Source organism: Cyrtonyx montezumae, unplaced genomic scaffold, assembly GCF_038088225.1.
Source record: "Cyrtonyx montezumae isolate F1298 unplaced genomic scaffold, pur_monq_1.0 scaffold_7, whole genome shotgun sequence".
NCBI lineage: Eukaryota > Metazoa > Chordata > Aves > Galliformes > Odontophoridae > Cyrtonyx > Cyrtonyx montezumae.
In genome coordinates this window covers 15,451,099-15,682,721 of record NW_027072078.1, presented here as the reverse complement: position 1 = coordinate 15,682,721, position 231,623 = coordinate 15,451,099, and the positions used below count along the sequence as shown (strand labels likewise).

Sequence of the window (231,623 nt, the reverse complement as noted above, 5' to 3'; positions counted from 1 at the left end):
TACCCTTTTATGTAGGAAAACTCAATTATAGTTATGAAGCTGGTTACCTGTTTCCTTAGCAAGTGGCACCAAATTGCTAGTTGAAACGTCTGCTACCTTACACTGGCAGTTTTCTCATTACTGAAACCATTGTTCCTGGCAGATTGCTTCAAATCCATTTCAGTTCCCAAAGCCTTTCAAACAGTGAAACAACGCATTTACCCCATGGTGAAATTTTGCCAGGAGAATGCTTTTCCTGTACTTATGACATGTTGATGAGAATAAGTATCCCAATGTCATACAACTGTGCCATTCCTATGTAAAACCTCTCTTCAGCAGTATTAGACTTTTCTTTTTTGCACCACTGAGATGATGAATGTAGTCTTCTGTAAAATGAAAAACTTAACTAACAGTTATTTTGTATGGTGATTGAAATGTGTATAGACCTGAGAAATCTCTACGTTATGACAATAAGAAGTTCTTTCCATTTTTATTATTTTTTTACTTGTTTTTGTAGGTGTCGAGTTTACTTTTTAGCTTCAAAATAATATAGGCCAGTAAATAAGAACTTATTTTTTTATGTGAGTTTGAGAGGCAGTAATAGTGTCCTTGGACTTCCACTCTTTGGTGGTAGGACTGACTTCAAACATGGAGTCTGGGACAGCGTAACCCTTTATGAATAACTCATTCTGACCAATTAGTTGCCTGCTAATGCCATCTTCACTGTTACTGTGAGTCAAAACATGCATTTTGTTCACTCTTCTTCCCGTGTTCAGTATTTTCTTCCGCAGAAGATGGTTGTGGTTTTGTTCCAGAGTGACATCTTAGCAGCACCGATAAGAAAATGACTGAGACCTGAGTTGTTGGCTCTGAAAGCTACCAGTGCAGTTCAGATCTGAGTTTCTAGGAGTTAAGTCATTTGTATTCGAAGTTTTCCTCCTCACCTGACCTGCATTGCAAAGCATTTCTGAATGATGAGCAAAGGTTCTGATTTGAAGAAGCAGAAGTGAAAGCATCCTCATTTTTTTTTTGTCCAGTATAATCAGTTTCTGGGGCTGTAGTGCAGAAAGCTGCAGTGACGTGTGCTTTGGAAAGATGACACAGTAGTGCTTGATTTCTCTGGCACAGAGTCACTCTGATTCAGTACAGTGCTTTGGGTGAAGATTACCTCTGGTGAACAGATCTTGTCTCCTATGTTGATATGTACTCCTAAGCTGGTTAGCTTTGTGTTGTAGGGCCTTGTGTAACGAGGAACCAACTTATCCATCAACTCAATGCTAATCATTTCTGTGGCTTCGAACATTGGTCCATAGATGCGGAAGAAAGTACATGACATGTAGCCTGAATCTTTTCTGGTCTCTATTACAGTTTACGTGTTCTTTTTCCTTCCCTTTCTAAAGTTTACAGGGAAAAGTATGTCTTGCCTGAAATCTAAGGTGACCCAACCTTTGTCAGTATGTGCAATGGCTGGTGAACCATGAGCTTGGGCAGTGTCATGACATGTGCACTGAACTGATGTAGGGCTAGGATGTGCTAGCTCTGTTTTGTCACCAGTAACCCTTACTCCAGAGTGTGGCTGTTCTGTACTGCTTGTCTTCCAAAGTCTCAAGCAGCTGGCTGTAAAAACAACCTGGTCATCTGATTGTAGCTAACGTTCCCCTGTGCACGATTGTATGAGGCCATTGGCAGTGTACAAAATAAGAGAACCTACCACTCGGGCCAGCTATTTTGCAGCCTGTGAATGGGGAACCTGGATGTGTGAGTTACAGCCTTTTTGGGCTAAAGTCATAGCATTTGGAGAGGCTTGTAAGAATGATCTTGGTCTGGGGAAGTGGTGGCTAGACTTTGGGTCTAGTCATGGGTAAAACAGTAGTGTTAACTGGAATTGGGACATCTTTGGGTGCCACGTAACCTCAAGTGGTAAGCATTTCTAGTTTAAGTCCCAGAAGCTGGACAGATCTTTCAAGATGTTCCATTTTCAGAATAAGAATTGTCCTTGCATTTCACTTACTACAGAGCTGGATTTCTATGAAAAACAACATTTTTGCAGAAGATATCTTTGAGAGAGCTCTTTGTTAGACCTGTGTACTTGCAGCATTTGCAAGGATGTTCTGTGGGAACATCCTGGGTGCTAAATGAGCCCTTTGATTAGAGTATTTTATTTCTTTTCAACACTGTTTTAGTATGTATGTGTAAACAAAATCCAGTTGTAAATGCAAAGACTGCGTCTTTTCAGAGTTACTCTGGCTCTTCTGTTTTGATCTGAGGCCTTGTGACAGACATCTAAACCTTGTCCCAGTCAGGAGTGATGACTTGCTTGGAATCAGCATGTGGACAGCTGAATGTCTTGTGGTGAACCAGGGCTGCATTCTGTCCGCAAACGTACACAAGGGACTCGTGCTGGTCAAGGAGCTCCACTGGGCTCAGGTGGAGTTACCTGTGGAATGAATGGTCTGTCCTCTGTGAGAATGACCAAAACCAAATTAATCACTCATTTGTAGGAGGCCGGACTACTCATTATTCAAAGCACTTAATGTATCATAATGTATGTATTTCTAATTACGTTGGTTCAACTGTATTTTATAAAATTGATGTACTAAACTATTTGAGAGTAATTACCCTGACTACCTGGAGAATCAAAATGTAATGTATATAGATTAAAAATGTGAATAAAGTGACTAAAATATATGTGGATACGTTCCCTGTGGTGTATTTGTTTCTTACAGCACTCCTCTTTCCAGCTCACAGACCTGTGCTTGCTCTGCATCAATTGTTTTGCTGCAGCTTGCCAGATTTGTGTGCCTGAAATTTCTGCCTTGCAGTTTGACTGTTCTGATGCGGTGGGATCTGTGGGCAGTTCTCCAGGTCAGTGTTTATGAAGTGTGCAAATAACCTGTCATGTGCTTCTCCCGCTTTCTTTGCAGCTACTTTTCAAGAGAGTACTGTGTGAGACAGCGTTTTATCCAGCAGGTGGCGGTGTTTCAATGGCCCGATTCTTCCAAGAGGCAGAAAACTCTTCAGAAGAGATCTCCAGGTATTTATGGAGTTTTCTCATAGGTGGATAAGATTAAAATAATAATCCAGGGAAGTTTAAATGACTTGTATTAATTGCTTCATATTGCTAGTACATAACCTCTCTCTCTTAAAGCTAAAAATGATGTGCAATTCTGGGAAGGGGACTTGTTGGTTCCTAGACTATATTAAACTAAAATGTAAGAATTCTACCTGTGGCATCTCTGCTTTTGCCTGATAAGACTCAGTTTTCTATCTGCTGCTGTAAATTATCAGAAGCTGTCCCTGCACGGGGATGTCCATCAGTATAGAAGGTTTGGTTAGAAAAATCGGAGTTACTTATGTCTTGTCTAGGTAGATCTGTGAAACAGATGCGGTTTGTGTTTGGAGAGATGCCATGTATTTATTATGCAGTGTTCCACAGCTTCTCTCCTGGGAGAAACCAGCAGTGGTAGAAAAGAGGCTTTTTTTGTGTGAGACTATGACATGCTGCCTAGTTAATTCATTGAGAACTTGCCTTTTACTGAAAACTCAACATGTCAGCATTGTTATCTGTCATGTTGTGAAGGTTAAAAGCAGTTTCCTGGTAACAGAAACGGTGCTGAGGTATTGCTAATAGTCCCGAAGGGGTGTACTTATACACAGAGCCTGCTTTGGTTTTTACTTTTGATTGTGTTTTTACTAATGTATTTACCTGAGAAACTAAGGGCCTGAGATGGAGGTTAAGGAAATGGCTATTAAAGTGATTAACCCCTATGCATTTTGTCAAAGATTGGGTTTTATTTTTATGCTTTTTAGCAGCAGTAGAAGCTAAGGTAGCCAAATGTACCTTGGGAACTTTGTTGCTTTAGTATAAGGTATGACAGTTAATCAGTTGAGTAATACTAAACAGCCATAGAAGTCCTTTTAATAAAAGCAAAATGAGATGAGATGCAAACGTGAAGTTTTTAAAGTCATTAGGGTTCTCTATGTACCATGCCAGCTGTTGCACAGTATATACATACTGAGTTTTATGTGCTTTGCTTTCTTTGTGTGTGTGTAGCTAAATGAGAAAGAAAAGGTGTAAGGTTTTCTGCTTTAAATTGTGAAACAAGCCAGTGTTTACTTGATACTCTGGCACGTCCTAAGCAGGAGAGGCCTTGGAGAGTGTTTATGTGCTCACGTTTTGCAGCATTCAGTCAAAACTCCCAGACTGTCACACTTGTCCTCCCAGCCAAACAGCCAAAGTAGACAGCTGCTAGGAAGGAGCGAGGAATGAGGAATAATGATGTTGTCTGCAGGTAGCTGCAAAGTGTAACAGTCTATGATGAAGAAAGCTGGAACTTATTGTGCCAGTTTCTGTAGGAGGAGAGTTTAAATCAGCATCCAGAAGGACCTGGAAAGGCTTAAAGTGTGCCCACAAGAACCTAGTGAGGTTCAACAAGGCCAAGTGCAAGGTGTTGCATTTGGGTTGGGGCAGTCCCAGATATGTGTACAGACTACAGGAACAACTCATTGAGAACAACCCTGAGGAGAAGGACTTTTAAGGGTCCTAGTGGATGAAAAGCTGGATGTGAGCAGCAGTCTGTGCTTGCAGCCTCAAAGGCCACACAGTATTCTGGGCTGCATCAGCAGAGAGCAAGAGAGGGAATTGTTCCCCTCTATTCCATTCCTGTCTGGACCCATCTGGAGTAGTACCTCTGGATCTGGGGCCCCAAGCACGCAAAGAATGTGGAGCTGTTGGAACAGGTCCAGAGGAGGGCCACGAAGATGCTCAGAGGACTGGAGCATCTCTCCTATGCAGGAATGTTGAGAGAGCTGGGCTTGTTCAGTCTGGTGATAAGAAGGCTCTAGGGAGACCTTAGTGTGGCCTTCCAGTACTTAAGGGAGCTGTTAGGAATGAAGTACTAGAAGTAAAGGAGAAACTGTGCAAACCAATAGTTATTTTTTGTTTAGAATTTTAACAGTAGGAGCAGGAGAATGTAACCATGATCAGGATTCGTTTGTATTAGTCACATTTTTCCTCTTTTGACTGTGACAAGGTTTTGATTTAGATGATTTGATTTAATGTGGGAAGGCCAACTTTAATAAAAAACAAATGCAGTCTTCTCTTTCTGTCTAATATATTACAGAATCCCCAAAGACTATAGGTAACCCTGAATAAGGAGCATTTGAATTTCTTTATCTCGTGCGCTTCCTTTCTGTTTAAAATAAATTACTTGTGGCTGAATGTATTTACAAATTTACTAGGTGCTGTCCTGTGAATATTATAAAGTCAAATCTAAATACATAGCAGAGAGACAAGTCTGACATTCTGAGCAGCATTTTATTGAGGAAAAACAAAATATTTCCATGTGTAATTCCTATTGTCTTCAGTATTTTTTGTCAGTTCAGAAGCTATGAAAAATAGTACTCTAAAGAACAGAAATTACACTAAGATGTATGAGGAGACATTCTAATGTACAGTGTTTCACTGTTAAATTAAAGAAGGCACTTTTTTTCCTGTTTGCCAAAAGATTTGAAACAAACAAAAAAAAAGCCCAAAACATCTTTGCAGAGAAAGGAAAAGTGGCAATACAAAAAAAAAGTTAAATATGTCCTCAGAATACATTCATATGTAAAAAGACAACAGTAACATTATGACCTAATAACTTAAACAGATGCTTCTCTAGCATAATTCAAATTCTGAAAGTCGATGTTTGGAAACACAGTTAAGTCCTTGATTTTTATTTTTTTACTATAAAAAAACAAAAACAAACCACAAAATAACCCAACCCCCAAACGTCAAAGCCAAATGAGCTCTCTGAAGCTACGTTTGAACCACCGGTGCCACAGTATCGCAACCCATGGAAGGGCAGCTATGCTGTGTATCAATTAACCTGTCCTGTTACCTGTTCCTGATATTTTTTTCTTGTCAATTTGCTGGACAATAACACAGACTTAAAGCACAGTAATTCTGTCTTTCAAGTAGACAGTCCCTCATTGTGTTTCTGCATTGCAGAGTGGTCTGAGAGCATTTTCAGCCACAGGCTGAGTGCCACATTCAAGAGTGTTTGGAAAGAGACAGAAAAATAGTGACTGGGTAGGCAAAAGCAATGCAGCCCACATTTCTGGCCATCTCCCCTGGCTGAGTAGGAAGAAGTTATTTGGTTCATCAGAAGAAGAACATGAACAGTTCAGCTGCAGAAACAGTGAATGCCTCCTCCAAACTGAAATGCTTTACTCTCCTCACAGTTCAACAGAATTCATTTAGACAGTCACATGTGCCCGTGAACTCAAACTAGATTTCATTTCATTTATCCTGCCATGAATGTAACTGGCTTTATATTTCCTTATGGTGCATCTTCTATATTCACAGCTTTGGAGTATCTTGAGTTTTATCCACCTCCATTACCAGTTAAAGTTCATCCTAGTGACAAGAAAGTAAACAATTAAGTTGTGTTAGAAGCGCAAAAATCTTCCAGACTATTTTTTTTAACTCGCATTACTTAATTTTAAGTTTCCCTATCCTGTTTAGTATTACTGTTTCTTATTTCCTAGAGATAAAAACTTACTATCCCAGAGAATAATAATGAGATACAGTAGTAAGAAGAATTTACCTATTTAAGAAACACTTGTCCAAATGAGATTTCAGCATAATACAAAACTGTTAAGAAGTACCTTCTGAGATAAAATGTCAATCCCAGACTTAAACTCATTGGCCTCTGAATTTTGGTGCCTGCCTACTAAATCTAACCTAAGGATTACTGTTAACAGTGCAGCTCGATCTTTCTTCAATGCAGCTGTCCCGTGGACACATATAAATTCTGCTAAGCCTTGACAAAACTGTTATCAGAATAATGCTGATGCTGTGGGCGTGAAAAACTGAATAGGTAAACTGTAACCAAAACAAGACAGGAAAAAAAATCTGCCTGGTGCTATCTAAAGATTCACATACAAAGAGCAAATATTAACAAAGCCTATTCTTTAAACTAAGGTCTCCTGCAAAAAGCACCAGAATAAGAATTCTTACCTTATTTCTAGATTTTTTTCTTTTTCCTTTATTTTGAATTGCTTCTAGTTTTTCATTCAAGATGTCAGCAATACCTTTTGCGTCTCTGCTGTCTATATATTCGCCAAGAACACTTTTCTTTAAAAGTGAAATAAGAAAAATCTTACAATATACTACCCATGCACTGCACTAAATAAAATTTCCTTACATTTAGACAAAATTCCAGAGGAGAGGAGAGAGGTAGACAATGGCTCTGGTATGTTATGATTCAGTGATAAGTTTTTATCCCTATTTCAACAATGGTAGTCATTTTGCTCTCTGTAACTACCTGAAGGGAGGTTGTAGTGAGCTGGGGGTTGGCCTCTTCTCTCTTGGTAACTAGAGGCAGGACTAGAGGGAATGGCTTCAAGCTGGATGTTAGGAAATACTTCTTCAAAGAAGTGGACAGGAACTGGAATGGGCTGCCCAGGGAGGTGGTGAAGTCACTGGCTCTTGGAGGTATTTAAGGAATGTTCAGATGTTGTGTTGAGGTTTAGTGAAAACTACAGGTGATAAAAGGATGGATGGAATGGATGATCTTGTAGGTCTTTTCCAACCTTGGTGATTCTATGATTGATTTTTGCAGTAAGAACCACTCGTAGATGCTAGGTTTTTATTCAGTGCACACTTTCTCTTGGTTATTAAGGTTAAGGAAATCAGAAAGAGTGGTTTGCCATTTTCTCATGTTCATTCAGCTAGGTATTTAATGCTGTCAACATTAAAAAGTGCAACTTTTGATAGATTTCTTGAATGTTGATTATGATGTGGGTCACCATTTGTAGACCTGAAAAGCCATTACTCTTAACCCACAAATTCTCACAATTACTGAATTGGATAGAATTGTGTGAATAAGGATTTCTAACATTTTGCTGTAGAGGTGAAGTTTAAAAAAAATATATAGTTGAGTTGGATTAACTATTAGTACACATTGAATACTTCTCTTAAAGATTAATAAATACATTTAAAGATGACTGCAATTTTCTTGAAATGTAATAGTAGTCAATTGCTTGTTCAAGAATAAAGGCAGTTTCCTAGAACTATCTGAACACTTCGATTTGTAAAATTTAATATCTATTTGTTAATAAATATTAGACTCAGGTCTTTATAACTGAAGCAGCTTGCAAAGGTTTAAGACAAAAAATTGATAGAAAACATTTAGTTGTATTTTAGCTTATTAGTAAAAATCACAATGAAATTCTAACGATTGCAGTGAAAGTGCCTTTCTCCTTAGCCACAGTGGTAATGTCCACGTTTCATTGAGAGTGACTGTCTGCTTTAGTAGCTAGTGGGAGACATGGTTTATAAAAATGTTTCGTCACTTGAGTCTCCTGCTCAATTAAACCCCAGTTCTGATTAAGTCTCTATTTTAATTGCTGTTTTGATTAATTTAAAATTTACTATTTTTTCAGAAGCACATCATTACAATATCATTTTCTTTATTTTGGGTACGACTAAAATCAATTACAACTTTATTTCTTGAATATCTAAATTGAGTGCTTCAATATGTTATAGAAGTAGTCTAAGTTTAATGTGAAATGAAATAAATCTACTACCAGTACGTGCCCAGCAGTGTACACAAAGGGAGAGGCTTTACCTTTGTTCCTTGGTAGGGGTAAAACTTAACAGTAGGGTAGGCTCTGATATCAGCACTTTGGCAGGTTTGACCATATGCCTGACAGTCTACTTTTCCAGCTTTTACTTTTCCTTTAACGGCCTAAGAAGAAATACATTCATTAGAAACAAGCTTCAAGTTTCCATGTCTGACTATAAACAGATAATTTGAATAAGCCAGTGATGCAGCTACAAGTAAGCAAAAAAAGTTGCTCAAATCTTTTTAGTAACTCATAGTCACTCGCTTCATTCCCAGTGTCCCACAGCCTTGTATCAGAAGTTGCCATATGTTCTCCATGATCAAGGGCTCATGGACTGAAGTTTGTTTAAAGGATGGCCTGCATGTGTGTTTGCATAGGGGCCAACACCCACTCACAATGGGGACCTAAAAGGGCAGACTTCTAATGTAGTGAGGTTTTGATGTGAAATTACAGCAGAGTAGTATGAAAACAGGGAACATCTGACTTAAAAATGGAAAGAAACCTTTTCTCACTGCCAGAGGGTGAAATGCTGTACTAAGTTTTTCTCTGTATAAGGACAATAACTGCCTACCTGTAAGATAGTAAAAAAAAATCTACAATGAATAATGAACCAAGACATCAACACTTGGCTATTTAAAAATTGAAATTAAAGGCTTTCTCTCCTACAGCTAAAAAGGAGCATGTGACTTTTCGATAGCTGCCTAAAATAGTGTGTTGGTGAGTGCTTTTTTCTACTAGTAGTGGTTATAATACTCAGAATCAATCTGCCAATACAGTTAAATACCTACCCTTGCAAGGATTTCAAATTCAGGAGCAAAATTTTGGCAAGGCCCACACCAGGGAGCATAAAAATCAATGACCCAGTGATCTTTCCCGTTCAGAACTTTCTCTGTAAAACTCTGAGGAGTCAGGTCTACAGACACTTGTGGTAAATATCTGAAGAAAGGAAGAATAACAATCATCATCATCCATTCGGAACCTTAAAGACATATTCAAGTTCCACTTAAGTGCAAGAAGATGAGTGGTTTGGAAAGCCTTACTTTCCATGTTGCAGTATAAAGGAAACACTTCAAAGAACAGTTTTTCCGAAAATGGCTGGACAGAGTAACAGTATATCTCCATGCTTTTAAAAGCTTGGTTTAAAAGATGTGGGAACATTAAAATCTTAAATTAAGCATTACATCAATGTTTTCTAGTTCTTGATTTACATATATTTTGGACATTCTAGGGAAAAAATTCTAGGGAAAAAAAAACCTAAGCAACTTGGTAACTTACCCTAATGCCCATCCTCGCAGTGAATACGAATCTCTGTGCCACCCATTATAGCTACTATAAGAGGAAAGCAAAAAGCTGGTTACACTTTGGCTTTGTGTTTAGAAAAAAAAGTCTGTAAGTGGATGTTAAATTAATGAGCCTTAAAGCTGCATACATTTCAGAATATATTTTTGCCTTCCTTTCAATTCTGAATAAATAAAGATCCTGTTATTCAAAGATAGAGAACTGAGGCCTAGTAGAACTAGAACAAAGAAGAGAGTAAGAAACATGTTGGGGAGCACATGAGCTTTGCTATCTGATAGTTTAAATGATCTTTAGTAATAACTCTAGATATAACTGTAGACACTAAGAAACATAAGAATTAAATTGAAATACTGTAATATATATTTTTAAATAATATTCATTCATTACAGTGAAACTATTATTATTTATATGTGTATCCATGAATTTAACAGTAGAAAAGGCAAACTAGGAGCTTCAACAAAGATTTATTATATGGTCTGACAAAGTACTGTTTAGTTTGAAATTACAGAGAAAAATTAGTATCTATTAATTTAGAGCTTCATAAAATATTTTTCAGCATAGAGGCATCCGGTGAAATCCTGACATTTTTAAAGGTTAATTTTGTGTAAAAACACATCCATATTTTTTGAGAAAAAACCTAACTCACCATTATGAATTTGGTCATATCTACCACCTTTTTTTTTTTCTTCCAAACATGAAATGAAAACCTGCGTTTAGGAGAAACTTTGTCCAGAAGAATCAAATAAAAACAAACAATCCAATGAGAAAACTACTGACGCCTGCTATTAAGCATTATAGTGAAGAAGCATTACAGTTTATCTGCCAGCATTTTATCAGCTTTCCCATTCGTAAAAAATGAAGTAATCCATCTGCTATTTCAGACCTGTGGCACGTAGCTCCTAAAATCAGCTCTTTGCCCCGTGCTGTGACACAGAGGAGACAGGCTCTCTGGCTACGTTTTATTTCCCGTATGATTTTTAGTGTTAGTGAGTAATGTTTCCATAGTAATGATACAATGAATGAGGTGATGTACAAAGACAATTTTTGCAATGATGCTAAGGATAATCAGAAGCCATCTATACCATACAGTTCTTTGAAGATGCAGATAACTAAGCTTAATGCCACTTTGAGATTGTGATTTACATCATCTACTTGAACAGGCTGCTGACCTTAAAAAATGGGCAATTGCTAAACAAGAAGAAATAAAAAGCCATGTTCCTGCAAGCTTCAGTTCAACTTACTGAAGTGCAGCAGCAAATTAAAATATGTTTGAAGTCAATGATGACTAGGATGAAAATATTATAGAAGCCTATTTTAATAGTTTTTAATGGTTTCAATAGTTTTTTCCTTGCATCAAAACATGCAATTTTCGTGTGTGACTGATCACTTTCCAAACTGAAGTACTTACTAGTACTGATGAGTTGTGCTTGATTTTTGAGGAAAGAGTCTTATTTCAGGATATCCCCGAACATTTTCTTGGTGACAGAAAGAGTAAAATTTCTGACAGTCCACACTGCCTACACTGATTAATCCATTTAACATCTAGTAAGAGAAAAGAAACAATCAAACATGCTAATCAATAATACTACAGTTTCAGAACTGATGTCTTAATCACTTGAATTAACTGAGGAGAACAAAATAAACCAAGATGATCCAAGGCTTTCTTCTTTTCTCTAAGTGGCTCACTGGTGTTGCAAGCAGCCACATAATGCTTAAGTTGCACGGATGTGGTTCACAAGGTGCCTATCTTGGCTTAAAAGGAACACCAAGTGTGGCTATCGAGTATGGCTACAATGTTTTGTATCTCAGGCCCAGCAGTTAAGACAGATGCCGGTACACTGTAGCTGTGCTGTCAGTTTCACAGCTTGCAAGTGTCTCAAACATGCTGAATTTGTAGCAAAGGCCCAAAACAAATCTAGCAAAGGCAAGGAAACCTGTAGTTACTGAGTGTGTTCTATAGAGCTTGTAATACTTTACAGATATTAGACCAGGACATAGAATTCCGGATAGAACTTTTAATCTAGGCTGGTTTTTAATGTCTGAAAGTCACAGAGTAGCTTTCAAATCCCTCATGTTTTGCCTGAAATTTCTAGTTTAGATTCCTGAAATGTGTCCAGGAAAACTCATTGTCAGTGATTGTGGTACTACCTTTGCAAATGAGAGAACACTAATGACCTTGCAGAAGAACAACATCCTTCAATACCCAATTAGTGTGAGTTGGAAGGATGTGAAATTGAGTTAACTGATCATCATCCTTAAAGAGTACTGAATTTAACATTTATTTACTTTCAGTGAAGAAACGAGATCACTGGGGAAAAAAATGTATATACATCTTGCAAGAATTAAGATATGTAAGACTAAGTTCCTCTAATCTTAAGTCAAAACCAGAGCTTTCACCAAGCTCTAGGTGCCATCTTAAAAATGACTACTGGTCACAGAGAGTAAGCATGAATAAAGTGGTAAATTATTTCAACTAATTCTTATCCAATTTATAGATAAATCTTTACATTTTCAGATTTTATTTTAAACAAATGCAGAGCTGCTCTCTCTGCCAGGTGTTAAGCATCAAATAAAGTTGCTTTAAGTTCCTCAGTACTTTGAAAACACTATATGAACAGAAAGCACTAGATTACAGAGTTAATGTACTGAAAAACAACAAAAATAACATCTGGAGCAGTGTAAAACTGCTAGATATTAATTCCTGTTTTGTTCATAATTTTAATCACCAGACTTTTTTAGCTGACAAATTTAAGACAGTAGTGATTAACTCCAGAGGATGGAACGTAGAAGCAGAATGACATCTGAATGTTTCTTACCCTGGCCATTTTTTTCCATTCTGGCATTAACGCCTGACAAGGTCCACACCACGGAGCATAGAAATCAACCATCCAGATTTCTTCTCGTTTTCTTCTCTCAACTAATTCAACGAATGTCTCCGGTGTTAGGGAGATCACTGATGGATTCCTAAGATCCTATGGCAGAGGCAGTTTATGGATAGGTACTTTGCAATAAGAAGTTATCCTGTACCTCCTGTCATCATACACAGACTGTATTAAGTTCTGAGAATCTTCCTCTTTTACTCAAGACTATCCATTTTATGAGGCAGAAATCATTACTGCTGTTCTGCAGGTTGCTACTGATTTGAAAGAAATAGCTTGACAGAGTAGGGAAATAAATCTATTAAGTTTCAAGTCCCAGACTGACACTACCTGTATCTCTTCTTTCCCAAGGTTTTTTTTTTTTTTCATTCCCTGTCTTACTAGTCTAATTAATACCAAAATAAATCTTAGTCCTCCAACAAAATGTTTGTGGATAAGCTGCAAACATAGCATGATCGCAACCAGGATTATAGTTTACGTACCTCTATAAACTCCAAGATCTGCTCAGCAGAGTGGTGGCCTTCGTATTCATGAACATCAGACTGATTGAACACAACTGTTGTTGGATAAGCTCGAATATTATGCTAAGAAAACATAATAAGAAGTTGCAAGGAATTAATACGTGTCCTGTGCTTTCCTTTGACTGCCATTAGTATTAATATCTCCTAGCTGCTCATCTATCCTTTCTGTGCTATACAACTGCTTAAATTTATAAGTGGAGTGAGTTTGAAACTATTACATATCCGTATAAAAAAAAATGCCAACTGTTCAGATGGCGCAGCTTGTCCTGAATTTTAAAGCCAGCCAGTAGTTCTTTTGGGGCCTTCTGATCGTGGCCTCACATGCCATGATCACAGGCCTTCTGATCCTTAACTTGAAGGCCTCAGCTGGAAACACTTCTACCATGAGGAACTCTTATTGTCTAACACTGAATGCAGATGCTTCCAAAATCAGAATTCTTCACTGTGTAAGTACATTTAAACACAACTTGAAAGTTTTTCCTTTTTTTGTCCAGTTCTCAAGTGTTTTTAGCTGTCCACATATTTAATATAGATAGAAAGCTGCTAACAGAAGAGGCTCTTATAAACACTAAGATGTCCTGATGCAGGTAGTCTGCCTCCTAAAATGTAGCACATGCTAGAATTCAGGAAGAGTAATTCCATTTTTCACCCAGATAAATTAACTGAAGCCAAACTAAGCAAATTCATACATGGAGAAATGGGTGAGATTTTAAGAATACATAAAACAGTCTATTGTTACATATACATAAAAAGAAAAAAAATCCAATCAAATATAAATTCCTGCAGCTTACCATGTTGCAAAGCCCTTCATGGACTGTGCAGTCTAGTGTTCCAAACTTAAGCTGACCATAAAGATGTTTTGATGCTTTTCTTAGCTCTGGTAACAAAGCTCGACAAGGAGGACACCACTGGAAAACAAAATGCAAACAAAAACAATTGATCTGCCCTGCAGCTGGCTCTCAGGAGAATGTAAGCTGTGGAAAGAATAATGTGCTGCCCTGGCAACAAGCTCCACTAAAAATAACAACTCACACAATCTAGGGGAACGGTGCTGCCAAGGAATGAGAAATTACAGTACTGTCTCATAATGCTGAAGGACACCTTCAAGATACTGATAACATTTTGTTACATAAATTACATAACATTTTTTAAAAAGGGTAATGTAGATATTAAATATTTACCGGTGCAAAGAAATCCACAAGCCAGGGTTCTTTTTCTTTACCAGGAAAATTCTGAGGTCCCAGTGTGATAACATGAGAATTGACACTTTCTTTGGCAAATGCAACAATGTCATACAAGATCTTCTTTCCTTTAAAGAATGATGTAGAAAGGAAATTACTTTTCCCTATGAAAGGTCTTTTTGGTTATTACGTTGTTAGAAATACTGGACGGAGATAGTTATATGTGCCATCAGCCTTGTAAATAGTAAAACAATTCAGAAAAAATGTTTATTGTAGTCCAATATATTTCACTGATACTATTTATAATTTAAGCCATTATGAAAAGATTTAGAAATAGCAGAGTATATAAGGTTTTTCCCTGAGAGCACACATCAGATGCATGGGACCATCTTTCCCAATTAGATGTGACTTGTCTTTTCCAGGTCAAACAATTTTCTCCTTTCTTCTTTAACATTACAGTGCTTAGGTTTTGACTGATTTCTTGCAAGCTATTTCTAATGGCTGAGAGGCTGAAAAATCAGAATCTCATCACGCATAATTGCCTTTTGCTGCATTCTGAATGAAACTGCACCAGTTGTTGCTAGATACAGTTTTCTTTCAATCTCTTCTTTTTGTACCATCGTGTTTTTAATCCTTTCAGAGGTACACAGTAACACAGTTACAATCTTTCATGGAACCAAAGTAAGTGCACCTCAGTGGAAAAGTCTAAATACAGACTTAAGTGCAAATATCAAATCCAAGTTTCTCAAGTGGACAGCGCCCATACAGCTGGCAGGCTAAGTCTCAAGGAAGCGTGTGCCTTGCTGCACTCTTTGGCTATCAGCCAAAATCAAAGCTGTCTGGATCAGCTTCAGAGATTTCATTTCTATGTAAGCATATAAGTGAGTCTGACATAGATAAGATAGTAAAAGCAAAGTATATCTCATAGTATCTGATGCCTCCTTCTGGGAGAGGTGGGATCAAAATAAAGAAGTCTGTGTAAGGTTACAATAAGGTCAGAGAAAAATAGCAAATATTAAGACTACAGAACCGTTCCTTTAATAAAGAAGATTGCCAAATATGGCATCATCTTCAAGTGATTATGTAATGATTTAGTTTTGCCAAAGTTTCCCTTACCATGATGAATCTCATAATCGTCAATTCCTTTTCCTTTGAACACTGCTAGACACGGCTGATACACATACAGTTTGTTGCAGATGGTTGGAGAGGAAAGACAGTCGAACTTGCCAACCTGTTTAACAGAGTGCCATTTTAATTAAGGAGTCCAAATTTATACAGAGTAACATAATCTGGAAGGCAGTAGAAGTTAAGACAAATTCATAATAAAAAAGGTAAAAACATGGACAAGTAGTAAGCCTTTTTAAAAATAACAGCTCTTAAGACAACCTTATATCTATAATGCTTGAGCAAAAGTATAACAGCTACATTGGATTGTTCTCCTAATTTCAAATGTAAAGGTCAAAATAGAATGACACCTAAAAGAATCTCTTACTTTCTCCAAGGAAGCAAAAACACACCTGGAATAAATGGCACTAGAATTCTTCCAGTCAATACAGTGATTTTCTGATATCCATACCTTTTAGAGTAATACAATCCATAATCTTTAGTACAAAGATTGAATTTGGTTTCTCTTTGTTAAGATGACTTTCACTGTAATAATAGAGGTTTTTGAATAATATTTTTGCATACATCCACTTGATGTTGAAGCTTTAACTTCTGCTTGTTAACTGAATGAGATCTGCAGCAATATCTGCTTTGAAAGAAAAGATTTAAAATAGAATCTTTCCTAACTACTTTTAAATTATTTAGATATGATGGAAATCTTCACCACTTGCTTTAATTTACAAACGTTGCTACTCATCTGCCATACTAATAGCATCTCTCCTTGGTACCAGAGGTGGCAGTAACAGATCACAACAACGAACTTGTTCACTGAATACAAATGGGGGCCAGTACTAGGTAAGTGAGCAGTCTTACCTGAATATGTTCATCTTTAAGTAAAAATTTAAGTTTCTTAAATTCCTGTACACTTGATTTGTCATTTTCCCCAAACTGGAAGAAAAGCAGCCATCTGTGGTGAGCTAGACGATCCTTTAAATGGGGGAAAAATACCATTAGTCCTAATTTATACCAGTTTATAAATACTTTATGTTTTAGAAGTAAAATGTGACCTCCTCCCCCACTCAAATTCTTTCATGTAGTCCTCCACTAAACTTCCTTCCAATACATTGTAACTGAAAAAAGGCAAAGGAATCAAAAAAATATGCTAGCTGCATGCAACTCTCCATACTTTTGTTTCCACTACATTTTCTATTGTGGATCAATCTGCAACTACTACAAGTTTGTAAATAGCCTGGCTGTCTTCCCCTCCCTCCTGCACAAGAGAATTGTAGTTGATTTTAAACTATATTTTAACCAGAAAGTTACTGTTTTTGAGTTCCAATGGCAAATTCTATGGTTTTCTACTTTCTTAATATCTACGTATTTAAAAAATAAAAATATCCACACGCACCCCACTACTTCTGTTGAGCTAAATTACAGAAGTAAATTGTTGTCAAAAAACATTAAATAATTTGGCTAGAGAGGGAAAAAAGATACCATTTTTGTCTACAGAAACGCTAGATTGTCATACCAACTGCATTTGAAAAATTTTAAAGTAACAGGTGATAACATTGCTTACACATATTTTAAATTTACCTCTAATGATGTTGCAGGGATGATTTCAAAGTCAGGCAGATGCTTCATGACTTCCTGATAAATTTCTCTGGCATCCAAGGAATTAAGGAACTGAGAAAGAAAGTAAACTGCTGACTATAAAGAACTACTAACATCAACCTAATTATTTTGTCAAAATGGGTGCTAGAAGTCCTCAAATTCAAACTAAATTTTACAATCAAGTTTAAAAGATTTCAAATTTAGTTTTACTGCCTTCCCTCAGCACACGGCATATATTTCTAAGTTTTACTATTTCCTAACATTTAGGAATTTATATGAATCAGTAACTCAGGTGTAAGTTACAAGGTTGAAAACGGGTAGGTTGTGAATTTAATTTCCTCCTTTTAAGGATACAGACAACAATAGCAGCTATAAATTGAGGAATGTCTCCCATCGTTTACTGGAGTTAACACTACCATACAAATGTAGGAGGAGGTTGCAATATTAAAATAGAGCTGAACAGCATAATCCCTACTGACAGACAGTGTAGGAGTACTTTCATCACGTGTCAGCACTCTGTTCAGAAAAGCATTTCTCAAAATAATGATACTTGGGGCATATTCTTCCTGGAAAAAAAACTAAAGGCACATGGGAAACCTCCTAACCTTGCCCAGGACAGCTGGAGAGCAGCTCAGGGACTGGATCTTGGGCCTGTCACAAAGCACATCCCACCCCCTGGACTCCCACAGCTGCTCTGTGATGCTCTGGAAGAGGTGGCTCAGCAGGGCTACAGAGTGGTGCTAGCTGCACTGTGCTTTCCTTCACTCCCCCTGCCTACCAGCAAGCTGCAGACTACTCCAGAGATTAGAAACCTAGCCTTAGAAACCTAGTGGAATGCAAACTCATAGGATGCACAAGCTTAGAAGACAAAAATTAAACAAAGAAACAGAAAAACAACAAACCCCCTCACTCTATCAGTTGTATATAAGCAATCCGGACATCATTTATGCATTCCTTTGTCATTGCCATTGACTTATTTTATCTAAATACAGAATTCTTTTAGAAACAACTCATACCAAAACACCTCCTTTCTCTTTGTTGTTTATGGTGGCTCCAGGTGGAAAGTATGCTGTAGTACTAGATGAGATATCTAAATTATCACAAAGCTCACCCTGAGTGCCACAGTCCATCCAGCCTACATTAGCAAGACCTTCCTGAAATTGAAAAAAAGAGAAGAAAAAACCCAAGAAGACATCACAAAAAAACCCCCAAGAACAGTATCTTTAAATTTCAGGTTCAGAAATACTACTGAAAAATCCCAACAAAATTAGTTACATACAACATTTAGAAAATGGAAGATCACGTTGTTAGATCACTTAATATTAACTTCAGTTTTTAAAGAGCCATATAAAATGTGAAAATAATTCCAACAGTTACTAGGTCAAAATATTTAACTGTTTTGAAAATCGACACTTGAATACAGTTTTGGCCATAACTTCAGGCTTTCAATTCTGTTTTTAAACAGCAAGTAATGCTTTCAAAATGAAACACTGCTTACCAGCATCCCAGCAAGCTTAAGACGTGTTTGGTAACTCAAGCAATCTGCAAAATAAAGCCATTTATTTGCAAACATAAGACTTCAGATTATTAACTCACTATAACTACTCTTGTTTAGTTACCCTTTCCTCCCTACAAAAGTAACTCCTTCAAAAAACATGCTTCCTGGCTAGTCATGAAGTATTTTAGTTACCAAGTTGTAATGTCTGGTAATTGACAACTGCTGGTTGTGTACTGTAAGTTGAAAGTACCATGAATAACATTCTCTTGTTTCATCAAAGAAATCTCTATTTTAAAAGTTATAGTGTAGTAAATACAAATTTTAATAAGACACTTAAATAATGATGTAAGAAATTTTAATAAAAGTAATGAAAAACAAATCTCATTCCAACAGTCTATAGATATAAATGAAAATATAAAATACCTATGATTAAAATGATAACAACTCACTGTAATATATTATATGCTGAAATTATCCATCTAGACTTTGTTTGAGTAGTTTAATTTTCCTTTAGTAAGATGAACTTTCAACCTCACTGTAACTGGACCAAAGCTGAAAACTTAATGACAAAAGGATTACAACTTAAAATCAAATTATTTACAAATGTAAATCACACTGCAACTCTGATTATTTTTCAGAACAAAGTTCTCTTCCTAAGACTAAGAAATTTGTATTTGTCAAAGGTGTAGCAAATTTCCGTAGCTCACACAGCAAATCCAGGCAGCTTTCTCCTGCTGTATCTAATACAGATCCCAAGAGAGCCCATGACATTCAGCCAATTTTTAGGTATTGGTAGTTTAAGGTGGAGGATGCATCCTTTCTTCCAATCAGGTACAATGACAAACCTGTATGCAGTATCTGTCATTTGAGCTTGAGCTGGAAACTCAAGCCAGAGATCATTGCTGCCTGTTCCCTTCCTGAGGGGTGGTGCTTGAGTGCAGTTTTAATGACTCAGATGACATTACAGAAGTGAAATAACATAATCTTTCTATTCACATTCCTTTTGTGAAACTGCCTGTAGAAAGGAGTTTAAATGACCCACAGTCCCAATGCTGCAGTTGTCTAAAATGTTGAACAAATTTACTCTTTATTAGAAGCAGAAGGGATTGTGCCACTGTCAACAAAAGCACTTTTTCCTGTTTGCCTTTTTGACAAATGTAATGCACCTACCCCCACGTTCAGCACAGAAGGTGATCAACCAACCGAGGCCAGAAGCAAATGATGTCTCAATGGCATTTACAAAGTTTCCTAAGAACGAAAAAATTTGCATCAGTTTATGACTGGTTTCACTATTAACTGAAACAAGAAGCTTTTATATTAAGTACAGTAAACACTACTTTTAATCTCAACAGTAACAGCAAAGATTTTGCTTTACACCTAGCTTCTGTCATCTTTTATAGTGTAAAAGCAATTTCAAGAGCAGCACCCCAAGCAAAATACATTAATATTACCTGCCCACAACTCAGTGACTGTGCTTGTAACGTACTGCATGGCAAAGTTCTTTAAGCTCTCTTTTGACCTGTCTCCATAGTATTTCACAGGTTGCTATATAAGACAAAGAACAATAAATACAATATATTTTATAAACTTAATTTGCCTACTTTATATATAGTTTATATATACACACACATATATACATATAGCAGTGCTTTTGTTAACAGTACTTATGCAACTGTCAGACCCACTTTTCCCTCCCCTCTCGTGAAGACTTCAGCTGTGTTCTTTCCCTCTCATATTGAAATGTTTGGAATTTAACCTTTATTTAAATTTTGTAACACAATTTCTTCTCAAGTGAAGCAACACAAGGGATAACTACATCTTAGAAATGCTAGCTCCCAATGATCATTTATTTTTTTCTAAATAAAAATTAAAATTGTGTATGTGCTAAATGGACTGATGCAAGCAAACTCTGCTCTCAACCTCTCAAACCTTAACAGTGTTAAAACATACCCAAGAATGCAAGTGCAATTTGCACGCAATCCTTGGCACCACTCCTTAACAGGCAGTTACAAAGTATGACATGCATAATTCCTCCTAGTGTGCAGGAAGTCTTGTGGAAGCAATTTCCAGGTTTCTTTAGGTTTGTGGTCATAGATATAAGTTGTTATTTTACTATTGCAAGGGACTTTTAAAATACAAACAGAACATGTCTGAGGGTTCAGACTCATTGCTTTGCTGCTTCACCACTGATGAGAGTACCTTCCAAAAGTTTTCTGTGCACAGCAAGTCATTTTTTTTTTTTAATAAAAAATGGGAAGTTTACTGTTGAAGAGTATGAAATGATTCAAAACAAAATTAAACCAAGAACAACAAGATCCCCCCTCCCAAAAAAACACCAACCAAAAAAACTCACAGTATAAAATGCGTACAGCGGTTTGCTATCTAAATTAATTTAACCATGGTGAAGGAAAAGTAATTTCTTACAATGAAATTAGATAAATGGAAAGCTATATTGAGATACGTGATTTAGCAAAGCTTAAGGACTAGATGATCTCTAGAGGTCCCTTTCAACCCCTTCAATTCTATGATTCTGTGAATACTCCTCCAAATTTCAATCCTTCCAAAAAAATGCCTGAAGTTTTATCACTTACCATTCCAGTTTTGAAAACATACAAACTGGGATAACTGTTAATCCCCTTAATTCGACATAGCATTCTGTTATCTCCACAGTTAACAGCTCCAATGCGTATTACTCCATCCATCTCTTTAGCAAACTCCCTCCACTAGGAAAAAAAAAAGAAGAAATAAAAAAAAGAAAAAAGGGCTATTTTCCTATAAAGAAATAATGAAAAATATATATTTTTTCTTTTTCTCCTCAATCTTGGAATTGTTTTCCACTTCAGCACAAAAATCCACCTTGTTAAGTTTTATACTGAGTAATGACAAACTTGAAGAACTGAACTTTTGTGCTAGCTATACACACCGTAGGTGCTAAGTCATGGCAGTGAGAACACCGAGGAGAATAAAAATTGACAAACCACAGCTCTCCAGAGTTAACAGCAGCATCTAGATGGAGAGAAGAAAATAGTATGTAAGTAATAACTACACCACAGGTATGCATACCTCAAATGTACATTGTATGAATACTGTTTTCCTGAAAGCTGAATGAAGTGTTTTCTGATGTCAGATACAAGCCAGTAACAGTAACTCAGATTGGATACAGATTCCATCTCACTTGTACAGTCACTACTATAGGCAAGCAAATAAAAAATGTTCTTTGGAGGATATCACCACCCTGAATTTCAACATGAATTCTATTAAGAATAAATGTACTCTTTACAGATTAACCTAGCCGAAACGTTTGCTACTGTGAGAATGGTTACCATAGCAACAAAGCACAATTGTTAAAACAATTTTACACAGTCGAACTTTCCATTTCCTTATGATCGCTTTGCTTCTTTTCAGGGTTCCAAAGGACAATGTCTTTAGGTAGAAATCCTGTCTAATAGCTCAAAGTGCAATTTAAAGGTCAGCTGATAGTGACTAGAAAAATAATATGAAAGGTAATGAATACTCTCACTAATAAAACACCACCATCAAAGTACACACACATGAATTACATGCCTTTCATTCAGTCTACATCTTTGAACATCATTTTTATAGTGAGTTTTATCAAGTTTTTCAATTTTAAAATACCCTCACAAGCACAAAAATTAAGTAATTTCCTCTTACAGATCTCACAAAATAAATTAAACTGCTTATAGATACCGATCTATTTGTTAACTACATTTGGCAGGGGTTGTTAAGGGGTTTTGTTTTGTTTTGTTTTCCCCCGTACAAAGATGATTTTTTGACAGTTAAAAAAATAAACTGAAGATACATATTATAAGTCTAAAGATATACACGTCAGAATGGGGGTTGTCAGACTGCCAAGCTAAGACATTTATTTGAAACTTACCAAATTCTCCTCGATCCAATGTTATAATTTCAGGATCATCATCATAAATACCTGTTAAAAGAATATTTTTTTTAAAAAACTTTTCTTTTTTTTTTTTTTTATGAGAAGAAATTCACAAGGCAGGAAACCAGAAACAGTACACGTAAGTTGAAACAATAAGTTGGCACAGAGTTTGTACAACTGAGTTATATTTATTTAGTAACGTGTCACCTCAGTTTACTCTCACATGAACTGCTATACCTCATGCTGCTGGAGCCGCTACGGGGATAAAAAATTTCTTTTGGTGTTTTAGTAGATCAGTCACTGAACAAAGAAAGAAGTTGAACTGCCGCTTCCTATCAGCAGTGGGCTTTTAGGTGGCAGCTAAGGTGTTACATACAGCAGGTGTATTAGAAACTGTATCAGTTAGTTGTTAGACTACAATTCATGAAGCTTCAGCTCTCAGTTGACAGCCCTACACTTAATATCCGCAAGCTTTAACTTCCTCTCTCAGCCTCTGGTGATCTCAGCTTTTTAAAACTAACAGAACACGTAGATGCAGTGGAATAGGGGCACAAAGTAAGAACAGCAGCTTTTCGAAAAGCTGAACACTCCTACCTAGAATGTCATTACAACTGGCCTACTGCTTCAAGTAGTTCAGAAAGCCAGTAAAGAGATACCAGCAGTACTATTGAAACCATTATATTATGCTGTTGTGGCCACAGTACCCATAATGCTGTGAGCCCACTGTGCCTGAGATACACAAGGGTAATGTACACATAAATGACAAGAGAAATTAAACTCCACCGTTGACATGGTACTTTTTGTATTACTATCTATTCATATATCATGCAATATATTGCACACACTCATCCACACATATACAGAAATATCTTTATTTATACTGGTATGTATATAGATAAACAGCTAGAAATGACTGGTCAATAGGCATACAAGGATACCATTTCTCAATCAAGCAGTGCAACTTTAGACAAATAAGATGACTTAAAGCTGTCTATCTGAAGAAATTTTAGAATAATTTTCATTTTTCCTGTGCTGGCTGTCTCTGATTTATTCAGTTTCAACTTGCATGAACTTTTTTTTTAAGAAATGGGAACACATTACATCGATCTATAGCAGAAAAAAGCAATGGTTCATCTCTGCCTTTTCCTACAGCTATATAAACTCTGTTGAGATAAGCATTAAATAACTTGTTTCAAGATAATTTCAGTTGTTATTATATTATTCTCTCCACTTTCTACCATCTCCTTACTCATCCCTCATTGTATGTCTGCATATAAAACGTGCTTGACAATGCAGAAATGTCCTCTCAAAATCCCCTTGAGAACATAATTCCTGCATTGAATATTTTAAAAAGAAAATACAATTTGAAAAGAAGAAATATCAACACTGAAATTCAAATGAAAAAATCCACTTGAAAAGAGTAGGCAGCAGGAACAGGAGCCTAGTCAGGTAGAATATAACACTGCTGGCATTTGGTGGGTAACCATTAACACAGTAAATAAAAAATTGGTTCAGCACAGTGAAAATGACAGCTACAGGAGAATAGAACAAGTAGAAGTCTGGAGAGGATACATCGTATACTTATGTGTGAAAAGACTGCGTGTGAAAAGACTGTACAACTGAACACTGAACTTACTTGTGACTATTTCAAACAAATCAAAACATACATCATAACTTACCAAAATCATAGCGGTAATAGTGCCAGCTTTCATAACGGCCTCCTTGCTGCTGATCTTCGAGACCTTTCTCTCCATATTTATCATACTTCTTCCGTAGATCTTCATCTTTAAGTACTTCATAGGCTCTATTTATTTTCAAAAAATTTTCATGGGCATTTGGATCATTCTATTAAAAAAAAGCTATAATTAGTAAGCAAATAATAAACCTCATTGTAATACAATGCTGAGGAAAAAAAAAACCTTTGGAAATGTTTTAGTATCCCTACTAAAGTTGCCCTTTGCAGTGGAAGCTGACAATACACAGGGGTCTCTACAAAATCTACAATAAAGTTTTCTTTTCCTAAAGCCCAATGCATCTTCTACTTATTTCCTCATCTTCATCACTAAGGTATCAACAGAAATACAAAGCTACCCTCTAAGGAGTTGTAACATTCTCCACTGATGTCTCTTCTTTCAGCTTTCCCAACTTTTGTTTGATCCCGTTAAAGTTTTATTCTCTTGAAAAGATACACAGTACACTGGGGAAAGAAGCAGAAGCATGCATGCAAATTCAGCAGGAGGCTTCTTCCAACAGGTAGCATGCCATCAGGAACCAAAGGAAGTTATTTTGTATTTCCCAACTCAGTAGATTCGCTGAGTAGTTCTGATATGAGGATTTGCAGAAATGTATTTTCCACCAGAACTCAAAGTAGCGTCAGAGAAACGGAATGCATCTTGTTTTGCAATTAAACAAGGAGACTGAAGAGTTCCTATTTCACTGTTAACCTTTTCTACTTTCCCATAATGCATACTCATTCAGTTTGAAAATCTCTGCTATCTCTGGGTCTACCTGGCACATCAGTGTCTTCTGAGACTCTGTGCAGTTACACATATGTTTAAAGAGCCAAACTCTCATAATTCCTATGAAATTTTGATTATTTCAGGAATAGATACACCAAACAAATGAACAGCAATTAATTTTTTTAAGGTTTTTTTTTTCTGTTTTGGAAAATATAACAGCACTGAGCCATTCCCAGTCATCTTTCTCTAGTCATTCTACAACACCTTTTTAATCTTCTCCCTTACACCAGGAGGTCCTACAACTTCTGCTTTGTCTTACTTGACACTTGGGAGACTGCTGCCTCAAGAAAGGCTGGTGTTGGATGCTATCTGGATGAGACTTACCAGCAGGAAAACAGTCAGCTCCCTTAAGCTAAACAGAAACTCATAAATTTACCAACAAGGTAATATGGTGCAAGTATAGGTTTTCTTGTACTTTACAAAACCAGAACTAGAGAATTAAATGATCTTGTGTTTTTTTTTTTCCTACAGCACTTTAATATGACTCAAATGATAATGTAGCCACACATTACTTGTCTGCCTCTATGCATATACCTTCTCTGCAGAAAATCTGAGCTAAACCATATTACCAGATGCTACGTCACAAGAACAGATAAACATTTTAGATAAAATAAGTCACTGTTCAAAAATTAAGATCCATTAATTCAACAATGCTGACCTGTTAAGGACATAACTTACCTGATTTTTATCAGGGTGTAACTTCAGTGCCAGCTTTTTGAATGCCTGTCTTATTTCTCTGCTACTGGCTTCTTTGGATACTCCGAGTAAACTATAGTAGTCCTGATCAGTGCACACAAGAACCATTACACACACTAAAACCACTACTAAAGACCTTCTGAAAGACGCAGGATAATCTCCTTTGGACAACAAGAACTCCATTGTGGGGCCTTGGGGAAATTTGTGAGTACTGACGTGAGCAGGTGCTGAGAAGAGCCTCCAGTGATTCGATGGAGCTGGGGCACAGAGCGGCACTTCGGAGGGGCCCTCTTCAGAGCTCTGGCTGTCCTACTTCATGGCATGAGTCTCACAAGAATGACGGCCTACGAAAAACGGGGGAAGGGGGGGGGAAGCGTATGTTTTTCAACTTTTTCAGTAAACACACACGCGTGGATACACACTGCACTGCCAGCTCTGCAGCCTGCACCTGAACACGGAGTCTGCCATACAACCAACAGACCGTCCGCTCCCTGCGCACATCGCACACCGAGGTAATCGGGCACAGCTGTCCCTGGGCGGGCAGCACAGCACCAGCCCCTCGCGCCGCATTTAAACGCGCGCTCGCAAAGGCTGCGCTCCACTCGCGCCCACCTGCGGGGCCGCCTCATCCTCAGCGCCGCCGCCGCAGCGGGAGGGAGGGCCGCCCTTCTGCCCAGCGAGGCCGCAGGTAACGGGGCAGCGGAGCGCGGCCGGGATGGGGTTGCGAGAGGCCCGGGAGCGGCGCGGCTCTTACCGGCGGCAGGAGCTCGGCCGCTCGGAGCGCAGGGAGGCGAAGGAGGGAGCGGGCCGGGCGCGAGGCAGCATGGGACGGCGACACCTCCAGCCGGCGCCGGGCGGAAGGGCGCGGGGATCCGGCTGCGGGCCGGAGGCGGGCGGGGCGGCGCCGGGACTGACGTGGCGCCGCGGCCGCCTCGGGTGGGGCTCAGCTCCGCCCCGACGGCTGGGGATGGTCGGTGCTGGGTTAGGGCGAAGCGAAGTCATTTCTTTGCAATGAATAGCAGTAGAACAACGAACGCTGAAGTCGAACTCGAAACACCTCCCTCCTCTACGCGCGTTTTGCGCCCAGGCGCTGCCGCTCCTCCCGCACCGTTGTTGCAGCTGCGTCGGTTCGCCCTGTTTTTTTTTTTGCTTACTGTTCTTACTTACCTAACCAAGCTTTTCCGTTGTGGAAAGCTGGGGTAAAAAAAAGCAGCTTGTCCGTCAAACACAGTACTATAAAGCTACAGTACAGCGTACCTGAGGAATTAGTTTTTAATTTTCTTGTTATTACAAACTTAGAGAAAACAGAACATACGCATAAAAACCCTGAAGTATGTATGTTTCTTCCCTAAATGATTAGTCACAAACGTTGAACTGTAGGACTCCTCTGTTTTTAATCTTCAATTATCAGAATTTAAGTGATAGAGTTACACATCTAAATGTACTCTGTGAATTTGTATGGTATTCACTGTCATAGAATCTCTCAGATGGGTGGGGATGTTAAAAGCTCACTTAGCACAGGATGATGCATACAGTCTCTAGGGGATGTTACTAAAGAACTATTGGTTAAACATTTAAAAAAAAATAAGCAAAGCTAAGTTAGTCTGTTTAAGTAATTATCATGTGTTTCTTACTTTTTTTTAGCTCGAGTGTCACTTGAGGATTACAAGCAACTGCTAGGTAAGCAAAATCAGTTATTGCTATCAACCAGTATGCAGCTAGAAAGCGATGTTAGATGTGTCATGGCAAAGGGTAAAAGCTTATTTTTAGTTTGAGGAGTACAAGAGCAGTCAGTCATGATTAAAATTTAATAACCTTTTGAAGTTATAGTGGTTATATGTTACTGGAAAAGAAAAGCACATTGAAAAACATTCTCTAAAGGATTATCTTTAATTTCTAGTGGCAGTGAGTTCCATGATTTAGTCGTTATGCTTTTCTCCTTGTGGTTTTGAATGCTGAATTTGAGTATGAGTACATTTGGGGAGCAGACTCTTTTATGAAACTCTGAGGCTCTGGATCACTTTAGTAGCTAAATGACCTGCTTCTGTTGTATTGCTTCTATGTTCTTCAGATGATATTTCGATTTAGACAAAAAAAAAGCCTCACTTTTTTTTGGTAACTTCATTTTCAACCAATTATGTTTTGCCATCTCATTGTACAAACACTGGGTTATTTCTTCACTCTCTACTCTGTGTGGGCAATATATGATGGACTCAGCTATAACATGGTTGCTTCTCTTTAGTTAAGGAGTACCTGTTAATGTTTTGGATTGCTCTGCTGCTGCTTAATGTGGATTTACACTGGGATAAGGGGACCATGAAAGTCCTCCAAGATTTCATGGAGTTTAGTGCTGAAGAAATGCCTGGAAAGAAGCAGAAAAGCTGCTGTGGGTTTAAAAATGCCCTAGTGACAGAGCTTTTGTTAGGCAGAGATTGTAATAATCTTTAACTCTCATAACTTCATGTGACTCACAGGCCAACTTCATCCTTCTGTTCTGTACGTTTGTTCATCATCTTGTATAAGGATTGTACTGAAATGTGGCTGAGTGAGACCATCTATGAATACAATCAATGTTACCTCTTCATGATAATTAATCTACTTTGAACTATTATCAATTAGAAGAGTGAAATTAATTCTAACCTCATTCTGTCTTTAGCAGTCACACACTTGAAAAAGCACCTGAATATTTTGGAGTTTTTACCTTTTACTACATCAGTTTTGCATCAGCTTTAAAAAATAATGCCATTAATTATAAATAATAGCTGAGAGCCTCTCTTTCACTTATTGCATCATGTTTGAATTAATGATTTATATAATTAAAACTTTGACTGTTATGCACAGTTTTTCCTTTGTGTTTGTCTTTTCATTCCAATGAGGTGATTGTGATTCTGTGGAACCAGATAAACTGAATTTGCTTCTGTGACAGCACAACTCTTCCCTGTTGTTTTCCACTTATGATATTTTCATGCAGTTCCTTTAAAACTGTCCTCGTTACCTCTCTTAGATCTTTCCTACTCACTGTTAGTTGCATCTTACTAGGGTAGCAACATCCATACCTGTGTCATATTTGGAGGTGGTTTTAAGTTCTTTGTAAACAAGAAAATGGAATTTACTTTTTGTTTCATTGTGTTGGTTTTTTTAATTTTTTTAAAGGCATTGGGAGGGGAAAATAAAAATTTGCTTTAGAATTAGGACTATTTAAAATAAAGGAATCTGGTAGAATTATGAAAAAATGCTATTATCACAAGGAAGAAATAAGAAAGATATGGACCGTTGATTGTATTTTTCACAGGTATTAGGAAAAACTAGATTGGTAGTTTGGCTATTGAGTAAGCTTTTATTAATTTTCAGCTTAAAATGGTGCATACATAAAATTACTTTGTAATTTAAATTGAGAAAGCCAATCGGAAAGAATGCCATCAGATGTAATTTTGTGGAGATAATAAAATGTTTAATTAAGCAGTAAAGCCATGAAAACCATCTGTTTCTGTTTAGATAGTCAAGATGTTACAGAGCCATTTCTTGTAATTTAAAACATCTATGCATTTTTGATTGCTTTAAAATTAGCATTCAGCTTTCCTGAGGTCTTTTCCTTTCTGCAGTGAAATATGCAATAATTGTTAGCAAAGAGAGTTTGTGCAGAAAGTCTGTTAATTACACTACATTTGGAATTTTCAACTTTGGTGTTTATATTCTTTATTAGCAGTTTAAAGAAGTTGAAAGCTAAAGAGGACTGTGGGAGTTGAAAGGTTTCTGTATGATGGAAGGTGGGTGATCTAGGAGGATCTGGGCTTTACTTTTCTCCATTCATTGGCTGGGCCATTTCCTGTAATCTGTTTCACTGGTGCTCAGTGGCTGAAAATGTCATAGGATACAGCTCTTTCAGGCCCTGGTGTCTGTAAACCAGTTCCTACTTCAGATTGCTAAGGAATGAATGGCAGAAACTTGTGTTTCATGGGGCGGGCAGGAGGAGTGCAAGCAGCACGGATACTTCTCTTCCGCCATTCCTGGTGATATGATTCCTGGGGAGCTCTTGTTCAAATGAAACCCCCTGCTGAAACCAAAATAACCCTAAAATCCAGAGGAGCCCACCAAGAGTTCCATAGCCTTCTTATCAGGTGTTGAAAATGAGATGAGTGGCCCTTGGTGTTATAAAAAGGCAGGACTTAATTTGGTTGAAACTTTTTAGTTTACTTGAAGCTTCCCTGATACAACTGGAAAGGTGTTTGCAAGCTGCTTGTCAGGCGGACAGCTTCTGACAGTTGAGAAAAGATGGAGAGATAAAAATGAGGTACAACTGTGGGGGCTGAAGTTTCCTGTAATGTATAATTCAGTTTAAGGGTTTCTTCATGGTTCTTGAACACAAGACTGTACTTTCCATCTGACTTGGTCTGCCAGTGGTTGATCTTTTGAATTCCTAATTAGTTTGGTTTACAGTGTTTTGGTTTTTTTTCCTTGTATGGCCTCATTTTGTTTTCAGACTGCCTCAAAGAAATACTTACAAAAGCATGAAATGTTGTTTTAGTAGGGATACTATTTTGGTTTGGAGTTACAGTGTGTTATAGGGTTTTCTAAACAGGTGTTTAGAGGTGACTTTGTTGTAGTCTATTTAAAGGTTTAAAAAAAGGGACTGATTGAATTCACTAAAGCCTATATTTCCTCTACCCTTAGTCAGGGCTTAAGTTTTTACAAACTCAGTAAAGAAGAATTACCCTTTCACAGTGATTATTAGCTGTCTGGCATGTTTTGGAAACAAACATGAGGATACACAGTATAACAAAACATAGTACTGTAGTAAGAATGTTTCATTTTCCTAAGATACCTATCTATGGGAACTCCTATGGTCCCATGAGCAGCCAGTCAAACTGTGTGACATAAAACTGATGATAGAAATTGAGATGAAATGAGACAGGCCTATGTTTGCCTCCCTCCCTCCACTGTCCAGCTTTCTCATTCTTCAGTGTGGGCTCTGCTGGCCTGTATAGGTATGCCTGGCTGTATGGATTGCTCCCACTGAAGCCCTGATGTCTAACTCTCCATTCGTGGTCTTGTTTATAATTAGGTTGTGCTCTTTGGGGAGTGCAATTACTCCCTGTAGACCAAATTTAGCTAGCCTGTAACTTTGACTATGAATGATTCTGCTCACAGGAAGCTGAGAGAAAAGCTAGAAAGAAGAGTCGGTGATCAGGCATATGGGGTTGGAGTAGGCAGAGCTGGAGATTTTCAGGCTAGAGCGTATACAGTCATGATCATCAAAGGGAGTGAAAGTGACTGATGGGGTTGTATTGGGTTGGTTATTTAAAGATCAGTATTTTTCATATGAATGGCTGAAGTTGCGCTCCTTTTCTGCAGTTATTCACATAAATGTTTCCTTTGGTGTCACAGCCATCTTTGTAAATGTTCTTCAAAGCAAGGATTTTGTGACTGGGGATTTATGGTGCTATTCATGAAGGGTAACTCTTCTCATTGATATGCAGCTCTGTCACAATTGTACTCTGCTGTTCTTCATGCCTCAGTATTTCTTCATGGCTGTTGCACTTCTAACCTGATCCATATCTCAGAGCGTAGTGGAAACCGTATGTTTTGGATAAACCTCAGTTTGTCCCAAGTGCACATGAGAAAATACAATCTGGCAGCTGTTTTGCAGACTAAAAACACAACTTTCTGACGTCACTGAGGTTTAAAATCATCCTCCCTTGGGGGTGCAAAGGTCATTCCTTTGGTATATTTGGTGATATACCACTGAAGGATGGAGTAGGCATTTGCCTTCTGTCATAGCAGCGTTAATGCTGCCCCTTCCTTTTTGCAAGCAGATTAGTGTTTATCCACTATGGACGTATACTAGCATTGGAATATCAAATTGCATACAGGTATGTGACGTATTAACATGACCTTTTGCCTTTACTGTAGCTGTCTCAGTATATGGTAAGTTTTATTTGTATTAGATATCACCCTTCAATTGATTTCTGAAGGTAACATTATAAGAAAAAGTATTCATTTTTTTCTGATTTGGACATTAATCTTTGTTTATATTTATAACTTTAAACAGCTGCAGTTTAAACCTTTGCTACATTAGTAGAGAATTCAAAACTGGTTTCTTTGCATTGCCCATCTTTTTAGTTTGTATGTGTAGTTTTGATGAAAAGAAAATGTTTAAGAAGACTGGATAAAAATCAGTGCATTTTATGTTTCTTGTGATTCATATTCAGTTATCATTAATGAGCCTGAAGAACAATAGCCATCTAAATTTGGCTCATTAGTTTGGAATGGATGGTAATGGTACTATTTTTATCCATATTCCTTTAAAATTGTTCCCTGTGCTCCTGTTAAAATTCATGATCCATAAATAAATGCTGAATTCGTGCACTGAATCATCATATACTTTTAAGTTCTGTAATGAAATTGTAATAATATGAAGATATCTAATAAAAACTAGCTTTTTAAATTATCTATCAATTTGTCAAGTTTCCATTTCAGACACTTGCATGTGCTGAGGTCTGAATAGTGGTGTTTCAGTGGTACAGTCTGGATGATGGGCCAGGTTCTGAGAGAGAACTCTTCCGACCCTGTGCTGTGACCTGCTGTAGGTGTACTGAATTCATGGAGGGTTGTCACTGTCCTCATCATGACTTTGGGAGCCTCAGCTCACTGAAACTTCTCTGATAATTGATATTTGTCTACTCATGTTTGATTTGTAAATCCATGCTCCATTAGTGTTTAAGGTGAAAAGTAATAATCAAAACTTCTTATAAGCAAATGATCAGGAATACTAGTAGGGCTGTTAGGACTGTTCTCAAAGTAAGAGAAGACTGCTTAGCAGAAGTGGTTGAGGTTCTGCAGGTGCTCTGCCTTTCTGTGCATGTTAAACATTACAAAATGGCGACAACAAAGTGATGTATATTCCAAAAAGAAAAAAAGAGCTGTTTCTGTGTGCAAGTGTTTGCAGGATTTAGGTCTGTGAAATCAAGGTAATAAATACAACAGTTGTAGAAATGCCATAATGTACTAATGTGATACAAGAATGTATTGAAATATGGTGGAAGCCAAAGTTATGGTGATTCATTTTTGTTATGTAAACAAGTATTCATATATAGATTGCAAATCAAGATGCTTCCACCCTGACTGTCTGTTATGTTTATTGCAAACATGGAAGCAATTTTTAGCTGGTTGGTACTTGTTCAAACATGAAATATTTACTAACAGCTTTGTCGTTGCTGTTAGAGCAAACATCTCTAATGTTACTGTTCATTTTTATGACATATACATGACACTGTGGCCTGGGCTGCCACTGGTGTGTTGGGCTGTCTGACCGCAGGCACTTGCCTGGGGCACTTGGACCTCTCAGCTTTGCCTCTGTTCTGACAATTTGATATGTCAGAGATCCTCCAAGTGTGCTGCCTTGTTTCTGGGTTAGGAGAACAAAATGCTTTGCCTCTGCTTAGCACCAGGACTATTGTGCTGCCTGATTTGCTGCAGGCAGGGCGTGGAGTGGTGGAGTTAGCATGCAGACAGGAGCTGGCTGCTGTGGCAGCTGAGTTCCTGTGGAAATCTGCAGACAAGTGCTTTAGAGGAACTAATTTATTCATGTTTGAACATACTGTTTGTAGGACAAAGTCTGTGATTAATTTTATGACAGTGTTACTATGCTTTCTGATGGTGTATTGTGGGATATAGTGCACTGAGGTTTCGTAAGGTGCATTGACTGAAAACCTTTTAAATAAAATATGGAGTTAGAAAAAGAGGTTCTCCCTGAAGAAATGTACTTCGATAGCGATTCACTCCTTAGATTATTTTTCAAAAAGTTACCTTCCAAGCATGCTAAAACAGTACATCTTTTACCCAACTTATGATCTTGTTGGGAGCTGTAGAACCTGTGGGGGAGGAAAAAAGGATGCTGATATGAATTCAGGGCACTAGAGCTCTGGAAGATGCCCTGGATTAATTGTCTGAAAACTTATGTGAAATTGTGTATGCTGTTTGACAACCCTTCCTGACATAACAGATGCTAGCATGTTTTATCAGTAGATGAAACTGTAATACTTAGCTGCATTGGTAATGAAAAGTCATGTGATATAACTGTTTTTGCACTGAAGCATAGAGAAAATGTGTCTTACAGTGTATTTATTTTTTGTGATGCTTACAAACAGTACTTTTCAAAAAGGAATAACTTTGCTAGAATACTGTTGTTCTCATCTTGTAGTCATATGAACTGAACTCTGACATACATAGACTTATCAAAAACCTCAGGGATTTTGTGATTCCATTCCACCTGTTCTTTCAAGCAGGGTCACTGTTATTCATGAGAGATGCTGCAAATAATGCTGTGCTCACTCTAAGAGTTTAAGGAAGACTGAGATAGTGAAGAGCCCAATAGCTTGGCTAGTTTCTCAGTGCCAGGCTGCAGAGAATGGCTGAGGTATCTGGCCTAGTGATACATCTGGTTTGTGGCAAAGTCAAATGAGAAATGAGCTTACTGTTCATCTGCAGCAAAAATCTATCAAAACTGTTATTCAGAAAACTAATAGTTGTCTTATCTAGTAATGTGCTTCTTTAAATCATGAGATTTAAATCTGGAAGTGTCAAGCAAAACAATGAACCCTAGCATTAGAAAACGAAGGAAATGTCATCTCTGTTAATGACAGATGCTAATCCACATGTTTATTTTGAGTTGTAATTTGTGTAGCTATGTTAATTACATAGTTCTAACTCCCTAGTTTGAGACAGTAATAACTTTCAGTCTAAAAGAGGATATCACACCTTCAATATAATCCATTTATCTGAAGGCAAAGTGCTCTGTCTTCTTTCCTGATGAGTGGGAAACAGAGCAACTTAATACACAAGGCTGAGAAGTTATCAGATTACACTTGTATTTTATAAGTTGGATTCTTTTTTCTCCAGTTTTTTTTCTTATTGGTTTATAGCAAATTAAATGAATCAGCATCTTGGTGTAAAATTGATGTATTTCTTTCCCAACTGCTGCTGGTTGTAGTAGATAGAAAAAGAGGTACTATACATATGCACTTCACAGAATTATATCATGGAGTGTATATTGAGATTCAGATCTGCTTCCCTTTTGTAGTAGAAGGGGAAAAAAAAACGACTGCAGCCCTTTTCCTGGCTCACCTCACTCCCCTGTCTGTACCAGTTCAGCCCTTCTGCCCTGGTGCATGTGTTGGGGGAAGACACAGCCCAGCCTCACTCACTCTGTTGCATACCATCACCCCTCTGCTCACTGTCTTCTGAATGGTTGACAAGAACAGATAACCTGAGTTAGAATATGACTTTCAGTAGATGATGGCAAGAGTTGCCCACCCACACATGGTGTGCTCTTCTTTAATTACTGTTGAGCTAATAATGTAAAGGCATGATCTTATGTTCATCTTGGTTAGGAAGTATCCATTGATGTGAATGAAATACGATCAAACTCAAGTTTGCTGTAAAGTGTACTGGAATTAATAAAAAAACACCTGTAACTGTGCTCAAGATGAAAGGGATATATATTTATTAGAAGATAAGTTTTTAAATAGATGGGGGATCTTAGTTCTACACTTAACTTCAGGATTTGGAAATATCTCAACATTTATTGTCTGGTTGATACATGGAAGAACATGTTTTGCTGTGTTAAGAACGTAATTGATCTGTACAAATATGTAAACTTATTTAACTAGTAGTGTAAAGTTTTCACAGTTGTGCTCTCTGAACTTTTTTTTTTGAGGGAGAAACTGACAAGGATGTTGCTGCATTTAACTATGCCATCTTTTTTAATTCCAAGTTTGTATCATGGATAAACACTAGAGGGAGCCCATCTCATAGTTTTTTACATGGGGAGAAATCGCTTCCCAAAGAATGGAACGACTTCTATTGATGCATAACTTAATGTACAATATCCTCTCTTTGAGATGTGAAAGTGTACTGTAGGACACTTATTTACAAAACTTTAGAAATGTCTCGATTCATAAACTCTTTTCTATCTCAATATTATCTGTGTTTTTGAACAGTAGGGAAATAAGTATGGTTTTATGTAAACATAAGATTGTGCATAATAAGACAATTTATGGCCCTTCTCTTTCAAAGGTGTCTCAGACCCTGTGAATGCAGTAGCAAAGGGTTTGTGTTTGAAGCATTGTACTTGTGCTGGTAGTATGGAAATCTGACACTTTATTTTTTAAATGGGCAGAGTAGAATATTCTGGTTTTGTTTCTGAAAGCATATATCTTGCATGTAATTTCCTACATATCAATAGGCCCATAAAATATGGGTGAGGCAATGGTAGTGGTTTTTTTTTTTCTTAAGCTGTGTTTTTTTTAACTATCTAGCTGTGTATCTGGTGTCAGTTGGCAATAGATAATGCAGAGTGTTGTAGAAGCTTAGAGTTCATGGGTATAGTGATCATTTTATTTTAGTCTGACTTCATTTCTTCCTCACTAGATAAATAGGATTTAGAATGTAGTTCGGTGCTGTCCAAGGCAGGTTGTTTAAGGTTGTACCTACACTGCATGGCGTCCTTAGTACAGAAAGTGACTGAGTTTCTGTCACAAGACGCTTCCTTAGAAAGGAGAGAGGATGTGCAGGTGGTGGTGCCCACCCAGCCGCCTCCTGTTAAGTTGTCATGGTGCATACTCATATCCAGAAGATGGGAAGCATTCCCAGTTTTGGTCTGGATGCATATGGACTTGCCTGAAGTGAGAGTGGAAATTTGGATGAGGGTTAGAAGTACACATTAGTTTCAGCTGACTGGCCTTGTATTCACTGCCCTGGATACCTGCACTTGGAGATGCAGTGTTTCCAAAACTTAAACTAAGAGAGCAGTTGGGAAAAGCTGTTCTGATAAAATACTAAAATGGAGAATTAATTCTGAGTGACAGATTCATATTTCATGTAGCATTTGCAAGGGCTTTAGTACTGAAGATATTCAATCTCCTGATTGCATTTTTTTTAGCTTCTCAGTTTATATGATGAAAACCAAATCCATTAAAAATCTGTTTAAAAAGTCAGTATTTAGTATTAGCTGCTTTTTTACTTGCATTCAAATCTTTATGCCAGGCTCCTAACTAGCAGTGAACACTTTTTCAGTGCTTCACATTAGCAGATTATGTAAGTGTGTACTGCAAGTTATTCACAGGGTAACTTGTACCAGCATGATATTTACAATTCAAATAGGAACAGAAATGTATGTAATTTGTCAGGACACACTCTCTCCATCCATCTGTTACTCACTCTGCTCTTAGAATGCTCTGCAAACTTAGAAGAATATTCAGAAAATACTAACCCAAACATCTTATTTCAGTGTATATAAATGTATGTCACTATGAACTGTGGTTGCTGTTTAGTCCAGATTATTACCAAGGTGCCTTTTTAATCACAGAGAACTTGACTGAAATAGTTTTCTGAAGATTAATAGGAAGTACTTAAAATAGTAAGAAATCTCATCTGCTTGTTTTTTTTAAATTAGCAGCTGTTATAGTTCCTTGTGTGTATGTATTATTGATATAGATGAATTAAGAATATGTACACTTCAAAGCTATTCTTTGTATTTCTTTTGTCATGGTTTAAAGGATAGCCAGTGCTTTGTTTCCTGCTCTGTTCTTATCACAGAATGAGTACAAGCTGTTAACTTTATAAACCTTAATAGTACTTAGCGTAGATGTATAACAAGCTATATCAACCAGTTGATTTTTTGCAGTATTCCTCTGAAGCATAAGGATATCTCTATTCCCATTTTAAAACTGGTAATGGAATATGGTATACTGAAGAGATTTATACTGAAGTAAAATTTAACTTTATGTACATGTTTAAGAGGAAAAAAAAAAAGGAAGAATCAAAACCCAAACTCAAGTCTAGATGCATGTCATGTTCTTGTTTCATCTGCCCTCACTGAGGTTATCAGCCTTCCTCTTTTCTGAAATAATTTCTTAACCATTAATGTTGATTGAGTCTGAACAGCAATTATATACTTCTTCCTTGAAACAACTTTTCTGTCATAATAAACTGGGCCAGGGGATACCATCATACAAGAACTTGGACAGCAGAATGAGAAGATGTGACAGCTTGTCTTAAGGACAGCCATAATCAGCTAGAGATTGGATGGCTTCTAAACTTCTTCAGTGATACTGAGAACTTAGTCCCAAGTTGGCAGGCTTCTTGAAGCATAACAAATTGTCACGTCAGCAATCTTTTGTGACTACTTACCACTCACTAGTCCTTTCCAATTGCAGAGTAATGTTAGCTTGCCTTACGAAGGGTGGTGTACCCCAGTTTGTGTTTGTCAGTTCCCTGTCTAACCTCAACCTCCTCTTATCTGTTACTTTTGGGGATTTGGCTGTAGAAGTCACAGGGCTGTATTGTTCAAATATCTTTTCCTGTTACATGTGGAGTATAGCAAGCCTGAACAGAACATTTTATATGGAGAAAGGAGTGTTCTGAATTCTAGCTGTTCCTCAGGTGCTAGTTAACTTGACTGGAACTGATATATGGAACAGTATTCAGGCATTGGTAGAAGACTGTTTTGTATTTTTATAAGTTCTGAAGTTCAGCTTCAGGAGATAGGCCAGTGGAACTCAGAACTTTCTCAGGAGCTGGAGGTAAAGATTTATGCACAAGTGAGAAAGAACCTCTAATAGAAATCAAGGCTAACAAGTAGCAAGGGTATGAGGTTAAGAAGCTATGGAAATCTTTTAAAAGCATAATTTCATAGAGAAAATACTTCTTTGAAAGACTGATATTTCCATCATAAGCATTTCACACAGCCTAACTGCAATTTTTCACTAGAGAAAGCAAAGAGAAATGCTCTCCAGTTCTACTTCTCATTGAAATTATGAAGGCTGCTCTGAAAGTAATGCCTCCTATTTTATTATGTTGGCCCACAACATCAAAGGCAAATGTTGGTGGTATGGCAGTAGAGGTTGAACCTTCTCACCTATGTTCCATCGCATTTTGTTGCTATGTGACCAATGGCAGCAGAGGGGCAGTCTGTCAAAATGGTGTCTGACGTGCATGTGTGGATGAAGCAGAGGTACATCATTGGGTTGTTCCATGTGGAAAAAATGGTACCCATTGACATTCACTGACAATTCAGAGTGTTTATGGAGACTAAAGAGTGGATGTGTGAACGCAGTGAAGTAGTAGTGGGTGGTGTATTTCAGTAGTGGTAACATCATGAAAAACAAGTTACATTCCAGACAAGCATATAACTGTCACACCACAAAATGAAAAGTGTCTCTATCAGTTCATCTGCATGAATGGATGGTTATGACCAGGGAACTGTATAGAGCTGAATGCCATCTTCAATGAGTTGGAAATAATGATGATGTTGGAATATCACAAAGATTGTGCCAGATGGATCCCACAAGTCCTCATACAGGAACAGAAAGAACACTGTGTGCAAGTTTGTCAGGATATATTGAACCAATATGAGGCTGAAGGTGGTAGCTTCCTGTACTGTATTATTACCAGAGATGTGGTGTCACCATTATGAGCTGGAATCAAAATGGCAGTCCCTGGAATGACAACATGTGAAATCTCTATCAAAGGAAATAGTTCAAGATGTAGTCCATAGTGGGTAAAGTGATATGCATTGTGTTTTGGGATAGGAAAAGGGTGATCCTTCTGAATTTCTTTGAACCTGGTCAAGCCATCAATTCTGACTGGTGCATTGCAATGCTGACTAAGCTGAAGACTACTTAAACCAGAGTCAGGCCAGGAGAGAAGACGACATTTTTCTTGCAATGCAATAACACCAGACCCTGTACCGGTTTGAAGACCATGGAATGCGTTGCCCATCTTGTCTGGACTGTCCTACTACCCCCACCATATAGCCCAGATTTGACACCTTCTGACTTCTGTCCTGGCAGATGTAACATGGACTGCATTGGTGGCATTTCCCAAGCAATGATGTGATTGTAGAAGCTCTGAAGCAGTGGACTGGCACCACTGGTGCAGATTTCTATAAGGGCTGCGTGCAGGCTCTTGATCATCACTGGTGAAAATGCATAGCTAATGCTGGTGACTATGTTGAAAAAAGTAGTGTTTTGCAGCTGATGATTTGATCTATCAAATAGTATTATTGTGTTCACTGTATCTGTGGTAATTTCCACAGAAATAACTGGGAGGCATTACTTTTGGAGTGACCTATGTAATTGTACCTTTTTGTAGTTTACAGTATTTGTTTGCTCCATGTACTTTTGACTTTACTCTCATGAGAAGAGGGAAATTCATAACTCAGCAGTTTTAATGTATTTACAAATATTCTGAAGAACATTTTGCTTGCATTCCCTCCCACTGATGCATAAAACATGCAGAATAGTGGAGCAGTTGCCTCAGTATATGATGACTTGGACTTTGTTTTACTGTTAGCTATCTTGGCCTAAGTGTGTGGTGAGAGAAATAATAAGCTAATAACATTTGTCTTTGAGCAGTTATAGGCACCTGATTGCCCCTCGTAGTAAAAGCAGAAAGTTTGTGGGCTAGAATTTGTCTGGACCCTCAGGGATATTTTACCTCTGGGAGTAAATAGCAACTTCTTGAGAATGGGCTCTGTTTAAATGAGAGAAATGTGCTGGCCAGCATACAGGAGAGATCTGGTAAACAGATGATGAGCCTTGTTCCAGTGCCTGTCTTCTAGCTGATTCACAGGCTGGATACGGAATTTGCTGAAGGATTTTGTTTAATCTAATTGATGGGAACAAATATTTCTAAAACAGATTGTCCAGGACTGCATTTCAAAGGCTGTTGAAAATACAGATATTTTCACTATCTATCTGTAATCAAGGAGGTGTGTATTATGTGCTTACACTGATTGTTAATGTCCTTTATGAGGTATTTTCCCCCCTCCATGTAGACTGTTAACCCTAAAAACAGTAAGTCTTCTATTTACAGGATTTTGCCAAAAGCTTTCAAAATGTGTTTTTTTTTAACACAAATGAACCAAATCTTAACTTTATGTATCATGCTGCATTTTGTGTTGTCTTGTGTCTCAAGTACCAGATAAATACTTCCTTATCTGTAGGCGATAGTCCCCATCTACTCATGCAATCAAAATGTATTGGACTTTTTTCTTTCATAGATCTTTGATTGCTGTGTGAATTTTATATGGCCATTTATTTTCTAGCACATACTTCGGGAGCACTGCAAAAATTCAGATTGATTGTAAACCTAAATAGATTTTTCAGATCTGATTTGAACATATATTATTCACTTTAGAAAATTTCATGTTACATGCAAGTCTGATTGGAGGAAGTTTTTCAGAATTTTGGAAATCCAAAGACAAGCAAGAGCATGTCTAGCTTTACTTCTGTCTAATAATAACATTTTTTCTTCACATAATTGTAATTCTACAAGCTAATTAATATTTTTTGCAAATGAAACTGCGAATAGGTACTGATAAATCATATTCCACACTGATTAAGTGTGTGATCTAGGGTTACTTGATTAAATGCATTATGCATTTGCTTAGAAAAGGCAGAATGTCGCAGCAAGGGAAGCTTGTTCTGATATCACAGTTTTATTTTTTTGTAAAGGAACCATTGCATATTGATAGAGGCTGATATTTCAGATATGTCACGCATTACTCTAGTGCACACACAGAAATGGAGGAAGTACTTTCTATAGATCCTGCAGCATTATCTAGTAAGTATACATTAATGTGGATAATTTATTTTTGACTTGATACTTACCTTGGTTTTACCATTCTAAAAATGATGGATGCAAGGAATCTTAATCATTCTTATTTACCTCTCTAGTAGACAAGAGAAGCCCAATGAACTGTGAAGGACTACTTGCCATAAAAATATGGAATGTTTCATGGAAATGAAATGATAAATATGATATACATACACACACATGTATATATAGGCATATATATATACTTACGTCTATGCATGCATGGTGGATAATAGAATATTCTATGTTCTCAGCTTTATGGGTAATTGATCCTTTTTTTTTTTTAAGGAGATATTATTTAACAAGTATAATTTCACTTTTCCTGCTATTCTTAACCTTTATTTCTTCCTAGACATTATTTGATGATAAGTATTGCAGTACCTGTTACAGAACTATGACTTTGTGGTGTGCACATTTGTTGTTTTTTAACAAGTGATCACAGTAACATGTGACAACATGTTTCTAGATATGGGAATCCCATGGAGGATAATGTTAACAGAATAATACAGCAGAGAACAGTAGAAAGTGGTTATTTCAGGAGAGAGAAGTGGTGCACTGAATATTTCAGGTAATAGGAATCACGTTTACTCTTTTTTTTTTTTTTGCAAGTTGTATGATGCAGTGGTAATGGATGCTTTATCATTTTATTAGGATTTAAAAAAAGAAATTTAATTCAGCTATGGATTTATGGGCATTAACATTTTGCTCTTTCATTCTTAATCGAGCAAGATCAGTCTGTTTCTGTGTCTTCCATTTTGTGTACCACACATGGTATTGTCCCAAAAGACGAAAAGCACTAGTGTCATAAAATCATTCAATTTAGATTAATTAATAGGTTATATATAGGTTTACAAAGTTTCCCTCCTCCCCCCCCCCCCCCCCCCATAAATCAGGAGAAAGTGGCTGTAGTATGATGTCTCAAGTGTGGTGTATAGTGAGGCTATTAGAAACTTGTGTTTATTAATTGCTATTCTCCTGAATTAGAATGAGTGAGGAAAAATAAGGGAAAATAACTCTTCATGGTAAAGAACAGAATGCCAATAGTTTCATCATCTGGGATGAACATGTAGATCAGAGAAATGCTGCTGCCTGTCAGTTCCTTTGCACAGTTGAGTGCTGGGGGGGATGCCTTGGTGTTGCTTCCAGTTGTAAGCCAAAGCTATTAATAGTTACACAATGAGTGAAAGTAGGGTGTAGGTATCCAGTAGTTAAGAATGTATATTCTATCCTTAAGGATATTAGATCTAGTACAAATAGTTGCATTGCACCAGTCTTATATGACAAGAATGTTGTTGAGCTCAGTAATGCCTGTATATGACTTCTGTCCCTTAAAATAAAAGAGAAGGTTGTTTTAGACATAGTCATGTGTTTATACGAGTAACTCTTCCTGTTTTCTTTCATGTCTAATACTGGGCATGTGACTCAACTTCTATTCAAAGCATGGAGTTGAAATCTAGGAAATTCTGGGATCAAAATTCAACATTATGAATATCTATTATGTCAAGTGTTGGTAAGATTTAATTAAGTTGTTATGCACAGTTGAATTCCTCCTGAAATTGCTTTCAATTATTATGAAGCAAATGGAGCTGTAATCACAGGCTTTGTGGGATTTGATAAAATACTTTTATTATCAAAAAAAGAGAATCTACGTCAGCTACAAGATTAGGGAAAACTTCTTTACTGTGGCTTTTGCAAATCCAGTAATAAAAGATATATTTTATTTCATAGAAAGTCTGATTGGTAGGATGTTTTAGGAAGGAAAATTGTTAGAAGAATAAAGATTCTAAAGCTTTTAGTCAGCAATAATTAAACAGAAGGTTAGGGTTTAATGCTTGAGGTTTTTGTGCTTTTTTGCAACTTTGAGTAATCAGACTCACATTTCAATTTCCTTGGGGAGCTGTGGGCTCTGAAGTGCTCGTGTCTTTTAAACAAGCCATGCTTTCCAAAAAAGGCAAAAATGTCATAGGAATGACATTTTAAAATAAATTGTATTTTTCCACATTAAAGTTTCTTGTTGAAAGGCATAAGTTCCTTCACCCCCACCCTCTTATGTTAGAAATAGATACAGATTAGCATAACCACTTCTGCATGATAGATCATTGTGGTTGCATTTTGGGTAACCATAAAGATGCGATTACAGAAGAAATAGAACTGAATAAATCTAACCGTACATTTTTGGTTGATAATGAAATTTAAAAGCTTTGGTTACACTTCAGTTTCACATTCTGTGAAACTTAAAGAAGCTCAGGTATGGTTAATTTCCCTGAAGACCCCTCAGCAATTGTAAAGCCTGAAAGTGACACTGAAGATTGGCATGGAAGTATGTTGGAAATACAATAAAATTAACAGTTCAAACTGCACATCTTTTAGTTTCTTGACTTTATGCGCTGAGGTTTTTACACTGATTAATTCACACCCTACCTCTGATTCATTCAGTAGCACACCCAGCCATTGCTTTCACATTTGGGAGTGCTGACTTTCGATCTACTATTTTGGTCTTCAGAGCAGACTCTGTTTTATGAGTGTGCACCACTTATCCCAAGTTTCATCTTTAGAATGAAAAGAACACTGCTACTTTTCACTTTAAGGAATATTTAAGGAAATGTATGTGCTGAAAGAAAATCATAGGCACTCCACCATTGCCAAAGACACATTATGGAACCAAGCTTGTATAATTCTTGTTAATGCTTGCATTTTTCAGTATGTCTTAATGAAAGATAAAAGATCTACCACCCATGGGTAGAATTTCCATTCATATTGCTTAACTAATACCATGTCTCTGGCTGTGTTGTTTAAGTCAGGCTTCTACTGAAAGGAGGGATCCTGCTTTCCCTTCCACCCTTTGCAATGTGTTTTGCCCTGTCTTTTGGGCAGCTGCCAATGGAGCACACAGCCTGCTGGAGCAAAGAACCATTCTGATTGAAAATGAATCAGTTTTATGGCTTTTGCTGTTCTAGTTCCAGACAAATCAGTTTTCTGAGAAGCTTATGATTTAGCCACAACAATGCTTGCACTAATACAAGGGAAACAGCAACAATACTCTACTTAGGGAGTACTGGGAAGGAATTTGCCCTTTTAGGTAGCGGTGTGGCATTAGGTTAGATTCATGTGATCCACTGAAGGACATTCTTAGCTGTCCGATGTGAAAAAAGTAAACCAGCTAAAGCAGTTGCACTCGTGACTGTAACCACTTATCTCTAGGGTCCTTCAAAGCACTGGAAGTGCCTCTCACCTTTTCTGCTTTCATTGCTCGGCTTTTCCCATGGGGTACGTTATATATGACTGTACAGCTGATGCGTGGAGAAGCACAGCAGCTGAAAGCTCCTTCCTTTCCTAAAAGTAAAGGTCTGCTGTTGTTGCTGCACTAGGGAAAGAGGGGTTTTGTGTGTACAGGCATCTTTCCATGTGCCTACAACAGCAATTAACCACTAATATGGTGATGCTGATGAAGCTTTAAATGAGAGAAAAAAAGAAAGCTGGTTTTCAAGAGAGGTAAGCACTACTATTAACAATGTTAGTGTTTGGAATTGTATGTTGTCATAGGTACTACTTTTTTCCTTTGTTTGCATCAGTAGTTAAATCATTGGTTGCTGTGACCTAGACAGATTTCCTGCATTAGACCTTAGTTTGTTTTTTTCTAAGTATCCCTTTAATGGATGACTCCTTGCCATCCTCAGTAAGCTTCTCTTCTGAAAGTAGCCAGCTCTTAAGGAAAATAATTCAACAGCTGTTTTATAGGCATGCAAATTACCTTCCATAGTGTTAAACTAGCCCTACATATTCAAGTCAGGGCTCTCAGCCCATCTGCCAGTAGAGATTCTAGCTGCAGCTGCCCCTTCATTCAGTGTTTTACCCCAGCTTTCTAATTTCCTTGGCAATTTTATGTCAACAGAGCAAGTAGCCTTTGGTGATGGCAAATATAGGTCAAGGTGAGAGGTTTTTAGAGCAGACTGATTTATTAGTCAACACCAGCACTCAAACTGTTACCTGCCAACCTCCTGAACATATCTTCAGAGAAATGCTACAACTAAACTAAAAAACATGTGGGCAGATGTGTCTGGGAGCAGGTCTGGGTGTGAAGAACTGCTGCCTTCTGTGGCAGTGAGTTACCAGGTGCCTGCTGCTTTGTGATAAGCATCTGCTTGCAGATCCTCACTTGCAGTAGCTGCAGTGCCAGGCAGAGCTGCTCACTCCTTGCCTGGGCTGCCGCTTTCATAGGGGAAACAGAAGCTGGAAAGTTTATTTAAGGGCTGATTCTCTTAGTGTATATTCAAGAAAGAATTTACCAAGTGAATATTTGTTTCAGAGCTAATTTGTTGTTTTTTTTTTTTAAGTGAAAAGGTTACAGGGTTTTAGGGAAGCCTTCATTCTGAAGTGACAGATTGTAGGCAGAAATGAATTCCAAGTTAAAAACAGGCAGAAAAGAAACAAATGCTACAATAATGGAAGTATTTACTGTCTTTGTTCTACCAAAGCACGTAAGGGATACAAGTATGTGACTTGCTTTCTTTTTTAACCAGCAATTTATTGTTGCTTGGAAATCCTCTAAAGATTTCCTGATTCCTTGCCAAATCTATAATTCATTCAGTTTACGTATCTACTCTTATAACATGAGCTTGCTCATGGATATATGTTTTTCCTTTATTAGAGAGTGGTAGACTTTCATGATTATGTTTTGATAAGCAGAATAATAGGGCCTCAATTGAACAGTAGGAGACTTAGATACCTTTGTTTTCAGGCAGTATTTGTAATGCAGTAGTTCCTGTAGTTTACGATAATCCTTTTGAGCAAGAAATCCTTAATCCCATATATGTAACATTTTTATAAACTACATGATTCATCCCCACCCCATGCGAAATACATGTTATTCTTTGATACATCTGATACATCTATTTCTAGATGCCGTTTTTGTTCTTGTTTTTTGAGTATATCAACAGTTAGACACAATCAATTGAAAAGATGTGAAATAAAATCCAAACATTTGGAACCTACTTGGAAGTGAACTTTAGATTGTTTTGTTTAAGGATGCATTTCTCCTATCTTCTTGCTTTATACTCTGTTAGATATTATCAGCTTTTACAGTTTTGGGATTAATGTGAGCTTTGTGTATTTTTAAAGGGAAGGAGAAGAAAAAAAATGTGGTTTAGAAAACTAAGTTCTGAATATTTTTATTTGTATTGGAGAATCTTTATACTAGGAAGAGCAAATAATGAAACATCAGTACAGCCAAAGAAAATACAAGAAGTATCTTGTTGGTGATTAAATTCAGGAACTTAAGAGATGGTCACTGCCAAAACTGATGCAGTTTAGGTGTTTTTACATCTTAACTGCTTGGAAAAAAGAAAAGATTATTTTCATGGCATGTTCTCAGACTTCACAAACCATTCCCTCATATTATCTATTAATCATGAATTTCAGTGTGCTACTAAAAATGTACCCTTCCTGCTTCATACCTTTGAAGAGAAAAGCTTATGACACATTTTGTGAGAAATATTTAGTAATATATTCTTTCATTTTTTTTCTTAAATGTTAGTGTGTTTGTGGGATGTGATACAAAAAGTGTTTTGTTGGAAGGGTATTTTGATATCAAAAGAACTGCAGTGCTCTCATGTGTTATTCTACTTCCTTTGCTTACTTGCATGATCCCTGATGAGAGTAAAAGTTGAGTATTACCTCATTCTTTAAGGTACCCCAAGGGTTTGAGAAGCTTATTGAACAGAGAATTAACAGAAGTACTTAGCCTAGAACATGTGCACTTTTTCCTGCTGCCCTGTTTTCATTAGTTGTAAGCTCTGAGGAGTCAGGTTTGTACTTGCACGTTTTCTTTTGAGCGTGGTTATATCTTTGTAGTAGAAATTTTGCATCGTAACAGATAAGTTTCAACTGGTGAGTGTGCCTAAGAGCCCTGTGTCTGAGCAGCCTTACACATTTCCAGCATGTGGCAATAGCTGAAATCACTCCTTAAAATTTCCATGTAGTGCAACAAAACCTTGAATTTAAAAATGTGTTGTTAGAAATGCTCTAACACAGAGCACTGTAAAAAGAAATTTCTTGCCTAAAATATTAGGCACAATAAGGAACTGACTGTTTTAGTTATCTATTTACTGAGACATATGGTTTTCTTTATGAGGATTTAGAGCAGGGATGATGAACCTCCATGCAGAAACTTTGTTAACTGCAGCTCTATGTGACCAGCAGCACCTGTGCTTTTGCAAAATGACTCTTCAGGGACCTGAATCTGATAAAACAGATTCTATTTTCCCATGTCCACTTAAAGCATCTTGAGGTGGAGGGACAGTGTTACTTCCTTGCTAAGAACCATGCTCAAATTCCTTGATCTTGGCTCTGCTGGGTGTGATGTGTGTCCTGCAGCTGCTATATGAAGGCCTTGTCTCCTGGCTGTGTTGGTCAGGTGGGTTGGAAACTCTGAGCTGCTAACTCTGGCCTTTGTTTGGTACACAGAATGAAGAACAAACAAGTACAGATATTTGTCAACTATGCCCACATTGCTATTTTCCAGTATTTTATGTTGGAATTATAGAAGTGATATAATACCTCAGGTAAATTGAGTTAGAAAACTCATCATCTGGAAAAAATGCAGTGATTTCTGGAGTGTTTTAAATTTGTTGTTGTTGAAACAGTTTTACCACTTATTTTTCTTCTTTAGTGATTCTGCAAACACTGAAATGCTATCTGATTTTTCATGCTGGGGCTATTGTAATCCTTGGGTGTTTCTGGAGGATTTTGATTGAACACTTCTTGACTAGTTAGTTTCTGCTGACAATTTTTTCCAAATGTGAAATTGTTGCAATTACTCTTTGGTAGGATGTGGGTGTGTGGTAGGATTCCCAGATGTTGTGCAACCATTTTGTTTTACATTTCCAGAATGATCTGGCCAGAAGCAGAAGTGCTTCTAACCTTGGGCAGAACATCTCTGTTCCATTCCTACTTTTCACCCTGTGTTCCTCTTGTGATAAATGTTTTGGCCAAACGCACAAGCAAGAAAAGGTTTTCTTTTGTGGCATTCATCTGATTGATGCTGATGGGGCAGGAGAGCAATAGGCTAAAGAGCCCCCATGGGTCAGACTGCACAGCTGTTTGGAGCTAGAAACTGCCTTTAAGTCTAAGCTATATAAATTGCTTTGTTGCTGTAATAAAGTTTCTTGTTATGACACAGCTTGGAATTCTTTAAAGCACAGAACTGATATTTCAAATCCATCCCACAATGATATGGGTTCCAACATTGTGCACAAATTGATTGGGATTCATTGTCTCATATTCTGTAACCGTGATCCAGGAAGTTTCATAGTAATTCAGAAGCATCTTGAATCTCATGTGTTCTACTGACCTCAGTGCTGGCAGTTTCAACATATTTTTCCAGTAAATCAGGAACACTCTGGCAGTTTTCCAGGCTCTGTGCTGATATATGTGCACCTCAGAGAAGCCACGTGCAGATTTAATTTTGACATAATTGAGCTTGTGGCAGCCCTGAGCAATATGACCTCATAGCTGACCCTGCTTTGAGCAGGAAGTGGGACCAGAAACCTCCTTTTGACCTGAATTATCCTAATTGGAAGGTGTATGTATTCCAACTTCATTTTTATGTAGCTCTCTTGTTGATCAAATCTTCTCCACAATGGGACTACAGAAATCCAGGTTTAGGAAAACTTTCCATTTGTGGCTATTCCACAGTTGAGAATCTCATGCAGTAACAGAAATAAGAATGCTTGCATTCCAGAACGGGGACAACAAAGTGGACCTGAGAATTGACTTCCACCCCCTTTGACAAGAGAAATATTTTTTTACTCAACAATGCAGTTGCCTATTCCTTTACTCTTTCATTGCTGCTTTTGACATTTCTTGAGCCAGAAAAGTGAATCCTTTGTTACCTGCTTTGTTACCTGTTGTCATTTTCTACTTTGTCCTGTCATTTGCAGTTTTGATCTGCATGTATTTATAGATAAAAACAATGCAAATGATTTATGCTCACGAAGTGGATGTCGTTTGGGACCCATAACAAAGTAGTGACATCTCCTGTCTGCCTTCATCTCCTCCAGGGATTAATATGTTGGTCTGAGGTTCTACAGATAGACTGCAGTATTCAGGTACTCTGTCTCCAAAGACCAGTACTTCATCGCTGGGCATAACTGCTTCACAGTGAAAAATAAAATAGTCCAAAACCATTATTTTCTCCTTCAGACTATGTGGGAAATGATCTCACAGTGTAGGATTGTATAGTTTATCTTACTTGAAAAATGCCTTCTTCTGTTTTCATTTAGACATTATTTGTATGGTTAATTCTTAATACGAATAGGCAATTTAGTAAGCACTTCTGTCTCAATTGGTGATCTGAGGCTGGCACAGATTGCCCAGAATGCTTCTGGAGTTGCTGTTGATGCAGGTGTTTGCAGCCTGCCTGGACGTGTTCCTTGGCAGCCTGCTGTGGGTCATCCTGCCTGAGCATGGAGGCTGATGGATGGTCTGTGGAGTCCTTTCCAGTCTCAACTGTTCTATGACTGCAAGTATTTTTGCAGCAAGATAACGGTGATTCTTATACTGGATTGTATTTATACTGATCTTGAAGAATGTTCTTTTCACTATATACATCATCTCCAATGAATTTAATCACAGAATAATGCCCTGCTATTGATTTTCACTCAGTTCCCATTGACTCCAATGGGAATGATGATGGCAGAATATTACTCTGGAGAGATCAATGTTATTCTCAAGTCTCCTAGCACCTAATTTCCTACATGACTGGAGCTCAGTGCTTGTGAAATTTACTGCATGGTGATGTTTTTAAAGGGCCATTTTGATTTCATAAACCACCCCATCAGGGACTACTTTGAAGTCAACTAAATAGCACAGCTGGGAGCTCTGTTGTATCTGTAGTGAAATATGAACAGTGTATAGCATCTGGAGACAATAAATCAGTCAAATTGTTACTAAAAATACCAAAAAATCAATTAAAATTTAATATTCTTCTTGTACATGGAAAAGCCAGTACTTTTATCTAGAAATTTCTTTTAATCTCTTTAAAAAACCACTGAGTTGAGCTTTTATTTTACATTGCTACAGCTTAGTGCTTTTATAGCTGATCTTTTTTCCTATTTTGTTACGTGTTTGTAGGAAATACTCACCAGGCAGAAACACCTGCATAAAATTGCTGGGGAAGTTAGTTTATATGTAATGTGCATATGCCTCCTTTGTAAAATGCAAGACAGATACTGATCCATGCAATTTCACTTAATGTGTAAAAAGATAGTTCTATCTGAATTTCAATTCACCCTTAGTTTTTGAACTCTTCCCTTCATGAAGCAGAAAATATTATGTCTTAGGTAGTTTTAAAATGTTTGAGGTGCAAGTCAGAGTCAGGTAGCAGCACTGTACAATACCTTGAGTGCTGAAATGTAAGTTGATGCAACTTTTATTTGTGTGAAGAGTGTTGTAACTTAGCATTGTTACTGAGGGAATGTTCGTTGCATCTCCCAGAAGATTAGCAGTCATTCTAAGGTCAACTTTTTGATTACCAATAAGAGTTTCTCCAGTCTGAACCTAACTGTATATATGTATGTGCTGAAGAGCTTAAAAACACATAGAAATATGTACAGTGGGGGTAATGAACTTCCTTTCTGACTTCTCACCTAACTGCTGATTCTGTGTGCAGTTTGATTAAAAAAATACTTCCGTTCCAATTTCTTTCTGGATTACTTAAGAAGGCTTCAGGATTTGATTTTATAAGATTTCAGATAATTTCAATGTACATTATTTGTGATTTACTAGAAACTAGGAAAATTTAAAAAAAGGCTTTTCTGGGAATGTGTCTTGAATTGCCCAATTTGAATATTTGACACAGGAAGTACTTGGGGTAAGTGTGTAAGCCCTAGTGAGTAGTTGCCTACGTGGTTCACAGTCCACAAACCCACCAGCATACTTCTTGTTCTTGGGGGGCTGTTTAGGTGCAGCACACAGTTTCAAATCCTCTGCACGTGGGAGCAGTCAAAAATGGGCATCTGATTTTCAGGAAGGAAAGACCAGTGTTCTGGACCCCTGCAAAGACTGGAGCCAGTCTGACAAATAGCGTCGTTATTTCAGAGTTTTTGCCATACCTCAAAGGAATATCTTTCTGGAGGCTGGCCATGTCAAATTCTTGAAGCTCTTCGTACATAATACTGTGAAGTGTGTTGTATGGCTATAGAATGAGTAGTGATTGTAGTGATTAAGTTGTCTGTGCAAGCCTTCCACTCTGCACTTGTCTTGACCCCAACGGAAATATCAGTGCTTGCTTGCATCTTCCTGTGTTCTGATTTTTGAAGTAAATACATAAACCTCACTCACAAACCGTGCATGTGATAATCTGTATAATTTTGAACTTCAATATTTTCTCATTTGCCAGCACTGTTGGTGGGATATTTGCTATTTCTGTGATGTCTATAGCCCTGTTTTGAAAACAGCGATACCAGTGGAGTGCTCAAATGGGTCCTCAGTTCATTCCTAATGACCAGCAAATGTTCTGTAAGGTGTCTTGAAAACTGCAGTGTTTTTGCCTGCCAAAAAGCACAGTCTGAAGCGTATATGAGATCTGTTATATGTGGGTGGCAAGGAGCCCTTTCTGCCCAGACATGGAATGTCAACAGGAACCTTGGAAGTATCAATATGAGATGGTATGGGAGACTGAGCTAAAAACTCTACAACTGGTAGTTAGCATAAATGCAGACTTGAAAGACTGGTTTTAGGGTTAAAAAAGAACAAGTAGCTGATATATGTGAAATACAGTGTATCTGGATATAAGGTAGACTTATAGACTAATAAAGAAAGCAAAAGGTGTTAGGAATTGTTAGAAGATATAAAAATAGTCCCAAGTAGCCTATAGACTGAGGAGGAGGAAACCATCTTGGGAAAAAAAAAAGACCCTACTGCCACCCACATCACCTCTCTACCATTATGTTCTTCCCTGTGAAGATAGGGACACTGAAGTCTCACATAACTTTCCCCTATGCTTATCTGACCCAAAGGGGCAGTGTAAGGCTGAGAACAACACTAGAGAAAAACTAGCAGAAACTTTGTATATATGTGCTTTGACTTAGTAGGATTGGAACTATAAATGTTTGTCTAATCAAAATGTGATACTGATATAACTGTTTGATCAGACTGTTAAAGATTTAATAAAACTAGCCTAAAACATAGCTTTGCTTTTTAAAAGTAATTTCCCTTTTGTGTGAAAAATGTTGAGTTGAGCATGAATCAGGAGCAGGAATGCTTATAGACACACTCTGCTCCTTCCCCATCCAGTGCAACAGCAGTGGAGACACATTCACTACCATCCTGTGTTTTGGGGCAGTATGTGGGGAGCTGTTGATATATATGTGAGATACAGGATATACAACATAAAATGCTATAGATGGAAATCAGTCATACCACATTTTTCTATCCCCCCCCTTTTTTTCTATAGTGATCTGTGTATGAGCAAAATTTTCAGAGAAAAAGGATTCTGTTTATGACTAGGCATCTGCTATCTCAAAGAGCTGAAGAGGAAACATTTGGCTCTTTTGTGATTATAGTATTTTTCTCTGATAATTTTTGTAGCATGCTAGTTGGCCTCCTACTTCAACTTCTGAATGGCAGCTGACAGCATTTTTTCTTCATGAAAAGAAATTTTTAATGGGCTGCACCATAAATAGCTAGAACTTGCTGTCTTATGTGAAAAATACAGGATATGAGTCATTATCAACAGTAGGAGACCTTAGATCCTCTGTAGCTTTACATATCTTCTGTGGTTGTATCAAGGACTGCATTTAATCTGAGCAGCACATGCTCATTCCAGATAGCTACAGGAGACAATTTGGCTCCCACTGTCAGGTTTTATAGTACCTATTCTATGGTAAAACCTACTCCACTTCTCAAAGAAACTTAAAGAGGATCTTTAAAGAAGTTTTCAGCCACTCAGTTCCTCGTGCCTTAAATTAAAAGTGAGGAAAATTCAGTAATTACTGGCTTCTTGGGGAGATGAGAACCATCAGAAACTCAAACTTCAATTCATTAAGGAATTTCTGATGTCCCATGGTCTTCCAGAGGCATCACTTTTGTCAAATAAGTGGTGTCTATCAGTGAATCTTTAAGGTTTTAACTAATCTAACATTTCTAGCAGTCAAAGAGTAATTAATGCTAACACTGAGTTTCTGTAAATTTCTATTTGTAAAGCACACAGTTCAAAAATGCACATTTCTTCTCATGCTCCATTTCTAAGAGTTACATATGAATTTTGAAATTCTTGATTGTATTTATAAAAGACTTCAAAGTTAAAGAAAACAAGGCACAAACAGTATAATTGATTTTCATGTAGGGATCAATGAGAGAGTACAAAAACAATGCCTTGTAGAATTCTTGGTCCTCAAGACCGCTTTAATCAGATACTGTACTTCTGGATACTTTAGCACTAGGCTGTTAAATATAGCCAAATTAGAGAGACCTTACTGCTTGAAGTGAAGGCTGAATGAACATCTTCATTGGTGTCTGTTTCATAAGATGCAAGCCAGCTTCTAGACTAAGTTAGGCTGTTTCTGTGCACATCGTATTTGTTTCTCATTCTTTTATGCAGGAAAAAAAAAGAAAAAAAAGGTGGTATCTGTATAGAAAAGAGTTGAACCACTGGATGAAGGCTTGGGGCCACATGTCTCTGTTAGCCTAGTACATATATAAGCATATATAAGCTTTTGACAAAAATGATGTAGAAATACCCCTTTTTTAATCTCTCTATGGGTTCCTTGCCAGAAAGACTTAGATGAAAGACTGAAACCATCAATCTGGCAGCCATTAACTGAAGAATTACGTGGAAGTTTCTGGTCAAGGTTGCTGTGTTTGAGTACCATAACTGTAGATGTTTTCTCCCATCTTTAATATTTTATTTTTGAAATTAGCCTGGAAATTAGTGGAAGTGAAGGATTGCTTAAATGAAATTCAAGCTTCAGATTTGCAGTTGTAGATAAAGTTCCATCTCCCAAAGGAATGGGTGGAGAGAACTCTAAACAGTTTGAAGGGCTCTTTCAAAAATGGAAGTGAATAATTCTGTTGTTTGTTTTTTTTTTTTTTAAGATAGTTGCTGTTGTGAATGAAGAAATGCCTCTTTTAATTTATTTTTATTTTTGCCATATATCATGAATGAATGCATGGAAACAATGGGAAATTTCTAGAAATAGAAATCTCTAGTCTGAATTTATCCCCATGGAAGAAAGGTGAGTGATGGCTCAGGAATGTGGAAGGCCCTTCAGTGATAATGCTATTATATATTTATGGACATCAAATATTATTTATTACATGTAAAGTAGAAGTGATATTTCTACTTCAAATGTTGATGCATATAATCTTTGGCAAGTAGAATTTTTTGCTTCACTGTCATGGTTTTCTGATTTTTGGCATTGGCATTCCACATCATAACATCATGTAGTGTATTAAGAATTAGAGTTAATGCTCCAGTTCTGTGGATCATCGTAGTTATGGGTATACCTGTCTCAGAAGGGAAGAACTACTACATTCCCCTGAGGACTTTGTGATGCTTTGCATTTTTACGTGTTTCCGCTCAGAGGGAAAGATTAAAACTGTCTGCGGTCACAGGACTCTCTCTTTCCTTTGGGATGGACTCAGCAGTGGGTGCTCGCTGCTGTCTCGACTTCAGCGTTAGCGTAAGGCCTTCGGTTTATCAGACACTCTCTCTTGCTCATTTTATTTGATTTATTAGCTTCAATTCCAATTATATTGTATTATACTGTGCTATTTTGCTTTCTGATATCTTATTTAGTAAATTAGCTTTCTTCCTCAGATCATTGCTGCTGTTTTGCTTCTAGGCCCATCTCTCTTTTCCCTTTCACCCTTCCCCTTTCCTGGGGTGTGGGTCTATGGGTCCCCCACACCAGTTGTCATGGAACCTGTCTGAACCAGCCAGTAAACCATTGACATTCACGCACTTTAAACTCTTGCTTTAAATTATCATATGTACGTTGCCTGTTAGAAGTTGATTTTAGACTATTAGCTGACAGGTTGATACCACAAAGAGGTTTCCTTCATATAAGAAATCCAATTGCCTTGTAGCTATATTGTTGTATCATCAAAGGAACTAGTACATACAAAAACCAGTTTTCTGCGTGTGTTGCTCATGAGGGTAAAAATGGAGTGTAACAATGCTGACACTCATTAGGAAGTAGTTTGAACTTTACAAAATGGATACAATCTTATTTGGTATTGCTGAACAGCAGAAATTGTAATCTGAATTTTCCTTGCAAACTGCCAACATCTGTAGCTGGACTTACTTGACTACTAGTACTTACTTCGTTCATGATACTTGCATCAGAAACTGCGTAAGATTTTCTTGCAAATAACTTCTAAGCTTTATAGTACATGAAGTTATAGCTGATTACTGCAGCTGTGACAAGTAATGATGTGAAGGTTTGGACTGGAATGATAAAACCCATATAATACTTAAAATAGCATAACCATACCATGACTATACCATGACGATAGCATGACCATACCATTCATACCATGACCAGGACATACCCACAGTGAGCTGCATCCATAGTGAACTGCAGTTGAAATTCTGGCCTAAAGCAGCACTTATCAGGCCCTGGTTCTCAAATACTTTCAATTCCTGAGTTGTACCTTCAGCACCTGGGTCAGGTATATGTCAAGCTTATATACTGTTCTGCTAAAGCTGCAGGATATCCCACCACTGGGGAGGCTGGTGCAGTTACTCAGGTGGTAGTCTAGAATGCTTGGACTCAAGACTAACAAGACAGAAGTTTTTACAGATATGTCTGACTGAGAAGTTTATGACATCAGCATGTTAAAAAAAAAAATAGAAAAAAAACAGGGATGATGGGCCCTTGACTAATCTTGAACTGTTGGATGTCAGACCAGAATCGAGGGGTATTTTTAAATGTCAGTTTGAAGCTGATTTCTAGCTTTCCAGTCTCAAGAGCAAACTACTTAGTGATTCAGGGATTAAATTGGATGTTTTTGATCTTTTCAGTATGTACACAGGCAACTCAAAGAGGCTTTCAGCAGAAAATTTGCAGTCAAATTAAGAGATTGATGTAAATCTACAGTCTGAAGTCTTTCTACTATCTGAGATTTCTGACCTAAAAGGTGAAGTGTGTAATCCCAAAACATGACTAGTGCCACTGAAAGTGTAGCTGTTGCCTTGTCTCTGCATTAGTTTTCTACTTTTGTTAGAACAGCAGTGAGAGGTTACAGATTTTTGGCATTGTTCACCAGCTGTTAAGGAGCATTTTTGCTTTGGTTGCAACATGCCTCTATGTATTTAATGGGTAAGAAGTTATCTGCAACAGAGCAGGTGTGGCAAAATGAATGAACCTATGAACCTATGAAAATCATTTTTATCGGCTACCTGTTAACAACTGTGTAAAAGCTGTTAGCTGTGATTTAGATAAGGTCAATAAATATTTGGTCTTGCTTGCTTTCAGTATGCTCTAAACACCTCTCTTTTGTGGTACACTTCAATGAGGGCACCAGCCAGCATGTTAAAGCGTGTACTGCTTCTGCGTTCAATGCTCTGTGTTTTCCCTGTTTTGTGTCAGAGAAGCTGACTCACAGCTCAAGCAGTGGCAGCTCATGATACACTGTGCAGCAAGTGGCAGTCCCAAATTTCATATATGCTTTCCTCCCATCTGGTAAGTGGATGAATCATCTATGACTCAGTTTTCTCTGTTCAGCTTAAGAATGATTCCTAATGAGTCAGACAGAATGTTTTCAGGGACTCCTGCTGTTAGAGAGCACTTTACCTCTACCGCTCCCATCTTCTCATCTTTTCCATACTGTGGGCTGTGGTCTAACTTCTTTCTATCCTAAACTTAAGACTGGTGAAATTGCTGCTTTAATGAGCCATTTTTGATGTAAGTATGACTTTTAGCTTTGCCTTTAGTATTGTCAGACATGCTGATACGGGGACAGGACCTGTCCTTCATGATGGCTTTATCCATCACTACTGAGAGACCTTTATATTCTCTGCTGTCTAATCTAGTGCATCCACAGCATGGGTACAGGCTTATCTTCAGATGGAGAACCTTCAGATAGTCACAGGTTTGTTATTTCCTTTCTTAAGCACAGAGAGTAATGAGTTGGCCTGGGCTCCATTACTGCGTTGATAATACTAGGTCTGTTGTGATTTGAGACACTTTTGCATGTCAGCAGATTGAAAGCCAAATTATTTCATTGTCCTGTGCCTCAGATCATAACTAGTATCACTAATGAAATATGAACTAAAAAGTAATTACTAAAATATTAACATCCTGACCATCTTTGCTCCCTGACAGTCCCACTTGGGTTGTGTGTGTTGTCTCTGTGTTTGGAGAACAACTTCAGTGTTAGCCCTTATCATAGATGGCTGTCCTCTAAACCAAGAGGCAGTGGGGAAGGACAGGTGCTAGGCTGCTGGCAGGTTCTTGGCCATCATGGGCTGTCTGTTCGTCAGTGGTAGGCCTTTGGGAAATAATTAGGAATGCCCTGTTTGTAATAACAAAAACTGGGCAGAGTGGTCTAATAGTACACAGCAATAGTCTGCATGTGTGCAGAACACTTCAGTAATACTCTTAAAGTTGCTACTTAGGTCTACAGGTGACAGAGAAGATGTTAACAGATGGTAGAGAGCTTTTGTCGAACTTACCTTCCTGTGTGTATATTTGTATTTTCTTGGTTTACTGCAGCTACAAATGTATGTAAATATATTCTTTCCATAGACAAAGATGCAGGATAGTACAACCATGAGATGCAAATAGCAGCTCTTGTCTCTCACTATTTTCCCAACCATATGGCCAGTCCTGTAGATGTGCCCCTTATGTAAGAGAGATCCTGTACCACAGTTACCGCTTGATGGTGAACCAAGAAAGAAATCTGAGAACCATTAATTGAATGAAATAGCAAGTTTATTCCACCTTTGAATCTCAAATATTTTTATTTCAAAATCATTCCATTAATAATCAAAGGTTGTAAATCTGAAGTTGAAAATCTTTGGACTGTATCTCCTGATACTTATCTTTCAATTCAATTAAAACTAAATAGCTGTTTCTTCTCTGCTCATTCTTTTGCCCCTAAAGCAATTTCTAGTACTGTGTTCTCACTAATTGCTAAAATCACTTCTAAATAGCATCCAATCCTGATGATTCCTTGATAGTTTAAGGATTCACCACCAGAAATAGCACTTGCTTCATAATCTATATCTGAAATTAAATGTCTCATAATGATGTCATTTTCTGCTTGACTTTACTCTGTGTTAGCAGGCATTTTCTAATCAGGGATTAAAGATAATGTGGTTATTGCCCTCATACTAAATGAATATTTTCCTTCATTTTTTAGTAACGTTGATAATATAGTGCACAGAGGCAAAACCAGGGTGGTTAACAGAAATAACTGCATGAAAATGATTATTACTAAATCTGGAAGGAAGATTGGAACTTATGTCTATAATTACTGAATTTGATGAAGAGGAGTGAAACAAACAAACAAACTCACCACTCTCTTTTACAGAAAGTAGTCATCTTTAGGATGAAGCAGGTATGGAAATGTGAGGCAAAAATAGGCCAAGACTAAAGGAAAATGAATGAGGGTGGAGTAAGATTACCAAGATTACCTGAAGCCTGATCTTAGGCATTGCTTTTATTAAAAACTATAGTGCAAAAGTAGGCACGTACTGATTTCAATTTATTCATGACACAAAGTCATAAACATTATTAAAGAAGCTGCATGATGCTATAAAACAAAGTAATAGCAGTAGGTAAATTAATAATTTAAAAGGAAATGTTATGCTTTTATGAATTAACATTTCTTTTAGAAGCTGGAGTCCTATCAGTTGAAGATGGTGGGAAAGATCAAGATTGTTAGCTGACCATGAGGCTCAAGAGACATGTACCCTTGAACAAAGCAATAAGCTAGGCCAGAGGATCCTCCTGGATTAATTCTGACCTCTATAAACAAAAATGTAATAGATGGTTAGACTCAGCACTGGCTTAGTCTGAAAAGATTTGCTGTATGACATTCTTCTGTTTGTTTTGCTGCATTGAAGAGATGATGCAATAAAAAAATGGGACCAAAATCCTCATCACTTTTGCACATCAGCAGATTGAAAGCCAAATTATTTCATTGTCCTGTGCCTCAGATCATAACTAGTATCACTAATGAAATATGAACTAAAAATTAATTACTAAAATATTAACATCCTGACCATCTTTGCTCCATGACAGTCCCACTTAGGTAAAACCCATCCTTTCTTTCCTTTTACTGTTTTATTACCTGCTTTATATATATCTTACCCTCGGTTTCTCCAGTGTATTAAAACCATCCCATGTGATTCCTGATGATTTACTAAAGCTTAACTTTACAAGTTGATTGATATTTACACTCTGGATCATTTTCTGACATGGAAGAACTCTCGGAGACTCTTTTAAAAATTATTGTTTTGCTGAAAGGGAAAGGTAGCAAAATTTTCTCTCCCGCCTCCTCAGTTTGGTAGGTCCATGTTTTTGCCAAATCCAGTGTAGGATTCTGAGAAAGATTAGTGATGGGATACTTCAGGCAATGAACCACTCAGGATTTTTTTTAACTTTATTAGGCCTGAAGAAATCCTTCCACATTTGATTAGAAGTGTCAAAGGAAGTTTCTCTATAATACTTTCACCTGGTATCCCACAGAATTCTAAAAACCATAGACTTAAAAAATGAACAAGCAAGCAAATGAACTCAGAAATCCAACATCCTAATTATTTATTACACTTTGGCATTCCATGTTACTTTTCAAGTAAACTTTGTATCATTAGCTGTTACCCATTTCCTTTGAGAATGAGTGGATGTTATCAGTAGGAATTTCCTATAGAGGAATTCTTCTGAAAGGTATTGTTTCTGGCTCTGTCCTCTTTCCAAACCTATGAATTTGAAAAAGGAAACAAGCAAACAAAAAAGACACAGCATAGGAAAAAAAGATGAAATAATGAATCATGGACAATAATTCTCAGTTCACTCATCAGTCCTTGCTTTAAAAATTGCTTGTTTTTTTTCTCCAACATGCCAAAGTGAAGGATGAAGGTGATCTGTGCTTCCACCCTCACCCCCCCAAAAAAAACCAAACAACAACAACAAAACACCCCCCAGAAAAACAACACCCCATCCCAGGCAGTACCAGTCCACTTGCCCTCATTGTTTTGCAGACATGCTTCTTCAGGAATTATCCCATGTGTGAAATAATGTGCTATCTCTGTATCAGTTCATTTTCAAATTTCCAGATAGACAAAATGAAGAGTAATTCTACCAATTATTTGTATCCCTAAAGTGTGTTAAGAATTTTCTTAAGGAGAGGTACTAACATTGTTCCTTATTGACCAGTACAGACAAGCTTAAAATTATTGCAGTGATATGAACTGAAACAATGCTCTAAAATGATCACAATGTTTTATTTTTTTGCATACAATTGCAATTTTCTAATGTAATTTTCCATCTAGTTTGATCAATTATGTACTCCTATTTCAGAAACCTGAGAAAGTCATCTTCTGTTTTATATTGCAATTTGCAAAAGAATGAAATGAGCCATCTATTTTATTCTACATTCTGAATTGGAATATTTTTTTTCCCACACAGACAGCTTGTTTCCACATCAGCTTCCTGATTGAGTGCTTTTTTTTGGTGTGTTTAATTAGATATTTCAGACAGCATGAACTACAATAAGCTTATGCAACGTTGAGCAGCTGATGGCATTGTGTTGCCTAACATCTCCTGAATGGTTCTCCAATTGCACTGAGTTGCTGTAGAAATAGCTACCCACTGGTGGTGGACTTGCTTAAGAAATTAAAAAAACCAAAACCTGTCTGTCTTACAGACTGATAGGGCAGATGCAGTAGTTCCAGCAACACTATAGAAACTCAGAATTATTTCTATTATGAGCATAAGTGAACCATAATTTTGCTTAGGATTACCTGTACGTCTTTTTTTCAGGTCCAACAGCCTACTGCTTTTTTTCAATAAATAGTACTATATAAAATGAGATGGGCACAGAGAATTTGCAGAATTAGTTTTCATTCATGACACCACTGTTTCCTTGTGGCTAGTGTTGACTGGACTGGCACCTTAAAATTCTACTTTATACTGCTGAATATTTAAAAATTGGATACTTGGCATGAGTATCATATACTAGTCTCATGTGAATGCAACATAGATAACTGACTGTAGTCCCATAGGAATGGCTAGAAGAGCTTTAATCTCGTTAGACAGTACAGATTTCCCAGGCCTATTTTCTCTAAGAGTAGTAGAACAGCTGCTGGCTGTTTTTATTTTTTATTTTTTGTCTTTCTCTCTCTCTCTCTCTCTTTTTTCTTTTTTTTTTTTTTTTAGGATTCCATTGTCTGAACTCTCTAAATAAGTACTTTGAGCACTGAAAGATAAGAAGTACTATTTCTATGCTTGGATTAAGGTGCATCAGGTATTTATGTAATATTATTAAGCTGTGCGTAACTGACCATTCACCTGTTCTGAGATGCTTACAGTATCTAATCCGTTCTTAATGTGAAAACCATGAAAATACATACTCCTTAATGTCAGAAAATGACATTCAGAAATTGATTAGTTATTGCTGTTGTTTCCTTTCTTCTTCTTTTTGGGGTTTAACTATGCTCTATTCTATTTCTTCAACTTGCTGCAAATATTCTTGAGCTAATACTAGTTCAGTTATTTGGGGAAGGTAAGGGGAAGAAAGAGAGATGATCTGTGGAAGTGATTTAAAAAAAAGGAATTTTTTATTTTGACATACCTGTGAGTTTTGAGTACTTCTGCCTCTTTTCACCTCTTCAAAATTTTTCAGATACTTCAGTGCCTGTTCTGAAGTTTTAGGGTTGAATCTGCCTGCCTTGGAAAGATAATACAGTAGTTTTAGGCTAGTAATAATTATTAGCCCATCTGTTCTGCTTCATTATCCCACTCAGTCAGAGAGAGTAAAAAACCCAAATAACTGTCTCTGCTAAAGATGCTGCAGCCTTTACTTTGAATGTGTATTTCCAGAGCTGGTCTGTTTAACCTGATTGAATGACAGATCCCTTTCCCCTCTGCTCTTTTATGTCTATCTGTTTAGATTTCTGGGATTAAAATTGAATTTAGTCAGATACTTGGATGAAATGATGCTTTAATTTGGTATCTCCGATAGCTTTTTTTCCTCTTCTAAGCAGAAATTGTTTACCTTTCCAGTATGGTCAACAGTCATGGTCTTAAGTGATAACTGTCTTATGCTTCTTTCGTGAACCAGAATGTCAAAACCTCCATTTAGAAAGAGTCACATCATCCTATTTCACTCTGACTTAGCTGTCCAAAATTAAATACTGTCAGGATGGGACCCTGTTTAAAGAGACACAACATGGAATATTAACTAGGTTCTGATTATATATTTGCTTAGTAATTTTCAATCTTTCATTCTGATTAATAATAAAAAGAGATGTATCTATGGAAACAAATTGTGGAAAATAGCTTTTATGCCTGAGGAGTTCTCAGAAAAAATGGTTTGATGGTTTTAAAAATCATAGCAGATGTCATCACAGCAAATCTTGGGGCATTGCCCTGTAGCAGTGAGTGGCATGTAGAACATGTAGAGAACACTAATGCTGTAGAGCAAAAAGATGAAATCCCTTTTATAGAAATAATTTAGAATAATAGAATCACAGAATATCTGGAGTTGGAAGGGACCCACAAGGATCATAAAGCCTGACTCCTGGCTCCACCCAAAACCACATAAAACCCAAACCCCACATTTGAGCATTGTCCAGATGATTCTTACACTCTGGCAGCTTGGGGCCATGACCACTGCCTTGGGGAGCTTCTGCAAGTGCAGACCACCCTCTGGTGAATAACCTTTTCCTAAATCCCAACCTGACCTTCCACTGGCACAGCTCTGTGCTATTCCCCTGCGTCATCATTGCTTTCTTATTTTTATTTTTGAATTCCCCCCTCATTACTGCTTTTGTGAGTTGCTGTATACTAATTAAGGAGACATCCCATAGACATTGACTAATGAACCCCAGATATATTTTAAAGGAAATTAAAATTATCACATGGGAATAATAAACACTGTTGCAACAGATTTGTCACTGTTTTACTTTCTTGAAAGTCCTCTGTAACTGCCTGGCTTCCTTCTGTAGAGCTGAAGGAAGTATGCTCTTTTTCTCTCACATACTATTTCTAGCTACAGAAGTGTTGGCCAACAAACAACAGTCTTAGGAAGCCTCTTGGCATTAATATTTCCAGACTTAAGGGCATTTTTCCCCCAACTCATCCTTTTACAAAGGGAAGAAAGATGCAAGAAAACAAATACATAAGAATAAAGAATTGTTCAACTTGGAATTTTATTTGTATGGTTAGTATACAAAAACAGAGTTCATTTACAAAAGCATTTGATTTAGTAATATTAAAAAAGGTGTTGAAATTAAAAAGAAATAGTCTGCCATGTTCTCATAAATATAAGTTGATACAGAGAGAATACCATGTACTGCTTTTAAACTTTCCTCATAGCCACACACCTCTTCACACCTGTGTTTCTGTGCACCAGAGTGAATACTTTGAGATATGTAGGGATCATTTAAATTGCTAAATGATAGAATAAACCAACTGAAAATAATACATATTATAATTCTGTACTATGCATCACGATGAAAAATGGACTTAAAAATAATGGACTTGAGTAGAACCTGCCTTTGTGCACAATATAGCAAAAAAATAAACAACAACAACAACAAAAAACAAACAAAAATTGAAATGATTGCAGGTTACAGGTAGAGTTTTTGAGATTACCTGACTTGAGTGTAAGTAATTTTTGGGATTGGTATTGAGTTTGCATTTACAGAAAGCTACAACTTGCACCATACGGGTAAATAGATGTTCATTCAAAAACAAATATGTAATCAACCAGAATGCCAGTGCCCTGTTACATAAACATATTTTTTAAATTGTGATGTTTTCTGTTTTTGTCTTCATTTTCCAGATAGGTAATTGTCTGTAAGTTGGTGGAAAAGGGCGTGTAGGATGCACTGACTTAGAATATTTTATTACTTATGCGTACTTGTTTAAGTTTTGTTGTGTGCAGCTGTTTGTGGTACAAGTATTTATTTTTTTTCAGATTGCTCTTCTTGCAAAATGTTTATATGTTGCCTTAGTAATCTCAGTAGTAGGAAAAAAAATCCAATAATTTGTTTGGGAGAAAGGTTCATTTTAGCTTTGCCTTGAGGATTCATTGTTACAGAGAGGACAGGATAAGTGCCTGTTGAAGTTACGTTTTTGTATATTTTGCACAAAGCAAATAGCTTTCCCTTCTCTGTCAGTTACTTTTTATAGTAACGTGTCATCACCAGATAGATGCTTCTGATTGTTCAGTTTGCACTTGTCAGGCAAGTATTAAATTTTTACTCTTATTATACCTCAACAGTGTATTTGTAATGTGATTGTAAGCAGATAATGTGACTTTAGAGTGCTCATAGTGATGATTCAGTTTCAGTTGTAACTGAATTTTTCATGGTTTTAGTTTGCATGTTTGAATTTCTATGCTGCAATTTAAGGAAAAAAGGAACTTCTAGATCTAACCACTGGAACTTTTAAAATCTACTTATCTTCAGGCAAATTGAACAGTGTTCCAACACGTTGACTATTAAATAGACTGCTTTGGAATAGTGTGAACAAATGGTATCTCCATCTGTGGTCTTCCTTGAGGACTAAATAAGGGAGATATTATATCTAAGAACATTTTGAATATAATGAATTTGCTGTTGTAAAGGCCGAATTTAGGGCACTTTTCTAGTGCAGTATTTGTATTTGGAAAACGTGAAGACTTGATTCATTCATTTAAATAAGACTGTAGTTGAGGAAGAAGGAGATTGTCAACTCTTCAGTTAAAAAAAATCCATAGATATCAGTGTCCCAGTTGCTGGTCTGTAACATGTTTCGCTTAGTATCTTTGAATCTTTGAGGCATTCTGTTGAGTAAAGGTGTTAGGAATATTTTCCAAGCTTACAGTAGTAGTATTTTGTTCCTAGGATTTCACTAATGTCTTTCTTCTCTGTATTAAGCTCTTTGTGACAAAAACAAGATGATTTTTTTTTAAATATTTTTGTAGAAAAACAACAAAAAAAAATGTACAGCACCCAATCTTAATGACTTTAGGTAGGTAATATAGAACATCTTCAGTGAGATTTATATGATCAGTATTCCTCATGATCAAAGGTTTAGCTAAGGATCTGGACCACTAGTGGCTTGAACTAATGTATGTAGGTGGCTCTGTAAGTAATGCCTCCTATTTATTCCATGTAAAGTACAACACCTACAAGAAGTGCAATTACATTATATAGTAGAAAAAAAACCTCAGCTACAAAATGCTGTTTTTCAGCTTAGCCAGCACCATGAAATATATATTCTCTCTGGTGATGAACAAGAGCCTGCATGTCTCACTTATAAAACTCTGCACCAGTGGAAGTGACCCATTGTTTCACTGCTATTATGATGATGTTGCTAGGAAAATGTTTCACTGTTTGTTAGGAACAATGTTCCACACTGTTCGTCTTTCATGAGCCAGGATGTATGGAGGTCAGAAAATGCCAAATCTAGATTATATGATGGCTGTGGTGGAATAGTCCAGCCGAGATCGGCAATGTGATCCAGTGCCTTCAAACTGGCATGGGACCTGGTGTTATTGTGTTGCAAGAGGAAGGTTGTCTTCTTCCCTGGTCTGACTCCGGTTTAAGCCTTCAGCTTAGTAGTCATAGTCACAATGTAGCAGTCAGAGCATACAGTTTGTCCCAGTTCAAGAAAATACAGAAGGATCACACCTTTGCTATCCCAGAACAGTAGGCATGTCACTTTATCCACTATGGTCTGCATCTTGAACTTTTTCCTTTAATAGGGAATTTGCATATTACTGCTGTTTTGACTCCTATCTCCTACTTGTGATGCCATGTTTTGTCACCAGTAATAATAAGATACAGGAAATGATCACCTTCAGTCTCATACTGGTTCAATATATCCTGACAAAATTGCACATAGTATTCTTTCTATTCCTGTGTGAGCATTTGTGGGACCCACCTGGTGCAAACTTTGTGATAATCCAACATTGTCACCATTGTTTCCAACATATTGGAACTGATTTTCAGCTCTGTACGTGGTTCCTTATTGTAATCTGCTGATTTGTGCAGATGAACTGATAGAGACACTCTTTATTTTGTGGTGTGACAGTTGTATGTAACTGGAATGAGGCTTGCCTTTCACACTGCTGTTGCTATTGCTGAAATACACCACCCACCCACCTCACTGTGGTCAAATACATTGTTTAGTCTCCATAAACGTTCAGCAAGCATTTGTGAATGTCGAAGTGCAATTTTTTTCTCACAGAGAAATTCAGCGACCCACTTTTGCTTCATAAGCACTTTCATGTCAGATGCTATTTTGTCAGTCTGTCCCTCTGCTGCCATTTGTCATGTGGCAACCAAAAGTGATGGATATATTGGTTGGAAGGGTCAGCCTCTACTGCCATGCCACCAACAGCCACCTACAACATTGTGGATTTTTTTTTTAAGAGAAACTAACAGGCATTCAGCATTTTGTTTACTCAGTAGTGTTCCCAAGTGGCAGTACCCACACCAGCCTTCTTGTTGCACTCTTAGCCATTACCTTCAGTCACTGTAGGCCAAGCTGCCCTGCTGGGTCAGCACTTTAAAATATATATTCAAACTTTAAGCAGACATTTGTCTGCTTGAACATTTTCAGATAGATACTCAGATTTCAAATAATTCACTTTATGACTTTGGTGAAGTAGAATCATAGTTACAGTTTTCATAATTTGCTTTTCTGAAATCCAGTGTGTAATTTATGCAAATTTTCAAGATGTTTTCTTTATCAGTTAATTAAAAATCCAAAATATTGTTTTTCAAATTTATTCTCCTGTTTACACTTTCTATTCAGCAAATAGATTCTTGGCTTGGAACCAAATAGCTGTTTTCTGTATAATTAAGTCCTAAATGTACATATATGGGAAGGACAATATAATGAAAGGAATAGGAGGGTAAAATACAAAGATTTCATTTCTTTACATGACTGTCACTCTTGTAAGTTCATCATTATTATCTTTAATGCATATTCTTAGCTTTTAAGGAAAATGCCAAGTCTAGTTAGAAGCTATTTAAAGAGCATAAATTCTTCATTTGGGAATTTCTTGACTTTACTCCATGGTATTTCTACAATTTTGAAGGCAATTTATGTAGTGACTGGCAGTGATCAGATTATGGGTAAATTATCCCTGCATTACCATGATTAGAGTGATGAGTATTTTGGTTTTGTCTCCCATTGCTTGTTTTCTTTGTCACTGACAATTTACTTCTCCTTTGTTTCTTTTCAATTTGAGCTCCTCAGCATGTCTAAAAATATTCTGTGGGATGCCATGGACTTATACCAACTTTGTATTAGATCTATTTGTACTTAAGTTGAAACTGTAACAAGATTGTTGAATGTAAACCTTGCACTGTTTATTTTTTTTTTTTTTTGTTGCTTTTGTTGTGTTGCAAAAGATCTTTCCTAGGCTGTTTTTTTATCTGCATGGCTGAAATCTTACACAAACTGAAAAAAAACAGCTTTTGGAAATACTCTTAAATTATGAGTAACTTGTAATGTTGTATAATTTAAAAATTTCCAGCAAAAGCATTCTGCTTAGTGTACAAGATATTAGCTACTAAGAACACGTGGAGAATAGGAATAATCAGAAATTCTGGAGTATAATTATTTAACTTTTCAATTTATTTTTTACTTGAGAGTGCAACGTTTATTTCATATGTACACCAGTGCCAAATGTTGTTTGTGTAGCCCTTGATGACTTAGCCCTACCTAGTAAGTTAACAGCAGGCTACACAGATACAGCTGGCCATCATTTCCTTTCTTCTGCATTATTTTGTGCCAGATACAGCCCTTTTATCATATACCATAATCTTTTACATTTGCCCAAGTTTTATTGGATACCAAATATCTCTCAATCATTAAGATTCAGATTAAAATAATAAGCATTAGCCTACAAGTGATATGAAAAATGTTATAAAAGTTCTTAAAAAGTTAGACTTAATTTAATGTCCTTTATTTAAACTGTGTGTCAACAGTGCATGAACAAGCTCTGAATTTCAGATGGGTCTAAAGTGAACCATACTGGCCTTGGTGAACTTGTCCATTTATGGCCTACTATTGTGTCCCTTTGGCTTTGTCCTGGATTTCATTAAGTAACAAAACTCTGCTTAGCATGTTTCTCTCTGCCAAGAAAACCATATTTGGCAAATGTGTGTACAAGGTGGGTGTTGTTGTCTTTTAAATCCTTGCAGTTTTCAGTTGACAACTTTTAAAGCAAAATAGTTTCATATTTGATGTGTTTGGGCTTTATCTGAAAAAAAAGTAATTTGGAAGAAGACTTTTTGGGGTTTATTTGCCTTCAGCGAAAACTATAGACCAATTTAAGTAGTTCTGAACAAGTAGATCAGGCTTGCCCTTATAACTCAGTCTGAGCTATTATTAAGAGCTTCCTATCCTTTCTGATCACTTGAGGAAATCTAAAACATCTATCTTCTGTCTCTTTCTCCTTATTATTGCTGTTGGCAAATTTTATAACTGAAGAAAATTTCCCCACTTTTCTTTATTAGAAAGTGGTGGATGAAGGCTGAACAAGGGTATTGGGGAAATTAAAGAAGATCAAAATAGGAGCTCCAGCTTGCTTAGGAAGTGTCTGCTGTGTTAGAGTAATTGTTTTTATCTGTTAGTAACTGTATGAAGCAGTGTTGAGATGTCATTTATTCTATCAAAACAAGTAACTGCATTTGCCTTCCCATTACCCATTTTAACAAAGTTCAACAACTTTGTGAATGCAAAGTATATATATTATTGTGACTTAAACAGGTTTTTTTTTTCTAAAATACTATTTTGTATTGCCCAGTCTATTGTGATGTTCTTACAAACAGAAATATAATTGCTGGTTTTGGACTCAATGATTTTTATTGTCTATGTGGATTCCATTATTAATGTGAAGATATTTATTGATGAGGGGGGCAAAAGTAACAAAACTTATGTGAGAAGATTTCTCTCTGATGAGCATTGTCTTTTTTTCAGTAATTGGCCTGAATGCCATGGACAGTACTGAATAACCCGAATTTCTGTGTGAAGTAGCAATTTTATTTATTTATTTATTTATTTGCATTGCATCGGGAATTCTGATCTAATGCATAGGAAAAAAATTTCCAGAAAAAATAGGTCCTGGAAATGGACTTTTTCTTTGCCTGAGTTTTTCTCTGAAGTAAGGAGTTGGGGAACTGAGAATGGAATGGAAAAGGGTTTTGATGTTTGCTGATGCTTTTATGGGTTTGCTTTTCATAGCTTTAATATTTTTTTTACAAAGAGAAACATAGACTAAGTGGATGTTTCATTGCAACCAAAATGCATTTGTGCTCAGATATGCTTTATTAATAGAAATCCTGTTAACTATACAAATGTGCACAAATAGAGATTATGTAATTTGAACTATTATGTAATTTAGTATTTAATTGATTTCAATAAATTCTAGTGTATATGAACAAATATAATTTTCCTTTTCATACAGGTAATATTTTTTGCATATGCAAATATATATGCTTGGAGCTCTGTCAATCTGCAGAAATTCAAATGTGGTCTTTTGTGAGATTACAGAGTGCTCTGCCAAGTGTACTTTTAGATAAATTGTGTGAGCGAAATTGGAATATAAAAATTTACAGAGAAATGTTCAGCTCATGCAGTTTTCTGACAGTTTTGCAAAGTCAATAACAGGGATGATGAAAATACACTTTGATATCTACCAAAAAATGTCAAATAAAGTTACTTGTAATCGTCTTTTCACTGTTGTCACAAATGTGGAACCTTGCTAAATGTCATAAAGGAACGGCATTCCCTAGTGTGGATTTTTCCATTCTCTCTGCTGTGCTTTGCTCACCATGCCATATAGTTCTCTGCAGTAGAAAGTATGTTTTCACCATCTCAGTATATCAGAAGCAATTGAATTGTGACACACAGCATATGTATGACTAGAACTAAAAATGTATTCAGAAGACTCAAATCTGTGCTGGTACTTAACTTAGAAGTGCATTAACCATGATAACGAGAAGGAACACCCAATGGCCTAAAATCTTGTACCAAGCCTGCTCAACATACATTTCAACTCTCCTTAATTTTAAGAACTGTTTATAGAAACTGCATTTCGTTATTTTTTTTATTGTCATTGGCAGATAATGTCAGATGGCTCTGAATCTGCAGAAGGCATTACTTTTACTAAGACTCCACTGAAATTAAATTTGGAATTTGAATCAATGCCCAGTAATGATGTCAGCTCTAGCAGATTAAATTTGCTAAGGACTCTTCATTTTAAATGTGTTTTTAAAACAAAGCAGATAATTCTTCCGGACTTTGGCCTTTTAATGTTTTTAACCTTTGTTTAGTCTGAATTAACTGCTATGTTTTAAGCTATTAAACATTACATTTAAAATCTATTTTGTAGTACCTTTGCGTACAAAACCATGGATTTCATAGATGTATGTGTTTCAGCAATGATTTGTGAATAGTAAAACTTTCAATATTTTGTCTTTTGCATGCTGTTATAAATTTTTTTATATATGTTTTGAAGGAATGAGTAAAAGGACGGCAGAGAAATAATTACTGACATGAGGTATTGTCTAGTACTTATGTTCAGAGATTAAAAAAATGCAAAATGGTTCTTCATATATTTAATAGTGAAAATAGTATATAAGGCATAGAGAAAATGGAATTATGTAACTATTTTGCTATCTCTCTGACAGTATTAAATATACCTGGCCAAGATTTTCTATCATTGTAACAAGATAATTCAGTTTGGTTTTTTTTCTATCTGGTGATATGCTTGTGATCCAAAGCCTGAAAATTGCTAGCCTTTTTATTTTTATCCATTGTTATATTAATAATAGCTGTCATTATTATTTATGTTTAATCTACTAAATATCTTAATGACATAATTGAATCAATGGAATCCTACAGCAATGAATTCTGCAAGTAAATTATATAGTCTATATCCTGTTATTGGAGAGAATGTGAAATGTGAAGATTTCAAGTACTTCCTTAAAGAAACTTCTAAGTAATTGGAAATGTGAATTGCCAACTTAGAGCAGAACAAGGCACAGCTTTTGCTAATGCAGCATTATCCATGGTGGCAGTGCTTTGCCATCTGGGAGAAGTCCAGAATCCCATTTGCAGTTGACAGGGTCCTCTGCAGGTCATGTTATCCAAACCTAGGTCAATATGCTAGGGAACTTGTCCAGTCCAGCCTTGAGCTTCTCTGAGCATGAGGCTTTCCCAGCCCCAGTTCCAATCTTCAAACAACGTAATGTTGAGAACTCTTCACAAAACGTAGTAGCTTTTCATAGTATTTTTTTTCCCAAGAATACCATATTTTCTCATGTTTCCTTTTGTCTATTGCCTCTTCCTGCATCTGTGCACCTCCCTCTCTGTATTGTTTGCCCAGGTAGCTGTAAGCAGCAACAAGGTTCCCCTGAGACTTCTCTAGGCTGACCAGATTTGTGTCTCTCTGCATCGAGTACATCATGAGCTTTAGATCCCTCGATGGCCCTTTGCTGGTCTTATGTCATTATGTCAATGGCTTTCTTGTATGAAGAAACCCAAACCTGGATCCAGTTCTCCAGCTGTGGTCTGCAACTTTGAAAAGGCAAAGGAAACATTTGTAATTCTTAGAAGGAGAACTGACAACAACCTGAAAATATTATGCTACTCTGTCATTCTCACACCTTGATTTTTGTATGAATAGTATTATAGTGTGAATGGGACAGAGAATATGCAGGAAACAATTAGATAACGTTCCACTAATGGAAGAATTTGAGGAGATCCTATAGCATGAGGTACACCTATAAATGCACACGACAATCAATTTTCTGTAATGTGTTACTGAAATGTAGAAGAAATTGCCTCAGGATGTTGTGGAGAATAATGAATAAATGTTTTCAAGAGAGTTTTAGGCAACTTCATATGGAATAAATCTAGCAGGGGCCAGGAGCTGTGCTATCAAACACAATTCCTGGCTCAGAAATTCCCTTGTTTGGGAAGATGTTGAAGGAGGCTCATTTTATGCTTGCTTAATTTCATGTTTGTTCTCTAGCTATGCAATTCTGGCTGTTTTTGCAGACAGGATATTTGCATTTGGTAAACAGATCAAAGGACTTTAGAACCTACAAGTTGCAGAAACTGGGTTAGTTTACTGAATGAAAAGAAGATATTTTTCAGGCTATATGCAGTATTTGAGTAGTCACAGTACTATTCAGGGAGGTGCTTTAGATCCAGCTTGAGCCCTGAACACTTAGTGTAAGTATCTGCAAGTATTTTAGACTTGGAGCTCATGTCATGCTTTTATTAAAAATGTGAAATTAATGACTGGAGCACATTTCTGCTTTTGCCTAACAAAATGTAATATCTTTACTTCAAAATAGGATCACAGTAGATATTTCCTGTTGTATAAAATTCCTGCTTCGTGACAGAGGCCAGGTCCTCCCTCCATGGCATGGCAGCCCTGAAGCTTTGCGGTGCACGGTCTCTGGGTGAGGGTGTGCGAGGTGTGGAGGGCTGTGCCGCTGGGAGGCTTCCTTTGTGCTTTGTGTGCTTAACACAGGCGTCAGCCTCGGAAGGGAAAGTGCCTCAGGAGGGGCCTCAGTGGGGGCTGAGTCAGGCCTTATCCAGATGGAGGAATTGTCTGAGTTGTGTGATCACTTTCTCAAGTGGAATTCCGAAGCAGAACACCTTAGTTTATAGATTCATTGAAACTGATATGGGCTCACAAAAGCTTTGCTCTATATGTAAGGTAAATGAACGACTTCCTGCATATGTAAATACAAGCAACTTCCATAAAGTTCGCTGAGATAACTGAAACATTGTAAATTACTTGGACCACTTTTATAAACACCCTGATTATACATAAAGTACCAGAAAAGAAGGTTTGTTTTGACTAGTAATTAGTGGCTTTCATTCAAATCTTAGAGGAGGACATATAATCTTTAAGAATTCCGGTTAATCTTCAGACAGACTGCATTTAATGAAAGATTTTGTAGCTTGAAATAAAAACTTACAATAATTAATAAGTCTTGTACCAGACTAAAAATGTTGCATGTGGATTGGTAACATTTTGTTCGTGCCTACTGGAGTCTGTATTGAATGTTGATGTTAAAGTAAGACTTAATAGTTGTCATGTTTTCCTCCATTCGTTTTTCCATCACAAAATAGCAAATATTCATAATATAGCAAATAGTTTTTGTGTCCTAATAGACAACATTGCTAAAAAGAATACCACAAAAAGTAGCAACAAAGACAACTACTCACCATGAGATGTTCTGGGAAAACTATCTGTTTTATTGGAGTAGAAACACTTGACCTTTTTTTTTTTTTACTTTATTTTAATATATATTGGTAACTATGGAAATATTCCCCAAACTCAGCATTTTGGAATTTTCAGAATAAGTAATGTCATTCTTTTATCAGGGGAAAAATAATATGTCAGGTTGGGTTTCCATTTCTAAATTCTTCTTTACTGTGATGATAATCAGGTCATCCCAATTAATGTCCATTTAAGCATCAAATACTGAAAAGTGGTTAACAGTATAAAGATGCTTAAAATAATTCTGAACTAAAAATAAGTCACTAGTCCCCTGGAATCTTTTACTGTTTTATCGTTTGTTGTTGTTTTTTTTCCTACTCAGAAAATACCTGTGGCAGCTCAGAAAATAGAACTTTTGGAGAGCTCACCTGGGACACTGATTTCACGATTTCACAATGGGGTTACTTTAACAAACTCTGACAATTGTTTCGGTCTTCTTAAAGTGACAAATAAGCCTATCTGATTTTTAAGAACTTGGGAGGTTGTTTTTTTTTTTTTTTTTGTAGTTTATGAAAAAGAGAACGTAAATGGAAAACTATCTGTAGGTATGAAAAAGAGGAAACAATGTACTGTAGAGAAGATGTATTTAAAAAAAAAAGTAATATAGATGTTAATATTTGGAATTGGAGCTAAGGCACTGGAAATAAGGGACAAGTTTTTTATACAATAGAATAATTAAACACAAACAATGTAGAAACATGTTGAATTCTTTCTCATTATTATATATCATTCTAGGGTTTGAAACAATTTAAAAAAAAATCAGTGATTTGTAAATATATGCTTCACCAATACTATTGCTCTTGAAAGTCAAATCTGTGTGCGAACTGGTATGCAGCAATGCACCTGTCTGGGTGAAGCAATACACTTTTCAGACAAAAAACCATGCATATATTCTTAGTACTATCTATGGGACATTTTGGCATAGTCAGAAACAGAAATATTTTCATTTTGAGCTTCTTGTTGCAGAAGGGATTCTAGAATTGGTAGCATGGATATTTTTGAGGACGTTTTCTTTTTGTAAGAAAATGACTGCATTTTTGTTAGGGAATTGAAAATTTGAGTTTACTAGTGGTAAGAATTCTCCTGTAAGTAGCTGAGTGTTTGTGTGCTTATAATGTGCTATCCTGTTGGCTCTCTGTGGGTTTTCCTGCTCTCTTCTTTTTTTCAGGATATTTTGGAATATCTAAGCTCCTGCTAATTAAAACATGTATTCTCAAAATTAAAAATTAAAAAAAATATATACAAAAGACCATCTGTGTTTCTGATTTCAGATTTTTGCTTCTCCTTGTCTCAAGCTTTAGTGAGAAAGATTTCATTGTCAGCCTGTATGTCCAGCTCCAGTGTTTGACTTTCGTAGCTGGGGAATGTTTCTTCATTTCTAGCCTAGGCTGTGTTTGTTACAAATTACTGCGTCTATCCTAACTGAATATTGAGAACCTTTGAATTTTTTTTAGCATAGCATACAACATACATAAAAAAGCACTGTATCTTACAAACCTACAGTCATTGTATCTTTTTTTCGTGCTAGCTCTATTCTTTACTTATAATTATCTATACCTGTGCTATTCTTTATTCTTGTCCACCTCTGGACTTTAATTTACATACACAATAAAACTGGGCAGATGTATTCATCTGAGAATTCCCAAACATTTCCTGCATTTTGTGCTTAAATCCTGAAATTTACCCTTTTTTGCAGCAGCAGGGAGAACTTGTAGAGCAGGGGGAGCCCTGACCTTTCAGGTAGGCATGTCAGATCAAGCAGAAACTTTTCAGCTTTTTTTCAGATCTGTAAGCTGATAAATTCATGCTTGGTTTATACTCAGTCTGTGCTCTGTTTCAAGGGCGACTGCCTCACTGTTTTATTTAAAACTGTTATGTTTTTGAACACGGCAGCAGAGTTGGTTCACTTCTCCCTATCTGCCAGAGTTTGACACAGGTTCCATCAGAATTAACCTCCAGTCATTTTTTCTTGTAATCATTAGGAGGGTTACAACTGTTTACATGTGGTAAAAATATGCGGAAATTACACTGATGGAGATAAATACAGGCAGGAAACACACTGTAGGAAATGGCAACTAAGTTTCTATTATTAGAAAGTAATAAGTAAACAAACAAAGAGGAGAGTAAGAAAAAAAAAAGTGGCTGAAGAATAATGCCAGGTACAGAAATATTGCATAGTGTCAGGGTACACAAAGCCCTTTTGGTTATACACCCCTTACATGAGATGTCAACTTGTTGCTCTTGCTCCTCCTCCAGTGACACTGTTGGAGCTCTGGTGTGGTTCAGCTGCTCCCTGGCCTCGGGATTCAACCTGCATGTGGGAGTACTTGTGCTAACCTCCTCCAGTGGGCAGTCTTTCAAACAGGCATTTAACATCCACTTGTTGCAGGCTCAATAAAGCCTGAAATAATAAAGTAGATGATTAGTTATATTTTCAGAATCTGTCATTCTGATACTTAAGTAAGAAACAAACAATTTATTTTTAAAAATTCATTTTGTTAGTTGTGGTTTTGATTTGAATTAACATTTCTCTCATATTTCTTGATTAGAAACTGTATTCAAGGATATTTATATCAAATCATGGGTTGATATGAAGAAAAACTGACAGGGGGATGTTTTGCCAGCACAACATTAAAACTTCCTTAAACTTTACCTTTACACTTTGGTTGAACTTGCCTGTTCTAGTGATATTAAACACAGTTAAGTGATACTAAACATCTGACTGTCAGCGAGTTTTGCTCGTAATTAATCTTGTTGCATGCTAAACTGTTGAACTAATGTTTAAATGTGCTGCCAGTTTTTACCATCAGTTGTAAACTCCACTCATCTTTTAAGATGTTTAAAAGCCAAAAGCTGGATTCCGTCTTGTTGGAATTGAGGTTAAAATATAGAATATACTAACAAAAGACCCTTCGGATTTCAGCAATGCTTAGTTTCAAGTTATATAGCAAGTCCCCAAAGTGCAGATATTCTGAACAGACCAACTCTGAATCAGATAATATTGTGCATACTCCAATCCTGTCATGTCATGTATTAAACAATATTCAATTCCCCTTCATACTGCCTTCTGTAGAATATGAATTTTATACATCTGGATTTATATATATGTATCTTTTGCAATTAAAAGCTTTGAAAATAAAGGTTTTGCTTTTCTCAGATATCCTATATATATCCTGTACATTTTTTACTATATAGTATAACATCCAAGTAAGGTTGAAGGATGTAGGGAACATGTTCTTGGTTCTTAGTTCAACACTCTGTATTTACATTTCTAGCATGTGTATATAGTTCCAATGACTCTGTCTTCTTGTTAACTGAAGCAGAAGGCATTTTGCAAAGGTATTATCTAAGAACCCTTCTTCATAAATCAAGGGAGAAAACCACTGCTTCTGCATATACAATTTTTTTAAAAGCTTTAAAGCGAATGAAAAATATTTTCATATTTTGTAAGAAGCACTTTTGGATTGAATAAAGACATTAGAAATACCAAGCTTCTCTCATTTAATATTCTGTTTCCAGTGATGGTCAGGAGAAAATATTCAAACAAGGAATATAACAAAGAGTAGGTACTTAAAACAATCCTTTTCTGATATACTTTTTTACCTTATGACATTCTGCAGTTTGTTGGTATTGTAAGCTGGATGTTGCATCTGAACCATTTTGTTTAACAGCCATCACTGGACTTGCACTTAATGTATTACCTAGTCTTTTTTGAAATAATTTATCCTTTTAGTCTTCACCATTGCTCCATGATGTATAGTTCCACATTTAGTAATGTGGCTCCATTAAGGTTAGATTCCCTAAATTCCGTTTACAGTTGGAGATAGAGATTTTTTTTCTCTGTTGGCATCTGTTCCGTTGTAGTCTTTTATAAATATCAAGAGACATTTTCTTGTTGCTATGGTCCTTGTTGAAGTAACATGTATATGTAGTGAACAGTTTTCTTTGTTGAGAAGTTCAAAATGGATGCTTGAAATAACTCCCCTAGACAACAGTTAGCTAAGACAACTTTACTCCATGCTGGCTTAGTCTACACACATCTTGCACCATGAGATAGGAGGCAAAGAAAATAACAGTGTAGTTCTGTGGGATAAACTGGCAGATGCAATGTCAAATCCAGTTTTGCCTTTTATTCTGTTCTCTCTCTTCCCTGTTTGTATACCCATGCTTATAACTTGGCAGTTAGTTTTCCACAGTCACAAATTTTGTGTTAAAATACTTCTATCTTACCATTACCTCTTTGATACATTACTATCAAAATTATATAATGGCTTCATGAATACTCCTAAGTAAGAGATGCAAAATGTGCAAAATTTAATAGAACACAGTATCCTCTGTTAGGATAAAAAGTAGCAATCCCACGTTGTCATGAAGAAAACCAGTATCTTTATGATTCTCTTTGACAGTTTATTTCAGTCTGTGTGTCTTATTTCTGCAGTGCTGCCAGTTTTAGAATGCTTTCCTTTTTTCTTACTATTTTTTTTTCAAAAATAAACATACTTGTTTTTCAGCCAGACTGCTTCTTGAGGGGCTCTTAGAAGTTCTTTTTTCATGAATGTTTCTCATGTACATGAATGAACCTAAACTTCAGATTGATGCTGTTGCAAATCAATGTGTTCCTATTTTGAAAAACTTTAGTCTTCAGTGGTTCTCTCATCATGTGTTCTGGACCAGGTAAACCACAGCCCCTTACTTCTTAAAGTTTTACAACTAACTACTGAAAAGTTATGATGGAATCACAGCAAGGAAGACCTCATAACTATTTTGTACTTTCCATCCACTTTCCCTCAGCCATCCAGTTTGTTTCCCATGTATCCAAGTTATGCTTCAGATTAAGTTAACCAGTGATTTTCTGCTGACCATAAGCCTGCTGCTACATGTAGCATGCAACTGCAGCAAAATTCTCCTTGTTGGCTCTCTTTTTTTAGATCATCTAATCATTGTGAATGATTATCAACTTGTATTAATCCCAGCTGTTACCTACTTAATTGAATTGATGCCAATGCACTGTGTAGGCTGTATGCTTGAATCTCTCAAATCACTACCCATCAATTATGCAAGATTTTATTAATGTATTCTATGAAGACAATATTACTGTAGCATCAGTATTTTGTCTCTGCCAAATTGTTGGAGACCTATGTATTTAAATCAAGTCCTTCAATTTTAATGAGTAGATGCTCCTTTTTTCGACTATGCTGCTTACTGGTTGACAATTAATATATTTGGGCGTAACAAGCAAACTAGACTCTGCTTGTGGAGAAGGAGATTGCACATTGAAAACATGAGTGCAGCAGACACTGGAAAGACTGGAAGGAGGCACTGCAAGCACTGCCTAGCGAGCCAGTACTTTGTGCTAAGGGGCAGTGATTGAGCAGTGAGACTGCCATCCTACCATGTTACCATGGCACACTTGAGCCCACTGGCATTCAGTTCCTCAAAATTAACTTCCTGACTTGAACTGGTACTGATCTCTATCTCTCACCCACCAAAAAATAAGTGCACTGGTTTATTTGCCTCAATGAAATATGTGTTAGTGCTTGCTAGCTGAGAAGCCAGGACGTTCATCTCACCCAATGAGATCCAATACCTCCTGTGTCTACTTAAAAATAATTTTTATTTTTTATTTTTTTTTGTTTCGATGTTTTCACATTTCTTAATTGGTTCATGGCCCTTCTGCAGCTCCTCCACTAAGGCAACTGTGCTATCATCTGAAGGAATGCATGTTGACCTGGCAAGTCACCTGCAGGCCTCTTGTTATTCCCTATTCTCCATCTGTGGGTTGTGAATATAATTTCAAATAAAGCAGTGTGTTTAACTTCTCTCCAGAAGCAAGGGGTTTATTTAAAATAAAGCTCTAATTCTCCTCTTCAGAGCCTGCACAGCCCTTTCCTGTTTCCCTAGTTAATCTCTCATTGGGTTAGCTGCAGTACTTTCCCAGCTTTGACATAGGGTGTTTTCATACTAACTGTGATTTTGACATAACAGTAAAGGTCTCTTAGTATTCAATACTGGAAAGACAACCAGACATTTTTTTTTTTTTTTTTTACTATTTAGTGTATTTTAAACTAATGTCTTTCCACTGGTGTTTATTCCTGCTGATGTGAAGCATTTTTGGATGAAAAGAAAATTGCCTAGAATATGTTACTATTAAGCATAGGTTCCAATCTGACAAAGTGGAATAGGGAGTTGTATTTTGCCTCAACTGAGAGTGAAAATCAATACACTTTAACATGTCTTCATGCTGAGTAGCCAAAGCTGTTCATTTTAGTCCAGAAATATTAAGCAGCAAATTAAAAATAAAAATTAACTGGTAAAAAAAGATTATATTTTTATAGGAGGAAGAAGGACTGCAGTAACAACTTGCTAGGACTGTAACACAAATATGAGGTTAGCTAGGGTAGAAGCAGGAGAACAGAATAAGAACAGAAAATAGCTGGAGAAAAACAAATTAATATAATATACCATCTCAGGTATTATCTTTCTGGTTGACTTGACTTCCTAAAATATCTGCCTCTTGTTTATTAGTCTGGATCACCTTTACACTAGTTTGTACACCAGATGTGTATTTCTGAGCAGGTCAGATCAATTGTAGTTGCTTCCCCACTTCCCTTGTTGGACAGGGGCAGTTCTGGTTGTCCTCTCTTACAGCACCAAGCTCCTACTCTGTGCTGCCTCATGAGCCTGCAGGGAGCTGCTCCTGCTGCAGTTTTTCTTCCTTTCCTCATGACTCCATGGGGATAGATTTGGTTGCATTTCCAGGATAATAGCATACCTATTTTTTGTTTTGAAATTGTTTCTTTCATTTTCCTCAGGAGCATGCAGAATACTTGCTTGGACTACTTCCTTGGTTTTCTAATGACTTACTGATCTCTTTGTATGTGTTTCCTGTGGTTTCTTTCATTTTCAGATCCTGGCAGGTGATTCTGTTGCAGGGCTTTCTGCTGTTTCAGCAATGTGGGCCCACAGGGAACAAAGGTGTGCCTGGATCCATTTATGGGATGCTGGTGAAGTTCATAGGTGTATCTCCACTCACAGCAATATTGTTTGTGTGGTTTATTTCTTCAGGAGGGATGTTACCTACTCTCTCCAGAACATCAATATCTTTTCATGGGGAGGGGGAAGAGAGCATCTTAAACACACTACATAAATTTGGACAAGAGCAGGGAATACTTTATGAGAAAAATTAGGCCCTTAAAATTCCCCTCTGTCCCTGGAGGTTGATGTGGTTTCTATAAATACTTGTTTTCTTTGCGTTGCATAAGTCTGGGAGTTAACAGAGGGAAGAGCCCAGATCAGTGAAAGAATTCTCATTAGTTATTCCTTGGAGAAATCTTTATACTCTTCCCAACCTTAGTAGGACTCCATGCATAACAGGAGTGGAAAGCTAGGAAGTTTCTAAGTGGTTCCTCAGAGAAGTTTCAGAGACACAGCTGCCTTTTTAAACAAGTAAATGCAAACAAAATGAAAACAAAACAAAACAAAAAAGAACAAACAAACAAAAAACAAGCAAACAAACAAACAGTTGTTTGTATCTTCATTGTTGTTTTATGATGCTGTTTGAAAACTATGAGATTTCTCATTCCATGAGTATTTTTTTGGACATCGCTAGAAAAGTTTATAGGAATTATGATTACATGTTTGAGTCAGGAATAATTTGGCGAAAGTCACCAAAATAATAACATTTTAAAATTGTGTGCATGTTGAAACCAGAGATCATTGCATAACTGATGCACCTCATACTGTTTTGTAACTCCAGTATTGAATACTTTAAATCTGTAACTTGTGCACGAGAAAAGCATCCTGGAGAAAGTAAATTGATAAGTAATTTCTAAAGAGTGTTAGAATTTAGCATTGAGCCGCTTTATTTTAACGTGAGATCCTGAATACTTAATGCTTTACCCTTTTCAAATGGGAATCATGATGGGTATCAGATGGGAACTTCTTGTTGGCTCACATCTTTGTAACATTTAATACATATAAAGCTGTCTAATTAAAGCCATAGTGAGATATGCATCTCCTACTTTAGGCTCCTTTGAATCAGCATCTGAGGACCCTGGTTTACAGTAATCTGTCCCAGCTCAGTGCCCCTTTCCTGGCGGGGTGACACTGGCAGCTGGTGACAGCTGGCACTTTGTCTGCCACTTGGCATCTCCCTATTTCCTGGCTTCTTGCATAGCTCTTACTGAAGCAGTCTCTATCTCTGACAGAAGTCTGTGAAATATTTGATTATTTGGCTTTTGCTTTAGAAATGAAGGTTACTTCTGATTCACCGCAATGCTTTTTACACAGTACAGGAGGAACTCTACAAAGCCAGGTCTGCGGCTGGCCAAGCAAGGAAATCCTCTCCTTTCCCTCTCCAAAACCCAGCACTGGCTGTACACCCAGGTGCTTAGCTCTGCACTTGAAAGGCAGCCTTGGCAATGAGCTGTGTGGCTGGCGTATCTTTTAGTCCTCAATGCCTGTGCTGTTTGCCTGCACTTAATAGTTTTGCTGGCAGAGACGAGCACGGTGCTGTCCCACAGGATTCGCTGAGCAGGCTGTCTTGCAGCTGCTGCATTTACCACCAGCTAAACTGACAGCGACCTACTGTTTGGAGTTGCTAGGAGAAGGTGAATAGTCATCATTACGGCATACTCCTTCAGTAACAACCTGTAGAGCTCCTTAATTTCTCTTCTGCACGGATTTATACTTCACTAACGACTCAGCATTAGTCGGTCATTTTCTTCTCAAGAAGCTGGTAGATATTTACTCCTTAAGAATCAATTCAGGATCAACTAAAGAGAAGAAAGTGCTGACATTTGAACATGCACTCTTTGTAGGGTGATGTGGCTGATACTGGCTGATACCATCTGCTTTCATATTGCAGCCTGTTTCTCCAACCTGCAGAGCAGAAGCCAGCCTTTCTTTCCTTCTGGATTGTTAAAATCATTCACATTTATCCTGCATGGCAATGCATTATAGTCCTTTTTAAGGAATCTTTTGTGCTTCTGTGCATATTCCTACTGCAGGCAAAGTGTGTGAGGAAGGAGCCTGTGCAGGCAGTCAGTAGTGTAGTAGCTGGCTCACGCGTATGGATTAGACTCGTGAGGTCAGAGGAGCTGTGTGCTGCTCTGTGCTGGTGTGGGGGGGAAGTGTGGATTTTTCTACCCAAGTGAGTAGCGATTCAGGCAGAATCATCCCTCAGCTCTTGTAATTCTGATGTATTTTGATGTGAAAGCTGCTACTGTCTAACATGCGTGGATCTTCTGACATTTGTAGTGGACTGAGGAATGCTTTTACTTGCTGCTGAGCTTGACTATAACTGTATCACTGTAGGACAGTAACGATGGGGGCTCGAGCAACGGAAACAACTCGGGAACTGGAAAGCACCTCTATAAAGTATCAAATAGGAGGACATGCAGAGAAAATGTGGCAGCGGCTCAAAGGAATGTGAGTACTTCCTTTCTTGGCTTTTGTTCTGTTCCTTGGGAAAGACTGTTTTCATCTGTTCATTAAAATGACTAATTAGCAAATGGGAGAATTATTCTTAAGCTGTGAATAGTATTTGCTCTCATAATACGGTGCATCACTCTCTTGTATCGTGGTACTTAGATTAATATTGAATGCTATGTAAGGTTCAGTCACACCATTTAAAAGAGATGACTAGTTGAAAATTGAAATGCAGGTAAGTCCTTTCATGTTTACACTCCCTTAGCTCTGATGTGATTTTGTAAATATTATCTTCAGAATCAGCATTGCTGGAGCTGTTCCATCATTTCTGCCAGTATATGTAGGTAAGTATATTACTGCAAATCCATAGAAGTATCAGCACTTTGCCTTTTGAGAATGCAAAGAATTCTATGTTTAAAGATGCCTAGTTATTAGGAGGATGCTATGTCCTTGTTCTTTTGTTTGTTTCTTTTAATCAGTTATTTTGGTGGTTAACAATGCCAAAAACTGATAAAAAGACTGTTTGAAGGGACCACCATGCACCTGCTATGTGTAATTCACTATGCTTGTGAAAATTTCATTGTAGACTTTTGGTGTAATTGATCAATAGAGAAACGTTTGCAATAGGTCAGAGAGAGAGTCAACTAGTATGTTGACTTAAACTTCAGCACCTCTTTCAAGTACTTGGTTTTTTCTTTCTCTGAAAGCTGATGTCATGATGTTACATTATGATTCTTGCTTTGGAAGTGATGAAAGAGCACTCACATTAGCTGGAAAGATTTGAAATACTGAGTTTCTAAAGTATGCCACAGTTACTGTGCAGTTTTTCAGCTCTAGAAGGAAAAAGTCTGAAACCTCTGCATCATTTTGAGTGCTGTGTGTTCTATGCATTGGCTACCTACTTTCCCTGTGCACTGGGTAGAGATTCGAGCTGACTGTGGGAAAAGGAATTTCTGCCATCTGCTTTGTTTCACGAGAAACTTTGCTCCGGTGGAAAGCAACTTTTCAGTTGTGGTCAGAAATTTATCATGACTTGTTTGTGATATGCTTTTGAATATTTGCTACGAATCCTATAATCACTGTTTAATATTATGCATTTTGGGAAATATGTTAGCTCTAGAAACCTCAAAGTGTGCAAAGCAGAGTAAATATTTTGCCTGATGCCACACATCTTGCCTCTGAGTTTCACATACACAAGCACAGAATCACAGAATTGCAGGGGTCCGAAGTGACCTCCAGAGATCACTGAGTCCAACCCCCCTGCTAATGCAGGCACCCTACAATACGTCACACAGGTAGGCATCCTGATTGGTCTTGAATATCTCCATAGAAGGAGACTCACAACCTCTCTGGGCAGCCTGTTTCAGCTCAGTGTCACTCTGAGAGGAAAGAATTTCTTCCTTGAATTAGTATGGAACTTCCTGTGTTCCAGTTTCTGCCTGTTGATCCTTGTTCTGAAGTTGCTCACCACTAAAAAGAGTCTGCCTCTGTCAGTTTGGCACCCACTCTTTAGGTACTTATGAAGTTATAAGATTCCCTCTCAGCCTTTCCAGCAGAGACCTCCATCAGTTTGTGCAGATTTCTATTTATGTGGGGTCTAATCTGCTGCTTTTGTTCATTCTGTATTATCTCTTTTACCACCAGAGTAAGAATGGCGTTTCTTGGGCTGAAATGTTTTCTTTCAGAATTGTTCCATTAAAAAAACAAAAGTAAATAACTTAACAGTAGTGATAATCAGTAAAACAGCACCAGAAAATAAGGTTCAGGCAATTTTAGGAGTAATTGGAACAATGGTTTCAAGTACTTGAAAACTGTCCTCATGATTGTTACAACTGCAAGGCAGTAGTAAAGTACTTGTGTGTTCTGTTATTATTTAAATGCTCAGCTGAGTATTTCACAGACTTTACAGTGATTTCATTTTAATCATTCTGTAGTCAAACGGAAATCACTGACCAGTTGATCTTCTGATGGAAAAATCTCAAAGAGTTGGATTTCTCTGAGCAGCTCTCTATACTGAATTTATAGTTTAAACATTAGAAATTAGGGAAAAGGTCTTATTTTTCTGGTGCAGATATATGCATGTTTGTATATGGGAGGAAAGATGGACAGATGAGTATGACCAATGTTGATAATCTAATTTGGGAAGAATTACTTTGTATATTGTCAGGAGAATTGTTTTGTCTTAGGAGAGAACATTTAGTGAAATGGAGCATGTGTGAAAGTAAATTACACCCTTATAGCAATATTTCTACAATCTAGTCAAGATGTAGTGTGAATTATGGGATTGAACCTGTTCTTGCTCTAGTCTGGAGGACTAGAGTACGAAGTGCAGTCTACTATATTTTGTTAGTTGAGAGTTCCAATTGTCTTCTTGCAAGCAGGCCATTACTTCTGAAAGGTCACTGATTGTCATTTATGTAACTGTCTAGGTAATGTTTACTTACACAGTAGGCCCTTACTTAAAATAGCTTTTTACATGATCTACTTTTAAATAAAGATTTGTCTGCAGTATGCCATATGCATTTAACCTCGTAGGTCTATTTAAAAAAATATATATTTTTAATTTTTTGTTTATTTTGTAAATACAGTCTATTGTTTAAGGCAGTTGAATTGAATACACTTTTCAAAACATGAGAAATCTACATGAGTAACCAATGAGAAAACTGGGCAATATGAATGACCTTGGATGGAAAAGCCTTTCTACATAGTTTCTACTCTAACAAGTTCCATGCAAACCAATAATCTACTACTCTTCTTATGTCCTGCAGTAAATACTTGGATATTTAGAATAACACAGAATCCATACCCAGCTGCCACACTGACTATGCGGCCTTAGAGGCAAGTTCTGCCTTCTGCACCGTAAGTCAAAATCCAGCTCTTTTATCTTCATACTGAAACTGCAGCACTGCTTCAAACGAGGAACCTCTCTGGCAGAGAAGAGGTTAATTTGAAATTGACTGATCCTTAGCATTGGTACTAAGTTTATTGATATCACACAAGCTCACTGTAACAGGTCTTACTTATGAAGAGAAATTGTGTACACTTCTGTCTTGACATGAGCTTCTGGTCTTTGAACTAAGACATTTTGAATATGCAGACTGCAAGCTTCTACTGTTTCATATTTTGGGGAGAAAGCAGAAGCAAATGTCAGCAAAATATGTCGTATAATAGTGCAATTTAAGTAATTCTTAGTTACTCAGAAGAATAAAAGCAAAAGCTGTTCAAACAACACTGTGATTGGCACAGCCTGCTTCAGGTACAGGTTGCATATATTCCTCTTCAGAAGGAATCTCCTCATGGCCTGTCCAGGCGCATTCTTCTCAGAGCATTTAGTGCCACTGTGTTCCCTTAGGCTTTCATTCTGTGAGGTAAGACCTAACTTGAGGCAATAACTAAGTCTTCAGGTTAATTTTATTCTGGTGTCAACAGGACTGGAATATTTGCTGCCCAGGAGAACTTATGATATTGACAGAGAATAGTAGTGAGCTCTGACAGAGAAGCAACTTCTTTTAAGCATTTCGCTTCACAACCCAGAGAACCAGATTTAAAGCAAAGCTCTGTATGCTCTCTGGCTTTACAGTGTTTGGTATTCTTATTAATCTGCAGATGACTTAACCCTGTGTTCCTCACTACGCTGAGGAATGGTGCACAGACTGTTTACAGTGTGCCTTGGCTGTCTGCCACTTCACTCAGTGTCACACACTGAACAGGCAGACTCTCTCAGAATGTAAGTTTTTCACAAGTAGGCATCTTATTTGCAAGTAGTTTCTTCTGTCTCCACCACTGTTGAACCCAGTATTAGGAATGAGTTCCATTTCTGAGCTTTAAATTAATTAGTGAGAAAATAACTTTTTTTTTTTATAGATAAGTGTATTTGTCAGAATTCTTTTGGAAATCTCTGAATAGAAGTTATTAAAATGCAGCATCCCAAATGTCTACAGGATCTGAATTCACATGTAGTTAAAATTCCTACTTCACACAATTGTTAATGGTTTAAATCAGAGACTATTTGCTACTGCCATTGCTGTCCTAAAACTAATTTGTGCTAAGTTGGATGGAAAAAAGGGTTGAGGAAAGGCAAAAGCTTTTTGCCTTATCTTCTTTCCTTTCTTTTACTCTGCATCAAAAACAATCTCCAGAAGCGAGAGTTTTTAGGCACTAAAAGCCTGACTCTCCTGGAGCAAGTTTGTTGAACCTAGGGTTCTGCAGTGACAGATGTCTATAGGTGCGTGTGTGCAAAATTTTTAATGGAAAAAGGGGCCCTAATCAGTGATCTGGGGAAACATGACTTGAAAGAAAAGTAGAAAAATGCATTCCTTCACACATGCTGAATTGAACACCAGAATGCTTATAAAGGCATCAAATGCAGTCAGAGGTTAGCAGACAGATCTAGAAGGGACTGGAATGGAAAACTTCAGCTAGGAAACCACCCTCAGTCATGCCTTCACCAGACCCTCAGATAGTGGTGGGAAAGCTGCAGAATGGTTTTGAGAACCTTGTTTGATTTTTTTGTTTTGGTTTGGTTTTGGTTGTCTTTTTCATGTCTCTTGTTCATATTCTATTTTATACTGTATTTGGTGTTTAATTTTGCTTATGTCTATGTATCCATGTCTATATGTGCAATTTGACTATGTTATGAAAGCTCACAAAACATTAACTGGAGAAACTGTCATTATCAAATGATATAAATTTTTTTAAACTTATGAGTACTGAAGAATCAGAGGAGAAGAGACAGACAAGGAGGTGGATATCTGGTAAAAAATTAGCCATAAACTGTCACGTAGTGTTAATTACATTAGGAACATTAGGAATATACAGTACAAGAATTTTTTACTTGTAATGTTGCATATTTTTTTTTCCTAATGTGAAAACTTTTCTTTAAAGGCAAACCATATTTTGAAAAAATTCAAATGAGAGCTATGTCTAAATGGAATTGAAATAAAATAAAAGCTGCTATTTGTCAAGTATTCAGAAATGCTCAGAAGAGAAAAATGAAGAAATTTACCTAGTGATTGATATGGATCCCATTAGTGCTGTAATGACAGTAAGAAATGTTCCATTATAAGTTGTGAACCATTTCTTTTTGTTCCAAAACCAAAGTATGTTTCTGCAGCTGGGTAGTCAAGGTAAACAATTTACAATAATTCTGTAGTATAAAAATATTTATCCAATTAAACCTATAGTACTTTCAGTAGCTGTAGATATTTTATCCATACTCAGTTACTTAGCATTAGCTATACAAAGAACTCTCTTATCTAGTCATAGCAGTATAATAATATTGTTAGAAAGGAATTTTCATCATTATCTTGTAGAGGACACAGAATTTATTTCCCAGTTCACACCAATTTTCGCTGCAATTGCTAGCACTTATTGGTGCTTCTGATGGATTAGAGTAAATGTCAGTCCTCCAATTTACTGTGGGTAGGTGAATTGCTGCGCTTAAGAAAGCTCTACTAGAGATGATTGCAAATTGAAGGAGTAGTCCACAAGCCTTTATTTGTCTATGATACAACGAAGAACAGCAAAATTCAGTTGTAACAGATCTTGCAGTCTCTGTATGATCCAAAAGGGAAGTCCCCTGTTTCCAGATCTTCAAATTTATATGTGCATACAGCCATCACATACGCTTCCCATTAAACTTATGTTCTTTATCTGAGAATACTGCAATGGAAGTTAAAGACAGCATTTTATGAAGCTGACTGTCAAACTACAATTAAATGAAGTCTCAAAGCTCTATCCTCTTTATTTTTGTTTAGCTTAGGTTTTTGCCTCTACCTATGCTTTTAAGATTTCAAAAAATGCTTTCTCTATTTAACTCATTCATGTTCGATTCAGATCTCTGCCTAGAAAGAGATTGTATGTCATCTGCTGCTGAAATAGTTATATTACTTCTACTTGAGACCCCTTCCAGCTACTTGTGTGGAGGCCCTTGCTTGCCCTGCATGCCAACTAATTATTGTGAATCTTTTTTTTCTTCAACAACATCATTCTCAAATTTAGTTGGTACACATTGAAGCCTGCTACAAAATAGTTACCTGTCTCTCAAAGCAGTGGGTCAAAAACTCAGTTCATCATACATCCCTCCCACAAAAAACTGCTCGTTTTTTCTCTGCCTCCACAATAGGGTCCTTCAGGGTGCAGTCAAAACATCTGGGTAAGCAAAACCAAGCTGTACAATTGTTGATTGTACAGAAAATGACTAAATACTGAAATTACATTACTATCAGTTGATGTTATAATAAAAATCGGTATTGGCTTCATATTTCTTTCTGAAAGAGAAACATAACTTCAACTTTATGGAAATAGTGTCTGTCCTGTAAGATGACAGAATAATTATTTAGGAGTGAGCTGAGCATTAGCACTGCTCCAGTTTGTTTGCATTTGCCTCCTGGTCTGGTTTGCTCCTGATATCATCTATGAAGTACGGCTAGAACAAAACAGCTGCAGGTGTTTCTGCTGCTCTTTTCTTAAGACTTGTCCTGGTTTCAGTAGTAACAGTGTTAATAGCACACTGATGTCTTGTTTGTTGCAGAGTGATGAGATCACACCCTGCAGCTGGTTGGGCTGCTTGGTGGGGAGGAGCTGGATAGGTGGCCTGTGTTAGGCCAAGGGTTATTCCATAGCACATGATACTGTGTGGACGGCGGTAAAGCTGTGGAAAGCTGGCCAGGGGACAAACAGCTGTGTGGTGTTTAGCTGCTTGCCAGTTTAAACCACAACTGGTCTGTTACAAAGCTATGGCTGCAAAGCAAGGTTAGAGGGGTACTGGTTACCAGCAAGTGCTAAGCTACTGCACCATATCTAACCAGCAGGTTTCCTTTTTGCCAAGCAAAAAAAGACTGCTGAAGGGAGCAAAATCAGCCAACCAAGGACCAAAGGAGCTAAGCTTGACTCCCAAACTGCAGAGCAATGAAGTACTTCACTCATACTCTGGTGGCACTGGATATTTGGGAGACTTTTTTATTTATTCTTTTTTTTTTTTTCCTCCTGCACTGCCTTGCCATATCATTTCATGAACCAAGCCATGGAATTTTTAAAATACTATCTCATAGAGAAGAGATATAGTGACAGTCTGAGCATAATAGAAAATAATTCCTTTAATTTTACTAAGAAGATAAACAGAAAACTGAGCAGTAGCAACTAAAGTAAGAGAGAGAATTGCATTCTGCTGTGCCTAAGGGAAGCTGAACAGAAATTGAGTACATTGATTAGAAAGCTAGAGCTGACAATGAAGTGACTCAGCTTTCACAGTCCATAAAGCTGAACAATTAGGCACACAGTGCTGCAAAGAAAACAAGCATGCCTTCTCCTTTGCCTCTTTTCATCTTCAGAATACTGCTTAGACTTACTTGTATGGAGCTACAAAAAGCATTCAAAACCTCCTAAAGACTTCAGTGGGCTGCCCAGTATTGTGGCTCTAATCAGAGACCTGCCCTTCGAGTACATATGTGCAAGGAATTTTTTAAGGAGTATGTGACTTACTCCTAAAACTGAGCGATGCTGACTGCTTGCCAGAACCTATGTGTAAGTCAAATGCTGTTACATGGTTTGTTTCATTAATTCCTGCGGGTCCTCCTAGAAAATCTGTTGCCAAATTGATCAGCAAACTGTGTGAGTTTGTCAGCTATGTGGTCCCAAAAAATTTTATCTTTTTCAGCAGCTATGATAAGTTAGGTTATTTCCTGTGATTCACTCTTGCCTCTCTTTCTAGGTTTCTTAACTCTGCTAGAATGACTGTTTTTGATGCTGTGCTGGAAATTCTTGTAGGTTAAAAACAACCTGGTAATACTTTTTACTCCAATTATTTTTAAATTGAATCAGTTCTTAGGTTTGATTCCTTGGGCATTTCCACACCTGGTTGTACCCTGGCAAGTGGAGAAAGCTGTCTGGGTGTGGGAGTAGCTGGAGAAGTGAAAGGAGACAGCCCTGCATCAGCTAGTGCAGCTCACCACAAAAGAACCACAATCTCAGGTCACCTGTGTTTTAAGTCTGTGACTCTGTCAGTAAATCCTACTCTAGGGTACCTAGTAGTAGATCAAGTAATGAGAGAAGTAGTAGATCAAGTAATGAGAGAATACTGTTGATGCAATATGAACTTGTGCTGAGGGTTCCAGTATTTTTGCAAGGTTATCTTTGTAGTAGCAGTTTTTGTGAAAATGAAGTTTTGCCCATGTCACTCCAGCTTTATAATGCATCAGATAATATCTGTGCTCCTGTAGCCAACAAAAAGCTTGCCTGAAAGAAGTCCAGAATAAACATCCATGTTGTGTACTTTGGCTAATGCAGGACAATTGTAATCATGTATTTGCACCTCAGCTACATCAGCTGAGTACTGCAAAGTAACCTATAACCAACAGGCACAGAACTGTAAATCTTTAAGTCTATTATTTACCTTGGTTGTACCTTGTCACCACTGGCAGTGTTTTGGATGTCTGTAGATTCTCCCAAAAACAAATTAAAAAAACAACAACAACAACAACAAAAAACAACGCAGGAAGCTCTCCTTCAAAAACATGCTACAAAAAATTTTGGATCTTCTTGACTAGAATGTCCTGAGAATGAATACTTAATAGCTGACATTGTACTGTTTAAATTTTGTATGGTAAAGCTGGACACTCATGTGGTTTATTACAAATTCTTTAGAATGAGTAAGAGAAGTAGTGCTCATCTGAGTCAGCCATAAAACAGCAGAAATAAACAAATATTCCAAAATGTAAATGCATGAGCAATAATGCCATTCCTGAAGTTTTCAAAATATTTAAGTTTCCTGAAGATCAGGGATGGGAATAAAGTTTCTATAAAATCTTCAGTTTACATCTGCCTACAAAAGTTGAAGTCATAGGCATGTCACAGGAGTGGGTACCTGTGCTCCTTTGTTGGTCAATTTAGGGAAATACATCTGATTTGTATGTCATCCAAAGAAGCCAGGATACCTTTAAGTATCATCTGCTGGAGAAAAGAAAAAGGAAAGATATACTGTAAAGCTCTGCTTTTTTTCAGATAGTAGCTCTACAAATAGCCATACAAAGAAGTGGTGGTTTGGCTGTTTGGTTGTTTTGAAGGGAATGTGGTTTTGCTCAACTCTTCCCCACTGATATGCTTTCTACATGGTGGCATAAATAAATATTTGTAATCAGAGTCATTTAACATTTTTTTCTGGTTTTGTTACTGCTTACTTAATGAGCTTTTCAGCTTTACAGTCTGTTGAATTACAGACTTCAATGCAGCCTTACAGGCAGAATGCAGATATTATTTGGTGGAGTGTTATTTAACAGGAAGAGATCTAAAGGAAGATGTTTGCCTCTGCAAGTGGCTACGCTCCATTCTCTGCTGTTTGACACTGGCTGCAGTTTGCTTGACCCAACCCTTCTCCAGACTTTTGGCGCCCCTGGGAAAATAAGTAGCCTCAATAAATATTATGCTGACATTTAATTGTTGTGAATTTCTCTGATAAATAGTGTTTGGAGGCACTTGCATTTGAATGATTCACTACTTGTTCAATTTATGCCAGAAAGATGCTAAGGAGCAGACTACCAGGTAGTGTTTTCTGTCATGTTCATAATCAGTACTCAACTAATGTTCTGCCTGGGTAAATTGAAATGAAATGCTATTGGCTGTTTTCTGCCATCTTGTCTGTAAGAATATATTGAAGCATCAACATCTAACATCAAAGTTTCCTGCATTGATGTGTATTGCGATTTTATGTAGTTTGTTTGAAATAATTTTTTTTTATTATCTCCTACACCAAGTACTTATTTTCAGCAGATTGTTTTATGCCTATATGTCTCAGTGGTTATTAAAACACCTTTACTAACCATAACATTAGTTCATTTAGAGAGAAAACAGGTTTATGGCGTAGTCCAGTGGCAGATAGTTGGAGATACTATAGGCTTTTCTCTGTTTTATAGTGCGGTGACAAGGAAACTCCATCTTAGTGTTATATTTCTCTTGAGAGTACATCTTTTTAAGTAGTTGGGACAAAAATGAGGCTTCAAATTACTTGTGACTAGCACTAATATGTGTGTGTACCTGTGGCTCTGTAAGAGTTTTTTTAGAAACAAACAGGTATATATATATTTCTTTTTCCGTAAAGCTGAGCTTTATTACAAGCTCAGTAATGAGAAGAAATGTCTTAACTATCCTATATAGTGTGTATGTTTGATGCTTTTAACATCATCACATTATCTTGTTTCTCTGGAAAGTGTTGAGCCCTTCCTTCCTATTCTCACCTTGAATCTGCCTCAAAGTTATGTAACTGTTTCAATTTCTTGAATGAACTAGCACACTTGGAGAGTAAAATCGTGATCATTAGGTGATAGGAAGTATTCCTTAAATAATAAGTATGGTAAGAGTGTATGTGGCAAGAGTGTGTGTAAGTAGAGTCAAAAAGATTTATACTCTGAAGTAAGTTTGTTTCTACTGGATACTTTCTGGTTTATGTGAGTGTTGACAGAAGTATTATGTTCTTTACTAAAAATGTCATAGGTAAAGACACTGGTTTATTTGGACCTTTTGACTTTGAAGTTCTAAGCAGATTGATTTAATATTGCTTGTTTCTCTGGAAATATTTAAAAATATTTGTCAAGCACATGTCAAAATGAAGAATGTTTATAACATACACATTTAAATAGTTTAGAGATAACTATGAGGAAGCTTTGTCTCCAAGAAAGAATTACTTACTTCTATTTTTAGTTTTTTCCTGGAATAGTTTGGTAAGGCACTGTCTGTCTTGCTTGAGCTACAGATCAGAAAAGAATGTCTTCTCCACTTGATTCTTAGAACATCCCTACAGAAGCATCTAAGGATGTAATGTGCAGAAATAAGTAGAAATGAAAGCTTTAAAACATCTTGGTTCAACATACTTCCAAAGCTATGTGATCGATTTCCTGGCTTTGTAATTATAAAATATATGATGCATACTTAATAGTTTTCTTTTATTAAATAGGTTAAGTCACATGATCTTCTGTTTGGAAAGAAATTGAAGATTGGTTATATATTCCTGTCCTGTTCAAACAGGAGATCACAGTAGACTTTTGACCTAGACCTTCTGTTTCCTAATTCTCATTTAATATATGAAAACTTTCCCCTTGCCATCACCGCTAATGTATTTTATTCCTCACTATTCCAAGAACATGCCCATATACCCCTGTTGTGGATCAAATCTGGTTCATATGCTGCGTGAAAATGAATTTTAGCTAAGAAAAATGGTTTGTCTACTTAGGAGACAGGGAAAGAGAGAGTTTAAAAGTGAACATACAGCAGCTGCTTGACTGTTACAGGGTAAACACAGGATATGAGCATCCCAGAAGATTAAGAGAGTTTATAGCTGAATCCAAACTTTCTGAGTTGCTCCTATCACTGTTACAGCCTAAACCAAAGTTTGTATTCAAAAACTTAGAGACTGATAGAAGACTAAATTGTATATGAGTTTAATGGAAGCATGACAATGCCGGTCCTGATATTTAAAATAAACATGATATTAGAATGCATATGGATAATGTTGGCTTTGATTTGGTCCTCTAATTGTATTTCTGCTTTTTCACTGTAAACTTGTATAACTGTTAGCATCAGATGCCAGCTCTGCTACAGACTAAATTCAACCAACCAACAAAAATGCCATGATTTATTCAACAATTTTTAAATTCATCTCTCTCTGGCAAAAATTAGGTGGCTCAGGTGAGCACACACCATATCAAGTCATCCCTGTCACCTTTTTTTCCCTTGAATTACACTCAGTTTCTGGATATGGGAGGCAGTTGATTTCATGCTATGCATGAGGTCCTATCCTATTCATCTTTCTAGATCTTTCCTGGTCATTTTTTCTTTTGCAACAAAAAAGTTGTAACCAGAATGCCATTGCATGTAGTTTAAAAATATCCTTGTGTTCACATATAAGATGAAAGCAAAATGTAAAGTGTAGATAATGGCTTAATGGAAGTGAATAATTTGAATAATTTCCTGCAAGTTTTACTTAAGACCTTTTAGTTTGAAAGTTTAGAAGATTTTAGTAATTGGTTCAATGCAAAAATTCTTATTGCTTTAACAGAGGAGGACTCAGAAGTTGCAGTCCTTGAATCATGTTGCTATTTAGGGGCACATGGTTATTAATAGAACCTGATTTTTAAATGCAATCTCAGTACATTCTTAGTTTGAATGAGCAAGGAAATAGAATGAAGCCATAGGACATCAGCTTCAGTAGAGAAAGGTTGCAAGGGAAAGAATTTGGAGGAAAAGGTAGAATTAGAAGTTTCAGAGGTTTACTATATCTTTTTCATTCCAAGTAATGAAAAATAGAATTGCATCTTTACATACTGTTTCTCTGCACTGAAATGGACTCAGAAGGATACTGTTTAAAGCTCAAAAATAACAATGTAAAGCTCCACAAGTGACAACAGATGTGATTTCTCACAGTGAAGTGCTTTCTTATCATTTGACAATGATTAACATTATGATGATACTCCTGGCATGGAACTGAGAATTTTCTACATTGTACGAGCTATATTAAATCTGTCTGTAGCTGGCACCCATGCCTTACTGAAATTGGCAGACTACCACATGCATGGGACCAATTCCAGCTTTATACATGGGCATGAGTGCAAAAAATCTCCATATGATGCTTCACTGATGAAAACTATTTGATGATTTGCAGAAGGCGGCTGTTACATAATGTAATTCTGTGTCTCAGAAAAAAGTAATTCACGGCCCAGCCATGAGTTCTACTTAGTAGCTCAGTCATCTGCTGGCTGGTCACCTGCAAGCATCTGCTAATTTCTGACTATACTGGAAATTTGTGATTCTGCCTAAAGGGTCAGAAAATCTTGTAGCTTTGTGAGATTTCAGTTCAAAGATATGAGAAATTGTCAAGATCCAACCTTCAATTCACTCCTTCAGTGAAACATGGTGTTGAACTACCGCTTCTGATGATGTGGACAGAATGAAGGAGGTCTGGGGTTTTTAAATGAGGAAAGAAAAGATATATAGTAGTTTTTGAAGTATAATTGTTATGATACAGTTGATGTCATGCCCATAGACCAAAGAATTTCAGCTTGTTATTACTCCAAGTCCATAATTTAATAAAAATAGCCTGGCTCTGGTCTCACACCAGTTTAATTGGAGATTGTTGAAATACATCCCAAGAAATGAAAGATTAAAAGAGATTTACTTTATTGTGACAAAAGTGCACAATTTTTCAGTGGATACAGTGGAATTTGGCTAAGGTTTATTGCTCACTCCTTTTTATGAACATTGGGCTATGTCAGATACAATTTTTCAGTTAGCTGTTACAGGATTCAATTATTCTTTCTTTGCATTACTAAGTGAATAAGTCACCTGATAGTGGAAGAAGGATTTTCTGAGGTTTCTTTGGTTTCTGCTTTGTTTTTTCTCCCCCTATTTTTTCTCTCTCACTTGGTTGGAGCTAGAAGGAGTGTCATAGAAAGAGATTGTAATAAATGTGCTATCTATGGCCATGATTTTTGTTTTTTGCCACTCTTGCTAATGAGCTTTGTTTTTGCAGACAGAGGTGAGCCCCTTTGCTCATACACAGTGAGCTGTACCTCAGCTTGTTACTTAATTTATTTCTACTAATAAAATCAGAAGATTGTAATTTGTATTGTGATCACCCCCATGTTTAATGAATCTGTGAAACTTTCACTGTGTGAATGAGGAGCGTAGACATAGAAAAAAATGTCAATTGCTCAGGCAGATAATAATGAAACAGTAGAACTGAGAACTCCAAGTACATGCATCTAGACATCTTCCCTGCCGTGCTTCCCAATTCAGTTTTAAAATTTTATTTTAGCACCTTTTCTGTAGTAATTTGGAAGGTGGAAACAGATGAGAAGGGATAGTTTTATTTAATGCTGTTGTCCCCACTTAAACCAAATAGCTGCATTGCATTCCCTTGTAACACAGCTTGCAACTAACATGGCACTCACAATGTTGTACAGTTATGTATTGTTATAATAGAAATCTATGCTACATTAAGTGATGAAGTCTTAAATATTGTACATGCATTTTTATAGATAGCTGAAAGCTTCTCACTGCACACACTCAGCAATGCTAAAAAGTGTCTTAAAATAAAAGCTAGAAGTTTTGTGTTTTTCCCTGCTGAGTTGCTTCAGAGGAAAGTGTCAGATGCACAAAACCCTTTGTTGTTTCACTTATGATTAAATCCAGGCTTCCCATTGAAAGAGCTCTTTTCTTTCATATTAGTACCCCATCTCAAAATGTCTCTATTCCTATCACAAATATTTCAGTTTCCCTATGCTTCTCTTCCTAATTAACACTGAAAGCTATTCCTAACGTGAGTCTTGAAGCTGTTATGCCTTCATGTTTAAAGAATTAAACTCAGTGGTTACACATTTAAAAGAGGCATTTTACTCAGTAAACTAGTTCTGTACCAAAAGTAGACTGTTAATGAACAAATGTAGGCTATGGTTTTTCATTTTTAATTTCATTATCCAGAAAGCACCCATGTCTGCATGTGTGATTGCAGCTACCCAGATTGCCTTTTCTGTATGAGTGAATTATGAACGTAAAAATGAATGAAGGCATTATCTGAGCAACAGTATATTGTCAATTATGGAGATGTGGTTATTCACTTATAACGCATTCACTCAGGTCCTTGTACTTCAAGATGAGGTAGCTTTTTTTTTTTTTTTTTTATGTTTACATTAAATACTTCCCAACAAATTCGGCAAAACAAATTTGGTGAAGAATCATTAACACCTCTTAGCTCTCAGCTTCAGTCCACAGTTTTGATACAATCACACGCTTGCTGCAGCGAACAAATTTGTTTCTTCTCTCTTACTTCCCCAGCCTATTTTGGAAAGAAGAATTACCTTCAACCCAGATTGTTTGAAGGAATTCAGATAATTTCAAGGTTCTGGTTTATTGGCACAGATAAGCAGAGAACAGATTGTAGAATGTAGCAAGAGTGGACTATCAGAGCTAGAGTGAAAGTATCAAACTCGAAACAGCAAAATTTTGAGAAACAAAATCCCTAAGTTAAGTTGAAAATATTTTCCTTCACTGAAGCTGACAAAGGAAAGGAAATGCTGTCCCTAGTGCCATTAACTTTGCTGCCAGTGCCGAAGCTCTGCTAATAACATGCATCGCCTCCCTCCCTCTGTGCAACTGCAACAATAGAGCATGCTGAATCAAAGAGTCAGGGTTTTATGTTTGCTTGGCACCATGCTAACTTAATCAAGAATGAACTTGCTCAAGGATTTTTTCCATAGAAATAGGACAACAAGACGTGCTGGTACCACGCCCGGAGTATGACTCACAAGGAGAAAGCAGAAGAGTGTTTTTTTCCTTTCACAAAATCCCTCACTTCCTTTCAAGGTTATGCACTTGTTTTTATTTCTAAATGTGTTATTTGATTCTCTTCCTATTAATGTTTGTAAAAATTGTCTTTAAGGTAGATGACAATAATATTTATTGAGCGGGTTGTTTTCCCCTCCATTTTTCTTGCATGATGCAAGCTACATTCTTTCTGTGTTTTGCCACTTCACTGCAACATGAAATCCTCAATCCTGACATGATTGTAAGTTGCTCTTGACTCATCACTAAATGAGTTGATTCTAGCAAATCAAAACAAAAGATACCTGTTGATAGATAAGGTATTTCTCACCCAGCGCAAACCCAATGGCTATCTTTTCCTCCTTTTTTCTTCCCTCAGTGCAGGTGCATTTTGATCAGCCATGTTTTAAATGATATACTGCTCAAATCAACCCTTCTTAAAAATGCTGATCAGTATCTTTGCACTACTTGTTACAGGATGATGAGGTTGAAAAGTCCTAAACTCATCTTAGTTGTAGTTGCTTGGTATAAATTAGGTCATTGTTCCCTATTCTTGTGAACATAGTGTTTCCCATCCATAGTAGTTCATTATGACCATATTGCTTATTCTGTCTGCAGACAAGGCATCAAACAACTTCTCAAACATTTCAAGCAGTTCACTGAGTTCCAGTAACACAAAAGTTTTAATGAGTCTGGGACTATTAAGCAAATGCCAGTTGTTCTAAGAGCAAAAGAGAGAACCAATACCTGACCTAGAATAAGGTCTTAACTTTAGTTTTAGTTGATTTAGTCTTGGTTGTGTCATTGTGCTTTTTCTAGCAGAGATTTTCCTGTAACGCCACTTCTCAGACAGCGAGTGAAGCTGAGGTACTTTTTCAATAATAACATCTGATAAGTGAGTCTAATACACTTCAGATAAGCATACGTTAATAGGGTTTCAGGAAATTTGTGCTTATTGCGTAAATTACTACTTCCATGAAAGAACAAAGGTATTAAAAAGTTATTTTAAAATAACAGATAAACGACAAAAAAAGATAAAACAATTTATACATGAAATGTAGGATATATATTATAAAATCACATTAACAGGATTTCTTTATAGGCCCAACATTTTGCTTCTGATATGAAAGTAAGAAAAACAAGGAGAGTTTCACACATTCATGTTACTGCCATGGGACAATTCTCAGTGATTACTCTTGATTCTGGACTTACATAACCACAAGTATAGAATGTTGGATCAGAGTGAGGACTGTAGCTGAAGTTTATACATTCTTGATAATCTCGGTATCTACAATGTCAGGGTTGATTTGTGTTTTCTCTTTGTTTTGAGTGGGATTCCAGCATTTTTTTCCCAATGTCAAAAGTAGCAAAACTTTATTGACTTGTTCACCTGATGTACTGAGGTAAGACTTGTGAAAACATGCAAGTGTTCTTTAAAGATGACAAACACTGGGAGAATAATTTCTCTCCTCTCCAGATCTACAGAAGAAAGATTCTGGACAGTGGCCAGAGTTGAAAACCAGCTGTATGTAGGATTCAGAAAATGATGTTTTAGTGTAATTTATCCTGATTTGCTAATAATGGCAGTCTTTGCAATAGGGAGTTTTTATAATGGGTATGTAGGTGCACCACAACCTTCCATCCTCTGCATACTCATGCAGACTCACATCTCATTACTGTCTAGCTATTAATTGTATGTGTCTGTGAACAATGATTGCTTCAAGTTCTAAGCTGTCAATATGACTTTCCCAGATGAACATTCAAGTAGGCGTAAATGTCATGATAAGCATGCTGTCTTCATGTATCACAAAGTTATTATCTCCTTTTTGCTGATTCTTATGTAACTATACTTCTGGCTGATAAAATAGAATAAATAATTACTTTTTACCATAACTAACTGCTTCAATGTGGGTGAAAATTCTTCTAATACTGATATTTTTTGTTGAAAATCTGACAAATCTGAGTAATACATCTTCACGTGTTGCTATTTAGGTGTACTTCTGAATTCTTTAGAGCAGTTAGATATCCAATGTTAAATACAGCAATATCCATTAAATTCATCAGCACCAATTGACCCTCAGAAATTGTGGAGAAAAAAATGAAATGGAATTCTTCTATTTAACAAAATATAAGAAGATAAGAATAATCTTTAGAGGCAACAACACTACATACTTCATCTACCAAAATTGTATCTGGATGGCTGGAAAGAGGAAGACTCATCTGCTCCTTCTGAAAGTTAAAATCCATTATAAAACGTAATGGTTTTATTAATTTTGGATTTTTTTAATGTTAGTTTTCTAAAACACAGTAATGCTAGGCCATATAAATTTCAGCAAACACACAAAAATAATGTAAAATATGACATGAAAATGAGAGTTAAAAAAATTGGAAAGTACAGAAACATCAAAATATGTCACATATGAAGACACATATGATTCATATGCCAGATACATATGAAAATATGGTATGGACTGACTGGGGAACTGGACTCTAGAGCTGATACCTGGATTTCAGTGATGAGGATTGTATGTGGCATAGTTTTTAGTAAATAAAAAAATGTAATATTTTAGTATTGAAAGCATTTGTTCAACATATTTCCATAGTTACAAATATTTCCTATTAACTTTCAGTATTTGAAAGCTTTCATATTTTTGTCTCAGTAGTTTTCTGAACAGCCTAGTAGATATTTAAATTTTCCTTATGGTTTTGGTGCACACTTATTTTCACATATTTCCTAGTGCATTTCCTTCTATGTAACTATATGGAATGAAATGTTGGATATTTGGTGTTTTTGGAACAAGCAAAAATTTAGAAAGCTAGAGGTAGTATCATAAATTTTCTCAAAAATGTTTTCCATGGAGCATTTTTATGTGTAGGTTTGACGTGTGAGTATTTCTCTTTGTGATTCTCTGTGAGAGAATTGAATCTAGGTCTTCAGTAACATAAACCTTTCAGTTTCAGTTTTATTTTCTGTCTAATCCAAAGCATTTCAGTGGGGAAAAAAACACTCCAGGTTATGTTATGTTTGTATAAATAAATATAGCTTCTATTTTCCTGACTGTATGGGCTATTCAGAAAAGAAAAATAAAGAACACCCCCCCACCCACTCCTGGGATTTGACAGCAGTGTGGTCTATATATGCATGTAATATGACGTGGAATATAACAGTGCTTCTCTCACCTTAAGTACTCCCCCAGGCTGTGCTCTTGTGAAGTTTATCAGAATATATATTTGCAAGTATCTGTATTTTTAAAGAGACTTGAACTGCCTGTGATACAGATTATATATATGTGAAATTACAGTACTTCATGGACACTTGAAACTTCCTTCAGTTTAAAGATTGACGTTATTCTAACTGCACTTATGCTATTTATAGAACAGAAATGGACAGGATATGCATTTCTTCTAGACACTTAAAAAGTACATCCAAAACTGAAAAATTCCATATGGGGAGGTTTGTAATTCCTGGGGATTCACATTGAAGTCACATGCTCAAAACACAGAAGGAATCTAAAAACACTGTTACAAACACTGGCTTATATTAAGCATTTCTCTCAGCTTGTTTATACCAAACCTGTTTCTTGAAATGTAGCAGACACCTCAACAGCTCCAGGTAAATAAAGTGAATAGGCAGTGCTCATTCTGATGAAGTGTGAAAACAGAGCTAGGCAGGGCAATACTGTGTCTGCACCTTTCAGAAGGTTTATGCAGAATCTCCCAAAAACTCCACATATCTTTGCAAACTAAAAAAACAAGGTTATTGAACTGTTGTACAACTTTTATGCTTGTAAGGACTTACTATTACTTACGATACAGCAGCTAATAACATTGTGTAAGTCTACAGAAGTTACTCTCTGCTAGTTAGGTTGCAGGCCACTGTTACAGCTGCTGAATGATGCTTCATCCTGGGAGTAAAATCTGACCCATGTAATGAAATGTAGACTATTGATAATCAGAAAAAAGAACCCCAAACCAAAAATGTAAATGCTATAAAGGTTTGGGGCACTTCATATGTGAAATTCCAGGCTATCAATGCTCATTTTATTTAACACTTATTGCAAAGCAAGACTCCTACCCACCCAGGATCTTTCTTGTAGCGTTGTTTCTTTTGTGTCAAGATCAGGAGCATATACTTGAAATTTCTAATCTCTTGTCAAATCAGTGAATGGAAATCAAACAGTGTTGCCTGCTACTTTTAAGCCTCTCAGAGACCTTCTTTCTCAGTGGCTGTGGAGAATGAGAATGTGAAAATGCTTGGACCAAACATTCTCTGGGCATCTCTCAGTGTTCATGTGATCCTAAGTGCTAATATTGTTTCAGAGAAAAACATGGTGAGGGAAGTATTTCTTATTTCTTTTTCTGCTTTAAGAGATGCAGCTGATTCTACTTGGCCATTGTCACTATATTTGGAGATTTTCACCATATTTGGAGAGACTAGAACACGCTCCTGTGCTTTAGTTTAACTACTCTAAATCAGATGCTGTTCTTGGCTTGCCTATGTGAAGGACATAAGAAGTTTTCCTCAGTGGTGACTGATTTTTGTTTTGTTTTTTAAATAAACATCAAATAACATGGAGAAATTAAGCCTAGATCTTGATGAAATAATTAGGGTTTTTGTGCACAGCTTGTAATTTCTGAGAGAAACTAAGAGGACTTAAAAGCACTTGTAACAGTGTTGCCTCAGTCTATGATGTTGATAAATTCAACCATTACAGTATTCTCCCTAGATAGATATAAATGCACATTGCACAAATTATTTCACTTAAGTACCCATGTATCGCAAGAAACAAACTCAGCTTTTCATATTCTCATGCGTTCTTCCATAGGTCCATTTACACTTAACTGTTTCTGGAGTTCTTTCAGATCTTGTAGCTTAAAACTTCTAGCTCTTGTTAAGGAATTTTTCTTTGTTCCATTTGGTCTCAGTGTCGCTTGTGGAAAACTTAGAATTCTGCCAGTTTAAGAAGAGTCTTGGACCACATCTCAAGAAACTGTTGGAATTCTGTTGCCCTTGGATTTCCCTCTTTTCTTTCTCTCTTCTTTGAGCAATTGTTGTCTTGATGCATTTTTCTGTGTGTCTGTGTTAACCCTTGGTCTAAAAAAATGCTCTGTAGCTTTTTTGGACATATCCCAGAATAACATAAGGATAAGTGCCAAGTTCTTAGTTTTAAAATAAGACCAGCAGGAAAGTATGAAATGATTCATCACTTCCTCTCAACTGTAATTATCACTGCCATCATCATTTATTATCTGTATGCACTGTTAAATTATGAGCTAAACATTACTGTAAGTTTGGAAAGTTATCGTTTCAACTGAAATGACTGAAAAAAAATAACATAGCGCAGGTGTGTGCTTTAAACAGGAAGGCAGAGATACCTTCCTTAGAGTGTCCTGCAAGAAACGTGTCACGCCTGTGTAAAATCTATAGGATAAATGCCATACAAAGAAGGCATTTCAGCCTGTTTACTGTGGTATTTGTCATTACTAGAAGATGAGTGCTGAAGTGAGAAGCCAGTTTCACACTTTAATAGGTCATTTATCTCTGCCTGAACTGGAAGTTAGGAGATTCAGTACTTACATCTAGTATTCAGTTCGCATACTTATATTATTTCCTGTTCCAAGCAAATTGTTTGTAGCTTTTACTCCTGTAGAGGCTCCTTGGCAATTATCTTGAAGCAAATAAGGGATCTATTTTAACCAGGTATAGCTGTAATTCCTTGGTATTTCGAACCCCATAAAAATGACTCAAAACATAACTGATTCTTCCTATAAGCAAATTATTGTGGGATGCAGTCATTGCTGAATATTTAAAACAAAATTCAGACTTAGTAGCATATTAATATACTCATTTCTCAGTTAATTTTTAGATAACTTGCAATGTGAGCTCTCTGGGGTAGGAGTCAGCTTTTGTTTGTATAGCAACTGATATAATGATGTCTTTATCTACCCCACTAGGAATTTTAACTACTATCACAACAAACAAATGTTGATAATAAGTTTTTTAAATCTTACAGTGTACAATTTTTTTTTCCCCAGGTGTTATAAATAACTGCTTTTTTCACATTGTAATAGATATGAGTTAGTAAAAAATCTTTATCTAGCAAGTAAATGCTATACTTTAGTATTTCAGCATTTATTTTTTTCATGTAACCTGAGCTCTGTTCATACCCAGGGAGAGGAGGAGAAGAGAGTTGCCTGTACTTCCCATGTCCTGTAGTGTTCAGCTCTAGCTTAAGGTCTCTTCTCTGAATTTAGATTGTTGTCTGCTAGAATCAAAGCCTTCTGAAAACAGATTTCAAGCTGGAGATATTACTAAACTACTAAAACTATTGAAAATGGAGGAATCAAATCATGTGGAACAAAAGAAGTTTTGTGAATAATAGGAGATGAGGAGGAAATGACTTCAGCAGAAGCCATAAGGGTGCAAAATGACCTTGAAGATCCTAGAATTGATGGATGTAGGAATAATCCTAACACACATTATACTCTAAACCCCATAGACACTGCGTCCAGCAGCTGATTGTTTACAACAAGACAGAACAGCATTTCAGAATAGGTTGCAGATTTAGAATGACTAGAAGTCTTTCTGGCAGTATTACATCAAAGTTTTGACATTTCAGTACTGTTTTATCAGGAAAACATATGAATGGATGTTTTGTGCATTGTAATATTCAATTTAGAATCTCAGACAGATTTGTCTTCTTGAATTTCATAGTATCAAAAATATCAGATATAAGGTAGGTTCCATTTTGATTTTCTTTTAGAGTGATTATATAGCTGGGAGGAGCTCTGAACACCTCCTGTAGTTCTGCATTTTACTTTTAAAGTCCAAGTCATATCTCTGACTTCTTCAGGCCACCTATATGAGGCTGACTTGCAAAATTTCAATATTAATTCTCCTTTCATCCACTATGAGTTGAAGTTGTTAATGAAGAATCTTTTAAGGAACTGGACTGGGGTAACTTCATTTTGTAGTATCAGCTGAGGGAGAGTTATTGATAGATGCTTTTCTTTTCATTGTAGTATTGCTTAACTTGAAAGATTGCACTGTACTGAGGGAGGCTAATTTTGCTTAACTCTAGACTTAAATAAAAATTACTTTTTTTCAATTTAAAAAGTCAAGATGATGATTATAAAACACATTACACACAACCTTGTGATGTAATGAGTCAGCCTGGTCAGGTTTAGTGGCCTTCTAATGCAACTTTCTTACAACGTTCTTAGACAAGGTTCTTCAGTATTTCTCATTGGGATTTGAAGGTTTTGCATTACTGACTAAGCAAAAGAGTGATATCATAGATAGGGTTTGTGTCAGCAAGCTGGAAGAACATAAACTTGTCTTTCCTGGCACAGATCACTTTAAGAAAATTTTCTGGAAATATAATGCGGACTAAAAATCTGTCAAAAATATGAATGATGGTGTGACAGAAACCACCTGCATAGCTCATAGTGTTCTTGGATCTAAGTACCAGCAGAGAACTGCTGCAGTATTCCAGATAGTAAGTGTGGCTTTGGAACAAAGCAGAAAAATTAAGAAGTTGATATTTGCCTTTTTGTCATTTTAAGCAGTTTCCTAAAGCCTACAGCAAAGGACATGCTGAATCTGTGGAAACTGTTAATAAGAAATGCTACGTTGGATATCCACAAGTTTATAAGATCTGTGAGAGTAGGCCATCTACTACAGAAGAGGGATGAAAAAATTATTGTTAGGTGTATTTGGATAGGAAAGAGATTTTCAAAAGAAACTATTACTAAATAGACACTGAAATATAAAAGAAGGTAAGCTCAATGACATAGCAAAAGAAACAGCAACAACAACAACAAAAAAGAGATATTTAGCTATTAAAAAGCTTTTTAATCAGTATAGATGAAAACATCTTTTGAAGCGAAGGAATTTAATCAGTTCCCAGGGCTGAGACTTGGACAGTCTGAGCTGGAGTGGCCTGTCCAAGCTCAGTCAGTGTACTAGGTAAAAGCTCAGTGCTCTTAGGTCCCAGCCCAGACATGACAGTTTTCAGTGTTTATGTTTGTATGAGAAGGAAGAAAAAACAGGTTGGTTTTACCATTAATCCATTACAAATGACACTCAGGTCACCTGCTAACAGATAGTGGAGTGATCAGCTACCACCATCAGTACAATACAAGCATTCAAGGCTTTGCAGTATCAGCAATAACAAACTAAATCTTTGTAAGACAACAGTCAGCACTGTCTCCCATGTATTCAGATGTCATTCCAAGGTCATACCTTTAGTCTAAGAAAAAACATGAAAACTAAGTACTCAGCCCTTGCGAGGTATGTAGTTCCAAGATGGTTTCATATATTTGGTGAAGTGGTGAAATCTGTATTTGTATTTTACTTGTAGTCTCTCTAGAGAGAATGCACTAAAAGGTCATTGATTACAACAGTTGTCAGTAGAAATCTATTTTCCTGAAAATTTGAAGGTATGCTTTTGCTGTTGTTTGGCTGAACTTGGATCTTGAATTTGCTGTGTGGTGGCTCTGCCTTTTGTTTTTAATTCTGCCACTGTCACTGTGAGGGAATATATTCATTTGCTTTATCTTTTCTTTTGTTCTGTGTCTCCTTGAGAAACAAATCCATACAATTACTTTTAGGGTTCAAAGGAACTTTCTAGGAATCATATATTGGCTGGAAACTATATTTGGCAAAGTGTTACCAGAGGTTTATTGTCAAAACAGAAAGATGTATCCACTGGCTCTCAAGTGCTCTGACACAAGTCCGTTTTTGTTCAGGAGTTTTAACTATTATTAACTTACAGCAAGAGCAAGAATACAGCGGAGAGTAAAATTAGAATTCAAAAATGATAGCTATGGTCCAAAACTACAGTGCTATTGCCAGAAGTATTCCACATTTAGGCAGCAGTAATCAGCTGTACAAACATGGGACAAGGAACAACTTGTCACATTTCAATACCACTGAAGAGATTCCAGGAGGTAATCTCAAATGCGAACAAAATTCAGTGGTCTAACCTCTACAGTTCATGGTTTTCTTTACAAACAGTGATTATGGTCTTGTCATGCATTTCAATTGCTTACAAAATATTATTTATGTATGTAAGTCCCTTCAAAAGTAATGATTCCTATTTCTTTCCAAGGAAAGTACTACACATACAGAAAGCATAATAACACTATTTGATAGAAAAAACTCTCAGATAGAAAATGCTACTTTTCAACATAGTGACCAGTGTTAGCTATGCATTTTTGCCAGTGATGAACAAGATCCTATATGCCATGCTTGAAAAACAATGCACCAGTGGAGACACACTGTTTCACAGCTGCTATGATGGTGTTACTGTTAGAAAATTATTGCCTGTGCGGTCTGTTGTTCGTTGGCCTGAATAGGTGGAAGTCAGAAGTTGCTAAATCTGGACTATGTGATGGGTGTGGTAGGACAGTCCACCAAAGATAGGCAGTGTCCTCCATAGTCTTCAAACTAGTATGGGGCTGGGTCTCATTGGGTTGTACGAGAAAGGTTGTCTTCTTCTTCAGCCTGATTCTGGAAATTCCAGCCTTCAGCGTAGTCAGTGTTGTAATACATTATTCAGAGAAGATGGTTTGTCCAGGTTTGAGGAAATCCAGAAGGGTAACCACTTTCCCATCCCAAAATATACTTTACTCATTGAGGGCTGAATCTTGAACTTTTTCTTCAGTGAGAAATTCACATGCTGACCCTCGATGGACTGCAGTTTTGACTCTTATCTCATACTGGTGACACCATGTCTCATCGCTGGTAATGATGTGATCCAGGAAACTGCTGCCTTCAGCCTAATATTGGTTCAGTAGATCCTGAAATACTTGTACACAGTGTTCTTTCTGTTCCTGTGTGAGCATTCGTGGAACCCTCCTGGTACAAGCTGTGATATCACAATGCTACCATTGTTGTTTCTTGTCATAATCTTCTGATACGTGTGGAGCTGATTGAGATGCTCTCATTTTGTAGCATAACAGCTATGCATGTCCATCCAGAACATGGCTTCCCTTTCACGTTTTTGTTGCCTCTGCTGAAACACACGACCTACCCCTCACGGTGCTCACATCCACTGTTTGGTTTTCATAAAAGTTCAGCAAGCATCAGTGAATGTCAACAGGTGCCATTTTTTCCATGAGTTGCAATTCAGTGACACACATTTGCTTCATATGAACTTTCATGTCAGGTGCTATTTTGTCAGACTGTCCCTCTGTTGCCATCTGTTGCATGACAACAACATGTGGTGTTATGGTGTTACACTGATAGGAAGGTTCAACATCTACTGCCATACCACCAATATCTGGTTCTGGTGTCATTCGGGCCAACATGATAAAATAGGAGGCATTATTTTTGGAACAGCCCTTCTATCTAGTATTGAACTCTGAATTCCCTTCACTGTTAGACTTAAGAAATTTTGTAACATTCATAATTTTCACAATTTCAATCTGAAGTTCAAAATGTTGCACATCTAACTGGTTATGAATAGTCTTTCATCAGTATCATGTTTGGGTTTATTTTTTTTAACTTAATCAGAGTTTCAGGCTACATGTTTGTGGTAATAAATGGTCATGTCTCCTACTTTTCCCTATTTTCAGGAATGTTTGTTTTCCATTTTTAAGTTTTCAGCTTTAGATGAAGTACAATTTCCTTCTGCATCTGTAATATTTTGTATTTCAGTTCCTCTTGCATGATACAGCAGGAACATATTGAGAATGTAAGGTGCCTTAGAATAAGTTACTGTAAGAACTAAACTTACTTTCTGGCATATGTTCTCACTGATGGCAACCCAACTGGGAAGAGCTCAATTTTAATCTGCAAATATTCCTTATGCTTCCAAAGTCTCTGCTATTTTGTATCTTTTAATGACTCCCTTCTTTCAGTCAGGTTATTTGCTTTGTTCATCTTGCTTTTGACATGCTGAGCTACTTGGAAGTATAATTCATTGCTCTCCCTCATCCTGGCTTTGTAACATGAGCTCCTGCACAGCACAGTTGCACTTTGAACTCACTCTGAACCCTCTCTAGAAGATATGGCTCTTCAGACCAGGGAAATCCCTTCCTCTTAACATAAACAGTGGTATACACAGCAATATGAAAGAAATCATTTATCAGAAATAATAATTAAAAAAACCCCTTGTTTTTATACAGATCTATTCCTGTAATTGCCATAAACTTTCCCACCTTCATTTTCTAAAGAATGATCATGCTGAAATAGTAGAATTGACCTTATTGAGCCCATAATGTTTTATTTAGACTGTGTGTCTTTGTGAAATGTAATATAATTTTTGAGCTGACCCCTTTCATCTCACTATATAATCATTTCCTAAGGGTCACAGAATATAATGAAAGAATATAATTAATTTGGATAAAGGGATAATCGAATAATACTGCACTGTGTGTAACATTGTGAGTAACACTCATCAAAGTGAGAGTAGTTCTTAGAAGTAATTGACATTTTACTGGCAGAAGTCATGTGTGTGCACACACTTGCTTATATAGAGTAAGGGAGAAAACCAGGTTCATAACCATCTGAAATGCTCTGTAAGAAAGACTGTTAAATGAACTATCAAATTTTAGCATAGTCATTAGTTGTAATATGCTAATTTCACTTTACATGTTGTGTAAATGCTGTTTGTTGCATTTTTTCCTGATGATGTATGTGTAGAGTGAAACTATTTACCACACCAAATCAGAATTTGCATGTTATTTTATTTCAAATGTTCATCTGGGCTGAATGGTGTTATCTTGGACTTGTTAATGCCAGATCTAACTGTCTTGTCACGATAGTAACAGAATAGTGTTAATAAATGTACAGATACCAATGCTTAATTAGAAATTCTGCAACAATGTAATTAAAAATGTGCTAACTGGCTATGTACATAATTAATTTAAAATTAATTTCATTATGTTTTACTGCTTGACAGTATAGTTTGTATGAATATGGCTCTACATGTTCTTGGAAGTGATATTCAAGTGGTATTTAAAAGCTGTGGAGAATATCTTGCCATAAAGGGTAAAAATGTATGTTAAACATTAGCAGAGAGTTGATTTTGATGCTCATAAAGATGAGATTAAAAATTAATAACTAGTGTTATTTAATAACCAAATTCTGATGTAGGTTACACTTGCCAGAGAATGCAATGGGAACTTCTGCTTTTCTCATTGTAATTTGCAATTTGTAATTTGTAAGAAGGAGAAAATGAAAATGCACAATGCTGTAGTGTTGACTGAGTGAAACCATGAAGTTCATGGGATCTGAAAAAAAAATTTTGCAACTTTGCATTTATGACTCTCCTTTGAACTGTATTTCAGCAATTTTGTTCAAATTGTTAGCTCTGAATCAGAATGTTCCCACAAAATACAGACCAAAATCATAAGAATAACACAACCCCATGCATTTTCTGAGAGCTTCATAGAAAAAACGAATTGTAATAGAGTGAAGCAAAACTCCTCCTTTAGGAGATGAGTGGAACTGAGTGGTAAAATTCTGATAAGGGCTGTGAAATTGGCACCCTTGGGGAAGAGCATAAAGGCACCTCTTCTTCCATTTAGATAACAAAATATTATATAGAGTACGATTTTAGACTACAGTTTTTTATAATTATCTTCCAACTGTTCTCAATATATTTCTAGATACTGGAAAGCCTTTTTCTCGCTTAATATTGTGAGGGTTTTGTTGTTGTTGTTGTTGTTCAGTTGTCATTCAGGAAAAAAGTTTAATAACATTTAAACCTGTCAGTTCCATGAAAGAACTGAAAGAATACACAGATTTCAATAAAAATACTGTACTTTTTTTTGCTTCTAGTTCAGTTTTAAGACTTCAGTGTGAAAAATACCAACTTCTTCTGATGTCCCACTACATCCCCAGTCAGTTAACAGTGCCTTGGTGTGTGCTTTGTCTTTTCAGAGGGTAAGCAAATTCTGTTCTCTGCAGCTGGCAGCACACTCCATTACATGTCTTCTAAATTCATATGTATGATAATTCTATGAGTAATAAAGCTGATTATATTGTACCCAAATTTAAACATCTCAGAGAATTTAACTAGCAAAATCATCCTTGAGTTCAGGCAGATTAGTGTACAAAATGAAAGCATATTCAAATTTCTTTAATTTTTTTTTTTCAGTTTGTGATTCACATACAGCTTTGCAGTTATTTTTTCCGAAATGAGATTTTGAACATATGAATGAATAAAGATCTACTGCCATGAAGAAATGGAAGAGAAAAAGTCAAGGGAGGGACCTTGCAGGAAACTATGACTCATTCAGTGTTTATAAAGCGCAACACACTTGCTTTCATTTTAAAACATTGTTGGCTAGGTGATGTTCTAACTAATCCCTGAAGATTCACTGACTGTTAAAATGTATCCAAAGGATTATCAGGTGCAGAACACAGATGCACTAGGGAGCCCTTCTCTGGGATCTTTAGCAGTGTTTTCAGGGAGAAATACAGCATTTGTATATTTGTGGAATTGCATGCAGTTTCTTCATCAAGAGGTTGAAGTATTCTCTGTCATTTTTGCACAGTCTTTTTAAGTCAAATGAGCCAATGTATTTGAAATATATTTCAAAGATGTCTCTCATATCTACACTACAATTATCAGGAGAGCTGCCTTGTACCTAGTTCAGCCATAGTAAGTATCCAGAACCCAGAATTCAGTGGGAGGTGAGAGAGAAATATGTGATATACTGAAGTTTAAATTTCAACTTCTTATTTTCCTATGGAAAATGCTAATGGCAAAAACCTACTGAGAAATTTCCCAGTAGTATTCTGTCACTAGTACAGAGACTCTTGGCACACTTAGATGGATGTCATCACAGTAGAGGCTTGGCATGTAGCGTTTGAGGAGAAGATGGTGGTCTAGTATAAGGAGGAAAACAAGTAATTTATACATGAATAAAGGATACTACTGTGCAGTCTTCTTACCTTCCATAGTCAACAACGTGTATAGCAAAGGCCATAATAGAATCTAGATAGAAAGAAAAAAAAATCTGATCATTACTGTGAGCATTATGTTTGATGAATATCTTTGTAATAGAAAGATAAGAATGATCAAAATGTTATTGTGTTAGAATAATAGATTTCTGAGTCACGCACAAGACTTTTTTGTCTACGACCATGTTACCAATCTGAGAGTAGAACTGAACTCAGAATTTTTTTTATCACTATTTCTAAGACTTTAAAATGATGAATGTCAGATTTCAAGACATCTGCAAGGAAACCGTTATTTAAAAGCAATTTTTTCAATCAGAAGGCAAAGCTCTGGAATTATTAGTGATGCTACCTCAAGGAACCAGTTTTGTAAGAAGATATATTATTGCCTGTAGAGTTTTTGCTGTTGCAATTTCTTTTCTATCTAGTTTATGGATAATGGCAACATGACTGAAGAATAGCTGGTAGAAATGACATTGCAACAGCTCCCAGATACTGCTAATTGTCAAGAGTGTTTTTCATGTCTCAAACTGGAAATTTAATGATGGAAAAACAGAAAGCATCAATAACTGCATGCAGACCAGAGTATTTTAGACAGTAAAAATGAATGAAATTCCAGAAAGCTAATAGGTAGGCTTGTTGACAAAGGTAGTGCAAAATACTTTAAAAACCTAAAATAAAATACAATCTTATCAATATATCTGAAATAGAGTTGTCTGGAGAAAACTCTTTTAAAAATGCTGTTTATTTTTCATATACTACTAGTCAGAACAGGCCTACAATTCTTACAGTTGTCTTATATATAATATAGTGGAGAAGTAGTTATTGTAGATTCTTGCTTTATTCCAAACTCTAAGGTGAGAGCTTTTACTGTATGTAAACAAAAGCAATAACTATATTTCATAACTTTCGTAAGTTCTTAAGAACTTTCATCACCGAAAGATTTCAAGTAGTAAACATCTGCTGCCTATCATGTCTCTTCTGATCCTTCTTAGTGGTTTCTGTCCTATTAAATGCCCATATATTTCCCATGGGGAACTGCAGTTCAGCAGATCCTTTCTTTTGGTTGTGATCTTGCTGTTGTTCAGGAATCATTCTTAGTGTGTGATACAGTTACTTGTATTTTCCTCTCTGGATTATTTTGGAGATTGTTCTGACCTATTTTTTCTATCTGTGTGGTTTGTACTGAATATTTATACTGACTCTTTGAAATCAGTTGTTTGTTTTTTTAAAAATACTTTATCCTTGTAGTCCATCTGTGAATTTTATAACCCTTTTACCTCCTGAAAGAATTACATTACATTAATCAGAATTTCCTCATTTGTCCAGTATATGATTGCTATTACATGAATACATTTAGGAAATATGTGGCACATCAATTACAGTGTTTTCCAATAGAAACTCCAATTCCATCTACTGTGCCTAATAATAATGTTTCTCTGGCTCAAAACCAAAGAATGCCATGTGTTGACTTGTGTATTTTGGTGCTAATTTAGCATCATATAATTTCATTTTCCTTTCTTTCCTCTCCTTCTCATTCACTCTGTTCATTAAAGATGCTGGGTATAAAGCCATAGTAACAATAGATAAGACTGTACAAAATGCAACTGTGATACTGCTTATGGTCTTCAGAAGAGTTGTACTGATCTGGAGAATCAATCTCCTTATGAGACATCACTATTTATATTTTTTGGTATTCATTTTATGGCACTGATAAATTCCAATATCAATTTATACATGGTTTGACATCTATATGTCATAGATTTATTTGCTTGTATATCTATTTGGCTGTAGTCATGTATTTCAGAGCATGCCGCTCATTCTGTATTCTGGCTTCTGTTCCTTATACTTCAGAGCTGCAGACTGTATTTCAACAACTACTTCACCTAGTCTGCTTCTTGTTCTGACACCTATTCTGTTGTCTTTTGGTAGAAAAAAATCCTGATAAATGCTTCTTCATTCATGGTCATGTAGGAGGATTCTAGACACCATTTTTCTTCATTGTTGTGTGGGATAATGTGTCACCTTTGTTACTTTGAAGATTATCTGATTAATACTCGTGCATTAGTAAAATGATAATACAAGTTCAATGTATTATAATTTTCAGTGAACCTGTCCTCTAATTTAAACTTGCTGTTTAAGAGTCGAGTCAATGAAGAGAGGGAAAGAAAAGTAGCATCAATGGGTGGGTACCTTTCAGTGTTTAAGAGCTGCTGGATGAGTCACCTTCTGGAGGTACTTCTTCAGGAACAGAGAAACTCTTCCATAGTATTGCAGGTGATAACTGAGTACATCCAAAGAAACCTAAAAAAGGATTGGATTGGTCAGATACTCTGGGAAAGTTTTGCACTGGTACTCAAAGGCTTGTAGATGACCCATCTTCCTCAGAATGCCAGATACTTTTTTTCAAAGAAAATTTGTAGAGATATCAAAGAGATACCATAGGTTTTTCAGTGCAACAGTGCTATTGATTTTCTCAGGTCTTAAGATGTAGAAAAATATAAAAGCAAAAGTGAAAAACTAGGAAGCTTCTTAAACCTAGTTACTGTGCTTACTTTGTGTAGGAAAGCCTTAGTAGGGAAATTAATCTCCTGTCTGAGGGCATTGACGTAAGTCTCTGCTTGGTTTGTCTGTGCATGTAAACAGGGAAAGCAAGAGAGAATAACACAATTTTATAAATATTCTTACTTATAAGGGGTGAAAAGGGAAGCCAGATCTTAAAGACAAGTGCAACTGAACAGAACTTTACCACATGCACTATGGTAGATCCAGTAACGATTGCCAACTTTTCTATCTGAACCCTGAATGAGTCACAGTTATCTCCAGTTCTTTCTAGTTTTTCAAGCATGTAGAAGTCATTAGGTTAACTTTCAGAGTGAATTCTGCTGATGTAAATGCAAAGAAATAAATTGAGACTGTCCTACACATTTATGTATGCAGAATGTAATAAAATTAATGCAAACATATAAAGCTGCTGAATGAATAAAGCATTCTGAATGATCTGTGACAGGGTGACCTGTGCTGAGTAATATGGGTAGCTGTATGCAGTGTGAGTAACTTATTTAGCTCCTAAATCATTATATGTCTGCAATTTGAATAGGTAGTATTCTGAACAAAGAATAACAGGCTTGTGTTAAAGTTCAGTCTTTGTGTGACAGGCAGTCACAGCATCTCCTATAGCATTTAACCTGTGTCAGGACAGTACAAGACATGAGGCAGCAGGGCAATTTTATTGGCTCAGGAGTGCCTGTTTTTGAAATGGAAGCAGGCAAAAGGAGTGCTATGAGTCCTATCCCCCACATTGTCACAAACAGCCTGTAACAGCTATTCTGCCTTTTATGAAGCCTTGAGAGACCTTGCATTGGCCTTGCCATTGTGATAATAGTGGCATACTTGGTTTTCACATCAAACTCCACTATTTCTTATGCATGGTGTTTAGATGCTCGGCCTGTGTACAGCCTTTAAGGAGTGTATTTAATTCACTAATAATATAAGTACCTAAATACTAATTGTGTTAGGAGATGCACTGATTTCTTACTGTAAAGTTGCCTGTTCATGCTTTACTTAGTGATTTACTTACTTTATAAATGTCTTGAACAGTGAATGCTAAAAGATACTGAAAAGAAACTGAAAAGAAAAATAGCATTTTGAACATAAGCCCTGTTTTAGGTTTTCATATTTCAAACCTCCCCATTTTAAAAATGTAAACAGAAGTATATAGAAGTTTTTTTTTTGTTTGTTTGACTTGTTATCTTTTCCTATTCTAGTTAATTCAGAAATTAAACAGATGCATGAAACTTAGCTCTCCACTTGCTGTCTTGCTTCTTCTTAAACAACAGGGGAGGGTATCTGACCCTTTGCTTATTATGGAGGCAGAACAGAGATTATAGCATGTAATGAATTAAAGCTTTAAATGTCAAACCTCTTAGTTACAATCTTAATTGCCAACAGATTTGAAATTACAGTAGGAAAAATAATTACATTTCTAGTCTTCTGGCAAATAGTTACAGATCAGTGAGAAAAATGTAGCATTAAAACAAGCAGAGTAAAATAGTTTGGCTCATTTGATGTCTTTTATCTCGAGAAATTGTACTAGATATCAAATAACTATTTCAACAAATCTCCACGTTAATGAAACCCCATTTTTGTGTGACAAAGTATTAAATGCTTTTGATTGTGAAAGTCTGCTTACACAGGAATGTATGCTTAAGAGATGAAATAAAAATACCTTGCATTGCTTAGAAAGAAGAGCAGTCACCAGTTGCGATGGACAAACAATAGCAACAATAACTGGAAAAATAAATTGGAAAAACCAACAATTCTGGAATTTTTGGATTGATTGTCATACAGTATTGGTAAATTAAATAAGAGGTCTCTAGGATATGAGATGAACAGATTTTTACTGCTCTATTACTGCTCTAATTACTATTGAAAGGGTTGGTATGAAGCATGAAGTACAATGAGTAGTATCTGCAGAGGATTTTTAACAATGATCATAGTACTTTCAAGAAAATACTTACTTGTTCTAATAAAAATTTGGCACATCTGGTTAAATATATCCTACAATAGAATAATATCAATATAGGATGCTCCAATACCATAATCTGCAAAATTTATATGCTAATGAATTTTAGATGTGAGCATTTTTCCACTGAGCAAGTGCAGGAATAACTTTAGTGGGACTCAGGCTTCAGTCTAGTTCAGTCTAGTTAATGTACTGTATCTTTCTTAAAATCTCTTCTTTGGAAGAATTTGTGTGCATACCCATTCAACAAGCTGAACAGATTTCTGAAAATTGCAAGGAGGAAAAAATAGACTCTTATGTTGAGCAAAAACTCTGGACAAAAAAAAAGAAAAAAGAAAAGGCTGTTTGGAAGATGAAAATCAATACAATTAAAACACAGTTTTCTTGCCATCTTATATTCATATTTTTCTTATTTTTTTCAACAACTCTTGAATTCCTTATAGTCAAAGTGATTGTACTGCTGGAACTTCAGAACCCCTGAATAGTGCCTTTTTCAGTGCCATGCATCAATGAAGTCTCACGAACAATAATGTCCATTAACAAGGCCCAGAAAAAATTACGTTTATGATGTGTTAGAGGTTTCATGACTGGTCAAGCTACAAGATGAAAGATTGAGTTGAATGGAAAAACATATTTGGGATAGCTCTCCCTGAGGATTTGAAGATGTTTTCCCTGAAACCCTCAGAAGGTATCAAGATCATTACCATGAACTACAGATAGTCACTCTGAATAACTGAAGTACAACAACCCTACACACATAATATAAAACAGAAAGAAAAGGGAGACTTCTCTGTGATTTGCAGCTTTCTCTATAGTCAGTAGAGTGAACACACTTCAAAAAGCAGCAAATTATTTTGAAAAGCTGAAAACCAGAACAGGAAAATTGCATGAAGAAAAATGTGAATCTTGGCAGGCAAGAATAAGTAAGACCATGACAGTATGAAATGCTCATAAATATGACAGCACTCTGAACACTGCATATTGTCGAAGAAAGATCCTCAGATCCTTTAAGATCCTGGCAAAAGCTAATCTGTAATCTGATCAAGATAGCTGATGTCCTGATGAAGTTGTAGCTCTCTCGTCAAAGTAGTAGAAACAAACAGTGAGTCATGACAAAACTGAATCAGCAACAAATAACTGACTGATGATGACCATGTGATTGTTTTTCCTTTAGATAATTACTCTGAGACTGTGTCATGGAAGTTGTTTCATATAGTGTGAGGATAGTGAACCAAACTTTGCACTGCCTCACCATTGTCTATGCTGTGTTTTAGATCTAAGAAGTGATTTCATCTGTTTTGGTAAAATCTGCTGAACAAATATGTTTTCATATATTAAAATGCTATTATGATATTGGTTATATCTCCATTTTAAGTATCATTATTTCATGATAATTTTGTGAAATTCATAATAATTTGAGCATAATGTAATGTGAATTAGTCACGTAGTTATATGCAGCCTAAGACACGTCTCAATGTTACCTATCTTGATTTTTTTCAGTCTCAGTGTGTCTCTCAAGCTTAATTTGATAATGCCAGTGCTGTACACCTAGCTGTGTAAAATTACTGCTCTTCTGTTCTCCCTCTAAAAAAGACACCCAGCATTCCTGATCCACTTGCCACATATCAGAAACGTCACCTTGCACATGCTATGTGTGCTTTGAGAACTGAGTTGCCGGGAGCTGGGCTGCAGGGAAGGTCTGTGTGTCAGGGCCCTGCCTGTTCTGCAGGAGGGCTATGCAGTGCCGTGCAGCCTGGCTGCTCAGCTGCATGCAGACAAGGGCTCACTGCTTGCTTTCTGCTTCCTTGGCCAGGCTTCATGCTTCCTGCCGGGCCCTGTGCCAGCAGTGCTTTGTTACAGAGCCCTGCAGGTGCCCAGGAAATGGCGGCTCAGCTGAGCCACTCGTGACCCGTCCATCAAGAGCCATGGTCCTGCTTCTGCCTTACAGTTTTCGTTACAACCTCTGTTTGCTGCGGTTGAATTCTTCCTGATTTATGTCAGCATGATGTCAAAGCAAGCTCTTGACTTTGGATCTCTGTTGAAATCTTATCTTGCAAACAGTAACAGTTTGCTACTGTCGCTATCTGAACATGGTCAGTTTTGTTTTCCTCACTCACATAGTGTCGCTTTGTTTTATGTAGTTATGGTTCTACCAGCTGCAAACACCATATTCAGCTTCAGCCAACTCTAGGTTATTAGGTTATGAATGCTAAAAATTATGAGCAGTGCTTTAATTTACATAGTTATATCCACACATCATCCAGAGTGAATAAAAGCCAGATTGTAAAATAATTACAATCTCTTGAAGTGGAGCCAGCCTCACAGACCAGATCCATCCATCTTCATTAATTTGTATACAGTTCTTTTACCAGAACAAACTTTCTGAAGGTACTCGCATGGGAATGCTGAAACAGCTGCACAACTTTTATTTTGAAGAAAAAAAGTTGAGCCTCGGAACAGTGTGTTTTAAAGAGCAAGGGAGAGAGTGACTCTGCATTTAAGACTTTGACCAGCATGTGTAAGAAGTGCTCGCATGGCTGGAATAATCTAACACATTTTTACCTGGGTAGCACTTGGCAAAGCTCCCCTTTTTTCCTGCGCAGTTGAAAGGAATCCAGTACAACTCTGTGCTTTGATCAACTTGCCTCCAGTTCTGCTCAGCCTGCAGGGTTTGCTGGTACACGACCGTGCCTGTCTTATGTGGCCTCTATGGCCCTTTTCTGCTCAACTGTCAGAAAGAGGGAGGGAGGCTTCCCCCAGCACCAAAATATCATTCTGTATGCTCTCTGCAGCACAGTAGCAAAGAACAAGTTTCTTGATTACACCCTGGTCTTTTTGGAGTTATTTGCTGGAAGAAGTCTTTTTTCTCTCTTTAAATGGATGATTGTGTTACAATCAAGAAAAAGCATCTCCAAAGACCAATCTTTCGGTAAGTGTTGCTATTGTTTCTTTCAACTGAAGACATTAAGAACTTTATATTCTATTTGTTAGCTAAAGGTTCTTATGCAAACACACAAGAAAGAGAGGAAGAATGAATTTTGCGTATTCTGCTAATATATTAGATGATTTTTGTGATCAAAATTTAATCTTTCTACTTGTACTGAGACTTCAAAATTTTTTTCCCCTCCTTTCTGTCATCTACGTTTTCTGAAGTTTTGTGTGAAATTGCCTTTATTTTGAAAGAGGAGCAGCATAAGCCCTTGAAAACTTTTTGTGTGTGTGCGTGTTTTGTTTTGTTTTCCTACAGCTCTATAGTCCCTCAGTGTATTCTGGAATTATAGAACTGTTTATATGTGGAACATGGGTCTTGGTTGCTTTGGTTGATTATGTTTGAGTAGCAGAGTTTTTGTTCTTTAAATGATGCACCTTTCAGAGTAAAGTGGCCAGCTGGCTGGGACATGCAGCTGTGTGATTAAAGTACAACTAATCCACAAGACTCTTCTGATAGGAAAGGTTCAAGTCTAAAGAGCAACAAGTTGACAGTTTTGTGAGGTGATTCTTCACTGCTTCTTTCACATGTTATTTTGATCTGTGAATACGTTTCTGATTTTTTTTTAACTTTATAATCTTAATTTTAGATTATTAGATTAGATCTAATTTACTTGTATTTTATCACAAAAACAAACAACAACCACAAAAACAAAACAAAACAAAACAAAAAGAAACCTCCTTTCTTTCCTTTGGCCTGTCCTGGCTTCAGACTGAGTGAGCTTGCATGTGAACTAGTATTTCTCAGACTGCTGCAAATAAGGATTCAGTGGCTGTAGGATTAAGTAAACCTGCAATAGTTCACACTTCTGTTTATAGCTCGTGACATCTTCAAGAAAACTCCAACTCTTACTGGGTGACATCATTAGGACATTCAAACTACAGTGTTGATATGACAAATAAATACAAGATTATAGATGGCCTCTACTGATGTCGTATATTAAGGGCTTACACAGTAAACTCAGACAGGTGGCCATACCAGGATTATATACTGCTACTGCTACCCAGGGAGAAGTCTCTCGGTACTATACAGTTATAGTGCAGAAAGGGAGTTTGGACATTAAAAGGTCACTACAGGAATTAAGTGATTTAAGTGCTAACCTTAAATTTGAATGTCCTACTTGGATTTGCTATGTAATTTATATGATAAATTAAATTAAATGTGTTTCACTTTAATTAAGTGGAGTTATGAAGTTACTTTGTAGAAGGCTGTTGTCTCATGACTGAAGAAGTGTTCGGCATTTTCCTGAAATTATATCTTATTTTATAAGTTGATAATTTTGTTCCCCATATTTCTATTCAAATAACGATAGTCATTTTTAAGTACCTACAGTAACTATCCAATAAAGTGTAACCTTAAAAAAAATATTATAAAAGCACAGTTGACACAGTCTTTTGAGGCCATTAGAACTACAGGTTAAGACATGGCTATTTCTTGATGCGTTCAGAAATCTGCTGTAGAAATCTGCTGTAGCTCTTGTAGTACTGAATAGTTTGTAAGAGTTTTCTTGACGAATGTCTCCCTAAGTTGTCTTGTGGGAGTAAGCCTAGCTCAATGAAATACAAGAAGTTTCAACATTTCTTATCCAAATCCATTCCTGCAAACCAGTTCTAAATACAGAACAGGAACTAACTACTGTTGGCATGCTTAATCCAGAGCAAGAAAACCCCTAATATGGAAAGCCCCCTCAGAGCCCATGGCTCTGCAGTCACTCTTCTGGCAAAAGATCTCTGTCATACTACAATAAATACTTAAGAAATGTTTCCAAGGTTGAGACGGCATAATATTTTAGGCAGCTCAAACAGAAAGACAATCTGTATGCCATAAAGATGGTATCACGTACAGTAAATACAGATTCTATCATAGTACATTAAACAGCTGTTTTTTTTAAAGTGTGTTCCTTATGCCTTTGGAAAATATTCTCCAGTGAAAAAGTATTCTTAAAGAAGAATTATGAGGATTTAGCTCCAGTCCTTTTAATCTTGTAATATTTTTTTCGCATATAAACCAGATGGTTTAATTGGGCACAAACCTTACATTGAGGTAACTGAATCTGCAGCTTAGATGTATTTTTCCCACAAAAAGTGAAGAAAGTATTAAATTATCCATACATGTGTGTCTGTCTGTGTAAACTATATATATAGCCAACACTAATTTTAGATGTACTAAGAAATAAACTCTTTCTTGAGAGCTTTGTCAGAACTTATTAGATTTATATATGAATATCTTCATTAAAAAGCTGATTTTACAGGAGATATGTATTTTTGCTAGTTGCCTGAAAAATCAGGTTGAATTCTGTTGTAAAGTATCTCCTCAGTCTTGCCAATCTTCTACATAAGAACAGTATCATATTTTCAAATGTGACATCAATAATAAAAGGATACTAATCACTAATTTTCAGGCTTTTTTTCAAAGTCTCAAATTCTCACAGAAGTCATAATATAAAAATATTGTGAAATAAGTGTAACTTTTGGAATTTCCAGCCTACTTGAGCTTGGAAATAAGTAAACATTCATTCAAAAATTTAACTGTAAAAAAAACTAAGGTTATGGATTATATATAGATTTGAAAAAAATTTTGTAATTGTATCAGAAACCAACTGCTGAAAACTTAGAGATTCCTGTGTTTCTTAATAGAAAAAAAACTACCAGTTACGGACAAAGTTATATTTATAAGTATATATATATATATATATTTTATATTCACTAGCTATTTAATGCTAACATAAGTTACGGAGGACATTCCTTATTTTTATTAAGAACAGCATCTTGAGCATGTTTGCTAAAACTGGTCTAATTAATTCAAACAATAAACAAATCAACTTTTTGAAATAACACAGTGGAAGCTTCGTTGCTCTGCCATTTAAAATTGGACTGAATAAAACCATATAAAATATGCTTTAGGGAACAAATCATTTCTTGCCAACTGCATAGATTAGATGACGTAATACATGTCTTAGTTCTCAGATTTCTGTGATTTCTATTAACATAAGAATCTCTACAACCAATGTAGTCAATGCTTACATGAAGCTAGCGTTTTTCTGCACTCCAGCCTGTGGCCAGTCTGTGGGTTTGGTTTTTTTTTTGGTTTTTTTTTGTGACTTTGGTCTTCCTGGTCTTCATTGTGAATGGAAATAAAAGAATTAGAGTGTCACAAGAGAAATTCTTCTTCCTGTATCTCTGCCTTAGTGGAATCCAAGAAATACTGGAATTTTTTCAAGAAATCAATGATCTTTTGAGATCCCAGACCAACTGTAGCAAGACTATCATAATGAATTTGTCCTTGCTTTGATTTGAGGGTCTTGAAATTTTAGAAGTATTAATGTATTAGCTTCAAAATACCTCTCTTTTCTGTTCTGCACATTTTCTCTGGTTTCATGTGGTTCTGGATCAAGTGTTTTCCTTCATAGCGGTAGGGGTAGAGAAATAGGGCTCATGGTATTCTTTCTCTTGCTTTTTAGGAGAACAAGGATGGAAAAGCACTTGTTTTCCAGCTCTTTAGGGAACTCTGCTATTATCTTTTCTACAGTGTCTGCATGTGAGAAAAGCTCTTTGTATCATAGCTGTTGTTCTGCTATATTTGTTTTTCATGTATATAGATATATTAATTGCTATTAAGTAGACTGGATCTCTTAGTAATTTTAACTTCTCCTTTACTAAGAGAGTGATCCAGTCCAATCCTTTAGTGTCTTGCTTCTAGTCCCTTGAATACACATGGCTGATTCATTATTTTGTGCTATGATAAAATCAGCTCCAAAAACTAGCTACTGAACGTCACTGTAATCCACTGGCAGATTGTTTCCAGCATGATTTTTACCTGCTACAGGGCACATAGCTAAGGCCAGGTGAAAGCTGCATAGTATATTGCATATGTTCACAAATACCCAGCTTCTATACAATATTTATACTTCCATTACTTGTGGTATAAGAGTAATTCATATCAATTCATTTACATGCAATTTAATGAAATACAGAAGCAACATGTTCTTTGACTCCAAATATTATACATATTTGTCAGACACTTCTCCCATGGAAAAAATACACTGACACATATTTTCTAGCAAAAAAACCCAACCAGTGTAACACCCTTTCTTTTCAATCTTTTCTTTCTTTTTTGTTATTGAAAGCTCAAAATATGTTGGAGTTTTACCATGTACCAAGTTTTACAAGCAAGCACACCCTTTTCTTATTTTTGTGTTCTAGTTTATTCTTTTTATCCTATGACTTCAATTCAGTATGCAGTGAACAGATACATTTGTGTTTTGCATGAGTATAAATGGTGTTTGCACCTTTTAGATTAATATCCATAGAATAGATACAAACTCAGAACATCATATAAAAAGGATAGATCTGTATAAAAAGAAAATATATGCTATATGATGGGCAGCTTAGAAAGCAGTAGATTTTAAAGCTGTAGAGTGGCTAAGAAGCTTTTAAAAGGAAGACTATTTTCTGACTTCATTTGTAGTGGTCCTCAATGGGTCCAAATGGCTATTATTCTTACTACTTGTATGTAGGGAAAAGCAGATGCATGGGAAACTTTGACAGGTTTATGTCGCGTTGTGCTCTGCAATTGCTATGAATGTACATTATATATCATTATTGCTAGTGATCACTTAATTGTAACTTAATGTAGCATATTAATTTAATGAGTGATAATTTATTCCTCTGGTGTAGGAGGAATGGTGGGCAGGAAAAGAGAAGCTGCCATCATCCTTCTTGCTTTAAGGACAGGCTGGAATGTAAAAGCATAGTTCCTCAAGAAAACTCTTGACATCTAGATTTGTTTCTTGTTTTTTCCTTACACTAATGGCAAAGTTTGCACAACTTCTACAAGGTTAGGTAAAGTGCATAGCCATGACCTTCTTGTTGCTGATGTTGCTAAAAGTTATCTGCCTACATGCATCCTAATGCGTCTCTTGGTCTGGCTTTAGTGGCTTCACTGATGGGTAAATACTGAAACAGATTATATCGTTCTGTGTTATACTATCAACGGTTGTTTTTAAATGGCAGTACCTTATAAGATTTAGCTTTGAAACTGGAATAAGAAAAAACCTGATATAAAAAGTAATGGGCTTTGAGAGGACATGGGGAGGACAGAAACATCTGCTCTTAGCATGATAAGAAGCAGTGAAAAAAATTTTGATTGAAGCAGTAAATGAAGACAGTTTTGAGCAATGTCCAGGACATTATAAAGGGTATTAAAAATCCTTAGATATTTAGAATGATGAATTATACTGTTTTTGAGAGCCTGGCACTTCCACAAGATGGTAGACAGGAAGATAAAATATAAAGCAGTAGTACCTCAGAAAATTTGAATGGTTGGTTGCATTTTATAAATCAAGAAAGCAGGAGAGAGAATTGCACATTAAATGGGGGGAAAGCGTGGAGAAGCCAGTTTACAAGCAATGATACACATTCATTCAATAAGTAGATGGAATGAAGGAGGAACCAAGCACCAAAAAAAAAAAAAAAAAAAAAAAAGGAGCAAATCTCTGACATTTGCTCTTGTAGCTTAATGTTGTTCATATACATTTGAACAACAGTCCAAATGTTTGTATTCAACCTCTTTATCATTCCAGAGGAAGGTAAATAAATATATTTTGGAAATTTCAACAAGGAAAGATAAATGATTTAAATAAAATGAATTGGTAATGTGCAATAGTAAAACATACTATATAGTTTAGACAGCTTGGCTGTCACCAAATTGAGATGGAAGGTAAGAAGAACTTTATCACCATCCCAGTAACGAAAGCATGACTGCTGTTGATGGGATGAAGAGAATCTTATCTGGTTTTAGAAATGGAGTTGTGAAGTGCATTATTTATTCTGGTACTTTTGACACCAGGAAAAAAAAAAAAGAAGATTTTGATGTATTAGAATAATTACATTTTTTGTATTTTAGTATACTAAACTTTCTAACTTGACAATTAATGAGAACACATTTATTTAAGGAAACAACATTCTATTATTAATGAATTATTTTTAATACACAACATTGTAATTGTGTATCCAGTTTTGTTCTGTCCTGGGTTTCTCACTCTAAGGAACATACCATATGATAAACAGATTTGCCTACATATTTCAAGCTTTTTATTAGATCTTTCCCTTTACTTTATTCATATTTAATCAAGAACTGATTTAACAGTAGGTTTGATAGTAAACTTCTGAAGAGAAAAAGTTAAGTGAGAACTGATGTACGTTCATTGAATAACATCTTCATCTCTAAAGATTTCTTTTGGTTGGAATTAAAGTCTCATTAGCTAGTGCATGGCTTGGGAGAACATTCACAGAGAAGTCAGACTGTGCCTCCACTGAGATCAAAGAGAGTCAGTTTTTTGAATAGTAGCAGAACAGAAGCTACAGATCATGAATTGTTAGTTCTTTTTCAGAGTTAATAAGGGAGGAGAGGAACTTGTGTTATCCTTGAAGAAGTTGAAGTTATGTACAATGACTGTACAGATGTCACTTGGCTTTGTGGCAGTAATCGTTCAAGCAAATAAAGCAATTAAGGAGATGCAAGAGAAAGTTCTAAGGAAGGGGGTGATTTTTTTTTTATTTTTTATTTTTATGTGTATCCTAGAGAATAGAGAGCACAAAAGGCAGCAACAAATTTGGGTTCTGTTGAGATAAGCAGTAGAATTTATTTACTTATTTATTTATTTATTTTTTCCTCTAGTGGGTACATTTTTCCCTATTTTTGTCTGAATAATCAGAAGTGAAAATGTAATTCTTTCTTGGGTGGAATTGATGTATTCTGGAGGCAGATCAAAAGAACTAAGCTATAAGTGTTAGTATTTGGTGTCCTAACACTGTGAAAACATATTAGAAATACATTTCATCAGAGCTAGTGGATCAGCTATGCTGTGTTTTTAACATGTTTGTGACGAGGCCTATGACTGAAGAAGAAACTCTGTAAATAGCAGTGATAGACAAATAAGCACTGACCACAGATGAGCAGAGATTTACATTTTCAGATTGGTAGAAGTGTAATTGTAGCACAAGGTAGGAATCACTTCCTCACAGAACTTGCCACCTCCTCTATGGTGGTAGTCCATTACTTCTACACCCCCTTTGCATGATCTGGAAAGTCATAGACTGGAAACTGCATGATATAGTTTAAGAATACTCATTCATACTTTCCTGTGACTCTGGTTTCTACACTTGCCAGATACTAAATGGTGGCTGTATTATGTCAGTCTAACATGCTTCATATCCATGTATGAAAGTTCATGGATGAAAACTAGAGGTCATCCAGTGTAACAACTTTACCAAACAATCGTCATGAGTCAGCAGAGGAAGTGTGGCCTCTCCTGCATTTTTTGATAATAGGCAGGTAGTACATGTGGAAAGTCAGAGTATTGAATTTGTTTCTGTGGCATACAGATGGCTGCATCAGAGCACAGTTTGTAAGCTGGATTGTCTCAGGGACCAGTATGGAGTTGGGCTTTGCCTCTGTGTCTGTGATGGAAACTTGCTTTAGGGAGAGAGGCAGCTAGCTCCTGCTAGAAGCTTCAGCAAAGAAGGGAACTGGATTTTCTTTATGAGTTTTAAACAGTTGCATTTATCAAATCAGACTCCACAGCTTCCAGCATAATCCTGGTTAAATTGCAGGAATCTTGTGCTCATCAGTTTTAAATATATGGATTTCTAAGCTCCCTATATGCACTTGATTCACTGCAGAGCAGACCTACATACGATGAGGCTGGTCGTAGTTTTTAGATGTTCATTAGCATTTGTTCATTAATCTGCATGAAAATTCTTAAATAGGAGAATGAGAACTATCTGTGTCTGGAAGATACCACATTTTAAATATTTTATTTTTCTGCTTGTCACAGAAAAATTTCACAAAATGTCACAGTTATTTCCATGTATTGCATGTTTAGAATACATTGACATGACCTTAAGAATCTATCAGATAATATCATTGAAAGTTGATTTCCAAAGCAGCATAGAATAGTAAGGAGCAAGTCAGTACTCTGCTTATTACTGAACATTATGGGAATCTTGATTTCTGAAATATTTAATTTTCTATTAAATCAGCTCACAATTGCAAGCATTCATTTTAGTTCTTCAATATTTCTCCTTTTATGTACATAAATAGGCAGATAATAGGAAAAATGATGCCAGCTACCTACCCACTTAAAAATGATTTCTGCATTGATTTACTTTTTAAATGCACGTGAAGGTGAAAACAGAATTTGGTGAGGCATTTAAAGGAGTTTATATTTTAAGTATTTTAAACTTTTTGAAAATGTCAACAGTGCCTGTCAGGCAATAATGACAAAGTCAAGTTAGAAAAGCTGAAAGACTGGGAAACGGTTTGCATAAAGCATTGGAACTGTTATCCCAAAATGTCAGTTGAGTTCTGCTCTTAAGAATGATTTTAAAATTGTTTTACAAATTTGAGTTTTGATGGCCATGATAGACAATTGCATAAATTATGTTGTTATAAATGGGTGGTTTTCTGAGCTAAGCTGATAGTGTACAATATGGACTTACTGCTATGTTCTCTGTTAAGGACATTGCAACACTGCATTTGAAATGATACTGTTTGCTCTGATATTGTTCATTCTTTCTTGCAATTGAATTTTACTGAGAGCTTGAAAAATTGAAATTCGGTTGGAGGGAGTGGATAAAGTCTTCATACATGATACAGGAACATCTAGAGATGCTAATTTGGCTAATACAAGTAGTATAGTGATAGCCTCAGTCAGTACCTTAACTCATATACATGAGCCTTAGCTAAACCTGGGAAAAGCATACAAAAAAGAACAAGTGAGAGATTCAGGGCTGGTGTGAACAAATGAGGCTCTGAGCCTCTAAATTCCTGTCAATGGAGGTAAGGTGTGCAGTACTGTATGCCCCTCGGGCTCACTTGGTGACTGCACAGTGACATCAGTCACCATCAAAATGGATTTGAGTGTGGCTCTTGCCACTCCAAGACCTGTTCTCGCTGTTCCAGATTTCTGTGCATCCTTTATGCTTCTTTTCAAACCAACTCCTTTGTTGTTCCAGACACCTCCCCAAAATTCCATGCTGAGTTACTGTGGCTGCTGGTCATCTTCTTCCTTAACATAAACCGTTATGTAAAAACACCCATTCAGAGAGGTTTGTGAATCCTGTTCACACACTCTACTTACACTGACGCTCCTATTGTTATCTAGTATCTTCTTTGTCAAAGATGGATCCCGCAGACACCCCTACAAATGCAGAGGAATGATTGAGAATTTAAAAATAGGACATCAGCACTAGGATTGAATTTGAGGATGACTGGTATGAATATATATGGAAGAAGAGGATCAAGCTTGGGGAAAGGTTGCAAAGACCTACTTTTTGGGTGAATCTGTTATTATTCAGAAAAGAAAATATGTGGAAAGAAGAGGAGGAAAAAGGAGAGAGAAAGTCTGTAAGTATGCAGATAATGGTAAAGCTGCATAGGGTCTGGAAGAAAGGGGATAAAAAAGAAATCCAAAATGAGATCACTTGTGCTTCAAGAGACAGTGGCTTTAGTGGCAGAAGCACATGGAGTTTCAGAAACTGTGGAAATAATGTGAGGCTAAAAAAACCCACAAAACCAACCAATTACCAGAAAAAAAAAAAAAAGACAGAAAATTGGATAATGGAGAAGTTAAGGCAAAATTAAAAGATGAGGAGAATGAGTAATACAGAATATAATGACTAGCGTGGAAATGTAAAGAGAAGCAGGTGGTGAGCTGACAAAGAAATTAAAGAGAATATGGTCATTTGAAGTTCTGCTTGCTTGTAGACTCATCCTTAGTATACTAAAATGTAAATTGTACTAATTACTCCATGTTATTGGTAAGTACACTACACATAGTGATGCTGGAGAAATATATTTAATATTTGTTATAATCTTGATGGTCTGTTTGGGATACTGCTGGTGTACTCTTTTGTACTACTTCCAGACAAATTTTTCCAAGAGGAGACATTACAAGATTAGTAATTGAGTTGTTTTCCAATTGTCATGAGTGAGCTTTATAATATTTCTCATTATTTTTTGTTAAAAGTGTCTGATTCCTTAAAGTACTTCAATGAAATAGGGATCTGAAAAATCCCACAAGAAGCAGATCCTCTTTTTTGTTGTTATTGTTTTCAAAAATTTACAAAAAATTAAGAAATTTCCTTATGATTGGGAATGCTGACACATAACTTAAATCCTGGCCTGCAACTAGTGTTCGAAACATTTCCTCACATAAAGAAATTAAGTCAAATTTATTATTCTGTCCTACCATTCTGATTGTCAGACCTCTAAGGTCTTAAGTCTATATTCAGATCTTAAAGCATGCTGCTCCAGTCATGTCAGTGTGGTCATTACACACTTGTAAACATTTGTAGTTTTACAGGAAGTTACTTTGGTCTCCTGGGAGCAGCAACTAAGAAAAGTTTTGTGCTGAGCTGATCTATCTTAAACACCTTACTTTAGAAAATTAATTTTCTAAAGCATCAGAATAATAGGTCTTGTTAACCTCTCATTTGAAAGTTAATGATGTATTTTCTTGCAGCTTTACAAACTCTAACATTTGTATTATGCAAACCAAATAAAATGCATTGGTGTAAAACTAATGCATAGTAGTAACCTTCTCAACTGATAATGAATGGTTACAAGGAATTGTTTAAACATTTCTGTGATCCAGAATTAATAGCTTTCTTAGTGCTGGAGAAAGGATTTCAATGCTGTAATAACATGGTTCATAAAAATTAAAATAAATAAACACAATACTTGAATAGCTGGAGTGAAGTTTCTAAGTATTTCACCTTTTTTTGTTGTTGTTGTTGTTGTTTTGAACAGCAAAAAATAAATTACTGAGTTCTCATAAAAATGCACATAAATTTTTAAAGAACATTCAGCAAGATTGATCCAGCCAGAATTATTACCCCTTCAGGGTCCCAGTTAAAATGTACTACTCTGTTACCTGGTCTCCCCATTTACATTCCATCTTCCTGGAACACCTCTAATGACTTTAGTACCTAATTTAAAAGCAGACTGCATAAAGCTTTTCCAAAGAAACCAGAATGGTATTTCTTAGTCCAGGCTGATCTCATTCTACCGACTGCTTACAGAACCAGACGTAGTTTTTTGAATGTTCTTTCAATACGTGTGCACCAGAATGAGATCTGCAGTAAAAGTCTGCCCAAAGATATTGAATAGATTGCTTCTTTCAATCCTTGGTATATGGAAGAATATTTTGTCATCAACTTCTTGTTAGAAACTTTTTATCATGTTCATTGTTTTGGCTTTCTCCTTTTTGAGAAAACTAGTCCTGTTCTTCAATATTTCCCTTCAGGTGATGTTTCCCGAATTTCCGCATTTTGTATTTCCCATTTCAATCTGTAGTGTGTCTGCAGGTTTCTTCAGAATATAATTCCTCCAATTGGATAGTTTACTCCAGAAACAATTTATTTAGTATGTCTCAAAATGGAAACAGCTCTCTTTTGAATCGTCTAGACTTGCTTTTTTGTTATCATCCCTTCTAAGTCATGCTATTATTCCCAAGATAGTTACCATATCATTATCTGCATTACTGCTACCTCATCAGTTGTGTCCATCTCCCTTCAGCATTTTCCAATTTTCTCTGTTAAATTAAATTTTTATCTAACCTTTAGGTACTTGCAATTTCACCCATTCTGGTCATGTTCACAAGCTTTTATAACTGAGCTTTATTTCTTTATCCAAGAGAATATTCAATAGATCTGAGCTTTTACCTATCTTATAATATCCACTTGAAATGTGCTCTTTCTGTGGAAGTGAACAGATTTATTTTTCACCAAGATCCGATTCATACAATATCTTCTGTTCCTTCCTTTCTCTTTTCTCTTCCAGAAGTGGTAACCTCAAAGAATAAATCATTTCTTAGCCAAATTTGTTGGCAGCGCTCTACCATCAAAGCCATTTTTTATTATTGTACATAAAACTGAAATAATGGCCCATCGTTGCCTCTTCTGTAAATATTTTAGCTTCTGGAAACTGTTAGTTGCCCCCAATACTCCTGTTTCATTTTTCTGTGTGCTTTTCACAATTTCTATTCTTCATCTAGGAAATTTTCTGTAGATTTTCTTCATTATTTGTTCCATACAGCTGTCATTTAATAAATATACTTTTTAGAAAAGTCTCTATGTTTATTTTTCATATCTGTCTCTTTTTGGCCTTCAGCTTCACCTGGAGTAAGAGTCAAAAATCTTGCTGTATCACTGATCACCTAGTTGCTCTGAGGCTGTGCCATCAGTGGCTATGCATGAGCAGCAGCAAGCAGAGAAGTGATCGTGTGCCTCAGTCACTTGAGCTTTTGAACAGTTTTTGAACACATGAACTGTTGAACACTGTCTTACACTGATTCTTCCCAACAGAAGAGTGAGGTAGAGATTATTGTCTCACCAGTTGGAGGTCACTCCTCTTAAGAGCAGATTTGAGATCTTGATGGGCAGAGGTTTTGTACTGAAAGTAGGAATAACTCGGTGAGTGGGCTTTGGCCTATCTTCTTATGTAACTGCACACTTTCCCAAGTTTATTTCCTCAGTCTTGGATGAGACTTTGCTCATCTTGTTGATGAAGTCCTTTCACACTCTAAACATGACCCAAAGCAGCTCTCCAAAAATGCAAAGGAAATTATGTCATATCTCCCACAGCAAGTGATGGTTCTGCCCAGTTTTCCTTGGTAGGAATACTTCGTTATTAGGACCAGAGAAAATGTTCTAGTGTCAAGGTTGTTTTTACCAGTTGCTTTCCATGTGCTCAAATTTTTCCCCTTGGTATCATCTGAAATAGCAAGGGAAAGATTTACTTCTGTGACTGTGGTCAATAAGTGAATTTAGCAGGTAAACAGTTTGTCTCCCAGCATCCAGACATCAAGACTATAGTAACATCTTTCCATACCTTATATTGCAAAATACAAACTAGTACATGCTAATTCTAGCCCAACAGGTAGAAAAGCAGGACTGTATTGTGGAGAATAAGCAAAAAGGGAAAACCAGGGCTGTAGACAAAAAGCTGGTAAGACTACAGGGTTGTTTTAACCTGTTAGGTGCCATCTCACAGAGGTAGCATCTTCGCATCATCTTCTGCTTTGTTTTAGTACAGTCTAAGAAATTAAATAATTACTAAAGGAGGTTGAAATTTGTCTGTGAGACTTGGCACTGAAAAGAACTGCTTACATGGGCTAAAAAGCCATGGGTTACCGCCTTTTATTTAAAGATGGAATATAATTCCAAATAAACTTAGAATGTGCTAACTCATCAAATACAAATGTGTATTTATTGTGCTAGTAAATAAACTATGAACTAATTCATGGATAAAGCAAAATGAATTTACCATGCTGAAGTCTTTCTAGAGAAGTATTCAGCTTAGTTTATTTTATGAAATTAAGTAAAACCTAAAACATTAAGAAAACAACATGGATTACATACATTACAAATTCCTCATGTTTAAGTGGCTCAAGGTAACACAGGTCAGTATTCTAGAAGTGCTCATTTACAGTTGTCAGCTTTCTTTTTTATACAATACACTCTCCTGATTTTGTATAATGAATATTCACAAAATAAATTGTGACTGGATAAATTGTATTACTTTCATCACTGTCCTAAATGTTGTATGGATCCTCAAGAGACTCACTAATGTGGTACTTCTTAAGCTGCAGCACAGATGTTTGAAACTTCCACGCAAAACACCCTTCTGAGGCTGCCAGGATGCATTTATGGAATCTTACAGGCTGCTTTGGTAAAAGGGATTGATTTCATTATATCCATATATTTTCTTGACTATCCTTTGATGGTGTTCCTTTACTAAGTAAAGATGTGATCCTGGAAACAATTGTGCCCATGGATAGCACTCATGAGAGGTCTAATGAAGTCAGTGAGACTGCAAATACAAAAATACTGTACTTGACAAATAGGGTTTCACAGTATCAGCCCATAGAAGGTAAACAGTCTACCCAACACTGATTTGGATTGAATACAGCATTATTTTTAATTCAGTTGTTCTACTAATTATAAGTAAAACATTAAGACTTCTGCTGTATGTGGAGTAATGGTCAAAATACATTTACATTTAAAGGATCGTATTTCAAAAATTTAGAGGGTAAATTATGAGTTATTTCAGAACCTTTTAAATATAATAATTTGCAGTTCAAAAAAGTAGACAAATGACAGTTAGGAATGACTTTATGATGATATATTCATTTTTTAATTATTTCTAGCTAAGCACTGGTCTTGTTTGAATCTGTACATAAATGGATTTTACAACCAAGAAGTATTTACTGTGTTTACCTCTATAGCCATCACGCTAAATTCTGTACATACATAGTGTACGAAAATCAAATCTGCTTCAAATCCAGTAGGATTTACTGAGTAAATCATTCATTTTAGGGAAACATGAGTAAAATGATTGCTACATTTTGTTAATTATTTTAATGCTTATAGATTTCATTGTTGATATCTTTTCTCCCAAATACCTGTTATTTTCTCTAATTTAAGGTTCATGTGACCAATTCTATAAACCTGCTAGTTATAAGTACCTCTCTTTTTATTTTTTGTCCCTTTCTTAAATGTAGACTGTGTCCTAGGAACTGTAAACTCTGTGTCTATTTTTATTTATATAAAATTCTATTGTAAGCCATCTTCATGGCTTCTTTCTCTAGTTTTATATCCAGTTTTCAAAATCATCCTTGTAATGTGAATATGTGGCTGTACTGCAGTATTCCAGTACTAATCTCACCAGCACCAAGTGCAGAGGTATACAACTTCTACATCTATTTAGGATTCCTTGTTATGCATCTCAATCTGGAATTATACTGTTTTTCAATATAATACTTGCATTGAAAATGCTAAGAACAAGGGCTTGAACAAGTGATGGATCACCTGGTGGGAAGACAGGGCCAACCCAGGAAAGATCAGGTGCATGCAGTGCACCTGAGTGACTGGAAGGGGTGAGCCAGGATACACCCCTTCCTAGACTGCTAAAGTTTGGCAGTGGAGGCAAAGATATCTCACTGGAGATCCTTATATGCCTGAAGCTGTCTGAAGGTAAGCAGCTTCTTTCCTTAATTTCTGTGCCTACAGCTGTTGCATTTGAGCAAGACCTCACTTGTAGCCTGGGAATTTGTTGCATTGCTGTTGTTGCTGTGCTTTCCATTGCATTACAGTACTCAACTAATGTTTAGCTGCTTATCCCTTATGATACATATGCACGTGTAGTTTATTTGGGACCTCAGCAAAAAAGTAAGATTTATGAATTTTTGTCTCTTGCACAAAATGAAATAAGTATTCTGTTTAAAATATGTGACTTAATCCATGTAATCAGTCTAGCCTTTTTGAGCTCAGCTTCATAGTCTATTCTTTTTATTTTTTACCACTTTATGTTGAACATCCACTAGAATGGAAACCAATTCCAACTTTATGGCTGGCAGGCTAATATCTCAATTACTTAGTAATGTAACTGTTTATGAATTTAATTCAATAGCTGTATAAATACTCAGCACGCGAGTAGCTGAAGATAAACTTTGTGAGTTTCTAGTGACATGACAATTACGGTATTTTCAAAATATATCAGAGGCCCCTTTGTAAATTATACAGGGGGTATGCTTGAACAATTGCAAGTTATTATGAACAGATGTGGATTAAACTACATTGTCTTCAGTACTTTATGTTTTCCATAATTTCAGTTAGGGGAATCTTTATTTGATTTTAGTAATTAAAATCACAATAAAAATTATTAATTAATATTTCATGCTTATCAATAAATCTAATTAATCTTATAATTTGTCTAGCTTTTTTTTGACAGCCAACAAAGATTTGCTGCACACAGAGTTATTAGACTTTCCTATGTAATGGCAATACCTACCTTGGCAGCCTTCAAGGGATCTAGATTTTATTGTGATAGGGTAACATATTCAGAAGAAATGTTCTTCTTCCTCATCAGGTTTTCAAGACAACAGAGACTTTCTTCTCCAAACCACATGGATCCCGTCTCTCTGTAGTTCCCCACATCATACATTCTTAATTTCCTCCTTACAAGAATCCTTCTGCTTAGGTCTCAGCTTCTCAAGTGATGCTTCTTTTTTGGTCACCATGGGATACCTCAAAACTCCATTAGGTTTCACCACAAAGACCATGAAAGATATTTATTCCTCCTATTGCTTGGTCTGTTACTGATCTAGTTCCTTTGGAAGAGAGTTTTCAGGAGGAAGAGCAGATGCCAGTATATTTGTCAGCGCCAGCTGAGCCAGCCATTCTTTAATCATGCTCTTTTATCCCAGATGATTGCAAATCCTTCCAAGATCTTATGAGAAAAGTTACTTGACATCTATGTGGAAGGAATCCAGGAAAATCCTTTCAATGTTCAGTGCATTGCACACAGCTGTGCCTAGATGGATGGCTTTACCCATCAGTGAAGCATTTTGGACATAGCAGAATTCTTTTGGCAGGCAGCAGATTCTTTATCACCAATCTTCAAGTGAGCAGATTGCCATTAGTTTGGGGCTTCTCATGAGCAATCTTTTATTTTTCCTCTGATGGATTTTATGGTGATAGAATCAGCAAGAAAAACATCTGATCAGCAGTAGTTTTAATCTTTTCCATGTGTGAAAGTTAAACTGTAATTTTACTATGCACTCCCGCACAGGATTCCTGGATGTCCTTTACATACCGATTTCATTAGGACTTGAGGGAATTTTCAGCCCTGTTAATGATGCTTAACTTGTAAATATAACATCTCTGAAGCCACTTTGTGCTGATTCAGTATTTTCTCAGATCCATTGCATCAAGCATCAGGCATTCATCAGTATTGAGAGTTCTTTGAGAACTACAGTTTTTACTGGAAAAAAAAATAGCATTTTATAATTTACCTGGAAAATTCCTGCATAATTATATCAGAAGTCAGATTTCCATCATCAAGAGGCAATTGGGAACATGTCTCCAGAAATAGCCTTGTTAGGCTCTCTGTTCATCTTTGTTGGACAGACGCTTCAGTCCTTTAATCATCTTTGTGTCCTATTGCTGAACTCACTGCAGTATTATGTCCATGCCTCTCTGTACAGATGAGTTCAGAACTGACAGACCTCTCCAGGTATGTTTCATCACTGCAGACTAGAGAGGAAGGACCATCTCCAACCTGCTGGTTGTGTTTCTCCTAATGCAGTATCAAAGGCTGTTGGCCTTCTTCACCACAAGGGAGCATCACTGTATGATGCTTATCTTGTCCACTTGGACTCCATGATTTTATTTTATTTTTCTGTCAAACTGCTTTCTAGCCAGTTATGCTGGTTTGTACCAATTTGAACTGGTGAATGGGGATATTTAATCTTTGCATTTTCTATATAATCTTTGTGAGGTTCATCTTTGCTCATTTTTCCAGCCTGCCAGACTCATGCTGAATGCAGTACAACCACCTGAATTATCAGCTACTCCTGGTTTTGTATTGTTTGCAAACCTGCTTAAGATGATGTCATTGTCCAGGTCATGAATGAAGATGCTTAGTATGTTGGTCTGGGTATTCCTGTAAGGAAGTCCTTAATTTCAGCACTGTCAGTGCAGGGAACTCTGTAGCAAGGAATACAAAATGGTATTTCCAACTTAAATACTTATCATTTTGTGATCATGTTCTTGGAATCATAAAAACCTGGGAACTAGGTATTCCTAAAAGGAAAGAGACTTACTAGGTAACCTAGCCAAACCACTACTTTGTATGCAGTGTTCTGTGAAATAACCTAAGTTATTTCAGTACTAGTTCCTATGGAAAACTATGCTGTGGCTTAATAAAGTACAATGAAATATTAGGTATCTTGATGCTTTCACACCAATAGGGTAAGACTACTCCTTGATGTTACCACATATTAACTAGATTGATGTTATGGATGCATAATAATGATACTGGCAACATGATAAGCAGCTGCTATGAGGGCTGCATCTACATAACAATTTTACAAAAATTCAGTGTGTTCAGATATTCCTAGAATTGGATCTTGCCAGACATTACATCAAGAAATACCATATGTGCAACACTGGATCTAAAGAGGAATATATTGAGCATAACATATCTTTTTCTGAAAGAACAAACACTATTTTGTGGTAACATCTCTCTCTTTAGCCCCAGACCTCTGTCTGACAGTATAGAATCATGGAACGGCTTGGCTTCAATGGGACCACAAGGATTATCAAGTTCCAACCCCCAACCCCTGCAGGCAGGGCCACCAACTGTCAAATCTGGTGCTAGACCAGGTTACCCAGGGCACCATCCAAGCTGGGCTTGATCATCTCCAGGGAGGGATCATCCCCAGCCTCTCTGGACAGCTTGTTCCAGCACCTCACCACTTTCTCTGTAAATAATTTCCCTGATAACTAATCTAAACCTTCCCTCCTTGAGCTTGAAACCATTCCCCCTTGTCTTGTCATTGTATGAAATATACTGTTATAGCTTCACAGATCTAAATTGAGTTTCTGTACCTTAGCTAGGTAAAATCCATCTGCATGCTGTCAAATCTGGAAGGAGTGCTTTGTGGGATTTTTTTTTTTACTTATTTTTATTTTGTTCAATGTTAATGATGTAAGTTAAGGTTAGGAAAAATTAAAACAGTCTTTCTTTTCAATAAAGTGGTCACTAAACTTTCCTGCTCTTGTGCAGTTTCAGCTGCAAACTCCTGGCAATCTTACAGAAGAGTCTGCCTCTAAAAGGGATATCTATTTTATGTGATTTAAAATTTGTCAATAAACATTTTGTATTTAAGGCTTCCAGTTAAATGTGTTTGTAATTTGATCAGAGATCTACAAAATTATATCTGTAGGAATATAACTTTTTTTTTTGGTGTTTTTTTTTTTTAGGGTAAAAAAAGGTATAAATCAACAAGACAAAAAAATAGAACTATTCTTAGAAATCAACGAATCAGGCTTAGAAATGTGCACTTCATTTTGTGAAAAAATGCACTTACTAAATTTAAGCGCTCTATGCTTTGAGAATATTTGACTTATTTCTGACACTTGGTCTGAACATTTCTTCTCAGCAGTAAGAATGGTTGGTATAGGACTTTGAAAGGTGCAAAGGAAAAGCATTCTTTAAAATTATTTGAATTTTTTTCCTTAAAATGAATTGTAGAACAATGAATTTCAAGATACTAAAAAAGTCTGTCTGATACAAGCATCAGATGCATTACATCAGAAGCAGATACTAGAGAACCAGAATTCTACATTTTTCAGAATGAAAATGTGGGAACTTGGAGATTTTAAAACTTTTTAGTCTTGACTTCTCCTAGAGGCAGTTAAATAAATGTTCACAGGTATAGCATTATTTTATAGATATTATAAACATGTAGATAGCAATAGACAAAGAGTTCTATGATTATGTAGGAAAAATTGAAAAAAAACAGTAAATATGTTAATATAAGAGGATTACATTATCAGCCCTCATTTAGTCTTGGAGACCTGTAGGACTATCTCAGACGCAAACTCAGAAAAACAGAGGAGGCTGACAGGACATTTCTATTAGGACATTTTCACTATTGAAGTTATTTCCACATTTCCCTCCTGACTGCTCTGAACAGCTTCTACAAAACTTTGTGTCTCTACCAATAAGTACTGATGTTAAAGCAGCTCTACTAAGAAACAATAGAGACATTTTAGCTATGCATGTGTTTTACTGGAAATAATAGATTATTTTTATCACTGTATTTTAAATAATAGCGCATTGAGCCATATTTCAAATAAATGATCTCACTTAGGATTTACTTAAATTTGGTTAGGAAAATGTGTGGTCTTTCAGGATTTTATTTTATTTTGTTGTTAAATACCTACCTCTCAAGACAAAGGAACACCTTTTTATTGCCCTTTTTTGGGAAGATCATATTTGAAAATAAAACAACTGTGTCTCCTGTTGGAGTCACAACATGAAAATCTGGCAATATTTGACCTTGGTTCAAGTGTTTCTTAAAGGAGTAAGTGAATAAGGAGGAAATGTATGAAAAGTAACTTCTTATATTTAAAGGATAATCTGCTTATTTTTCACTTGGTTTCTTATCCGTGACTTCTAAGTATTCCATAGATACAATTAAGTAGCTTCTCGCTATTCATGGAACATTATGCAAACTAGAGTGATTTCTGGCTAAGATAAACTATGATTAAAGTGGACAGAAAAATCTTGGCTCATTCAAGGAATATATGGGCTGCTGTCTCTATTCTGCTTTAGAGATGAGTGCTCTGTCTTCTAGTCAAAACATTTCACAATAAAAATTTAACAGGCTGGAGAGCATTTCCAGAAACAAACTGTTAATGTGAGTAAGAGCTGGAACAGCATAAGAAAAGAAGTCATGAGGAAATGATACTTAAAGGCAAAGGAAAAATATCTTGAATTTATAACCTGTGAATGCCATTCCTTGGATAGATGGTCACAGCCAATGATGCTTCAGCTGCTGCCCTAATAGGAACCAAGCACTATAGCTGTGCTCTGTCTAGTGCTAATGTAGTATTTTTAGCATGTGCTGGAGTAAGAAGGTGCAAGAGATGGAGGAGAGTGAACATTTCAGAAGAATGAACTTTCACATGCAGATAGACCTCTGGGCAGTATTGCAAATCAAGCGTGATTAGGAGCGTAAAGATTAAAGTATAGTATAGAAACAATGGAAACCCCCAAATGTAATTGAGCTAATGTTGCCTAAAACTTAAATGAATGAAACAAATGCTTATAATTAATAATCTTCTCAAACCTACACTGAGATTTTTTTGTGCTAGGTTGCTCTAGCAAGCTGATTTTTTTTTTTTTTTTATTTTGTAAACTCATCTGAAGGTTTTACTCAGTGCAGTACAGCCATTTCCAAAGCTAGGCAAAAAAAAAAGTATTCAAGTTAAAGAAAATTTTTGATTTTACTTTAGAGAGACTCTGGGATTCCCTGGCACTTGAAAATAGACAGAGGTCACTTTTTCATCTCACTGCAACTTGAACTTTTTGAAATTTCATCTCAAATTGATAGTAATGATCTCCCCATAAATCCAAGTTTCAATAGACTCAGTATTAGTTTGCTTGGGTCTTGAAGCCAATGCTCCAGGGATTTCTGTCTAACTCAGTAGACATCTCTGTTTTCATGGATTTTCTGTGCTGACTGAGATAGATCTGAAATTATGGAGCTGATATGCAAGGGGACTTGCAAAGTCAGTCAAGTTATTCTAACAAAATTGCTTTTGCTAGCAATTTTGCTGTGAGATTCCTGGTTCCTGAAGCTTAGGGCAGAAATTTAGGGTTGTCAAAATGATTAAAACTACAACTTCTATATAAAGTTGAGTAGGAATCTGCTCAGTAAAGGAAATCAAATGTCCTTACACCTCCTGGGATTTGTTTCCATTTCTGTAGAAAAAATAAAAAACAGAGAAATGTCTTTATTTTGTTGCCAGCACAATTTCAGCGTGTATTCGTGTTGCTTTCTTTCTGAAAGGTCCGTGTACTATACAGTCCATTTAACCCAGAAAGAGGGAAGCTGAAATGTGCTCTCTCTCTCTCTCCCTCTCTCCCCCCCCTCCCATATATACATATATATATTTGATGCCTTACAACTGAAGTGCTGCCATACACAGCCTTTGTAAAACAGTAGCTACTTGTGTTGCAGAAGCAAACTTTTCTCTCTCCCTTCTTATTAAAAATCATTGTGTAGATAGAATGAAGTGAAACATAAACCAGTATCATTAATTATTTCCATAATCTGTTCTGATCATGCCAAAAAGGGTAGAACAGAATTTGCTGTTAAAGAGAAACAAAAGAAGGGGGATAAATTTATCCATGGCTGTCTACTAAACATGGAAACTGTCTTGCATTCTCAGGGAGTGTGTGAGTCAAAAAAGACAGTCAAATACTTGATTTTGCTTTTAGTATTTGTTTTAGCTATGATTCTGTTTGTATTAGTTCTTAAAGCTCTTCTCTCTCTTGTAGTTGTGAAGAAAACTGCTTTATTTTGAGAATACAGTACCGTCGTCATCAAAGGAACAAGAGTGCAAAGCTATCATTACTTGGCAAAGCCAGTTACTATCCTACCCCCACTTTACTTGGTAATTTTTGGTATGATGTGACCATCTGAGTTTTCTCAGATGAGAAGGTTTATAGCATGTAGGGAGCAAAAAGCTCATGGGAAAATTCCTTTTGTAACCTTTTCTCTGTTATTTTTCTTGACTGTTAGCTTTCAATTCTCATCTGTGCAAAATATCTTCCATAGTATGACCCTTATTTACTCATTGGCTGTCTTCATTTGGAATTAGAAGAAAATTATTTATAAAATAATTTTAGAACAGTTTCTGACTGATTAAAAAAAATGGAAACTTGTGTTTCTTTCTAAAATGCCTTTGAATAAGGCATTTTAGCTCTGGAATCAGGGAATTCTCCATTTGGCAGATCTATTGATCAACCTAATGTTTTTTAGGTTGTGTTACTCCTAAAATTTAAAAAAATATAAGTTTTAGTTTTCTTACCTCACCATTAAGTACTCTTAAGCCAAATTCTATTAAAAAAATGTTTTGATAGACTGATGTATACATTGTTGTGAAACTGCATATTTTAAAGAGTGATCAGAAGGCTTTTCAAGCCTGGGGTGCTCCTCACACTCTATATTGTCATTATTCTTCAGATTTTAGTGTTCCTGAGTACTTCAGCATTCTGATGTATTCTGAAAATGGCGGGGAAAAAGATTGGTTTTGTGGATTCAAACTTGCATTTTAGCAGAATTATCATTTCATTAAACACTGCTGATTGTTGAGGTATGCTTCAAGGAAACCTCAAATTGAAATAATGAACTGTTGTGGAGTATGAGCTGTCCAGTCTCCAAATCATACATTTGTTGGTGTTATTACTTAAAAATGGAATCTCCTGAATAAGTGCCTGAAACCCTATTTGTTCAAATTCTGTGTTACACATAGAGAAGATGTTCAATGAGCAGTTTGTTATTGAAGTCTTCCCTGCAAGCAATGTGTGTCCAAAGGTGCTTTTAGAAATAATAGGGCTACCTTTCACTGCTTTATAAACAACAGTAAATAATGTAAAAAATAAATGTTTTCTGACCTGAAGTATTTTCTGAAGAGTGACATTCTTCTACCTTTGTTTTTGTATTTAAACTAACATTTACTCACAGAAGGGTGAAAGATTGCAAACAATTTATGTAACATTACCAATTCGCATGTCATTCTGCACAGCCCTCTTCAAAGAAATATGGGCAATGGCTCTGTTTGATCATTAGTGCATGCACAGGTAAGAAAACAGTTTCATGGGAAACTGTAGTAAGCAGTGATTTTCCATGCTGGGTCTGTCAGCATTTTTCAGATTTTCCTAGGATAGAGGAGAAAGATACAAAGTGGATAAAAAGTAGGTGTACATTTACAAATGCTCCAAAACACCCTTTACTCATTTTGTTGCTACTTGAATGGGATACTGCATCTAGTAAAATAGACTTATGGGGAAATAAGTACTGTGAGTTTTTTCTAGTTTTTTCCACAATTCATATTAACTTCTTTGCAGGAAGTGTGATTTAATTTTTGATCTAATTTTGATCTAATCTTTGATCTAATTGGTTTTAATCAGCTTTCTGTTTCTTTTAATCCCTTATTTGTTTTATTTTCTATACTCTGTTAATATTGCTTTTTCTTCCTTGCAGTTTAGCTGTTCACTAACTTCCTGTTGGCCACAACTTTCTTCCTACTATATTTCTCAACTCTGACTTTACTTTCCAAGCTGAATAGGCTTAGTAGTAAATCTAAGCTACAGCATTCACAGAGGCAGTCTCGCCTGTGAGTATGTCTCTGTGCTCTAATGGTTAGTTAAACCATCTATCTACAAATACAGGTATGGAAAAGAAATACGTCAAGACTGGAACTGGGAACATCCAGTGACAGTATTTTCCTCTACAGAGATCCAGAAGTTTGCACAGCTATTGTTGTGTCATTCTAATGCTAGGTGTGACCTTGTGCAATAGGCCTCTGTGAAGAGTGCATTTCCTTTCATGGTACAGCTTCTGACTGCATCTAAAATTGTTGGCATTGTCTTGCTCAGTCTTTGTGTAAAGAAGAGCTGAAGAAAAAAACACAGTAATTTAATCCTGTTGCTGGAAGTAAGCAGACTTAAATGAGTACATACATGTCAATCATTTTCACCTTTGTCCATCACAGACATCAGACTGAGTAGCCCAAAAGCCAGAAGCAGTCCCCAGATTCTTAGTTATTTTATACTGTCATATGAGTTTAAAAGGATGGATAAAAAAAGTTTTGATCTCAATAGCCACAGGAGCTTTGTTCTGTATATGTGCAGAAACTCCTAGGGTGCCAAGTGAGTTCTTACTAGCACTGCATCTGCAGACCATGCTGTGTTCAGAGAAATTTGGTTCTTGCTTTTGTAGAACAGCTTTGATAAGAAATAGTCTATTTTATCTACCTCTGAGGTTGGCTCTGCAGTATTGAGAGTAAATTTTCCCACTGCGCCTAAACTACGTCGAGATCTTTCTGGTTGTACATTTCCTTCACCACTTAGAACAGAAGTATGTAGCAGTAGCCAAGGGCTGAGTCTGTTTGGGCAAATGAACTGGAGGAAGCCACACTTTGTTTGTCAGGGTTGCGGACAGTGCTTTCATTTTTAGCACTGACTCACCTTGCAACTATTCTGCTAGGCGCCTTCTGAAGAAGCTGGAAGGAGTGGACAGATGAGACTAGAGTATGGTTATCATACTTTTTCATCTGTTTAGTGTAATAAGAAAGGAGGTCTGGCTGGATTAATAGAAGGTTGTTCTGTGTCAAACAATGGTGCATAGTTTGGCCCCAGTACACTAGATTCACTGTTAAAGTCAACAGTTCACATAGACACTGTACTGTTAATAGAGGAGGCTATGAAGTACTGATCTGAAGAGTGATTCTCTGTAGATATGCATTATCACTTCTGTGTCAAGAACGTGTATTCAATTACATAATTAAATATGTTGATATCACGGACTGTAGTGTCAATTGGCAGGGAAATTAGGGCCAGAGGTAGGTCTAATTAAAATTTAAATATACTTTCACCCCTACATGACAGTTTCAGTTTATGCTGCCTTTTGCAGTGAGGTGCATGTCCCTTGTACAGTCAAAGAAATTCCCTAAATGAATTGAATGCATCCTAGCTATTCAGAGGACAGGACCCTGTAACAGTGGTATTACAGAGTAGTTGTTTGCAATATAGCCTATTCCCCTCTGGTTCCATTACAGCATGTTTGTACTTGTTTTTTTTTGTTGTTGTTGTTGTTTTTGTTTGTTTGTTTGTTTGTTTTTCAGCTGCAGAGTTTGCATAGTGTACTGGAAATATAAACAGAGCTGTAAAAACCACAAGGTGTCCTTAACAATAGTGCCATCAAAACTTTCATTTTACAATTAAGTATGCTGGGTTTATTAGCACTTTCTCGCTATTACTTTTTCCATCAGCAATACTGTGTCAATGTTAGAATTAATGAAATAATATTTAAAAGGTACAAAATTTCTACATGGCAACGATGCTGCCTTGGGATTGTCCTCAGATTATGAAGTGAATAAATATTCCTGTTATGTGATTTGTTTTCTCTCAGATCCTCTTTCATGTTAGTTACTAAATATTGCTTCAAATATTTTACTCGTTAAGATTTGTTTCTCAAAAAAGCAGGCAGTTTTTATAATTAATACTGATTCAACCACCTAGTTTTGGAAAGCAAAATGTTTCTGCGTTATAACCATTTGCTAGAAAATGCCTACATGCTTTATGTTTCTTTGAGACGTGAATAACAGGCAGAACAACTCTGCTCCAGGCGTTTTTTTCCCCTCACTTTGGGCACACAAGTTGAATTTGTTTCTCAGCAGGCAACTCAAAGACTAAATCAGGACAATGTAGTCTGCAAGGGTATATCAATAAACTATGCAACTTATCAAAACATTTTAATTGGGATAATCATTATGTTTATTGGCATATTAGTACATATTGTACTGCTTATTCATAACAACTAACTTCTAGTTACTGCTCTACTGGCAGTTACACCTGTGCATTCTCGCTGACGTCAGTTGGGTTTATATGAAAGTTAAACAAGAGCGGTAATTGGCACTAAACATAAAATGTTCTGTTTGTAAAGAAAACAATGTGTGCAGAAAGGAATGAGTGTCAAGAGGCTTTAAAAAGTTTTGGCATATTATTAAGAGGAAATATTCAACAGGCTGGTTAAGCTTTAAACTAAAAATATTTTCCCATTGCCTATATTAAAAATATTTCTTTGGAGTGTAAATGAGAAAAAGACACCTATAGACCAACTGTAGTCGCCATGACAACAACTTAAACTCACAAAACACATAATAGTACTTCTTGTCAGAATTGTTAACTTATAAACTAGTACATTACATGAAGCTGTTCTGCTTCACCTAAAATCTTATGTTTTTATTTGATCATAATACAAGAGCAAACCACAGTACACAACAATAATGAAATAATAATTTTCCCTATGTATTGATTTAATCTTTTTTTTTATAGTTTTTATAGTTTCCTTTAGATAACTAAAGGTAAGTATTATAAAGTCTTTCTTGAGCAATGTGACTGCCTCCAATTTTTGCTTATGTTTGTGAAAACAGAGACAGATAACTTATTTGTCTGTGCTATTGAAGGAGTTGTGCATTTTCTTGCAGAATTATGGAAACCAGAGGTGACAGAGAACTACCAGTATCAAGTCATGCTGCTGTATCTTTTGCCAGTGTAAAAGTATTCCCCAAACTACACTGAGTGTTATTGTCTAGTCTAGTTTTAAAATTTTAAGGCTATGTAGATTCCACTGTTACCCTTGGGAGCCCAGTTTGTTCCACTGCCAGGAAGCTTTCCTGATATTCTGCCTCAATTTTTCCATGTTTAATTTCAGGCTATTAATATGAGAGTCTCATATTAAATAACTGGTTTTTTTTTATTATTTTCAGTGATATTAGAGTCTTTGTAGATGCTGTCAGTCTAGTCACATGTGAACCAATCTATACTTATTTATTTTTAACCTTCCTATTTAATTGACTCTTTCAAGCTTCTGACAAATACTTTGAATAGTTTCTGCTTTTTATAGATTTTCTTGGCTATAGGAAAACTTAATTCCAGTTTTTCTTTTAGGAAAGTCGTATGAGGTATAATGCCCTCTTTCATTTGAAGTTGTATTTAATTATGAATTAATGGAGTTTTCCGGTGACATCCTAGCATGAATATTTGGTCCCATTAAGTCTATCTCAGCACAACATAGCTTTATCTCTGAAATAGATATGAAATATGTTCTTATATTTTCTTACCCTCCAATGCTATGCATTTTTTTTATAATGTTTCTTTCTGTGCATTTGAAATACATTTTAAATTTTCTTTGTTCTCACATGGCTTGAAATCTGACTATTTCTGTAATGTTTTGCTGTTGTTACATAATTATTTTTTTAAAAAGCAATACAAATTTCTAGGCATTCTGGTATCCAAATCTTTCTGGAAATCCAATTACTCTACTCCCTTTTTGTGTTATTTCATCAAAAAGTCAATTGAGATTACTTGTTTCTGTTCTTACAAAGCCCAAAATACTAAGTGGTTCACAGTTTGATGCTTCCCCGGTTAATCAGTATGCAATTCTCTTAAAGTATGTTCTGACCTACTGGAAAGCTACAAATTCAAATGCGTGTTTGATAGCCTTCAGCAAGGCTTTCAACACTGTCTCCCATCACATTCTTGTAGGTGAGCTTAGGCAGTGTGGGATGAATGAGTGGACAGTGAAGTGGTTTGAGAACTGGTTCACTGGCAGAGCCCAGAGTGAGGCAGCAGAAGAGGCAACAGTGGCAGTGGGCTGCCTCTGCTGGTACAGATTCTTATGCACACAGCATTCAGGTTTTTGTTCATTGATGGTGAACATGCATAGCTAATGATGATGGTTATGTTGAAAAATAGTATTTTGTGGCTAGGAATTTGTTCTATCAAATGACGATGTGCTTTTTGTATCATAGTTTCCATGAATATAAATAGGAGGCATTACTTTCAGAGTGTCCTAAATAGAAAGTTTTCTGGTAGGAATCCAGTTTGCATGATGATTAAAATGAGTTTTATATCCCTCCTCAAGAGCTAATTATTAAAAGCAGCAACAACAAAAATCTCATAAACGTAATCTATTGTATTGTATTCTGTAAATAAAATCTTTCCAAGATCCACAATATGATCAGATAAATATGCTTTACTAGCTTTTCTGTTTTGAGCAAAATTCACACCTCTGCACCAGTCAGTAAGAACCTCAGTGTGATTAAATGAGGTCTGCTGTGTTTAAAGCATCAAGAATAACTCATACTTGGCTACCAGTAGCTGAGGCTACTTTGAATTCATTCTACTGAATAAACAGCTGCTTCATGTCTTCTTTTACAAGATCTCAAGTTTATTCTAGTAATTATAGTTAATTGTAATGACTTTTCATTCAGTAAATGTACATTTACAATGTGATAAATGAAAATTTAGCAACTTGTCTAGTAGTTGTGAAGAACAATTCTTTTAAAGGTCTTTACTAGGCAGCAGAACATAGAATTACATGGTAATGCAGGTCAGAAGGAGTCTTTGGAGTTCTTCTTCTCCCAGACAAGGTCAAATTTGATCAGATTTATGTGTTATCCAATTGAGCATAGAAGAGACAGCCCATAATTGGACTCTAAGCACAGAGATGATAATATAATTCAGTAATGTCTTTCAAGGAAGTCTTTTTATTTTTTTTTAAGAAAATCTGTTATTACTTAAAGAATTCCAGCATTATCACTTTTTTCATGGTGAGTAATATGCATGTTTAAGGTATATGTTGCTGTGAAACACATATGTATATTGAAGGAAATGTATCATGCTTACTGAAGTCTAGGATATGAACAGCTGGGAGAAGTAAATTAGTTTTCTTTCTGAAACACTGTGTAGCATTGTGTTAATAAATGTTTACTATTTCTTTTGTAGTAATAAAAACATTATTTTCTGAAACATAACAATTAAGCAAGTTCTTTTGCACCGTAATGCATAGATCAGTGAAATTCAAACACTGAGGTTTTTAAAATACAAGTTACAAAACCTCATTGTGAAAAAGACTGGAAGAATTTCAAATAGATCATAATCTGCATGTAGTTCCCCTGATCAAATTCAGAATAATCTATTCTAGTGCTGTATGGTTGCAACATGAGATTTTAAGGTTAGAAAAGGTGTTCAAAATCACAATCGCCATTGATTTTTATTGACTAGCTCCCAAAATTAAGGCCTTAATATAGCAAGCTGTTTTCGGTTTTTTTTTTTGGTGTGTGTGTGTGTGTGTAATTTTATATGAAGATATAGTAAAAATAAAATGTAGGGGCAAGTGAAAAAGATTTTCTGCAAAGATCTCACCATATGCCACTAGATATGTGTATCTGTGTTGCAGCCATGTTGCCTGTGACTCATATGTCCCATGGCCCTCTGCTCTACTTACCAGGGATCTGCAGAAAATAGCCCAGAAATTCATTTTTTCTCTCTCCTTGAAAACTGCAGAAGAAAGTGAATTGGAAAAAGGTTGATGATCTTGACCAAAAGCCACTTTAAAAATTCATGTTATCAGAATAGGTAAGCTCAGCTGGTATCTGTTCTGACACTCAAATCTGTGAAGTTTAAACTTGAAAGCAGTCTACTGACTTCAGAGGGCTGGTCATGACTTTAGAGTTGCACACATGCTTAATTAGTCTGCCAGTTGAAGGACAGATTGTCATTTATTTTCTGATAACTGATTTGATTTACACATCATTAAAAATAGTTATGGATTCAACATTTGGCCATCAAACATTAAAACTTCTCTATGAAGCAATATGGACCTCTGACATAGTAGGCCATAAATGTGTTTAACATCTGTGTGTACTGAATGAGAGGAAATAAGACCAGGAAGATCTGCTTGTACATGTTTCAGCTGTTCCTTCAATGGCACATGGTGACTTCTGAGTTTTGAGAAATTGCTTCTTCCTTGAGTAGTGTTAATGAGCCTTTACCAGTGCTTGGAGTTTCTTCCGTCTGCGTGGCAGATAAGGACTTCGGACAAACAGTCATCAAAGGAGTTCTTAAATGATGTGAGAAATACCATAGCTTAGGTACAAAAGCTTTTCAAGAATGTATGAAATCTGATACATATTTCAATTTAATTCTGTGAGTTTATGTGTAGATGGGGAAAAGACTTGATTGTAAAAAAATGTGAGACTTTTCAAAAGAAAAAAGTAGCTAAATAATTAGTTTCTTCATCAGTACCCTTGACTGGAATTCCTATTGTTGACATATAAACACTAAAATCAAAGTAAATATTTTTAGAAGTGTGAATTGAGAAAGTAAATGTTGGCACTGACATGTTAGAACATCAAGAACGTAACCTGTATTATGGTAGCAGTAATAATATGCTCCAGTATTACTGTTTACTAAGTATTAGTAGGACTGGTGATGGGAATTCAATCATTATGTAACAGAAATTTAGAAGAGGGAATGAAACAAAAATAGGTTATCTGTCATTTAATGTTACTGAAATACTCACCCCATCCTGTGCAAAACTTTGAACAAAATGAAACGGTTATTCTTATGTACCTTGGAGAAAAATGAAACATAAAGCATTATTGCATTTTTCAGTGTATCAATTATAAAATGATTTGTAGATGAAACAATTGTTATCCTTACTTATTTTTCTAGTGAAAAAATCACTTCAGTGTCAAAGAGCAGCACTGACACAGCTAAACATCACTTTGAAGCAAAGGTGGTCTCCAGTCTAGACCTGTATGTGCAAATATATTCAAATAACCACAGCTTTCATGAGTGTGATTTGAATTTAACAATACTGTAGAAGTATAATTAGCTCCATAAATTTGTTAACAACTGAAGTATCACCTCATAAGCATTTTGAACACAACAAAACTGGAAATTTTTGTCAGACTGATAATGGTTTCTGGCGCTCTAGGATCATCTATCTTTAATTTAAAATTAGAAAAGGAAATTAGGATAATTTTCATGTTCTGAAAAAACATAGATTAATAGCACATAGACTTACCTATTTTGTTTTTTAGCACTATAAAAATACTGAATGCTTAGATATCAGAGTTTCTCATAGGATTATGGCATTTGATAGCCTTCAAATTACTTTGCATGGAGCAATCTTTTTTTCTTTTTTTTTTTCTTTCATCTTTACTATTGTAATCTCTTCAGCAAGTAAGTTACTTATCTACAGATATTGTGGATCCACTGTACTGCAACAGTTACAGTATGTTCTGATAAGTTTCCTTTAGCCTATGAATAGAAAATAGTCTGAGCTCATGGCTAAATGTGCTTTTAGAAGGACATTTGGCATATTGAGGTCCCTTCCAGGCTGTAATTATCAATCCTATATACTTTAAAGAAGCTGAGAATCACGTGTAAAGACTTTGCAGTAGACAGAAAGGTATAAAAACCCTTCTCTACGCGCTGCCGAGTTTGCAAGAAATTAGAGTTTGTGCCAAGGCATGCTTTTCAGTAGGGTGGAATTGTGTGTAATTGATGTGATCTTGCAATTATATTAATGCCAGAAAATCTGTCCAGATCTCTATTAGCCAAATATAAAATGAAACAGAATTAGGCATTATAACCACCGTTCTCTTATTAAGCTTTATCTGAGTCTTGATGTTGCTGTCCCTTGGGTGCACCAGCTACAATGACAGCAAATTAGTGTCTTACTAGTTTAGTGCTGATGTACCGTGGTAAAACAACTATGGAAAAAAACCTTTTTCCATAGAAGGTCTGTCCTTCCATTTCTGTCCAATCTTACAGTTTCTGAAAATTTCAGAATGATGAAAATTTTAATTGGCCAACTATCTTGTAGAGTACTGTGAGAAGGACCAGCTACATTGACAAAAGAAAGAAAAGGCACAGGTAGTAAAAGCTGACTGCATTGTATTTCTGTGTATTTCAGAGACTTATATCAGAGTAGTCTGCAGGCTTAAATAATCTTCCAACTCTATTTGCGACTACTCTGGATGCAACCAGTCATGTCCAAGAAGATTAAATATGTCTGGCACAATCAACTCTTCTGAAAACATTTATTTTTTTTCCAAGCTGGATTAATAAGTTCAGAGAAAAGAAAGAACTTCCCAGATTATGGCAGAAAGGTGATTTAAAAACTGGAATGCAAACACCAGTACTGTAATCTGTAGGAAGCATTTTGAGATTTATGTAAAAATTAGGTCTGGATAGACATAGTTTCCAGTAATCAATCTTTACAATGTCTTGCAGCTGGAGTTTTGAGCAGTGTAGCACACAGGAGAAACACATGGCACAGGGTGCCAAAGAATAAGCCTGTGAGCTAAGCAAGTTGTGTGTTATTTCCCATGACCCCTGGCACCTAGCTTCTCATGTTCTTCAATACCCCTATTTGTAGAACAGAGATAAAAATTCAGTGTGTAACTCTCAACTTGTTTATAGAATGCCACAATATCCTTGGACAGAAAGTGCTATGAAAATTTAGTCTATTCCACCAAATAAAATCTCCCACTGTAAATCTTTTCCACTTTATATCTTAACGTTTTAGCACAGCCAAAATGTAAATTATACAAATAAGCAGTGTTGCTAAACAGAAGTCTTAAGTTAATAAGGCAATTAAATACTTTGTTACAATGGTAGAAATGTATGGATAGAGATCCATACAGTTATTTGCTAGTTTAGTTTCCAAACAAGATGCTTTGGGATTCATATTCTTTTAATAGAATCATTTTTGGAAAATTTCCAACCATAAGAAGGAAAATAGATTAGGAAATCTTAGATTTACCCACTGGCTATAGCTGTACAACATAGAAACTCTTAAACATATATTTATTACAGAATGTGGAGAGCCACTCATTACTGCATTTATATGGATTACTTTCTTCTGCTCAAGACTGAACATAGAATGCAAGTATGTGAAGTTGACATTTTGAGATGTTAGTAAAACCACTTTCACTAAGCATGAATTAATCAAAATTGGTAGGACTCTGTAAAATTTTAAATAAAACTTTTAATTCAGGTGGGTCTAACTTGAAGCAGCTATTCAAATTTTATCGACAACAGAGCAGCCATTTGCCAAGGTTAGTTTGGGTGATAGCTAAGCAGAATAACATGCAGATTAGAAATGAGGATCAGGTAATTCATTGCTGATTCTTTATGGCGTTCTACTTGATCATACTTTTCAAAGAAAAGTGGTAAATTGATTGTGGATTTCTTCTGAAAGTATTTCTTTCATGCCATTTAATGATTGTTAGATTTCTATTTCTCCAAATTTCTCCAAAATGTTTTATTTCACGTAACTTATGTTTTCTGCATGATCATGTGGTGATGGTGTATTTCCTTCTTTTTTTCTTTCTTAATATTCTTTTTCTTTGGAAAGTCATATTTTAAACCACAAACTATTTTTGCTTCTGGAAAACCAAAAATCAGACTTGTTGTCCTCCATAAAGTTTTAGACTATTCTTCAAGCACTAACTTAAAATCACTATATTTTTATCAAAACAAAATGTTAGTTTATTCGCTGTGTTCAAATGTAACATAAATACTTTTGAAAGGTAAGCTGAAAACATGCTTATGTCTTTTTATTTGAATATTGTTGTGTTAGATTCAGTTTTTATGTACTAGCTGTCCTTGCTGGAAAGGTCAGAATTACAGGATCAGGTTTTACTTTGTACTTTAAGTTCAGACTGAGACACAGTTTTTAACCATTGACATCTGGATATAATGTATCTCCTGACTTCAAAGAAGACTAAGCATGTTGGATAAATATTACATGAAAGGAGGAAATTTTTTCTTGCACAGGATATCCTTGCTTGTTTACGAGAAGATATGAGCAGTACTTTTTTTCCTCTTGCTTCCACCATTTTTTTTTTATTTTATTTTACCTTCTTATGAAATACTTCTGTCTGGTGAATGAGCAGGGCGTAATTGTCCCTGACCTTGAAGGGGATTCCTCTGTTGGGATTCTGTGGCATCAGCACTTCCAGGCATTTGCAGCCGACCTGTGCCCATATATGCTGAATTCAGCTGTTCTCTAAACAACCCAACAGACTTGATCACAGTAAATGAATAAAGGCACTTTTTCTTTCTTTTCTTTCTTTTCTTTCTTTTCTTTCTTTTCTTTCTTTTCTTTCTTTTCTTTCTTTTCTTTCTTTTCTTTCTTTTCTTTCTTTTCTTTCTTTTCTTTCTTTTCTTTCTTTTCTTTCTTTTCTTTCTTTTCTTTCTTTCTTTTCTTTTCTTTTCTTTCGTTTCTTTCGTTTCTTTCTTTCGTTTCTTTCTTTCGTTTCTTTCGTTTCTTTCGTTTCTTTCTTCACCTTTTGCTTCAGTTTTTTTACAGTACCTGATAGTTATGATGAAATTTCACTAATGCCAGTAGCAACAAAAGCATCAGCAAAACTATAACAAAGTGAATGTGCAAGACTAGTGGATAGGCCCTGGTACAAGAAAAAAGTGGAACCATTTGAACTTTTCTGGTTTTTTTTCAACTAAAAGACCTCTGAAGTATTTCATACAACTGTAGGTATGGCTTTACAGCTGACAAATCACTTTATAACCTCTAGAAATGCATTCAGACATTTATATGGAAAATGTTCTTAAGATGTCACTGAGAGAGTAAGCAGCCTTTATGTAATTACTTTATGTAATTAGTGCTAAGGCAGAATCACAAGTGAAGGTTTCCCTCCTAAACTTCAGTTCTGCTCGTAATTTCAGCTGACATTCTGTGAGATACAGTTTGTATGGTGCACAGAGAGAAAACATTGTTCCGTGTCATTTCCTATGTTTACACAAAACATGCAGCCTTGCTCAAAATCAGCTTGGCTATAGGAATTAATAGCCAAATTTAGATAAAGCCATTTGCTTGGAATAACACTGGAATCTCTTAAAATTAGTATTATAGGGCACTTGGGTTTCTGGGAAGGTTTTATTTTGGTCTCTAGTGACGTGATATGGTATGCTGTGCAATTCTGTAGCAAAATAGCTGGCACTATTTGAAAAGTACAGTTTAGTAGTATTTTCCATTGTTCACAAACCAGGCCTTCTGATTTAACAAATAGTACTTGTTTCCTTTGGAAAACTGTAAATACTACAATTATAGAATTGCAGCAGAGCTAATTCAAGTCTTCTCAGAAGCACAGACTAAGCTTGCTTCTGTCTCAACCTTGGGACACCAGCGTTAAGATGCCTGCTGTGCAGCTACTCCAAATGCTGTGCCTGCAGCTGGTGCTTTCCTGATGTCTTTAAGTGGAAGCGAGAGGGACAGTGGCCTCTTACAAGACCTGAGACAGGTGTCTGAGTTGTTGCCAGGCCAGTATTTTTCTTCAAATGTTTTGATGGCTTCCTGAAAAGTAAAACAAGCAGTCTGATTTTTGCAGAATAGGTTGTGAATGAAGATAGAAGGATGTGTTTATTTATATTACTTTTATAAGTAATATAAAGTAATTCAAAATGTTTTAGCAGAAAGCTTCTATACAGCAATAGTAGTGCCATAAGCTGGAACCAAAGTCAAAGAGCTGCTAGCAGTTGGGAGCTTGCTGCAGCAGTGTAAGATGGTTGCCTCCTGCATTGTGCTGTGTGGAGTGAGTAGTGGGAAAACAATAGAGCTGCCATCTTCTTTAATGCGAATATGAAGAAACAAATAATGTCTCAATTTGAACACATAAAGATACTGAATTAATTACTTGCATGAATAGCACAGGAATTGTACGCAGTCCAAACACAGTCCATTCATTTTCTATTTTGCAATGGATGATCTGGCATTGTATTGATGAGTGTTTTCTTTAAAAAAAGATACTATAAGTTTGTGTAAAAGATTAGTGGGTGCAGTGACCATGAATGCATTCACGCTTACACAATTGTATTCATAAACTTAGGATTTCCAGAACCTCATAAAACTAAACAAATCACAAATAGTATTTATCACCCTTTTAGGGATGATATGTGTACCATGATCATGGCAAATATGAGACTGTTGAGATATCTGTAAATTCTACAGTCAGAAAGAGCACAGGAAAGAGACATTTTATTGGTTTAATAAATTCCCCTTATTGGCCTATGGTTTTGTGTATAAATTATATTTAATAATTTTGTCCAGATGAAAGAGTGCAGTCCGTGAGAACTAAGATATTTAGCTCTTGTCAGCTAAACTCGTTATGCTCCTTGCAGTCCTAGTGAGAGGGGAAATGCATAAGATGCAGACTCAGTAAACTCAGCCAGGATATTCTGGCGTCCATTTTGTAGGGCATTCAATTCCTTGTTGTCAGCCGCTAATTCCTCTTCTCCGACTGTTACTTTTACATAAATATATAGAAACTACTCACACATTTTAAAAATCTCTAAAAATATTCTTGTTTTGTGAATTAAAGTCTATCTCACATACAATCAAAGCCTAGAAAATGACTGAATATGGTAAACTGTGTATATGTATAGATATTAAAACCAGGATAGAGTGGTAAATTATTCTTCAATAAGCTGTAATTTTCAAAAATGTTCCTAAGGTAAGCAATGCTTTTAAGCAATTTCACCCTTTAGTTCCTTTTTCATCCTCACACAAAATTATCTGAAAGGGATTTGCAGGTCAAATGTGCAGTCCCCAGGTGAAACTCAGGTGGAGGTCTGCATTGCAGTGTGTCACTGCTGAAGCAGTGTGTGAACCCTGTTCATTGAGGCAGATTTGATCTCACACAATGACTGAGGATAAAAAACTCAGCTGATCTTTTTCCATGGAAGAGCAGCATGTGTCCTCAGCTCAGAGGGATGGGGAAATGTGCAGGGAGGTTAGGTGCTGGGAGACAGTGTGGGGGGAGGAAGGTGTTGCTTACACTGGAGTACTCGTGTGTTCCCTGGGTAACTGAGTAGGCAGACCTGGAAACTAATAAACTGGATTATGAACATAGAGCCCAAGCTTGGACAGCAGAGCATAGCTCATCTCAAAAGAGAAGAAAAAAATTGCCAAATATTTTGTCTGATAGGTTGGGTTTCCATTCATCTTATGGCCAGTACATTGACTGCTCAAGAGTGGATGCAGTTGTAATCAATGCTCCTTTAGTACAGTGCTGGTGGTATAAAAAGATTTTGGTGTAACAATATATATTACTTTCCTTTGTATGTCAGAAGGGAGTCCTGCTTGTCTGAGAAGTGAGTTAAAACCTAGACATAGTAACAAATAGGGCCTACATGATTAACCCAAGTTATAATCAATTGCAAGAGGTGAAAAATCATGCAAAACAAAGGATAATTGTGTTTCTGACATACCAGAGCACTGCAGTATATAAACGCTTTTTCTGTCTCTGTCTCTCTAGCTTTCTCTTTTTTTCTGTTCTGTTCACAACACATGTACGAGATCAGCTTTTTATGTCATACTGCAGTAGCACCATCCCACACACTCTCTGTCTCTGAAGAAATGTAACCCCTCTCCCGTTTGTCTTCAAGTAGATTTCAGTAATTTCAGAACTGAATATCTTCTATCTGAAGGAGCATCTATCTGCTTAACCTGTAAAGAAGTGACAGCCTAGACGGGAATCAGTCGCTCAGACACAGGCATCTAGTGCCATCTGAGGCACCCACAGGTGCCCGGCACACCACCCAGGGCTGGCAAATATGACACAGGACCTGCAGGATACCTGCGCTCTTCTGGAGCAGCAGCTGGGGACAAGGTGAGATACTTCAGGGTTTCTCAAATGGCACTAGATGCCTGCAATTGGTAATGTGTTGAAGCCTCCTGTTTCTGAGCATAACGTATATTTAATGTGTAAGATGACTGATCTGAAATTAGGATCCTGGTTGTTTTGTTTTGTTCTGAGGATTACCTATGCAAGCCTTCAATTACATTCTCTCTCTCTTGATGCTAATAGAACTGCTTATCCATCTGATTTCTAACTGTTATGGGTAAAATGTACATGACAGAGCTCTCCAGTCTGGCTATGCAGCAGCTGTTCTTGAAGGGAACTTTGATAAATGACGGAGCATTCAAAATTCGTCTTGTTCACAGTATCTTAGGAGCAAAGCCACACAACTTGCAGAGCTAATAACTAAAAATGAACATGTATATTTACACAGAAGGCTTTGCACTTTAGGGCTTGTAAAATCTTCTGTCAGTTCTGATAGTGTGAAATTTGTGAAGGAAACAAAAGCCTGGAGTATATAGCTGCTCTTTCTGAGACCAGATTTATGTTTTGCATGCCAGAATAACATTAAGCAAATCCTCTTCTTCCTGCTAAAGAAGCTAGCTAGTTTGTCGCTCTCAAGAATTTTCTTTTTCAGTGATAAACAGTACTTTGAAAACTTTTCCATGCACCTGGGTACTGACCAAAGACAACAAATAACGGAACAGGAAACCATCATTCAATTCTTTGCTGTATAGAAAACTTTGCAGATGACCTAAGCAGCTACATTATTTATATGCACTGGCTTTTTAGAGGTTGATAAACCTCTAGAAGGATTTTTTTTTGCTGATGGAAATGGGAAGGTTGTCTCTGTTAGTGTATTCTGTGTAGACTTAGCTGGTTTTTAATCTTCTCCATATTTGTTTGCCTATATTTTTTTCCTTCAGTTTCAGAGAGCAACAGGCATGTAAAGCATTCCCATCAGGATTCCTTTCAAATGTATACATGTTGCACACTGAACTGGCTGCACAGTTTTAAATGCAGGGACTTTTCTCTTTTGAAACATTTATTTATTGCTTGAAATGGGTATTAATGGCATTCGTGTTATATTATACTTTTATTATGCTGCTTTTTTGTCCTTGTATCTGATGTTGATTATACATTTTATTAATACCTTAAGAATTGTCATTAAACTATATTCTTAATTACTGAATTTTTAACATGATATTAGAGCTGAAATTGTGCCAAACCGTAAACTTGAGGACAGCATGACTTGCTCCAAAGACTGGATCCTTTCCTTGACATAGTTAGAAAACGCTACAGGCAGCAGAGCTGATTTGGCACTGTTCGTTGAGTCATGGGAGGAAGCCAGTTATTCCAGCACATTGGGTATATGCAGTTCCTTGGGAATGTTTCCTTTACAGTGATATGTAGAAATACATCTCTAAGAAAAGAGATGCTAAGAAAGATATACATGTACCATGGCAGCAGTTTTCCTTCATTTTTTTTTGCTTGAACAGGTCCTGGACATTTTTAGCTCCATGACCTCTCTCTCCAGCTGACATTAATGGTCAGCTCTATATATTGATAAGCAGGTGAAAGTTTGGTGAAACTTTTGGCATTACACCAGTTACAATTCATCGATCCATTTAATAAAATGTTTTTTTCTGTCATTTGTAGATTTTTTTCAGTTGATATGTATCTCTCTAGAGAGAAAGAACTGAAGATAAAATTTCCTATCATTCTGTCAAAAGTGACTGAACAGAACAAGAACAAGAACCTACACTGAGCCTTTAGGAAATTTAATTTTTTTCTGCATAGTAGGTAGGATACACTGCAGTTTTCCAGAATCTTTATCTTTTTCAATCCATCCCATGTTCCTGTCATGAAAATTTGTCTTCTAAACTTACATTGGTAATATGTGATCAAAACCTTCTAACTATTTCAGTTCTGGCAGAAAGTTTAGCGTGTGGAAATCCAAATCTGTTGGGGTGAGCATAACTTTAGATCAGATACTTTTGCACAAGACATGTTTCCTGCTCTTCTAGAGAGTGACAGTTACGTGTCCAATCTCTCTGGCTCCACTGATTCAATTGGATCATGAGATTCACTCTTGATTCCATTGATAGAAGTGGATGTTTTTACTTTGTTCTACTGGAAATTAGCTTAGGAAATATAGTGTCAATGTATATATTTGTGTGTGAATAGCTCATATGAAGTAGTCTCAGTATATAATGAAATTTGGCACATTTTGCTCGAGCTGACAACACTTCTACAGCCATTTACAATCATGCTGTTAATAATTTATTATTGGTTAGGAGAGAAAATTTAATTTAGTTAAAATGAACACGGATGGGGACTTAATAGGTTCATTTATTTCCCTTGTGAATTTTTAGCCTCTACTTTGCCACCTGCTCCTCTCTGAAAAAATGCAGTCAATTTGCTTCTGTGTGCACGAGAAAAAAGTATGGAATTGTAAATTAAGGTGCTCATTTTTGTAGCTGGAAATCATGGTTCCTACTCCATTCTGGTGTCCTAGTCTCGAGCGGTCATGAGCAAAATGGAATATAAAATCATGAAGGCTGGGAACAGGGACCAGACTGTTGTTGGACTGCTGAGAGTTCCCCAGATAATACAGACATTCTGGAATTGGCTGATAAATACTTACGTCAGCTAAGCAAAGGTCCTAATATGCGTACTGATTTAGAGGAGCAGAACAATCCTTATCAGATGGCCTAGAGGCTGGTGCATGAGAGAATGAACTGCTGAGGACATGAAGTTGTTCTGTCCTGTAGCAGTGTGAACATGCAGAAAAATGCAAAGTGACTGCAAAATGCTTCTACCATTCTGTATTTTACTGATAAGAAGCTTTTGACAAAATACAGGCTTGCTTTTTGTATGAAAATACTAGTCATTCTGAACCAAAAGCTTTTCTGATGCTGTATCATTTTCAGTGACGTTTTGCTTGAAAAAAGATGCATACTTAATGGCCTACTTGATAAACAACAAAAACAATTAAGTTCTTCAGAAGTAGAACTAGTTGGTTTTGGGTTTTTTTTGGTAAAACAGTGGAAGGTCTGAGGAAGTTCTTATGCTTTCATTTACTAAGTGCTATTAATTCCTGCGACATTAAGTATAAATTTAAATATTGAGATTATGTCAAATCTGAATCTATAATAGAACCTATAAATGCAACCTTAGGAGAACCACTATAACTCATTGACTTGCTGTGCTTACCACAAATTAAAACATTCGCATTTTAATTTTCAGAATAATTGCTAAATCTAGCAGCTACATAAAAACAATCGGTTTCTGTAGGAGGATGCTGATAAATGATCTGGAAGATCACACAGTTATATTGTCTGACGGAGGACAACAACAGAGGAACTGCAAGGATATATTTTTATTGGTAGAGGAAAGGCATTAAAATGAATCCATCTTACAATTGTGTTTATCTTTTAAATAATTATGAGCAGATAGTTAAATGCAATGACAGATTCACTAAACAGAGTTTCTTCAGAGTGAATAGGATTTTCATTATATATTTATCTTAGTTTCTTCTTAAAATCTCTGAAAAACCTCTTAGCTGATTTTTATGGGGCTCCTGTAATCCTATTTGTAAAAGAAAAGTTTCCATGTTCATTCACTGGTGTAGGTCTGCAAAATACTGTTTCAAGATTTTTCTAGTTAAAGATTTATGAGACAATATGTTTTGGAAAAGTGCCACAGTTTTACAAACGTGGGATTGGGAAGTGCTGACAAGACTCAGAAAGGCAGCTCAAAAACTGCATTATTCATCACAAGAAAAGATTGAAGCAATTCTGCAGGAAAAAAAAATAATTATTATTTCCAAAGCAGACATAGGCCTGAGATGTATTAAATTTACAGTGTTATATAAAGGATGCTACAGAAAAACATTGTGATGCTTAAGGTAGTATTTATTCCAACACCATCAAAGAGAGGACATTTTGGATTGTTTAAAAGACACCAGTTTCATTGTTTAAGACATAATTTCTAAGTCAACTGCTAGTAAAAATCTGGTGAATTTAAATGGAGTGTTAAAAAAAGGTTTTCAAAGTCAAGTATTTGTTTTGTTTTCCTCTTGGAATATTTCAAACCAGTTAAAAATAATTCTGCCATATACACGGTTTATTATTTGCAGCTCTAAGGAGGTTCAGAAACCATTCTGAGCAAGTTGGATCCTGGTATGCAGCATGAGCAGCTGAGACTAAATGAATGATTGTTCTCAGTGAGTTCCAATAATCTGGATCTGTTGGTGTGGATGTAGCACAAGACAGTCTGGTACTTGAGTTGTTTGGAAAATACTAGCATGGTGAGTCCTTCTGCCCTACGTGGGTGAGCTACAGAGTCCCACCTGCTGGCACCAATGTTACTTCTCTCAGCTGGCTGCTGTTTTTGCTCTGCAGGGCAACAGGACAACTCTGCTCCTGCTGGGGCTTTCCAAAGAATTCATTCTCAAATTCTTTTTCTGCTAGGTCTGGAAAGACAAGAAAATATACTGTAGGTTTTACTATTTCAATCCAATATAATGTATAATGTTTTGCATTCATGGGACAAAAATGTTTCTGAAGAGTGCTGCAAATGAACGGAGTTGGAAGACTAATGGAAAAGGAGGGGAAAATATACAGGCCTTATTGCTGTAATCTTTGTATTCATCTTTATGCATTTTGGGGCTAAATTGATCAGAGTATTGATGTTTCAAATGAGTCTGAATTGCTTTACTCAGTAGCTTTCATGGGTTCTTAAAGAAGAAGGTCTGTAAGTGCAGCTAGACTTGTGAGGTTAATATATGATGAGAAAGAACTGCAGCCTGAGTTTTCATCTTAAAAATGACAGGATGGTCTAGTTGAAAGCACATATGGTAAACCACAGGAGTGGCACTCAGGTTCTCCTCAAAGAAAAATTGTATGTTTTTGTTGTCAGAGTTTGGGGCTCACTTTGGTTTACATTCAGATATATATCTGCATGAAGAATGTCTCCCTTGTCTCCCTCTGACAGGAATTAATTAATTCCTCCTACTGCAAAAATAATTGAGATCCATGTCAGAGGGCTAGATAGCATTAAAGAGGTCATGAAAGTTTAGCAAATTTTTATGTCATTTCTGTGATCATGTTTGTGCTTGAGGTGCCAATCTCTCTCTTTTTTTTTTTCTTTAATAAATCAGAGTCTAGCATAATAGCTCTGGCTGAGTAAGGTTCTCCAATTCTATTATCAGAAAATAGTTGTATCTTCTTTGGGTTAATCAGTTTCTGGAGTTCTTATTTAGTGAGATAAGTTTTGGAAAGGTTGATTTCTTTTTACTATAGGAATATTATATTCCACTGTTCTGTGTTTATTCATTCAATGTTGCTCCTGTCTGAACTTTGGTATTCCATAGTAGAGTCTGAGATGAACTATTCTGGATTAAAATTTGAACTAAATGCAGCTGGCATGGCCTCAAAATATAATCATAGTAAATGAAAAGCTTAAACAAGTACTTATGTATACTAGTACATTTTGAAAACTAGAATAAAAAACTGATGTTTTATGGAAAATGTACTTAAAATTACTTCACGGATTAACTTCACATTCAATCCAGCTCACAGTAATAGAATTGCTTTTCTTTAATACTAAATCCAGGATCTACAGGAGGAAAATTATTATATTAATTTTAGTTTCATTTCTTCTTCATGTGAAATACATTAACATTTATCCAACTGTAGAATACTAGCAGTATTTTAAGGTATGTGCTTATCTATGCAAAGTTAGAAGCACATTTGTCAGACAGCAATTTTAAAATATAATAAAAACTGAAGATTAATAGGAGAATAATCCCTTATTCTCCCAAAAGTTATATCATGGACTACTTTTTTATCTGTTAGCTGTTCTGGTACTCTCACTTGAATTCATTTTATCGAGGTTTGGGAAAATTTCTTCATAAAAATACATAAATATTTTTGCTACTTGTGTTACTATATTGAATGTTCCTGTCTATACTCTATCTTGTTCACACTTCATTGATATTCTTTGGCTGTCTGTGACAGAGAAGGGCTTTAACCCAACTTTTCTGCATACTCTCAATTAATCAATCAGAGGTATTTCAGCACAGGTTTCCTAAAAAGGAAGCAAATCTTCCTTTTTGCCCCAAATATTTAAAAGCTACATTTAGGACTCTTTATTTGATGATTTTATCCACCAGCCTTAAGGAGGGTGCTGTTGTCACTACAGATGTTGTTAATACAGTTGTTAACACACGGAAGTATATATATAGCTATCCACTTTCCAGTTGGGTGTTTCGAGATCTTTTTGCTTTTCCATAATTTTTGAGGTATAACATGGAAACAAATGTGGCATTTTTAGTCTTTCTCTCTTTTTTTTTTCTTTTTTTTTTTGTGATTATCATTGCAGAAAATGAAAACCCCTGGCCAGTGTTAACACAGAAACCTGTCTCATTTCTTTCCAAACTGTGTCCTTGAATCCTTGCATCAACTTACAAATCACATAAAGTCACAATCTAGCATATCTTAAAATAAAATTTATAGTCCAAAATAAAATCCCAAAGCCACAGAAAAATTGGACTTACAAGGCACATTTCTGAGTATGGTCAAATCAAGTGTTACTGAACATTTCATAGCAGATCCAACCAGGATACTGACTGTTGTATTCAAACCATATAGGCACATATACAGTCTTCAGCAGTCCTTTGATGACCTAAGAGAACGGTTGCCTCCCAAACAGTGACATCCATCTATTTTTCAGATTAACTTTCTGCAGTGAATTTACACTTTAGCATGATTATTCTCAATTTGTACAATTAGCAATAAAATGTTACATAGACTTTTCATCACAGTGATCATAGCCATCAGGCTGTAAACACTAATCTCGTTAAAGTTTAGCTTATCTTTTCATGGTTTCCTTGATTGTTGTACATGCATAGAACTACATTCAACAAAAATGAATTGCTCTTTAGTATTGTGTTTTGTTTTTCTTTTGACCATCATCCATTCAAGAATGTGTTGTGTTGTATAGAATCACATCACTGAAAGGACACAGGGAAATTTGCTCCAGAGATTTGCTCTCTCCAGCCTGAACAAGCCCAGCTCCTTCAGCACTATGTAGATATCTGCAGGAGAAAGTAATATAGTGATAGCAGACTACTGAACCTTCAATTTATAAAATGTATCTTCTCCATCCTTTGCTGCAGTACTTCTACAGTACTTCTGGTTGTTACTCAGGTGAGTGCTATCTCATGATCAAGGCCTGGTATTGGTTAAAACTGGGGCAGAATGGTGGCTTACTTCTTTGAGTGGTCTTATTTTAGATTAATGTGAATAATTTAAAAAATGAGGATTCCAATATGAAGACAGGAGAATCTAAAATACGATGGAAAACACAACAATGTATTGTTAGGAATTTCAGACAAATCACAGCGTGTAGTTACATTTTTTAAATCTTTCTAGAAAACTGTTTTATTGACCATTTTGATTTCAAGTTGTGTTTACTTTTTCTTATACACATTGGATTTTTCAAAATTCTTAGCAAGTATTTAGATAAACACTTATATCACCAAATGAAAAACTCAACTGGTTTTCAATTTCAAAATTTAATAGTAACCAAGATCTTGGAAGGAATGTCATGGCTTTGCATAGGGACTGAAGGACTGTGATTCATTCAGTAGGACTATGAAAAATGAGGCATTTCTTAGCAATTCTCATGACCATAAGGGATCTGAAGTCTTCAGACTATGTTTCACTTCCATGGAGAGGTATATTTAGGGATGTTGTATATCATCACTCTGAAAAAAATCAGATTTTAATTTCAGAGTCCTAGAAGTGCGCGGAAATTAAGAACAGAATTTTATGTTATTAAAGATTCCTTTTGAAAATTTCTTAGAAGCTTTAGAGAAAAGTCTAGGCAATTCTATGACAAGGATAGTGGCCTCTGCCATCATGATGTCCTGTGTGTCAGAGCTAGGCTGCAGTTTGCTACTGTCTGCATAATGCCTCACAGTTTATTAGTCTACTTTTATTAAATATGGTCAGGCGAGAGCAGAAGGAATAGGGGAGACTGTTACTAATAGCATGAATCAAGGCAAAGGAATATCAGCAACTAAAGCCTCATCACCAGCTTTAATTCATTTTAACTTCCTGGATCTGCAAAGCCTGAGCCCTGTGTATAGAGGTGTCAGGCACTTCCCAGACTGAGAAAAAGACTGCTCTATCAATGGCATTTGCTACAAACTATTTTTTATTTGGTTTGCTACAATTCTTGTCACAACTGTTTGCTGAACTAAAGACTGTATGCCTATAGCCCATATGCTGGATGATGGGTTGAAAATGATATTGTTCAAAAATAAATCTTTTGGGAAATATGCTTCTTGACAAGTTCCAGGAATTTGTTTCTGTTTAGTTCTACTCATTCTGAAGTATTCAAGATGAGGCTATTCAAAGATAGATAGTAAATTTCAGGTTCACACCTGGCCTTAATTCAAATTTATTTTCTCAAGTAGGCAAAACCTAGATGAAGCTCATGTATGTAAGAGGCAGTCATATTACATTTCATCCCCCACAAAGAATATAAAGAAAACTTTGTCTGCTTGATTCTTTTCTCTTTTAAACATTTATACAGCTCTCAAGTGTGTTTAAGCTTTTCTGAAGTTCTACTTCTCATTACCAAGTTCTACTTTGAAGTACTTTAATTCGGCAATTCTTCAATGGAACATTTATTTTTAACAATTCCAAATTACAGAAGTCAGTTTTACACATTACATAAAGTGCTGGATTCTAGCATCTCCTACATCAAGTGCTGGATTCTAGCATCTCCTACATTTTTTCTTTTCTTCATTTTAATTGCAGCATTGCAATTTTAAATAAAACCTTTCTTCATATTTTCTATGTTGTTATATACATTAGGTGTACTCTATCCTTTCTTCAGAACTACTGAGATGGTAATGCTTTTACAGCAAGACTGTACTGTAATTACTATAGCTGTTGTGCTAAAGCATTTATGTCTTGCTCTGTCTTTTGAATGAAAAAAATCTTTTATTGGAAATAGATGTGTTGAAGCTGTTAATTATTCAGTAAAAAGACATTTGTATTGAAATGCTGGTATTTTTTCTACATTTTAGGCAAATTGGAGTGACTCTTACATGATTTTAATCTCCATTCAATAGTCCATTAAAGTTTGAAATGAACTTTGAAGTGTAAAAAAGTACAAATATTTTATTTCCAATAGAGATCTGTGCTTTGTTCCCCCTAATATACTTTAAAAACAGAATTCAAAAGGAATTGACTCCTATCTAGCAGACATTATTACTGAAAGTATAACCTTTATATTCTGGGACTTCAAGTTTCATTATAAAGAGTAAATGAAAAGACAAACTTCTACCTTTAACAATCACAGAAATTACCCCAAAAATGCTTTCAAAATCCTTTACAATCACAGCTATGTACTTTCTTATTAGTAATCTAGAAAATATTTTCAGTACAAGGTTACCAGTTCTGGTAAATGTGATATTTAATGGAAGAATGTCAATTGACTTTTTACATGGTAGCTTGTTCATAATGTTTCTGAAAGGCCTTTCTGCCTCTTTTCATAGTGTCTTTGAGGATGAGCATCAACAATCTTCAACCTTTTTTTTTTGTCCTCAGAAATGAAAGAAATATTCAGTATGGGTTCACCATCTCCTCTATGTCAATGACTTCAGCATGCATGAGAAAACAGAACAAAAGAAATTAATGAGAAATCCATTTGCAAACCTTTATCATTTTGTGATATTTGATAAGATGATAACACTGTGTGAGGAGATGCTATTTCATAGAATGTTGGAATCAGTTAAAATGGAAGGGATGCTTAAAGGTCACCTACTCCAACCCTTCCTGCAGTGAACAGGGACAACTACGTATCACTCAGGTGCTCAGAGCCCTGTCCAGCCTGACCTTGAATGCCATCCACCACCTCTCTGGGCTCCCTGTGCCAGTGCCTCACTGCCATTATTGAAAAAAAAACCAAAAACCTTCTTCCTTATATTCCCATCTAATCTGATCTATTTCATCTATGTGTTTTGAGAGTAACTCAAGATGCAGATTCTAGCAGTACTTTGTGGCAGATAAGGAACATGAGGGAATGCTGCTGTATGGAGAAATGCTTTCCAGCAATAACTGTGTAAAAACAGCAGACACATTCTATCCTGTGACTCTGACCAGCCACGGGTCGGAAATATGTCACGATCTTTCTTCCAAGAGTACATGAGATGCAGTGACCATGAAGAGCTGCTGTGAGACAGGGATAAATTAGTTTATTTGAGGCATGGACAGTGAGCTCTACCAGGTTTGAACTACTCTGACAATTTCCAGTACTCCAGAGGTTTGGATACAAATTTTATGCTGGAATGTAGAGTCGACACACAAACATCATGGGAGGGACATCTCTGTGAGATAATCTATTTGGAAATATCTTTCTCCTGCCATGAAATTATTATTAAAAAGAATGCAGGGGAGTGCTTAGGAAGATTTAGAGGCTTAACTTCTGTCTTTTCGCAGCTTTTGTCACTGTGCTCAAAGCTGCTGTTTGCAGCAAAAATAAAGCTTTTAAAATCTCTATGGGGAATAAGGGATATGTGCTTCTTCTGTGAGATTATCACATTAACTTCGGCAAGTAAGACTTGCTGAAAGTCTTACATCATTTTCAAGCATAAATTTTGGCAGGTGATGAGTTTACATTTGATTTCCCAGCTTGTTCTTGATAATGAATTTAGCTAGATTATGACAAAGACTTTGAGACATGCAGACTGTTCGTGTGTTTGGTAATTTCAAGATTAAGCAGCTTTAGTTAGCACTCTATTAAATACATATACAATTCATGGAAACATTATAAATCGTCAGTATTCAGTCAAATATAAAGATTTATTGAAAGCCATTCAAAGGATAATTTGCAGTTTACAAATCCTATAGAATATGCATATTTGTCTTTGATTTCAGGGGTTGAATGTGAAATGGGAATCATAGGGGTTGGAAGGGACCTCAAGAGATCATCAAGTCCAACCCCCAGTATGAGTTAATATATGATATATATGAGATAATATATGAGATAATGGAAGTGGAAACTGGGCCCATAAATATACTCATAAAGTGTGGAGAGGCTTGTTGGTTACTAGCTGGATCTAACAGAAGACAGAAAATACTTGAATGTGTGTGCATATTAAGTTATTTTAAGATACTTTCATTGTTCCGATCTAGAAAGCAGTTGAACAGAGGAACCAAACTAACATTAATGATGATTCATTGGTGGAAGTGAGAGAAGTGTCTGAAAGGTGCTTAAAGTTTCTCTGAAGTAGATTATATTCTTCATCTGTGGAATGTACAAATGGAGTCGGGGCAGATTCACATACAGTCTAATGGTGAAAGTTACTTTTGGAGAATGATGGGCAGTGCCAGAAAGGAAAGAGAGAGAGAGACAGACAGAAGGGAAGAACAGCACAATGGGATCCCAGATAAGCCTCTTCCTCTGGGGCTTCTTTTTAGGGCATCTGGTGGTGATGATGAAGATTATGGTGAAAGGTTGCAGGGTGCAAACAGCAGACATTTAGCATTACTGAAATATTCCAGGCACTCACAACATTTGGTCAGGTTTGTTGAGATTTATGCAAAAATTATTAAAATAAAAGCATAAAAATTACGGATCAGTGCATACCACTCATAGTGATTAAAATAATCACAAAGTGAACTGTAATTCGTGAAACCCTTAGCAACTACAAGGCTTCCTGTGCATATGCTCAGACACAGGAGTGACTGAAAAGTTGTTTCATGAAACACGTTTGCAGCAACAAAAGTGTGATGTATCTTTTTTTGCAGTTCTCTGTATCAGAATTTAGAAAGGCAGCACCTCTAAGTAGAATATTAGATAACTGCATTGATTTTGCATTGTTTTGTTTTCAGGGGAGTAAAATGGACATCAAGATCCAGTTAAGGAGCTATCCATTGTAATCCTTTCTCACTATTGTCATGTTACCTTCACTGGCAAATTGTCCTTGTGTCGGCATATTTTCCTTTGTGTAAAAGGTTTTGAAGTAATGGCTAGTTCTTCTGAAGCCGCGTTAGTTGTCTGTGTTGTAACTGCAGGTGGCAGTGGGGAAACAAGAGCTGATAACCAAAGGGATAATTTCTGAATCTTTATTAGCATATTTTGGTTATCTTCCTACTTCTTTGCATCCATTTATGTGATCTAGTCTTTCATAACCGTATATTAAAAATATTACAAATGTATCTGCAATTTTGTTGTTTCATAGATGATATTTATCTTCCATCCTACAGAAGAACATGCAGAGAGGGAATTATAGCCCTGCCATCCTAGTAAAAGATTTCTAATAACCCTTATATTATTTTGATTTTTGACTCGAAGACTTGATTGTACATGATTTCTTTTTTGTTTCTGATTTATATGATTATATCACAGAATCACAGAATTGTAGGGGTTTAAGGGACCTCTAGAAATCAATCCCAACCCCCCTGCCAAAGCAGCTCCCTAGCCCAGGTTGCACAGGTAGGCATCCAGACGGGTCTTGAACATCTCCAGAGAAGGAGGCTCCACCACCTCTCTGTGCAGCCTGTGCCAGTGCTCCATAACCCTTACTGTGAAGAAGTTCCCACACACATTTGTGTAGAAGTTCCTAAGCCTCAGTTTGTGGACATTTCCCCTTGTCCTATCAGCACACACTGCTGAGAAGAGTTCAGCCTCGTCCCTTTGCCTCTTGCTTCTTAGATATTTATAGATGTGGATCAGATCATATTTGTCAGAATAAGTGGATTATTTAGTTACAAATGCATGTTCTTCTTAGAAAACTAAATTCAAATGATACTGATCACATAAGTAATTGGGATATGTTGCATTTATATAGAGAAAAATTTATATAGTTAAAAAAAGACAGGGATTTCCTAGAAGAACTCCAGCAGAGGGCTACAAAGATTACAAATGCCTGGAGCATCTCCTGAATGGGAAAATGCTGAGTAACCTGTGCCTGTTGAACCTGTCAAGAAGATTGAGAGGGAATCTGATATATATCTAAAGAGAGTTGGGGTGCAAATGGATGAGGCCAGGCTCTTCTCAGTGGTATGTAGTGATAGGACAAGGAGTCATGGCTTAAAATTGGAATATAGGAAGTTCACTCTAACATGCTGAAGAATTTGCGATAAGTGTGACAGAGCACTGGAACAGTCTGCCCAGAGAGACTGTGAAGCTGTCTCCTATGGGGATATTCAAGACCTGTCTGGAAGCCTAACTTTGTGACCTATTGTAGAGTACCTGCTTTAGCAGAGAATTGGACTTGAAGAGAACTGGACTTGCTGATCTCTGGAGGTCACTTCCAACCCCTGTGATTCTGTGATTTCTTGAGGTCCATTCTAGTTTATATTATTCTGTGATTCTGTGAACTAACTGGATCATCAGAAAATAGTTACTGCCCCCCTCCCTTTTAATTTGACACTGCCAGCTCATTTTAAGTTTGTAATGTTCTTTTAGAGGGTTAAATCACTTGTATCTCAACAATTACAATCATCAACTTAATTTTCTTAGTCAGTATTAAGTTGTCCAAACAAAATATGAAGTTGTACTGTACAGGAAAGTAATTGTTCTGATGTCAGTCTTTTTTTACACATTGTTAGGACTTGCTCATCATCTTTTCAAGGAATTAATTTGGCACATTTGGCACATAGCAAGGATTTTCTCAACCTGTTCATGAAACAAAGCAATTTATAGCTTATAATTGTACTTGACTTAAACAACATAGACCATTTTTTAAAACTATAACATGATTATTGAATATCAATATTATTGAATATCAATACAAATAACTCTTTTTACTCTGAAATTACCATAAGCATTTTAGCATATTGTAATTAAATGGTATAATTTCTGTTTTCAAATAATTATCAGTGTATTCATTGTCCATCCCTCAACAGTGACTTCCATAACCTCAAAGGGCAAAAGGAAACAGGGTTTATTTATGGTTCACTTTTACAGTATACTTCACTTCCCCCTTAATCTGTTGCAAAAGCCAACTATATTGTACAGTGTTTCCAAAACAGTTTTAAATCCAGATGTGTAGGTTAGAAAGCTGGTTCTCTGAATACTTGTCAGAAGGGAGGACCAGCTGGCAGGTGAAGATGGTTCCTGGGAAAGCAGGCCACTATTTTCACAGGGCAAAGATTTTGGTGGCAGAAGGGTGAGGGTTGGGCAGGCCCAGCCCCTGCCCATGCTCAGTGTCAAAGGTGAGTGGGAGCAGAACATGCTTGCATAGCCCAGTAACGTTTTACTCCTGCAAGGCTGTTAGTAGTGGTTACCCAATAGGACAGAAGATGGTTCTCCACCCCCTCCCTTTATTACTTGCAGATGTCTCTTTCACCCTTCCAAACTGAGACTGGTAGTTTAAACACTGCTTGTTGTTTGTCCTGAGACAAATATTTCTTTTTTTCTCTATAAATCTATTTCTTTCAAGTTGTGTTGTGTTAGCTCTGCATACAGTTTACTTTGTACCTCAAAGCAGTTCATTTTTCTATTTCATGGTTATTTGCTACTTCAGATTTTTCTCGTTATTTCTTAGCAGCACATTTCACAGGCAGGATCATACGAATCTTAGCTCCAATTTTAAGTAGCAAGTTAAGTTTTCTAATTGTATTTCTCTTGTTTCATTTCCACTTACTACATGTAACTCAATAAAAACAAATGAAAACCAATCCTGTCCAATGCAGCTGCAGTAGTCACTATTTTTCAGTTCTTTTCCTTCCTTTTTCTGTTTACAAAACTTTTGTTGCCTTGCAGAATGCTGGGCTATAAGCATTTTAACACTTGCTGCTTTGTCCTAAAAATTAATGCTTTTTTTTTTTTTATCAGTATAACAGTTTTGATAAAGAGTATTCAGTCTCATTACTGAAATATCCTGTCTGTACCTTTGGCTACTTTCCTTTAAAGCATAGTATTTTGAGGATATGTAGACTGTTCATATATTGCTATAACCCAGTTAATTAATGCAGCTGATTAGGAAGTCCATTATTCTAGCTCTGAGGTAGACCTCATGACTATCACCAGACAATTCCTAAGTATCTGATCAGTAACACTTGGAGGGATCTTTTTGCTGTCTCCAGCATTCTGTTGGGAACTCATACCACAGATGAAGCCAGGCTTCTCTAGGCAGTGCACAGCATATGTCGAGAACCACTGGGTAGAAGTTGCCACAAAAGGCATTGTGGTTAGATGTTGAGGAATAGTTAATCCACAGTGAGGCTGATTAAATACTGGAACTGGTTGCCCACAGAGTCTATGGAATCTGTGCTAGAGGATATTACAAATTCAATTGTAAAAGCCTCTTGCAATGTGATCTAACTTTGAAGTTTCATCTACCTTAGATGTTGACTCTGCTTTGAGCAAGGGATTGGGCCAGGTAGGCTTCTCCTTCAACCAGCATTAACCTGTGGTTTTGTGAAGAGCTGCAGTTACTCTTGACATACCCACACAGTGCAGATATGTGAGTTGACCAGGTCAGCACTGAATTGTATGAGTTCTATCTTTTCATGTATCTGTGACCTCTTCAGAATCCCTTTAATTTTACCTGAGAAGACTTTTTCACATTTCCTGATCTATTATTCTGTTCTCCTGGAGTAAAAACGATAGCTGCAGGGCAAGCTGCATCAGCTGATTGTGACCTGTGCAGTAAGGTATTGCAAGGTCATCGTTGTTTACTGGCTCCCTCTGGATTTCCCTTCCTTCTGCAAGTATTAAATAATTCCACATATCTGCCATTTGATCTATGCCCTAAGGAAACATAGAGCCATATAATTAAAAGCAAAATACACTACAGGAAATCATAGAGTTTTAAGCAATTTTGAACTGTTTGCTGTATTCTAGCCTTGTTCTAACCCTATGAGGTGACACATTTTTAAATCAGTTTACCCTTCCACCTTTAAAACTGCAATTTCCAGACACATTCAATCTGACACCGAGGGAACAGTGCAAATGGTAAAATTATTGGCAAGTTGTGGCAGTGGAGCTGGTATTCAGGAGAAAGTGTACATGGGTGCGTGCATTGCCACGGAGCACTGCACATTACTGTGCACATGCTGAGTACTGCCAGGCTATTCAGTAATTAGCTTCTGCAGTCATTAGGTGCTCTGAGATAGAGAGAACTAAGTCCTTGAAATGCCTCCATATGCGTAAAGTTGTTTTTGTGTAGGAGATGCACTCCCAGATTATTTCAGCCACCCACCTCAATCCTCTGAGAAAAAAAATTAACTCAAATTTTCCCATTCCATTTACATGCAGTGCACTGTGTAGGATGTCAAGTGATTATGGTTGCTAAGAGCCCTATTTGTATTATGCTCTGTACTAATTTCAATTAAGACTTCGAAGAACTGAGTAAGATGATCTTTTACGACACCATAAACTAAAATTATGCTTCAGTCCAAATAAATATACAGGAAAAACATGGAAGTGTTTTGATGATGGAATAATACTTTCCAAGTTTATGAGAGATTTGTTCCAAACACTGCCTCATTTAATAAAAAATCATAAAAATTAGGTTGAATAAAATCTTTTATATGCTAATAAAAATAAATGGACATCGGTCTGCCATCATTTGATTTACCTATTTTTTCTATTCATTTATTCATTATTTCTATTAATCTTGTATTGTTCATATTTATTTTCTATTATAAAGTGATTTATCTTATAGATTTTTTTAAAGTAGGCATCTAATGCTGACAATTTCAACAGACTTTTAAACTAAATTCTTGTTTCATATTTTTTTTCACATTTCAAACACATAAAAAGATTATCTCATCAAAACTGTTAAAATAATAAATGTTAAAATAAGTTTATTTCTAAAAGAATAATATACCTTTACAAAAATCTGCCTTGTATGTTACAAAATTGTAAATAATTTCAGCTGAGAGATGTACCAATGAAAGAAGAAAATACCCGTACTTCTCTGAACATCTTTTTTGTCACAGCTCTACAGAGTTACTGATAAATTTTTATTTCTCTGCAGTGCGGTGACTTCTCCATATGGTTAAAGTGAGCACTGTCAGAAGTATTCTCATCAAAGACTTTAGGAGGAATCTGATATTCAAGTAGTTTGTCTGTGTAAGTGTATTGCCACAGAGGCATGAGTCCATGCATTGCAAAATCTCTTTTGGGCGTTGCCATGTTTGTAATGTAAAAGAATGTTCTCAAAACTGAAAGTTAAATCACATTTGGGAAACTATTTGGATTTTTCTGATGCCATAGGCACCACCTTTCTTCTGGTATAATGATGAATTCTCTGTAAACACAGAGCAATGAAGCTCCACATTAGCTCATATTCTGCAGTAAAAATGTACTGTAGGCCGAAATAAAAACTAAGTAATTAAATTGAAGCAAAATCTGTTCGTGGTAGATATTAAAAATATAACCTAACTTTTAAGCAAAGAAAAACCAAGGATGACAAGTTGCAAAGCTTTGTTTAGTGCTGAAACAAAACTGGTATCCTAGCAGTCATAAATGAATATAAAATACCTCTCATCATAGTTAGAGTCCTCTATGACTTACTGTTGTTTATTAATGGACCTTACTTATTTGACAAGCTGTGAAGTATGAGCAATTGATCACCTTTATGTGTGCTCTGAAAGTGGACTTAAAAAAAAAAAAAGAAGAAATATGCACTGGAGGTCACTTTCTCCACAGCAAATATTATATTGCTTCCAATATTCCAGATAGAAAAAGCTGTTACTAAAATTTGAAATAAGCAGTGCACTGACATGTTTATTTTCTTTTTCTCAGATTAAGATGCCTGGTGAAGCAACTGGAGAAAGGTGACATTAATGTGGTGGATTTAAAAAAGAACATTGAATATGCAGCATCTGTGCTGGAGGCAGTGTATATTGATGAAACCAGGTAAGACTGAGAAGAATAGAATCATAGAATGGTTTGAGTTGGAAAGGACATTAAAGATCACATAGTTCCTGCTTCCCTGCCATGGCAGGGCTGCCACCCACCAGCTCAGGCTGCCAGGGCCCCATCCAACCTGCCCTTGAATGCCTTCAGTAATGGAGCATCCACAGCTTCCCTGGGAAGCCTGTGCCAGGGCCTCGCTGACTTCTGAGTAAAGAATTTCTTCCTTATATGTAATCAAAATGTACAGACTTTTAGTTTAAAAAAGGAAGAGCAGTTGGGAGTTACATTTAGAAATCTAGTCGTTGCATGGGGTTGTAACTGATGTGAGCTGAAGATCTCTGCAAATCAGAAGAATAATATATGGCTTTTAGGTTTCTTAGTGACAATGTTAAAGCACGTAAAATTCCAAAGATCAGATGTAACCATCATCTGGAGGGTATGCTTAGTTTTTGTCATCTTCACTTGTCAAATGTTCACAGTATAAAGTCATAAGAAATTTCTGAGTGATGGATGAATTTTCTTTCCCACAAAGGTCACATACTGATGATCATACTGAGGACTGTGTCACTGAAAAAATGAGCGGTTTGGGAATGAAATGCTCTCAGATATGAGTCACAGAATTATAATCTGGCCCTAAATACATAAGTTAATGAAAAGCTGTGATTTATTTTATAATATCTAATTCTTTATATATATATATTTATTTTTACTGTCAATATTAATGGCAATCATCTTAAATGTGAGGTGACTTCTATGAAGTTGGAAATTCTAAGTAGAAGTTCTTGAAAATATTTTAAGATACGTATTATAATTTATGTTAGATAGCTAACTTACACTTTCATAGTTTTTTGTTTGTTTTTTAAAGCAGAATGTTCTTGTGAAATAATCTGCCAAACCTTCTTCAATACTGTTAGAGCATGCATGCTCCAGTCTAAGTCCCATCTGACATTTAGGGAGACTGCTGACATCCTAATTATTGCACAGACCTAACTATCTCATTCTCTTTCTTCTTGAAAGTCTGCCAATGTGACTTTGCATAACTGCAGCTCTAACTTTTTCCAGTTTCCTTTCTTCTAGTATGTATGATTCACACACCAAACCTTACTGGATCATAATTTGGAGTATCAACTATTGGGCAATAGAAAGCATAAACATTTGAAAACTGAAGGATGAAAACAATAGCAAATGAAGTTGATACCAATACTCCATTTTTCCCAGATTGTACTACAAACTGGGCTAGCAAAATCACTTATGCTGGTGTCCTGTTCTTAGAGTTAATGTCTATCCAGTTCTGTCAAAGATGTTAAAACTGTGGTGTGGAGACTTCCTGAGCAGCTTATTGGTAATTAATTCCATTTACATACCATTGTGAATATAATTATTTCAGTCTTGCTGATTGATTTAAGTTAATCAAGATTCCTTTGTATTGAATCAAGGACTGGTTTGTGGACTTACAATAGTTTGAATTTGTATTTGTAGTTAAAATGATAACATTTAATAGCGAGATGTATAAAGAAATGATCAACACACTTCTCTTAGAGTGTATATTACCTTAGTAACGCCATAACATTTTATTTTCCAGTAATCATTTTAAATGTTAATTCTGATGAAACTGCTCAGTTTCTCAGGAAGCTTTGGAAAATCTAGGTCCTCACCTCTGTATTGTACAATGCCCTAAAACCACCAGTGAACAGAACTTCATGTATTTTGCGTGAACCACCATGGAGGTGTGTCATAGCTGCACAGTCAGCTGCGGGCAAGGACATAATTACTCCTTCCCCGCATCTCCCAGGCACTATAATTAAATGCATACAGTACTCAGAGCTCTTTCTGAGCAGTAGCACTAGAACTATGAAAAATGTTGGTTTCTAAAATTGGGCCTTTATTGAAACAAATAGTATCATTATTATGAGGAACCCAGTCTTTCTAGCTTTGTGTGGGAGTATCAAGAAAAGTAACAAAAAATTCATACGCAGAGAAATCTGGTACACCTGGAAATACTTAGACTTCAGCAGCAGCATGTGCATTATTTTTACTGTAAGAAAATCTTTAAAGAAGTTATTTGCCCTCTTAGGACTTAATGGCAGGATTATTAAACTGCCCAAATAAAAATAAATACACATATTTTTATAGTGGTCTAGAAGATTTTTGTCATGCTCTGGCTATTTTCTTAACCCCAGGAGCATTATGATCTTATAATAGTGATTATTTAGGTGTTTAAAAAAAATAAAATCATTAAGGTTGGGAAAGACAATGAAATCATCTAGTTCAGCTGTCATCCCATACCCACAAAGCCATGTCCCTCAGTGCCTTACCTACCCTTTTCTTGAACGCCTCCAGGGATGCTGACTCCACCACCTCCCTGATCTCTGCAAATTTTCTTACAAAGGGATTGTTATATTGATAAAAGCAATTGGAACAGCATAGAGCAATAACAAGTATTAGATATAATGGAGCAGTGAGGAAAACTGTCCGAATATAATCATTTTTATTAATTAGATTCCGCAAAGAAATTGCACACTTTACAGGATATACTAGTTCCTGAAATTTGACTTTCAAGAAAGAAATGCAGTGATGTTTGGTTGTCCAAAGTATTGCAGGTTTAGGACAAAAAGTTCAGTACTTACAACTCATGTTAAAAGAGCCTTATTTTCTGTTTTAAACCTATGCTTGAGCCCTGAGTTTTGTCCTGATTAGTTAACTGAACACTTGCTTAGATATCAAAGAAGTCTTTAGCTTCAGCCAGACACCTAAACCTGGATCTCATCTGTGATGTTCTCTTCTTCCCCCATTTTCTGGGAGGCAGAACTCAGCAGCAATTGAGTGACAGCCCTCAGCTATCTCTACTGTGAGATTAGGAATAACAATTAACACACAGAGATTTGATTTATTTTGTTTGAAAAGTCTGTGTCATTCTATGAAGTTTTACATGCACATGCAAATATGTGCAAGTGTGTAAAATGGCAGCACTTTAGATTTTCATTTAGTATACCACCATCAGCTGGAAAAGGGCCTTAGAATTCCAACCTGTTATCATTGTAAGGAGCACCTTCCTTGGGTCCTCATACTTTGCTTCTCTCTGCTGCTCTCTTGCTCTCTTTTGTGGCCTTTAATCTGAGGATAATGTAGCAATTTTAAAAATCAGGTACACATACTCATATCCATCCAAGCTCTTTCTAAAAATATGTGCAGTTGGGTTGGTGAAAAGGCAGAGAGGTAACACAAGTTTTAATTATGGTGTTCTGAGAAGAGATTCTTTTGAAATGACCCAGATAGTAGAAATAGCATCCCCAAATTTATTTGGGGTAGTGATTTTCAGTATCCTGTATGAGCTGATGGGAAGTTGAAAAATAGAGAGGAATCAGATATATTAAATATATTATAAATATATTTATATTATTTATATTTAAATATATTATAGAAGTGCTACTTTTCTCTGAGCTGAATTATCTGTAGCCCTGTGTTAAATAACAAGCTTCTTTATCAAACACGTGTTTAGGACTACTGTATTTGTCAGTACTAAATAATTGTAAGCCACACTAGACACTTCCTTGAAAGAAAACTAGAACTTTGTTCACTGGAGCAGAGGCTCAGTGTCAGCTGAAAATAATCAGTGAACCTCTCACTGTTCCAGCTCCTCAGCAGATCTCTGTGGAAGAAGCTCAGACTTACTCAATAGGTGTTATAAATAATTCTGACAAGTCTTGCAGAATTTCCTACATTCGTACCTGACACTTGGCTTGAGGTAGTGGAAGAAGGATTTTTAGAGTCAAACAGGAAATAAATACAGCCTGATAATCCAGTGAGGGCAGCTGTTCCATTCCTTGCAAACACAGCTCTTCATTTGTGCTGAGAAGAAAGTAAGTCAAACAAAATGTAGATGGAAATGACAAAATTAAGAAAAAAAGCATTTGAAAGCCAAAAAACCCTGAAAATTTAAACTTATGATGGAGACCATTTTTAAATTGTTCTGGATAAAGTCAGATTTTTTTGTTCCTATCAAAAAGTGTAAAAATAGAACTTTTAATGTGCTGTAATATTTTAGAAAATAGACTAGATTTCAGGAAGATATTTACCTGTGTTGGTTCAATTTCATACACAGATATGAGTTTGTTTTAGACTGTACTCTTCTAAAAGACTTTAATCTTTTGAAAACTTTTGACTTAGATGAGTTCATGTTTCAGTAATACATGAATTAGATGTGTTTGATATGTCTAGCAGTTGCTTTGAACATCTTTGTTTGATTTATCAAGAAAAAATTACAAATAGAAGTCATTGCCACATTCTTGAGGCAGAAAGGAAATCTTATTCAGGGTAAGTGGGGTTATGATAATACATGTCATCTGCTTGCATGAGAGATCTGGAAATACTGGAGGTATTTCAATGATACTAGAAAGTAAACACAGTCTTCTTTGAGGAAAAATCCCTTATTTAAAAGATGTTTACATTCTGATATGTATCAACTTAGTGAAACAGGAGGTCATTAAATCCAGTCGTCTTGTTTACAATTGAACTACACACCTAGGACTTATACATACCAAATATCCAGTTCACTGCTTCATTAATGCACCAAGTATTTCTGCTGCTGCCAGCCTTAAAACAGGGTCAAATAGATCTTCAAACTGCAGACAAAAGGGAAAGTTCTAAATAGTGACCGCGCAACCTACAAGAGTTAGTGTTAGCAACACTTCATGTCACCAAACATCTATGTGTCCCCTGAGAACACACCTCAGAAATATTTGTGATGGGAATATGCTCGTGTATCTGCCATGTGGAATCTAAGGGAGAGGAGAGAAGCCCAGTTTTGCCTAGTTGCTGGTGCTCACAGAGCTCTGTGTGATGAGAGCATGAATGGAGGCTAGCAGCAGCCCAGTAACTCAAGTAACATTCTCCCCCATCTTCCGGAGATTCCAAGGTGAGGAACAGTCAGTGTAGCCAATTCTGCACACAGCTTTGGTTACATTTGCAAACAGGAAGAGGCTGTTGCATGTTCTCAGTTCTGCAACAGACTGAGCCTGTGGCAGCTGCTCTGTCTGAGACTAGTAATTAATATTTCCCAAAACAATGAAATTGAATACTTATTTGAAACCATTGTGTCTTTTTTTGCTTTCTTATGGCCACTGATACAGTTTCAGCAGCTTCTCTGTATTTTAAACAAGAATGAAACTCAGTGAAGGCTCCATTTTATGCATTTCTTAGTTATTTCTTTTTCACAAGTTATATTTTGTATCTGTTTAAAGGCTCTAAGGTATCACTAAATCATCACTGACCAGCTGCTGCTTAGCATCTCACAGCAGGAGCTGGCTGCTTGACATTACAGGGCCGTTAGCCTTCCAGTCCCACTCACAGGTAGTGTACAAAATGCAGCTGGCTATGTGAATCATAATCTGCCTACTGATACAAGGATAAAACAAATGGAATGGGATGCCCTATTTGGACTTCATGATTTCTGTCTGAGATTACTTAGTGGAGGGTAGATTGGAAGTGACAATTATTTAAGCATGAAGTTAATTCACAGTCTTAAGTATCCATAATCCCACAAGCTTGCTATGAGTATGTATTGCTGTCCTCCATATCCCATCCATTATTAAATATATATTGCTTTGTCATTGATAAATGTGTCATATGAAGAAAATTATTCAGTTCATCCATTAAGTGATTCAATAAGTGATAATTAGAAATCATTGAGAAAAAAAGTTTACTGTGCTGAGATTAATTTGGTGTATTCCACCTGTGCAAAATTTAAAATAAACCTTCAAAAGCTTTTGTACTAAATCAAAGGTTTTTCTGAAAGGGAAACTTAAAACAGCATCCAAATTATATATATGTATTAAACTATTAAATCTAAAGTTACTGAAAATATGTTAGCTTTGACTAAAATTCTACAGATCAGTTCAGCCGTTTAATGAATTGCCTGCCTCGATCTTCAGAAAGTTATTGAATTTTTATATCTTAAAGTTATTGATGTCAGTTTATTTGAATCATGCCCTGCACGTCCCTGTTTATAGGGCTTCCAGAGTACCACATTAGAAGAATTGATCAAAACCAGGAAAGTATATAATCTTACAGATATTCTCCTGAAAAATTCTTTTCTTTTTTTTTTATAATGGATATCATGACCTGAATTTTAAGATTATTTGACATATAGAAAAGATAGTTAAAAGGCAATACCTATCAAAAACTGAATGTTTCCAGTAATGATGGCCCTTCACCCACTAGTTATCTGCTTTCATAATAATTTTATTTAATCCAGAGTCTTCAGCATTTATTGTAATTTACTGGTAGTTAATTAACTGGAAATGATAAATCTGAGGACATTTTTTCTTTTTTGGAGAATATGATGAATTTTAAGTGTGCAACAAGTTGATTAATTCATTGCTTATTTGGAAAGACTTTCATATATGTTTAATGGTTTACAGTCATCCTTGCTGTTTGTTTAATCTTCAGTGGTAAGATAATCTTTTACTGAAAGTAAGTGGAAATTTTATCATCCTATGAGGACATAAATATTGGTTAAAGATATTGATTCATGCTCATTTGTGAAGATAGCAAGACACAAATAATTGATAAAAATATGAATGTCTATTTGGATTATAAATTCTTTTTCCATCTAGATCTAGAAGGTACTTTGATCAGTTTACTGTCTAGGTTGTTCTATTGATTAGTTAGCTAATTGGTAAAGAGCTAATACCTCGTTCTTAATCCTTTCCCTGGCTTACATAATGCATGTCTGTGTTCTCTGAAATCTTTCACCATTTTGGTTAGGCAGAATGACTGATTGTCACTGATGTGGGTTTTTTTCCCTCCTCAGCTATTATCTAATTTTTCTTTTTTTCATTTGCTTTTCCTCCATGATACATTTGAGATATTCCCAAGGGAGAAGAAATGTACTTCTGACTAGTCCATTACTATATTTAAAATTCTAATTAAATGAAAAAGAGCTAGAAATGATCACTACTTAAATTTTGAAGAATTTCTTTTGATAGAAAAACACAGTAGTATGACAAGAAAATCAGGTTATTAGTTACTATGGCTGCAATATTAATTGACTGCTAAGCTGAAATGCCATTGGCCATATCTTGCATATCCCCACTGCTGTCAATGGGAGCTCCACTCATGGGATGAATAGAATTAAATAACCTAAGCCTCCCCCTCTCCTTCCCACACATATCTCTTCCACATATTGCATCTACCTAATGATATATGGGCAAAATAAGTGTATGTAACCCTGAAATTCTAATTTAATGTTGAAGAAAAATTACTTTATGTGGCACACATTGTGTTATAGCATTTTTTTTTCATTGTCAGGACCACCTGTGAAGGGAGGATGTGGTGATCAGATTTGCAAATCCCCCTAGTTAGATTAAGGCAAAACGTCAAGGTCCAAACACAATCATCAGTTTTAATGAGAATGTCTGTGCTACAATTATCTTAAAAGTATTGGCACTCTTACAATTTTATCTGTCTTACCTGTGCAGCTAAACAATTTGACTTTATAAGAAATTCAAATAAACCTTTTGTTACTTACCAACTTTACAAGGGAAAAAGAAAGAAAAGAGATAGATGGAGGGTGGAGCATGGAGAGAAAGTGACAAACAGACAGATGAACACATTCATGTCAGTCACTCTTTTAAACCTCTCCTCAGGATTTTAAAACTCATTATTACATTTCAGTCCACCAAAGCTGTGACATCTTTGTGAAAAACTTTTTACTTATCTGTCCTTGAATACTTTGTGTTTGAGCATCTTTTACATTCTGGGATGTGAACAAGGAAAGGATGGAAGGCACTTGCTGCACCTGCCTTCCTGGAGGCCTTGGTATGTCTATCCGAGAGGACATTTATTTGGTAATGCACTGAGTCAACTCTACAGACAATATTTGCTTCTATTAAATGAAGTTTTGTTAGTTGTTCATGGTCCATGCTCCTTTTGCTTCTGTCTATCATTTTCTCAGTTAACTTCTCATAATTTTTTGTAGAAGGCTTCTGGACACTGAGGATGAACTCTCAGACATCCACTCGGATTCGGTCCCGCTGGAAGTGCGAGACTGGTTAGCATCTACTTTCACAAGGGAAATGGGAATAGTGAAGAGGAGACCTGAAGAAAAGCCAAAATTTCGAAGCATTGTGCATGCTGTACAAGCTGGGATTTTTGTAGAAAGGTGAGAGCTCTGTTTTCTTACTATGGCAAGTATTACGTTTAACAGAGTCTATTGTAAACAACAGGATGAATCTGAATCAAATCTTTGAGCCAGATTTTAGGATTCAAATTCTGTAATCTTTGTATGTTTCTGTACAGAAACCCAGATGTAATGAAATCTTCTGGACTTTGGAAAATTCTGAGAATATTGCCAAATATTGTACAAACATAAAAAAGTAGTCTGCCAGCAGAGGGGATTTTTCTCATAAGCATAAAAATGTTTATGTCATCTTTGGGATCAGACCCTCAAGTAATCTGGCATTATTTTCATGGATTATGAGAGATGACTAAACAAAAACAAAAAAGAAATTCTTACAGTACTTTTTAATGAAATATCCTTACTGAATATTTTATTTGTTCTTTTAGGATGTACCGGAGAACTTCTAGTATGGTTGGTTTGGCTTACCCAGCAGAAGTGATAGTAACGTTTAAGGTGAAATAACTTACATTGTTGTGAAATCTGAATGTATTGGTACTTATTTTTAGTGACTTTTATGTTAAAATAATTTATTCTGCTGAGTATACCCTATACACATTTAGTACTGCAGAACACACACAGAACAGAACAATTTAATAGTTAAAAATTCAAAAAATAGAATGTGATTATGTTTTTCATTTTACTGTTTTGTTCTGACTTCATTTAGGTGTCACTACAGCAAGAGTAGAAAACTGATGTAGAAATTTTAATAAAAATGTGATGGTTGCAATTGTGCCAGCTATGGCAATCAGTATCTCAGACAGCAGCATTTGTTTTCTTTTTAGGAAAGAAAAAGAAGTCATATTGGGAAAGAAATAATAAAAGGAATTGCAGCTTATGGAACAAGTGCAATATTTCTATGAATTTAAAGCAGCACTGTAGTTTACCTAAAAGTCAGTCTCTTATAATCTTAAAGTTACCATGGCTACTTATTCAATAAAGAACAATATGTCCTGAGAAAGAATATAGTGCTTGACCTTTTCTCATGAGAGACTGACACTATTGTATTATTTCAAAATTGCTGTATAGCTATCGTGTTAATAGCCTTCCATAGTAACCTACTTAAAGGGTAGATATTCCCATTAGCTTCAAGAGGTTTTACAGAACATTTTTACACCAAATGTTAAATTTGAAGGATTTGAAGCATACAGAATTGCACAGGACATGTGACAACCATTTTATTCATAACTGGCACAATAATTTTTGTCATTAATATTGAAATAGTCATTAAGATGTTATCTACAAGAAGAGTTTGAAAGACTCGGACAATAAAAAAATATTGATTTTTTTTCCCCCTTCCTCCTCCCCTAAAAAACCCAAAATATCTTTTCCAGTGATTAGCTGGAATGCTACTTAAACAAACTGAAATGTTCTTATGTTCTATTCCTTTAATCCACATGTACAGGATGTTGATAAATGGTCTTTTGATGTATTTGCCCTAAATGAAGCAAGTGGAGAACACAGTCTGAAATTTATGATGTATGAGCTGTTCACCCGATACGACCTTTTGAACCGTTTCAAGGTCAGAAACTATCCACACAGATAAAAATACATAAAAGTATGACAAATTTAAAGTATAAGAGAGTTAAGATGGGTTTGAATTTTTTTTTTCTTTTTGTATGATTCAGTGCAGAATTTCATTGAGTATGGCAAGTTGAATGTAATAACACAACAGTAGTTCTGTTATGTGAAACTTTACCCAGAGCCTGCAGATGTTTCTGTAGATGAAGAACTGAATGCTATGTAGACCCATTTCAAGGCAATTTGGGATGGGACATTGTTCTTGAGTAGTTAAACACTATAAGCATTAAATCTATTAAATAGGCAGAGGGAAAAAAGATTCCTAATAAGGCAGAAACTGTAGTTAGTCCTGAGTCCTGTTTTCATAGTTTAGTTCATTGTGTGTTGGCCAAAACTGGAGGGGTTTAGCTGAACTTCCCACTTCTGAACAACTTTGGTAATGCATAAAGAGAAGGCTGCTTCTAGGTGGTGTTTACAGGGTGTTGTGGTACAATGTAGAGTATTTCTAACTAACTTTAAAAGGCTGAGATATAAAAGTGAAGTACCAAATCTATCATTATAGTATTGCCAAAGATTCAGTACAGTTCAAATCTCTTCACTGCCAATCTTCAAGCTCCATTGGAAAGATCTGGCTCATTTTGAAGTTGGTTTGAGTAATCTGACTTACACAATAACTCACTCAGCTTTTCCCAGGAGTGCTCTGGATGATTACAGTCAGAGCCACATCAGGACCACTGTTTACAGCACAGATTGAAAATACACAAGATTATAGGTTTAGAGGGCTTAAGTTCATTCTCAGTCTTACTACTTACCATGTAGAACTTTTATATAAAGAAAAATAAATATTAAGGAAAATGTCATTTCATTACATGGGGAAAAAGTGGGACTGAATAGTACCTGTATTTTATACATTGCTTAGAGGAAGTAGGAGACAGGGAATGAAGACTGTCAGATTCAAAGAAATGTTGTCTCAGGCAATGTAAACCTGATCAAGAAAAAGAAATTATCCTATTGTTAGAATCCTATTTGTTGTACCTTTCTTATAGGAACAATCTGTACATACAGGGAGAAACCTCTTCACATCTAATTAGTCCATAGTTCTGCAGCCTCTTGTATACTGACGGCATGCTGCGTACGGTGTATGTAGCAGGATGTAACATCTACAAAAATTGGGTGAAGACTTTCAGATGCATGTTAGATTTTAGACCTTTACATTTTAAATTCTTCTTTTGTTCTTAACAAAATTCTGTGATGTACTTACTTGTGGTTTACTTATTGCATGATTAACTTTGCAGTTGTTGCAGAAAAAACATTTATTTTCATCTTTGCTTCCTCCACAGATCCCTGTTCCCAATCTTATTACGTTTGCCGAAACTCTTGAGGTTGGTTACAGCAAATACAAAAATCCATATCACAACTTGATCCATGCAGCTGATGTTACTCAAACTGTGCATTACATAATGATTCATACTGGTATCATGGTAAGCAATACTACAAAGTTCAATTTACTTCTTTTTGCAGATTCTCTGGTGTTTTGGATAAATGTGTATGTGTGGCTTCAGTGAAAATCTTCCTTGAAAATTATTCAGAGAGAGATTCCAAACCACCATTCAGGCTGTGAACTTCATGTCATTTTAACAATTCTTCCAGCTTGATGTGGAAGAGAAAAAGGAAAAGATAAAAAATCTTGCTAAACCCTTTTTGCTTTTCATTGGCTGAATTTGGGCATTGTATCATCCTTGAAGATATATTTGCAGTAGTGGGCAGGTGAGAATTTTTCACTTCCACATTGGAGCCTGGAAGGTGTGATCAGGCAAAGAAACTCAGTACCTGCTGAGATCTTGGCCATTGAAAGATATACTGAATCAGCTCAGGTTTACTCAGGCTCTCTGAGATACTTTTTCTTTTGGTATATAAATGTATTTAGGACTGCCATTGCATGCCATATATGCCTTTATTACGCAGGACATTGCCATTGCCTTGCACTTTTGCAATAGCACAGTATTCTTTTGTATTTACTTTGAGATCTGAAGTGAGTCTGTACAAGCAGTTTTACTCACATTTGATTTAATACCAGCAGTGAGTCTCCTCAGTACCAGATTGCAAGACAAAAGTAAATACTGACTGGAAGTAACTGGACACTTCTGTCAATGGACTTTTGATGATTTGTCTTCAGTATGAATACACCTTTTTTTTTTTTTATTTAAAAATGCCAGACATGTAGAAAGTGATAGTGTCTGATTTCTGTTTGTAGAGCCTTGAAACTAGACCATGAGACTTTGGGAAAGGAGAATTTTCAGGCTGACTGTAAATGATTATGCTTCAACATATAGGCAATAAATGACAGTTATTTACCTATGCTAAGCCTTTTCCACCTGAAAGCTTTGCCATTGGCTTCAGCAGGGGACAAGCATTGCAATAATTAATTCTGTAGTTTGAAGGAAGCTTTTTACTTCTAAACATTGAGATTTTCAAACTATATTTTAATGCAAATTCTGTTTATAGAGTGAAATCTGGAATATTTTCCAGCCAATATTCCCTTTGACATTGAGATGTTTTCTTGAGAAAGGACTTCCAAAGGAGCCTGAAGAATGGGTTAGGCAACTCTCAGACTCCAAACCAAAGCTGTTGTATTAGATGTTCACTTATAAATAAAACATTCTAATAAAAGGAAAATCTTGAATGCATCATGACTCATACCTAGCCTTGTCTTCTACTTCGGGATCAGAAGCAAGCATTAAGTCATGTGAGGCATGTTTCTGGTGCAGGATAAGCAGTTCAACAGGGAGAAAAATCTCTTTTTTATTACAGTAACAAACATTCAAATTATAAACATCCTTTTGGCTTGTTGCAGCTGTGCTCCTACTCCCTTCAAAAAAGACAATAGCATTCCAGATTTCCTTCATGATGCCAGAACAAGGTTTGAACTTTGTGAGTTATACTAGTTAATCTGGGATGTTTAGTCATTAATTAAACAGCTTTACAACACGCTTCATGTTGCTCTGAATGCTGAATGAAGGAATCTGTTTTATATTTGAGTATCTGCTATTCCACCAGGTACACATGAGATTGAGAAAGGCTCGACAACTCAAGTTGTACAATGTAGGCAATTCAACCTTGTAACTGTACTTTGATTTGATTTAGACAACTATTTTCAGAAAAGCATAAACTTCAGTGCTGTTAGTTTACCATAAAAGCTCATTAATCTTGTAATTTCTATGCAAAATATTCTTATAAAGTTAGGAAGTTATTTCTAAATATTCACATTTGAATTGCTGAATTATGATACTGGAAAGTTCTTGGAAAGTTATCTAACTAGGACACCACTTAGTCAAGAGTGCCTTCAAACAGATGCGGTTTGCCAGGCAGAAGAAACATTTATAGAAATCAGTGTTTGAAAGAAGGCCTAGTGATTCTGCAGCTTGCAAAGTATTTCTGTCCAAATGTCATTTGCAGTCTGAGAACTCATCTCTATCATGCACAAATGTTCTCCTTAACTTTTTTTTTTCTTGCATTCTTTGCTGTTGATTAATTATAGCCTTCTTGAACCCTAGCAGTAGTGATATGAAGTTGGCTTCTTGATCACTACTGTTTTGGGGGTGTATTCCTTGTAATATCTATTTTAGTTCTGATATATTATCTAACAGGTACTTGGACAGGAGTCAATTTGATACAATTTTATATCAAATTCCTCAGAGTTTTGCAGACTGACTTGTGGGTTGAAATTCTTATATTTTTGTTGTATCTTAAGGAGTTGATTCTGACAGCAAAGAATGGCTGTCTTGCTTATTCACTTCCGAAAGACACATTGAAGCGAATGTTAGAAGAACTTTGTCAAGCTCCAATATAAAGGAGGGAGACGAGGTTCTTAGATTATGTATATACCCAGCGTGAGATTAAGAAGCAACGGTTCAAATGTTGGTCCGACCAGTTTATTACCAATATTGACCAGAGAGATGGGGAAGGGGAAGGCAGACACCGTTACCAATAAGGGTGATGGGGAAGGGAAGGCGAGCGATAGGAAAGATAGGAAAGAAGCAAGGATTTGTACAACGCGGGGAAAGTCACCAGCCAGGATCCTAGGGGCGGTCCAGTTTACAGCGGCTCCGACGGTCCGAGGCAGAAGAGCAGGGGCGGCAGAAGCGGGGAGAACAGCAGCAGTGGTGGGCAGCCCTGAGCAGCAAGCAGCTGTCCTGGAGAAGCGGCACCGGGTCAGCACAGGAGAAACAGCGTGGGGAAAGTCCAGGAACAGCGTCAGTCAGCACCGGAGAAGCAGCGAACAATAATCAGCTCATGAGGGTTCAGATGGTAGAACACCTCGAAGGAGCGGTAAGGTCCAGGAGAAAGCAGCATGTTTCAGGCAGCAGGCCCAGGAGGGAGTTCAGCAGCAGGGATCAGCTCATGAGTTTTCCGATGGAAGAACACCACCTCTCACGGTGGTCGATCCCTCTTTTCTCGCCTACGTGACAAATCCCGTGCTAGTGTGCCAGGCAAGCATCTCCTGAGATGGCTATCTCCCCACAGAGATGAGTACCACACAAAAGAATGTTCAGCGGCCATTGAGCTGCAGCTTCTCTCTCTTTTGTTGCCCCAGGACATGCCCATCTGCTTGTCTCTTAGACAAAGGATTTCACAACCCTTGCCCAGGACTAGCTTGGACATGTTTGGACATGTTCATCAGCAAACTTTGAGGCTATGGTATAAAATAATAGTCTCTTACAAACTTGAGTTTTGAAAATTCTTTTTGTGATTCCTGTTGTGGAGGTCATACCTATATCTGTTGTGGGCAGCTGGAATACAGTCATATTTCAGCATTTGGCAAAAGTTTGACTATTCATAGCTTTTGATTCTCCAATCTTGTTGATTCTTCTTTTGATTTGAGCCTTTAAAAAGATTATGGTGAAGAATAATATATTTTCAGTGTCTTGTTTAAAGAAATAGAATGACCATCATATTTCACAGAAGGTACTGCCTACCTATCTTAAGAAATGAGATTCAGCCACTTCAGATAACTTCAGATGTGTTAGGAAGTTAGATACTACAGATGGCAGAGATTTGATTAACTTCTCCAAGAGATTAAATCCCAGATGATACAACTGAAATAGATATCTCAAGCTAGCATTTATGAAATCTTCATCTCTACAAAGATTTAGAATCCAAGTCCCAGGGAATACATCTTGTAAAGAACTTTTGAGTCATCGATCATCTTCCCACCATCTATTTTCTCCTCCCACATACCTGTATTGCTCAAATGAAAAGAAAAAATGTCTTTGCTATCAAGCAGTGTATTACGAGACTCACATTTTTACTCATTTTTTAATTCAGCCTTGTTTAAAAAAATAGTTAGAACCAGAGTTCATGAAAAGTTGAAATGCATCAATTTGCTTATAAGCAATTTATAGTGCTGCAAAACATCTTTCAATAGGGAGCTCTCTCAAGGAGCTTTTTTTTCCAAAAGTAGTTACACTTGCATGGCACAGTATCTTCTAGCAGAGAAGTATGCTCCAGCTCTTTGCAGTCTGCCAGACCTCCAGATACCAGAACCTGCTTTGCACACCCCTATTGAAAGAAAAACACTTGTCTTTTAGAGAGAAGGCTTCCTCCTGCTTCCTTAGAAATCCTTTAGCTTTCTCTGATTTCTCTGATTTTTATAGATTTGAATTTTGACTATACTGCTAAGATGTATAGAATACTTACTTTCATATAGTACAGAATGAAAATTCTGTATAATCTATAGATATTGTTAGTATTGTTTGTAAATATTGCAAATATTTGCTTGACTTGCAAATGAATTGTCTAGCAACTATTTTGGTTGCTAAAAAGGTTGAGGTCTAAAAAGGCATCTGAAAGAAAAAGTTTGTTTGGCTTTAGTTGCTAATGATTTCTGGTTTTCTGTTCTATGTGGTATGTTGAAAACACTGTGAAAGTCAGGACAAGTCATGGCCTAGTTTCTTATGACAGACAATACTATGAAGGTCAACGTTTCCATTTTTAGAACTGCTTACAGTACATTCTCATTCCTCCGTTGTGACCTTTTAAAATCTATACAGCTAGTACTTGTTGTTCCTTTGCTGTCTTAGTCGGTCTCTGAATGACCTATTTTATTATTCTCACATGACTTACAAATTTTGACTGTTTCCTTTCTTTATTGAAAAATTGTTACCACTTTTGGCACTGCTTACATCTCCTGTTCTGCATGGCATTTGCTCCAAAAGTAATACCTCCTATTTATTTCCCTGGAGACTGCAACAGATACAAAGAGCAAAATAGTGCTGTTTGATAGAGCAAATTCTCAGCTACAAAATACTTTTTTTTTTTTTCCCAACATAATCATCATCACTGGCCAGTTTGCAAAAGTGAGTTCATAGCGACTCTTCATTTCATGGTGTGATAGCTGTGTACGGCCATCTGGAACGTAGCTTGTCTTTCACACTACTGTTGCCACTGCTGAAGCACACCACCCACTACCTTACTGTGTTCACATCCACTGTTTGGTCTCCATAAACTTTCAGCTAATATTGATGAATGTCAATAGGTGCAATTTTTTTCCACATTGAGGAATTCAGTGACACACCTTTGCTTCACACACACTTTCAAGCCAGATGGCCTTTTGTCAGACTGTCCCCCTGCTGCTGTCTGTATTGTGGCAACAAAATAATGGAATGTTGGTGGGAAATTTCGTCCTCTACAACCATGCCACCAACATCTGCCTCTGATGTCATGGGCCAACATAAAAAATAGGAGGCATTGCTTTTGGAGCAGCCCTCGTGCATGTAAGTATGTATTTAGGTGAAGATCATTCATAGATCCTTCAGCACAGAAGCTACTTCTACACAGGAAAAAATCTGAAATATGTATGGTAATTCCTGACTGTAATTTGACTCAGTCTATTCTATGTCTGTGGGCCTAACAATCACGTGATGCATCTGCATCAATTGGATCTGCATCCATTGGATGCAGTAAATTTCCTCCTAAAGCTTTAAGGATTTGACATGAAAGAAAGCAGAACTTGAATGATAAAATAACAAAGTTGATTATACCAACAGAGCAATCTTGAATTAGCAGGAAGTATAGAAGTACCTAAAATTATTGGGTTTGTATTGTTTTATATAGAAGACTGTCTGTCTTGCCTTTTGTTCTCTGTAACTGTATACTAATTTTATGCACTATATTTGTACATTTCTGAAAGCCATATGATAGCACAAAGTATGATATATTTTAGAAAAGAAAAATCTCTCATGACCTAATTTCAATTCTATAGGTTTACTGCAAATGGTATTGTGAACTGTATTTTTTTTCACTAATAAAAAATTACAGCCTTAGCTTTGTAAAACTTTTTTAGAAGAATTTACCATAATTTGGCAAGCGTCAAAAATTGGTTAGCAGATTATACACCTGCCACCCAAAATAACAGCAAAGTACACTATGTATTTTTCTTCATATCTGCTTATGTATTTTGACTGGCAATATTTACTTTGCTAGTGTCCATAAAGGCTTTAACTTGGCCTTAGAGACATCCAAATAAGCACAAGGAGTTATTTTATTATATAATACTTGGGCATTATGACTGTATTGTCACCTGGAATAAAAAAATGATGAAGTTTACTTTTGCTGAAGTTAGTGCAGAACACTTCAGTACTGCAGTTAATCTGAATTAGGGTGCTATAGAAAACATAACTTTAGATTTGTTTTTCATTTACTAGCACTGGCTCACAGAACTGGAAATTTTAGCAATGATTTTTGCAGCTGCCATCCATGATTATGAACATACGGGGACCACAAACAATTTTCATATTCAGACAAGGTAAGCAAAACAGTCCCCTGAAACATCACGTCTGAAGTTTGCTGTTGACTTACCTGTTTAGTACCTCTTACAAGTGCTGCCAGAAAGTAGCTGGACCATTCCTGATTTTATGAATTGAATAAGCAGGGAGAAACTTTCAGTCACAGCTTTCCCAATCCCTACCAAGGACTATTTCCTAGCATCTCATGGTAACATTTGCAGTAGTTATGACAAAGAAATCCATTTAGAAAGTTAAGCTCATTGCATTCTGGTTCAGGTATAGTACATCATAGCCTCTGGTCCAGAACAGTAACATATACCTTAAATTATATTCAGCTTACTAAAGAAGAAACACTGACCAGTCCTTTATTGGATGCTGTGATACACCTGATTCTTACTCTAGTAGAAGCATCTTATTGTTCTGGATTGTACTATGTTTTCAGAATCCACAGCTGCAAAGTCAGCGTTACCCGCTCTTCAAAAACAAAAGACAAAGAAACAACAACAACAACAACAAAAAACAACAGCCCAGCAAAACACGGGCATGTTTTATGAAAACTATGCAGTACAAGAAATACTACTACTTTGAACAGACCTGTCCTTACACTCACCAATACAGATGAAGTGTCCTAAGGTTAAGTTTAATTTAAATCCAGGACATACTTGTGGCCTGGACTATGCCCTTAAACAATGAAGAAATTCAAGTTCTGGAGCTGAAATAAAGGCATAATTCTTTTCCTCCTCAGCATAGTCCTTCTAAAAATAAACTCTAAGTTTGTAGTTCCAAGTTTATACTACTTTTCTATTTCTGTCTTTAATATTTTGCTCTGTAGTATTGCAAAACTGAAAAAATGAATTACTCTGTTTGACTCTTACTTGGACGTATTTGCAAACAGATACTTGTTTTGTGACAGAGCTCATTCTTTACTCTTAGTGGAATTGGTTCTGACTTGACCAGGGTGTTATTCCAGTTTCTTTTGTCTGCAAGATGCTGAGGAAAAGGCTGGCATAATCATATCAAATTTCATCTCTGATTCAAACTGTACATTATTAGCCAAATGGGCCAAAATGCTCTTTATATCTTTGTGTGATTGGTAAATTATCAGTATTCCCATGATTTTAGGAAGATTATGAACATAAACTTAATATTTGTTTAGGTAGGAGTAGGATAGCGTTTGTTCCTTCTAAATAAACTTTCCAATCCTATTTAATTTTTTAATTTCCTTGGTGCCATACCATACATGTGGGTGCTTACACTGAATGTTCAATATTGTTCATCAGAACAAGGTATTGAATTTACCATATTAACATCATAGTAAGCTGCACTGATAAGTCATTACACCTCCCTTGCAGTACATGTTGATCAGTTCACCAAACTGAGATATTCAGGATCAACAGAAGAAATGTGTAGCAGAGAGGGGAGACCTAAGGTTGCCTAGCAAATCAAGTTGTGTTTTGGGGAAACAAATTCCCCAAGGAATTAATGAAGTCTGGAGTATGATAACTCTCTATTGTGTCCACATTTCTGAAAAATCTACATGTAATTTTGATATTTAAGTTAGGCTCTTTTTAGGAAGGAAATGATGTGGTGGAGTGTGCTAACTTTAAGGGTCTGGCTTCAGAAAATACTTCAATACAATCAAGGTTCATCTTTGTATTTCTTCCATTTTCATCTACAAGGTTCAAAATGTGGTTGCTCTTCTGCAAAAACATGGGATCCATTTATAACTTACGAAATTGAAGTTTTTAAACATTTTAACATTTACAGATCTTTCAGATTGTGAGTCACATGGGCCAAAGCACAGCTCTCTCAGAATAGAGGTGGCAATTTTTAATACCCATCCTATTTGTACATCCCCTCTCTTGTGAATGAAGTGCTTTTTTAATTGTTGTGTTGCCAAGGAATGGCCTAAAAGAGCATTTCTATTATAAACATAGATGGATATATATAAATATATATACTCAGTAGTTCTCAGTGTTCTACCTTCTCCAGCACCATCATTGGGATGCTATTGAAAAGTGTGCCTTTTTATCACTAGGTCAGATGTTGCAATATTGTACAATGATCGGTCTGTTCTTGAAAACCATCATGTAAGTGCTGCTTATAGACTAATGCAAGAAGAAGAGATGAACATCCTGGCAAATTTAACCAAAGATGACTGGCGGTAAGTAGTGTTTAGCTATTCAAACATAATTTAGGTATTTAAAAATACTAAAGAGCTCCAGGCTTTCTCTATATAGTCTTTTTTAAGTATTCAAATTACAGGAAGAAACTTTTGGCTCTGGAAGAAGTAATGGATGTTTAGAGCTTTGGGAAAGCTGCTGTCATGTAAAGAAATGCTGTTTGAAAGTTGCCAAATAATTTTCTAAGTGACGTTTATGTGTTCTTATTAGGCATGTTGTTGGACTGAGTGGACAATTTCTCAGATTAGATAATTCTTCAGGAAAACCACAGAACTGCCCCTGTTGAGATAGATTACCATTGTCTAGCATTGGATTTTAAAACCACAGTGCTTAGACGGACACTCTAAAGTCTGCTCTTTCAGAGAAAGCCATAACTCCCAACATGCCTGACTGAGAACATGTGCAACCAGTAGATGTCTGGTACTTAATTTAGATGATCAGTCTTGGAAATCATGATTTCTTGGTCTTTGCTTCTAGTAATCAAAAACATTGCTGTTACTCTGTCATCAGATACAGTTGTTCATTGGTGCAGTGACATTCTGTTAGCTACTTAAAAGAATCTCTTCAATTTTCTTATTATTTCAATTGAACTTTTTGGATCTCGTGGCAAATCATGCTATTAGACAAACAGTTTTGAAGTTTGCACTGAATCAAATTGATAGCAAATTTAAATGATAATTTGTTCAACATTTTAATGTACTTCTTCACACTGATTAATTTCTTGACTGCCATCAGATCTTTTTTTTTTTTACAGTGATTTTATTTTTTATTTTATATTAATACCTTTGCCTATTTAAACTGTAGTTCTGCTAATTATTTCAGCAAGATGAAGCAAAATGACTGGGAATGACTTTACAGCATTACACTTGAGTTTCTAGAAGTTAATGTTAAGAAGATAAATGAATTAATGAACTGTCATCTTCAATTAAGATTAAAACACAGGATTTGGGTCTGAGCAGAAATACTGACAGCATCCTAATGAGGATGTCCTTTGTGGATAATGTATGTTACATTTGTAGTTATTTCTTACTATTTTCTCAAATCTGAAAATATGTTCATTTTCCATGTTACCTTTTTTTTCTTACTCAGCCCCCCAACAGGAACTAAAGAGAGATCTCTTTTTCTCCCCCTTTATTCTCTGATTTACATGGGGCGCTGTTTTAGCAACCCATTTGTTATGTCACCAATTAGAAGTGGATAGGCAGTACTAAGATCTCAAACCATTCCAGTTATAAACAATATATTTTGTTATATGCAATTGTTATGTGTTATGTGCAATGCATAATGAACATCTATTTCACAACTTTCCCAGCAGTAGTCTGTCTGAGGAAACAGAATTACTGTAACAAGATGAGCCTTATGTCTTCAGTTTCCTACTTCCTAACCTGTTCCTAAGCTTTTAGTTCAATGATCCAACTGTGTCCAACTGACTAAATGTCACTGTCACAAACAAATTCTGGTTACACTGATAGACTACTTTCTGGAGAAATGAATGAACCACTCCTTGTCTCCTGTATATCGCAGCATTATTCATGTCATTTTTTCACTTCATATTTCATCTACTACTTGTTTATAAACATCCATGGTTATGGGAGGGTTAAGAAAGGATGACAACAAAGGACATGGCCAATTGCTTAAAAAGAATGGATACTGTATGCACAAAACCAGTATTTTTCCATTTGTGAGCTCCAGAAATTTCCTATGTGCTATAAATGAAAACTGTTATACTTCTTATCATAGAAGGAAAGGTAATGCCTACGTATCATTTTGCTGTGGTAGTGTGAGCAGCACTAACTGTATTATGATGATGCCTTCAGCTGTGGGAGTGGACAGTGTTTTCTCTCCTTTGATATGGAAGTTGAGAGTCTCCATGGAGATAGTCTGGGAATGGTCTGAGTCCAAGTGTAATCTTTTGTGCAATGCTAGTAGACTGAGCTCTTTTGGCTCTAGTAAAACTGTATTTAATGTTTTCCTGCCAGTTCTATATTTTCTGTCTCTGTTGATAATGAATGGGAGTGCAGGCAGGAAACAATTGCAGACTGTAGGCGGAAAGCCTCTCCTCTGCTATAATGTACTGTTTTAAAGGCCTGAAATATTCAGAAGTGTGTAAGGACAGTGCTGAATTGTTTTATCCTTCTTCAGGTGTCAGAAGTATGAATTTAGGTTTGTCATCTGCCATGACAGAGTGAATCTACCAGAAGCAGTATGTTGATTGTGTGCCTTCTGTGGTGGGAATGGCTTGTTTCTAATTACTCCCAGAAGAAAGTTCAAACAGGGGAAGTTCCAAGGAAAATCTTCATAGGAACAGAAGTTATCATTATTTAAGTTAAAAAAAAAAAAATCGCACAATTTAACAGTGCTGAGCCCTCAGTTTTCAAGCAGTTAGGCATTCCTTTTTTTTTTATTATTTTTTTAATGGGTTTGGCTATGTGTGAAAGGCACAGTTTCAAAGCAATGTGGAGAAACAGTTGTGATACAAATAAATTAGTCTCTTATTGTGAGGTCAGATAAGGTAAGATATTTTCTAAACTCAAGTAGCTATGGTTGTGTATTATTTGAGCAGAAGTGAGGGGGCTGAGTCTTTATCCAGTTATCATCAAAGCAAGTCAGGAAGAAATACACAAAAAATCAATGAGTAGCATTATCTTAAATATTCAGTGAATTTATCTCAGAAGTGGTGTTAATAATTCATTATAAAAAACTATTCTAACAGCTCCAAAAAAACAACCTCTTTAAAATGTGTTCCTTTGAAAAACCTGTATTGTTAATTAAATCAAAGATTGAATACACTATCAAAGATCAATGAGTGTTACTTAAGTAGGATTTTACTGTTATAATTGATACTTAAAGACCCTTAAGATTAGGAGTGTGCTCATGAAGCACTATGATACATTGACAAAGATTTAACGTAGTGAATTCTCCCCCACGTACGTATATGTGGTACTCTTACATGTAATACCCATTAGGACATTTTAAAAGCATATAAATAAAGAACAAGTAGACTCTTACAGGATGTATGTACAATCCCTCTACCTCAAGGAAAAAAATTCTTCAAATCAGTAATTATTACTGAAAAAATTAATGAACTTTCATATGCTGTGGTAGTATTGTAGCCAATGATGTTTATCCAAGGCACTATTATTGCTACTTGTAAATGAAGATTAACAATGGGGATTCGTACTCTTTGTCACGATTCACATTTCACTATTTTCATATTCACTTAGTACAGCCAAGGTTGTATTTCTGTGTGAAACACCTAGATACAGATAAACTGTAAATCTTGAATTTGTTTTAACAGTTGTAGTAGACATTAATGCATTTTTGAATTGAAGGATAGTCTGACCACTAGGTCAGACTATCCTTCAATTCTGTTTGTATATTAGCATAATGTTAATATATATATATACATTGTTATATATATATTGTTGTATATCCTGTTTATATATTAGCATAATGTTAATAGCAATACTTCTTTTAAATGTTTTCACTTTATTCTTCCTGTATTTAGTGCTGTTCCTGCTACGAAGGCAGTAATAAAAAACAATATATTTACCTGTGTTGTGCTATGCCCAGAGGCTGACTTTTTTAAAATACTCCTCTGCTGAAAAGTAAGGAAAGTCTTAAAGTGGGTGACAGTTTCAGTTAATACAGTAGAAAAAAAGAATTAGAAAATAGTGTGACTCTGAAATAATAATTACAGTAAGCATTTTTTGAGGTACATTGATTCCACAGAATCCCTTTATGATTCAATGATCAAGGTATTTAATATTTATTTAAATTTTCTTAAAATGTAATAAAAACAAGAATGTTGTAAGAAAGTTGTAAATTAACAAGTACTGTTTAAAGAAATGTTCCATGCATAGAATAAACGGTTTGTAATCAGTCATTTTGCTTTAATTATTCTCAGGGAGTTGCGTAGCTTGGTCATTGAGATGGTCTTGTCAACAGATATGTCGGGTCATTTCCAGCAAATTAAAACGATGCGACATACTCTACAGCAGGCAGAGGGGTAGGTTATTTTCCATTCTGTTCATTATCTGTAGTCTTTAAATGAGCTCATGTACAAGAAAAGACTTCAAATAGTTGTTTTTGTTCTGAGATAATTGGAGCATGTCCTTGAATTGACAGGGTAGACAAAGCCAAAGCCATGTCTTTGATTCTACATGCAGCAGACATAAGTCATCCAGCAAAATCCTGGGAACTGCACTACCGGTGGACCATGGCCCTGATGGAAGAATTTTTTCGACAGGTGCCATTTACAAAATCTTTTAATGCACTAGTTCAAGAAGCAAATGTTACACAGTTATTTTCTTAAGTCTACCAGCAAGGATATTGGTTGTGATTGACGAGTATAGTCAGCAGTATATATTTCTTACTCTTGATACATACCACTGACATTAATTCAACTTTTATGTGAGTGAATAAGATGAAATTGTTATAGCTTCATATCTATTTCATCTGATACCAGGATTCTAAGTGTTTTAGCACTTTTTTCTTTTGATAATAATATAACTTGTCAAGCTGTTTTCATTCTGTAGACAGAATTATATATGCTTTGAGTTAAAATGAAGCACTGATAGGATAGGAAGAGGGACCTGAAATTAGGAAGAATTCATGTTCAGCGAAGAATGCTAAATTCCATCTCCATTTCATATTTCAGAAAATCCTCCTATTTCTTTTCCTTGCCAATGCTTGTTATACATATACTACATCATTCTGAAGGCTTTGTTTTTTAAACAACCTAATACAAAAACAGGGGGAATAATCCTGTAAATCTCATGACCATATATCCTAAACAAAAATGAAGATAGTTTTGTCAAGATTTTTCCATTTCTGTGAGATACTGAATTCAAATAGAAAGTCCAATAGGTGTTGACATTTTCTGACTTACCTCACCAACTGAAAAAAGCTTTTCTCCAAAGGGAAAATAATATCTCTTTAAGGAGTATATGTGGCCTTGCACATTTTTAAAGTAACAGTTGCTAAAATATAGTTCAGAACCAAAATACAGTTTAGATATTACAAGTTCTTTCAGTTATGCACAATTTTTAAAAATGGTTGAGATACTGAAACAGTATAATTCTCACTCATCTAGACTGTCATTAATTTGCTATATACTGACATTTTCATATCAAATAGGTCACACTGGAAAAAGAGACCAGAGAATAAACAAATCAATAAGTTAAGCTATGAGGTTATTTGGCTGATCTTCCCTAGAAGGTTCTTGCTGAATTCACTGTTCCTTTATACAAATTCTCAACAGGGAGCATCAGGGCGTCCTTGACTCGGGTTTGCACTAGGGAGACAGAGTGGAGAGTCAATTTCTTAATCCACGTAATGAATGGACTACATTTAATGGAAATACTGAGTACCATAATGATTTTGTACCCATTTCTGTAAATGGAAATAATAAGGATTTTTAAGTTGAGAGGAAAAAGGAGAAGCAGACTACCATGGATATATATTACTTGAAAAGGTCAGAAATGACAAATTGTAAAAACAGTTTAGAGGTAGAGAGATGGACTAGACAGGGCCCTTAGGACAACGAGGCAATGTGTCCAGTCAAGTGGATGTAGCATTAGCAGGTAACCAGTATATTCACTGGTCTTTGAGTGCTTAAGGTTAGCTCATGTTTTAGCTGTTCCCCTATGCTTTCATTAGAAGAAGTAACATGATCACAGATAAACTGCTCAAAGATGTGAGTAGGCATCTAGCAATAGAATTAAGTCACCAAATCTGTATTTTTGCAGCTCCACAGTATAAAATGTGAAACTCTCTTAGGCTGTAGAAGAATAGCAAAGGAATTGAATCTTCCTTTATAGGTGTGACTAAAAACAACAGCAAGTGTGTGTAGTAGTTCCAACACATATAAAGTGCGATAAAGTAACTACATACAGAGCTGCAGTGCAGACACAGACATGGAAGGCCTCCTGCTTCTTACATGCTCTGGCTTGGTTGTGTCTCCTCTGCTCTGTTGACCAGAGTTATGTGTGCAGGAAATTTCTGGGATTTTGAGATCTGTGTAAGCCAAGATCACGTGTTAAGTCTTCCTTTTATTTAAAAATAATAATTAAACTACTTCCAGTGCCTTGCAGAAAAAAGCAGCAGAGCTTGAAACTACCACCAAGAAAACAATGTTTTACTAGGCAGCTTTCAAAGTAGTGAGCACTAGCAAAAAGCAAACATTCACCTCGCCAAAAAGCTTTGTTAACTGCAGCTAATAATTAAAATGTTCCAGTGTTAACTTCAGGGAAAATGCCAAACTTTTTGATTTTAAAAACTACTACAGAGTGTGCAAAGGAAAATCTGAGTTATTTGTTTAAAAAGTAAATACATCCACTGATCCCAAAAACTTCAAAATTAAAGAATATGTAGATCAAGTCACACAAGGAAGCACTACAGCTCTAACAGCATTATGCCTTCATCCATTCTCAATCCAAAAGCATGGAAGTTCACCTGAGAAAATATTTTATTTCACTCTTTATCTTGATTTTAAGTCTTGAGAGATTCTTGTTATCAATTTAGGTATCAATGCTGTGTCCATTATTACAATTTATGATATACCTGATGCTATATGATATTCAAGTATTAATTATGTATTACTTTAGTTGTGGAGCAGTTCATAATTTGGATAAAGAACAAGTTGAAAACCTAAAAAAATTAAATGGATTCCTCACAAGCATGAAATTTTCTCTTTTTCAATACATAGTTAAGAGAAGATTGCAAAATTAATATTACTTTAAAATTCTATCTTCTGCAATAACTGAAATTGTTACAACAACTCTGTTCATGTTGAAATACAATCTGGCACCTGCATTTGCATGGAGATATCACGGGCACTGCTCATGTGAACCTGCATTCTTCTATATTATGAAGTCAAATTAATATGAACAGTTGGTTGTAATATTTAAAAACTATAGAGATAAAAATCTCACTTGAAACACAATCTGTTTTGTGACTGAAGTAGTTTCATAGTTCTCAATTTTTTTCCAAATCTTATTCAGTGATATAATAGAAAGGCTAAGGGGGATCAGTACTGCTACCTTCATAGATCAGCTTCTGATGAGATCTTTGCAAAACATGGTATGTCCTTGTACATCTCCCCACTGGATGATCATGAAACAGCAGTCTGCATGACTAATGTAACATGTAGAACTATTTTACTTGAAAGACCAACTTTTACTCAGTGTTCAGTGTTAGTGTTTCTGGGAGCCAAATTTATCCAGCAACACGAATTATATCCTCCTTTGAAAGATTTCTCTGTTAATTCTTTTCACATCACTAGATTGTCTTTCTGAGCTTTGCAAACTGGTTGGCCTACCATGCTGTAAAATGAAGATTGTACTACACTGTCCATCAAGACTTACGACAAAAGAAGCCTTTCTAGGTGTTAGATGTTAAATACTTTCTGAACTAGGTTTCTACAAGTCATACTACTAGTGATATTGAGCTTGCTTCTTTTTTCTGTCCTCAGCAGCACAGTAATGGCTGCTAGTGATAGTGAGTTAAAGTCAGAAAGTGTGAAATAAATACTAACAGTGTTTAGATTTGTTTGTCTCTCCTTCAACCTATTAAGTATATACTTATAATATTAAACATTGTTACATTGTTTGCAGGGAGACAAGGAAGCTGCTTTAGGTCTTCAGTTTTCCCCACTCTGCGACCGCAAGTCTACTTTGGTAGCTCAGTCCCAAATAGGTAATGGAAAGTTGTGTTTTTCTTTTTCTTCCCTGCATACAAGCATGTTATATTGTGTATCTATCCTACACCTGTTATGAATTTTAAATGTTAAAAATCCCATCATATGGAAAGTATTTCTTTGTACCTATTTGTTCACAAAACCACCCTCAAAACAGCAATATGCTTATCCCAAAAGAATATGAAGCTATTGAGCATGTGTGATGACAGAGAGGCTTTAGGTAGTAGAGGATTTTACCACAGTACAGGACATCAGTCTATCTTATACTGTATGTATTTTACAGTTAAGTAGATCATGCCTTCAGACAGGTTGGCTCTTGCTTAAAAACCTGAAAGTTTTATCTGTGTTACAATATGAAACTCTGGTACTGTTTTGTAAGTGCATCTCAGCTAAGGCTAATTCATACTTCAGATGCCTGGACTGTGGAGATCTGGCATGGCATGGTACCAAAGCGTACCAGGGCTGATGAGGACCACTGCATTCTATTCTCATAAATTCTAGTTGCATTTTGGTCAGCAATAGCCAAACTTCTTTCCCATTTTCAGAAATGCAGGTCTTAGCTCTCCCACTTCCTTCAACAATAATAATGAAAGAAAAATTGGTAAAAATTACTGGGGCTAGTTAGAAGGACATACCCTAGATGCATATTATATGAAGCCACATTAATTAACAGCTGTACATATTTATGTGAGTGAATGCAGAACTCCTGCTGAGATTCTACAGGTGAAGGTGTCTTATCCTTGAATTGAAGCATGTCATCCTGTCTGATCTTGTCACTCAGAGCATCCTTTATTCTGTTTGAGCGGGATTTGAAGCATCATACCTACTGCAGAAAGGAAGCTGGATCCTAGGCTGAAGCACCACTGCTCACCTTTGTGCTGTATGAAGACTCCTGGAAATCCATTGCTAGTTCACATTTTAGCTTTTTTTTTTTTTTCTCTTCACTTTTTTTTCTTTTCTCTTAAGTGCTCAGCAGAGAATAATGCTTCATTCTCTCACTATGTCATTCCATACCTTGACAAGCACTTTAAAATGTAAAAGACATTGTTCAGAGCTGACATCTCAGAACTGTGGGATGAATGCTGTCTCCTAGGGATATTACTTGTTCTCTTCACTGATTTGACAGAACACTCCTACATACTGTGAAATAACACTTTACCTCTACAGAATAATAAACAGCATTTTGAAGTATTAACTCCTTGGCAAGAAGCTCTGTATGGTAAAGGAGGTAGTATGACTTCCAGTTACTCGGCTCAGCTTTGATTCCCTTCTCTTCAATAATTAATATTCATTTCAAAATGGTAGGTGTGTTCTGCAGCGCATAAAATTTACAAGAAAAAGAAATGAAAAGCTATAATTATTGTCTAGTTATATCTACATGAATTCAGTAGTTGTTTTATGTTGTTGGTTTTTTTTCTGTTTATTTTTTCATTTTTTCCTAAGATTTCCATTAGACGAATGATATCTGATATATTGATTCAGGATATTCGGTAATAAAATCAGATAGACACCAAGTATTTTTTTTTAGTACTGAAAGCTGTGAAAATGTAATATCTGATTTGTTCTCTTTTTTTTTCCCCTTCAGGTTTCATTGATTTCATAGTAGAACCAACATTTTCTCTTCTTACGGACTCGATGGAGAAAATTGTTATGCCTCTTATAGAGGAAGCATCAAAATCTGAAAGTCCTGCATTTGGGACATCCAGGTATGAATACACTGCTTCATTTTTGAACTGACAAAATTAACATAATGTTCTTCTCAGAATTATCTTAATACTTTCAGTAGCTGGAAAAGTAATATAAACAGCTATACAGTAATGCCATCATGTGGTTCTACCTTGTATTTGCAGTATGTTATTCCTCCATTGATTGTGGATGATCTTGTGCGCAAAAAGGCAAAACTACAATAAAGAGCAGAATGCACATTTTTAGATTTTATAAACACATAAAATATAAATTCTTTTTCTACCACATATTTAATAACAGCATTTTTTTCCTTTATTATCTTTTTTTTTGTTTTTCTCTTATCCTTAAGCCTTTTTCATTAAAATTTTGACAGTTGTTTGATTTCTGACAGACAATTGGAAGTTGAGGTGGCGAAGGCAGCTTCAGTTCTTTTCTATTTTTGTTGTTGTTGTTGTTGTTATATACTCATAGAATCGTAGAATGGTTTGACTTGGAAGGGACCATCCAGTTCCAACCTTCATGCCATGGGCAGAAACTCTTTCTAGTAGATCAAGTTGTTCAAAGCCCCATCCAACATGGCCTTGAATGCCTTCAGGGATGGGGGCTTCTCTGGACAACTTCTTTCATTGTCTCACCACCTTCTGAATAAAGAATTTCTTTCTCATATCTAACTTAAACCTTCTCTTATAGTTTAAAGCCAGTACCACTTTTCCTATCACTACACGGCCTGGATGCAGTAGATCACTTTCCTTCTTCACTTTCCTATTTTAGTATTATTTTATATATACACTTGATACAAAATTGATTTATCTTAAATTCCATTTGGGAAATTTAAATATACTATAAATAAGATGCATTTGTTTTTTGTTTTTGTTTTTTGGCTGTCAAGCTTCTCATTTTTGCATCATGATGGAAAGTATCTACAAAACAATCTTGGTTGATGTGATTACCTGTGCAAAGCCAGAAATAAGTTTCATTTTTAATCCTTAAAAAAATAAAAAAATAAAAATAAAAGAGTCCTCATTTTATTATTACACCTGGACATGTATCTGTATATTCATATTTAAATATTCAATTTGGCCTGTACCTTATCTTACTGGTAGAATAGCTACAGTAGCACTTAAGTAGTGACTAAAGCCATTTTTTTCTTATTAAATTTAATATAGTAATGCTCTTAGTATTTCTCTTTTACATATTGTTTAGAACGGTTGCATTTTATTACCACTCCATCCTACTTTGACTACAGTCAAAATCTTGTACCATGAAGAGAATTTTAAGCTGAAACTAAATACATTTATGTAGCATATCTTGTCATGTCTTACTTTTTTAAAATGGCACAACAATTAACAATCATATATCTTTCCTGTGAGCCCCCCGATACCATTCATTGTTTAAAAACAGCTAAGAAACTGCTCCAAAACAACTCTATAAACATTCTTTCAGGATCCAACCTACTCCAACTCCATGTCTATAAATATCTATGGTGCAGGAGGCAAGGGGACAAGGCTGGACTCTCCTCAACAGTGTGTGATGATATGGCAAGGGGTAATGGCCACAAACTGAATAGCCTTGTGATAGAATGAGAGGAAATGGCCACAAACTGAGGCATAGGTAGTTCTGCACAAATGTGCATAAGAACTTGTTCCTGTTAAGGGTGACGAAGATCGGAACAGGTTGCCCAGAGAGGCTGTGGAGCCTCCTTCTCTGGAGATGTTCTAGACTTGCCTGGACACCTACTTGTGCTACCTGGTCTAGGAAGCCTGCTTTGGCAGGGAGGTTGACTAGATGATCTCTAGAAATCCCTTCAACACTTACAGTTCTGTGATTCTGTGGTATTAGTAATGTATTTTCAGCTGTAACTTTGATTTTTTTTCCTCAAAGATTTCCTGGAAAAAGGTTGGCAAGAATAATTTTCAAGTTACAGCCTCATGAGCTGTGGAAATGTCTTGTATCTTAGGCATTCTTTGGTGAAGACACTCATTTCTACATAGTGATTACATGCAGGTCCTAAATAATTTGGTTTAAAATAACTGTTTATATATTTTTAAAAATGCTCTATTGTGTATATAACTTAGGATATTTTTTTTCTTTCTCCAGCCAGAATAATTTGGGAGCACTAAGCAACGTCGATGCACAAAGAAGACACAATTTTAGAAGTACAGCAAGTGATGGAGCGGCTCACATGGAAAATTCCCTAGCAACTGTAGACCTAAGAAGCTTTAGAGACAACTTGATGCAGATAATTCAAGCAAACAAGGAAAGATGGAAGGAATTAGCAGTAGAAGGTATGAAATATTGAGAAGAAGTTTTCATAGATTACTTCCTAAGACCTCCCCTAAGTTTATTTTTTAATTTCCTTTAACCTATACAAATAATTATATTCACGTATTTTATTTCATGTCTGATTAGATGACCCTGCATATAAGGTGCACGGAGGTATAAGGAGATGTAAGTAGTCAGGGTATGAGAGGAAATCATACAGCCTGTACAATAAGGCCCTGTGTTGCTCAGCTTATCTTTAGAGGACTGGTATAGAAACGTGCATTCTTGCATGTTTAATCATAACTGATAATGACATCCACCGTAAAAGCCAGAATCAATAGTTCAAAGTGCTATCACATTACTTTAAAAACATGGAAGATATACTTTCTTTTAGAAATGCTGTTTGTTCTACACTGTATGGAACAAAATTTAGTATTGAATGCTTCTTGGGATTATGATGTAGACTGTTATTTAAATGACCCAGTGAATGGAAAGATTTGGTCAATTACAGAGTGTATTAGACACAAACAAGGCTGAAAATGACTCCTGATTTGCCAGCTGATAGTTAATAAAGCCAAACCTGCATCATGTGTCTTAATTTATGAGCCATACCTGAAAATTGTCTGGGGTTGCAGTCATCTAAGTAAAATGATTTCTGATGATTGTCAGGTGAACACAATTTATAACCTTGATCCATGTTAATCAAATGCCATTTGGGAACACATTATCCACACAGACTGTGCTGTTTCTAAGTAAGCACCTGGGATGTTTTAGTATAGTGTTTAACTGCTGGGACTTGTTTCATCCTAAGTGATCTCACACTGGCTGCAAGGAATGGCGTATTGGTACTCATGTGCCAAGTACCATTGGTACTCAAGTGCCAGCCTTGTCTTTCATACCATCATCCAGCAGCTGCTTCTTGAAGGCAATGCTAAAATCTCATGTAGTGCTAAAGTGAATTTTCTCATTAAGAGAATACTAAGAACAAGCTTCTTTTGTATCTACTACTAACTAGCCATTTTGATTTTAGTACATCAGCATTCTGGTGCATTGTTATGTTTTTTGTTATGTTATATTATATTTAAAAAGATAATTCCTCCTTAATTTCCAGTACTTTGTAGTGCTCTATAAACTACTGATAGATTCAGTCAGGTAAAACAGTCCATTACAGCCATTGAAAAGACAGAGCTTCTCACAGCAAGAGGTTTAAGAATTCTCTGGAGTAAGTAATTGTTTTTCCATGCAGTCAATATTGTTATAAAGTGCAGCAAGATCCAAATCCAAGAAGTCAGGCATGTTTTCTACTGTGAGAGTTGTTAACATTCAAGATCCTCTTCTTTTCCTCCATCAACTGAGGAAGTATGTTTAGGTATTTCCTGGACAGAATTACGGTAGAATTTTCATTAGGAAAACTGATAAGTAAGTGAAAGAACTTGTTGTAAAGGTAGAATAGCATGAGGACATTCAGGGTTCTTGGTTAGATTCTGGGGGACCTCATATGTGAAAATATTTTTTTAGTACAGGCTTCTATTTTGTTAATACTGTAGAAAATGCTAAGTCAGGGTTTGAACCAGTGATTGCGCACCTGGTGGGAAGGCAGTGCCAACCCCATGCACCTGAGTGATTGGAAGGGGTGAGCTAGGATCCACCCCTTCCCAGACCTCATTTACCGTTTGGCAGTGGAGGCAAGGGTATCTTGCTGGAGATCCCTGTGTGCTTGAGGCTTTCTGAAGGTAAGCAGCTTTGTTCCTTTGTTTTTGTGCTATCTGTTGTGTTTGGGCAAACCCCCACTTGTTGTACTTTAGGACCTTGCTGCTCTGCTGTCATTGCTGCATTTTCCATTGTGTTAGAGTACACGAGCACTAAGGGTTGTTTGTTCTCTTTTAAATAAGAGCTATGGGAGAATTTTGTTGGTTTGTGGAAGTTATTTTCCATTCATGTTTTTGCAAACTAATATTACATCCACTTTACATATGGGCACAAAGGGTTACTGGAAAAGAATAAAATAATTTTTCACTAAGAGAATGTAACCCTCTGTGGAGTAGTACCTAAAGTAGCACATATGTTCCTTGTCACATAATTGGGAAAGAATTTTCCTCAGTTGGTTGGGATTTACAGTATATCTTCTCTGAAGCTGTATTCTGTTAAGGCTGAAAATTTGTAATCAGAGTGTGCAGAATTAATGTGTAGTAGTCAATGAAATAATTTTGAACTCATTCTGCTTCAATTTTCTTTCGGACTGCACTTAAGTTTGACTAAGTTTGTAATTGTATTATGTGACACCTTGTACTTGGGGGCAACTTGTCCTATTCTGTCTGGACCTTGTGCTAGTATCTCTGACTTTGTTGCTTGTTGAAAAGATATAGGTTGCTCTGGGCATATGTATGAATCTGCATTTTATTCTTAAATTAGTAGGAACATCTAATCAGGGAAGGAATACCAGTACATCGCTGCTAGGTGGAAGGAATGTTGTTGTTACTGTAGGTATTCCTAAATAAGTAATTTATTACAAAACATAAAGAGCTAAGGTTGCTGAGATGGTGTCATGCCTTGTAACAGCATGCCTGCGGTAGACAGGCTGACTGTTAGCATAGACCTCCAAATGTCTTCTGTGTGGCCTGAGATTAACAGCGTTCATTCTTTTACAAGGACCACTTGCATTCTTGTCTGTAGGTTTGCAGTCACTAGATGCTTTTTCCAGACAACTAGATGAGTTCACAGACTCAGAAGTAAAGTTGTCTCTACAGTGTATGGCGATACAGATTCGCAAAAAGAAACCAAACAAAAAAAACAAGCAAAAAAACCCCAAAACTAGCAACAATACTTATGATTTCCTGAGCAGGAGTTGCATTTGCTTCAGCTTCTCACCTTAGCAGGATAAGGCTACAGGTGCAGCTCTGGCTGGAAAGCGGTACTGTGGAAGCTGCAGGCCTGAGGTAAATGATTTCCCTCCTTTCCATAGAGGAGACCAGAACGCACTGATGGGGTTGTTAATGGGAGATGCAATAGGTTCAGCTGCTGCTGCCCCTCCATGAAAAGATCCTGGTGAGACTGCTGATACAGTGTAAGCAGCTTGGTGCAAGGAGCTAAGTGCTTTATTTTGAGAAAGCCTGTGTTTGCAATGAAACCATTCATCTACCCAGGCAGCTGTTAGTGAGTTTCCTTAACAAAAAGCTCTCAAAATGAGATGGCTCTGTTTTGCTTTAAAAAAAAAAAAAAAGCCTTGTCCTGTATAATTGATGTAGAGGAGCTCTGTACTTTGTAGCCTAAGGGTCCTCAACCTTTCACCACTGGAGAATTAGAAGAATGTGTCTTAGGCCTTTCAGGGAATTTTGTTAACAGGGAATTACTATAATGATCAAACATCTGGGATTCTAATTTGAAAGCCTTGATGTTTAATTAATATTCCAAACCCCTAATCACCGGATAATGTCTTTGTTGAACACAACACAATGATAAAGAGACTGTTCTATTCCCTGATTTATTTTTTTTCCAGGACATGCTGCAATTTGGAAGTGTGATAGTTGAAGCAATGAGAGTTATTGACCTATGAGAAACCTGTAAGAGACAACTTGTTTGGAGAGATTTAACTGTCATGCAGTTCTACTCAGAGCGTAAAATATCTTGACTTTACAGCTGAGCAAAAAGAGACAAAGCTTAGGGCACTCACTGCAGGTCATGTATACAGGGAAAGAATGTAGTGTACAGACCAAGGGACCATATGCCAATCAGATGGGCCCATTGCTAAAGCATGCAGATGTTCCACTGCAAGATAATACAACCATCAGTGTTATTCATTGTTCCCAGAAAGAACACAGCTTGTGTCTCTGCAGTGTGGGTCAGTTTTTTTTCCATTTTTTTTTCCATTTTTTTTCCCTATGGGCCGCAACTTTGAATAACAAATGCCTGTTCTGAAAGACCTCTGGATCATGCCTGCAGGCCTCCTTCAGGCACTTTCAATCCTGCATCCTTCTAGTCCCAATAACCACAGGGTTTATCTCCATTTTGTCTGACAGATCATCTCCGCAGACTCCTTATTAAGAGAGTAACAGCTGCTGAAATGCAACAATCTGGTAGCATGTTAATGTGATTTAGCCACCACTAGTGTGGTGGGAGGATGTGTGTGACAGTCATGGAATCCGACTGACAATTTGGCGCATGAAATCTACTCTAATAGACTGCTTTAATCTGTTGCACAAAATAAATTCAGAGGGCTAATGGAGTCCCATTTAAGACCAGAGACAGTGATTTGAATTGCATTGCTAGAATGCTTAGGTTGCAAGTAGCCTTCGAGATAACTTAGAAAAGTGTTAAGAATAGTGGGAGAAGAATTTTTCTGAGGTTTTGAGTAAGTGCAGTGAATGGGCTGAGCCAGGAGCATTGGGGAAACTTTCTGTTAGTTTTGCTTTGTAAAACAGATTGGAGGAAAGATAACTGAACCCCACAGAAGAACATGTTGTACTTCCCAAACCATGTACCAGAGCCGTCTTGCCTCTGCATAAGACTCAGAGCACCTTTCCTTCTAGCAGTCCCTCTCGTCCTCCAAGCCTCAGAGTTCTGGCATTAGAATCCCTACACTTAGAGCTAAACAGCAAAAGGGAAGTTAAAAGGTGGAAGTTTATTTTTAATCAAGTCCTTAAGTAAAAAGTTTTGAAGGCAAATTAATCCTTTTATGTTCTCTGGATGACACGATGCTGTGATAACCAGCACCACTGAGCGATGTGGTTTGAAGTAGTTTTTTTTATATTCCTATAGCTGTGATGAAATCTGCATATGAGAAGCTGAATGTGAAAGGAATTAGTGTCTAAATAAGGCTGTAGGTTGCTGCCATCTATTCCTGACTTTGAAACGGACGGGAAACCAGTCACAGTAGTTTGGAACTCCTGGAAATTTTTTTTTTAAGCACATCAAAGGCATCAGGGTCACTCCTTGTTTTCTGCGTGGTTTTGTTGTTTTCTACTGCTCTCTTCCTCCTCTCTTTAAAATGGCAGATGTGAGAATGTGTCATCTGGATAAATGGCATTCCTTCCCATGTTATCCTGGGTCCAGTCCTTTGTTCCCGTTGTCCACAAAATCAGACAGTTTTGGTAATATAGGAGTTCATAACACTAAGCGGCATGGTTGTGGTTTAACACTGCAGGTGGCTTAGCACCACACAGTTGCTCATTCGCTACCTCCCTTCCTAGTGGGGTGGAAGAGAGAATCAGGGAGAAGTAGAACTTTGTGAGTTGAGAAAAAACTATTTATGAAGAAAAGGAAAAGAATAATAGTTTTGATTATGTAATATATATGTGTATACATGAAAATATGTAAAAAGTTATGCACAAGAAATTGTTCACTGCTCCCTGACTTATGCCCAGCTAGCCCTCTGAGCAGCAGAGGAGAATGCAATAAGCTCCTGCCTCCTTCAAAACTCCTCCTACGTGATGTCATGTGGTATGAAATGTCCCCTTAGCCAGTTTGAGTCAGCCATCCAAATTCTGTTCCCTCCCAGCTCCTTGGACTCTTCTGAGAATGGCCTTGGCTCTGTAAAGTAGCACTTAGCAGCAACTATAAACATCACTGTGTTATCAACGTTGTTTTTCTCCTAGAACTAAAAGCATAGTGTCAAAGCAAACAATCTGAAGAAAACAATTCCTTCCCAGCTGAAACGAAAGCTGGCATCCTTAATTAAAAATTAATCAGGTAATTAAATCCTTAGTGAAAGTGAACTAGTGAATTACAGAGGAAAACTGTGCACTACATCTTGCCTTTCCAGGGATAAATTGTAGCTTCTTTTCAACACAGGCAATGAAAACAGTGATGTGATTCAACATACGTCTGTTTTACTGGGGTGCTGTGCTCTGGCAGTAGCTGCCATTAACGGAGTCCTGGTGTTCTGCTCCAGACAGTGAGCTGGTGCTCTTGATGTGCTGCAGTGCTCATAGCTACCCCTCCCTTTCATGTTCAGCTGTGAAACAATCCAAGGACAGACTGTGATCGATAAGTGTGGTTTGTATTTCAAGAACCCACTTTTACAGATGCTTATTAAGCCAAAAATATAAATTCACCACGTACTACTCTTCTTTCATTAAGTCAAAAGGCCATAGAAAAGTCATCTTCAGTAGTTAACGCAACAAGTGAATGGAAACAATTAAACCCTCAAAATCTAGAACTACTGAGTTCCAGAAAGTTTCAGCTATTCGGAAGTTTTGGCTGTTGCATCACAGCTCTTGACAGCTTTGACATACCATGGAGATTACTTTACCATCATCCCATCTTAAACACATGAAATAAGTACCACACAAGTGGTGTGTTTCACTTATCAAATGACATTATTACTTCTCATGGAGGGCAATGAATTATGGTGGGACTTCAGAAGTTGGAACAGAAGTGCAAAAGAGAAGGACATGACTGACCACTTTTAGAGAAAGCGATGTTTTACAGACAGACATTAAACTTTGATGATTGCGCGTGTGTTCTTGTAAAGAAAACCAACCCAAACCATTGAAAATATGTAAATAAGGCTGACTTCAGGCACTTTTCCAGAATTTCAACAAAAAGAGCAAGAAGAGCAACAACAGTAATGCTTGCCCTTTGTTCACTGCCTGCCTTTATCTGAATGAGAACAAATAAGTCAATATTGTGACCAGCATATATTAAATGAATATTATGCTTATAGTAAATAATAAGCAGTGATGTTTTAACTTGCTTTGTGCATATCTACTATTTAATTTTTTTTAATCTTGCAAATGCTAGGTTACCTCATTCATTTGCCATACTCTGTTTCCATCCCTGGTCAGTGGTAGTAAGATATGCCCAAAGAAGTGCAGGAACTTGTTCTTCCTAGAAGTGCAGTGATGGTTGCAGGCTCACAGTCCCCTGCCCAAAGTGGTTAGATGGAGCCAGAGAGGCTCTGCCCTGTAATACAATGCTCGTGTCCAGCCCTCCTGCCAGTCTGCTCCTCTTATACTAATGGCATTAACTCAGTAGTGCCTCACATGAATCTTCATTATTCTTTCACTGTCTGAGCCTCTTTCATAGTCTGAATATTTCTGTTCCAGTTCTTGTAGTGTGATCTAAATTAATGTTACAGTTTTAACAACAAATACCCAAGTCAGAAACATTGTTAGAGATGAAAATACTGCAGATAGGTCAATGTACAGTCAAAGGCACTTTAAATAAGCCTTTGGGCAAACCCAGCTCAAGTTTTTGCTTATGCCAAGCTCAGAAAAAAAGCATTTCTAAGAAAATCTAAATGAATTAAAATATATATATAAGGAACTTCAGCATATTTTATAAGAATATTATTTTAACTTACATTTTCAGACTGACTTTTTTTTGTGTGTGTAATTACATTTTAGCTTTCCTTTCATCAGCTTACTGGTGCATTTGAACTACATCTGAATTAACTTTTTATCATTGAATTTCATTTCTTTTTTAGTGAAGTTTAGGAAAAATTCTCGTAGCTCTGCCATATGGGGGCAAATATAGATTGTAAATCAGTTTCTTGGAACTAAAGCCTTAGGTAGGTAGAATATAACACGAATGACAGATGCTGTAGTTAATGTATCTGGATTAAACATCATTAAAATCATTGATTTAAGCTATGCATCCTTATTTCTCAATGTCTTTATCCCAAACACTTCTTTTTAAGTATTGTTCGGTCTGCAATGCTTGCACTTCTTAAAATGGACGAATTTGTGTATTTTATAGTGGTATGCATATTCTGAAATTGAATTTATGAAACAGATTCTAATACCGAAAGTAATAGTTCCTCTGTGAAAATTCTCAAATTTGTGGTTTCTTGATTTTTCTTAACCTATACTGTATTTTCTGGCATACTTTCTTTTTAATCAGACTTTACCCTGTGTGATTTTTCCATTCTCTCTATCCTTCATCTTTTTGTTTGTATGACTTCTCTGTGCTGCTCTATTATGTCTCTTTTTCACTCTGGGCCATTTCATTTGTACTTTTCTAAGAGTCTCTGCAGCAGAGCATGCAATAGAGCATTCATTGAGCATTTTTTTGCTCCAGTTGATGCTGAACTCTGAAGCATCATTTTTTGACATACTTCTTCCTTCCATTTCTGTATGTTTCACTAACCATGAAGGCAGCAGAGATGGATTGCATGCATCTCTGGAATGTTTCAGCTTAAGCTGTTACCACGTTTGGCTTTTCCAGCCTGAGGGGCAAACCCCCTTCAGGGCTTCCCTTCAGTGCAGATGCCCGTGATGCCTTCTGCTTCCTGGTAGGGTGCTCTCCTCCATACCCGAAACTGGTGAGCTCTGCTCCTCCCAATCCTATCATTGAAAGCATTCTGCTGGTGCTTCAGCATGAAGCCCTCTTATTCCCACCCTTCAGCTTACAGTGTTATTGTCACTGCTGCCTGCTTTATATTACCTCTAGATGAAGAGGTACGAATTAGACGTCAGACCAGAAATCAGACTGCTATGGCTCAGTTGCTATAGCGTGATCAGGACTAGGAGCTGACCTATATTTAACTCATCAGTGCAGCCGTCCTCATGTGGAAAGTTGATGCTCACAGTGTTCCCATATGCAACTCAGTCGCTACTCTGAAATCAAACAACTGTGGCATATCCTTCGTATCTAATTCACATGTTTTGTTCCCTCTTTGTAGAAGAACTTGTGAAAAATGTTGATGAACAGGAAAAAGACCAGAGCAGAAATTCCACAGATGCACAGTTACAGGAAGAGACAAGAAGCAGACAAAATGAGAGTAGTCAGGGAAGCGATGGTACAGCCTGTCCTCCCAGACCCATCGTCCTACAAGTAGTCACTTCCAACACTTCTCTGAGTGATGAATCCAACTCAGAAAAATGCACTAACTCTGATCCGAACCAGAAAGATCTCACCGATGCCCAGCAAGAAACACAGAATACAGACCCACTGAATGGTAATACTTCATGACAAAGCACCAGTCAATCTAATGAAGCTGCCCAGGGCGAAGCTGCAACAGTGTCTGGTATCTCCCTGTCTAACTTCGACAGTGGTAAAAATATTGAAACAAAGTGTTGTAAAACCTCCTGCGTAAGAGAGTTTATTCAGGCTTGTGTAGAAGCAAGTGTCTTAAACCCATTGAATAAAGACATTTGATTTAAGCAAATATCATCTTCTTGATATACTAGTTATTTGGTATCTACTAGAAAGTCCTTTACAAGAAATACCAATAGTGTTAGTTGAACAGAAGATGATTTTAAAGAAATTTAAAGATGGGTATATGCAGTTGAATAGAACTTTTTTACTGGAGAATGAAGTAAACTTCTTAAACAGAAGTATTTAACATTTGCTGTTATTATAGGTAATTTCTGTTGTGCAATTAAAATGCAAACCCTTATTTGAGGCGCTTAATATGACTATTATATTGTAAACAGTATCTGTTGTACTAAATACAATGTGAATTTTGAACTAACTTTGATTAATTTCTATAGATGTGATTTGCTAGCAGTAGTAGGGATGGAAATGGGTCATCCCCTTAAGAGAGGTCAGTTTTTCTGACTGAAATCTGCTGGACAGACAGAGTAACCATAACATTCCTTTAATTTCAGAATATTTTTTAGAATGTATGCGTTTTATCATGAGCTTGCTGTGATTTGGTATATATTATGACATTATCAAGTTCAAGACACCCAACCAATATGAATAGGATTTATCAAAGAGAAAACAATGTGCATTTTTATTCTATCTTCATATGGTTTGAGTAGTTAGAATATGTTTGAAATACTAGGGTAATAGTATAATCAAGGCATATAATGGTATTTGTGTTCCTCCATTCCAGTTATAATGCTAATGCTGGTACAACAGTGAGCCTTGCAATATTGTGCCAGAAGTATGGTGTTATCTGACCAGCAACATTTAATGCTTATAATGCTTAGACTAGACACAAGTATATGACTTTGCATTTTTCTAGACACTTCCTTTTATGGAGAACTCCCACTTACTCATTCTGGAGTCCAACATTCCACCAATTTCAGTGCTCCTATTCTTTTGTTGACAGACTTTTTTTTGTTCCATCAACAGTAACAGATGGTTAATTTAGAGTCCTAAATCAAAGCCTTTACACAAAAATTAATTCCACAGCATTTGAAGTTGTCTAGCAATTGATGTTTTTGTCTTTGCATATTTTTGATAACATTTTTTAATGTCCAATTTGAAATTTATGTACTCTAGGAAAGTTTCACTGAATCACAGAATTGTAGGGGTTGGAAAGGACTTCTAGAGATCGAGTCCTCCAATTAGTGGGTCTTGAATGTCTCCAGAGGAGACTCCACAACCCCTCTGGGCAACCTGTTCCAGTGCTTCATCACCCTCACTGTGACGGACATATCTTTAGTGTAGAACACAATAGAAAAAGCAGTGTCTGTTATCTTTCAAGCTATAAAGACATTTGTGGTGTAGCTGCTATTTTTATGGAAATAAATAGTTCTGGTAGTGTCCTGAATAAGTAGTCAGTGCTTTTACAAGGATCACCCACCCCTTGCATCACTAAAGAGGCAGCAGTGCCGAAGCTGTGGGATGATAGTGAGTCCTGGAGGAAGTAGGGATAGATCTGGAAACATAATGCATCAAGAAACATAATGCATTGATCATTAAACATAATGATCAATCACACAGTAGGAGAACTCGCTTATTATTTTTCAGTGCAATTCCGGGGGTTGAGCTGTGAGCCAGAACACACTTACTGGGATCCTTTGGGTTATACGTGAGCTACAGCAGATTTCATAGCTGATAGCCATGGAAAGCTTTGGTATAATATACATTTCTCTACAGAAACTTAACATCTGTACCTGAAAAATAAACATCTGCATAAAAAAACTTTGGAAACAAAATGGGACTGAAAGGATTTTTCTCCAGACTGCTCTGTGCTATAAGCCATGCGTTTTCCTTATGGTGAGAGTAAGAAGGATGGGCTGCTGGCTCATGCTGTTAGCAGAACGCATGCCCAGCTGTAGCAAATTCTTCAAAATAATTTGGAAACTATTCATCTGCAGTAGCGTGTTAATGATTGTAATCATCATGGGAGATGATACTGTTATTTAGAGAATGTCTACATTCCTAGTTCTTTGAGTTTTGCTTCTAGAATAGTGACTTTTCATCTGTTTAGACCTGGAAACCCTTATTTTTATTCTTTTTAATGATGATTACATCCTTGATCTGCCAACTTAAGCCTAAGTTTTTGGGTCTTTTTTAGTTTAACATACCTTTTGTGAACTCTGCCTTAAGTAATTTCTAGTCTGCCAGCTATAAAGCTGCAAGATGAGGCTGGATTTCTACTTTGACTGAAGAGCTGTTTTCTCATTTATGCTGTTGCAAATATTGAGTACTACAATGCATAGGGAAAGGGTATTCAAGCATCTGATATTTGTAGGCCTTTTGCTGTCAGTTTTTCTAACAGATATTTCTGTGAAACTTCCGTTCACTGGAGTTTGTTGAATTGACTCTTTGTCATCTTCTTCTTTGTGCTCACATTCTGTCAGAGAGAAATCACAGGGAGTTGGAAAGCTTGATGTTTTGAGTGTTTTTGGATTTTAATGTTGTTGGATTGCTGTTGGATTTTAATGTTAGAGCCTAACACTCTCTGAACGTGTTCTTCTAGGTATTCCACACACTGAGTGTGTAATGTTTGATATCAAATTTACTTGTCAGACATTTGATGTTGCATTGGCCTTGTCCATCTTCACTGAACTTTCTTCCACTGCAGGGTTTTATTAATCAGTCACCATGTCATTTACATTCTGTTTTTGTTTCATTGTATTGTTTGATTTATACCTCATTACCATTCCATTCTTGCATTTCCTCTGTTTTCTCCATATTTAAATCTATGTTAGGAAACTGTTTTGAATACTTTCTGATCTTTTGAAATGACTTACAGAGTTATTGTGTCATCATATTCTTAAAACTTTCTTTTCTAAGGACAGAAGGTCAGCCTTGTTGCTATTTCATTGACAAAGCTGACTGCATATTATTTAACTATTACGATCTGTTATGTCAGCTGCAATCTCATTACAGAACTATGTACTTTAGATAAACCTTAGAGGACAATTAAGGTAATTACTCAACAATGTCATAGATTATATAAATTATATTTATGTAGTGGGCTTTGTTGTGCCTTCAGTTAAACCAGTGTACTGCCAGAGACTGGGGCAGCAGACTTTCTACAAAGCATGGGTCCTAGCTCTCTGAGACAAACTGATTTAAAAATGGATTCCAGCAGAAGCTTGAAGCAGCAGCAGTAGTGCCACCATGTTGCAGCTAATTGAAAAGGAAGGCAAAGCAGGAGCTGAAATACTGAAATACTGAAATTTTTTTTTTGAAAATTACTGAAATAGCTGGGAATATTTAATAACAAAGGGAATCCCCAGGCTAAAATGTTTCATATTTCTTCTAGATCAGTGAAATGATTTTTTATTCTTGAAAATTGAAGGACTTCCCTTGAACTGTCATTGCTGTCTAAATGAACATAACATTAACGATTTTGTGTGGTTTTTATGGCTGCAGTGTGTGTAGAGATTGGTGCCTAATACTGCGATTTCAGGATGTTGTTGAAATCTACGGGATTAGAGAATCAGCCATTCATGAGTAGCATCCATAATACAGTACTTCCCACTTGGCATGCATTTTTCAAAAATCAATGGCATATTAAAATCCCTTATGAGGTGCAAATGATGAACTTCAGAGAGACCTCTATATATACCGAATATGTATCAAATCTCAATTTGCTGCTGATTTTCCTAGATGGCAGTTACTTCTCACTATGTGAGAAACATGATTTAGTTGAACTTGTATTTTCCAATGGAATATACTGAATTAATTAAAACGTTTATAATGTTAATACATTATAGTGTATAACTGCAAAATGAGGATACATTGCCGTATTTCTTACATATGTGTTTAATCTAGATTCAGCCTTGCCCGGAAGCCACAGTTAATCTTAAATGTTATTTTACTTCTCTCATGTGTTGTTCCTCCATGCCATGCAAGAAGTACTTTTCCATTTAACAATCAAAAACCAATGGGTTAGCTCTCGCATTTCTAACTGTTAACATATGAATGTCAGATAGAAGCAAATGACTTCTGTCCCTTTCCTCACCTTCCCAAACAAGCGGTGCTTGAGATGAGTGAGAGGGAGAGCTGCACACAATGCAGCGGTGTTCAGCCGAGCTGCTGCTTTCCCTGCGCAGCATTGCATCCCCACCTCTCACTTCTGCACCTGTGCTGATGGCCACTTATTTTAAAAAGGGTAGGTATTTTCAGCAAAATGCTTCACTTGCAAGGAAGTAGAAGGCAGCATACCCATGGCTTTAAGTTTTCTATGTACATTTATCTAGGTATTTTGAACACACCCTGAAAAAAAGAGAAAAGGTACTGCTGTCCTTTCCTTGTATTGTTCCTCTTCCTTAGTTTTTACTTACTGTGTTATACCAGCTTCTGTTTCCCCATATCCTGGTCAGAGCACAGGGAGAAACACTGTGGGGGAGTTCAGGCTGGGGCTGAGTGCATCTTCCTCCATAGCACCACTCCCTTTCTTCAGTCTTAGTATTGTTCAATTGCATGTTACGAGATTAAGTGGAAGTATCGTAAGGTGATTTTATTTAAGTGATGGTTTTCCTTTTCTCCTGAGTGATTTAATAATTGGAGCATTAATTTTAAAAACTGCTAATGTTTAATTAAATAACTTCATGCTTCAATGATTTATAATGGCTAGTTGGCACTCTTAACTTTTCACTCACAATGATAGCCACATTAATCCTTAATATCAGAACGTAAAAGGGAACAATAAATCCACAAGAAAGCAGGATACGGGTAACTTTGTCCCAAGAAACAGTAGAGGACTGTCAAGCACAGTGTGTTACATAGATCATGTGGAGTCTTCAGGAGACAACCATGGGCAACCTCTGGAATATGTCCAGGTAAAACTGCACAAGCCTACAGCAACAACAAGCCAGTTCAAGTTATGGCAGTATGGGCAGCATCACCTGTGCTGTGGGAATGCTGGTAGCTGCTCAGCCTTTCAATGACCTTGAGTGCCAGCCCCATTGGTGCTGAGCATATGTGGATAGAGGTTGAGTGCTTTGTTAACATTAATTGTGCACCCTGAACGTGGACAGCAGTGGGAACCCAAAGGAGGTATCCACATCTGCAATGGGATGAGAACAAAGGGAAGGAGATGTTGAAGGAGCAGATGTGCTAATAAAAAGGATAGGGATATATGCTGTCAGCAACTATTGTCAGGTTGCTATGAGGTGGATGCACTGCCATGAGGAAAGTGAAGTGTGGCTAAGAATTTAGTACTCAGTTTTCATGAAGATTAGCATACAAAGTGTCTGTTCCATGGGGCCTGTGCAAAATACTCCCACTCCTAAAACTCTGCTAGCCTGTCAAAGCCGAGTATGACAAGTAAATATTTAGATCAATAGGCTTTACTCTGATACCCCACTTCTGCTTTTGTTTTTATGGATAGTAAAAAAAAAAAGTTAAATCCTTTCAAAAATAAGACAGGAAAAGCTGGAGGAATTTCTCTTCCAACTTATTTTACTCCAGTTCAGAAACTTTGAAATCCTTTAGAGAGCTAGCTATCTATCACTCACCCACACTGCATTCCCCTAAAAACTGGGGGGAGATTGCATCTTTGGGGGAATCTGGCCCATCTGCTGCTGGCTGTGTTAAGAGTGGGCAGCACCCTAGCAATGAAACCATTGGTAAAATCCAGTGATTTCTTGCTTCTTTACTGTGATGCTATAGTGAATTCAGAGCTATTCACTTTTTTCTTTCCCCATGTACATTGTTATGAGCTCTTTTCCCTTTCTAAACTCTGAGTCTCTTTAGCTTCAACTCAGTGTCTTTCAATTTTCCTTTCAAGTCAGGCATCATCTGCTTTCATTTCTAGCTGCTTGTACCTTTGTTTTTGTCTTTCAAAAGTTTCCTCCATCTGTGTTTTTATTTCTATAGCTTTTCCCCTTCTCTCAACTCATTTTCTCTACTTTTGTTACTTCTGTGGCTTTCCTTTTTCATGTATTTAAGTCAGTATTAGTGGGATTGATCCATCCATTAGTTAAAGCTAAGACATTACTGCATAGTTTGTAAATAACTATGAAATTTTTCTGTATTCCCCCATGTCTACTATCTGTAATCAGTTTAGTTTTCCCACCTATATATATTCAAGGAAGAACTTAAGCAAGAACTCTGTGTAATGATTGGAGGTTTGACATTTGTACTGAATCACCTAGTTTGAAATCTACTTGTGGCCTTTGGTATCACATTCTCTATCTGACTGAATTAATTGAATTTCCAAAACTTGATATTGACAGCTTCCACTGTCTGAGACAAACTTGTGCCTATTTTCGTTGCCTGCATTGAAGAGGATTTAAAATGCAAATCTCTGCAGAGAGTGAATTCTGATTTTCAATAAATTAGAAGATAAAAAAACCCAAAACATTTCATTTACACTCATGTTGTTGCATTTTTGTTTCACAGTGTGGTCTTTTGTTTTCATTCTATCGTTTGCACTCTGGATAAACCACAATGATTAGTCAATTAAATCCAGTATTTACTATGCTGAGAAAGCAATTACAGAAAACTGTGAACAAACCCTCACTGTAACCATAAAAAACAAAAGGGAAAGATATTACTACTGCCTGTCTAGAGTTCTGCAGATGCTACTAATTTGTTTCACTTCCTTGCTCAAGTTCTTAATAACTTTTTTTTCTTCCAGGTGAGCCTAAGCACTGTAAGAAAACAGAAGATATAGTAAAAGCCACGGAACAGAATAAAGCACTGATACACAACTAGATTTACTGTTTTTTAAAAGCTTCTGATGTTTCTGTCAGGACAGGTAATTTTGTCATTTCTTTCTTATAATGGTGATAGTTTTGTACCATAAAGACTGGCTCATTGCTATTATTATTCTCTTTGTTCTATTCTAATTGTGGGTTTATTACAAAATTTTGAGACTGGAGCATGTTGCAACCTGCTTTTTATGTCCCTTTGCAAGTCAATTCACTATAACAGAAGGGAAAAACGATACTTTATATATCTGAATTCTTAATATGAGACAAAATAATAATGCAATAAAAAACCCACAAGTCAAGTATACTTACTAATAGAAACGCGTGGTAATAGCAGTAAAGATCTATTGTTTATGGATTTTTACTTTAACTCCATTGCAGAAGAAAAGAACACTGTTCCTGTCTCCATGCTCTCAGAGGCTGTTATCTGTCAACTTAGATCATCTTTTTTCTGTGGAGAGTGACTGGGCAAAATGATCAAAACATCAGATGCTGAGCTGCCAACTCAAAGCGCTGAACAACTCTGAAGACTTCAGTCGTATTTGTTGTTGCTATTTCCTTTTCTATTCTGTTTTCTTAAAATAGCTGAAATATGTTTTCCAGCCAAAGTTGGACTTTGCTTTGTTGCATCACTGACACTAGACATTTCCAATCAACCAAGAGACATGTGAAAACATGTTAAAGATAATCTGCACTGGATTCCTGTTACATGTCACTGCCACTGGCATCTAATGGAAATGGAAAGCCAAAACAAAATATTGTCACAGTCAAGTGTTCATGCAACCATGCAAGTCATAGAGTTTGTATTACTGAGCCTGCATGAATGATAACTTTCTCCTATTGTGGTGTCTGCCATGTGGAGAGAGATGGTGTTTAACAAATGAGTATTTGAAATAAATCTTTAAAATTAATTAAGTATCACCCAGTATTATGATTAAAACATTCTCAGCACTACAGTATTTGGCAGATGTCAGCACTGGTGTCAGCTCTACCAGGGAGCTGGTGCTTATGGTTTCAAAGGCAGAAGAGACTGCTACACAAATACACAAAAATTGCTGCCCTCCAGCAAAGCATTGCGTTGCCTCTCAGACAGAACTGGAAGGTGACACAGACCTTATATAATGAGTTTGCCCAAATGCAAAGTTGACAACTGGCAAACTTCTCCCTAGCTTTTCTTCATTCAAAAAACAGAGCAACTTACTCCGCTTGTGCTGCCTCTCAGAGAATGCAGGCACTTACCTCTGCCAGATGCCTTGGAATGAGCCCTGCAGCTCGGCTGTGCCCGGAAGAAGCTCCACGTTCATCTCTATTCCCTCTGAGCTGCACGGGACCTCGTGCAGCCTACACCCAACCTCATTTCCATCTGCTGTGGCCAACCAGGAACCATCCTCTCTCCCTTCACGTTGTACTCTCCTTGGGTCACTGTGTTCCCTGTTCCCTGTTTTGGACCCTGTATTACCTCACTGACCAACAAGTCTGCAGTCAGCCATGGTCCACTTGGAGGCAGACTCGTGGGGCAGCATTGCTCCCCACTATGCAGAGCCCTGGGTGCTCATCCGCTGCTTCAGGAATCTAACTAGAGCTTCTGTGAACCACAGGCTCAGCCTACAGAGAATGCGTTTTGTCCTGGCTGAAGAAGGAGCAGTAAACCAGCCACCCTACACTGAGGGGCACGTATGTCTCTTTTCCATTGACTGTCTCCTTTCTGACAGCAGAGTCACTGAACTTGAGCTGGGAACAAGTATGAGCTCTGAGCCCTGAGTTAAGGGCATGCCAAAAGGTAGAATTTCTGTCGCTGAGTATGTAAGCCATATACGCACTATCATGCACACTTAGAGTGCATAGTTTTAACTTTAAGAAATGTTTGTGCATATAGGTTGTAAAAAGTGCATTTAAATTGTTTTGTGTATCTGGTCCAGGGCTTGTATTGGGCATAGACAAAGTTCTGTACAGTGCAGCTGAAGAATGAAATGTTAACAAATGAAATTGTATCATATATGTTATAATGCAATTAATATTTTTTTGCTAAGAGTTAAGAATTTATATATTCTGGCAGTGTTTGAGCAATTAGTAGCCTGGATCACTCCGTGCACCTCTGCATCCATTATGGGGAATGTTGAACACTTTTTTTTTTTTTGCTTTATAGTGAAATATTTCTTATTGTCGTTGCACCAAAAAAGAAACATATCATTTATATCAGACTTTTTTTTTTCTTAATTGTAAATTGCCATACGTTGTGGCAGTAGGAAACTTTCTTGTTTAAGATTTGATATCTTTGGTCTTATGCCTTCTAAACATGCTATCCTATATCAGATGCATTGAAAATCTGCAGCTCCTGGCAAATTTTAGAAGTGTGAAAATGGACAGATATATTTAAAAATTAGGCCAGCTACATCTTTCTTTGTAACAGTGCATTCATCAACATTGTGATTTGTCATTCACTGAGACCAAAAGTTTGGAGCAATCCAAATCTAATGTTTGTATTGTATGTTCAGTTTCAGACTTCTACCATACTTGGCTTTTTCTTTCTGTATCTCTGTCTCATCACGATGGATATACTCTCAAAGAGTCTTCTGGAAATACAAGCAGAACTTAAGCAGATTCTGCAGAGCACTAGGAGCATGCTGTGGGGCTTTTGGTGTCCTGTTGTCCTTCAGAAAGTAGGAGGAGCTCCTGAGATCACAGGAAGCACTCAGTGCCTGCTCAACTCCTTCGTTAATAAAGAAATGTGATTAGTGTATAAAAACTCCTATTTCTTCAGTTTTGTTTTTTTTTTTTCCACTGTGGTAGGTATTACAGAAATAGAAGAGTCCTTAGTTTTCCTTTAAACCAGATAACTTTCTTTCTTTGTTCCCTTATTTTTAGCAAGGTTTTATCCAGACGTGACCCAAAGCTTAGCGTGCTGTTTGGAAGAGGAGAAATTTACTTTGGCTGAGAAGACCATAATAACCAACTAGTTAGTTAAGGCTTTGACCTTGTGTGGAATTCACACACAGATGGCAGAACAGCTTCCAGTCAGACCTCTCCCAAGCAGGACTTTCTTTCCAAACCCCGTAAGGCTGCGCTACCAAAGCATTGCATGGAACCATAAGAAGGTGTTTGTATCTGCATCTCTCCCACAGCATTATGGGCATGTACCCCTGCATTGAGCATACGGCGGAGCTGTAGCTATAGATTAGCCCTCGAAATTTTTATTATGTATTTTTATCTTGAGATATCTGATAAATATATTATGTAATATTGTTATGGTTTATGATCTAGCCAGTATTTTTTTATTTAATTTTCAACAAGGCAATCTACAACTGTGTGTTTCTATTCTGCTGTACTTGTCCGTATTTCTTACGATGATATTCCTAAATAAATTTGATTTGAGGGCAAGGATCGTGAAGCTCCTGAGTGTTAGTTCCAATTTTGCATGACTGAAGCACTTGCTTATTTGCATACAATTGTCTCTGAAAAGTGGCAGAGCACAGATGGCTGTTCCCGTGCCCTTTGCCTGCCTGTCACTCCATGCTTTGTCCATGGCTGTGCCACTTTGCTGCACCAACTCACATGCATCCTCATAGCATCCTTGACTACAATTTTTCTCAGTGCGCTTTGCCTTTTTTACCTTTCCTACTAAGTCAGTTCTCACATGAAGGAAATTGTAACCAATAAAAAAGTATTTTTTTCCCAAATCTTTTTACCATGGATTGGCACTGTTGGAATTGCTGGGGCTGTTCATGTATGCACCAGTTCTTCAGAATGGGTTCATCTTTCAAATGTACTTCTATGACTTAGACTTGTATTACACTCTAACAAGGTGCATGATGGCAATAAATCAAGACAGCTATGTCATATCATGTTCTTTGCAGTTCCTTTTTCCCAGGCACTGTCTCTCTTCAGCCACATGCTCAGATGACATTCATCTGTTGTATGTAAGCCAGAAGTCAAACAAGCCACAACTAAGACATCAAATTAACAAATTAATCAAGATTCCTGGTGGAAATATATAGAATATATGTTTTAAATTGACCATAAATGAGGAAGAGTGAAATATAATATTAACATTATTCAATAGCAAACTAAAAACACCTAAGGATATGATAGTTTAGACAAGACTTGTTTGAGAGGGTAGCATATCCAATTTTAAGTAATTCTTCGAAAAATCAAATCCTTTAAAAACTAAAAAATTCTAGAAAAATTAGTAGAAATGGCATTTAATACTGTAAAGAAAAGAAAGTGTAATCTCTCAGAAATATTTAGGCAAATTCCCTGGGATAATTTTGCTTTCCTGGTCATTTAATTATTTAGTGGGTCTCAAGAGACCTCTTGAGCATGTACTGGGAAGCATTCAGACGTTTTACAGAACTGTGGGCTTCTAAGTAATCCCCTGGGAATGAAGAGGGAGCTCATAGCCACAGAGTAATAAATGTGGGGGAAAAAAAAGAACTTTGCTGCAAAACACTTCCCTTCTGCTCAGGGAAGTTCTTTTCCTACAGCCCATTTTTATAGTGTAGCAAAGGCACTATTCCAGTAAGATGCTGAGGGTGCATAGCTCGGCTCTTAGATCAGAAGGAAAGAAAGCAAGTTTTGGTAGTTGGTAAAATGTCAGTTATTTAAGTAATTAAGCTGTTGAAGCAAATTAAACTTTGCAAAAAAACCCACCAACAACAAACATGAAACAATCAGACAAACAAACAAACAAAAACCCTCAACGAACCAAAGAACAACCAAACAACTACAACAAAAATACCCCAAAACATAACGCATTGTGACTTGATGGATGATGCATCTTTTTCTAGCATTCCTGTCTGAGGAAGATCCCTACTTGGCTAGTTGCAAGGTGGCTTGGTGTAGGGCAGAGCTGTGAATACAGCCATAAATAGTTCTGATGGACATGTGTGTGTTCACAAGCAAATAATAAGCATGAGACCCAGGCTACAGAGTTGATACTCCCAGCAAATTAGAGAATAAAAATGATATGAGCAATTTAAATATTATTTATAATTGACCTTCATGTCTGTTTTTAATATTCATTCTGCTGAGTGTTTAAAAAAGCAATTAAAAGTCCCGTATAATGTTAAAACCCTTGATAAATGTAGTAAACAAATGACATATTCAAAAGAGAGAATCTATGTCCCATTAGGAGAAAGGAAGAAAGATGAGAGCAACATATGGCAGTATAATTAGCATGATTAGGGAAGCACATCAATAGAATTTATGCTGCAGGGAAAATGTAATAAGAAACCAACACACTTTCCTCACTACCTTGAAAACTGCAAATATCGCTCTCTGAAAGGGAGAAGATGCAGAAAGGCTCTCTGGCATTTAAAGCTCTAAGTTGTGTTCTTCTGATTATTAAAGATGCACACAGCCATCTGCAAACCATTTATTTTTTGCAGAGTTCACATTGTCCCATTGCTTTGATTAATAAGGAGCAATATTACACCTCAGCTGCTTTTCAGAAAGATGCTATTTTGGAAACCTAATTAATACTCACTCCACTGTCAGCTTGAGGTGTTCGTTAGTGCCAGATACTGAGTTCTTATTTGTTTCTCATTATGTGGAGAGTATTGCTTCTCAATGCCAAGGTTTTTGTTTTTCGCTTTGGAATAACCTTTCGACACTGCTGTTCCCCAGCCCTCCCTTCAGAAGAGCCAATAGCACCTGTCATCATTATTTTAGCATGCCCATTATGTCTGTTAAAGACAATGGGGGCTATTTACATAGTTAGACAGTCCCGATGCACAGCAAATATTCCTGCTGTTTTCTGAACAGTTGGGCCAAAGAGAAAAGAAAAATTTAGAAATGTGGCAACGTAATTATTATTTCACCTTACCACTAAGGGTCAGTATAATACCAAGCAAATGAATCGTTAGGGGCTTAAAATAGAGTAAGTTTCTCCTAGTGGAAGCACTGTATATATTTGCAGAAAGCAGAGATTACCATCTAAGCTAACAGAACCAGCCAAACCTATAGCAGAAGTACCCTTCCTGTTGGCACTGAGCTCACACAGACTCCATCAGCTAGCTCTGCTGTGTCTGCAGATCAGCAGCATGTCACCAAGTGGCCTGAGGCCTGATAGCTAGCTGCCCAAGGTACTGCTGCTGAGGATAGCCCTGCTGTTTCGCTGGGGAGAGCAGTGTGCACAACACAGCACAAGAGACACTGAACATCAATTCAATTGTCTAATGCCATACTTGCTGTGGAAAAGTCAAATGTAATAGCATGTGTGATGAACCTACAAAGCAGCTGAGACTTCTATTACAATTCAACATGACGTTAAACAGCTAAAGAAGAAAAAGGAATAAGTTAACATCCGTACACACACATAGATATGTAAACCCTATGAAACTAACAGTGGCATAGGTGTCAGCTATGAATGCTGTGCATGGCCATCTTAGTGCAGAGTTACATGTGCCACCTGCAGCTCTGCCTTCTACAAACCTGCCAGCAGAAAGTGCACTGTCACCTCATGTTCCTCAGGCATAAGGCCTGTCATATAAAGACTGTGCCTCAGTATGTACAAGAAAGAGAAAGAAAGGGGAAAGGGAAAGGAAAGGGGAAGAGTATAGAAAAGCTGTGCAGAAGAAGAAATGGAGAGGGAGAGGGATAGAACTATGCAATGAGCTGGGCTTGCACTGAACTCAGTTGCATGGTACCAGGTGACAAACTTGCAGAGAGAAAGCCTGAGAGCCTGCAGGTCCAAATGTAGGTCCCTTCCCATCCACCAGCAGCACTGGAGCCTACCCAAGCCAGGCAAGCAGACATCTCTTCCCCAGGTAGCAGGACAGCAACCCTGCTCTATTGTGCTATATATGATGGTGTAAGTTCTATAACACTAGAAGCTTAAAAACTGATGGTGATTTTTGAGTAGCCTTTTCCAGTTCATATCAGTAGAGACAATTAACAACACTTTGAGAAGACTGGGGTAGTCTTAAAACAGTGCAAGAGATTTAGTAATTAAGCTGACAGCAGAATGACAGGAAGTTTCCTGTACACTGTGCACCATACTTTTCCAAAAGAAAGGACACTTTCAGCCAAAACTGGTGGCCATTTTTGGGCAGTATTCCTCCGACTTTCAAATCTTGGGTCTGACTTTGTATCTACTTAAATATTATCTGCTTTTGCACCTGGAGCATAAACAACACATACCATCCTGTAAGTCAAGTCATGGAAATTTTCCAATCAACTTATTAGCACAAGGTCTCAATAAATCAAAGGAAAGAAAATGTCATGCAATAACAAGTATAACTCAAAAAAAAAAAAAAAAAAAAAAACAAACAAACAAACAAACAAAAAAAGGCTGTAAAATGCAATAATAAAGTGCCTTTAAACTACTATACATTGATGAGCTGTGGGATTCTGGAAAAAGGCTGAAATCAGTCAAAACAGACAGTTTTCTTTCAAATCTTGTTGTAGACATCATTCTGCAAATAGAATTCCCTGCAATACCTTGATGTGAAGAACAGCAGCATAGAAAGGCTGTAGATGTAAGAACATGATGAGAAATGAGAAGAAAAACAACAAATCAGGATTGCTCTGTAAAAAAAAAGATATTCATTACTTTCCATTATTTTCCTCATTTCCTTCTCCATCAGTTCATTCATGGAGTTTGGACTAATACTCCGTCTCTAAAAATCTTGCTTGCATTTTCTTTGTTTCCGAGCAAAAGAATAGGAACATTTATAGTGATCGTCACTGCTGTGCTACAGCTCTGCTCCATGGCAAACACTTACTTGAACATTTTTCTTTTTTTCTGGGCTCTGATGTTTAACTCCTTCTTTCCTTATAGCCATCCTTATGGTGTACCTCTCAAGTGGAAGATCAGATAGAGTTTGCTTATCTCTTTGATTTAAAAACTGTTGTCATATAGAAAAATGTGCATTTTATCCATGCCCTTTATATGAGGTTAACACCAGTGAATGTCACACATGGTGGATCCACAAAAACTTCTGAGGGGCAAGTCCTGTCACTTTGCCAAAAATGATCAGTCTGTTCCTTCACTCAGACATGCTGCGTGCATAGCCCTGGGTCAGGACAGAGAGAAAGCAACAGGCTTTTAAAATGATATAGCACAGCTGGAATATTTAGAGATGAGGGAGGTGATAAGACCTGGATTTAGAGAAGTATTCAAATTGAGGCGTGGCTATCTAAGGCCCTTATCAGACCATTGTGCTTCATCCATATAAGGGCTGTTAAACAGGCTTCTTTTTCTCTCATCACTGCAGTAACAGCTCTGCAATGCATTTAGATCTGGTTCAAACTAAATCTAATTTATAAAGTGTAATCATCTTTCAGCCCAACAGTAATCCTGAAACAAGTTATTTATGATGAATTCTCTATGCTCTTGTCAGGTGTTTTGTGCTTCCTCTGAAATGCCTAGATCTCAAAGTGTCTTGTGCTTGTATTGGCTATTTATGCATACTTTACTCCTTTGGCCCATAGATAGTTCTTATGTGAAGTCACTGGGTAATAATAACCAGTAAAAAATTAATACCAAAAGTGTTTCTCAGGCAGTGACACAGTGCCTCTGCATCGGTTGCCATTTTACTGCAGCAGCCAGGGTTAAGAGAAGAGGCTTGTGCTGTGCAAAATCAAAGCCGTGGCAAAGCTGGAGCAGACTCCATCTCTTCTCGATACCACTCTAGTCTTGACTTTGGCCTGATCAAATGTTTTAGGAAAGGTCACTTCCCTCTTTTCCTTGTTTGTAGCACAAAAAGCCCTCAGCTCTGTGTCTGTTCCTGCACAACTGAAGAGCCTTTCTAGTTCTTCCAGTGCAGCTGAAGAGATCCAGAGTTACAGAAACTGACTGCAATAATGGTGACAAAAAGGATAGATACACGAGTGCAGATGGAGGGCAACAAGATGGCTCCCAACTATAAAGGAACACTTGTTAACAGATCCTTTTCTCAGTAGGTCGTCATGGAAGAGCTCAGGCTGTGA

General features: G+C 36.5%; 2 protein-coding genes across 3 annotated transcripts; one reads left to right on the top strand and one right to left on the bottom strand.

Moving 5' to 3' along the window:
• Positions 1-5,801: 5,801 nt before the first annotated feature.
• DNAJC10 (DnaJ heat shock protein family (Hsp40) member C10) lies at positions 5,802-26,640 on the bottom strand. Its single transcript, XM_065751146.1, has 23 exons — positions 26,556-26,640; positions 25,784-26,145; positions 24,266-24,431; positions 22,584-22,634; positions 21,609-21,691; positions 21,277-21,408; positions 20,137-20,230; positions 19,856-19,933; positions 18,686-18,729; positions 18,204-18,341; positions 17,170-17,259; positions 16,450-16,563; positions 15,589-15,703; positions 14,473-14,600; positions 14,083-14,199; positions 13,253-13,354; positions 12,708-12,863; positions 11,300-11,433; positions 9,868-9,921; positions 9,381-9,528; positions 8,595-8,714; positions 6,983-7,099; positions 5,802-6,379 (listed from the first exon to the last, which is right to left on the bottom strand). Exons 2-23 carry the CDS (start codon positions 25,982-25,984, stop codon positions 6,368-6,370), a joined length of 2,394 nt encoding a protein of 797 aa, XP_065607218.1. The 5' UTR covers positions 25,985-26,145; positions 26,556-26,640; the 3' UTR covers positions 5,802-6,367.
• An 18,283-nt stretch (positions 26,641-44,923) lies between these two features.
• On the top strand, positions 44,924-222,742 carry PDE1A (phosphodiesterase 1A). Of its 2 annotated transcripts, XM_065750482.1 has the most exons (16): positions 44,924-44,950; positions 83,249-83,362; positions 175,486-175,599; positions 183,578-183,760; positions 184,165-184,231; positions 185,181-185,297; positions 186,637-186,777; positions 193,000-193,100; positions 195,119-195,244; positions 199,171-199,272; positions 199,392-199,512; positions 202,880-202,961; positions 204,548-204,668; positions 206,746-206,933; positions 215,531-215,806; positions 222,623-222,742. In XM_065750482.1, the coding sequence occupies exons 2-16, from the start codon at positions 83,259-83,261 to the stop codon at positions 222,697-222,699; spliced, it is 1,920 nt and encodes a 639-aa protein (XP_065606554.1). In that variant the 5' UTR covers positions 44,924-44,950; positions 83,249-83,258; the 3' UTR covers positions 222,700-222,742. The 2 variants fall into 2 exon arrangements, with proteins under 2 accessions (XP_065606554.1, XP_065606555.1); XM_065750483.1 differs by lacking the exons at positions 44,924-44,950; positions 83,249-83,362 and adding an exon at positions 119,730-120,037.
• The last annotated feature ends 8,881 nt before the right edge of the window (positions 222,743-231,623 follow it).

Excerpts from the sequence above, each read along its gene's own strand:
- PDE1A (XM_065750482.1), top strand. The coding sequence starts at position 83,259 with ATGGGGGCTCGAGCAACGGAAACAACTCGGGAACTGGAAAGCACCTCT. Across the intron at positions 185,298-186,636 it reads ACCTTTTGAACCGTTTCAAG|ATCCCTGTTCCCAATCTTAT; the intron begins GTCAGAAACTAT and ends CTTCCTCCACAG. Across the intron at positions 199,513-202,879 it reads TGGAAGAATTTTTTCGACAG|GGAGACAAGGAAGCTGCTTT; the intron begins GTGCCATTTACA and ends CATTGTTTGCAG.
- DNAJC10 (XM_065751146.1), bottom strand. The coding sequence starts at position 25,984 with ATGGAGTTCTTGTTGTCCAAAGGAGATTATCCTGCGTCTTTCAGAAGG. Across the intron at positions 24,432-25,783 it reads TACACCCTGATAAAAATCAG|AATGATCCAAATGCCCATGA; the intron begins GTAAGTTATGTC and ends TTTTTTTAATAG. Across the intron at positions 19,934-20,136 it reads AGTCACTGAGTTGTGGGCAG|GAAACTTTGTAAATGCCATT; the intron begins GTAATATTAATG and ends TTTCGTTCTTAG.